Raw genomic sequence first — 267,200 nt, forward strand, 5'->3', positions numbered from 1 at the left:
ATATGAAATAAATTATTTTTATAATATTTACATTCTTTTATTTAATAAAAATAAATTTAAAAATGCAACTCCATCAAATAATTTAATTATTTTGTATATTTTTAATTTAATTATTAATGTTTTGAAAATATTAAAATACTCTCCTTTAAATCAATCAACTTTTAAAATATTTTAATATATTTTTCTAAAATAAAAAAGTGTTGGAACCGAAAAAATTTATAAATGAAATAATAATTTATTTTAATTAGCAAAATTTGTTGAAACATAACTAAAAAAATATATATAATAATTTATTAAAGCATTTTGATTAAACTAAAATCCTAAAATATTTTTTAAAAAATAAATGAAATAAAATCGTAGTAATAATAACTAATAAAATATAAAAAGTAAAAAGTAAGTTGCACAAAAATATATTATTTTTTTTATTAAGTTTCCAACTCTCATGCGTATATGTATATAGTTTTAATTTAATATAATTTTGGTTTTGAATAGTAGTAGTCAAAATAATGAAATTAATTAATTAATTAATTAATTGATTAAAGAAAGTAGTAATTAATTAAGAATCTAATCTTGACGCGGTTATAATGGGAAGCAAAGAAGAGAAATTGATGTGAGTTGAAATTGTGGCGCAGTGTATGGGATTTGCACAGCCTGTTCCCTTTGAATTTGTTGTTGCCATCATTACCCTTTCCCCATCAAATATTGAATTCAATTGGGAGAGAGCATGAAGGATTCTTATGGCTGGCCCAATGCCTTCTCAATTTGTGCTTAAAGTCTTCCAATATGTAAATGTTTCTTTCTCAATTCAGATGCTTGCGGATAATTAGGTTATTCTCCAAACTATTGACTTCAAAATTAGAATAATCATCATTAGGAACTATTCACTTCATCTATTCCATTTTTATAGATTGGATAATTAGTCCAATTGAATTGAATTGCGGTTTGGGGCAGCTTAGCTCAAGCCATCTCTTTTCTCTGGGCTTATGGATTTGATCCAACTGAGACTTGTAGATCAGCCTTGCTTGGGCTTGTAGGCCCAGGATCCAAAGCCACTCGTCGGCTAAAAGCCTAAAACTAACTCTTCACCTTCGGAGATATTAGCCCATTGGAGCCATCGCCACTGGTGTTTTCCTCGGTCTAGACCCGGTCAAGGGCCGCTTTCGGTTCGAAAACAGCCGTTCAATTCAATTTATAAGTCGAACCAAAAATCAGTTTGATTTATGGCTGTTTGAGGAAAGTTTTGATATTTTGAGGTTTCAGTCCGATTTTACAGTGCTTATTATTTCGATTTCAATTAAATTAAATTATAAATAATTAATTTGATATTGATTTAAAAAAAATTAAAAGTAAAAAAAAATAAAAAAATAAAAAAAAAATAAAAATCTTAAATATTATTGAATATATATTTTATTAAATAAATAAATTTATAAAATATAAAAATAAAATAATATTACATATAATAATATAAAAAAATTAAATAGTAAATTTTATAAAATGATTTATTTTATAAATTAAAAATTGAATTGAAATCCAACTGAATTGACAGTCCACAGGAGGGGACCATAACTGACCCCATAATCTAAGGTTCCGGTTGACCGGACCGTGGCCAGGTCTACCTCGGTCCCATCTCAAGTGCAACGGTTTTTTGATATTTTTCAGGTTATATCAGTTCATCCCATTAGATCATTCACCATTTTTTTCTCTATTCAATCCTCATCCCCAGTTTTCACAGATCACAGTCTTTGATTTTTTTTTTTCTTTGTTTAATTTTTCACTTTGATTCAGATATGGCGTCTTCAATGCTTTCTTTAGCTCCTGCTTCGTTTTCTATGCATGAGATTCTCAATGTACTGCTAGTTTCCTTTTGTTTCAGTATTTTTTTGTTTTTCCTTCGAAGGTTCGTGTCTTGATTTTCTCGCATTAGATTATGATGGTGTCGTGTTGAGAATTGGAGTTAGTATTATAATCGCAAATTTTCCTTTTTTTGGCAATCAAATGGGTGTTTGCGGTGTTGATCATGGCTACTTATTCTACTTTCTGGACAGGGAAAGGTGAGGCTTGGAAATGGCAGTGTTACTGCATGGTCTCACAAGGAGAAATCCAAACTCTTTTTGAACACTAAGGTATTTATAATCTTAGGGATCTTATAGTTATTGGCTTTTTAATTTGAATTATGATCTATGTAGTTAGTCTTGTACATTATGTAAACTCAGTTATAAATGTATGTTATGGATGATTGAATTCTGATGACACATTAGCTACAATCTTTATTTATTTTTGTTCTTTTCATAGTATCCAGTGTCATGAGTCCCAAGTGAACTATTGTTGTTGCCTTTTATTGAAAAGGCTATAGCTATGTGGTAAGCGGTTGTCGAAGCCGTAAAAAATAAACCTATTAAACAATCAACAATAAACTTGCAAATAGTGGCAATAGGGTCGAATCCACAGGGAATTGATACTTATTTATTTTCCTTGTCAAGACCAAGTAAAGAAACAAACAATAAAAGTAAAATGGGGTTTTGAGGTTTGATAAACTAAACTAATATTGAAAGCAATCGAGAAAAACAAATAATTAAAGTAGAGAAATTCAATAATGAGTAAGGTCTAGTTGAAGAGTTAGATCCACTTTAGTTGTTGGGATTGATCATTGAAACTTATATTCTCTTATTTAACTCAATAAATTAGTTATGGAGGTGGAAGACGCTTCTCACCAACTATATCCCTCCTTAAGCATAGATTAATTAGGGAACGTCCTCTAATTAATCACTAATCAACAAGTTGCCAAGGAATGTCCTTGGGCCTTTGGCATCTAACAATTATTAATTGCATTAAGAAATAGAGAGACCTAATTCTAGCTACCCAAACGTATGGTGATATTGCTAGATTATGCAATTTCCTAGGTTTTTACACCAAGAATTACTTGTGTTTGAATAATTCCAGCAATTACGGACTAAAAATTATCCAAACTAACAAAGAATTACTTTGCAATCAAGAATCAAGTGGCCAATTTGATCAAAACAACAAAGCAACAATGAATTAAGCACAAAATTGCATAAATACTGATTAATAAAAGAATTACATAAAGGTTCAGATCTCCCAATCCATAAACAACCTAAGTTTCACCTTATTCTTCAACTAGAAAAAGGGTTTCAGCCACTCATGGCTGAAACTAACACAAAAATAAAAGAAAGAAAACAAGAAAAAGGAAGAAGAAGGGTTAGCATAAGGGCGCAGCTGCTGTGGTGCTTCTGTCGCAGGTATTCTTGATCCCAGGATGATCCAAAGATACCTGATCTGCTGGTTTGCATGCCCTTTTATAGCTGAAGAGGCTGCCCTAGGTTTCCTTGTTGAGATGGGACTCCTTTTCCCAATTGGAGTTGAATTCTTGGAAGGTAATTGTATTTTGATGAGATTTGTCTTCCTAAATATGTGGGATTGAGTGCTGAGCTGTCTTTAGGGTTTGCTGAGCTGTCCACACGTGTTTGGGAGGGAAAACACTTCTTGAGCATTTGAATTTTGATTTTCCCGCAATTTACTGTCTGCTGGTTGCTGGTGCTGTTTGCCCGGGTTGTTTGGGCAAACAGCTCAGGCAAACAGTCTGGTTTTCCAGTTGTTTGTGCTCTGCTTCTGCCCTGCTGGTCTGTTTGCCCAGTCTGTTTGGGTAAACAGTCTGGTCAAACAGCAGATTGTTCCTCTTCCATTTCAGCTTCAACTTTGGTTTGGGCAAACAATTTGGGCAAACCATGCTTGTGCAATTTTGCTCTCTTTTGGGCAGATTTAAGGCCATTTTTGCCAAATTACCATTTTACTCCATTTTCTGCAAAATAAGGTTAAAACCACAAAATTAGGTAGAAAATGTGTAAATTAACATAAATATTAATATGAAAAATGGGTCTAAATTTGGCTCTATCAAATACACCCACACCTAACCCTTTACTTGTCCTCAAGCAAATAGACCTAGTGAAACAAGCTTTCTTTACTACTTGATCCTTATTTCCACTTAAGCTCATACCCTAGACTCCTACTTTGAAGTATTGTAGTGAAGTGTGTATGCACCAAGGTTACTTTCCTCTTTTCCTTGTCTCCCTTTACCTACCATGGTTAGTATTTATTTTCCTCAAGAGATATATCATGCACATATTTGTTTATTTTTAGACTCTTTCTAGCTTTCAGAGTGATTTGCCCTTTTCTTGAAGCACTTTACTCTTTTATTCAGCTTTTGCACTTTTATTCTTGCTTGAAAAAGTCACCAACCTTTTGACGTGAAAGTACATATTTGTGATACCCACCCCCAGTTACTCAGTTGGTCACTTGTCCAAGTGGCTACTAGCTCTGTTCATAGTCTTTGACCATTGGAACAGTTTTTACTTTGTGCTTTTGAGGTCTTTGCCTTTGCTGAATTTTCTTTTTCTTTTTCTCAATGATTGGGGCAAATCAGCACCAATTGCCAAAATAAGTCATATTTAGTTCATTCACACAACTTTCGATTTATTCTCTCTAATGAGGGTCATCAATATATTTTTCACCATGGCAAGCTCAAAGATTCAATTCAAAAGGAAATTTCCAAAAATGAATACAACTCACTACAATTGATTCAACTTAGGTTTAAAGGGTCATCACATCAATGGGGTCATGAGAAGAAAACTCATTCACCATAGCCTATGTATTTGAGTAAAGCATATCAAAACAGAAAAACTGTGACTATGTGAATGTGTGTGAGTTGAAGGAAAAATAACTAAAAATGAAAAAAAAATTTAACCTAATGTGTGCTAATTGAAAATTAAAGCTTAAAAGAAATTAAGAGGAATCAAAAAGTATGCATGAAGCATCAAAATTCAGAGATATGCACCCCCACACCTAGCTCATGCATTGTTAGGGGTGTAATCGAGCCGAGCCGAGCCGAGCTTTGTAAAGTTCAAGCTCGTTTATTAAAATAGTTTGAAAGCTCGAGCTCGAGCTCGAGCTCGACTCGAGCTCTAATATTTGATTCGAGCTCGGCTCGAGAATTAAATATTATAATCGAGCTCGATTCGAGCTCGACTCGTGAAAGGCTCGTTTGATTTAATAACGAGCCTAATTCGAGCTCGAGCTCGAAAAGCTCGATTAAGAAGCTCGTTAATAAAACTCGAGCTCGAACTCGGAAAGCTCGATTAAGAAACTCGTTAAAAAAGCTCGAGACCGAGCTCAAAATTAAAAAGTTTGGTTTGAGCTCAAGTTCAGACTCGAGCTCGAATTAATAATTACACTTTAATCAGTTTTTAATCATCATTAATTTAAATAATATAAAAAAAAGAGAGTGTACATAAAAAAAATTATGTAACACAATTTATAATTAAAATAACACAAATAAATATAAATTCAATGACATAATAAAATTAGATTACACACAAAGTTTAATATCAAACGAATAAAGTTGATTCCAACTTCCAACAGTTGAAACAAGCTAATATAATTTAATTATCTTCATAATCATCTTCATGCTTGTTCAATTAGTTAACTTGAATTTCAACTTCAATATCCATATAACCTTAATTAATTATTATTATTATATTTTGATAATTATTATCATCTTTTATACTGTATGCTTAATTATATACAAAAAATTTTTTATAATTATATTTTAATTTTAAAATGTATATAATTTTTACAACTCAATTTATCATGTAGTACTATAATTTTAAAGAATACTTATTATAATAATTAATATTGATTATTTGTGATTATACATTAATTTTATGGAATCTTATTATAATAATTATATACAAAAGATTTTTATAATTTAATTTTAAAAAATATTAATTATAATAATTAATCTTAATTATTTGTAATTTTCAATACTATAATTTTCAAGTATTTATAATAGTTTAAATTTTATAACTTTATAGTTATTTTTATTTTTTTAATAATATATGAACTTGTTCATAAATTTATTTAACGAATTGGTTCACCAATTTATTTAAACAATATTACTCACGAGCCTATTTAACGAGCCTGCTCGTGAGCCTTCTCAACGAGCTTGCTCGCGAGCCTTCTCAACGAGCTTGCTCGCGAGCCTTCTCAACGAGCCAGCTCGCGAGCCTAAAAACGAGCCAGCTCGCGAACCTTAACGAGCCGAATACTATGGAGCTCAAGCTCAGCTCGTTTAAGTGACGAACCTCAAAATTGAGCTCGAGCTTGGCTCGTTTAAAAAACGAGCCGAACTCGGTCGAGCTTTTATCGAGCCGAGTCTCGAGTAGCTCACGAATAGCTTGGCTCACTATGCATTGTCCTCAATGTATGGAAAAATTAAAGTTCAAGTGAAAAACTGATACTTCCCTGGTATGGTTGTTTGCCTAGTTTTGTTTGGGCAAACAGCTGGCTTTAGGTGCGTCTGTGTGCAGATGTGTGCTGGTGCTGGTACTGGTTGTTGCACTGGTGGTTGGCCTGCTGGCTGGTAGGCCTGCTGGTCTTATCTGCTGGTAGGCTTGCTGATATAGGCTGCCCGCTGATCTGCTGCAGTTGTTTGCCCAGCTTGCGTGGGCAAACAACTTAGTATGCTGCTGATTGGCCTGCTGGTGCTGTTTATGTGATGCCCAAACATGCTGTCATGCAGTGGGACAGCAGAAAAATGCAAAAGGTGCTGCCCATTTTGTGCAGCAGCAAGAAGTTTTGAGAAGAAGAAGATTTGTCATTGAAAGGGCATAATAGAATATTGAATATAGAGGAAGAAGGTACTGCCCTGTTTAAGTTTTCTTCTTTGTCGCTTCTGCTGCCTTGGTTGTTTGCCCAGTCTGTTTGGGCAAACAGCTTGGTCGAACAGTGATTTTGTGGTGCTGTCTGGAAGTCTTCTCTTGTACTGGCCTGTTGTTTGCCCAGTTGCGCGGGCAAACAAGCTGGTCGAACAGTGATCTGGGGTGTGGTCTGCTGATGTGGTGGACTGCTGTGGTTGTTTGCCCAGCTTGCATGGGCAAACAGTGTGCCCTGGTAGTCTTCTCTGCTGTTTGCCCAGTGTGTTTGGGCAAACAATTTGGTCATCCAGCCTTTACCTACAAAACAGCTAAAATCTGGAAGTGGGTTAACTCCTCTGGTTCCTGCATCTCTAGTTGTTTGCCCATGCTGTTTGGGCAAACAGTCACATATCTCTGTTTTTTTTTTTTTTTTTTTTCGGCTGGAAAATCTTCCTTGATTGGGCATGTCTCCGCTGGGTTGCCTCCCAGTAGCGCCTTAGTTTAAAGTCGCGGGCTAGACTTTCTTGACTTGATCAAGGCTCAAGTAATTGGAGGAGGGAAAATGGTTCCAACTGCATTAAGTAAAAAGTGTAGCGTGCCTTTTGATTTGGTCACAACCCATCCTATTTCTTTCATGTACTCATAAAGTAACATGATTAGCTTCTCCTCTTTCAGATGAGGTGTGCCTCTAGTCCTTATGTGTGCATATTTGAGATGATTGGGCAGCACTTTGAACTCCAATTCATATTTCTCCATAGGTGGCTGCAATTTGATATTGAATTCGGGCAAAACAAATTCTACCTTACCTTGCTGTTTGGTCAAACAGCAATCTTCTTGTACAATATGCATAGCTTGTTTGGGCAAACAAGTTTCTGCCTTGGCTTGCTGTTTGGAAAAGCTGGATTCTCCTTCTCCCTGCTGTTTGGGCAAACAGCAACTTTCCTCATGCTCCTTTGCTGGCTGCTGTTCGGACAAACAAGATTCTACCTTCTTTTCCTCTGCTGGTTTTTCAGGTGAACAGTGTTCTGCTGGAGCTGTTTGCCCAACTGGTTTGGGCAAACAGAGTTCTTCTTGCTGGATTGACTTGGCCAGTCTACATTCTGTCTTAGTTGGCTGCTGAACCTGTTTGGGCAAACAGAGGCTTGCCTGTTCTGCCTTTGCTGGCTGTTTGGGCAAACAGTAATCTGCCTGTTCTGCCTCCTGTCTGCTTGTTTGCCCAGGCTGTTTGGGCAAACAACAATTTGTCCTTTGCATACAGCAGTTCATTGCTGTCCATTTCAGCTCTACTTGGCTTCTTTCATCTTCTTGGCTGTCCTCCCTACAAAAATCATTGGTTAGTACACCATTTTGATCCACATCAGCAGGTGTTTGGGCAGACACAGCAGTGGGCTGTGCTGTTTGGGCAAACACAGCAGTGGGTTGTGCTGTTTGGGCAAACACAGCAGTTGCTGGTTTTTGGACAGCAGCTGGGGTTGCAAACTGTGCTTTGGCAGATGCTGGTACTGTGATGTATGTTGCTGGTTCAGCAAGTGCAGTAACTTCAGGTTCAGTTGGGGCAATTTCTGCAATTGTTGATTTATGGACAGCAGCAGGTTCAGCAATTTCTGGTGTAATTGTGGAAGTTTCAGCAGGTTCAGGCTCGGTTGGGGCAATTTCAGTAGCTGCTGATTTTTGGACAGCAGCAGAGTCTGAATTTTTTACAGCAGGTGCTGCAATATTTTCAGCATCAGCAGTATGTATTGCTGTCTCTTTGATGGCAGGAGCTTCAACAAGTGTTGTTTGGACAGCGGCTGATTCAACAATTTTGCAGCTAGATTCAGCAGCTCGGTCTGTTTCTTGGGAACCTTCATCATCGTCCCATACATCTTGAAGATCTTCCTCTCTTCTTAATATGTGCGCGTTCATTGAGTTGACCGCTTGATCCACTTGCTGTTGGAGAATTTGCCCAGAAATTTTCAATTTCCTCACCATCTCTTCAAGTTCCATATTGGAGCTTTGAGGTGTTGCTTGGGCTTGATAGTTTTGGTAGTAGTCAGCCCTTGCATAGCCATAATTCAGATGGTCCCATGGATTGTAGGTATCAAGGTAGGGATCATGTCTTGGCTGGCTATTGAATCCTCCAAAGGCATATACTTGCTGGTAATCCTCATAAAGTGTAGGACATTGATCAGTTGGGTGTCCTACGTATGCGCAAATCCCACATGGCCGAGACTGCTGAAGTTGTTGAGCATAACTTCTCACAACAGAGGTTAGTTCAGAAAGTCGAGCAGTGAGAATAGATGTACTTACCTCATCCATGAATCAGTTTCTTGAGTCCAGATCTGGTAATGAAAGAAAAACAAATAAGTTAAATCAATTCCCCGGCAACGGCGCCAATTTTTGATAAGAGGTTGTCGAAGCCGTCAAAAATAAACCTATTAAACAATCAACAATAAACTTGCAGATAGTGACAATAGGGTCGAATCCACAGGGAATTGATACTTACTTATTTTCCTTGTCAAGACCAAGTAAAGAAACAAACAATAAAAGTAAAATGGGGGTTTTGAGGTTTGATAAACTAAACTAATATTGAAAGCAATCGAGAAAAGCAAATAATTAAAGTAGAGAAATTCAATAATGAGCAAGGTCTAGTTGAAGAGTTAGATCCACTTTAGTTGTTGGGATTGATCATTGAAACTTATATTCTCTTATTTAACTCAATAAATTAGTTATGGAGGTGGAAGACGCTTCTCACCAACCATATCCCTCCTTAAGCATAGATTAATTAGGGAACGTCCTCTAATTAATCACTAATCAACAAGTTGCCAAGGAACGTCCTTGGGCCTTTGGCATCTAACAACTGTTAATTGCATTAAGAAATAGAGAGACTTAATTCTAGCTACCCAAACGTATGGTGATATTGCTAGATTATGCAATTTCCTAGGTTTTTACACCAAGGGTTACTTGTGTTTGAATAATTCCAGCAATTACGGACTAAAAATTATCCAAACTAACAAAGAATTACTTTGCAATCAAGAATTAAGTGGCCAATTTGATCAAAACAACAAAGCAACAATGAATTAAGCACAAAATTGCATAAATACTGATTAATAAAAGAATAACATAAAGGTTCAGATCTCTCAATCCATAAACAACTTAAGTTTGACCTTATTCTTCAACTAGAAAAAGGGTTTCAGCCACTCATGGCTGAAACTAACACAAAAATAAAAGAAAGAAAACAAGAAAAAGGAAGAAGAAGGGTTAGCACAAGGGCGCAGCTGCTGTGGTGCTTCTGTCGCAGGTATTCTTGATCCCAGGATGATCCAAAGATACCTGATCTGCTGGTTTGCATGCCCTTTTATAGCTGAAGAGGCTGCCCTAGGTTTCCTTGTTGAGATGGGACTCATTTTCCCAATTGGAGTTGAATTCTTGGAAGGTAATTGTATTTTGATGAGATTTGCCTTCCTAAATATGTGGGATTGAGTGCTGAGGTGTCTTTAGGGTTTGTTGAGCTGTCCACACGTGTTTGGGAGGGAAAACACTTCTTGAGCATTTGAATTTTGATTTTCCCGCAATTTACTGTCTGCTGGTTGCTGGTGCTGTTTGGCCGGGTTGTTTGGGCAAACAGCTCGGGCAAACAGTCTGATTTTCCAGTTGTCTGTGCTCTGCTTCTGCCCTGCTGGTCTGTTTGCCCAGTCTGTTTGGGTAAACAGTCTGGTCAAACAGCAGATTGTTCCTCTTCCATTTCAGCTTCAACTTTGGTTTGGGCAAACAATTTGGGCAAACCTGCTTGTGCAATTTTGCTCTCTTTTGGACAGATTCCATTTTTGCCAAATTACCATTTTACTCCATTTTCTACAAAATAAGGTTAAAACCACAAAATTAGGTAGAAAATGTGTAAATTAACATAAATATTAATATGAAAAATGGGTCTAAATTTGGCTCTATCACTATGGCTTGTCATTCATGCTTGGCTCTGGTCTAATAGGGGATGCATATGCAGATGGATGGGTAGGATTTGAACTTGACGTGTTTTACTTTTGGGATCTGAATTGTTATTTTGTATTTGCAGTCTTCAGGAAGGATATCTATGGCTGTTGCAGTCAATGCGTCTCGTTTTGAGGGTATAACGATGGCTCCCCCTGATCCAATTCTTGGAGTTTCTGAAGCTTTTAAAGCAGACACAATTGAAAAGAAACTCAATCTTGGAGTTGGGGCCTACAGGACTGAGGAGCTGGAGCCTTATGTTCTTAATGTTGTTAAAAAGGTTGGATACAGGACTTGGGGTTTGTAATAGTATTTACTTGTATCTATACTGTTTTCCTCATGGATACCAACTTTCATCGCCAAGACAATTGTTTTGGGAGGTAATCACAAGAATATTTTCAATGATGCTGGAGTTCCATGGTCTGAGTACAGATACTATGATCCTAAAACTGTTGGGTTGGATTTTGAGGGAATGATTGCAGAAATAAAGGTTAGATCTTGACCGCTAATGTCAAATATGAATACTTCTGATTGTTTTGTTTAGTGTTTATTCTTATATTCATTACTTGAAGAAATATTTTACTGTCCTCCTCACATTGAGCGATGTAAAGAATACTCCAAAGTGCTTAGTATTTTTTCTTAGTTGTTCATTGATAATCTTAGTTTGAGAGTAATAATGTCTCCACTCTTTAATTCATGCATTAACTTTTCATTGCAGGCAGCCCCTAAAGGATCATTTATTTTGCTTCATGGCTGCGCTCACAACCTAACTGATATAGATCCGACCCCTGATCAGTGGAAAAGAATTGCTGATATCATTCAAGGGAAGAACCACGTTCCATTTTTTGATATTGCATACCAGGTATAAATTATTAACTTCAGCTACAGCATTGGTTTTGTCGCGATGGACCAGAAACATATGATTGCATGTGTACGTGGGGATTTGAATTTTTAACATTGTGTAGAACTTTATGCAAACTATATGGAATTGATATTTATGCCAACCACTTTAATTTTCTTCAGGGATTTGCTAGTGGAAGCCTTGACGAAGATGCAGAATCAGTGAGGTTGTTCACTGCATGTGGAATGGAGCTTCTGGTAGCTCAGTCATACAGTAAAAATTTGGGTCTATATGCAGAAAGAATTGGGGCAATCAACATCATCTGCTCATCAGAAGATGCCGCAACAAGGTCCATAGGCCAATTTGATTTGTTATGCTTTTTAAGCTATAGTTTAAGTTTCAGATAGCATTCTCTTCCATCAAAGCAACTGCTTAAATTCTTCTCTTTTTTTCCTTTGAAACTTTCAGGGTTAAGAGCCAACTGAAAAGGCTTGCACGACCAATGTACTCAAATCCTCCTGTACACGGGGCTAGGTTGTTGCAGATATTGTTGGAGATAAAACTCTCTTCGATGAATGGAAAGCAGAGATGGAGATGATGGCTGGAAGGATAAAGGGTGTTAGACAGAAATTATTTGATAGTCTTTCTGCAAAAGATGAGAGTGGGAAGAATCGGTCTTTTATACTGAAGCAGATCGGCGTGTTCTCCTTCACAGGCTTGAACAAAGCTCAGGTAAGTTTATAAGAAATTTCGCACTATGTGCTTTACATGAGTTCATTGTTTTGCTGAGCTAATTTGATTCTTAATTTGTAAATTCCATATAATGGGAGATTTTTATCTGAGATAAATAGTCATATTCCTTTCCCTTTTACTATTGTTATCGAACGATGGTATGGTACATTTGGTAGGCTGTAATAATGCAATCAAATCTTCTATTGAATCTTAATTAAGAATTTTATTGCCCAAGTGTTATATGGTTGAGCTATGCTTAGAATGTGTCTTGTGTATCTGTTTAAAACTTTATTTGGAAAGAAAATTACCAAGTTGCCCCTTACTGTACGACCACCAGGAGGAAAGGAAGAATCATTACTATGAATAAAGAGTGGAAGTTTCAATTTACAAATGTGGAAAAAGAATCCCAATACTCAGTAGTCCATCTAGACGACCCATCTCCATCCAAATTGCTCGAGGTATAAATTTATAGGCAATAACATCAATATGCACAAAGAAAGTCCAAAGGTATTGATCTATTGATTTATCTAATAAAAAACTGAAAAAAATAAAACGGGGCATCAACATCAGAAAAGTTCTCTTCTTTAGCCACTTCCGGGTAGTTCAGCCTGTGTTGCAACTCTTAAGCGTTCCTCCAAGCTCCACAGGAATGAGTGGAACCAAAGAGTGCACGACATCTGTTATGAGTGGACGATACGTGGGCTCTGGTTGCACACACAGCACTGCCACTGCAGCAACCTGCACACATATATCGAAGACCCTTGAGCAAAACCCATTTTCCACATCAATTCTTTATCAACCAAGCAAGGTCTAACCAACAAGAGTTTAATTATAACCGTTATTCCAAACCTCAACAACCACATGCCAAAAAGAGTTTCATTTTATTGTTAAGAAAGAATAAATTTAAGTTTATTTATTAATAAAAAAAAATTACTATATAATTCATTTGATATAAAAAAATTCACTAATTAGTCTTTTAGTTTTGAAAAATATATTAAAATATTTTTTTTAAAATTTTACTAATTAGTATATCTATTAATTTTAGTCCGAAAAAAGTCTAAAATTAAGAGACTAATTAGTTTATATTTTTATAAAATTGAGAGACCAATTAAAATTTTTTTCATAAAATAGGAACTAAATAATAGAAGTCTTAATGTCTAAAATTAATGAAAGATTGATTAGTAAATTTTTTAATATCTCAAATATGTTATAATATATTTTTTAAAACTAATGAATAACAGTTAGTTTTCTGTACTATAGACTCTAATAGTAAATTACCCACTAATTATGACTTGTACAGACCTGGAATAAGTACTTCTCATCCACAGTATCTTTTATTACAGGATCCACGATGTTTGGAAGTGAAGCTCTGTTAGTGAGCTGAGGCATCGCCTGCATTTAAAATAAACTGAAGCATTAAATATTTGATCCACCCAATCTCAAAGTGAAGGGTCATATTAGACGAGAAGACATACCCATGTTACAATAGATTGGCAATGAGCTGGTGCCAGTTTTTCCACAGGCCTTCTTCCCAGTAGAAGCTCCAAAAGCACAATTCCAAAAGCATATACATCACTCTTCTCTGTTAGCTCACCTAAAATATTTGAAAAAAGAATGATTTTTTTCACCCCCAAACAAAAATATCGATTTTCATATCCCGAAATTTTTAGATATGAACTTTAGTTTAGAAATAATAAAGCTAGAGTTGTTTCTAGAGTTGTTTCTAAAATTGTAAAATCTCGATTTCGTATCCTAATCGAAGCTAAATCAACCGAAGGGAAGAGGGGACAGCTATGGGCATGTACAAGGTAGTTAGGATTAAAGAAAGGAAAATAATTAATGCAGATGCTAGGCAATGGCAGTACATGTGGAAGGAAGACAGCTTGGTCTGGGAGAATATTATTTATATAATTATCAATGTCATCACATTCTAATAAAATATTGCAAGTCATCAAACTATGTTACATCTAGTTCGGTAAGATAAATATTTTCTATTTGATAGTTAAGTACTAACATATTAATACTACTGTCTTAACCAAATGAGAATGATCAATGAAAAGTTTCTTCCCCTTAAGTTAGAATTAAGAATACAAGAAAGCTTAGTTAGCTTACCATCCAACATGTACTCTGGGGCTACATAACCCACAGTGCCTGAAAGTTTGAGCTTGTTCCTGTTCTGGGAACTATCAGCTACGGCAAGACCAAAATCCGATAGCTGAAACCAGACAACAGAGAGGGGAGGAGGAGGAGGGCAGTGAAGTTGATGAACAAGAATAATAAATAGTGGCAATAATTGAATGAGAAGTGTTTTTTTTTTACCTTGGCATTGAAGTTGGAATCCAGAAGTATATTAGATGATTTCAGATCTCTATGGATGACTACTGGCTTGCAGAACTCGTGTAGATATTCTAATCCTCTGACCAACAATTGTACATAAAGAAATACTATAAGAAGAAAAAAAAAACGAAGAAGAAAGCAATCCTGAAGGTGTTAATTATATTGGTAAAACAAGCTCACCTTGCTATATCAAGAGCAATTTTCAACCGCATATGCCAACTTAGTGAAGCTCCACGAGAAGGTCCTGAATCAAAATTATAAGTGAAAATTCTTTTTTGAATAATCATCCATGGCACAACTTCCAATCAAAAAAAGAAAAAAAATACCATGTAATAGATCTTCAAGGGACCCATTTTGCATCAGTTCGTAAACAATAAATCCCATGTCTTCATGAACACTATAACCCAGAAGAGAAATGATATGTGGGTGATGAATTTTGCTTAACAAATCCACCTCATTCTGCAATTTCAAGCAATAAGTCGACCAAAAACAATAAAAGAGAGAGGTAATCTAATAACTCCAATAAATAGGGTACCTCAAATTCTCTCCGGGCATCTTCACCTGCACAGTCTAGTTTCTTGACTGCAACATGCTTGTCATCTTCCAGCAATGCTTTATAAACTCGTCCAAATCCACCCTTGCCCAATAAATTTTCATCTCCAAAATTTTGTGTGCTCTTCTCTAGTAGCTCATAGTCAATCAATGAAACAGATCCCCTGTTACTAACCATTCTCAGTGAATTAATTTTACCCAAGAATGTTGTTGCTGATACCCCTTTCTCAACTTCTTCATATTTAGAAACCACAGAACAGAAAGAAACAAAACAAAGAAATATTAGGCAATATCCTATAACCGACCACAAATTTGAAGTAAAAGTAGAAATGGGTGTAAAATGCAAAAGGAAAGGTACCTGAAAACTGGGAATTTTTCTTTCTTTGATACAACTTCCAATAATAAATGCAACAACCAAATAAAGAGAGAATGACGATTATGGCAAGAACGCCACAAGTAACAATAAGAAATATGACTATTTTCTTGTCTAACTTCATCTTGTGGTGGTCCTCCTCCTCTGTTCCCATTTGGGATTGAATCCCTGGTAATGAGGTACATATAAAAAATAAGCTTAAGCTTAATCTTCAGGGAAATGGAAAGAATCACAAAATTAAAAATCTCGAGATTTTGCCAAAACCAAAGGGATGAGAAAGACATCATTTTTACAAGATACAGAGAGAATTATCAATCATATCAACCAATAATTTGAATGCATTAACTACTAAATTTTCTGTGCATGTAGTGTTAATTGCCACGGATTTTTGTTGGGTATTTTTGAAATTTGAATTTCAAACGACTCCTAACCAGCATAATAAAAATAAAAATAAAAATAAAATAAAAATAAAAACACATATTCAAGTTAGGGAAAAAGGTAGATATTGTTAAGCAAACTGAAATGAGTAATAAATGGAGTACCTGGAGAGAAGGCAGCCATGGAAGCAGAAAGAGTAGAAGGAGGAGAGGAAGCTGGAGAGGAAACAGAAGAGTCATGCACAGGTAAAGCATGTACAAGAGAGAAGTGAAAAATCCAAGAGGGCATATAGAGAAGAAGGATAAGAAGAAGAAGCAGCAGCACAAGCTTCATAATTTGTTTGTTTCGGAGTTCAAACAACACATGAAAGAAAGAGATATCAGATATCTTAGGCCCCTTGGTTGCTGCCCTGCCCTGTGGCGCTTGTGGGTTCAAAAAGGACAGAAACAGAGATCACAAACTTGAAAATCAACAACAACACATGAATGGCAAGGATTGCGGAGAGGATCCTTAAACAAGTATTTGGATCTTCTTGATCTTGGACTCCTTTTAGGCCTTTTTTCAAATGGTTTGTGATCAAAAAAATGAAAGATTTTTTTAGCGCTTTTAATTTTTTAACTGTCTTTCTCGTCCTGCAAAAGAAAAAGAAATAACACAAAAGGGAGACAGAAAGAAGCAGAGGAAAAAAAGCTTACTTACGTTAGAGTGGAGGTGGGCCCTACTGCACACCAATCATGTGACCTTGTTTTTGAATTTACTTATAGAAATTGCTTCTCTTGTCTCTCCATATGGCCTGATTCTACTATGATCCAAACATATTTTTTAAGAAAAAATAAATAAATATATATATATATTAAATATATTAGTTCAGAAAATAAATTACACTAACATGTTTTAATTAATTTCAAATAATTTTTAATTATTTCTTTTAATAGTATTTAAATATTTTTAATAAGTTTAAATTGGGAGAACAATTACTAAAATATTTAAAAAATCATAAAATTATTTTTTCCCAATTATTATATTAATAAATTTATTTTTTAAAAAAAATTATTAATTTATCAATAAATTTTTATTTTATTGAATTTTTTTTAAATAAAAATTAAAGATTGAATAAAACATTCTGAGAGACTTACCATCATACTAAATTTATGAATACATTAAACCTTTTTTTTAACCATCATCATTCACATTATTCTTTCCATCTTTTTCAAGTATATTTTCTCATAATATTCAATCAGTCAAATATTAAATAAATGATTATTAATGATGAATTTTTTATCTATTTATTTTTTAAAATTGATTAAAATATTAATCTTTTACCATATTATTTTGATATTTTCTTTTAAATACATAAATAAATTAAAAGTACTTAATATAATTAAAATAATAGATATTTTAATGAGCTGCTAAAAATATAAGTATTAAGATATTGATAATTACACTGCTCTATATTTTTAAAATTTTGTTAAAAATTAAATATTTAATTTTTTTTATAAAATAAAATTCTTTAAACATTTTATTATATTTATATAAAATAAAACGATAATTAACTCATTTAACTTTAATTAAATTGATTAAATCATATAAAATTATTTAAAATTGCAATGATCGAATAGTGTTAAATTTATATCAATTATAATTTATTTCAAAGCACTCCGAACCTTAACCTGGTGGAAAGTGCATCCTTGTAGTCTTGAGAGATCTAAGGTTCGACTTCTCCAACTCCTATTTTTTAAAAAAAAAAATTCATTTCAAAAGCTAATTTAAGGATAGGAGTGAACACTATTTCGTTCAAACTAAAAAAATCAACCGAACTGAATTAATTTAATATTTTAGTTTAACTTTTTATTCCTTTCAATTCAGTTTAATTTTTAATTTTAAAATATTATTTCGATTTGATTTTAATAAAAAAACGAACTGAAATGATTGGGGATAATATTATATTATTTTCAATAATATATAGAAATTAAATCCGTTAAAATATTTTAATTAAATTTTAAAATATTATAAATAAAATATAAAAAATAAAAATTTATTAAAAATTCAAACCGATTAAACCGAACTGTATCAAACTGGTTTATTTTCATTCGATTTCTGATCAAAATCGTTCGATTTAATTTTTATAAATACTAAAATTTAAATTTTCAGTTTATTCGGTTCGATTTAATTTTAAATCAAACTGTCCGATTGTCCACCTCTACTCAAGGGAGTGGAGTATCCATTGACACATCACCTCTCGCCACAACCGATATGAAATTTAACACACTTTCTTTAGGCTCAAAATTTTACTGACATATTTATAAGAAATTCAATATCGAATATGAAGACTTTAATATCATATTAAATTTAGGTCGGATCTAACTCACCAATTGCTTTTTAAATATTTTTTTTTAATATATAAAATTAAACCACATGTCAAAATACTGTTTTAAGTATTAATATAAAAAGTACCATAAAGATGTGTTATTACTTTTTAAAATGTCATTTGCATTGCAAATAAAATTATTTATGAAATTTGACTCACACTCTCAAACTGATTAAAGAAAGACTAACCAAAAGACTCACATGTAATAATCGAGATTCTCTTTGTGACGTTTTTAATTTTAGCCCTGGTATGGTATCACAATTACTCTAAAATCTGATAACTTGTCATTTCACAATTATCGTACAATATTATCTTATCATTTCAATAATTACAATATGAAAAGTTAAATAATTCCAAATTAATAAAAATTAAAACTTCCTCACGTGTTAGGTAAATAGTGTGTGCGAAACTTTGAAACTAATCAATCAATACAAAACAGGTCACGGCCACTGGATCAGAGTTCTCCTGTGGTCCCATTCCTATATTTATTTTGTAAATCATGCATACAGCATTTAAGATTTTGTTCGGAGCAAATTACAGAAGGTGAGAGATCGAATTCAAAATATTAATATATTTCTGTTCATTTTATTTTTTTATATATATATTAAAAAATATATTTTTTTATTATATTGTATTAAAAACATTAAATTTTTATGAAATATTTAAATATATTTTATTTTTTTTAAAATAATATAACATTAAATAGCGATAATAATTTTAAAATGAAGAAAATATTTTTTATCATTAAAATTAATTTTATATTTTTTATTATTTTAAATTATATCTCACTTTTTTTAATAATTTATTAATTAATTTTAAGTATATTTTTATATAATATTTTATTTATTTCATAATTTTTATATATTTTTTTTTTATTTTCATAAAATTAATATTTATTTTTTTTCAGTATTATTGTTAACATATAAATTTAATTTGATTTACTGTCAAAATAAATAATAAATTTAATTAGGTTTACTTTCAAAATAAACAAACTGGAGATTAGGTGGGACCGCCTTTTTTATTTTTTATTTTCTCGGAAAGTTGGGACCGTTCAAGCAGTCAGTATACGGTAAAAGATGGAAAGGCCAGTTCAGAGTCAAGAACAAAAACAGTAGCTGAAGCTGAGGGTTTTTTTTTTTTAAAAAAAAAAGCTAAGGGTTTTTATCACACAGCAAGTGACAATTTACAAGAATACAAAATAATAATAGCAATAATTAATTTAAAAAAAAAAAATCAATGGCTGCCGCGTATTTCTTTTCTGCTGAATTATCTCTACCTTCTATTTATATTTTATCTGAAATTATTATTTAAAAAAAACTTAAATAAATTCTTATAAAATTATAAATGATTTAAATTTAATTTAAAATATTTTTTACAGTAAAAATAATTAAAATTTTTATTTTAAATGATAAAAAAATTATTGAAATTAAAATTTTACAAAATTTTTTATTACAAATGACAATTTAAGTTCTCTTACAAGTTGAGCTTTATTAAAATTTGAGAATATTAAGTTTAACTTTTTAAAATTTAATTATACTTTTCTATTTTATTATAAATTTATAAAAAATAGTGATTTTTTTTTTAAAAAAAAAGTAATTCTAATGTTGTTCATTGACATTACCATTAAAAAAAAAGCGAAATTGACATAAATTAATAATTGAATACATGATTGGCGTTACTAATCTTTTCTGAAAAAAGAAAATATTAATGTAAGCTCTTTGGTCCAAAGCCAATACATAGAATCATTTTAATATGGTGATTAAGACTTGGGCAATCACAATCCACAATACTGAAATTGATAATATAAACTCAATTAAAGATATTTAGTTTAACTTATAAAATGGCTAAATTAATTTATAAGATATAAAAATATGTTAATTTTTGTGTTATAACAATTTACGAGCTTTTAAATTCAATTTATAAATTAAAAAAAATGGACGTAATCAATTTTTTATTTTAATACTTATAAAAAGATTTGGCTGAAAAACCTATTATATTATTATTGTTATTTAATTTTTAAAATTTATCACTATTTTATGTTATATTTTTTAATAATTTTAATAATGTATTAACCGTAACGGTTAAGAATCACTTAATATTTTTTGAGTATAAAAATCTTAATTAGTTAAGATTATATAAGTGAATAATGAAATTAACGGCCAGAATTCATGGTTAAAATTAAATTTGATTCATTTATAAAATAAATCGAGTTAAACTTACATTTTATTAAATTAATTTTCAAATAATTTACTGATAAGTTGGTTCATTTATAACTATATAAAGCTCTTCCCGAAGATCCATTCTATTTGTGAACGGGCCAGATTCCAGATCCTGGACCTATTCGGGATTGTCCAGTAAAAGAAAGGCCATGTTTGTTTGAACTAAAACTAAGCTGCTGGCCCAACATTAATTTTAGACCGTGGGTTGTATCTCCATATTGCCCAACTCGAACAAAGTGCACTTTTTTAAGGTAATAGTCTAAAAATAGTCGATCGCTAAAAAAATTTATTTTTAATAGTCTAAAAATAGTCGATCGCTAAAAAATTAAATTTTTTAAATTTTTTTTATAATAAATTAATTTAAATTAAAGATTTATCTATTTATTTTTATTATTAAAAGTTAATAAAAAATATTTTTATTATCTTTTTAAATAAATAAATTACACTTAAATTTTTTAATTTTTATATAATTAATAGATTAATTTTTATATTTTTAAAATTATTTATTTAAATTTCTTTATAATCCGCACATCCTTTTTTATAATAATTTAAATATTTTAATTTTTCATGTTTTTATTTAAAAGAACATTTAAATACCATTAACTTTTATCTATAATAACTTATTTAACTAATTTTTAATAATTTCTGTTATTTAATTTCTATTTATTAAAATATTTTAATAATTATAATTTTAAAATTTTTAAAAAATATTCACAATTTGAAAAATAGTATTAATTAACTTTTAAAAGTATAAACTTTTATAAATAATATTTTAATAAAAAATTATGTTTTTATAAGTTTGATTGCCCATTCATTTTAAGCTAATAATAAATGAAAAAATTATAATTTTAGCTGAATTAGAAAAATTTAAGAATTTAATTTAAAAAATATAAAAATTTATCCATTAATTATATTAAAATTTAAAAATTAAAATATAATTTATATAGGATAAAATTTTTGCAATACTATCGTTTATATAAAATTTATTATCAATTAAATTTTGATTGAAAGTGAAGTTTTGCATTAAGATCATTACCTTAAAATTTACTTCTCTCGTAATTCCTTCACAACATTATGCAACTTTTTTAGAGATAAAAAAAAAAATAGTGAATATTGACATTGCTCTTCATCGACAGTTTATTCTGTCAATTTCAATTTTCTTTTTTTTTTAATTTTTCTAAATCTTCAATTATGATAGTCTATGATATTTTTTTTATTTCTCTTTCTCAATTTTTTTTTTTATAAATTTCAATGCAATTTACTATAGCTGTAAATGTATTCTCGTTATGTCGAAGAAAATATGAGAATAAAGCATAACCATTGCTGTGATGGTGACTGACTACTCATTTTAGTAAAAAAAAAATTATTATTTTTTTCATATAATTTATATTTTCAAATTATATTTTTAAAAAATTTATTGACTTTCTTTTAGCATATTTTTTTAAAATTATTTTTAATTTATGTTTTGAATCATTTTGGAGTTTCAATTATGTTAGTGACTGTTATTTTTGCCCTGGCCTTTTTTGACGTCTACATCATGCCGCTCGATGGAAGACACCTGTCTTTCCTATTGTCGCCTACACCTGTCACTAGGAAATTACATCCTTCCGGTTGTTTTTTTATAAATATATTAAAATACTTCCACTCTCCTATAAATTTTACATACTATAAATATATTAAATTTTATTAAATAATAAAAAATATTTTAAAAAATTTATTAAAAATAAGATAATTAAATAAAAATACAATAATTAATTTATATATTATTATATTTAAAAAAATAAATAATAATTTTGGGACATCTATAAAAAAATGACAAAAATTATAGAATAATTTTCTAAAAAAAGAAATTTATTGACTTTTAATAAAATATGCAAGTCAAAGAAAAAAATAGAGTTCCTAAAAAAATAGAGAACTGAAATGGTTTTGTTCAAAAATTATTTAATTTTTTATTATTTATTTATTAAATATTTTATTTTAAATATCAATAAATTATATTTTTTTATCTTGATAAAACATTTGAATTATTTTTTTAATAATGACGCTTATAATAATGTGTAATCAAATACAATTAAAATTAATGTTAATATTAATGATATTTATAAAGAAATAAATTATTACGATTTAATTAATATTGAGTATTTATTTATGTAATATCTAATTTCATAAAAATATGTATAAATAAAAAATATTCTAATTCTATTTAAAAGAATAAAAATTTTATATTTAATAATTAAAAATAATAAAAATGAATTTTCTAAATGACGTGGTTAACAAAATATTTAAAATTTATTAAATTTTAATTAAAAAATAAAGGTATTTAAAATGAAAAAGAGAGGAATAATATTTTAATTGAATAAATTGGAACTTCAGCTTCCCCTGCCCTATAAAATTCCCTGATCGTAACTTCGTTCACTTCGCCACCCATCTCAATTTGGTGAATTCTTATTTTCCCTCTCATTTTGTACTCTCTCCTCAAAATTCTCCCTTTTTTGTGCCATTTAACCAAACATCGTCCTAAATCAAGCAGAGTGTAGATTTTCCTTCTCTCAAACAAATGGGCGTTGTTGTTCTTAACCCTAAGGATTCCCACCGGAATCTTTTATTTTCCTGGCAAGATTTGACATCGCCGCCTCCTCGCATGAGACTTCCCAGAAACCCAAATGGTTCAAAATCAATGCAGCCGAATCGGCCTCGAAATAATCGCAGGAAAAGGAGCCCCAACACCTCACATTCCCCACGCGCCGCCGTTGATGCTCCGCAGTTCCCAGACAAAAACCTGGTCATGGGCCATGTCAAAATTCTCAAGCCCGGCGAGCAATTTGCTAAAACGGTGCCGGATGAGGTGTCCGTGTCTGCTGAAGTTGAGAAAACTGAAGATCTTTTATTGGGTTCGACTCATTGTCTTGGCCTCGATCCTGAACTGCTGCCAACTCACATCGAACTCGCTGATTCTAAAGTTAATGGCTTTTATGCTGGATCAGCCCTTATTGCTCCACCGTCGCCCACTTCTCTTCCTTTGCCGGCTTCTTTAATGAAAAAATGTGATGTGGGTGTGAAGAACAACGATGCTACTAGTTATTTACGACAGATTTTAGGCCTCACCTTATTCTGATAGGCCATGAAAGATAGGGATTTGATGCGAATGCTTTTCTTTTTGTGTTTGCAACTGATCTTCTCTTATTTTTTCAAGGGGAAGATCGAGTTGGCTTACTAAGCTGTGTGATTAGGATTACGGTTAGCTAAATTAATCAGCATAAGATATACAAGGTATGTACATTGGGATTTCAGTTGTGGATTTAGATTTCAGGGATTGGATATGCAGATGCTCTAATTGTACCTGGAAATTAGATTTTTTTTTTTTGGTCTTATCTTGTATGCATCTATTGGCTGTCTCAATAATATTTTTGTTTTTAATGTTAATTCTTAGTGCTTGTTATCTTTCCATTCTTTTTCTGAAGACTAATGCTTATATTTGTTTGAAGTATATAATAGTAAATGAAAATTAGAACGCTGAATTGTGTTGAATGATCTGTTTTCTGCAACAACCCATGTGGGGTGGCTCGAATTTCCAATCTGAAAGGCTCTTGCTTGATGGGGATTTTCTCTGTGGATTGGCACAGGTATTTGGTAAATACTTTTGCTTCTTATTCTTTATGTATTTTGTTTAGTAAGCAATTCTAGTAATTGTAGTTAAGGAGTAGCAGTGGTATGGTTCAATTGTTATTATTTCAAGCACTTATAAGAAGTATGTGTTATCATGTTTCATAAATTAATGCTCGAGATGAGGAAGTTTCATAGATTTGCCTGGTTATTTTCTTTTGCTATTATGATGTCTTTGCAGTTCATGTTGGCAGCAGAATTTTCAACATTGAGTGAAAAAAAAAAATGGAAGAGTAACTCTTTATTTTCAGCTCTTGGAGGTTGGATTAACACTACTTTGGGTGTTCTAAATTCTGGTTTAATAGGGAGAGTCCCTTGTGCAGTTGCCTTTGCTGCTGTACACACAGAGAAACACCCTTCAAATTCTACACACTGTTTGCTGTGTCATTTTCAACCCTTCAGTTCTACAATCTGCTCTATGGCTGTTGATTCTTTATGTTGATTTGAAGGGAACGTATTAGACAATGCAGTTTGTGTTCGTTAGACGAGTGTTCTTCTTGCAATTTTATCATATACTATCACTATAATGGATTAGAAGCTGTTACAATCTCAGATGAGCTATACTTTGTGTTAAAAGATTCGGTGATATTTTTTGCTGATGTGCATTTCATTGGAATTTCAGATGCTTTTGGTCATACTCAGCAATCATGTGTTTGCCTTGCTTTGCTTTGCAGCTGCATGCAAGTTTCTGTTTGAATATTTAGTGTCGGCTGAATAAATAGATGCAATGGCTTGGTATTCTGCCAGAAGCAAAATGGTTTGGTTTGTTGATGAATTCACTGGAATTGTGGATTGCTGGTGGGGAAATTCAACTTCAGTGAATTCGCTTAGATGTTTCAAAGATTGCTCATGCTGTGATAAAATAAAAAGAAGTTAAAGATATAAATGATTTTTTGTCTCTCTCCTGTAGGCCAATATTCAGCTGCAAGTGAAGCAGATATGTAATTTTAGCTATACTCTGTTAAAGCAGGACTTCTCTACTATACAAGGAATGTGAAAGAATATAATACTTGCCCTTGCTTAGCATGTTGCAATTAGGTATACGCTGATGCTTTTCTGGCCCACATTTCATTGTTTAGAGGAAAAGTTTTAAAAGGAGGATAAAAAACCATTTAGATTTCTGTCAATGTTGTCAAAGTCTTTGCCAGCTTGCAAGTTTCTGGATATAAAATTATCTGTTTTTAAAGTTGCCCTTTTTGACAGAAATTCAGATGAAGTAATCCCATTAGTGAGAAAAAGTAAAAGACTTTTTGCTCTCTCAGATGATGGATTTTGATTGTTGTAATCTAGGAGGAGGTGTATGCAAACCCATGAACCTAAACAAGCCCAAGACTATAGAGTTTTATCATTAAAATATATTAAATTTAAATCTAAACATTTTTAAATAAGAAGAGAAAGCAGACTAGATCTTGTTTCTCTTTGGGCCTTGAACTCATCAACATTGCAAGAATCACTCTCGCCCAGCTTAAATGGTTTGATTTAAATATTTTGATTTTTTTTTTTTAAAGTAACGGAATAGAGGAAAAGAAATTGAAAACTCATTTTAACCTTTCAATTGTATGGTCATCTATTTATCCTGTGAACTTACAAATTATGAATAAGATTATTAGAGTTAAATTGAAAGAACATGTCGGAAACATGTATTGATGGGCTTGAATGTCTCTTTTTATAGTAAAAAATAGACAGATTGAAATTTAGGAATTTGGCAGTAAGCAGAGGCTTGCAGGGAAAGTGAAAGCGATTTTATTCATTAAAAAGAAGCAGCCGCTCTGAAACTTTCAATCGCCGAAAGACAGCATTTGCACGCACGCCGAGTTGCTTCTAGTGCCTTGTTTCATATCCTAAATCATTTATTTCGTCTATAGCGATTCAAAGTCTCTAGAGTCTATTTTGTATTATTAAATTGTTAATAAATAATAATAATAATTTTTAGATATTATAAAAGATATTAATGTAAAAATTATATGATAATAATATTTTAACATAAATTGATTCATAAAATTTAAAATAAAAATTAAAAAAAATCATAATAATTATATAAGTATTTTTCTAAAAATTATCTTTATTTATTAATGATTATATAAATTAAATTATAAATTTTAAACTAAAAATTAGTAAATTATTTTTGTCTTTTACTTTTTCCTAAAATATATATAGAATAATATGTTATTTTGAAATCTATTATCCTCCCGTTTGCTTCAATAGGGCTTTAAATGTTAATTAACATGATAAAAAATATTTAGTTTAGTTTTTAAATTTATCAAATTTAAAATTCAATTTAATTTAAAATCAAGTTCGAGATAGTAATTTTAATGTTTAAATTAATAAATTTATTATAAAAAATAAATGTAATTGAATAAAAAAATAGAACTAAACCTTATTAAAGTATAATTAAATAATTAATTTAAATGTCTTCATCACATTTAAATATTATAAAAAAAAGTGAATTAGATCTTTTACTATTCAAAACTTACTTTATTTTATTTTTTTGTTATCTAAACAAATAAAGAAAAATAATTTCTTCATTAATTGTATTTTTCTTCTTTATGTTCCTATCTCTCTTTTTTTTCCTTCCTAATTATCCACGCAAAGGCTAAAAGAATAAGATATCAACATGGTCCGATAAAATAAAAGTAATAATATTATTTAATTCTTTAATTTAAAATTATTTTATAAAAAAAAGTAATTGTCATAATGACTTTTTCATAATTAACATTCAATACTCCACTATTTTTTTATTAATAGTTGTTTTAGTAGTTTTTTTATTTTTAAATATGTTTTATTTTATAATTTTAATATTTTATTAAATATTTTTTCCTCATCTACCCTTTAATAAATATAATATTAATTAAATTCAAACTATTTATATATATATAATAAGTGATGGATAATATAGATTTATTTATCTATTTATATTTTTATTAAAATTTTAATATATTTATTGCATATTTTAATCCGTCTATAAAAATATTAAGCGATAAGTAATAGAGAAAATAACTATTAAAGTTTGAATTTTATAAATTTACAATGAGAAAAAGTGAAATCAGTCATGATATGTATTAACTTTGAGTCTGGTAAAATTAAATGGTTATATTTTTTAAAAATTTAAATGTTAAATATAAATTATAAAAATATTAAATATATGAAAAATATATTTAGTAAATACTAAAAGAAATGGAAATTGATTTCTTAATGAAGAACAGTTGTGAAATCTAATGACAAAGCGTTATGGAAGTTCTGTTGTGTTGTGGTAATGTCCATATGATTAGATAACCACTCTCTCGTATCTATTATTATTAGAAACTCAACTATTGTATAAGTACAAAGACTGTATCTTATTTTTTGAATTATACTTCAAATAAAAATTAAATTTCACTAAATAAAATACTAAATGCTTCTAAAAAGGAAGGTTATATAACAAAGAAAAGAAAAGGAAGAGGAGGTTACTGACTATGAAGCATGATTAAACTGAAACGAATAAATTATAAAAAAACCCAAGATTATCAATATTTCACTTAAAATTTCTAAATTATTTATATAATTATAATTATAAAAGAATTTATATAGTGCAATAATTACATCACATAAAATATAACAAATTTCATAAATATGAAATAATTTCATTCAAAATAATTTTTTATTTATTTTTTATTTAGTCTAAAATAATTAATTTAAATTATTTAATAGTATTAAGTTAAAATTAAATATTAAATTTAATTGATAATTTATTGATATGAAACTCTTTTTCTCGAGAGCTGAATTGTAGGTTCGACGTCGCAATTGAACACTAAATCAAATACAATTGTTAAATCTGAATCGAATCCTCAAATATTATAATTTGCTCACTAGTATTTTGAGGGACTCATCTCGTCTCACATGAATAGTCATTTTTCTTACAATTTACTAGCATATCGAATGGCTCATCACGTCTCATACGGATAACTCTTTTTCTCGCGGTCTTACTACCTCTATATAATTTTTATAGTTTAGGGTGGTTCGGATAACTTTTTACTCGCAATCTCACTAATTCTGTATAATTTTTCTAATTTAAAATAATTTTAATATAAATTAAAATAGTTTGATTCATTAATCCAAAATATTAATTCAAATTATTTACTAGTATTAATCTAAATTATTTAAAATATTAAATTAAAATTTATATATTATCAATTTAATTAATAATTTACGGTGAATTCTTTCGTTACGAAATATATCTTAAAAATAAAAATTTATAAGTCAACTTAAAAAATTAATAACAGTTATATATATATATATAAATATTTTATCACAAATAATTTTATTATATTTTATATGATATAACTATGGTACTTTATAATTTTTTTATGAGGTTGAGAGATTGCTCTCTTGTATTTACTGCGACGCCAGTCTGTGTGCGGATTAGTTGGCAAATAAAACTTCTTCTTCATTCTCAAATGGACCCTATTGCCTGCCCATTTCCCTTCTAATTTAAGGGTTTTGGTCATTTCCTGATATCCATATTTTGTATGTGCTATTCTCTTTCAAAGAGTCAAGACTCCAAATGAAAAACATGACTAAAAAAATATTTAGATAATATGTTTAAATTATATGAACTTTAAAAATATAAATAATTTTTTAGATTATTATTTATAATTAGAGTTTCCAAAATAAAAACAAATTCAATTAAATTTTTAAGTATAATTAATAGTGGACTTAAAATTTAAGTAAACTGAGAGCTTAATTCCGCATTTTTAAGTTTTTAAATTTTTATTTTATTAATAAAATATTTATTTATTAAATTAATTGTCAATAACTAGCAAAATTATATAATTTAATTTAAATTAAAAAATTAAATTATTATAAAATATAATAAATAGAATAAATTATACAAAATAAAATTTTAATAATTAAATAATTATTTTATAGTAAAATAAATTTTAAGGATCATTTTTCATAAAAATGAATATTAAATTATGAATTGTATGAAGTATTAAATAGAATTATATTAAAAATGATGTATTTTTATAAATGACGCATGTCAGTAGGGCCCATGTAAAGATGAAAAGAGAGAAAATGGTCAGAAAAACCACTCACATCACATCCAACGCCCAACCCTAACAGCGAAACTTCAGTTTCCATATTTATATTGAAAATTTTTATATGTAAAAGAAAATTAAAACCTGAATAACTGGAATCTACTCCACCACTACCTTCCATTCCCCCATATATATACTCTCATTCCCCACCCTTCTTTAACCTCTCTCTCTCTCTCTCTCTCTCTCTCCTTCTCTCTTTCTCTCTCTTGGGTATTCTTGCTCGGTGGCCACTGTGACGATGGTGAAGGACGACTGGATAAGGGCTGCGATGACAGATGATGGAGTGGTTGTGGAGCTTCTGGTGAGGCTCAAGCAAGCGCAAGCAGCGGCACCGGCGAAACCTCAGGCGGTTATTCCACTCAGGTGGGGTTTACGACTTCCGAGGTCTAAGGCAGCCACAGCGGTATCATCTGGGAGATGTGACGTCGTTTGTAGGAGGAAAGATGGAGATTCTTCTGCTAGATGTAGTCCTACCACGCCGCTTTCCTGGAGCGGTGGTGGCGGCGCTGCTTCTCCCTCAGCCACCGCTGACGGCTTTGAAGATACCAGCCCTCATGTCAGCCGTTCTCTTACTAGCGCCAGATCCAAGGTTTCTTTTTTTTCTTCCGTCTCTGTTTTCTTTTTTTTTTGGTGGTGGCAGGCATGTCGGGGGTTGATCTATACGGCGTCGTTAAAGACTGTAATTGCCTTGGATGAGTGCTGGAGTTGGAAGGATGAGCTTTTGCGCCTATTTACGAGACATTATTGTCTAGTTCCGGATTTTTTTTGCTTCGTGACCAATTTACCCTTTATTTGCAAACGTATTTACTTTCGCCACTTGTGGCTTTTCTTCAACTGATTTTTCCCTTTCTCGATTGCCTATGTCGATTAAAAACGCTGTATCGTCAGCTTGGCGAGCACAAATCCGTCATTTTTAACGTCTTTTGGGTCTCATTTCAGGGTCAATCTCGCCGATCAACGGTGAATAACCGTCGGCATGCAGTGCCCTATCCATAGTATTTTCTTAAAATGTTTAAGGACGAAACTACCCCCTTGAACTTCAAGATTTTACATTCATATGAGGTCAGCAGCTTGAAAGCGGCTCACGTTTTCTTCTCGCCTCTTTTCCGGTCACCTGTCATTCATTTTTGTCTTTTCACTTGTAATTAGACCAAATCGCCCTTCAAAACCTAAATGAGATTCTAAAGACAGTACGAATCCCAGGGAGGACAGTTTTGTCAGATGAGAGATATCCATTGGCCATTCATCACGAGAACCCACGAAGCTTCCGACGCAGGAAAATAGGATCTTTATTTATTTTTTTGTTTTTGGTTTCTCCTTGTGACCCTAAAACCCATAGCTAAGAGTCAAACCTTGCGACGCACTCTGCTTCCGAAGTGAGAGCAATTTGGTCATATAGATAAAAGTACGGTGGTTCGGTGGACCCAGTGACCAATGGGATTTGGCCGCGTAACGAGGCAGAGAGAGAGGCAGGAGATGGGTCTTTGCGTTTGGTGCATGGTTGTTGTGAGTGGGGGGAATGGCTTTTGATTGTGTCGTTGTCTTCTCTTCATTCTCCCTGATAGGCCTTAGCTTTTAGGAGCTGGAAAATTTTGAGTGTGGGTGCTTCTACCAAATCGCTTTTGGGTCCATTAACATGGACCGTGAGATTATGAGATTCTATATGTTTTTTTTATGGAGAAAAAGGCGAAGAAATTGAAGAGTAGAAGCTGGGTATTTGAAGGTGCGTGAAACTTGGGCAAGGCATGTCAGGGAAGTCACGTGAGCAATAAGAAAATGAAAACAAATAAAAAAAAGGATTGTCACGTGCTATGACGCGGCTCTTGGTGATGTGCCCACCGATCACTGGTTTGATGAGGATACAGCCCACAGGGCGGCTTTCTTTAGTGGATGAAATGGAAGGAAAACGGGTTTGGGCCTGGTGGTTAGAATTAGCTGATCTTGTGCGCACCCTTGGAGGAGTTTTTTTTTTTTTTTTTTTTTTTTTTTAATTGTTTAGATATTTTTTACAATGGAAAAGAAAATTTCTCTCAGATTTTGTTTTTATGTAATATTTGTTAAAGATATGCAAGTAATTTTAATATAAATAATATGTAAATGCCTCAATTTTTCTCTATTTTAGAGATAACATATTTTGGTTAATGAAGTGAATGTGGAAAATCAAATGTCTCCTCCTTCTCTCCCTCCTTTCTCTTCTTTTCTCATGAAAAGTTAGAAATTTCTTTTCTTTTATTTTTCTCCTTTTCATTTCCCTCGTCCAAACCCAGCGTTAAAGTATTTCTGCTATCTTATGCATGAGTTTGCCTTTGGTTTAACGGTATTTGATTGTTTGCTGTGCAGGGCGCTGCTACTACTGCTGAAACCACTAGCACCACCAAGAGATCAAGAAGGAAGAAGGTATATATATAATTTTTAACTTCTGTTTAAAAGCTCATGATCTGCCCTGGCTAATTCAAACACCTCGCCCCTCCTCCTCCTCACCCCCTTTTGTTAAGTGGGTGCTGCTTCTATGCTTTCACGTTAAATAAAAAAGTAGAATATCTCCACTGGGGTGACTCTGAGTCTTGGGTCATATCTTCCTTTTGGTGCAAATACTGAGTTTTTCTTGCTTCATAGGGCTTCGTGATACGTGGTTGATACGAGTTCCCTTGATTGTATTTTGATGACTTTTACATGTTTTAATCTTATTCAATTGACATCATCCAGACCTTTGCTGAACTTAAAGAAGAGGAAAGTTTTCTGTTGAAAGAAAGGATGCATCTGAAGAAGGTAGGACCATTCAACGTAAAAGCCAAAGTTGTGTTTTCCACATTTTTCTTCAGCTTATTTTACGTTATTGATTGCACTTTTGATCACTGAACAGGAATTATCAACGTTAAATGCCACACTCAAGGAACAGATAGCAAGGAATGAGAATTTGAAGAGAATAAAGGTATCGAGTGTTGCTTTTCACTGTATTCTTTTTTTGTTTCCCCAGCAAAAATATTTATCTAGCTCTGTAAAACTGAAAATTTATTCTATTTTACAGCATGATCTGAATTTGCAACATACAAAGAATTCAAGTTTAATGCCGGGTTTGCTAGAGAAAGCAATTTGCAGCAAGCCCCAGCAGAGAGAATCTTCTCCCAACAACATTAGTTCAATGTTGCATACGCATGTTCAAGGTGATGATAATACTATGTCGGATTCTTGTGAAACACAAGATGCAATTTCAAACCATGATAGATCCTTCCTGCTCCCTGATTTAAACATGATGCCATCTGAGGATACTCTCTCCGAAACTCCACCTGGAATGAGATGACAGAGATCATGTTAAAAAAATGTTAGCTGTGCGCCTACCAAGGATGTGGATATCAGATCATTGAACAACATTTACTGTTATGGTAGAATGACGGGAGATTGTAACCATGTGTTTTGCCAAGGAGCTGCTTGCTTTATGCACATTCAAGGTTGCATCCCGAAACTGCAGATTTTGGCTAAAGCCTCAGAAGTTATAGCATGGAAGTGGTCTATGGTTAATTTGCCCAAGGCAAAAGAAACCAAAGGGACACGAAGAAGGTTTTTCAATACTGTAAAAGAGACGATGGTTAGTAGATTGTAGAGATTTCTTGATTTGTTGGAGGTTTCTATATACCTCTGAAATTCTGTGGGGTACAGCTTCATTACTTCTTATTTGTTGGCTGCTGAACTCTTATGTTAAAAAGATTCTTTCAACTAATTTTACAATATATACTCTTTAGTAGTGTGTTTTCCTTTGAGAGTTTCATCTCACAAACAAAACTTGGAGCTGTGCTTGGTGAATTGCCCATTGGATAGCCATTGCCAGTGCCAGTTTAAAAACGAAACAGAAGACAGCACTATTAAACCTTTGCTCTTCTCTGATCTGAATTTCTGGTTACTCAATATAAGCATTGATGGCAAAATTTGTCGACTCTTTGTAGATAAGGGTTCAATTTTCATGATTCCATCAAACATAGAGACAAAAAGGTAGTCGCATATACATACAGCAATGAAATTTTGGTATATATATGATAATTGCCAAAACCATGGATGTGAACTGATACAAAACACTCCATAATTTTCCAATTCCGACAATGATAATGCAAATATATTGAAAAAGGATAATGTCATTACACTACATGAATTCAGAAGGCGAATTGGTATCAGGCTTCACATTATCGCCCAAGCCTCCAGGGTGCTGCAAATTCTGCAGAACTTGAGGGGGAAGGCCCCCTAACCCACCACCCAATCCATCATTTGCCCCAAAAAACTGGCACATTAGCCTCGCCATAAGTCCAAGAATCTGCATTTGGTTCTGGAATGCATCTGCATGTATTTGCATCATTGCTTTCTCATGCTCAATCTGCATTGCCACCATCCTCTCCCTCCATTCCATCTCTTCCTCCTCCCTTTTTTCCTCCATTATCCGCCTCTTTTTCCTTTCCTCCTCCAATTCCCTCTCTACCCTTGCCTGTCTCTCCAATCCGCGTCGAGCCCACATCAGTTCCCTCTCTTCGAACTCCATTTCCCAATTTTCTATCCTCTCTTCCCTCTCATTCCTTCGTGTTTCTCTCCTAAGCTCTAATTCTCTCCTCTTTTCTTCAGTCTCTAGCATACACTTCTCTTTATTAAACTCCCTCTCTCTTCTTTTGCTTTCCCTCCTCATCATTACATCCCTCAGATCCACCACCTGGGCTCCAAGCAACCCCAATCTCCTGTTTCCTCCAAGACCCTTCTTCACTTTACCCTTTCGAGGGATGCCCATCTCTTCATTTCCTTTGTCTCCCCCAAATTCACCCTCTTCTTCACCAGGGCCATTAACATTATCATCATCCTCATTATCTCCTTCTTCTTCTCCATCTTCTTCCCCCTCCTCTTCCTCTAAATCCTCGCTATCAATTCCAAAACCCAAATCCCCACAATCCTTAAACAAATCATTACTACAACTATCATTTGACTTCTTGCTCTTTACTTCAAGCTCTACGTCCCCAAATACCTCCTTGTACTTCAAGAAATTCTCCCAGTGGTTTTCCCCATCTTTCCAGTTGAACTCATCTTTAGAGATTCTAATCTTCTGCTTCACACCCAGATACTGGTGCCTCATGTTCTGCACTTTAATCGACACATCACGCCATGACCACTTGAAGGGGAAGCTGACGGGGTCTTGCAGATGGTGCACCGAGTTAACGTGGTCCGCAATAGGCCGGAACTTCTTCTCTCGGGTTTTGAGCTTAGATAGAGTGCCCGAAGTTAGGAGATCGGAGTATTTGGTTAAAAGGGTTTGCTCTTCATGTTCAGACCATTTCTTTCTCTTCATTTTGGTGGTTTTCAGTTTGTGGGTTTCTCTAGGTGAATTTTTGGAGGGATTCTCTTCAAATGAAACCAATCCACTAAAACTCAGCTCTTAGTTTCGCTATTTCCTCCGTTTTCTCAAGAACCAAACACAATCAAGTCAACAATACATCCAACTGAATCAACATCATAGCTGAAAACAGTCCTTTCAAAGTCAAAATCTAAAAGTAACCATGCAGAAAAAATGACCCAAATCAGGATCCAAAATCTGGAACCCTTGCAACTTTCATTTACTCAAATTGGAACATAAAACTAAGATATATCGAAGAAGGAATCTATTTCCAATTTTAAATCCTTTAACCTTCGGAGGTTTAACACAATGGGTATGCAGAAATTATCAAGAAAAAAAGCTTATCGATGCTTTGTTCTATTTTTTTTTTCATGGGGATTCGAGCTTTGAGGGAACGAGGACTTACAGAATAGGACCGAAAAGCAGAGGAATCTGAGAGCAAGAGAGAGAGAGAGAGAGAGAGAGAGAGAGAGAGACAAGGCGACATAATTTGTAAAAAGATTAATGTAATAACGCCCCTCAGCCGCTAAATAGATAAATTGAAGAGGACCACATCATGGGCTTCGATGTTGAGCTACGTCTTACCGAGCCCAACCCTTATTGCATCAAACGATGCAGAACAGATCGACTAGATTTTATCCATTTTCTTTTAATTTTAAAAACTAATTAGAATTAATTAGATAATTTTTTATTATTTAAATCTATTAAAATTTAATTTTATATCAATATTTTAAAATTATACAAATTTTCTGCATGTCATTTAGATCTCCAATTTCCTTTATTTTTTCCCACTTATTCTGTAATTAACTCACCACATTTCCATAAATCATTCAACATTCCACATTGGATTTAATCAAACCATTTTAATCAATTATCTTATTTTACATGCTATATCTACTTTCCCACAGATATTAACTCATCGTGTCTTCATACCGGATTATTCAATTTATATTCGATGTTATAAATTAGATATAATTAAACCATTTTAATTGATTATGTTATGTTGTTCATGTTGTCATTTTATCCCAATGTATGCTACTGCACGCTCCATCATTTATAATTTTCCCATAGTCATTTTGACATCCATTGATTCCCTTGTTATAATTTGCCCTTCATCATCCTACTGTCTCAGCTGCAATCCTACTAGTCTCCATTGCCCTTTCATCTGCTACTCTTATTTTGCTTGCCGCTTCATCCATTCTCCTCGATGCGTCTACCCATATCCTTACTTTAAAACTCGCAGTATCTCTTTTACCTGCCATGTTTCTTCTTTGTCCCTGCTTTGTTCCCTTGCCTTGTTTTTTCATCCACTGCTTTATATAATATGTTTTAAATGCCGAATATTCACTTTTATATAATTGGTTCAACCACACTTCTATAAACTTTACATTTCCACTTTTTTGGGATATATACGCATATATATAAACTAGATTTTGCCCACTTAGGATTAGGTATGTTCCTTCAAAATTCTTAATAATGGAGAAAATGGCGTCTCCTACCCATGCTCCTAATTTGTTACGCATCCTTATAATAACAGGTGAGAGTTACCTATGGATTCAACATTGTACCTCTCCTAATACTTTAGTTATTTTCATATTGATTTCATGATCATGAAGTAATAACTAGCCATGCCAACTCCTGAACATGTGATAAAGTCTATACAACACCTTTTCCAGTTTATATAATAGCTGGGTTTAACCTTGCATTATGCCATTGCCAATAAATTGAGCCAGGGAAAACAAATTGGTAGTCAAGTTTCCTCCAAATGCATGTCAAAGGTGGTGACCATCCATGGTTAAGTAATTGTAGACGGAAATCTTAAGGTCAATATCAAACACAATTTTATTTGAGTTTATCTGAAAGATGCAATAATATGGAAAACCATTGGGTGGGTCAGCTCTGCTGAAGATATAGTTCTCACATCAAATAAATGTTTAGCAAACCACAAGATTAAATTCACGTAAAAGTAAAACAAAAAATTAAACCTACTTGCAAAATGTTCTCAGCACCTGTTTGAATTGTAGAAAAACAAATGAAAACAAAAAAATAAATAAATTGGCAAGTATTTATTTAACCATCATTCTACAATCCGATTGGCAATTATACCCCTAAGTTAAGCATATGAGATATATCAGAAGTAAAGGTCACAATTTATGAAGAATGTTTAAGCTTTTCTTCAACAAGCTCAATGCAGCGATATAGTACTAATTCTACTGGGTTAAGAGCACATACTGTGTCAATAGCAAGTTGGTCATAATCATTCTTGTTCTCTGTCATAATTCCAGTCACCACGGTTCGAAGGGGCAGAAGCCACTCATTGTATGCCTTCTGTAAATTTTTCTTTGACAGAACTTCAGTAAAATTGGTTTTTCCTGTTTCATTTTGACAAATATAATTAAACATAAAGGTGGAACTCATATACTCTATGTTAAACTATGTAAAGTAAAATCTTCAGATGTTAAGGCCAGTTGAGTTCATTATGGCAACTATCCAAAATTAAGTATTAACTTCACTAATCATATGTGTTCAGGGGTTCATCTACCAACCATAATGTTAAAAAAGAAAAATCTGGAACTCTAATGTCCAAACAAGATTCTTTTCTCCTCTCCATTTTCCTCAAAGGATAAGTGAATTAAGTGAACAAAGTATTGGTAAAACTCTTCATATTTCTCTAGCTAAAAGGACCTTATTCATAACCAAAAATATGTTTTATTCAAACCAAGAAAATCCAAATGAAACAATCATTACCTGCTGATTCTGTTATCAATATAAATCTATACAGGTTGAGTGCGGCTAGAACCTGTGGGACATCATTTCAGTATATATCAGAAAAATTATGATCACAAAAGACATTTGAATTCATTAAAACAAAGGAAATGGAAAACGAAAAGGAAAAACATAGAGAAGAGACTATAATAATAAGAATTACCGCATCTCCATGCTCAGGAAAAGATGGAGGTCCTCCCTCTGGAGGCCTCAAAACTATGTCCACCAATTTGAGCACCTCAGTAGTCCATATTGATGTCATTGAACTCCCTTGGTTTTTGGTTTGCTGGGCTTCATCTTTCTTTATGGACACTCTCTGCAAACTTTCCATGTGCAGCTCACCTCTAACAAGATCTAAAAGAATTGCAATCTATATAAAGTTTTAAAAAATATCTCAAATAAAAATCTTGCTTCCAGTCTGAACAAATGTTAAGCTTATAAATCATACAACCAGCTTGTAAGGACTCACCATAGAGGAAGAATCACTAGTTGTAAGCAAAGCTGTCAAAATATCAAACCTCTCGGAAGTTGGCGTATCAGCAAGTACCTGGTTAATTTTATAACCTGATCAATTAATTTGACACAAGTCAAACAATATGAAAGAGTCACAAAGGACAGAGGGCCAAGGACCAATATGTAATTCACTTTTATTGAATGGTGCTAGTAATCTCATATTGATAGCCAAGGGATTTCCAGGCTCTTATATGCACGAACTTAAGGGGGTCTGTGAAACACCAGTTCGTAGGCTCACTCGCCCCTTCCAGTATCTCAATTACAGCCCAAAACCTTACCCTCTTCAATGCCTCATAGGCATTCTTCCTTAACTCAGTATTTGGTGCATAAATGATGACCTTTGTAATGGCCTGAAACATATACGTGATGTTAGAAAACAGATAGCAGAAATTTATGAGCCAACTCAAATATTTAGAGAGCACCTGTGAAGCAGCACAGAGGCTAGGCAAAAAAATAGAGCAGTCAGTGAGCCCATCATTCCTAGTTCCATTTCCATTTGTAATGCAAAGCAGGAAGTTAATGGCATGTTTCTTCAGTTCCCATAGCACATCAGTGGAGGCAAGTATATGCTTTAACATGCCTACTGCTTGCCACCTGTTAGTTTGGTTACTTTGAAGTTCACCCCTGACAAAAGACATATCCCCTCCAGCAGCTTGAGCAACATCATCATATATATAACCCCAGATCACTATGAAAAAAAGAGGAAAAACTAGAGCAGTTTAGAAGAGGGCAAGAACAAAGATAATCAATCATAAAAGAGTGAAAATTAAAAACCAGGACAAGGAAACCTTGAACTTTACACAGATACAAACCTGAAAGAGATGCACCGTGTTTGACGTAGGATAAACAACTCATAAAATCATCTTCCACCTCTATGCAATTTTTAATCATACAACAATGGAGAGGAAAAAATGTCACAATTTGCTTTGAATTGACAAATTTAAAGACATCAATAATAAAAGCAGTAGCTTATTCTAGATTACCTTCAATAATAATATTAGTCGCTGCATCAACATCAGATCCAGTTATTAAGCCAAGATATGATAGATCACAGTATGGGAGAAAGTTGGAAAGCTGTGAAACCAGGGGAAGACAGTTTGAAACCTTATGTCCTGCACTGAATGAAACAAGAGCCTGCACATGAAGCGTGTTATCTTAAGACATGTACACAACCATAAGAAGACAACAAGAAAAGCAGAAAAGGACCTAGCAAGCAAATCAAATAGTAACCACATTAACTTGTTGCACTCAATTTAGAATTTAGTTAGAGCAGAAGAATAAAAGAGTGCTAACCATGACTTGTAAAACATATAAACCAAGCAGAGCGTGGAACTTTTCATTTATTCTGCCTTCCTGTCACCATCAAAAGGGCAGATTAAAAATATTTCCAAGGAAAGTAAAATAGAACGGTAAAATATAGCACTGAAGTGGCATACAAATTTTGCACAAACTGCCCGTATGGAATCAGCAATGCCTATAGCTCTGTGAAACAAATTCAGGTCTTCTGTGTCTTCATCACCCAGCTCTGAACATGCAGCCTTTAATACATTTAGGATAATGGGTATTGCTACTTTCATTTGCTCAAAGTGACGCCTTTGTAGGGAAATGAATACTGGAAAGCAAAATAATAAGTTGAAATTCAACCAGATTAAAAACATTGTTTGGTGGAACAATCCAACAAATCAAGGGCTCAAGCTTTTTGCAATTGAAAAAAGAGATCAGATAATGGTAAGAAGAATTAAACTAAGTACAAAGTTTGTTCATTAATACATGTGATATTAGCTGTTAAACCATATTATGTGAAATTTCTTCCCTAAAATTTAGCACTCATATTTCACTAATATTGTTACTAAAACAACATATTCTATGAATTTAGATATAAAATAAAATATGACAGAAGATAAATGTGTATAAAGGTGTCTGAACTGATAATGTAAGAAAAAGACTTGATTGAAATAAGTATATAAAAAATGACATGCATATTTAAGGGACATTAACACATTAGGAATGCTATTTTGTTTATACATTCAACAAGAAAACTATAACCTTTTGAGAGTCCTCTTAGAATAGAAGCAACATAGCCAGATGAATAAATCGGCCTATCTGTGGCACTCAAAGCCTGATTCAATAAAAGCTATTAATTAGGAGAGAAATAGAACCATAAAGGACAAAAGCTTAATAGAAAAGTGCAATTTACAATGCATGGTCATACAGATCCTTCAACAATGATGAGAAAAAATGCAAGGAATTCGGAATGCATCATATATCAACTTTCATAAGCTCAGAAATAGATATATCATGCATGATATCTATAACCAAAAGTAGAATCACAAAATGGTTGCCTCCAAAATCTAATCCTTATCCTTCTTCACTATGAAAAGCAGGAGGCACCTTGATTTGTAGGGGATAAGCAAACCTGAGATGGTTCAGAATCAAAGTTCACCTGAAGGACTCTCTTAAGAAGTTTATATGTTGCTAGATTATGATATCCTAGAAATTTAAATGACTGGAAAAGAGATTTTACATCTCATTTTCTAGGAATTCAAGACGAGCAAACGCTCATTATGTGAAAGGTACCCTTGTACCAGAGCCTAGGATCTCTTCTCACACTTTCACCATAATTACCACCAGTGCCACTCAATTCAAGGTATGCACCTTCCAACAATTTTATTAAGGAATCATTAAGATTTTTCCCTAGAAGGAAGGGGAGGAACACTTGACAGAGTACAAAGTAGTATTAATTCCCATCAGATGAAGTAAACAAGCCAAAAGTATAGTTGATTAACTCCAGCTTCCTTTTTTTTTTTTCTTATAAAGCAATCACAGCTTCAGAAAAAAGATTCAAGCAGTAACCGAGCCAATTAGAGACAGAATTAAAGTTGGAACTAACATATACAAGTTTACCAACATAAACCAGTAGGATGAACATTAAATTGAGCAAATAAGTTTGAATATAGTACCCCGCAAAGAATTGAAAGCATATCTCGCGGACTACATTTCGCTATAAAATGATCAATAATTCCATCAGCAATCTCCAAGCATCTACTTGACAAGCCTGCAAACTTTGAAGCCACCTTCGGCAACTCGAAGGAAAGTGCATCAATAACCTCCTGAAAATCCATATACGCTGGTAAATTCATGAGCAAATTTAACTATTTTGTTAAACAGAAAGAAAGATAAAAAAAACCTGGTCTAAAGTAGCAGAAAGCAAAAATGTTTGGATCTCGGAGAGGATTTCTAACGCATTGTTTTGTGCAACTTCGTCTTCAGGGTTTTCTAAAGCAGAACCGGAGACTGTTTCGAGGAAGTCGACCAACTCCGACACTGAGCTTCCATCTCCACCTTCAATTGACTACAAAAAGAAAAAAATTGCTTAAGAGATTTTCGATGACAGTTTGAATCTATTTCTTGGAAAACAAACAGAAAACGGATTGAAATTGAGAGAGGAAGTGAGATTCTTACTTTGGAACAAGAGCATAGGATTTCTTGAAGACGAAGCACGAGACGATGAATGGAAGGAGATTCTCGAAGCTGTGTGGTTTCGGCAGACATGGTTATTGACTAGAATCTACACTTCGCTGTAATATGAGAGAACGAGAAGGTGGTAAATCAACAACGGCAGACTGGAAGATCCATATAGCAAATCACTTCAATCAGCACTCGGATTAAGCGACTCGGGGAACTCGGACTCGACCCAGTCATATTAATCATCTTTTTAGATTTTTTTTGCAACTTGAAAATTTCTATATAGTATTAATGGTTATTTTTTATTTAAATTATTTAATAATAATATGTGAAAAAATATGATTATTTAAAAAATATTATAAATTATTATAAATTTTTCTGAAATTAAAACTTCGTTTGAATGAATAAATTTTAAACTATATATATTATAAGACAATAATAAATTAAATAGGAAAATTTCTAGAAATTAATAGTTTAAGATCTAAATTTTAAAAATTATAATATTTATTTTCTAAATTTTAATTTTATGTCGAAGTACTCGAAAAGAAATAATATGCATTGGTTCGTATTGGCATATTTTGCTCTGACAGGTATCATTAAAAAATTTTATTTAAATTTTTATCATTTTTTATTTATATTATTTAATATTAAAATTAATAAAATTTACTTTCGATATGTATTGAATATAAAAATATAAGTAAACTAAATATTAACAAATAAAAATATTAGTTATTTTCATAAAAACAAATAAAAATACTAGTTTAAAAAGTAAAAGTAAACTATATTTTGAGAATATTGAAAAGGGAAATTAAGTATTTTGTGTCATGCAAACTAAATTGCATTAAAAGTTCAAACTACTAGAAGCTCACGGAATGTCAAGAGCAACCCATAAAATAAGCCCCATTAAACTCAAAGTCTGAAGCCCATAACACTCAATGCATCCGAAGGTATTAAGATTCACCGTCCGTCATCGCATTAAAATATAAGCTTCTTTTTCTTTTAAGAATGTATTTTTTTTAAAAACTCATACATACATATTTATTAATATATATTAAAATAATTTAATAATATTAAAATATTTAATTTTAATAAAATAATAAGAGTGAAAAGTAGTAAGACATTCAAATAACTTTTTTATATCAGTATTAACTATATTTTAAATTATACAATTTCAATTGTGGGATGGTAGATTATCATTTTATTAATTTTCATAAAAATTTGTGAAGTTAATAAGCAAACATTCTCCGGTGAACCAAACAACGGCTTAAACGACCTCGTTTTTTTACCGTCTCTTTCACTTCTACCAACCTGCTTCTCTTCTCCACTTCATTTCCATTGTTAAATCTGGAAAGCTCCTCTCGTTTCGCAATCAGATCCCAAAATGGAGCCAGATGTAAGCATCGAGACATCCTGCATGATCCGCATCGCCGTCCTCCCAATCGGTCCGGTGCCGCCCAACGTCATGCGCGACTATTACTCCATGTTCCTGCGTCACCACACGATCCCTCTCTCCGCCATCAGTTCCTTCTACACAGAGCACCAGAAATCTCCCTTTGCTAATCAGCCATGGGACAACGGCTCCCTTCGATTCAAATTCGTACTTGGTGGGTCCCCTCCCAGCCCCTGGGAGGATTTTCAGTCCAATCGCAAGATCCTCGCTGTCATCGGCTTTTGCCACTGTCCATCGTCGCCGGATCTCGATTCCGTCGTCGACCAATTCAGTCTTGCATGTAGAAGTTATGCCTCTGCTCTTGTGAGGCTTTGTTTCGCTTTCAGCCCCTGTGATTCTCAGGTCTGGCATTTCGATGTTTCTAATCGTTTAAATTACAAGCTATATGTAAAGGCATTGAGTGTTTGATTTCTGTTTTATATCGTTTCCGATTTTTGTTTCTGTTATAGCTGGAGGATGGAAGTAAGAAGGGTGAGAATCTGAGATTTTTTCCCCGGGCGGATCGCCAAACGGTGGAGATCCATTTGCAGACGATGATGCAAGATATTGCCGCGTCATTGCTGATGGAATTCGAGAAGTGGGTTCTACAGGCGGAATCTGCTGGAACTATTCTCAAGACGCCTTTGGATTCTCAAGCCAGTCTAGGCTCAGAGGAGGTTTATGTCTAGGTGTCCTAAGGATTTCAATCTGCACATCGTTATGGGATGTCATGCATTGCTTGTTGCAGCTTTACTAAATTTTGTTTTGGTAAAACTGCAGGTGATCAAGGCCAAAAAGAGAAGACTCGCTCGTGCACAGAAGACAATTGGGGATTACTGTTTGTTGGCGGGGTCACCTGTTGATGCCAATGCTCACTATTCCACTGCCTTAGAATTAGCTAGATTGACTGCGGATTTCTTTTGGTATGCTGGGGCTTTGGAGGGTAGCGTTTGTGCCTTACTGGTATGTGCACGTTTGGAGCTAAAATATCATGTATTATACGTCAAATCTCGTACCTTTATTTTTTTGGAGTTTATTTATGAGGTTAAAAAATTTGTTTTATGAACCAATGATTTCATTTCATATAGAATGGTGTCTTGACATGTGGAGGGTAATGAAAACATTTATCTTAGTTGTAAAATGTGATGTGTGTGAACCCTGTTTCAGTATGATGTAAAGTATGCTTCCTATGCATAGGTGTCAAATCGAGAATCAACATCTTCATTGAATTGAGAATCAAAAATCAAATAGAATAGTAAGATTTGATAAAAATTTTAAAAATTAATTAAAAATAATATATGTTCTGAAAAGAAGTAAAAAATATATCACAATGACAATTTGATGAATATAGAATTATCATTCATGTAATTAGAAATATTCTTTGTATTAGAATAATATGTATTTATTATGTTATATAGTTTTATATTATAAATTATGAACTCTAGAATTCTTAGGCTATAGTTATCACTAGACATATATTGCAACTCTCATTTAAATTTGATCAAATAATTAAATAGTTAAAAAAAAAAAAAAAGATAGCAGGTTAGAATATTATTAATGTAATTTGTCAACTTGACAACTATAATTAGTTAAGTTAACTAAAAGAAAAAAAGAAAAAGAAAGAAGAGAGAGGGGGAAAAGAATGGGTGATGGAAGAAAGATAGCTAAAGAAAGGTTTTATGTACAAAAGTGAATGAGACCTTAAATTTTGAAAATATAAGGCCTGACAGACTTCTTATAAATAATTGATTGAATCAGTTGAAGACTTGGTTAATTCATATTGATTCACATGATTCACTATTTATTCTTTCGATTTAATCACATTTCAGGTACATTTGCAATTTACTCTATAGATTTGAATTGTTAGGATGTGTAATCAAATCGAGAATCATAAGATTCGGATCAAGAATCGTAAGATTCAAGTAGATTTGTGATTCATCCCATACATTCAAATTGATTTGTTGGGAACTTGATTTGAATCATAAGATTCTACCCTGTCGCTAACACCGCTACTGTATTTCATTGCATCCTTTGTTGATTATGCATTTCTGATAACTGTATGAATTGCTGAAATTGAATATGATTGTATACCACGGGCTCATGCACTTGCCTACCTATTCCTTTTGCCTGCTATCAGATAGACCAATTGGGCCAAAAGGATTCGGTTTTTGAGGATGAGGTCAAGTATCGGTATACTAGTGTGATATCACATTACAAAAAGTCATTCATACCAGACAATGCTCAAAGGTGGTTATTGTTCTTTCATTTTAGTTAAGCTCTTGTACTTATTTTTTGGGTGGTGCCAGTTCTACTTAAATGATGTTGGTGAACATGTTAAAATTTCTTCAGCTGATACCATGTTTTCAACTTTGATTTGTTAATTTTGTTAAAATCCATTGTCCCATTCCATTTAAGTGTGTAAATTGGCCAAGTGACTTGGCTTTATTAGATTTTCATTGACCTTGAGCTTGATGCTGGTCCAGATTTGAAGCTTGAGTTTGGTTGGCTTGTGCTTGGTTCAAGCTCACTTAACATTTAGCTCATTTATCAAGCTTGTGAACTCATCTTTAGTTCTTTTATCAAGCTCTTGATCTTGATCTCGAGCTCGAGCTTTAACGATAAGGCCATTAAATCATGATAATAATTAGATTAATAATTAAAATGACACCAGTAATTAAATTATATTGACCATAAGTTATATATTTAAATTCTTTTCATTTTGTAATTATATTATTTACAACTTAGTTATCTGATTAACTCATCAGCTTATAAATCTACTTTAGGAAGCTAAATGAGGTGAGTAGTAAACTCAAACTTTACTCATTTGTTAAACGAGTCTAAAATCAAATTCGAGTTGATCTCATTTAGACTCATGTCCATCTACATGATCAAAATGAAATGGACTCCATGTATGATCATAATGACTGAGCAAATCACTATAAAGATGCTATGTTCTGATAAACGCGAAGTCAGCCTTTTATTTTCTGTCCATGGTTGAAAAATCTTAAAACATGACATTGATAATACAACCAGAAATAAGCAAGCAAGCTAGTTTCAGAAAGAAATTCACGTTGGGGATTAGGAAAAAAATTGTGCAGCATTCGGTGCTTGTTTGGCATCTTAGCCTTGCTTGTAATGTTAGTTGGCTGCAGAACTAGAACCTCTGTTTCTTGACTTAATGTGAAGTGGATCTTCAAAATAGTTGCTTATTTGTTTATACTTCATGCGAAAAGTGCAAGATCGATACCATTATGTTTCCTGTATTCTAATATTAATGGAAAATAAGAGTTTTTGATGCATTCTTCTGCTCATATACCTGAATTTAAACCTGCTGATCAATTTTATTTACCTTAAATAATTCCAGCAGGATGTCAGGTTATATATCCTTTTTTTATAATTGATTATGTTAACTGAATTTTTTCTGATATTTTGTATGCAGAGTTTCACCTTTGAGCTTTGAACTTGAAGCTACTCTGAAATTGGCAAGATTTCTTTGTAGGTAAATATGTCTTTGTACGTATGTGAGGATTTGGTTATTTCTGCAAATGAGTCGTTGCATAGTGGGATGAGATTATGTCTTCCTTTGTTATCTCTGCCTATTGTCCTGATCATGTTCTTATTTCACTTGCTGTACTTTGATCCTTTTACATTCATTAACTTTTTTGTTGGATTTTTCTCCTGTTTTGAGATTAAAGGTTCCACTTTTTCTCCTGTTGGATTTTCTTTTTGTTATATTTAATTTACAAGATTTTCTAGGACGTTGTATAATTCCAGAACTGTATGCTTACATAGGAGCTGAAATATCTAAACTTGCTTAGGTTCAAGGCTTCTCCCTTTTATTTCTTTGGTAGCTTAGACTAAAAAAGGTACCTTTCAATCATGTCACAGGATTTTGAGATCAACTGATCAGGCTATTGTTCCTCTATGCCTTCTAAATTTTCAGATGATATATGGATGTTCCCAATGCCTGTTGTTTGAGAAGTCCAAAATTCGCTATGCTACCCAAGATTTCTTGTAGAACCATTTGTTGGAAACTGTATCTCATTGTGCTTGGTAATTTTTCTTTTTCCAGAAGAGGAATCACTAAGGATGTGGTAGAGTTGCTAACCAGTGCTGCAGATGGTGCAAAATCCTTGATTGATGCCAGTGATAGACTCGTATTATATGTTGAAATAGCTCGCTTATTCGGGTCTCTTGGTTATCAGAGGAAAGCTGCCTTTTTCTCAAGACAGGTGGCTCAGTTGTATATGCAACAAGATAGTAGATTGACAGCTATCAGTGCTATGCAAGTTTTGGCAATGACCACTAAAGCATATCGTGTTCAGAGTAGAGCATCCTTCTCCAATCATCCTCATTCCAGTGTAAGTGCACTTGTGTTGGAAAGAATGCTGATGAGATAAAATAAAAATATAAAGAAATATTGTCAGCTTTATATCAGGCTAACTGAGAACCAGAATTGAGGAAAATAAAATTGGATTCAACTGATTATTTTTCTTACTGTCACTTTCTAGAATTGTAATTGTTTCTATTGCTCCTGAGATGATTTCCTGAATAACATTTTCTTTCCAGACTTTTTGTTGTACTTATATTCATTGTTCCATATTTTTCTGTTAACTTTTTTTCCTTTGCAGAATGAGATTGGATCAAGTCATGTTGATGGTGGGAAAATGCATCACCAATCAGTAGTTTCTCTATTCGAATCTCAATGGAGCACACTGCAAATGGTTGTATTGAGGGAGATACTGCTCTCTGCTGTTCGTGCAGGAGATCCTCTCGCTGCATGGAGTGCTGCTGCAAGGTTACTAAGATCATATTATCCTCTAATCACGCCTGCTGGACAGAATGGCCTTGCTAGTGCACTTACTAATTCAGCTGAGAGGTTGCCTTCAGGAACTCGCTGTGCTGATCCTGCCTTACCTTTTGTAAGGTATTTACTTCTATGCATGGTATTGTCTAACTACATTAATGTCTTGTTAAATATGATTAGCTCCTTCTAGTAACATTTGGGGGGTTCAGGACAGTAAATAGTTTGTGGAAGAGGCTTGTGCATTTGCATGATTTGTCAGCATTGAGCAGAGTTTCAGAATCATTCTGCTTTAACTTTCATTCTCCAAGTTGGTAATCTATTTTTCATTATCTTTCTGATTCTTTCAGGTTGTATTCCTTTCCTCCCTATCCCTGTCAAATGGACATTATAAAACGCAATCCAGCAAGAGAAGACTGGTGGGCTGGATCTGCTCCATCAGGGCCTTTTATCTATACACCATTCAGCAAAGGGGAGCCCAATGACAGTAGCAAGCAAGAGCTGATATGGATTGTTGGAGAACCAGTCCAGGTCTTGGTGGAGTTGGCAAACCCTTGTGGCTTTAATTTAAGGGTTGATAGCATATACCTATCTGTTCGTTCAGGAAATTTTGATGCTTTTCCTGTTAGTGTAGATCTTCCACCTAATTCATCAAAGTTGATCACTTTATCTGGAATCCCGACTTCTGTGGGGTCAGTGACAATTCCAGGGTGTACTGTTCACTGTTTTGGCGTTGTTACTGAACATCTATTCAAAGATGTCGATAATCTGCTTCTCGGTGCAGCACAAGGGCTTGTGCTTTCTGACCCTTTCAGATGTTGTGGGTCTCCAAAGCTGAGAAATGTGTCAGTTCCAAATATTTCTGTTGTACCATCACTTCCATTATTAGTTTCTCATGTTGTAGGTGGTGATGGAACAATAGTATTATATGAAGGTGAAATACGTGATATCTGGATTAGTCTGGCTAATGCAGGCACAGTTCCAGTCGAACAAGCACATATCTCACTCTCTGGTAAAAACCAAGATTCTGTAGTCTCAATACCATATGAAATCTTAAAATCTGCACTTCCGTTGAAGCCTGGCGCAGAAATTGTCCTACCTGTGACATTGAAGGCCTGGCAACATGGACCAGTGGATCCTGATATTACCAGTAGTAAGCTTGCATCTGGAAGGCAGTTAAAGGATGGTAGCAGTCCCACTTTGTTGATTCATTATGCTGGTATTTTCTTTAATCTTAAATTACAATAAAGCGCTCTTTTATTTTTTTTTTTATATCTTCAATGACCAAAAAAGAGCCTAGTGGCGTCTATTTAATTCTTTTTCCTTCAACATTTCTGGACCATTAGCTATATTGTCTTCTTGTATTATGTTATACCCAGTTTACTTATGCTTTGAGTAGGTATACTATAAACTAGATATTAGTTGCTTTCTGAAGTCAGGAGGCTAGCCCTTGCCTCCTATTTGCAACATACTAAGTGCATAAAATAATTAAAACTCCAATTGAGTGTTGGTTATCTGGCCTTGGCGAATTGGATTGGTGATCAGGTTGGATTTTGTAGCATTCAATCATCTCTATTCTACATATTCCTTTTTAGCATCAGGAAACTGCACCTAAAATAAGTTTCTTATATCTGAATGTATTCAATGCCAGTACAGCAATAAGCTTATACATTTGTTTTATGTGTGTGCCTTTGGTTGGAAGGAAGAAAAATAAGAGGGTTACATTTCTCTTCCTCCCATCCTCCCATCCATGAATATACTTAGTTTAGATCTCTGTATCATCCTGTTCGTAGGAGGATTATGTTATACCAGTTAATTGTTAAATGATGGTAACTCTTATCTTTTTTTTTTTTTTTTTTTTTTTTTTCTCTCAGGGCCATTGACAGATTCTGGAGATCCTCCAACAAAAGGATCTTCTGTTCCTCCTGGTAGACGCCTGGTGGTTCCCTTGCACATTTGTGTTTTGCAAGGTTTATCATTTGTGAAAGCTCGTTTGCTTTCCATGGAAATTCCTGCACATGTTGGCCTGAATCTACCAGAAACCGTTCGACTTGAGGCTAATGCTAGTAAAGAAGCAATTGATTCAAAAAGCAAGATAGATGGATTCGTAAAAATTGATCCTTTTAGAGGAAGTTGGGGGCTACGTTTTCTTGAATTAGAATTGTCTAATCCAACTGATGTTGTGTTTGAAATTAGTGTTTCCGTCCAGCTTGACAACCGTGAGGATAAGTTGGATAACCTTTCTGCTGATCAAGATGTTACTGAATATAGTTGTCCTAAAACAAGAATTGATAGGGATTACTCTGCCAGGGTATTAGTACCCCTAGAGCATTTTAAACTACCTATTCTTGACAGTTCCTTTTTCATGAAGGATTTTCAGCCTGATAGTGTTGGCAGAAATTCAAGCTTCTCTGAAAAGAATGCCAGGGCAGAATTAAACGCTTCCATTAAAAGCCTCATTTCCAGAATAAAGGTAAGGTGGCAATCAGGACGAAATAGCTCCGGAGAACTGAATATGAAGGATGCCATACAGGCAGCACTTCAGACATCTGTTATGGATGTATTATTACCTGATCCTTTGACATTTGGGTTCAGGCTTGTTAGAAATAATCTCCCGCAAGAATCTGATATGCCTTTCGGCTCTTCTGGGCAAGGTTCTGTAATGGCTCATGACAGGACTCCAATGGAAGTCCTAGTCCGCAACAACACCAAAGAAATCATTAGGATGAGTCTTAGCATTACATGCAGGGATGTGGCCGGTGAGAATTGCATCGACGGTACCAAGGCCACTGTCCTATGGGCTGGTAATTTTTTGTTTTCATGCTTTTATGAGCAAGGCTATAAAACAATTCGCTTTTGCATGTTTATACAATTGAAATTGTTAACACGCGCCTAATTTATTATAGGCGTTTTGGATGCAATTACTATGGAGGTTCCCCCACTTGAAGAATCAAAGCATTCTTTTGCATTGCATTTTCTTGTCCCTGGTGAGTACACTTTAGTAGCAGCTGCTGTAATTGAAGATACTAATGATATTCTCAGAACCCGTGCGAAAACTGATTCGGCTGATGAGCCAATATTCTGTCGAGGTCCCCCATTTCATATTCGTGTCATTGGAACTGCTTGACTATTCTAATTCAGAATGATAAAATCATCTTTACATTAGATTCAACAGCTCAGATGTTTTTGGTGGCTTTAGTATTGATCTCATTGTGTTCCCTGGTCCTGCCAGCCATTCCCCCTCTTACTGTACTATTGAAGCTGATGTCTTGATGAATTCTGTTGAATTATATTTAGGACTTTGGTGCACTTTGTAAATCTATGTTTTCATCATGTGCTCTTTTCCGGCTTTTTCCTGTGGGGAATCATGTAGACCCCAAAGCCAAAGGAGTAATAAAAACAAGAGGGGGATTTATTGTCGATATTTTTGTAAATTCTACGTTGTGATCATCGACGTGTGGATATATATGGATTTGGAATTTGCCAAGTTGCCTGAGACAGCCAGATATGACAGTGACTTGGGATCTTAAATTTAAAAAAAAAAAAAAACAAAACAAAACAAAAATTAATCTCGCTAATTTTAGTCATCAAAGTGTTTTGTTATTTGTTAGTAATATGAAAAAATTTGGTAAGTGATGTTTCAATTTTGTAAAAATATTTATTAATTATTAATTAATTTTTATATGAGAACAGAAATTAATTAGTATAAAGTTTAGAGATATTTTAATATATTTTTTAAAATTAATTAATGAGTGATCAGAATTAAATTTGCTAGTAACTTTTTTTTTTAAAAAAAAGGCAATGGTTGCAGTTTGGCCAGTTTTTGCTTTAAATCAACGTGTTTTTGGTGAGTTAGTTGGTGACTTGTATAGATAGTTGGGGCATTGTAATTTTTATTTTTATTTTTTATTTTTGGTTCTTTGGACTAGTGTTGTGGATGATAATCACCCCATGGTTTGTGTTCATTATTGAACCATGCATTAGTGGATTATTTGTCTTGAAAGAAACTTAATACGACGTGCATTACTACGGATTTTTAAGTCAAAAAACATAATTAATTTAGGATGACATGGACCTACCATGGATTATGTAATCAATACACACACACGATTTGTAATTTGTGATTTGTAATTTGAAGTGCTTTTAGTAGCTAATTTTTTTATGGGTTCAACCTTAGATGATGATGATGATGATGTTTTTTATCAATATTATGAATACTATTTTTTCGTTAGGATGCAACTGCGTGAAAAATAGCAATTTTGTTATAAAATTTTTTATCTTTTTTATTAAAATAAATAATTTATGGATGCTTAATTAATATTAAAAGAGTATATCATAAAAGTGATATGATTGGGTGGATGAATGGTACTTTCTTAATCTTAAATTTCTATGTACATATAAAAATTATTGATAAGTAATGCTTGGTAAAAATGACAATTTTCCAATTAGGAGAAAAAGTCGGGGGAGAAAAGTGTAAAATCTCAAAGTCCTCTTGAACTTGTTTCTTTTACCAAATGTTCCCTATAGGTCTCTTTTCTAATCTCTAAATATTATTTAAGTTATAATAACATTCAATGAAATTTGACATTCATTAACTAATTTAATGTAAATCTTTTCTAACTCTATATCTTTATAAAGAAAACTTTCCTAACTTTATGCTACTATTATACCTTGAAAAAAATTCTTTAGACCTTAAATTATATTCTAATTCACCATGATTAATATCATAGATTTGAATAGGTCTGAAACTTTTTGAAATGATGTACATAAGAATATGACATATAGATCAAATTAAAATAAATTATTAAAAATTTGAAATTGAAATAGTGTCTAACTAAAATTTGAACTGTTATTTAATTGACAGAACACTACTCTTAATCATCTTGATAGATCACTATTTCCAACTAACACCAACCCCGTATTTACTTACATTCACATTATCCTTCCATTATCTCATCTCCAGCCAAGCAATAAAAAAACCATATTTTCGGTTCGAAACTAGAGATTTAATCATATTTATAAATTAAATTGAAATTTGTTCAATTTTTTTATAAAACTTTAATTTAATTTTAAAGCAGTTGTAATTTTATTAAAAAATTATTAAAATTAAAGGAGATTTATAATTTAGTCATTGAATATTGTCATTATTAACAAGTCAGTCCCTATATTTTTCAAAACCTATTAAAATGTTTTTATCATTTCTCTCCGTCAATAAAATAGTCATTCCATCTATTTCTGCTGTTAAAAATATAGCTAAAGACCAAATTACTCCCTTTTTTTCTTGCTCCTCCTTTTTCTTCTTTAGTTCTTATTTTTCTTCTTCTTTGATTCTTCTTCGATTTTCTTCTCATTCTTATTTTTTAAGGAAATTTTTCTTCTTTTTCTTCTTTTTCTTCTTCTTCTCCTTCATCATCATTTTATTCTTCTTTTTTTCTTCTTTTATGAGGAGGAGAAAGAGTGACTATTTTGTTGACAGAAAAAAATGATAAGGACGTTTTAATATATATGAGAAAATATAAGAATGTTTTAATAGATTTTTAAAAATATAGGGACTGACTTATTAATAATGATAATATTCGGGACTAAATTATAAATTTTCCTAAAATTAATCTCAAAATTATTTTGTTAGTTTGGAGTTAATCATCTTAGATCCCACTCACCCACAATATTAATTTGAAACTAGTTGATTTTTTATTTTAAGGATGATTAGTCCATTCATTTGTTTTTCTCCCAATGTTTCCTCAATCAAGCAATCAATCATAAATTCAATCCTGTGATATGTAGGTCCCAATTAAAACATGTGTTTCTCTGTCCCATCAGCTTTTGGTAGTCAACATTTTTGTTAAAAATTTCCCAACAAAATAATTATCTTCAATATGTTCATGTATACTACTACTTTGGATGCCTTCATGCATAAAAATTTTCTTTCTTAAATATATTAATTAAAAAAATATTATAAATTAATTTAAATTTATATTTAATATAATTTAATTATGACAACAGTAAAATAATAAAACAATTTCCCCCTAACTGCTTTTCAACAAATCTAAAATTATACTTTTTAAAAAATACTTATCATACATTTTAGAAAAATTTATATTTTAATTTCTAGGTATTGTTATTATTAATAAATTAGTCTTTATATTTTTAAAAACCTATTAAAACGTCTTAAACTTTTTTCTCCGTCAATGAAATAATTTTTATATCATCTTTTTCGTTAAAAATAGATAACAATGGGAGAGAAAATTTTTAAAATTTAATTTTATCTTCAAATAAATTGGATATTACTATTATTAACAAATTAGTCCATATATCTTCAAAAATTTATTAAAACGTCATTATATTTTCTTATATCTATTAAAATATACTTATCGTTTCTTTCCGTCAATGAAATAGTTCCTCTTTTTCCTCCTCCTCCAAAAAGAAGAAAAAAAAGAAAAAGAAGACGATGATGGTAAAGAGAAGAAGAAGAAAAAGAAGAAAAAGAAAAAGAAGAAGAAAGAGAAAAAGAAGATGACAATGATGAAGAAAAAGAAGAAGAAGGAAAAAAAATCTCCTCCTCCTCTTAATGAAGAAAAATAAAAAGAAAAATCGAAGAAAAATAAAAAAATGAAGAAAAAAAATTGAAAAAAAATAAAAAATAGAAGAAGAGGATGAAGAATTAATGAAGGAGGAAGAAGATGAAAAGAATGTGGATAATTTGGTATTTTACTATATTTTTAACGGTAGAAATAGATTAAAGAACTATTTTATTAACGAAGAAAAAAAATAAAAACGTTTTAATAAATTTATGAAAATATAAATATTAATTTGTTAATAATAGTAGTATTTAAAAATTAAATTGTAAATATTCCTATTTTTTAAAAAGAAACAGTGAGCTCCATCAATCCCCAAAAGTTAAACGGTGACTTAGCATACTATCTCCTACCCTATTAAGCAAATGACAAGCCATTGATGAGTAGAGTTAAAACTCCACTACTCTCTTCTGTAGCAGACAAATTTGTCCAAAAATTTCTAACTCTTTCAACCTTTGATACCAAAATGCAAGTGTCTCTGTTGTAAAGTTGTGTCCAAAAAACAACTACTGAAGGAGCTTTCAGCATCCATCATCCTAAAAAGTAAACACCTTATCTCTTTTCTTAGAATTGGTGTGTAATGTGAATCCCATCAATCAAGTAAACAGGAAATGTGCTCTCTCTTATCCACAGGTTGTGTCTGTGGAAGTTTTCAGTTTCTTCAAGCAACCAAAACGGTGTCACATCACTTGACGTGAGAGACTTGAAAAGAAAATGAAAATGCAAAGCACATCATTACATCCATGCTCAAATTTTGTTGACTTTTTCCTCTTCTATCATATCACCTGCATTTTGAAAAAAATTAGGAATTCAGTAATTAGTTTTTTAATATTGAAAAATATATTAAATTATTTTAAAATTTAAAAATAATTTATTAATTAATATTTTTATTAATTTTAATTATTAAATATTAAAAAAAAAATTAAATGTTATAAATATAGAAAAATTAATTAGTATATATTTTTATAAAATTGATAACTAAATAAATTTTTAAGAGATTTATAATTTAGTTTTTGAGTATTACTATTATTAATAAGTCATTATTTATATTTTTAAAAATTTATTAAAATGTTTTTATTTTTTCTTTTCATCAATAAAATAACATAGTTATTTCATTTATTTTTACAGTTAAAAATATAACAAAAAACTAAATTACTCTTCTTCTTCTTATCGATTCTTCCTCCTCTTTTTATTCTTCGTTGCTTCTATTTTTTCTTCTTTTCTTTTTATTTTTCTTCAATTTTTCTTTTTATTTTTTTTCTTTTTATTTTTTTTCTATATGGAGGAGAAGGAGGAGGCGATTCTTTTTCTTCGATTTTTCTTTTTATTCTTTTTCTTTAAGGAGGAGGATGCGATTCTTATTTTTTTTCATTCATTTTCATCATCATCATCTTCTTCTTCTTCTTTCTTGAGAAAGATGATGAACTATTTCGTTGATGAAAAGAAACGATAATGACGTTTTAATATATATGAAAAAAATAATGACCTTTTAATAAATTTTTGAAAATGTAGAGACTGACTTGTTAATAATAGTAATATTCAAGAACAGAAACTTTATTTGAGAGTAAAATTAGATTTTAAAAATTTTATCTATCATCATTTATCTATGTTTAAGAATGAAATGGCTATTTTATTGACGGAGAGAGAATATAAGAATATTTTAATAGATTTTTAAAAATATAGGGACTGATTTGTTAATAATGATAATATTCAGAGAGTAAATAATAAATTTTTCTAAAATTTTTAATATTATAATAATTAAATAGTAAAATTTTTAATAATTAAAATTTATCGAATAATTAATTAGTATATTTTTTATAATATTAAAGATATTTTTAATATATTTTTAAAATTAAGAGGTTATCCATTTCAAAAAAAAAATTAAGAGATTAACTCGTATTTTTTTTCTTTTTTGCTTCCTTCTAATACTACCGGTACTTATACTGTTATTCTTTCTATATGGGGTCAATGAAAAAGACATGGTAACTATTTCAGCCAAACCCTATAGTTTCAAAAACTTATATGACTTTGTTTTCATGCCATTTTGTTCCATGATTGAAAACAACAAGACATTGGATGTGTTTTTTTTTTAATTAATGTATAGTTTGAGGATGAATTGCTCGAATTTAAATCTATCAACTATTTTGATTATTAAATTATTTCAAACTTAAATAATTTGAATATGTTTAATTGTTGAAATAGTGATAGAACCATATTTATTCTTTTTCTAAATGGGAATTGGGGAAATAAAATCTGAGACCTCTTATATTTACTCAAATGTACTTACCATCATACTAAATCTGTGAATGTTGAGACAACCATATTTTTAAAATCAATTATTGAAAGTATAGGCATTCAAAATTTATATATAGTTAGAAATTCTTTATTTTGTGCTTGTGATTATAATAATAATTTATTTTCTTTTCAATATATTATCTAAATTATTCCAGAAATTTCAGTCAATTTAATCTGAAACTTAAGAACATTAAGAAATTGAGCTTTTGGATTTTTGCAATAAATTAATATATTAATTATTAAGAAATTTAACTCAAAAATCATAAAATTGTGCTTCGTAGTTTTTATCTAAATCAATAAATCAAGAAATTTTTTATTTTTAAAAATCTTTTTAACAACTCTATACATAAATTTATTAAAATATTTTATTTTTTAAAATAAAATTAAATAATGAAGAATGAATTTTTTTATAAGTATTTTCCATAAAAAATATCTTTCAAATATAATTTATTTTTCATAAATAAATTTAGATTAAATAAATTTGTTTTTTCAAATTCAACATTTAATCAAGAATAATTCAGCAAGCTCCACAGTAGTAGGGCCATGTGAGATTATTCATCAAAGGACTTAAACAGAAGAATTAATGAAGAGTGTTAACTATTGGAGGTGTTGAAGAAAATCTTAAGATTGTCACTCACACAGAGATAAGAGGGGGAGGGGGGGGCCATGGAGGGCAGGTGGGTAGGTGGTCCAATTTTCTTAAGTGGTTTTGTGGTCCATGGAGAAAGCAAAGCCTAATTTGAAGTGAGAAAAATTCCAAGGATGTGGGCTACCCCTTGGGATAACACTCATCCAGAATTCTTAGCACGTTCTCATCCTTCCAAATATCTTAAAGGTATCAAACTCCTCTAAAGTTGAGCATATCATCAATCCATATGACATGATCCATATATTTCTCTCCTTTGCTTTTGTTCTTGTCTTCTCATACTAGGACTTCAAAAGCTTTTTTTTTTTCTTTCGTTCAATTATTCGATATTTAAAATTATTGGCTTTACTATTTTAAAATCGCATCAAACAAATTTATTAGAGATAATAAAGTACTCCATTCTAAATTTTAAAAATATTTCTTATTCAGGATTGAATTTAAAACTATTGATAAGAGATAAGAAAATCTAATCATTTTATCTCTATTTTGAAGGGTACGACTCGTTAATTGAAAAATAAAATAATCAATACCTAATATTAAATTTGAATCAAACTTAACTCACTCCAAAAACTAATTTAAAGAGGAGGAGTGCTTATGATTGAGAATGACTATAACTCATATAAGGGGCACATTACCCCTTTCTATATCCGATGTAGAATTCAACACACTCCCTCACATCCAGAATTTTATTCAACACACCATTCACATCCAGAATTTTACTGGTGCGTGATACCATGTTAAATGACATATTTATAAGAGATCCAACATCGGATGGGAGGCTCTGATACATGTTAAATTTGGATCAGTCCTAACTCATCCCAAAAACTAGCTCAAGGGGAAGGGAGGAGTGCCTATGACCCGGGCATATTACTCCTTTCCACAATCGATATAAAATTCAATACACCTAACATATATAAATTAATTATTCTTTTTTTAAAAAAAAGCATCTTTAAATTCTCAGTCGTGTTCAATTAAAACAAATCAATGTTTACAAATACATTATGAGAATTTTTCTTTCTTTTTTCTCCTTTAAGAGTCGCTTTTAGCAAAATTCCCTTCTCTAATTGATACCATTTTCCTTTTTATTTTTTCAAAATTCATTTCCTCTGACAAACACACTTTTGAAAAAGTAGAAATCAAAATGAGAACAAAATAGAAGTCTTGTAAAAGCAACATAAATGTGTTTCACTGGTATATGGATAAGAAAATTACATCAATGTGGGTCTTATTCAATTAATGTCATGAATTTATACCATTTTGGAGATTTTGATCTTTGATCTTTTGAAAATTCAAATCATCTTAGGTAACTTGCCCCAATAAAACTTGTGATCACTACTATGATTGACTATTCTTTACACTATCTCTAAAGATGTGACATTGGATATTTAGAGTAAAGTAGAGGAAATCAAATTCTGATAACTAAGAGATTTTCAAATATATCTTACGACCCCATTTAATATGTGATAAATAGAGAGAATTAAATCCTGATAAATTATTACTAAATATATCTTGCCAATTTATCTAGTGAGTCGTAAATTGATAGAATCAAACCTTAATGATCGTGAAATTTTCAAACATATCTTATCGATTCATCCAGTAGTAATAGGCGACTATTACCCAATTTGATAGGTTATGCAAGAAATTAAATGGTTTCAAGGTATCTAATTTGCACTCAACATGTCAATTCAGTTGGTCTAGCTACCACTTAAAATCAAATAAGATGCCTTATCTCATACATGCATTTATTGATTTAATGAGGTGTTTCTGTTTCTGAGAATTTGGGACCACTTTTTGCTACCCTATATCTTCATAATCATTTCTATTGTAATAGTAATGTACATTCATAGATATAGGGTTCATTCATGAATGGTTGTTTTTTTTTTTAAACTTGCAATCATAACTTTCTTTTTGGGTTTCAACTATATTGATACTTTCACTTTTGCACATAGTAGTCAAAATCTCTAATAATGTATCATGCAACATCAAATTAGAATCCCACAAATGTTTCCTCATCTTCATTGGATAACTCTTTTCTAACTCATTGAAATGAATTGATTAGACTATTTCCTTTGCACTCTTTCAAAAATAACTCTACCCCACGAGTGATCTTTAAGTATTCTTAATTTATATTTAAATTTGCTAACAATTTTGTAAATGACTATACAATATTCTCATAGTACATTTGTAATACCCAATTAAATTCAAGTGTCGAAATTTTAATTTTTTAACGAAATTTCTGTTGGAATTCAGAATTTTGAAATCGAAATCGAAATCTATAGAAGAGTAAAATAGAAATTTTATAAAATGAATTTAAAATTTTTAATAATGTGTTAAAAAAAGTTTTAAAAATCTTTTAAAGTTCGGACGTCGAATGTGGCTTCTTGCCACCTATAAAAGGAGCTCTGCCCGAAATGTAAAAAATTTTTTCTCCATTTCGAGTAGAGATAAGTTTCCTATCCTTTTTCTTCCCAAATTTTTTCTTTTCACAGTTTTTTCATGAGTTTTTACTTTGATTTTGAAGATTTGAGTTTGAATTTCAAGTTTTAGCCATGGAATCTTCGAAACTCATCCCTTCTTCTCCTAAATCTCTCCTTTGTTGCTGTGATTTTGTGTTTTTTAAGAGTTAAGCCTGTTTTCTAAAAAAACTCATTACTTTTGGGCTCTTTATAGTTGTGTACAGCTTGAATTCTGGTATTAGAATGCATGCAAAGGATATATCTATTCTTCTTTTATGTTTGAACCTAGAATGTCTATGTGATGAGCGGTTTTATTGGATGTATGCAAAATCCAAGTCGAGGCCCATTTTATAATCTTGACACTATGGATATGTTATTTTATGTTTAAGAGGAAATAGAGAGAAGCACCCATTATGAGCTGGACACTATTGAAATTTGTAAAAAATTATTGGTAATAAGTTCATTTTGATGTGAATTGTTTGGTGTTGTGACACATTCATACAATTATATGTTTTATTAACCTCATTTTGTTTATGTTTCTACTCACTAAACTCTTGTAACTTATTTCTTTTCCCTAACTCCAGGTTTACAGGATCAGAGTTAGCTCGAGAGAACAGTAGAGTTGTGTGGTATAGTCCTAATATAATAGTTTAGTTGTGGACATGTAATTCTTATTGTGGATTAGAATTATGTTTTATCCGAATTTTCTTTTATAATCTCTTATTTATGATCTTTTATGTAAAAATTTTAAAATTTAAATTATGTTGAACCAAATGTGAGGCATGTAATGCTGACCATATTAGAATATTTTATGAGAGTTCTAATATAAATTTTATGATTTTTATTCATAGTACATGTGTATTTCATAGTACATGTGTATGTTGAGTTTCGGTGTTTAAAATGGAAATATTTTTATATGTTTTATATACTCGTGTGATTATGTATAAGATTTATCAGGTGTAACAAGATATAATAGGCTTGTTACGGACTCCGACGATTTTAAATCGATCTAAACTCTAATACCGGTGACGGTTCAGTTTTCATATCGTTACAATATTTTCACTTAGTGTAAATACATCATTCACGCTATCTATTTCACACTATCTATATATATATATATATAAACATGTTTTCTTATTTTTAATCACATGTATTTACAGCTCATAAAACTAAAATAAAATCTTAGAATATTTACTAATATTTAATAAATTTATATACTCATATAAATACTTATGGGTCTTGTTATAAAATATGATGAGTTCTAATACAAACTATAATTTTTTTAATTCCTAATTAAATGGGTATAAATAATTTTATATACTTTATTGCAATTAAATTGTTCCAAAGAATTTTTTATTTTTTTTAGGTAGCACTAGAATATAATTGAAAAATATTTAAACTCAAAGCTAAAGTACTTTTCTACTTGATTTAACAGTTCATCTCTATATATGTAAACAAGAGGAAATGGAAAAACTTTTAAATATTAAATATTAAATATTAAATTAGAATGTGTACATGTATATTCCTTGATTATACATTTATTTGAAAGGGGTTTAAGGTTTTTTTTAAAATAAAAAATAAAAAACAAAAAGTTTTTGAAAGTGACAAAGTTAATTAACAAGCATAATTAGAAAGAGTCGTTGTGGGGAAATATAACTAATACTCAACATAGAATTCACTCTCAACTACCATTCTTATCCATAACTCAAGCAGATAATTGTTTTTTATTCAATTTTTAAAATAGGATATTTCATTTCGAATTTTTATTTATTTATTTAAAATAATATATATATATATTCTTAATAAAAAAATAAAAAATAATTAATTTATTAAAAAAAAAGTTGATGGATAGTTGGAGTATTCAATGAACTAATCAGAACCATTAAAAATAATAATAAAGAAATAAACAATTAATAGATATCAACATCAATGCAACTACAAAGGAAAACAACTTTCACACCTTTATTATTTTAAGTAAAATGTTTGTTTAATATTATTATTTATGCTTTAGTAAGATACTTTTTTTCAAATTACTTTTTAATAATACCTAAAATATTTTTTTTTTTTTTTAAATTGAAACTATATATCCTCAAACATTGAAATTATGAAACATAAAATTTTTTGTTTGAATAAAATCTTCTTTCTTCTCCTGCAGAGCCCTGAAAAAGTTACCGGTAGCAGGTTAATACAATTCTTCTGCTACTGATTTGGCCTTCCACTTATTTAGGAGCTTCTTCTTTAGTTTAGGATTCTAAATAATAAAAAAAAATTCTTAATGGCTCCTTTAATATCTCATCCTCTTACTAGTCAGGATATCATACACTTGCCCTTGGCGCATGCTTCTAGCTTGGACCACTTGTGGTCCAAGTGCCCAACAATTGATGCATGTTAGGGAGCCGTTTTCCATCGCTGGCGGAAAGAGAAGCTACGTAATTCATGGTCTCTCTCCTTTCTCCGTCGCTACATTTCTCCATCCACTCTCTTCTCTCTATTTTTATTTTTTTTTAGTGAAGCTAAAGGAAATAGTACTGGATTATTTTCTAAGGGAGTTAATTCCCTTATATCTTCAACTCATTGCTATAAGCCAAGACCTCTTAGATGAGTCTTCTTTACAGTCCATACTTAATAATTCTCACCTTTAAACAATGAAAGTGGTGCTAAATTAATGGCCGTCACCTTTAAACCATGTTGAGAATTTGAGTCAGAAAAGAAAAAGAAAAAGAAGGAAAGAAGTAGAGAACAAAATATTTCACTTTGTTATTATAAATGAAATTAAGATGTTTTTATAAAGGTTACAATCAAAATTCAAAACTTAAAAAAAAACTCAAAATATTTTATAAATCATATAATTTATTTGAATAATAAAAAATTTAGAATAATAAAAATAATAACTAAATATCAAAATAAATATTTAAAATTTTAAATTAAAATCCCAACAGTTAATGACCTTATTATGATACCTTTTACTTTTTAATTTAATAAAATTATAATTTTAATAACACTTTTTATTCGTTATAAATAATAAATAAATTATTATCTTACAAGTAACAGTGAAATAGTAATTTTTAAATTGCTGTAATTGGCTTAGAATTATAATTAAAATATAAAAAGTAATAATTTATAATTACTGTTTTAAACATATTTTTATACCACTTTTATTTTTGTTCCTTTAAAAAAAAAAAGAAAAAAGAAAAAAAAAGATGGGAGATAGAGTACTAGCAATAATATTCTTTTTTATTCCGTTATGTGGGAATGATTAAATCCAATTTGGGAATGCTCCGATCCATATGCAAGAAAGCAAATGATGCCAATTTGTAATTTAATATATCATAATTACATTATTAATTTGTTTACTAATCAAGCCACGTAATCTTGTAAGCTTTAGCTAATCATCTCATTGTTTGACAAATGGAGCACTTTCAATAATTAATAATTGTTCATTAATTTATTAGAATAAGGTCATACTCACTATTACTTTGTACGTATATGCATAATCAACCGAAATATTCTTACTATATACTAATAAAAGTTTACAAAAAATAATTTAATTATTATTTTTCAAAAAAAAGTTATATGATATATTTTTATTTACATGGATTAATTTAATTAAGAGAATTTATTTATGTAGTTTATGATTTAAATATTGGATTACTATGAGAATAGATAGATGGTGGTGGGTTAGGTTAAATATTGAGAGCTCAACGTCTCATATAGAAATCCATCATTTTCATAACAAGCTGTTTTCTTTGCCTGAAAACCACTCTTCCAAAACCATTCTCGATCTCTCTCTCTCTCTCTCTCTCTCTCTCTCTCTAAGCACCCTTCTTCTTCCTGATACGTTCATCTCAAACCCCACAAATATATATATATATATATCGTCATCATCATCGACAGACACAGAGACAGTAGACGATATCTGTGTTAAAAAGAACCATGATCTCTCCATTTCTTTGACTCTCTCTATAGTCTATGCTTCCACTGTTTGCTTCTGTTTCTACTTCATCTCTCTCTCTCTCTCTATATATATATGTATATGTATATATCTCCCCCATGTCTCTTTCTCTTTCTCTAAATAGCCAGCAACTGTAAAAAACCAATCTTTATCTCTTTCTCTCTCCCTCTCTCCATCATTTTCTTCCTTTCTGGGCAGTACACAACTCGCTTTTCCACTCCCTTACATATTTCTTTCTCTTTCTATCTATAGCTTCTTTTTTTTTTTTTTTTATACTCAGCTTTTTCTTCTTTCTTTATTTGATAGAAATACTATAAGAGAATTTTTTAACAAACATGGCGTTTCATCATAACCTTTCTCAAGACCTTCCTCTTCACCATTTCTCTTCAGAGCAAACTCAACCACCTCGACAGCAAAATATGCCCGAAACTACCGCCGCACCAAATTGGCTTAACAATGCTCTCCTCCGTGCCCAACACCCACAACCACCACCGCACTCCCACTTCACTGGTGATACTAATTTTTTAAATCTTCATACCGCTTCTACCACCAACTCTGATTCTACTGCTTCCCAGAATCATACTCAATGGCTTTCTCGCTCCTCCTCCTTCCTCAACCGCAACCACAGCGATGTTATCGATGATGTCACCGTTGCAACCGCTGGCGACTCCATCATCGCGGGTACTATTTCCCATGAATCAGCCGATTTGAAAACTAACATCAATAACAACGGTGAGACCATGAATAATAAGAGTGAAGGAGGGGTGTTTGAGAGTGGTGGAGGCGGCGGCGGAGGTGGGGACGGAGTGGTTAACTGGCAGAATGCAAGATACAAAGCGGAGATACTGTCTCACCCGTTGTATGATCAATTATTGTCGGCACATGTGGCGTGTTTGCGGATCGCTACTCCGGTGGATCAGTTGCCGAGAATTGACGCTCAGCTCGCTCAGTCACAGCATGTAGTGGCTAAATACTCCGCCCTCGGCGGCGGGACTCAGGGCTTGGTCGTTGATGATAAAGAACTTGATCAGTTCATGGTATGTTCTTTTACCTGTTTTCTTTCTCTTTATTTATATTTTGTCCAGGCCTTTTCTTCCAAATTCTGAGGTAAAAACTAATTTCTATTTCATAATATATTGCTTTTTCTTCCCAAAGCTTGTGAATTTACTGTCTGGTTCAGATTCATGAAATGGTAATCAATTAAATTGGATTGGAGCTTAATTGGTATATGAATTTGGGATTTGTTTGGTTACTTGAAATGGAATTTAGCAGTTGAAAAACTTTGTGTTGCTGTTGGAAGACTAAGTGGAGGTGAATGCACCGACACAGATTTTTTTGTTTTTTGTGGAGAACTTAAGAGGGAAAGCTTTGATGATGGCTGCTTTTGGCTGGTTGTTATGTCAGTACTTTTGAGGTTGGTGACACTTGAAAAGGTTGCAGCTTTGGTCTCAACTTTCGGTTTCAGGCATAACTGGTTCTGGTTCTGGTTCATGCGTGGAATTTGTGATATTGGAAGCTAAGAATGGAGAGGGTTTCTTTAATTAAATTGCAAAGTCAATGTTCATCTTCAAGTTTGTTCTTCTTCCCACCAATGGGAATTTCTAAAATACGATCATATGAGAGAATCTGAAACTATCTGGCAACAGCAGAGTTCAGAATTGCTAAGCCAACAAATGATCAAGTTATTGATTTAATATTTTGCCAATCCTGCCTCTTTGGATCTTATTATTGAATAAACTAAGGAGGCATTTCCAGCAGAGGGACCAGATACTTAGGTTAATGATTTCCCAAATCATTGGAACTAAAAATTATGTCCCAACACCATATATTTTCCAGTACGTTCTCTGTTTCCAGCATTGAGTGAAATCGTTTGGCATGAAATAAAGATTATTCTAAAGGGTCATTAATTAAAGAGTATCTAGGTCTACTAGAAAAAGGAAAGAGCTCATTTTCTATCTTCCAGATTTTTTTATTCATTTGATTTTGATTGAGATTCGAACTTTATTGTTTGGCTCCCAACTTAAACTTGATTTTCCTTCTGCTATTAAGACAACCTTCATTCATTTACGACCAATACATTTATTAATGTCAAAATCACCAACTCTTTTTTGGAGATACTTTATATTGTTGCAATAAAATGACTCTGTTACTTTCCTTTGAGGTTACTTCACAAACCAAACAATATTGACAAAGTTTCAATCTTTCCATTTCTTGCTGTTTCAGACACATTATTTTCTGTTGCTTTGTTCCTTTAAAGAACAATTACAACAACATGTTCGAGTCCATGCAATGGAAGCAGTAATGGCTTGCTGGGAGATAGAGCAATCCCTGCAAAGCTTAACAGGTAATGGTCCAGTACTTTTATCTACATAAATTTAGTTGTTGAGCACCAGGGCTTTAGCTCATTGGTATTGGCGTCGTCGCCTCCAAAGCTGAGAGGTCTCGTATTCGACAGCTATAACAGTTGAAGCAACTATATTTCGTTAGGATTTTCTAGCCATCCCCTGATAAGGGTTAATGTTGTTTTCATACTTTGCATGAAACAGGAGTTTCTCCAGGTGAAGGCACAGGTGCAACAATGTCTGATGATGATGAAGACCAAGTAGACAGTGATGCCAATTTGTTTGATCCAAGTTTTGATGGTTCAGACACCATGGGATTTGGTCCCCTTATCCCAACTGAAAGTGAGAGGTCTTTAATGGAAAGAGTGAGGCATGAACTGAAGCATGAATTAAAGCATGTAAGTGATGTAATTGTTTAGCGATGAGAATTAACTTAGTGGTTCTGGAGTCGTCTAGATAATAAATTCTCTGAGTTTGAGATCTCAATCAGAAAATTGCCTAACATTTTTCTCTGTTTTGTAGGGTTACAAAGAGAAAATTGCTGATATCAGAGAGGAAATTTTGCGCAAGAGAAGAGCAGGAAAGCTACCTGGGGACACAACCTCTGTCTTGAAAGCTTGGTGGCAATCACATGCAAAGTGGCCATATCCAACTGTAAGTATTCCTGCTTGTATTAGCCTTGTTGTTTGAGTTAGTATTAGAATTTGGTTATTTTGATTTGCAGAGATTCGAACAGCTCTTTATTAAGTGAATAGCCATCTCACTGACTCTACATAATTTTTTTAATTTAAATTCTCATATTAATTTTAATTATATGATTAAAATTAATTAAAATAATTTTTAAATTTATTTTTTATTCTGCTTAAAATAGTTAATTTAAATTATTTATTAATTTTTAAGCTAATTATTATATAATTTTTCTAATTTTAATATTATCGGTATCATTGTGTGTTTCACTTTTGAATTAATTATTTTAAATTATATAAAAAATAAAATTTAAAAATGATTTAAATTAATTTTAACTGAAATATTGGATAATTGCGTGGGAGCTACTCATTATCCAACAGTTAGGCATCAGCTGGAGTGATTGGAACCCACCATGGCTGTGGTGTGTCAGGACTCGGGAGACAAGTGAATAAGAATCCATGAGCTTAAGAGTTTCATAAGACCAATTCCCAATCCTAGCACACAAAATGCCATGAAATTTCTTTCATTAAAGTATCAGAAACAAACACAGAATTTGTTAACATGTTAAGGATTTGGTGTTGAATATGTGCACCATACATATGCACGAGTTAACAACCGTCCAAACAAGTGTATTTGCTTGATCGGACGATTGTCAATTCTTGCACGCAGTGAACATGCACAAGTTCCCCTGATCCTGACAAGACATTAGTGGGTAAGCTGGTGAGAGGGTAGTTAGCCAAAGTCCTTGTCTGTCTGTAATCCTGACAAGACTTAATGGGATGTTTAATTTCCTATAATAATGTCTTTCCAGGAAGAAGATAAGGCAAGACTGGTACAGGAAACAGGATTGCAATTAAAGCAGATAAATAATTGGTTCATCAACCAAAGGAAGAGGAACTGGCACAGTAACCCTTCAACTTCAACAGTCTTGAAAAGCAAACGCAAGAGGTCTTGAAAAGCTAGCTTTGTGAGTGATTTTTTAAGAAGTCTATAGTACCAACCTTAATTTGAAAAGAAGTAATGCAGGTGACAACAATGGCAATCGTTTCATGTAAATCCAAGAACCAAATCCCTTCTGCTCAATCAGCCCATCTTTGTTCATTGTTCTGCTGAATTTTAACGTATGAACCATGCAATCCACTGCTGGAGCTAAGGCTAACACAGAGACAGGATGATCGAGGAAGGCTCAAACACATGCAGATGGACGTGGCCATGCAAAAATATTATTAAGATTTTTGGAAAAATTTAAGAGATATAATACTGAAATGGAGTTAGATATAGCATCATGAGGATCATGATGTTGCAGGGTTTTAATGATTTTTGTTTATATCTGTGAATAATTAATAGATGAGAATAGAGAGAGGAACTATGGAGTAGAATCTTTGCAATGCTTGTTTTCTTATGTTCATTATATGTAAGATGATAGCTCGCAGAAATTATACTATAACATCGTGATTATGTGTGTACTTGTCTATGTGGAATGAAGAACATATGATTGGGTGACAAAAAATGTAATAATTGATAACGTAAAATTCAGTTATATAAGGATGAATGGAAATCATACAGTAATTAATAAATTCCATTTGGATAACTTAGTCGAAAACACATAAAATAGTAGGGTGAGTGGTATTTAATTCAAATAAAAAAAACCGATCGAATTGAATTAATTTAAAAGTTCTGTTCTATTTTTTATTCATTTCGATTTAATTCGATTTTTAATTTTAAAAGTTTTTATTATTTCAGTTCGGTTTTGATTAAAAAAAAAATCAAAAAAATAGAATTGAACTAATTAATAATAATAGTATATTATTTTTAATAATATAAAGAGATTAAATCATATTAATATTAAAATATTTTAAATAATTTTAAAATATTAAAAATAAAGTATAAAAAATAAAAAATTATTAAAAATTTAATTCGATCAAACCGAATTGAATTGAATTAGATAAATTTGATTTAATTTAATTTTTATTCAAAATTAATTTAATTCAATTTTTATAGATATTAAAATTTTAATTTTTGATTTATTTTATTCGGTTCGATTTTGAACCGAACTGAACGATTGTTCAACTCTAAATATATGGTATAGATCATCATGAAATACTTGTCAAAATTCGGTTCACTGTGAATCAAATTAATTATAAGATGCAAATAAATGAATTTCTATGGAAAAAAAAAATCACACATTTATATTTTAAAATCTAATAATATCCCTTAGTCAAAGGCCTAATTTTGAAGGTTGAATCAATAGATTTCTATCTTAATAACGTGGGCCTTCTTTTGACCATTCAATCCAGAATTGGAGATTATCCTTAAAACAAACTCCTTGCTTATACAATATATAAATTGTGGGATCCGGTCTGACATGGGAAAATTAAGTGATTTTTGATAATATATAATAGTTAGCTTAAAATTATTAAATAATTTAATTTAATTATTTTAAATTAAATGAAAAATAGATTAAAAATTATTTAAATTAATTTACACTGAATTATTATAAAACTAAATTGTTATCACGCTCTGCTTTTTAAATCTCTCTTGGTCAACTGGTTGAAAAGTACGACCCGCGACATTAATATAGAAATGTGTAAATACATATACATGCTTCAAGTAATGAGATGATTAGGAATAATTTTTCATTAGTATACTTAATCTGAATTTATTTTATAATTATATGTCTCAAGAGCTTTGATATTACGAAAATTATATTAATGACGTGACCGTACACTCTAATTTATTAAAATTTATAAAAAAAAAAAACGTGAGATAACAGTACACTCAAATCATTAAATTGAAAAATAGAGAAAATACAATTATTTGAAATTTTAATTTGAGTAATATTAAAAAATAGTATACTTTTATATATTTAATTTTTTTTATACTATAAAAAGATATAAATAAATATAATATATTTTTATTATTTAGCGGTGATGTGGCCTGTTGTTGATATCGTCAACTAATAAATTGGCAATTGTGCGATTATAAATATAATAGGATACGCTGTTTTGTGTAGAAACTCATCCTACCAAAAAAATAATGAATCTTGATAATATACCGAATATTATGGTGTTCAGACTTTTTTCTTTTAAATTTGACTGCATTTCCACTCGTTAATTTATAACGACTTACTTTAAATAATTGTTATGTAACATCATTATTATAAGTGTATTTTAATTACAAACAATAAGAATGAATCATGCTCCAGTTCAGCCACCCAAAACTGGAGTAGCAAATCTAGCTGAAAAATCAGGATATGCAACATCTGTTTCTTTATCAAACCCATCATCAAAATTAAGTGCATAACTTTGGGGATCATATTGATATTGCATTCTCTTTCTTTTCTTGTTGAATCCAGGCACACTAAACCTCCTAATAAAATTCTTCCACCTTGGCCCTGCCAAAACCTCTGAAATTTCCTTTATTTTCCTTGCTTTTTCCACTAACCAAACATCTTTTATCTCTTCTTGTCTGGACAACAGATATCTTTGTGATCCTTTTTTGTTTCTTTTCCAGCAAAAACAGCAACAACCAGAGGATGTGAATTCCTCTTCATTATCTTCATTGTAATGGGTTTCTGCTGTTGGTGAGCTTTCGTTGATGGGTGCTGCTGGTTTTTCTTGTGGATTGGCCATGGATGGTAGAGAAATTACTGAGTCAGAAAGGAAGCTAGATATGGAAGTCTAGTTCATGCCAAAGAGAAGCACCGAAGAGAAAGCTGCTGTGATCGAATATATATATAAATATACACACGCACATGCGTAGGAGTGGCCAACTGGCTCAACAGAGTTGGTAATTTTGATTTGAGGATTAGGAAATTTTAAGGAATTTAGTTTTTTATTTGTTTTAATTTTATTAAACCTATGAGTTTATCCATTTGTATTCATTAATTTTAGGGTTTGTTTTGTGTTACAGTTGAAATTTATCGTTGAAAATAATACTTTGTTAAATATATTAGTTAAAAAATATTAAAAATTAATTTTTAAAATTTTATTTGGTATAATTTAATTGTAAAAACAATAAAAGACAGCTTGTTTCAAATTGGTTTTTTCAATCGTTTCTAACATGATACTTATACTCAAAAATGCTTTTTTAACACCTCAACAACCACAAACAAACTCTTAATTAAATAATTTTTTTCAACGGGTACCAATGCTCATAAGATGGGTATTCTCTCCAATTAATTAATTAGACGTTTAACTTAACGTTTTTTTTTTTTTATGATGTTTTAAGATTTAGAGAGAATAAAATTTATATTAGGGTGTGTAAACCCGGGAGATTACGTATTTTTATTTATTCCTTTATTCTATAGTGACACATAACTGTTATTCTGCTAATCTTGCTACATTGCTGTCTGTTTTTGTCAAACGGATTTGTACCTATCTCCATCAGACGACCATTTAATTTTCTTTCGGCATACATGCTAATAAGACTGTGAGGTAACTAGGGGTGAGCATTCGGTCGGTTCGGTTCAAAACCGAACCGAACCGAATAAACCGAAAACCGAAATTTTAGTTTTTATGAAAACTGAACCGAACCGATTTTGGTCAGAAACCGAATCGAACCGAACCGGTCTGGGTCGGTTCGGTTCGGTTCGGTTTGATCGGTTTCGATTTTTAATATTTTTTTTAATTTTTTACTCTTTATTTTTAGTATTTTAAAATTTAATTAAAATATTTTAATTTTAATATAATTTAATTTCTCTATATTATTGAAAAAATATATTATTATCCCTAATCGGTTCGGTTCGGTTTTTTCGGTTTTTTTCTGATCAAAACCGAACCGAACCGAAATAACCGGAATTTCTGAAATTTAAAACCGAACCGAACCGAACCGAAATGTATAAAAAAACCGAACCAAATTTTCAAATCGGTTCGGTCAATTTTTTCGGTTTGAACCGGATTCTGCTCAGCCCTAGAGGTAACTAGATTTACTCTCTTATCTCTTATCACGTTACCGAACTAAACTCTTTTTCGATGGATTCAAGTTTATGATCAATTGATTCAAGTTTATGATCAGTTCAATCTATTTTAATTTTGAATTGAATAATTCGTTGATGAGTTAGATTGAGTATGAGAAATTCCATCATGAATAATGATTGAAAATTTTCAATTATGTTTTGTCAATCTTCCTAATAATGAGTAGTGAACAGCTTAACATTATTAAAAAAATATTAAATTCAAATTCAAATTATTAATTAAGAAATCACTGCATTTTTAAGTCAATAATACTATTTTTTAGTAATTCAAAATATATTATAAAATTCCACCTGTGGTTGACAGCTAAGATAGTTGACGATGAGTAGTTAGTTGGATGGTAGTTAGGTATTTTGATTAGGGTGTGTGTGTGTGCCGGCCAATAACAAGTGCAGCTGTAGCATATTCATTCACAGTTGAAAAACCAAACACCTATTTTGTCTCTTAGCTCATCATTTGTAATGTGATTTCATTATGATTAATATTGTCGCAATTGTGTTCATGCAACACCAATAACCATTAACTACACTAAAGGCAAAAAGCTAAGCAAAGTTTTTGCACCAGCACCTCTCCAATTATGTTATGTTTATTACCAGCTGCCTCATCATTTTTTCCAATTCAAATCTTTAATATAGAAAATAAAAAATAATAATAATTTGGCATTAATACTAAAATATTCTTGAATAAGGACAAATTATATTTCCTTCATTTTTTTTTTCGATTTCATAGCTAAATTGAAGGAATCCAATAATTCACTTCTTATATTTATCTATGTTTCCATGTAGTCCTATCTATAATTTAATTTTGAATCTATTTAAAATTTATAACAAATCACTAATAAATTTTAACAAATTGATATTGAAGTAGATTTACAGAACTGAAAGTTTTCAAATTTGAACTTATTATAGAAAATGATAATTTTATGTTGAAATTGAATAAAGTCCGAATCTCATTGTTTGGTTTTGATTCTCAACTGATCAAGAGCCTAAAATTTTCAAGTTCAAAGAATCCAAGGAAATGAGATATATATATTTCTTTATTATTTATAAGTAATTTTGAATTTAAAAAGAAAAAATTCATAATTATAATGTCATGTGGCTTCTTCAAAGAAATTTTGAACTTTTTAGATCTCAGGTTGCATGTGCTTCAATGGCGATCTCTGTCTTTCGATGACTTGTTAGCCCCTCTCTGGCGATCTCTTGTCCTGGCTGCCGCAAATTCTAAAAAGGTTCTCCATTTGCCTACAAGCTAGGCTTTTCGTTTGAGCTGCGGCTTTATTCTCTGTAAGCTGTAGGCAGCCGGTCTGGGCCTTATTTTAGGCTTGAGTGTTGTAATAGGCCATGGGGCTTTTCCACTACACAATTGGTCCTACTCTCCAACTTAATGGACCCCTCTCAGAAAAAGACCTTGCCCATGGCCCACTGCTTCTTCCGTACCCACTTCCTATCCTCGGTACCTAGAAAATTCAGTATTTTTACAAGCACAAAGAATTAGGGTGTTTTTTTTTTTTTTTTTTTTTTTTTTTTTTTTTTTTTTTTTTTTTTTTTTTTTCTCTCAATTCATTGATTAAAATCTGTACAAAGGAACACATAAGACGTCAAGATTGAGAAATTATATATATATATATATTTATATATATTAGATATCGTTCTCGATCATGTCCATGCAACGAGCTCACACCTAGTCGTTGATACCGCCGGCAACCTATCTGGAGTGACCGGAAGCCTCGCCATAAAATTATTGAGCGGCAATTCAACTTTGCGTTTATTATCATCATCGAAATTGAGAGAATAACTCGTAGAATCGTACTTAAAGTCGGCAGAATGATAACGTCTCCGATTCTTACCTCTTCTTCCAATCAAACGCCAACATTTGTCTCTGATCTCAAGATCCTGATTCCTGGATTTCAACCAAGCATATGAAGATCTCGGCATCTGTGGCCTCCTGTTGCCGTCGTCGACGGAATCAAGGCTCTCATGGAGGTCATCAGGAGCAGCGAAGCAACAAATGGAGGACTTGAGCCTGTCCTTGAGGGAGGGAGAGTGGCATTCGTCAACCATAGACATAGCCATCGCCATTGCTAATTTCTGGTTTTCTGGATTTGGAAATTAAGAGAAAAGAAGAGATGAGTTAGGGAATTGAGAAGGAATCTGTGTATATAAATTGGGTGCTCAGAGAGAGAGAGAAAGAGGTGGATAAGGACGATGGGTTTCAGTGTACAAGCTGGAAAAGGAGTGTGAAGAAACCGTGGGGCGAGCGTGGGAGCTGTTTATCTGCGGTTCGTACAAGTGTGATTTTTTTTTTTACTGGCTTTAATTAACCAAAGATAGAATTACTATTTTTTATATTTATTTTGTCATAATTTATATAAATAAAAAATTTATATTTTATAAATAAATTAAACCAATTACTAATTATATTTTTTTTATACTTTTATTCATTTATTGAATTGTTAATTTTAAAAATAAATTATTATTTTGTATTTAAACTTTACCATATAAAATAATTTTATTTATTTATTATTTATTTTTTAATAAAAGAAATAGTTATTTACTTTATCTATTATGGCTCAATGAATGCTTAATTTGTATTACTTCTGAAGGAGTCAAGGTCTAAGTGTATGATTGAATATATGTATTAACCTTTTCGATTAAGTTTTTCTTTTTTCTTATGGAATAATTGATTCTTCCATTAACCTAACATATTCACTTATCAACTTTTATTCGTCTCTTATAGAAATTATTGTATTCAAAATTATTTATTGTTTTAATAAGATTGAGTATTATTAATTATTTTTTTTATCAATTATACTGTTATGTGTCTAAATATCTTTACAATTTCGTAAAATCTATTTTATTATTAATCTTATTTTTTTATCAATTTTAGTGTTAAATTAGTGGAGAGATGAAAATTGGTCTTGCAGTAGTTATGTGATATAAATAATAATTTAGCCACATTAAAATTATTTTATTATGATTTAAGTTATTTAATTACTTTATTATTTATTGTCTAGGTACTTTAAACCACATGTAAAAGTACATATAAGTTCACACGTAGAATTATTATGATGTATGATGGTGACTATACTAGAATAGAGGTATATTTGTAAATAGATTAATGAAATTGGATATTCTTTTTTTTTTTTTACTAATTCCTTCGAATTGCTATTCCAATTAAAAAATGTTTTTAGCTGAGATACTTCCAGTTTCCACTCAATGCCAAGTCGAGATTAATAATTTTAAATCATAACTCTTTACATTTTGACTAGATTCTATGAGATTAACTCAAAGTGATTTTGAATTTTAGAAAAAAAAAATAAAGTGATTTTAATTATAGTATTTTAATTTTAATTTTGATTTAATGATAATTAATTTTAAAATAATTCAAATTAAAATAATTAAGCGGTTGACATTCAAATTAAAATAACTCAAAAGGCTAAAGGTGCCATATGCGCTCTTTTCTTCGATTCTACCTTAAAACTCGTAGATGGGTTTATTTTTGGCTCTCTTGCTACTATGTTTTTTTTTTCGAATGCTGGACGGGGAAGATGGTGGTTTGTTCCTGCTCTGCAAGTGGTGAGTTGTGGCGGCTTCTATTGTTGTTGGCTAGGGGAGATTATGGTCCGCACGGTGGTTGCTGCTCTCCTGCGTTGCTGCCTATTGCTCTCCTGTGTTGCTGCCCATTGCTATGGTTAGAGGTTGATGGGCTTGGTAAATTTATTTCCTTGTGTACTTGGGCATAGTTTAGACTGTAACTTTGATTGCAACTCTTAGGTCTGTTTAGCCAATTTAATGGATATTTACAGTTGACAAAAAAAAGGCCAACACCAAAACGGTCCAAAAAAAATTTAAGCCCAACATCAAACTGGTCCATTGCCTAGAATTGTCTCGACTCTCGAGTAAAGTCTTGCTTCCTCGCCGCCCAGCTCCTCCTCGGTGACGCCGCCCATTCTCAGTCACGCCGCCACTGCTTCTCGCCGCTCATTCTCAGTCCTTGCTGCAACAGCTCCTTTCGCTGCTGACCCGCTGCTCGACCTCCATCGCAGGCTTCGAGCTGCTGTTCTATCGACAGAACTGCTGCTATTTGGTGTTCCGTACTCTCTCACTGACAAACTAAGTCCTCTTGAGGTATTTTCTTTCTAATGCTCTTGATTTTTATTTTTCTTCGGAAGGCTTTGAAGGAACACTATATAGCCTTGAAATGCTGGAGGAAGAAGATTATATCCTTGAGCTCCTTCTTCTTGTTATTTGTGGTAGCATTTTGAATGATTTTCTTTCTTCATGTATTTGCGTGGAAGGTTGAAAGGATTCTCTCTCTGGAAGCCTCCAAAACCATCATTTGAAAATCTCATCGCTGCACAAGCACAGCTCGGCTCTCATGGTTTATTGTTACTCTTCTCTGTCTCTCTTCTGTTCTTCTTCGTTTTAGTTTCCTCAAATCTTATTTTATCCCTGTCTCCTTGCAGGATTCACAACAGGAACACGCGCAGTCGCCGTCACTTGACGATTGCTTGAAGCTATTGAAAGGCGAGAGAGACGAGCAACGCCTTGCTGGCCTGCTTCTTGTCACCAAATTTTGCAAAGGAGACGATGTTGCTTCTCTCCGTAAAGTTTATGAGGCAGTTGGAATTCAGTTTCTGGATAGGCTCTTGAGGACTGGTACTCTCTCTCTTCTGTATTTGTTTGTTTGCCGTGAAAGTCAAGGAAAAAGGAACCAGTTAGAAAATACAATATCTGTGAATACGGTGTTTATCTAGAAGGTTATGTAGGCATTTTAATTCGTTTATTATCATTATTATTATTTGAAAAGTTTGATTACTCTCACATTCTGACTCGTTTATGTATGTGTTTTTCTGGGTGGCTAGGAATGGGTAAAGGAACCATAAGTGGCAATGGAGCCAATAACCGTGATGCATATTTGCAGCTATCCGTTACTGTTCTTGCTGCATTTTGTCGAGTTCCTGAAATTGCCTCATCAGAAGATATGGTTTTGAAGATTCCAGTCATACTGGAAATAATGTCAAAGTAAGGTTCTTGTACTACATGTATGAAACGCTCAGAACAAAATGAGTGATAAATATATGTATATGTTGTGTCCTTAATTTTACCTCATTTGTTGTTCTTGAAGTTTATAATTGAGGAACTTGAAGGGAGAGTATCATTTGTATTGTTATTTGAATCTTATATTCTCCTTCGTTGATATTGACATGTGCCTGATTCTGCACTTTCGCATCCTTGTATAAAAAAAGCAACACATCAAACTGTAGCTTGTTTGGGATTTGGGACTGGCAACCACTGCTGTGAAGTATATAAGCATAGTGTTGACTGGTCAGCACTTCAGATATCCAGTTTTCAGGCTCTTTTTCTTCTTTTTTTAGTTAATGATTTGGATTTTCTACTGCATGTGGAACCTCTTGGAGGCAAGACAAGTGATATTCCATAGAGATGGTTTGAATTTCAAACTTTGCGATGAATAAACTCAAAACAATTGTTGAGAATGGGCTGAAGAGAGAATTATGCTCCATTCAATGTTGAGAATGGACTTGCACGTTCAATGTATTAGAAAGTGAATTAGTGTTCTTTGGCTTGGAGATAGTATCAGGCTCCATGTCCATGATCTTCAATGGAAGCTCTAGGCACATTGGATGAGGATTAGTTAAGGCGTGATGACTTGTGAATATGCTATTTGGGGGATTGGTACTCGTTTTGTGATCAATTGCTCCGTATGATCTAGGAGTAGTTACGATCTTACAATTCTCTCTCTTACTCTCACAATACTTGTTTCTATTTCCTTTTGATGGCCTGATTAATCACCTTTTGATTTTCAATCTTGATTAACTAACCATGTTTTCTCTCTCAAAATGGCAGATCAAGTTCACCTGTGCTGGAAGAATGCTATGAATTTTTATATCTGGTAACATTGTCTTCTGAAGATGGAGCAATAATGTTGTATGAATACGGAGGCATGAAATTGTTAGCTTCTCAAATGTGTGCTTTGCCAGATGGTAAAGTAATCTGTTGTTTACTGGTTTTTGAGAACAAGCTAAGCATCATTATCATGTACTGAAATACATATCCTTATGCTGCATTCTAATAATTTTGATAGCGGTAACCATTTTTCCTGTTAAAAACATGATTATAGTGTCATTTGCTTTTGCTAATTTAGTTCTTTAGCATCTTCACATCTACTGTTTTGAAAAGGATGTTTGTTCATGCGGATTGAGGATTTGTGGACCACATTTTATGTCTGAATTATGAATACGCTGTAGGTTCTCATATGATGGAGCTTGCTATGAAAATGGTACAATCTATGCTAAGTAAGTTGTCTCAAGGTTCCATTACTGATGACGGCCTATCTGACCTGCCAATGGTGGTAAGTTTTACAGTTTGTCTCATGTGAATATGTTCCTGAATTTCTGCCCCTGGTTTGTTCCCTTCCAGCATACTGAGTCGGGGTTTGGGAAGGCTGGATCTTCATTAACTTCAACTTGTGATTTTTGTTCTAAAAACTCGCTAAATTTTCTTTTCCTGTAGGTGGGGCCAATAGCAAGGCAATTTGCTGTGCTGCACAATGAATTGAAATTCGAGGCACTTCACTTGCTCTCATATATCTTCTCATCAAAGTACTCGGTATGCTATTATTTCTTTGATGCTGGATTAGAAAGCCCGAGATAATAACACTGTAAAATTGATGTATGACAGGTTAGGGTTGACCTGCTTTTGGTATATGCTTATTGATATTAACTGATTCTGAGGCTGGGTTTGATATTTTCTTGCTGTTTTCAGCAACTGCTTCCCGATGCACTGCGTGTCATGGCAGGGAACAATTGGCCAGATTATATGCGTGTTGGCATTGTTGCTATTTTACAGAATCGAGTGGGTAATTTTCTTGAGTGACATTATTCTTTTACCTAATTTATGCTTGAATGTGGTTGGGATGGCAAAGACATTGAGTGTGCCTGCTGTATTTCATGTTTGATGGTCAAGAATGTCATGAAGTTCAGGTGACTTTTGTGTTAATGAAGGTGGACTTAATAGCTAGGATTGTGGGAAGGTTGGATGTGTGTAATAAGTTATATGCTTATCCTTTTGTATGATTTCCTTGGGTTGTCTGCATGTGGTCCTTTTGACATATGGATTACATATATTAGTGGATATGGATGTACCTCCTCTCATTTGGTTTTACAACATTGGGTGCATACATAAGGCATCAACAGCTAAATGATTTAACATTCTCTGTATGAATTATATAACATTCTTTCCCATGTTGTTCTCTTCTGCGGAGAACATGACCTATAATTTGGATGAAACTCATCAATGTTAATTTTTCCCACTCATTACAGCCCCTGCTGAGAAGCTTCATGCCCTTATTTTGGCTGAATCTATGGTGTCCATAGTCGGGGAAAGTTGGCTGATTGGTCAATCAAACGTACCTGATTTACAAGATCCCATGCCAGCTGACAGGTAAGTTATACATGCAAATTATGCTATCTTTTTTTAAGGTTCTTATATTGGTGAACTTTGTTACTATTTTATAACCTTCTATTTTCAGGTGTCTATTACTTGTCTTGGAGTCATCAAGGGTTGAAGTTGATGTTATGCTTAATGAACTGGCCTATTTGAAATATGAAGCTTCCAAGAATTCCTCAACAACTACTGAAGCTATTCTCGTAAAGCAACAAAACGTGGCTGTTGCCTTTTCCTTGATAGAGAGGATAATCAAACTAATATCAGCTATGGCTGGAGAAGGAGGTACATAAATAACTTATAAATAAGGACATGAATCCTAGCTTCCTAGCTTCACTAATTGGCAAGAAAAATTATATCCTTTTGTTGTTAAAACATGTGTTTATACAGCGCATATCAACAATCAAAATATATGTTAAAAGAAAATTCAAAATACACACTTGAATCTTACCAATCTCAACATGCAATGAATATGTGTTCACTGTCTTTAAAGAAATTGGTGGAGCAGGTGACATTTATCTGTATTTTACAATTCTCTTTTCACTTTGGACATGCAACTTAGGACTGGTCCTAACTCTGATGCCATCTGAAGAGGAATGTAAGCTCATGCTTCATAGATGTTCTAGCATTCTTTCGCTTCCTTTTCCCCCCTTATTTAGATTTTTCTATTGAAAAGTCTCATTTCTCTATATTCCTTTTTCTTTTTCTATATAGTCTTCATTTCTTCACCTTAAGAGGTTCTGTTTTTGATCCATCCAACACAATTGAAATAGATTGCACAGCTTTTTCAAGCAAGAGAAGTGAATGGCTAAACAATTATTATACATTCCCTCCCATTGCCCTTGCCACTCATCACTCTTTTGGTGCCTCACAAGGATACAAGTAACTAATTTCGCAATTATAGCTTTTCTATTCATAGAGAAAAATGGCAAACATAAGTGAAAAAGTAAAAAATTGGAAGTGATATCTGTATTTTTGCCTTTAATAATTTGTTCAACCAAGTATCTATTGGTTACAAAATTAAAATTGTAAGGGTTAAATGGGTCACTATAATACTTGAAGGTTTCACTAAGTAAAGTTCAGTGATGAATTTATCCCACATTGACATATAATGTGCAATATCCTCGACCATTTGTGGTTCATTGAATGGACTACCTTTTGGGGATTTGTTTGACCAGAAGGGTAGTCATCTTTTAGAAAAAATGAAGTGCAGTTGTGATTGTGCTGGCTTAAGGTTGAGATCTTTAGAGATATATTCCCCTAAAGTGTCATAAAAGCACTTGTTGAATAAAACCCTCATTTGTGGTTGGCCAGTTCGTCCCCTTGTATCTTACTTGTGATTAATTCCAGTTGAGACCCATATTTTTCACCATTTGCTTCTAATCTTTCAGTTTTTCTTGCGTCTTTTTTGGAAGTTTTATTTCTTGGTTAAATATCTTGCAGGAGAACTGATTGGTGAAAGCACTTTCATGAAGGTGCTCAATGGGCTTAATGAAACGATTAATGTAGTGTTAGAGTATCTAAAAGATGCAAAGGTAATTATTTCTATACCACTAACAATTATTTGCTTCAGTTATACTTACTTCTGCGACGTACAGGAACATGGTCAAAATAAAGGAAATGATCTCCTTGCTTCAGTGCGGGTTGTTGGCAGGTATGCTTTATGCATTCTTTCCCACCCATGCTTGTATAGAGCTCAATCAAGATTATGCCAATTGACAAATTTTTTTTAAAAAAAAAAAAAGTTGTAAGAAAAGAAGATCAAGTACTCTTCATCATTGATCCTCTGAGTAGCAATGCATGCTTCTGCATGTGGATTGCAGTCTTGATAATAAAATTGATGTCTATCGTTATAATCTTTTTGGTAATGTGCACTGTTAGTATTCCGCCTTTTAATTGGATATAGACTTTCATGATAGAAATGTCAGATGCTAAAGTAATCAAGGATTTTTCTACATATCTGTTTTACACTCCTATTTCCAAGGATATATCTTTGCCTTTACACTTAATGAGCATTCCAATCTTTCTTTTCTTTTGAATTTTGATATGGTAGGTTGATAATTATTTTTGTTATAGTTATCTTGCAGAAACACCCGATGCTTGCAAAGATAAAGTCAGAGAACTTTTGGGGTATATGTTATCAATTGAAGCAAATGATGAATCAAGGTTTGGTAATTGCAACTTATTTTTTGTTACATGTACATGCACATACACATGGACACATATATGTTCCACTTGAGAATGACTTGAACTATTTTTTGACTTGCAGCCCTTTTTACTCTATATGCTTTCTACTTCCAATGCTTTGTCAAATTACAATGAAGATTGAAGGATGTAAAGCTTTAATTTCTTCTGGGGGTTATAAGGCTGTAAGTTGGTATAATTTTCTGCTTATATTTCTCCTTAGTTGATTCTTGCTTATATTTCTCCTTAGTTGATTCTCAATGTAAACCTAGGTTGAAGATTTTGGTGGTTGTTCCTCTCTGTCCTTTTAGCTTTTTATGTAATACCTAAGTTGACCTGAGTGCACTAATTGGGGGACATTTGCATAACACAGTGATATTACCCCCCACCATGAAAAAGCATTTTATTGATTTTTTAAAAAATTTCTGTTCTGTTTACAGGTTGCTGAATGCCTGATAAAATTGATTGGGCCTAGTTGCTATACAGTTGAAGATGATAGTTGCATCTTCTTGGCATGCGATACAATGATGAATTTGCTTTTGAAGGTAGTGTTATTTTTCTGGTTTATGGCAATCTGATATTTTATGTCAAACTAGATATTGATATCTTTTCCAATTTTCTTCCGTCAATAAAGAAAGGGGAGGTGCAATTTTCAATGGATGAATCAACTGTTGTTGATCTTCTGATGACCTTGGGATATTGGACAGGTACTTGAGTCACAGCCTCGATAATTCCTGCTTTGAATAATTTAATAATTGGAAATTTCATGCTTTGTTTCATGTGATTGTCACTTTGTCCCTCTTGTGGGTGGGTATCGATCCTTGTATAGTCCTGTTCATGATCTTTTTGTGCTAGCAATGTTTGTGAAAAATTGTGTTTTCTGATTAAACTGCCATTTTTTATTTCATCACTTTAGTGCATGGACTATGGAGTGGGCCCCCTCCATCCGTTTTGTTATTGTGATGTATCTTGTTATTTAATACTGTATACGAGCTATTTCTTATGAAAAAAAAGGTTGAGGTTCAGTGGAAGAGCTTTGCTAAAATTACAAAGTCGTTGCAATAGGTTATTGTTAAAGAAATATGACAAAGGTCTACCAGGATTGCAAGGGAAATTGTCAATTTGTTGGTGGGAGAAATAAAGAAGGTCGCAAGATAATTTATGTAAATGCTTTTATTTTGAAACGAGATCATTTTAAACGCGTGTTCTGTACTCGGTAAGTCTCGTGTTAACCCTTCTTTTAGCTTTTATTCCTCATTCTCATAGCTGCGCTGGCTAAAGAGATATCCAAACTTCAACCCTCACTTAAAAATAGGAATGTACCGTGTTACCTGCCTTCATGGCACAACCTGAAAAAATGTAGCTTATTGGAAGTGAAACGCAAGGCATGATTTTGGCAACATATCTTGATTCCCGATTTTGTCGGTCGTAGGTGTTGAGAAGAAGAGTATTCCTGTTATTTTTTTTTTCTTTTTGTTAGATTAATACTGTAGATAATATAATTAGCCTGTTTTGGGGGCCCAATTCAGCTTCCCTAGATGAAAAGGTCTATATGAATCCTCAGCTGATCTTCAGATTTATCATCTCTTTCCAGCGATTAGAGTTTCCTTACTCAGGACTCTTATTGATAATTTGATAATATTCTGTTGTTATTACCTTGACAAGCATGTATTGCAATTTTTGTAAAACCTGGTTTTCTCTGCAGAGGATGCTAATGACCCATCAATTCTGACGATGGCTTCAAGCATTTGTGCACTACTATTAGATTACACTTCAGAGGAGGCTCTTCTTAATCATCCTAACTTTGGTAGCAGCTCCCTTGATCATCTTGCTCGGCTCATCGCAAGAAGTTTGACCTTCTCTGAACAGGTAAAATTGATGTTATTTTTGCTGCATGCATAGCCTATCTGTTGGCTAAAATATGGTTTGTGAACGTGAAATTGTCAAGGAGAGGACTCTTTCCATTGAAAATTCATGGATAAGTGCACTCTTTTATTACATTTCATTTTCAGAAAGATCATATATGTTCTTGGTAGGTAGAGTGTACCTGTTTGGTGGGGCCTCTTTCTAACATAGCTATGGTTGATGAGATCAAATTACGAGTTTCTCAATTGATTTCATCACAGGGTATGTCTGATGCTGTCAGAGGAGAATCGGGTCTTCTTGAGATTGTTAGTTCAGGTGTGTCCTAAAAATTTTATTATATGGTTTGTTTAGTAATGAGGGTGAAACCTGGTTTAGACTTTTTATGATTAAAATATATATAATATAATATAAATTTTTTTTTAATAAATCCAGTTCCTGATGACAGTTTAAATAACAAGATAATAAAAGTGCAGTCTGGTTATTTATTTTCGTTTATTTACTTTTATATGCAGGATTTTCACGGTGGGCTCATCGGTTTCCACGTATAAGTGAGGCAGTCAAGAGAATTTCATAGCCGATGTTGCACATATTTTTCAAGCCCTTGTATTGTAAGATTGTATCGTGTTAAATTTATACACTATTTGTAAATTTATAAATTTTAATATAAAACTGCCTTCTCCAAGTGTAAATTTGAGCACCCTCTCTCTATATAAGCCAAAAATTCTGCAATTTATATATGAATTAATTTTTTGTTGGGCCAGAGGCAAAGAGTAGCTTCATTGAATAAACAAATTCATTATAGTGAATCACGGGCCCTAATAAAACCTAAACAATATGAGGATTGAGGCCCTTACGTTATCCATACAAGTAAAACAAAGCCTCGGGCTCAACTCGTATCAATCCTAGCTGTCGACAAAAGAAACTAATTTTAAAACTGAAATTGGTAATTTTGATTAATAGGTTCAGTTTGAGCTTAAATTATAAGAGTATATTTTTTAAAAAAAAGTTGAGTATTTTGATTGTCACATTCTTAATTTTAGTTAGATAATTTTATCTTGAAAATTTTTTTTTATAAAATCCTTTAATTAAATTAAGTTGAATTAATTTACCATTAAACTAAATTTGTGAATGCAATCTGATTAATTTATATATAATTAAATATGAAATACATAGAAGATGAATTCAGTAATTCACTAATTTATTTATTATTCACTTACAAATTTAATTTATTGAAAAAAATAGTTTTATATTAAAAAAACATTGTAAAATTACTATTGTCTATAGGAAATAGTAGTTTTTTATTTTTATTTTTTTTAAAAAATATAACATCTACTGATTTATAACATAATTTTTTTATTAGTCACCAACAAATAAATCTTTTTTTTTTTGAAATGGGGGATGGGGGATTCGAACCAGAGATCTATCAGGTTTAACCGGATGCACTTACCATCAGGCTAAGCCTGGGAGTGCAAATAAATCTTATAATCTGTTTAATCACCAAAGACCGACGAATTTTAAAAAGACATCACAAATTTTTGTAAAAAAAAAAAAATCTAATGAAACAAAAATAAAAATGTTAAATTTCTATCTAGCTGAAAATTCCAATTAATAAAATTCTCAAAAAACCTAATAATCAGTTTCTAAAACAATTCAACACCTTAGTCACCACTTAATATTTTTTATAGATACAAAAACATTAAAGCCAAATTAATAATTTACTTATTTTTCAGTGAAAATAGAACGTAAAAGTAATTTTAAAGTTGGGGCAGAAAAGGGTATTTTAGTAATTGAAGTGCTTAGGGCAACTAGAAATTCTAGTATATATGTGATTGCGGTCTCTCCCGCTGGCTTTGGCTGGGACTAGGGTTTGGTCTGCTTAGTTAGCTTTCTTTGCGACTTCAACATCCACGAATCTCCTCTATCGCTAGCCATGGCCGAGCAGGTGCAGATCCTTTTTTTTTTCTCTCTCTGTTCATACTATTTCTTTTCATGTCTATGCCTAAAAAGATCACATTCCGTTGCGGTTTTGGAATTTATGCTCGTTTGGATTTGTATATTGACAATGACGACTTTTTTTAATCTAATTGCAGACCGAGAAGGCATTTCTGAAGCAGCCCAAGGTATTCCTGAGGTGAGATTTCGTCGCTGTTTTTTATTTTTAAATTGATCTAGATTGGTTTGTGATATTCTGAGATGTGGGAATTTGCAATTTCTTATTCGTTTTGCAGCTCGAAGAAGTCAGGAAAAGGAAAGAGACCTGGAAAGGGAGGTAATCGATTTTGGAAGAGCATTGGATTGGGCTTTAAGACACCCAGAGAGGCAATTGAAGGTATGATGATTTCTGTACAGTTAGTCAATGTACTGGATTTGGAGTGCTTTGGTTAATATTTCACATTATGTAATTAGTTTGGTTTGTTATTTGAAATATTTTGCACAGTGCCAAAATGTAGTTTTTCATGTGTTTTTAGTATTTTATTTTGTTGCAATTGAGGGAATTTTTTTTATGTGTATTTTACTTGAACTAGATTTTGTTTAGTTGAATTGAAGTTGTGAACTTTGATCTTGGTCCTATCTTTAGCCTGCAGATTTACATTTCGCCCAATTCATTTCTATTAGCTTACACTTTGAAAATTTTGCTCTCCTTATGCAAGTCTCAGAATTTAGATTAAATACACTTGTTGGTTGGTTCTGACTTATTTTGAAGCTATTTTATCATCCTCTTATAATTTGTTGGTGGTGTTTAGGAATTCACAACATGAGCATTGTGTATTATTGTGTACTCTTTTATGAGAAATGGATCTTACCTGGCAAAAATGTATGAACGTAGAAATTTAATACAATTGTGTTTTTTCTTTAAAAATTTGATAAGCACATTGAAGTTATTATTTGGCATGCATGTCAATTGTATGCCACTGTGTCCAATCTTACTCCGTAGAACTAAATTGGATCTGAAATTTTGAAGTTAAAATATCATAGGATGCTTGATTTAAATTTATAGCTGGATGAGACTTCTTGACAAATAACACTTTTGTGTCGCACTTACAGGGACTTACATTGATAAGAAATGCCCATTCACTGGTACTGTTTCTATCAGAGGCCGCATACTTGCTGGTACTTGCCACAGTGCAAAGATGATGAGGACCATCATTGTTAGACGGAATTACCTTCATTTCATTAAAAAATACCAGAGGCAAGATATCAATTTGATCAATCAAGATTTCTGTCCATTTTTTATGCATGATAATTCTAACTTGTTTGAGTAACCTTTAGATATGAGAAGCGTCACTCCAATATTCCAGCACACATTTCCCCATGCTTCCGTGTGAAAGAGGGTGATCATGTTAGCATTGGCCAATGCAGGTTAAAGTTATACTTGGTGTAATTTAGTTGGTAATGTTTGTTTAATGGTGATGTAACTTTACTTTGTACTTACTGCATTTGTTTCTTCCATTATCAGGCCTTTATCTAAGACAGTGAGGTTCAATGTTTTAAAAGTAATCCCAGCTGGTTCTTCTGGTGGTGGGAAGAAAGCATTCACAGCCATCTGAGTTTCCCAAGTTTTAGAGATGTTTCAATTAGTTCCTGTGAGGGAAGATTAGTTGAGATTTGAGTTAAGACGTTAGACAGTCTTGTTTCAATTTTGTACTTGGGTTTTAAATTTTTGAATGACAATATAAGTTTTCTGGGAATGATGTTAATTGGTGTATTATTCATGCATTATTGTTATTGTTTTTTCGAATTGCGCTGCAAATACCAATCTGTTGATTTTAATTCTGAGTGATATGCTAGCAGTTCATTCATTGCATGATGACACTAAAGCTCTGGTTAGTGATAAATAATGATATGTTTGGAGTACCGTGATTTGATTAGGGTTGATGATGGCAAACTGGCCACCTATTTAAAGGAAATTACAATAATAATTGAGCAACATTTGTCTTATGTAAATGATGATGGTCGTTCAATTTCAAGTTAAATCCAACTTGCAAAGAATTATGACGCAAAAAAGTGTATCGAGGCTCAGCAAACTTGCCCACGAGACAAAGCAATAATGTCCAATGCTTTTTATTTTATTAATGAAATAAATATCGGGCATTCTTTTGCCGGATTGCAGTGACGGTCAGAGAAGGCGCATTCAAGCTTCAAACACTTGCAAGCAAAATAAAAAATAGTCATCTTTTCACTTAAAGAGTCGGCTATCAATCCCAAAATTACCCAACACCTCCAAAGCCGAAGGGTATATTCTCTGCTTCCATGCTTGTTTGAATGGCATAAGCCTACCAAGCCCATCAGACAAGTTTCAGGGGATCATCTGTTTTTCAAATCTAAAACTCCCAAAGCAACCAGAAGCCGATGCGGAATTGGCCCATAAGCGGGAGGTGTAGATAGTAAAAGTGGAAGCAATAAAAACAGTTTTACATTGGATTAAGGGAATATAGAGAGGATGAAATAAAAGGAAATATGATTACTCTCCAATTGCCTCGTTTGAGTATTAACCTATGTTTGCAGAAAAAATTTAGTAAGGCAAATGAATGAGAAATTAAATAAAATTTCAGCTCTGTTTGTTTCGCGAAATGGTTTTTTTTTTTTTTTTGAGATACTGTAAAGAGTCTACAAGACTATGCATTATTAGCTTCCTTCATTTTAGTTTCAGTAATAGCTTAAAATTAGAATAGAAGGCAAGAAATTACTGCTTGCGTTCTAGCAATTGAAACATCCTTAAACATTCATCATGTATATGAATGTAAAAAGGAAGTCCCATTCTATAGTAAAATTTTAAGATATTTTTACTAATAAAATTATAAAATATAGATATATCATATTTTAAAGAATCAAATTTAATAATTTAATAATATATTCTATCAATTACTGTAAATCATCATGTCATTGAGTAAAATAAAAAATATTCACAGTTGAAATAACATATTTAAATATTTTTTCCATCAACAGTTAAAATAATACTAAGTATTGTTATATGTTTTTATTTCAATAATATTAAAATTATTTAAAAATAAATAAATATTCTTTTTACCAACAAAATACATTGTATTAATGCCTAAGAGGGGCAAGAGTTGCAAAAGTTATAAAAGTACAATATTTTAGACTCAAACAACAAAATCAATATTTTTTCCACCCAAAATCTATCAATTTCAAGATTAATTTAAATTAGCTTTTGTTGTTACTAAACTTATGAGCCATAGAAATGAAATTGATTTGTCTAATTGACTTGTTTAGTTGACCATGGAATTAAGTAAACAATTATATGTTCGACGCAATAAAAAAAAATCACCACTATCAATTGTCTAGCACATTAAAAAATCTAACATTAGACATTTGAGTAGCATTGCTATAATATTTAATAACACATGTCTGAATAGATCTAGAAAAAACTTTATTAATAGAGAAGTCTAAACATTTTATACAACCGCAACAAATCTCAATCCGCTAAAACAACTTAAATGGCTGGATACTCATTTATCACTAGCATTAGGAGAAAGAAAAGGACTACAACAATCTCTATCTTCTATAGCCATAGAGAAGTCACTTTGAAATCATCTAATTTCAATGCATTTAGTTTTGCTTTTCATAATTTTTAATAGTCAAAACATGAAAAGATAAACGATAAACACCAATATTCTTAAATTTCAAAATTTAATATTCACGAGAATATCAAATACAAGTAAAATAAATCATAAAAAAAAATTATACACATATTTTGTGATGAAAAGTGGCAGCATAACATAATAGAAAGCAAAATATAATAATTTTATATTCAAAAATTTAAAGAAATAATTCGACTCTATTACAAAGAGATTGAGATTATAAATATTTAAAAGGAAACTATCTCTATAACCTCTCCAAAAAAGTTTAGAGAGAAAATTTTATAAAATTTTAATTCAAGATAGGATGAAATGAATAGAGAAAAAAGCCACAGGTATTCTAAAGATGACGACTGGTGATTAAAATAAAAAGTTACTAATCACTCATCAGTAATCAACATCCCGAACAAGGATCTCCTCCTCAAAGGTTGGGATAAAAGTTACTGTACTTGGCATAGGATTATGCTACCCATTATCCAAACACATCCTTTTGGTGGAACCCACCATTTTCCCACCAACTGCCCCTCTCCTGTCCCCACTTATTACTTCATTACACGTGTTCAATTCTTATTCGTTAAGTTGACCCCGCATCAATTTTTTCGCGCGTGACCTAACCATATGAAGTTTTGAGGCTACAGTTACTTAATTACACTCCTTTTCTTTGTCAGAGAAAGAAAACCAGCTGTATTCACAATCAACGGTCCACATTTCCATTCATCTTTGAACCTTTAGATCAAACGAACCGTATATATCCAATCCACTACACGCGTCAATACGCTAGTGGCTGCTCATCCCTGCCTCGAAATAATACCGTTTCAGATGCTTTCAGCTCTTGCTCTTCTCTTTTTCCATTTCCTTTTTCTTTTCTCCCTGCAACTGCAAATCTCAGTCTCTTTCTTCAGTTCCTTTTTCTCACTCTCTCGAGGGTATTTTGGTCATTCTATAACTGCTGAGAGTAGACCTGTGCGCTGTGCTCTATTATTATAGGCGGTTTCCGGTGGTCTGTAGCGGTTTCTGATGATGGGAGGCTAGGGTTTAGAGAGGTTTTTAGAGATGGATAGCTCGTGGCAGGTCAAATGTGGCTCCACAGTTCCATCGTCTGTGCCCCCCATGGCTTCATCCACCTCGCAAGAAGCTCGAGATAAGGTAAGTTCATAGTAATGCGGGTGTTATTACTGTTTTTTCGATGTTTCTCTTTGAGCTTCCGGTGCTTTCATTGCCTTACTCTTTTAGCTCCTGCTGATAGGAGGTATTATCTGAAATCATACTGTAGAATGGCTGAGTCGCTGTAATCTAACTTTTATCGTAGTTGATATTCTAATAGTTGTTTAGTTCTTGCGATTTTGGTGTGCATGAGAAGTTGAAGTGGTTATAAAGTAAAATGGAATATTGCTGTTTGCTGCATTTATGTAATGGGCAGAAATAGCATTACATTTTGGTGATTACCAGCCATTGATAGTCCTGGAATACGGAATACATGCCTGTTGCATGGAAAGCCTAATGAATGTTAGTAAGGAGATTAAACTAGCATAGTGAAGGATAGTTATGGCAGTGTTTTAAAGTTTTTGTGTTAATGATGTCGCAGACTCGCAGTATGGTTGGGGATTTTTTATGATGAGAAGGAGAATCTTTGGCAGGGCGTTGTAGCAAATTAGCAGAGGGAACAGGGGGTTGGACGGACGGAGGTGTGATCTGGGTGGGGGAGGGGGGGGGGTTGTATTTTGGTGGCTGAGTCGGTGATTCCTAGTGCCAGGGTGTGCATATGTGGAAAGCTACTGGCTATGGCTAAGTTCATAGAATTTAGCTTTCAGGTGCTTTAGTCTCTTATTTATATGTATTGTGGTTCCTCACCACTGCGGTTATGAGGAATGATTGCACTACCGCAATCATCCCCTGAGATAAAATGTGTTTGATTGTTTTATCAATTTCTTAAACTGGAAAGGCATCATTGTTGTCGAGATAAAAAGAGAGAAAAAGGAAAACAATTGTAATGGTGAAAACTGCAGTTATTTTTTTAATTTTTTAATCCCATTTATTGGCTTATGATTTCTTTCTTCTCCCCAAAAATTTTTAAGTTCATTATGCTATTTCTGTTTTTACTGATTGATTCAAGTTGCAGTTCAAGAGTGGTGGTTTTGATTTCCCTCTCCTTTTTTTTCCTTTGGCTAAATATAGATGGAGATTAATTCAGGCCACAATGTTTACTCACACGTTCGTCAAGAATTGAGATCACAAATTCATGGAAGGATGCTAGATCCCTCATTTTCAAACATTTCTAATTTAAGTTCCTGCAGCTCAAGTCATGCTGCCCTGGGCAATTCATTCCTTGCACTCCTATCTGGGCCTGCATCTCTCTTGCAGTTTGATATTCAGGAACCATTAAATTCCTCTAGTAAACTGCCTATTGAATTTGGTAGTGTAATCATCAGTCCTTCTGGAAGTAAGGCTCCACAAGCATCTAGTGCACTACTATCAGAAAATGGAAGCTATCAAAACATGCCAAGTGGAGCTGATCTTTATTCAATTGTTTCATCAAGGGCAGTGGCCAATTCCATTTGTGGTAGCAATTTTGTATTTCAAAACGGTCTTCCAGCTCCAGCTGAAAAGATTAGATCTCAGGGCTCGGACCTGCCCAAACCAGTCGTTCACCACATAGGTCTTGGTAATGAGCAAGTAAAAGATTTTTCTTCTCTGAGAGGGGAATGGGGTAGCATGCCTGTTGCAAATGCTTTAAAACTCCCTACTGCAAACAATCAAATACCACAAAAAGTGCCAGTAGAAGCAGAGTCCTCTTCTTATCAGAAGTCATCTACTTCTGCAAAGGGGTGCCCGCATGTCTTTTGCTTGGATAGAAGTAATTGCTGAGCACATGTTCATCTTTTTATTAGTTGACTGATATCAAGTATACTTGCAATTTCCTGATCTTTGTGTTTGATTAACCTGAAAGGTGGAGATCTACTACTCAGCAATACAGGACTCCTAGGCATTCTTTGTTCGTGCCATTGCTTCCACATGTCTGTCTCTAAATTCTGTGAGGTAACTTCTACCAATAGCTTTTGGTGCTTATATGTTCTGTATTCTTTTCTTATGATGTACACATTGACATTGGGCATATTTCATCTTCTTCTAATAACTGCTTATCTCTTTTCAGCATTCAGGATTATGGAATGTTAACCCTGGTGATGCTGTTCGAATGGACAGTGGAGAGACAATTGCTCAGTGGCGTAGAATCTACTTCCAGAAATTTGGGGTAAGATAACCACATTGCACTTGCTTCTGGTCTCTTGAGTAGAATTCAGTTTTTGCTATCTTGATAAGTACATGCATGTGCATCTGAATACACATGTACGTGTTCATCTAATTGAGATGCTTGTAAATGCTGAAAATTTATATATATGTGTTCATGTGGAGAAGTTGTTACACGTAATTTTATTTTTTTTATTCTTGTAGCCGTGTATTTGCATTGGAGTTTTATCTTGAAATACAGTGGTCAATCAAACTGATGTATCCATTCCAACAAATTCAACATATGATAATCTTCTATGATCAAAGCTAGTTATTGTCGTAAATATGATGCTTTCTAATATTTTTTGGTGCTTGAGTGCCAAAACCTTGAGCACGACCCAGAAGCCTGGGTGCATCTTTATAACGGTTTGATACTTTAGAAGATAAAATAGCATTTATAAACTACTGACAATTATATGATTTTGCAAAGGAAGGAAACTGTGTTACCACTATATGTTGATATCCTAAGAGTTTGAGGGACTTGTTTGTCACTCAAGGCAGATTGACCGCACAAGGATTGTTTGGCTATTGCATGACCTACTCATGCTGCAGTTTGGCATAATTAATTGTGTAATCTATCCATGTTCAACTTCCTTGCTTAATATTCCTTTCAATCTTTAATTCATGCATCCATGTATTGACTATTTACGTGGGCATGCAAATAGCTTTACTTCTGATTATATTGATGCCATCAAACCATAATTTTTACTCTAAGAAGTAGCTTGTCATAGATTGGATGATGATTTTTCTTATTGGCATGTGCTTGAAGCAACGAGAACACTGGATGGTGATGTTTTTATGATGCTTTAGATTAGGGTTCCAGAAGATGAGAGTGGGTGGGACTGGCCTGAAGGATTATCATTGACTGCTAGTTTAGTGAAATCTGGTGTGTCGAAGACCAACATGCTCAAGAATTCTGCCTCTAATAATCTGTGGTCTGGGCAGCCTTTAGGCGATGTATTTCCGAAGAACTTTCTTGCAGGCCAGAATTTAGTTATTGATTCCTTGTGTGACAAACAGCAGAGAAATAGTCAGGATGGTAACAAATTTTATCTCAGAGGTTTAGTTGCCAATTTGCAGAACAGTACTTGTGGAGTGGGAGATAACCATGTCAATGATTACTCTATCTCTAGGTGCTCAACAGCGCCAAAGTTTGCTGGTGGCGAACCAGAAAATATGTGCCAGTCCATGTATATTGATTCAATTGTGAAGACTGGAAGTTTGGCAACTACCCACCCTTCCCTGCAAAATTGTAGAAACCTTGTTAAAGACTCTGATGTTAGCTGTAGTAAAGATGCACGAGTTGGTGCTATCACGGAAAAAGATGCTTCTTCAAGCGTAGAGTTGAAGCTTGGACAACCATATCAGCAGAATCAATCTCCAGGAAATTCAGTTCTACCAGTAATAGGACAATCGTTCTACAACGCACTTGTCAATTCACAGAAGCCATTTCCTCAAGAGCAGATGAGTCATAATGGTGTGTTCTAAACGTACAAATGTGTATTAGTCTATTATTACCTCATGCATATTTTCATTTTTTGGGCTGAACTATAATAAACTATTATTCCTTGAATGATACAGTAACCAGTTTCAGGGGAGAGAAGGAATCCAGAATATTTCTTAACCGTTCTGCTGGCTTGTCTAATTCTACCACAAGGGAACAAGATCACTTGAATTATGGGAACTGTGCAATCAATAATGCCATGGATGGTGCTAAACTTGAAACACTTAAGGCCACCATGGCCAAGACTTCTGTAGTTTCACTGTTTAAAAACTATACTATGCCTGAGGGGAGCTCAAACCCTAATGCTACGAATAATTTATTCAATATGAGTGAGCATGTCATACCTGAGAAACAACATTGTGAAACTCGTACTTTCAAGAGTGACCCTGTCAACGTTACCTGGAAAAGTGACAATGGTCTAGATAAGCAATGTATGCTCCCTGATTTGGGTTTTCTCAAACCTGAAGACAAGGGTAAAGGGGTGGGATGTCTTGCTGGTAACTCTTACATAGAAACAGCTCCAGGGTCTAAAATGCATAAGTGGATGGCATATCCAAGCTCCTTTACTGGAGCTGTGAGTGGAAATGGGTTCTCTACAGTTATGCATGACAAAAACCGTTACTCACATCACTTGTCTAATGTTCCAACAGATGTATCTGCTGGAAAATTTTCCAACTGTCTAGAGAAGGTTCCTTGTTTTGGAAGCAGTCATATAGATCAATTGTTCCATAAATCCAGGAGGTTATCCACAGGTTCTGGCCAAATTTTGTCATCACAGGCTGTTCCTGTAGGCTCTCACTCTTCTCTTCCAACCTCCATTCCTGGGCTAACTCCAGCCACATTTAACCAACAAAGCATTGGTGTAAGCCCTCATTTGCTTGATGATAATCTAAGATTGCTTGCAGTGGGGCAGATATTGGAGTTATCCAAACAACAACTTGCATTGTCTTCCCTTGGAAAGAATCTAGAGCAAGGGAAATGTAATAATTCTTCCATCAATTCTTTTGTTAAACCATCAACATCTGAAGAACAAAGGCTTGTGCCTAAGCTTAATGGGAAACAGGACGTTTCTAAAGTTGCCATGAAATTAGACCAACCTGGGCCCACTACTACAATGACAAATGAAGTTGATAAATTTGCATCTGTGACAGGCAAGTTCACTGGACTATGTAACCCTTCAATAAGATGTCTGTTATCACCTGCTTATAATTCAATCCTGATTCAATTGAAATTTTCTTTGATGTCAATGGTGGACTATTAATTATAATTTTGTCTTATTCCAGGTTGGAATAGGTGGGGCAATTTCTCAATGTTGACACAAGGAATGCCATTACAGTGTAAAGAAATTGGCATGCAGTGTCAGCTTTCTTGCAGTCCTCTTCAAAATGAACATCCCTCATTGAGGTTAGTTTAGAGAAGAGAATGGCACATGGACTCCTGTAATTTTGTTTTTTAATATTGTAACTTCATTTTTTTCTATCTTTATAATCTTCAACTTACTCAACAATATGGTTTGCCAAAAAACCTCGATTCTAACATCTCTAAAACCTCAATTCCATTGATTTAGCCAGAAATTGTTAAGATATTGTTTTGAATAAAAGCTACATTGCAAAGGAGTGATTTGAATAAGAGCTACATTTCCACAACTCTTATTGGCTTTGATATTGGAAAATAACTAGTCTGTTTTTTTCTCTTTTTTTCAATGTTGGGGTTCCTAATACATTTTGTTTGCTCCAATGTTACAGGGGCAATAGAAATCAAAACGACATTACTCTTTCAAATGAGCATGATAACTGCTGTCAGAGAACACATCATTTTCATTATAACTGCAGCTGTGCAGCCCATACTTGTCCAGGAGGAAAATGCAATTTCAGTGGGAATCCTTCTAATTCATTGGGAGGACAAACAGGAAGCTTCAGTGGCAAAACTCCTATCTTAATTGCTTCACAGTTTGCCAAAGATCACATCATTCCAAAAGAAAATTCAATTTCCATTGGCCAATGTGGGACATTAAAGGGACAGTTGTCTAAGAACATTAGTTATAATGCATCTCAGTGGAAAGATGTGCCAAGCAAGGTGAGGGTTTGTGAAGTGGCGTCTATAAAAGGACCAGCTGACGCATTGGATAGAAGAGGACTTGAAGATAGTGCTGCAAAATTTTCTAATGAAGCCATTAACAGAGCAGAATGTTTTAATGATCGAGATATGTCTAATATATCTTCTGGTTGCTCTACCCCTGCTGTTACTCAGGCATCGGTTGGGGTTACCAATGTCGATTCTTCAACTGTTGTTGGAAATACTGGATATGTAGACAATCTTGTAGTTGATGAAGGATCAGGCATTGATAAATGCGGGTCGTCTGATGATGCCTTTGAAAGTGAAAGAAGTGCTTACTATGGTTATACTTGCAAGTCAACCATGAAAAAAAAGGAATCTTGTAAGGTTTCTGGCAATAAATCCTCCCGCACTCTTCTTGATGAGGTTAAGCTCATGGATTCCCTGACATGGAGGAGAAGCCGAAATAAAAAGCACAGTTGCTTTACTGTTTGTGGGAAAACCGATCAGTCACAGGAGTCTGAGAGGGGCTTGAAAACTGGAAAGAGAAAGAGAGAAATGAAATTGAAGATGCTGGATGTATCATTACGCACTTCACCTCCTGTAGTGCATGATAACTATCCCGAGTGTGATGCTGATTGGCCTTGTTCATCCAATAATGTGCTGATGGTTTCATCTGGGCCAGAATCATCTCAGACTTCTGGTGCTCACTATGGTAAAATTAATGCCAAACATGGGAACTCTGCATTATCTATCACCAAATCATTGTCTCATAAAAGAAATCTTCAGGAAATTTATAATTCAAGAGATGGGGAAAATAATCACGATAGGGAAATGAATCGTAGTGACAACTCTTGTAAAATCCCTGAGATCTCAGACAGAAAAAAGTTGAGAAGCACACAGACTGCTGACATATGCATGGAACTTAAGATGCAAGAATTAACTCCTGCTGTAGGTGAAAAAATATTGATGTATGATTCAGTGAATTATCTGAAGGCATCTTCAAGTCGACAGGTGAAGAGTTGTTATAGGAAGGCTAAGCCTGTTGTATGTGGGAACTATGGTGAAATAACCAACTGTAACATGTCTGGGGATGTGACGAGATCATTTAAAATTGTTTCTCTTGATAGGATTCTAAAAACTGCTAGAAGATGTTCACTCAAAGATTCTAAACCTGGACTAACTTCCTCAAGGGAATGGAAGAGAGAAGATGTTAGTTGGGGCAATGCAGGCTTTGATAGATGCTCCTACTTGAAGGAAGGGAAAGAAAATGGGAGCAATGTTAATTTGGAATCTCAGGATATGAATACTAACACTTCTTTGGAAGAAAGGGATGTTGCTTTTTCCAGTGAGGATGAGCAATCTGCTGATGAGTTTTCAGTGCTGGAGAAGAGAGAAGAAACAAGTGGAAAAGTTCAGATTATGCTGGGCACTAATGCTTATTGTCAGTCTAAAACAAAGTATAAGGAAACTCGCAAGCGCAGCATTTATGAGTTGACATTAAAAGGTAATGGATGACTATTTGTCTTTCTCTATCTTTTAAAATTTCTTTCAAGCAATCCATATTTCTTCTAAATCAATTGAAGGAATATCATAAGCAGCTGAGTTGTAGGCTTGTAGCTTAAGTGATTGATGGGGCTCTTTGGCCTTAATGCCAATAATATTGGTTAATGCCAATTGAAGATAAAATGATATGGTAATGGACTCATACAGATATGGAGTATAGCTAAACAATCTCTTGGAATTAGAACATTGCTGAGAGGCCTGATGCACACTTGTTTTGACACTTGCAAGTAACAATTTCAAGTGTGCATGAAGCTATGAATAATCAACTGCTTGTTTTCCCTGCATGTCGTGTAATACTAATGCAAAGAACAAGTTGGTGAGATAATCTATGTGCATTGTGTGAGTTGGGAGGGGTGTTTGCCTGAGCATATTTCAACTTATTTTTTGTTTGACCTGCTAATAATATTGTATTCTACTGAGGCTGCAAATGGAATTGTTTTGAAATTAGCAATTTTATAATAGCCATGTTATAGAAGGTGGCACTGGTACAATTGTGAAGAATGGTATCAATTATTAATAAATATTAGAAGGTTTGGAAACCACGGGACTAAAACATGAACCAAACTTGCAGTATTCCATTCTTTCCTTCTGTTTTGCAAGTGGACTAAATCTGAATAAGCGAGAGCTGAAGTATCTATTGAAATTGCATTTGATTATCTCCTCATTTTAGTTGTCATGCAGTAATTTTTAATTGGTATGAAAATTTATTTTATTTACTTTTTGTTCTATCTTTATTTAAAAAATTCCACAACTTCTCATTGGCTTTGTCTTGAATGTGATATGTTCTTTTTTATTCCTTTTCAGGAAAGAATCCCAGTCCTAAAATGGTGTCCCAAAGGCAGGTTTTCAAATGTAAGCCAAACCCAAAAATCAAATTGCAACAAACTGGAAAGGATACTAGTAAAAATCACATTGGTAGATCACGGAAAGTTGCTGCCAAAAGGTAAGCAAGGAAATTGATAATGATATATTGGTTTCTCCATTATTTCTTTTATGCTTTTCAGCATCATAATTTGTTAAATTTATAGCTTTCTTCTCTTATGAAATTGACTCTTTAATTGTGAATCTTTGATGTTGATTGGTTATCAGATATGTTAGAGAGCAGAAGCACCTGTCTATTACAGATGTAGATTCTTTCTGCTGTGTTTGTGGAAGCTCGAAAATAGATGATGTTAATTGCTTATTGGAGTGTGGCCGATGTTATATAAGAGTATGTAGCTGTTATATATTTTTCAATTCCAGTTTTTTCCTTATGGTTTCTGTTAATGATTCTTTGCACTTATAAGTGTCATGATAAGCAGGTGCATCAGGCTTGCTATGGTGTTTCCAGAGTGCCTAAAGGCCACTGGTATTGCAGACCTTGTAGGACAAGTTCCGAAAATATTGTAAGAATGTTAAATTTATGATAATTGTTTTTCCAGCTCCCAATGAACTTGATCATTTTTCTTTCATGTGCTCTCTTTTATGTATAAAATTTGCTAGATATTAGGACCATGTTAAAACTCACTACGAAGTAGACTTCGATGGCCCAAACAACTGGCTGCTCTATTCCAGCAAAATTTTGGAATTGTTTAAGTGCCCCTGATTAAAGAAAATATGAGTTACTTTGCTATGAACAATAACCTCAAAACTTACTCATCTAGTTCCAATTTGGAGTTCCCTTCATTTTTTACATCATAAATGTTTAATGGCTTTCTTATTGCATGTTATCTTGTGAATTGTGATTCTTATGCCTTTGTTGGTCTAACTCATCCAGGTTTGTGTTCTTTGTGGTTATGGTGGCGGGGCTATGACTCGAGCGCTCCGGAGCTGTACAATTGTGAAAAGCCTTTTAAAAATTTGGAATCTTGACACAGGATGCAGGCACAAAAATGCCATTTCTTCTGCTGAAACTATGCAGGATAAATCAAATTTGTTTTATTCCTCAGAATATGCAACTGAAAATAGTTCATATCCTGTTTTAAGACCTTTGAAAATTGAGCCATCAACTTCAACCATATGCAATATGGATGTGCACAAACAATTGGATATTTTGCAAAATTCCTTGTGCTGTATTAGCCATCTAAAAGTGCACAACAGTATTACAGCTGGAGTACTTAATTCTACTGTTAAGCAGTGGGTTCACGTTGTTTGTGGCCTCTGGACTCCTGGGACACGATGCCCAAATGTGGATACCATGAGTGCTTTTGATGTGTCTGGTGCTTCATGTCCTAGAGCAAATGTGGTGAGCGTTGAAATAAATAATAGTTGAACTAATGAAATTTAATTTCGGCTGAATATGTATAGCCTGGACTCATGGCATTATGAACTCATGATTACTTGAATTGGTTACGCAAATGATTAGTGCACTTCTTTTTGTTTCACCACTGAATTATCATTTAAATGAATTGTAATGGAACTTGTTGAAAAAAAAATGGTAGTTATTGCTCTTTGACCGAGCCAAAGGCCAATGCGTAGCATGATTAGTTTCTTATGAATGAATGGTGAATTGTGCCTTTTTGCATTGTCTGAACCTTACTGCATATTGTAAAATATTTATCACTAATGTTGATTATTCACTGCATCCAGTTGTTAAGATGTCTTATATGACTGATCTTTGTGTGTCCTATCTGAAGTGTGAATTTCAGTATAAATTGAGGAATGAGCATGCTACAATAGCTTATCATGCAAAAGATGCATCCATGTTCCCTGGTATTATAGGCCATTTTGCAGTTCCTATGCCTTCTTTTTTATCATGATTGAAAAAATCAAATTGATTATAGGCATTTTACTGTATTAGGTATTGAATATGAAAATTATGCTCCCATATAGTTTGCTTCTTCTTTCCCAAAATTTCTCACATTTTTTAATTTAATTACCATGAATTTCAAGTTAACAATTTGATATTATCTTTCCTAGGCTTGCTCTATGTGCAATCGACCGGGAGGCTCATGTATACAGTGCAGGGATATGAATTGCTCTGTTCAGTTTCATCCTTGGTGTGCTCACCAGAAGGTCGATTTTCTTTTGAATATTAGCGTCCCTATATGATTTTGTATTCTGCCTTGATTTGTTCAAACTTGAACGCCTAGGAAGATTTTGCATTTTTTATTGTTTATAATTTTGTTTATTTGTACTAGGAACTGGATAGAGATGGGAAAATGTTTTTCAATGACTCGGCTCGCTTTATATTTTTGATAAAAAAAACTGTTGATCTCTTGTATATTTTGAGTCTGTCAGGGACAAGTTTTCTGTATGCATTTATAAATTGGCATCCATATATGATTTTAAAACATTGTCCCATTTCTAGTCGCTGTGATTTGTGTTTCATATTTCAATAGTTAAAAACCTAAAAATTGCAACGGCATGACAGTTGATGGCATGGCAGCTTTTTAGAATGATCATTGAATTTCAGTTTTTCCATGTCCAATTTACATTATGGGATTTCTTTTCGCTTGTGATTTATTCCTCTATACTCTTGTCATGGTCACAATGTAGTATTAATCAATGACTTTTAACCTACCGATTTTCCTGAATAGTTTGCAATTAATTGGAATTTAAAATTCATAGAAGTTAAAAAGGCTTTTCATATTTGAGGCAATCATGTATCCTTTTCTTGCCAACGAACTGATTCTCTTTCGCAATCTGAAATCAGCAGTCAAAAGTTGTTACGAAATAGTTAAATTCTATTCTCCATTGTCCATGGTACGCATATACTTGACTTGACTTTCTTTAGCATATTGGTTGCAGGGTCTGCTCCAAAGTGAGGCTGAAGGTATTGATAATGAAAATGTTGGTTTCTATGGAACGTGTGTGCTTCACGCAACAGGCCCAGCAAATGATGATGCTGCCAACATTGAAGCAGGTTATACTGGAGAGAAGGAAGGAAGCTGTGCCCGGACTGAGGTAATCCTTTCATTGAGTATTGGCAGTGGATGTTGAGCTGGAAGATCTGATTGTTTTTTTTTCTTTTCTTAAATTTTGTTTTAGGGCTATATGGGTCGTAAACGGGATGGCTTCTGGCATAGTGTTAATAATCAATCAAATAGAAGGGGTGGATGCCTTGTTCCTCAGGAGCAGTTAAATGCTTGGGTTTATATTAATGGACAGAAATCTTGTGCACAGGGACTTTTAAAGCTGCCAATATCAGAAAAGGAGTATGACTGTCGAGTATGTTCACTCTGCTCATGTGAATTGTGTTATCTGGCTTCAGTAAATTTGCCAAAAGATTGAGTTTGCATTCATTTGGAAATTGAATCTCATTCTGTTGATAGAGATTGCGCTTCTTTCAAAGAAAGTAGCAAAAACAGAAATAGAAAGTAGAAAATTCACTGGAGCAGTTGCTTTATATACTGAAGGTGGTCAATGTTTGTGTACTTGTGCATCTGGCATCCGATTTAGGGACTGCCAAAGGGACTATGAAGTACAGCATAACCTCCCTTGGTTTCTTCCATTTTCTGTTTTTCATAAAGCCTAAACATATTGTGCTCTTGCATACTTTGTTTATCTAGCATCAGATTTAAGGGATTGCCATTTGCCAAAGGGAACTATGAAGTACTGCATAAGCTCTCTTGTTTTCTTTAATTTCTTTTTTCCAAAAAGTCTAAATGTATCATCCTATTGGATGCAAACTTTGATAAATGCATTCTATTTCTTGTTAATATGTTTTGTCGCCTCAGTTTTCTGTTCTTGGTTTACCCAGTTAATTGCTTCAGACAAATAATCTTTTTTATATATTCCATTTCTTTTTCTTAGCTACTTATTGAAAATGGCATCATTTTGATTTGTCCAACAAAATCACGTTATTGCAGAATGACATGTGTGGCTTAAAATTTTCTTGTTTCATCTTTCTTGCAGAAAGAATATGCCCGCTACAAACAAGCAAAGGGTTGGAAACATTTGGTTGTTTACAAATCTGGCATACATGCCCTTGGTCTTTACACATCTCGGTTCATTTCACGTGGTGAAATGGTTTGACCTTTGCCACTCAAGTCTTGGGAGCAGACTGTCTTTGATTTGATAAAGTAATGTACTCTTGTGCTTTTCAGGTGGTTGAGTATGTTGGTGAGATTGTTGGGCTACGACTGGCTGATAAAAGGGAGAATGAGTACCAGTCTGGAAAAAGGCTCCAGTATAAGAGTGCCTGTTATTTCTTCAGGATAGACAAAGAACATATTATTGACGCAACAAGGAAAGGAGGAATTGCTCGTTTTGTCAATCACTCATGCCTGGTAATTATTCGAGTGATCATGAGTGTTTTTTGTACTATTGTGCAGTACAAGTTAATTATCTTACCTTGTCTATTTGCTTGACCAGCCAAACTGCGTTGCCAAAATTATTTCTGTGCAGAGTGAAAAGAAGGTAACTTCAAAGTTCTGTCTTGATACATATGCATAAGTTCCCTGTGTTGGATGCCACAGTTGAAGTGATTTCTTTAGTACAGAATGAGCTTTACTGCTTGCATTTGATCGAGCCTCTGTGTTTTATTATGTTTTGTTTTGCTTCTGGGATATTATTAGAGATTGAGAAACTTGGCATTTACAGGTTGTTTTTTTCGCTGAGAGGGACATATATCCTGGGGAAGAAATAACATATGACTATCATTTTAACCATGAAGATGAAGGTAAGAAGATCCCTTGTTTTTGCAATTCAAAGAATTGCAGGCGATATTTGAATTGATAATCATTTCCACTTATTGTACATATATCATTTTTGTAGCGTCAACAATCCATCCGTTAATATTTGACCTCTGTGAATATTAAGTATGATCAGGACCTTGCTTTGAATTTTTTCTTGTGTACATACAAGCTAAGCAAACTACGACATCTGAGTCAACCAATGTACAATTGTCCCACCCAGACTCTTCTTTTGGATGTTAGGTCGCTTGTGTGCAGTCATAACTTATAAGAATGCTTAATCACTTAATTTCCTGCTCTTCTAGTTTTCAATGTTCATATTGAAAATCTCTGCATACATAAAATTAGAATGACAGCCATAGAATTCAGTGTTTTGAACAAGGGGATATAAAGCTGCAGATTTGGGGTGAGGGATATGAACAAGAGTACATTGGGAAAGTCTGAAAATGAGTGAATGAAAGAGGAATTAATAGTACTGTCAACATTTGCCTCAAAGGAATCCTATCATTATCTCAATGGTGTGAGATTGGAATTCCAACTCCAGAAAGCAAATACAAGGCCATGACTTCCAAATTGTGAGTTGATTTTTTTTTTTTCTTTCCTACCCTTCACATGCACTTCTTCTCAAGTCCAAAATACGTGGAGTTTGAGTGGCGGAGGGGAGTGACCACCAATCCATTGTCGGGGCCAGATCGTGATACGATTGAAGTGGCTTGTGTTCTCTCTTCCTTATGCCGTATAGAGTTATTTCTTTTTGCCATATTGCACTATTCCATGAATTGCTCATTCCCGACTTAACATATAGGTCTTCGTAATCGTCACTCTGTAACTATTACATGGGTGTGACTGGGCTTTGTATACACAGCAAATCTGGAAAATTATTTGACATAATTGCTCACTTGAGAACGCTGGTGTAGAATAGGAAGGCTTTAATCACTTGTCCAAAATCACTAAAATAGCTAAAACGTACAAACCATTGCTTGAAAAATAAATCTTGTGTGATGTATGTGCTACAGACTATTTCCTATAGAAAAGTCTATTTATACGATTAGAAGGTACATTATTCTTGTATTATTCTTTTATCCAGGATGGCCTACCTAGTGGATGGCATATTTGTCATTAAATGGGTCTTGTGTAATCCAAACTGATAATTCACACATGCAGATTGTAAAAATGTGATTTCTTCATTTCTACCGCACTAATTTTTTTCTATGATCCCCAATAGGAATATTGGCTTCATTCACCATTTTCATCAATGAAGACATCACAGTTTTTACAATGTGAATGTTAATGGATTCGACATTCCGTTTTCATTTGTCTCTTAAACTTGAAAAGTCACACCAAATGAAATCATTAACAAATCCGTGCGGTTATACTGTTATATAGGGAAGCATCTTACTTTTAACAAGCTAAATGTGCAATGGATGAAAAATGTCAGGCACGCCTATGGAGGGAGGCGCCGACCCTCTGAGAAATCTGGGGGCAGGAAGGATCATGCCTAAACCATGGGCAGGCAAGGCTCTCCTCTTATCCTAAGGCGAAAAAATAAACTCTACACTTACAAGTTCTATTACATTGTGATTGTTCTTTTCCACCATTAAAATGAAATTTAACTATCGTAGTAGAACTGAGAGTGCTACAAGGAATGTCATGGCAATGGTATTAGGGGATGGAACTCAAATTTGTCAGAACTCCAGTCTCCAATTTTCTCAATGCTTAGTTTACCCGGAAAGTGGAACAGGAAAAGCCCAAATTATCACTCCACCTGGAAAATGGCATATAAATCCAAGGTCAGAAGCAATTTGTTTCTCTTTTCCTCGGAAATTTGACTGTTACAGCAGTATCTCTGTGCTACAAATACTTTCACGAGTCACATCCAAAAGAGTGTTAAATTTTGAACTTCTCGCCGACATCTGTATCCAAGGGGGCTGATGAACAAAAAAATCATGGCAAACTACTGAGGAAGATGGTATTAAAAATTTGAAAAAATTACTTTAAGGTTCTTGGATTTTAAAAAAATTGACTGAATAGTCTTTATAATTTTTAAAAATAATTAAAATATTTCTCGATACTTAAAGAATATATCGATTTAGTCTTTTGTTAAAAAAACTAACAGATTCTGTTTGTTCACATAGAGAAAAAAAATTTTTTAACCTTATTTAAAATTAAAGTAAGACTTATGTAAAATCCCCTAATAAGGAAACCTTCTCCATCTTGAAAATATTTAGAATTATAATAAACTCTCACCTTACAGTGACGAAAATCTTAACAGAATGATTAAATAATTATATTTTTAAGTAATAAAAAATATTTTAATTATTTTTAAAAATTATAAGAATCATTTAATAAATTTTCATACAACACAGAGACTTAAAGTAATTTTCTCTGAAAATTTTGAATTCAGCGAAAGCATGGCATTGTAAAGTGAAAAATAAATTCACTTGTTAATTTATCATATTTTTAATATTGAATTTTTTTTTTAAAGCACTTTCTTTTCAGACCATAGAGTTATTTTGCAATGAAAAGGATAATATAAATTATTGAAATATTCCATTATGTGACAAGACAAGACATTATTTTATATTAGAATCTCCTATTTAATGAAGTTGTCACTTTACCCTTGTCAATATGTAATTGAAAGCTTTAGAAAAAGCCCCAATTATGATGTGAATAGAAAAGAACTTCACAATTGAAGCGTATTGGAAGAGTAGAGAAGCATAAATATAATAGAGGAAAAGGTAATATTAGATTGCACTTTTCCACTTTACCTTAATTTGGTGGCCAAAACGGTGGCCCCCTAATTAGGTTGGAGTTGCAATCCAACAATTAACCCTTCTCCCACCACACTTTTATCGCGCAAATAAATCTATATATTTAAATTATAAATTTATATAAAATTTTTTTTACTTTATATATAAATATTCATAGTACATAAAAACTTATTAATTAATATAATAATAATCAAGTTTTTTTCCCACATAAAACTAATAATACATTTTGCTGAAATGCTCAAGGGATTTGGTAGGGCTCGATTCTTATCCTTCAATCCTCAAACCCTCCACAAGTTGCTTAGAATAAAATAAAGGTCAATGATCAATCATTTTCAATTATTATCTACCTTAACGTACTAAAAAATATATATATACCTGCTATATACATACGTGACATTAAAGAAATAAACTCAAATATTTTTATGCTTAATTTGCATTAGTTTTGGACAACTTATAATATAATCATATATTCTAATTATTATATACCTTATCTCTAAATTGATATTATAGGCTCTGAATTTTTCTATCCATAAATTATTTAATTTAAGTAATCGATTGATTCTCCTATTTTTTTAATTCTTCAGTTTGATATATCCATACTGAATATGGAGCTTACGTGCTACTTTTTCGATCCACTATGCTCAAGTTGAATAAGGTGCGTGCTATTTTTTCGGTCCACTATGCTCAAGTTGAATAAGGTGCGTGTTTATCATTCGCTTGAAAGTTTTTTATTTCTCCCTTATGTTTGGTTCAACTAAACTTTGATACAATTAAAAAAAACTCTAATCCAAATAACTCAGACATCATCGTATTCTAATTGAATTTTATTTTTTTTATTTAGAAAAAGAATTATTACTAATAAGTGTTAGAGTAACGGTGAATAAACATCTAATTCTCTTTTTTATATTGTTATATAGTAAACAATCTAATATAATCATATATTTTAATTATGATAAAGCTTTAATTAATTAAAAAGATTATTGTTATTATTATTACACATGACCCTTCTTTGATATGCTATTTAATGGCCATATCATTTGATAGAGACAAGCTAGGCATTAGTTGGCAATTAAGCTATGAGTTTCCTTGTTATTATTAGAGCTAAAACATTTTTAAAGAGTAAAACTGTCGCTATTGATTTCCTTGTAATAAATAATGTTGTAAGAAAATGTCAATAGTTGATATGTTTGATGTATTCCAAGTATTTAAATTTTTATGTCAACTTTTAAAGTAGATCATAGTTTTGAATCTGTGTGCATTTAATTTACCTGCTCTGAAAAATCACACATCTCTAGAGATACGCAATTTCTAAAAATTCAAGTTACTTTTCATTCAAATATGCATATTTCCATCAAAAGTTTGCAGAATCTCTTGTTTCATGTGTTATTTGAGTTCATCATTTTAAAGTACTGAGCACTAACCTCTGTATACCACTCTATTAAAAAAATTGACCTGAGTTTTTATACACTCAGCCAATCAATCAATTTATTAATTTTAATTCATGATAAAATCTTTCTAATTTATATAAAATAATTAAAGACTAAATTTAATTGATCATTCAAGATATTATATCATTTATGAAAATTTAATTTGGTGTTTGCGAGAGTGACATCATATCTTTAATACTATCTGTTTCTAACTTTAAATGATTCACCTTTTCCCTACCATCTCCTCAAGATTAGGTCGATTCACACAATACAAACTTGTATTTACTTTTTTCTATTTAAAATTAGTTGGAAGAATTCCTATTTTGTGTCGCCAGATAAATATTTATTTAATGATAAAAAAATTGTATCATTATTTCCAATACTATATTGAAAATTAAGAGAAAAAAAATTATTATTTTTCATTTTTCGTGTCTGGTTAAGAAGAAATTTTAACTAATTACCACTAAACCAAAATCTCATTCGCAATTTTTTTCTCCATTAGGTACCCTTAAAATTGGAATTTGAATTTTTTTTATTAATTTCATATTATTTTAATTAAAAATAGAATTTCCTTTATAATATTGTCAATAAAGAAGAATAAATAGTTAATTTTTATAGTATAAAAAAATTTTAATTTTGAAAAATATATTAAAATATTATTGAATTTAAAACTTTATTTTTTAAAATTGACATAGTTTTCCATATAAAGATTCTATTTATTTTTGAAAAATAATTTAATTTAAAAAATATTTTCTATAAAATAAAAATATTTTTCAATAAAATAATTTATTTTTTATTTTTTAATTTTAATTTTAAAATAAAATATATTAATATTTTTATGTTTAGAGGTATTCAAAATATGGAAAATAATTTTATCAGGAATTTATTTTTTTACTTATTTTTTCTAAGCGAGTAAAACACCAAAAATTATAAAAATTATATATTCGTGAAATAAATAGAGGTTTAATAGTAAATTTACTATTCATAGAAGGGTATTCATGGCATTTAAAACTAAGTGACATCATAAGATGAAGAGGCATATAGGTGATAATTTAGAAGGTGCAGGGACAGTTTAGTCAACAGAATAGCAGAAGCGAGTGGAGTTTGTGGTTGCTTACAAACAAATGGTACATTTTGGTAATCTCCACGGCCACCGTTCCGAAGAAACTTTAAACTTTTACACTTCGTAGCTATTCTATCTGCCCCACAACAGCTGTTAGACAAACGATCCCTTCTTTTGTCGTTTATGCAGTCCCGCATCACATCACTCTAGCCGTTGGATCATAATCCCAATCCCAATCCCAATGCAATCCCAATACTTTAGTCAAACCGACACTACACTAACCATGGTTAACTTAACCAACAACACAATACTAAATAGATAACCCCTACAACATCATTTTATTTACCATCCTACCCTTATATCCGATCTATAAATCCAGCCCTTGAGAATCGCTAGGTTTGCCAAACCAGCTAGCCTACGAAGCCTTTAGGATGTGAATTCCTCAAAAAGCCCCTCTTCTTCTGCGTTTTCTCTCCTGTCTTCGTCTTCCTCCTCTTTCTCTTCACCTGGAAGATGCCTACGGGCTCGCGATCAAGAAGATCTAGCGGACAAGTTCAACATTCCCATTCAACTCGTGGAAGATTTCAAAACCCTCATACATCGTCTTCATCGTCCTCTGCATTTGCTTCTTCAACTAGCTCCAGTTTCTGTTCCCCACCTACTGCTTTTTTTCATGATACCCACCATAGATCAAGCTCCCCTACTCGCGTTAATCTTTATACGACTTCGTATTCTAATTCTAATTCTAATTCCTTTCGCTTTTCTATAGGTAGATCTAGTTCTCCTAGCCGTTCGATACCCAAGCAGAATCACCCGATCTCTCTCCCTAAGAAGACTTGTATGTGTTCTCCAACTACGCATCCAGGGTCATTTCGGTGTAGTCTACACAAAAATACTCGTACTCGCAATCACGGAAGTGGTTCAGCACCGTATACGCCTAACCGTCTGAACATGATGCGATCAGCGATGAAGAATTCACTCGTTAGAATTGGTGGCGTTGAGGGTGAATGGGTGAAGAGAGCGTTGACGGCGTTGATTCGGCCGTCTTCACATCAGCAAAGACGTAGAGCTGATTTCAAGCCAAAGCCAAGCCGGCTTTCGGTTATGTCGAAAGCCGAAAGCCTGTGATATCTGATTCTGCTTTGAGCTACGGTTGGTTATTGTTTTATCGTTTTGTCATCAGATTCCGGCAACATATGCTAAGATTCCGGCGACGGTGTGCGTAGCTGAGTCAGAAACAGAATCGAATCGGACCGGACGTGTTTCGGTTGATCTGCTAAGGTACCGTCTCGAATCGGAGACGAATGGAGTTTGATGTTTGAATTTAGCGTCGACGGGTTTTGTAACCAGGGACTCGGGAGGGTAGAGTTTTTTGTGGGACACAGATTTGCAAATCCTTTGTAAATAAATCTAAAATTAAAAGTAAAATTCAACCGTCTGGTTTGAAATCCGATGCTTCTGTTGCGTTTGCAACACAATGGTACGATTAACATCGCCGTTAAGTTAGGCCGATGCCGAGGAACCTTTCACCGTTACCGTTATCCTTGCTCGCGCCGGTGAAATAAGGCAGTCGTGTTGGAATCGCGTACGAGGTATATTCTTAGTATCGCTCTTCTATTTTCAATCACTATTGACTTGTTTTGTGTTGGTTGTTTGTTTCAGGTCTGGAGCCTTGGCCTTCACGGCGGTCGTCAAAAGTTCATGTGGAATGGAAATTTATATATGTACATATATTATAACTTTGAAGTTGAAAGATAAGAAACTTTAATTGATAAAATAAAAGGTCAGCTTTGACAAATAAAAAATAAAAATAAAAGGTCAGCGATTATTTTAAATAAAGGCTATTGGCTCTAAACATGGAACTTGATCACTCAGCATTTGCAATAATGGAACGTAGCCTACCTTTTACTTTGTTTACTGGTGTGGACTAATTTTATGGCAAATTGGCGGGTATCTCAGACTTTTCTACAACGGAGAGGTCAATTAATAGAAACTTCCTTTTAGAATTGTACTGCTATGACAACACCTGAATGTTAGTTCATGGTAGTTGAATTGAATGGGTGGTGAGTTGGAGCATTATTGCCCAGTGGCCTGAAAGAATAGCTTTTGTATGAAGCAGGACATGAGGCTATAAAAAAAGGGTTGTTCTAGGAGGGATGCAGGGGAGGATCTTGTTGCCAGAAAATGTCCCTTTAGCGAAGGTACTGAAAATAGAATTTTATTCTTGAGTATCGGGTATTAAAACCTGGAATTTGGAAGTAAGCCAGATTAAGACTATGTTTGGTTGGATTAATTTAGTAAGATAAGTTCAATTTTCCGAAAAATATGAAATATTAACTTATTTAGTTGGCGTAATTTTATAACATTCCGAAAATTGAGTTGCGTTACTTGAAAATAATTTTTTCTTTCTAATCTAAATTACTTCAAGTTGTTTTATTTATTTTATAATTAAGTATTTAGATGAAAATTAATAAAAAAAATTAAAGATTATGTTTATTAATAGATAATGATGTGTGTAAAATTTTATAATATAATTTTATTTAAGTTATATATTCATTTAAATAAAAAAAGAAATTAATTAAATTAAATATAAATATTTTTTTATATTTTATGATCATTTTTATTATTATCACAAAAAAAATTATATATTGATATTATGTGAATAGAGTATTTACTTTTTAAAATTTAAGTATTCCATCAATATATAATTTTCTCTATTAAATTAAAAATTATATTTTAAATATTATACATATATTTAGAGTGAAAATATTTATATTATTTTTATAGTTACATTCTATTTATTTTTGAGATTTTAAAGTATTTAAATTATACTTTTTAAAAAATAATTTCACTGAAAATAGGCCATTCTGAACCAAACTTCTATTGTTCAAATAAAGCCCAAGTGTAGTGGGGAGGTTGAAGGTTGATGCAATAAACTTGTGATCTTATGATCATAGTGCTTTGACTTGCCGTTCTTTCTCGACAACTTAGTCGTGGCTATATCCCGGAAAATAGAACCGACTCTAGTCTGAAAAAGCTGCATCATGCCCTTCAAAAGTAATACATTTTGACACCAGTAATCATACTGTTAGAGTTCGACAAAGAAAGTACCATTATTTATTGAAACAAAAAAAAATTACTACCGTAATTTAAATTAAGTTGCTATCCACCTAACCCTAGAATAAGAGATATAGCCTAATGTCCTACTATACAAAAGACATTGAAGGATCAGCACAAAAACAAGGAAGCTCTTATGCTGTAGATCCTAAATGAAAGCCTCAAGTCTTCAAATCCTTGCTTGATCTCTTGCTTCTACTTTGGAGGCTTAGGGTTCTTGTCTCAAGAATGAGATGAATCCCTAATTTTGGTGAAAAGATCACCTGTTTTGCTCTTGGGAAAGTTCTAATTGGCCAAGGAAAGCGAGTCTTCAAAAATCCATCCACTTCAACATTCAACTTCCTGTCTTTGACCCGCCCTATGCGTGTTGTGCCGCTTTCACATGCCCAAGGCATGTACCACACTGCCACACTTTTTTGTTGTCCAGCTTTCCTCGATAAACAATGCGCCACACACCCCAAGGCATGTTGTTACCCCACCAATTGTGAGCTCCCGCAAGTCCAAGGCAACCAGCGTCGAAGTTAGGTTTGGCGGAAGGCTGACTTCGTCTTGAGAAGGCTAAGTGCCGCATGTTGCCTTTGTAGTTGGGCCAATTTCACTAGCTTACTCGCAAGGGATGTGACGATGTACTTTGCTACTTCCACACTCCCAAGGTGCGTTGTGTACCGCCTAAATTTTGGTTGAACTTCTTTAAATATCCAAAAATCACATGCCCTAGACGTGTCTCGGTTATTTGACACGCCTAAGACATGTTATGTTCTATACCAGATGTAACTCGAGTGCTGTAGTTTTCCTTCACTACTAATTAAGCTCCTTAAGCACCAAATCGACCGACCATATAGTCCCAAGGACTTCCAACCAATTCCTTCAGCTGTTTACAGTAAAATAGAATCAAATCAAGAACACTTACAATGGTAAAAAATTAAATAAAAGCATATTGAAACTAAGAAAACCTTGCACACCATCAATGGAGTACATGCAGACTGACCCTGAATAAGATGTAAATTATGGCCATATCAAATACCCCCAAACTTAAAACTTTTTTTGATCCTCAAACAAAGAAAAGTTAAAAGAACAAGTAGGAAGATCTCTTTGAACAATTGCTAATAAGAAATTTCAAAATCATCTCCAAAAAAGTCATTATATCAATTACTTTTTAAGATATAAAGAAATTGACACCTAGTTATGTGTTATTTAACAAAGATCAACCCACAAAGCGAAGCATGAATTTATTGACCAACCACACAAATGAGGTTAAAAAGTATGATTAAAGTTCAAAGGAAGGATAACTAGTGCCCCTAATTGATGGATGAATAAATCCATGCATGAATAGCAATACCTAATGCTATTAATTGATGGATGAATAAATCCATGCATGAATAGCAATACCTAATGCCACTAATTGACAGAAAGAGCTGTGACCATATTGATCTTCCCCAATCCCATGGACAAAACTTCTATCCTTTATCTCCACTAGTGTAGCAGCAATCAAGAGATCTTTGTCTTCTATACAAGGTTGTAATGAGGTTAAAGTGTATGATTAAAATTCAAAGGAAGGATAACAAGATAAAATGAAAAGAAAAAGTGATATAGAATATTAGAATTACACTAGTATACTTCCTCTTTTGAGCTTTAATAACCCAGGACTTTGATTTTGAATCGTGGATTTGAAACACTTTGTTGTTTTTAGTCTTTTTACCTTCACTCACAAACTTAATTATGTGTGTACTTTAGGTGGCTAATTTTGTTAGCACTACATTTTGATCTGCTCTCTGGTTCTCTTTTCTTTTGCACCCCCAATGTATTTATCACTTCCTCATACTACTCCTCTCATATAGGGTAAAGAATATATTTTTAGGCTAACAGACAGGGTATAATATGGGTTTGACTCAAAAACAAGCTATATGTAAGACTTCAAAGGGAAACAAGAGACACTTATGTCCTTAGGGTGGACCAAGTCCATGACAGGCTAAAACAATGGATACGTTAATTATTTCTCAATTATGCGCATACTAGGATTTTGCCTCAGATACATGTAGACGACCTGTTCTAGGATTGTTAAAGGCATGCATCTAGGCATTACTTCCATCCACATAAATCTTCTTCAAGCACTCATGAATATATGTGATCAACCAATAAACACACACTCATTCAAGCAAAAAAGTCCAGATTTATCAGGCTTCAAAGTGGAAATAGGGATAATTATGTAAAAAGGGCCACTAAGTGTATCGTGCTTTTTGCTTTTTCAGGTTTAAAAAAAAAAATATTTCTCAATCCTTGATTCAAAAAAAATATTTTCCGAAATCAGGGTGAAAAGGACCTTTACCGCACTTTACAAGTGTGGTAGAGCTTACCGCGCTTTAAAAGCGCGGTAGGAAAGAATAAATTTAAAAAAAAAAAATTAAATACATTACCTCACCTTAAAGGTGCGGTAATGCATGATTGCGGCAACAGCCGCACACAATTAGTTTTAATTATAAATTTAATTTTTATTTAATTAATTATTATATTTTATTAATTTAATTTATATAATTATATATTAAATTTATAAAATATAATTATAAAAACTATATTAATATTAATATTAATATTAATATTAATTAATTTAAGTTATTTATAATATAATATAATATTTATTAATTTATTTTATTAATTTATATAATTTAATTATTTATATATTAAATTTATATAAATATAATTATAAAAATTATATTAATATTATTATAAATATTAATCATTTTAATTTATTTACAATAAAATATTATATTTTTCATATTTATCATTCTACTTTTATTATTTTTATTACAATTAATTTATAAATATTTAATATAAATATTTGTAAATTATAAAAATTATAAAAAAATAAAATTTATTTTATTTCATATTTTTTCTCATAATTTTTCTTTATTCTCTTATATTCCCCTCAAAATACTCAATAAATATTGATTTTTAATATTTTTATAACTCTACAAATATTAATATTGAAGAGTGACCATATAAATAATAAACGCGGGTCATATAGAACTCAATGTTTAAAAAAAAAAAACGTCTATATAGAACAGAAAGAGATTTGATCATCCTTAATATTACTTTTTGATAAAAGTTTTTATTTTATCATTTATATATATATATTGAGTTATTTTTATTATATCCCACTGCTTTTAAATATTTAAATGTATTTTTTTATTTAATTTTTTATAATTTCTGCATTGATAAATATAATTAATAAAATAAATTGTATATATCCTTAACATTAATTAATATATTTGTAAAATAAATTATATTAATACATTTATATATATCTTTAGCATTAGTTAAATTATATAAATTAATAAAATAAAGTGGTAAATATGATAAATATAATATTATATTATAAATAATTTAAATTAATTAATATTAATGTAATTTTTATAATTATATTTATATAAATTTAATATATAATTAATTAAATTATATAAATTAATAAAATAAATTAATAAATATAATATTATATTACAAATAATTAAAATTAATTAATATTAATATAGTTTTTATAATTATATTTTATAAATTTAATATATAATTATATAAATTAAATTAATAAAATATAATAATTAATTAAATAAAAATTAAATTTATAATTAAACCTAATTGAGTGCGGCTATCGCCGCAGTCATGCATTAAGTTAAGGTGCGGTAATGTATTTAATTTTTTTTTTTTAAATTTGAAGCGCGATACGCTCTACCGCTTAAAAATGCGGTAGAGGTCCTTTTCACCCTAATTTCGGAAAATATATTTTTTGAACCAGAGATTGAGAAATATTTTTTTTTTAAACCTGAAAAAGCAAAAAGCCCAAGTGTATCATAGGCTAAAATAATGAATGCCTTTATTATTTCTCAATCATTTGCACACTAGAATTTCACTTTGATAATTGGTGAGACGTCTACGAATTACTTTCATGCACGTAAATCTTCCTCAAACACTCATGAATCTACTGCAGCTGACAAATAAACACACTCAAGCAATCAAAACAACATGGTTTAAGTAGCAATAATAATTTTTAAAAAAAAACATAGTCTAAATAGCAACAATAATTAATACATTCATCCTCCTGTACCTTCCCAAGTTATCAATAAAACAATTCTCAAAAATAATCTCAAGTATCCATCAAACAATGCTTATTCATTCAAAGAGGGGTCAAAATTTTTTAAAAAATAAACAAAAGAAATGAAAACTTAATGATGGTAAGTACAGCTAAAGAAGCTAGATTAATAAAAGTATAACTATCAAAATTATGAAAGGAAAAAGAAAATATGCAATGAAAATGATGCATTTAATGAAAGCAAATAAAAATGCATCCCTAAAATTAGGCTTGACATTATTACAAAATCACCCTAGTCCCACAATAGGAAATCAAATCCACATCCACTTTGGGGGAAAAAAAAGGGACAAATTACTACCATATCCTTGAGGTTTAACCTAACTAATTAAAATGCCCCTGTAGTTTTAAAAATACATTAAAATGTCCTTATATTTTTATTTCGTTAACTAAAAAGGACATCTGTCCAATTTAAGGCTTTTTTAGCCGTTAGTTTAGGAGAAAAAATTTCTAATTCCATAATTACCCTTAAAGCCTCCTCTCCCTCTTCTACCGCCATTACCAAGCCTGTTTCTCTCTCTCGGTCCCTCGTCCTGGTTCCACTGGTTTCTTATTTGACACTGATTTTTGTCCATCTCTGGCATCTTTGGCTGGATCAATGCAAAAAATTCATCTTCTTTCTTCACGGACTTTTTAGATCCCACTATAGTCGCTGCCAGCTTCGGAGCTTGAATCTTGGATGTAGTTTTGCGTGATCTTGGACTTAAGCTCTTTCCTCTTTCTTTGGTCGCTTTTAACTCATCAATTTCTTCAAGATTCCAGAAACAAGATTTTCTGCGACTCTGTGTAGAAACAGGGGTAATTTCTTGCTTACTCAATAATCAAGGCTTAGCTCCAGATTTAATCTTTGTTTTAGAACTAGAAAGCAATGACTCTTCAATTCTGACAGTCTGTTTCAGCTCCATGAAGTTTGCTGCACAATTCTTCCTCTCTTTTCTAAGGGTAATTATGGTGGTAGAAGAGGGAGAAAAGGGAGAGGAGGCTCGGTAATGGCAGTAGAAGAGGGAGAGGAGGCTTTAAGGGTAATTATGGAATTAGAATTTTATTCTCCTAAACTAACAGTTAAAAAGCCTTAAATTGGACGGATGTCCTTTTTAGTTAACGGAATAAAAATACAAGGACATTTTAATTTATTTTTAAAACTATAGAGGCATTTTAATTAGTTAGATTAAAACTCAGGGACATGGTAATAATTTGCCCAAAAAAAAATCCACATCCAAAAGGTAACTCTAATGATGAAGAGGAGTGGTTGTACATTAATATAATAAGAAGTGAACATGGATATAAATCACAAGAGATAGCAAGAATACAGTCCAAAAGCAAAAATAATAGTCATGATAGTTAAAATAACAAGATGAGGCAACTAAACATAATACAGAGCATAGTATAAAAGGAAATATGAAATCACCTTCGTAAATGAAGCTCATCTAGCTTGGTCTCAATTGTTGCTAGTCTCTCATCTACATCATCCTCGAGCCGTCCCAATCTGGCATTCAGCTGATCATATGTAGACTGCATTGAACCAAAACTGTGTTGGAGCCGGTCCTCTATCTGGTCAAGCCGGGCCATGATCATCTCCAATGTAACTGTGCCCGAAGCTGGTGGTGGAACAGGAAGATTAGTGGCAGGTGAAAGAGCCTCTACCTTTTGTACAGGTTCAGCCCCTTCATCCATTTGATCTCTTGCTGGATCTCGTCTTTCTTCCTCGTTGCCCCTAACCCCTCTCCTCTTAGGTATACTGTTCCCATTCTCATCCCTGAGGTAGTACTTTCCTGCTTCTTTATTACACATCCCTATTAGCACCATTGTTTCTGCATCTATTCTTTCATTTCCACCAACATGAGGAAACCTTCTAGAGTTAGGAACAAATCCAAAATGATCTGCTATGACAGAAATTAACCCTCCTACACAAATCTTACCACTTGTGCTCCTAGCTACATGACTAAAATGAGTACAAATCCAAAAACCTGTATTAACTGCAGTCTTAGTCATCATGGCCCACATCATGAATAGTTCATTCCTATTCACAACTCCTGTACTATCCCCTCTTCCAAATATGGAATGGGCCATAAATCTATGTAAATATCGAAGGGCAGGGTTGCGAAGGTGTGTGGATTTCGAGCAGCTCGGTTTATACAATGGTGTATGCGTTAGTTCCCTCCAAACATCATCCAAATTAAAGTTCTTAGGGATCATCCGATGACCCTCATTAGGTAATCCAAATATGCCATTAAATGTGGCCATGTTCAGTTCATAATCTACACCCATTAATCTAAATCTAATTTTCCCTTGATCATCAGGAATACAAGGGTGCAATTCACAAGAGAAACTACTGAGAAATTCTAGGGTAATCTCGGGGTACGTATGGAATTTAAAGCTAGCAAGTTTAGTCCAACCAATATTGGCTAGATACCTAGTCACCTCCTCATCTAACTCAATATCTACCAGAGCATCCTCATCAATATATCTAGTACATGCCACAGGTCTAGCACCCAGAGCATTGTACTTTTCTCGTTGCTCTTCATTTTTGAACTCCCATGGAAGTTGAGGTGGTTGAGGAGGAGGGTTTGAGGGCCGATGAGGAGGCTCAGTTTGCCGTTGAAAATTTGTTGCCCTCGAGGCTGCGCCGGTCAATGCAAGCCTCCTTTGTTGCGAGGAGGAAGCTTCGTGCTCATAAGAGCGGCGTTTAGGCGGCATAATTATCCACAGTTGCTATATCCCAAACACAAAGCACCTAATTCACCAAAATACAAATACACTAAATATCACATTTACATACGCAATAACACAATCTCTAACTCCAAATATTGGGATTAGGATATTATATTGTGTTGAAATTGTGTTTTGATACCCAATATCAATTCAAGCAAACAATAAAATTCTTTGGGTTTAATCAATTAGTACTCAACTAAACTAGCTAATTGATGAAGAACAGAGGTAAAGGTGGTGAATGTGTTGCTACGCAAAATTATGCAAATAAAGGAGAAATTGAACAAAGGAGGTTTTGTGTCTTTACCAGTTAACAAAAATGAGACCCGAAAGCAAGTGATGGGATGCGGTGGAAGAGGAGAGAGTGACCGGCGTTGATTTGGATGAATAAGGGAAAATTTCGATCTGGAGCCCAGGAGGTTTGTGAGACGAAAAGAAAGAGACTTCCGGCGGGTGCGAAGAGATTATGGCCGGTGGTAAAGCGAAATGATGAAGATGCCGGCGGCGGGGGGTGTTGGGGTTTGTCTATTTCTGGAAGCGGGAGACTAAAAGAGCGCTGCGCTTCATCGAGGAAGCACACCCCATAACAAAACGCTGCGTTCTGAAGAGGAATAGCGCAGGATGCATGCCCCCACACACGTGCTCTTGGCTCGTTTAAATGCTTGAAACACGTCTTGGACGTTCTTTTGCTGCGTAGCTACAATTTACTATAGTTTTTAAGATTTTTTTTTTCTGCAGATTTGGTTTTAATTGTGATTTGAATTCGAAATTTTGTAATTTAAAAAATAATTTTAATATTAATAAATTAAATTGTATTTATTAGTTTTAAAATTTTAAATATTAATAATTTAATTTTATATTTTTAAAATTAAATAAATTAATTCCTTACCTTTTATTCTATTGATCTCTCTGCAGCTATGTGCATTACCGCAATATAAATCTTTCACCTTTTAAATATTTTTTTAAATATTTTAATAATACAATAATATTTATTTTTTTACAAATTACTTCAAATCATAAATGTATTTAATAAAAATTAATTTTTTATTAATTAATTTCTCAATTTTACTACTAAATCTAATATAATTGTAATTTATATATTATGAATTAAATTGAAAAATTAAAATTATTTGGATGTCATTTAAATGTAAAAAATTTGAATAAAAAATAATTATTCAAAATTAAGTATAATTTAGTCTAATTATTACTTATCACAAAATCTAAAATCAAATTTTCTTTCACCGTTACAGTATATTTATGAAAACAAGCTGTTTAGTTGTGAAATTTTCGACTAGAATAAATTAAAATTGTATATAATAATTAGTATAAAATTATTAAATAATTTAAATTAATTATTTTGAACCAAACAAAAAGTAAATTAAAAATTATTTGAATTAATTTATATTGATCTGTTTCAATATTTACTTTATTACTTCTTAAATTATTACTATTTTTAATTTATTCTATAATTTATATGGTGAAGTTGTATAATTATCAGAATTATAGTTTTATAATATTTACATTTATTATAGAGATAATGAAATAATTTATTTAAATAGATAAAAATTTATAGTTTGATATTCTATATTATTTTTATTTACTATATATTTTACGTATGTGAATGTGGGTAATTGAATATTTTTATTCATGTATCATGATTGACCTTAAAGAAAATTTATTAACTTTGTCAATGCTACTAATTTCTATCTCATTTGCCATTAACTATAATAAACTTAATTAAATGTTTTTTAACTATATTTTTAATAAGAAATGTTGTGGGATTTTTCTTTTGGTTTACTATTAATAATATCTTTAAAAAACGTTTAACAAAACTAATATGAATTTTTAAATTTTTAACTATTACGTTGCTTTTAGTGATAAGTCCTGTACTTTTCCTCGTAAAGTTATAAGATGTGATATGTCCAAGAACGTATTGCAGTGAGTCCAGTGCTAGGTCACAAAAGGTGCGGCCCTATCGATGCCAGATGTTCTTGAGAGATTGGTCTATATGAACGTCTAGTGTGGACATTTATCTAAGTACGGAGGAAGTTTGTTGGGAAAATTGCACAGAATTACCGATCGTCTCATAATTTTTATTATTTTTTTATTTAAAAATTATCATTTACTTTTTTTACATTATATCATATTAATATATAATTTAACTATCATAATTTTATTTTATTTTATTTTCAAAAATTTTCATTAAATGTTATTTTTTTAAATAAATATTTAAAATATCTATTAATATTTAATAAAAATTATTATCTTTTAAATAAATTTAATTAAATAGTTAATAAAAAAATTAATTATGCCGTTAAAAATAAAATAATAAAATAATAAATAAAATAATAATTATTTTGTTTTTTAAAGAGAAATAAAGTTTATGCTCGTATAATTACTAATGTTTTACTAATTTTTATTATTATATTCATTTTATACATAATCCGTAGTTGAAAAGTTAAATATCATGTGAGCACGTGATTTTTTTAATTTCATCTATTTTTTAAAATTATAAAATATTTAAAATTTATTAATTAGACTAACTCATAATAATAAATTGCAAAATATTTTTAAAATTTTAAAATTGTAGATAAAAATCAAACTTAATAATATTAATTAAAGAAATCTATGTATGGAATATTTTCTATTTTAGTATTATCATTCGATGTACATGTTTATATTAAATTAATAAAATTAATAATATTTTTTGATGTATTATCATAATATTTATTAAATTATTCTTAACAGTATTATGTTATGTATGGAGATATTAAAATTGAATAAATAATTGTCCTCTCACAAAAATATTTAAAATTTAAGATGAATATAAATGAAGGTTAATTTAACAAAAATAAAAAATGAAAAACATATAAATACATAATATATATTACTTAGTTTAATTAATTATTAATTTAACAATAATAAAAAATTAAACTAATATTTTCTTATTATCAATACATTGCTTTTTTCAATCTTGAAAATAAATATTCAAATTATCACATTGGCCTTTTAATTTTTCTGACCTTTTTTAGAATTTTATCCCAAAATTTCATAATTTTAACATTATTAAGTATCTATAAACTAAACGCATTTTATATAGCATTTAAAATTATTTATTTATTCATTCATTTATTTATTATTAATTAAAATTAAAGTTAAAATTTAAAAAAAAAATTAAAAAGACTTCAATATTTAGTATTTTCAATTTTTAAAAATACTAATATTAGCACATGAATTTTAATTTGTTATAAATCATTAGTATTTATAAAAAAATATTAAAACAGCCTTATAAAGCTATGTTAATAAAATATATAAGTAAAATAAAAAAATTATATTTATTTTCTACATAAATTTTTTCTAATAATTTTTTTTAGTACATTTTTTCTTTCACCTCAAATTTTCTTTATTTCAAACATAATAAAAGAGGAAAATTTTATTTAATGAAACGGCGAGTGTCTCACAGTTGCTTAAGAAGAGCGTGACTACTCTACTGTCACTTTCATCTTCTACCAAACTAAAGCACCAGTACTGCTAAAAAAAAATAAAAATAAAAAAACTAAAGGACCTGTATCTGTATCTGAACACGCTCTATTTATCGTCCTTAATTTTGAACGACTTATATGATAAGCACGTGTGCTTATACCTAGAGACCACCGCTTCTTATAAGTTTCCCGTAGCTCAAGGTTCAAGAGCCTTCAAAACTCCAAACAGAAACATTTTCAGGGGAAAGAGTGGAGAGTTTCAGGCAGATTAGTAGAGAGAGAGAGTGTGTGAAGATTGAAGAATTGCTCTGTTCCTTTATCCTCTGTTTTCAGAGGTAACCTCTGTTTGAAGTCTTGCCAAAAGTCTTACTTTTCTTTCATTCCTTTCGTCAATCAACTTGAGAGCACCTTCAATTTTAATGGGTTTAAAGGATCAATAAACCGGTGTTTTCGTTGTGCGATTGGCAAATTCATTTTTCTTAATCTTGATTTTCACTTAATGCAGATTTCTTTCATTTTTTTTTTCATGGAAAGCATAATGTTGTTGGTTTATGAAGTCTTTGATTTTTGTTTCTTCTCTTGGGCGAATTATATTCGTTTCAATTGTTGGCTAGGCTTGAGCAAGAAACGGGGTTGTTTTTTAACGTCAACTACTTAGAGGAGCTTGTCACTAATGGCCACTGGGATGAGATTGAGAAGTATCTCTCTGGGTTTCCCAAATTGCAAGATAACAGCCACTCCATGAAGATTTTTTTGGAAATCCGCAAGCAAAAGTATCTTGGGGCATTGTTAAGTAAGGTCATTAATTTATTATTATTATTTTTGGTTCAGATTTGATGTTACGCTTGCTTAAGATCCCATAATTAACCAGGCTTGATCGGGTCAAGGCTTTAGATATTCTAGCGAAAGAGTTGAAGGTGTTTTCCTCTTCCGATGGAGAATTGTGCGAAGAACTTACTCAGCTCCTCATATTTGAAAATTTCCGGTACGAATATTTTCTGGACTACGTGCAAGATTTTTCTTTTCCGCTTTAAGTTGGTGATTTTTAGGTGCTTAGATCACACTGCACGGAAGATGATAAACTCTCCTATTATTGAGACATAACGACAATAAGAACACTAGTATTGACGAAGTTAAAGAAGCTCATCGAGGATAATCCCCCTTTCTGCAATAAATTGCAATTTCCCACCATAAAATGCTCAAGGTTGCAGGAGCTTGTGAACCAAAGGCAAGTAAGCTTTCAGAAGAATTAAGAAAGCAAATTTCTTTTATTTTCAAATGGATGGTGCAGCCTTTGCTTCTGTTCAGTTGTATGTGGGGCTTTTGCAAAGTAGCTTTGGAGTTGTTTGGTTTTTATTTTAAATTTTTTCTTATTCCAGTAATAAGTTCTGAAGCTTGATTTCTTGTAGTAGGAATTCTCATTAGCCATAAAGAATTTACTATCTTGGTATGCAATATGACAGCTTAAATTGGCAGCATCCTTTTTGTGGAAAGTCAAGGCAAAATCCTGAAATAATAACTCTCTTTGTGGACTACATTTGTCCAAATCCCAGTGATCGACATTTCCAGCTTGCTGCAATCAATCAGCTCATAGGTTCTCCTCCAAAAACTGAAGGTTCCTTTCTGATGGTGGTACATGGGGTACAAACCCGGATTCGCCTCATTGTCAATTATAGTTTCTCTGCGAACAAATTTTCTTCGGCTCTTTAACTTTTATGATTTTTGTCCAGCATCAGACATTCCAACCCACATCGGCACCATTGCAAGCTCCTTCTCCTACATGGATGTCTAATCCCGCAAGTGCAACTCATCCAATAGTTTCGGGAGGTGGATACAAGTTTAGCAGCTTAAATCCAGATGCAATTTTTCCTTAGATACACTCAGATATATACATCAAATATTTAATGAAATTTCATAGTTTAATATTTAACATCATTAATTGTCAGGTATAGCTTCCATGCCAAAAGGTCTTGGAGATTCTGATGCTTCCGGAACAAGGATATCTGAAGTCCCAGAAAGGGTTAGTTTAACTGTTAACTAAGTAAGAACATGATTCATTACATGGGTTTGCTATCTACTCTACACCTCTTCTATTCTACTCTATTCTTCTTCCTTTTCAAGAGAATACCTGTTCTATTTCAGCTAATACCCTAATTTTATGGCTTCTGCTGACATCCTCCAATCTTAATTCTTGCTATTCATCAGAATAACGGAATGGCCCTTGGAGGTTCATGGATAGAAATGAAATCCCCTCTTATTACTCAAATATCTTTTTCTTCCTCGCATAAGAACCTTGGCTTGTTAGGTTCTTCCTGTGAAGTTTAGAAATAATATCGTTTCTGCACATGCTAGAATGGTGATACTATGATGTGGGATGGTGTAAAATCATGACTGCCTGAAGAACCGAAACCAGCAAAGATGTGGAAGCCCATTGAGATCCACGGCTTCAGTTTTTGAGGTTCTCAGCTCATGTTGAAGCAGCTAAGGTATGACTAGAGTAAAACTCTACGTGTGTAGCAGCATATTTTAGTTGATGCTTAGCTTTTATGCACTGATATTAAAGAGAAATAAATTTCTGGTGATTTTCTTAATAGTTGCCAATTGCAAGGTTGATGTGCACAAATTTAGGCTCTGCCATGGCACTAGCATTGAATGGCATTCATCTAGTTTGGAGGTGGTCAAAGACAGACCTAATTCAACTGGGAAGCTATAAACTTTCCTTCTTTACTCTTTGATGAAGATACAAATGTATGATGAAAGTGATTCTATTTAGTATTATCAAGTTCCTTTCTTGGGAAATTATATTCACGACTTCTGTAACTAAATATTAATGGTCTAGGTGACAGCCAAGGTGACCCCTCAATTTGTGCAGCCGGCTTCTGGCTTATTAATGACCAATGATCTAACAGATGCTAAACCTGAAGAGGCTGTGCCCTGCTTTGTTTTTTTGTAAGGATGATGCCTACATTATGTCAGCGTCTGGAGGGAAAATTTCCTTGTTCAACATAATGAAATTTAAGGTGATCCAGGAATTTCGAAAGCCAAAAAGGGTTTATAAAAATTATTAGTGACAAATTTGAGAAAGGAAAAAAGGGTCTTATTTTCTCTGACCATTTTCTGATTCCTCTGGGCAATTGTAGACATTGTTCACATTCATGTCTCAGCCTGCAGCAACATACCTTGCTTTTCACCCTCAAGATTGTTATATACTAGCAGTAGGCATGGATGATTCCACAATACACATATGTAATATTCACGTGGATAAGGTTAAGGTATGAAGAATATTGGAGGATGATCATTGCAAGTTTAGATAAATGAAAAATCCAGGAATTTGATCATTTTTCTTTCTTAATGTAGGTCAAGAGAAAGCTTATGGAGATCTGACACATGGGAATGTCATTTTCCCCCCTCAGATCATTGTATGGAGATCTGACACATGGGAAAGACAAAAGAAAACTGTGGTGCAAATGCCAGCTTGGAAGACAACTACATCAATGTCATACACACAAGTTCAATTTCACCAGGATCAGATCCATTTCCTTGTTGTACATGAGACTCAGCTTGCCATATATGAAACAACAAAGCTTGAATGTATAAAGCAGGTATCCTGACTTGAGTATGTGTTTTGTTCAAGTACTCCAATTATGCATTTGAATGAATCTACCATTTTATTTTTTTTAAAAAAAATTTGTATTGGCTAGAATAGCTAAATATCAGTAATCAGTAAACTAAATATTTAACCTCGTTGTGTTATTTATTTCCAGCGGACTGTTGGAGAATTTTCAGCACCAATCTCTCATGCAACATTCTCATGTGATAGCCAGCTAGTGTATTGTAGCTTCTTGGATGGATATCTGCAAATATTTAGTGCATCAAATCTTGAAATACAATGTCTAATTAATCCATGCTCTTATGTTCAACCAGATGTCAGGTGCATGATTATTTTCAATCTAGATCTTCTCTCATGAATTCAATGCGATGTTTTAAAAAATTCCCATCACGTTGATCATTCTATGTTGATTTGTTGCAGTCCTAGAGTATACCCAGTTGTGATAGCTGCACATCGCAAACAACCTAACCAGTTTGCTATAGGGCTAACATGTAATACCCGGCTAGAGTTCGGTATCGGAATTCCTACCGTCCGGTGGAATCTCGGATGTCGGAAGTCTCTAGTAGGGTAAAACCATGTTTTTATGAAATGTTTTAATGTGTTTTATATTTTAAGCATGAAAGAAAATGAGTTTTTGCATGAAAATAGCATTGGAGGAAAACTTAGGTTCGGCCGCCGAACCTCAAGTTCGGCCGCCGAACATGCATGCGTTGCGGGTGTGCTTTAGGCCCCCGAAAGCATAAGTGAGGGAAGTCCAGGTTCGGCCGCCGAACCTCAAGTTCGGCCGCCGAACATGGCATGCATGCGGAGGCACATTCGACCCCCGAACGTGGTCTGGCCAGCCACTATAAAAGGGTCCCTTAGCCGAAAACGGGCGAGCTTTTCCCCATTTTCGGCCAAGGTGAGCTCTCTGCCGTCCCTCACCCATTTTTTATGTTCTTCCTCTAAATCTTTCAAGATTTTCACTTGTTTCAACTTGGTTTTGAAGATTTAAGCTTTTGAGCAAAGTTTTGGAGCTTGGAGGTTCAAGAACCAAATCTCTCCCAACTCCGAGTTTTTGGGTCATCTCTCTCGATCTTCAAGAGGTAAGAGCCGATCTTAAGCTCGTTTTATGTTTTGAATAAGTTTTATGCAAGATCTATGGGTTAGAATACATGTTTAGGTTATGGTTGTGTTTATGGGTATTATGGGTGTTCTTGAACAATGTGGATGCTTGATGTGTTGTAGATGGGGTTTATGATGGTTTGAGACCCCTAGGAACATGTATGCTTGCGTTTGTGTGTTGTAGAATAGGTTTGATGCATGTTTGATAAGTTTGGAGGCGAAATGTGCATTGGGAGCCAAGTTTCTGCCCTTTGGCAGAAACCAGGTTCGGCAGCCGAAGGAACTTTCGGCCGCCGAACATGGCTGGGGAGGCAGCCTTTCGGCTGCCGAAGCTTGCCCCCGAAAGGAGACTTTCGTCTCTGTCTGGCAGTTTCGGCCGCCGAAGGTGCCGCCGAACATGCATGAGTTTCGTCTCTGTCTGGGAGTTTCGGCCGCCGAAGGTGCCGCCGAACCTGCCTGACTTTCGGCTCTGGAGGGACTTTCGGCCGCCGAACCTGCCGCCGAAAGTGCCCTGTCCAGGCCTTCTTTGCATGTTTTTGTATGGTTGTTTCATGTTGCTTTAGGGGGTTTTTAGGGAGTAGTTTATAGTTATGTTCAGGTATGTTTGGTCCCTCATTTGAGTCCACCTGTGTAGGTTCGGACCCGAGGAACCGAGGACCCCAGCAGTGAGTTCAGCTGCTTCGGTGTAGTCAGAGTCAGCCAGAGGTGAGTGGAACTAAACTTAATCTTTTAAATTAAATGTTTTATCATGTTTCATGCATCATGATTATGCAATAGGATGATTGCATTAGTTTCACGAATATGCCGCATTGCATCGATTGTTGTTGATGTGGGTGAATGTTGGATGACCCAATTAGTCCATGACAGGAAGACCAGGACCCCATTCTACGGCCTGGCACTATGTAAGGAAAGACCAGGACCCCATTCTACGGCCTGACACGGTTATGGGACTCGAAGACCAGGAGCCCAGAGGAGGCCCTGGGGCAAATGGTAAGTAATGTATGTTATGACAGGAAGACCAGGACCCCATGCTACGGCCTGGCACGATGTTAGCTTGGACTAATTGGTGACAGGTTCACCCAACCCTTATGTGAATTGTCTGTGTTATGATGCATTTCATTGGAGCATAGTGTTAATATGTTTTATAGTTCTGCTCACTGGGCTTTTAGCTCACCCCTCTCCCTTTACCCCCAGGCTTGCAGGTACAGGATAGAGCAGGAGTCCGGTTAGAGTAAAGAATTCATGTTTATGTAATAGCTAGTAATGGACATGATCATATTGTAATGTAAAGTCTTAATCAGTATAGTTATGTAATGAGATGATGTATATGGATGTTAGTGGTGTGCTTGACCATAGATTGTTGTATCCCTTTTAATACATGATTTTAGAGATTTTTATGATGTTTATGTAATCAACTCAACATATGTTATGTCACCCATTGGGGACACTGATGAGCTCCCACAGAGGGATCAATGTTATGTTAATGTTTATGCACAGGTTGAGTTTGGTTGGTGTTCATGGAAAGAAAAGTTTTAATTTTTATGTATGTTGTTGATCATATATGGGATTAAGCAGGTTTTCAGGATGCATGTCAGGCTTGCTACGGGTCCCGGCGGCCTTAAGTCGACCCGGATCCTAGCGCCGGTAGCGGTCCGATTTTCGGGTCGTTACATAACAGATGGAGGTGCTATAGTGTTTGAGCCTCTTGAATCTGAGGGTAGATGGGGTATGTCTCCAGTAGGGTTGTAAATAAACTAAATTGTTCGTGAGCTACTCGAGGTTCGGTTCGATAAAAACTCGACTGAGTTCGACTCGATTTTTAAATGAGTCAAACTCGAACTTAATTTTTAGGCTCGTTTGGTAAATGAGCCAATCTTGAACTCTATAGTATTCAGCTCGTTAAAACTCGTGAGTTTGCCTCGTTTGAGTTCAAGAGCAGGCTCGCGAATAGCTCATGAACGGTCTCCTTAAGTAAGCTGACATTATTATCATAAGAGAAATAAACTCAAACTCTACATATATTTTAATGAAACAAACCTAAATTTTTTAAAATTCAGTTTTATATAGTTTAGTTACACTCTTAAACTTGCATATATTTAGATAATTAAGATTTAAAAACTCATTTTTACGAGCTAATTTATAAATATACTTATTTAACTAAAATTATTTTAATTTTAAATTTATTAGTTTTAAATTAAAACTCATTATACATGCAAATAAATTGAACTATTCGTTTCATGAACTATTCGAGATTAAACTCGTTTAAACTCGTTTGCTAAACGAGTCAAGCTTGAGCTTCTTAATACTCAGCTCGAGTTCGAAATCAGTAAATTTCGAATTCAGCTCAAACTCGAAAAAGTTTTAACGAACCAAGATTGAACTCTTCAAAGTTCGGTCCAGCTCGGTTCGGCCAAGCTCGGTTCGTTTACACCCAATTTTTTCGAACCAAGATTGAACTCTTCAAAGTTCGGTCCAGCTCGGTTCGGCCAAGCTCGGTTCTTTTACACCCCTAGTCTCCAGTTGTTGAGAATGATCAACTTCAGAGGCCGGATTTAAATTCAGCTTTAATCCAAAGTTGGTTTCATGATTGAGTTCCTTTTCTGCATTTTATAAGCGGAAGGGAAGAGTATGGAAGGTTTTAAAAGTTTTTGTTAAGTCTCCTGCTTACAATAGTGACTTGTTACACAATTTCCTTTTTTTTTTTTTTTTTTTTGAAATTTTAATAGACGATTCAATACAGAGATTTTTGAGTTTAGATTTTGATCAAACAAATATATATAACCTCCTCTATGTATGCTCTTCCCCACTTGTTCCCTAGTTACCCTTTTGACTTTTGAAACCTAATCTGGCTTGATCTTTATAAGATTTTGATCTGTATAAATAAGTAAATAAATAGGGAAATTGTATAATAAATAAGTAAATAATACTATTTTGATCTTTATAAGAAGTTTACTCAAATAATAGCGACAAAAAGAAAAACCTAAAACTTTGTATGCTTTTCAATTTTAAATAAAATGTTTAATTTTCTAATTTAATATTTTAATTAAAATTATAAATAACTAGTCAAAATTGAAATAATTTTAATATTGGCAGTTAGTCATCAACTTGTACACCGAGCCCACCGGGAAGAGATAGGGGAAGGCGGTTTCTGTATTTATGTGTTAGGAATGGTAAGGACTCTGTTTAAATTATTCCAAGCCACAAACAAGTCGTCTTCGACCTTTAGCATCTAACATTATTATTAGACTTTTAGAGTCCCATTTGATTAAGTCAGCTTTCTGGAATATTCTTATTTATATATCCGTCCAATAAAAAATCACTAATATTAACTAAATAAATTAAAATTAAAATTTTAATACTTGAACTAAATTAAATTTAAACAGAAATAAATTTAAATTAAGTCAGTTTGATTACATTTAATTGAATTCAGTGGATTGAACTTTTTAATAAATTTTTTATTTTTTATATTTTATTTTTAATATTTTAAAATTTAATAAGAATATTTCAAGGTTACTTATGAAATGATCTCTAGTATATAAAAAAATAATATATATTATTTTCTAATCGATTCGATTTAATTTTATTAATTTTTTATCAAATAAAATTAAAATAATTTATTTTAAAAAATTAAAATTAAATTAAATTAAAATTTAAAATTTAAAATTTAAATTTATTCGGTTTGAATTGCCTACACTACATCTATTATGATTTTAACACGTATAATATTTTAAAATTAACTGATTGTGTACATCTGGTACATGAAAGACTTATTGCTTCGGTCCTATCCACAAATTTAGATACCAGACTTCAGCGTCAATGGGTTTAATTAAGCAGTTTCTCATGGCAGCCCAAATGGGGCAGAAATAGAGAGGAAAAAATTTAAAGATTAAGTGCAACTGGATTCAAAATTAAGCAATTGTTTAGGTAAGCATAACATATTTCTTTCTATAATGAATGGGTTTGGTGGAGCATAAATCAGAATTTGCAATCTCATCTGTTGACTAATACTTCTAATAAAGAAATAAGCTTTATCCTTCCCCGAAAAAATACTAATCGTTCTGCCACTACTATGTGCATATAAACAACCAGTTTAATCAGTTTAATAAAGAAATAACTATGTGCCGAAAAAAATAACTAGTTTAATAAAGAAATAAACTAGTTAGCAGCATTTCCTCTCTCAGTGACCAACTATTTAATATTCAGCATTTTCTATTGTTTAATCAGAAAAAAAAAAAAAAAAAAAAACAAATATCACCAAAAGAGACTTTCTTTATATCACTTTCTTTATGTGCATATAAACAATGATTAAATTTCAACTTCCCATTTCTAACACACCCAAATTTCTCTCTGCAGCCAATGAAAGTCTTCTTATTTAACTTCTTCAGACTTGCATGGCACCCTCTCAAACTGACATTAAGACAAGCACAAAGCAGACAACACTTTTTTATCTAATGGGTTGTTCTTTCTTCAGTGTCTTGTTTTTGTTTTTCTGTGTTGGGATTTACTTGGTGAGTAAAAGCTCAGTATTCGTGGCTTCACAGAGCACAGAAGGGACAGTTTTCATCAATGGAACAGCTTCAATTGGATCAACTGATCATGATTTTATATGTGCTACTTTAGATTGGTGGCCTCCTGATAAATGTGACTATGGAACTTGTAGTTGGGGCAGAGCTTCCTTTCTTAATCTGGTAAGTTTTCTGTGAATTTTGAGTTCTCACCTGGTATAAGTGTAGACTAAAGCTTTTATCTTGAGTTTTCATTGCCAGTTCTGGTAAAAATATTTTCTTGTTCAGACAGTTCCATGTCTAGTTCTCTGCTTTCCTGAGCTTGACAAACTACAGATCATTCATATTGACCAGAGCAAATTCACAAGAATATGCACAGATATCAATCACCCATATGTTTTTTTACTTTTCTTTTTTTGGTATTTTATCTGATATTTGATAAATGTTCACATGTTCTCATAAAATTGAGCTAACATAAGTTATCTGAGTTCCAAGTTCAAAGCTATAAGCATACCTGAGAAGGGTCAATATTGAAAAATAACATGCATCTTATAGTATGTTGTATTTTTTTTTTTATGCATCTAATCCCTTTCTTTTCAATATTTTTAAAAATTGTTTTGCAGGATCTTACAAACCCAATACTGCTAAATGCCATTAAAGGTAATAATAATTTCAACATTAAATTTCGCATACTTGAGAGGAAAGTTGTAACATAGTCTTGGAAGCTGCAGCTTTTTCTCCTCTGAAAATTAGAATGGGAGGCACCTTACAAGATAAAGTCATATATGAGAGACAAGGTGAACCATGCACTACATTTGTCAAGAACAGCTCAGAGATATTTAGTTTCTCCCAAGGTTGCTTATCTATGTCTCGATGGGATGAATTAAACAATTTTTTCAGACAAGCCGTGTAACTATCATCCTACTTCTCAGAAAAATCTCCTATAATGTTCTTTTTTTTTTCCCTGGTTTTGGGTTAATGCGTTAAAATAGTATCTGAAAAATTTGTTTCAATTTGTTAATACAGTGCTACTGTTATTTTCGGGTTAAATGCACTAAAGGGGAGGACTATAGCTCCTGATGGTTCTGCTGTTGGAGCTTGGGATACAAGTGATGCTGAATCTCTTATCCGATACACTGTGAACAGGGGCTACAGAATTCATGGCTGGGAGCTAGGTAAACATTGTTGTTTTGGTGTCTATGATAGATTCACAGTTTAGATTTGTTATGAGTGTTTTTCTGGTTATCAGGAAATGAACTGAGTGGGAATGGAGTTGGAGCTAGAGTTTCAGCAGATCAATATGCATCTGATGTAAACATTCTGCAGAACCTAGTGGACAATATTCATACAGGCTTTAAAGATAAGCCACTTGTCCTAGCACCTGGAGGGTTCTTCGATGCAAATTGGTTTAAAGAATTCATAGACAAAACACCTAAATCTCTTCAAGTAGTCACCCAACACATCTACAACCTCGGTCCAGGTACCTAAGTTGTAATAGCAACTGTATCTAACACTAACTTGTCAAGTTCTGTGGCAATCTAATCCTAATGTCTTTCCAATGTTATTTGCTTAAAATCATTAGAAATTACCCAGTAGAGAAGCATTTGTGTTTCTTATGTATAGGTGTTGATGATCATCTCATGGACAAGATATTAGATCCAGCTTATCTAGATCATGTCTCCCAGACATTTAGCAGCCTTCGAGAAATTTTGAAAAGTTCAGGAACACAGGCGGTTGCTTGGGTTGGAGAGGCAGGAGGTGCTTACAACAGCGGACATAATCAAGTCACAAATGCATTTGTTTCCAGTTTCTGGTAATGGGTCCTGAAAGTTGCAGCCTTATCTTTTGTTTACTTGTTTAAAAGCTGGACATTGACTGATCTTGTTTAAAAACTGATCAAATAGGTACCTGGACCAACTAGGATTGTCATCATCTTATGATACAAAAACACATTGTAGACAGACATTGATCGGTGGAAACTATGGACTCCTCAACACCACCACATTTGTCCCAAATCCTGATTACTACAGGTAATGCTTTTAAATAAGAGAATTAAACAATTTTTTACTTGAACATAATCAAAGAGTAAAAAGAAAAGAAAAGAAAGCTTCATCAAACTAGTCTGAAAGAACATTTCGTTTTTCAAGTGGATTTATGTCAAGCATAAAAAGGGCATTTGCTACAAGAAAAAAATCCTTGATTACCCAAATCCACAGAAAATACGCTTACAAATCTCCACACAAGAAAACCTATGATGAATCCAAGGATTTTTGCATGTGAGGTGTTAGGGTCGCAGCCTTGTAGACCTCAATGGCTAAGGTTGATCAATACATTACTATATGTACATTGTTAACGTTATATTATTTGTTCACATTTTCAGTGCTCTTCTGTGGCACCGTTTGATGGGACGAAATGCCCTGTCAACAAGTTTCTCAGGGACAAAGAAACTGCGTGCTTATGCTCACTGCTCAAAAGCAACTGTGAGTGAACTCTCAAACTTAAATTGGCAAACAAATTTATACATATTTGCTCAGCTAATACACCTGGATTTTCATTACTACAGCAAGGAATCACATTGCTCTTGATCAATCTAGATGGTAATACTACAGTTCAAGTTAGCATTTCAACAGAAAATGTTGCCAGAAATGGCACTTGGACACTGCAAGAATACCAAAATCAAAGAGAAAACTTCGCTAGAATAACTAGAGGTTCTAAAGTTGATGAAAATATAAGGGAAGAATATCATTTAACGGCTAAGGATGGTGACTTACACAGCCAGATAGTTCTTTTAAATGGGAAAATACTTGCTGTAAATTCATCTGGAGCTATTCCTCCTTTGGATCCGATAAGAGTTGGCCTCTCCAATCCAATAACTATTGCTCCTTTCTCTATTGTATTTGCTCAGATTTCTAATATAACAGTTCCTGCTTGTATATAGGTGAGTAAAAAATGATGAATTATGCTGCTTCATGTATACCAATGAGATTCAACACAATTGTGCAAAATTTTTCCTAATTTTAGCTAGTTGTCATAATTCATAACTTGACAGGTTAATACATCTGAAATATACTTGCAAATGATGTTTATGCAAAAATGCTGCCACAACAGTAATCATCTACGTCTTAAGCCATGACACAATTGGTCACTGGGCTGTTTGAGAGTTGAGAAACCAGATTCATATAAAGATATAATATTATAATGCACCATTTCATTTATATATAAAAAAAAATTGTGTATAAAAATTGATGTCAGGATTCCAAATTAAAGTATACAAAACCAGAATTTATAATTCAGCAAGGTTTCTCCTACCATCTACTGTATTTCAGAATATCAGTGACAAGAAAAACAGCTAGAAAAGGAAAATAAAAGCATCTGGAGTCTGGACTAAAAGAATCATTGACAAATTATGATGTTCATTGGAAAATAAATTTTGCCAGTCAACTTCAAATGCTTAGCATTATATGGAACATTTAAAGTGTGTATAATTACATTATTGTCAAAGAATCTACCCATGGTAAATGAAATTTTCGGTTTATCTTATCACCATCTCAGTATAATCCTGTTTGTAGGCATTATCCCTAATTCCAAAATTCCAAAAATATAATTTCCTAAGTTAAATACAAAGGCAAAAGATCAATACAAAGAAAAATACACTCTCATCACAACCATAAAGTAATAACTGTGAGGCCCAGCAAACCATTCAAGATGCAGCAACTTGCTGCTGTTGCAGTGCAAGAGGAACAGCTGGTCTCCAACTTGTGCCATCTGGACTATCCATAAGTGCAATTCCCAAAGTCGCTAAATCCTTCCTAATGGCATCTGATTTTTCATAGTCTCTATTCTTCCTCGCTACAGCCCTTCCTTCAATTTTTTGCAATACTTGGTCTTCTGTTAACTTTGCACGCTTCAGTGCCTTTTCCCTTAATTGCTGCAGAACCTGCAGCAAGAAATGGTTTATAGCACAGTAACACAGACAAAGATTACAATACATGGTAACAAGATTCACCAACAGTAACAAGAACATTGATAAAGCTGAAGCATGTTGGGAAATTGAGTGGGAAAGGTGGAAAAAGGAAGAAAACAAATACACCGGGTGGAAAGATAGTATCATCACAACAACATACTTTTAGGCATGATTTGAACCTTAGCTGTTATACCACAAGGGGAAGGTGCCAAGTAGATTTCATCCAAAATTATTAAATGGCAACAATTTCATGTGCAAAGATTTTTCCAGTGTAGCAGGAATAGTAAACAGTAAATTTACCTCTGAGTATCTTGTGGGCATCAACCCCAAGACAGACAAAGCATTCTTCACTATCTTTTCTAAAGCAACAAGTGATTCTATTCTCTTTGCCTGTTTCTTCCCCTGCACGAATGACCATTCAATAATAAGTAACATAAAGAGCAACAAAGAAGGAAGCAGACAGTGAGGGCGAATGAGGATCAGAGAAATTGAATAAGAAAGGAAGTAGTTTGACAGAATTTACTTCGGATTCCAGATTAACAAGATTAGGTTGTTTGCTTAAGCTATCTCAACATTTTAAGAATCTAGTAGAGCTGCCTCCAGAGTGTAATCCCAAAATCTCCAAGTAATAATACTTAACAAAAACAATAGAAAATTTATCTAAGCCTTGTTACCTTTCTGGTATGTATCATATCATTGATGATTTTTAATGGATCAGAAAATGCAGCCAACAAAACAGGGGTGTGAAGATCATCTGACATTGAGGTAACGAACACATTATGGAACCTATTAATGCCATCCAAAATATCAGGGGGGATAGAATCCTTCTCAAAAGCCATGTCATGCTGGCTGATTACAGTTTCACAATCATGTAATGTCTGCAACCAAATGAATCATGTGAATCAAAGAACAGGAAATTTAATAACATAACAGACGCTTTGAGACAAAATTTTCTAAGTTTTGCTTGACTAGAAGAAGAAAGCTGGCAGAGAAAATTTAAAGAAGCACATAAAAAACTAGTTGTCAAAATAATTTTGAAATGCTTCCCAGAGCCAGAAACAAGTGTAACTCGCAAAATCTGGCTTATTAAGGGAGAGGTGGAATAAAAGGTGTGCATACTACAGTACCTGATATATGTAGAAAATGCGTTCTGAAGCACTCTCAAGCTGTATATCAGAGTAGTTGATTGGAGATCGATAGTGGGTTCCCAACAAGAAAAGTCTCAAAGCCAGTGGATGATAAAGATCTATAACCTAGCAAAAGATTAAAAAATATTCATAAGAATCATGTTTACATAAATTACCAGGCCAAAAATCTAAGCCTGTAGGGTAGAATCATAGGAACCATGAACTAGAGGAGTATAAAATATCAAATAAGATATGGAATCCTTTACCTGCCTAATTGTAAAAAAGTTTCCGAGTGATTTGGACATTTTCTCAGAGTCAACAGTGACAAAGCCATTATGCACCCAGTAGCTTATACTACTATCTCTGCATGCAGCACAACTCTGAGCAATCTCATTTTCATGGTGGGGAAACACAAGGTCCATTCCCCCACCATGGATGTCAAAAGAGTGGCCAAGATAAGCAGCACTCATGGCACTGCACTCAATATGCCATCCAGGTCTTCCAGGCCCCCATGGACTCTCCCAAAACGGCTCACCTTCCTTTGCAGACTGTAAAATATAAGAAGCTAAATTTAGAAAAAAAAAAAAGAAAGAAAAAGAAAAAAAGAAAGGGACATGATAAAAGTAATGCAAACTACAGAGTATTTCCCCTCACCCGCTTCTTTATTTATAGGTATATCAATAAATTTTGGAGGCAAAAGTAATGTGTTGCCTCATGCATAGTGATTTTTTTTTTTTGTGCAGAAAATATAGAAGATATTCAAAGAAAAAAGTTCTGCATGGATATTTGATATGATAAGCATAGTAACTGAATTCTCATATTTAATCTAAATACAATTACCAAACCTTTTAGCAGTAAAGATTTGAAAACTCAAGTCCTATCCACCTAAGGCCCAAAAGGCAGAACTTAGTACATATGAAACTATCCACTCTGTGATGTTATCCAACAATTAACACAAAGCTAGAAACTAGACAACATTACCAAAGAAAGTCTTCACATGCTAAGAATTACACAGGTTTCATGTGACATAAGCAGCAACAACTCTGATCATTTTGAATAATTTGAATGATGTTATGCACAGATTACAAATGTGCAATACTGTTATGCTTAAAGAACTTGCCTTCCACAATGCAAAATCAGCAGGATTTTTCTTCCTCGCATCAACAGCCACTCTCTCACCTGCTCTATTATCTTCTAATTTTCGCCCAGATAATTGTCCATAATCGGGAAATTTTTCTACTGAGAAGTAAACATCCCCATCCATTCTGTAGGCACACCCACTATCAAGAATCTGGAAAGATGTGAGAGAGAGAGGCATAATATTGTAGCACTCCAACTGAGAACTCAAAAAGATCATTCACATTGCAAACTTATACTATTCATATTCTAGTAGGGAAAATAAAAGTACCTGCTTGATCATGTCAATTATTTGGGGCATGTGATCTGACACGCGTGGCTCAACAGAAGGGGGCAGGCAGTGAAGATACACCATATCATGGTGGAATTCTTCACAGTAACGCCTGCTCAAACTGATTGGATCCTCTCCCAATTCATTGGCTCGGGCAATTATCTACAGAATTTGAAAAGTGCAACTCAGCTATCCTGTCATACCAATATGAAAAAGCAGTTGGCAGCCAACTCCTGAAGCACAACATTGATTACTATTCATGTAGACACACTCACAAACACACGTATTTACATTATAAATGAACCAAAAATTGCAGGAAAAGAAAGCTCAAATCTTTAATCTTCAAACATTCAGAAACTGAAAAGATAGATGCAGTTGCCTTGTCATTCATAATTCCACCCCAGTAAATCCTAATGCTATAGACCACAATTCAGCGTGATCCACGACTTAGCTTTACATAATTGTCACAGAACAGAAGAATTCAGGTCCTGTGAAGCATAAACACACTTACAGTTACTAAAATGAGAACCTTGAAAGTATTGATTCAAACACAGAAGCTCGAGTTTTACAAAATGTTGCCGTTTTCAACAATTCTTTGCTTGTAGTTCTCTTACAAAGTTACACACATGTTAGGAATTATAATAGCCAGTGAAAATTGAAAATTCAAGTAAACCCAACTGACCTTATCATCAACATCAGTGAAATTTCGAACATAGCACACTTCAAATCCCAAATGCCTGAGATATCTGCCTAATTCCCAATCACAAAAATCTTAAAATCCAACCATAGATTAACAACATATAAATTCCTCAGCAAATTGTGAAGGAAGAAGCTGGGGACCTGTAGAGAACATCAAAAGTGACGTAGACGCGAGCGTGGCCAATATGGCTAAGATCGTAAGCAGTAACACCACAAACGTACATTCCGACTTTTCCCTCCACTTTGGGCTTAAAAAGCTCCTTCTTTCTGCTCATTGTATTGTAAAGCCACAGCTCCGCCGATGATAGTGATGAGGTGATTGCTCCATCACCAGCATTAACTTTGTCGTTGATTAAGGGCCAAGATGAGCTTAGAGAGCTGAAAAGACAACATAAGGTTCTCTTCCTGGAGAAGGAGAAGGAGAAGGTGCGAGAAGAGTGAGTTCGAAATTGAATTGAACGTAGCAGAGAGTGCGGTGGCGGAGAGAAGCGGAAAGAGGTGAGGGGCTTGTAGCACTTGATGAGACTTCCCATCTGCTCTCGCGGGCCGCCGGCGGTTCGCAGTCGTGGCCTCGGTGATGGTTAATAAACTCTATCTTTCCTTGCACCTTGTTTGGAAAACTTGAAAAAAGGAAAGAAAAATAAAAACATAGGAAAATAATTTTCCTCCTTTTATTTCTTTTTGCTTTTGTTTGAATGGAGGAAAATAAAGTTAGTTTCTCTTATTTAGAAAGATTGAGAATAAAAGGGCAAGAAAAATTATGATAAATTTTATAATTTTATTTTATATATTAAAAGAACTTAAAAGAAAATGGTAATTTTATAATTTTCGAAGGAAAAGTATAATTATTTTTTTATTTTTTTTAATTTCTTTTTAAATTGGGAGAAAATAATAACAAATATTTATTATTTCTCTTCTTTCTAAATTAAAAAAAATGTAATCCTCTCTTATTTTCATCTAGTTATTTTTCCTTTTCACATTTTCTATTTTTGAAAGGACATTCTGGAAAATAAAACTTAAATCTCTATTAACGCTAGTGAAAACCTTTTTATCTTGTGTATTTGGGCTAATAAGAGGTACTTTATAAAGTTAGTAAAATATTTTATTACATTAATTATATAAATTTCATGAAATGTTTATTTTTATTATAAATTTATATAAAGTGGTATTATATTTCAAGGTAATCGGTTTATAAAAAATATTTATTATTTTTATATTAGTAATTTTAAAGTGATTATGTTAAACAGTGTGAATACCAAAATTACTTTCATTCTTCAATTAGGTATATCTACTCTCTTATTTCACTTTCATTTTAATTTTACATTTTATTAATAGTGTGAATACTAAAATAATAAGATTGATCAGGTTTCCTATATTAATATCCAAATTGACGTGACTGAGGCTGCCGATAACCATCAAAGTAAAGAATGCATCAAAAACTTGGGCTCAACCGCAATAATGTTTACCACCACTACACTTAATTCGTCGCCAAAACTGTGAGTTCTCAAAATTTAAGTTTGTTAAACACTAAATGAAAAAAGAAAAATATTCAATCTTGAAGATAATTTGGTAATGCTGTTCCAGATGGCAACAACTAGTGTTCATGCAGGCAAAATCAAAAGCTCAAACTCTAATTATCATTACAAACAACTAATATACAGGAAAACATCATAACATGTAAGCAAAAACAAGATGCCCTGTTGATTACATAACATGTAAGCATCTCAACAAAATATATAAAGGGAAGTTGTAAGCCAAAAGTTGGCGCAATTGGAGTTCATTAGCCTATGCTCATCTTAAAAGAATTGGCATCTAAAAAGAATCATCTAGTCAGTGCACGAGGATCCTGACTAGAAGGGGATCCAACAAAGAGATGCATACCATCATCCATTGTGAACCCTATATATATATATCAACTGCATCTCTATGAATGTCTAGTATGCTTCCCATGCAAAATGGTATGATGATAGGATGTGAATCCTGATAAAAGATAAGCCATCTCCTATCTTCTGATCATGCTGCAGAACAAACTTTGTCTGCAAGTGAAAAGTTGTCCTTTAAGTAAGAAGAAAATGCTCAACTAAAAAAGGCACGATTCATCAAAATAACAGCAGCAAGTTCACCTTGTTTGATGCTACCACAACAAAAACGATTATCATCTATATAGGTTGCTTGAACGCCCATCATCCAAGAACCGATGGATACATCATCATGAGCATAAGTCTTTAGAGATGCGCTGCATAAACAATGTATTGAAAAAACAAAAAAAGGTTCAATGTCATATGCATGGGGTGATGAAAGTGTATGATGGTGTTGCAGCTCAAATTTTTTCAGGCAAACAAACATTAGTGTGAAATTGCTGAACCTCAGGACTTGAAAAAGATCTAAGCAGAGGATTTATGGATTTCAACTGTTTATTCTAAGATCTGCAAATATATTAACTGCAGTGTAGCTCTAGAACATTAATGATAGTTGTAGTGGTTCTCATTATCACCCAAGTTGCAACAAAGCCGCTAGTCTGATCATTACACTAAGTTTATCCTCACTTTCACAATTTAAGGCCTGGTGCTAAACACAAAATTTGTCCAGTGGCAGCATCCATAACTAACCTGTTTATGTTAATATACTGAGCCAAATTTTTGGAAAGTATTAAAAGTGCCCCAGCTGCATGTCGGAAGTACCTGAAAAAAGGAAGGAGAAACAAAAAAGAATATATCAATATGGTCAAATATTCTGCCATTGCAGCAGATTCAGAATTATAAAATTAAAGCACTTACGTTTTCTCATCCCCAAATTTCCACCATTCAGGTTCATACCATTGCTTTCCCCTGAAAAACCAATAGAAATTCAGATACTCCAAACCAAAGCATAATGACCAGAAATCCATTAATGAGAACAAATATTTTAGACAAATTAGAGTTTGCAAATAAGAATTCTTTAACTAAACTCATGGGAAGCCCAAAAGTTTAGGAAATAACTGTAAATATGATGCATAGTTATCTGAAAAGTGCTTATCAACGCACAGGTATGGAGATATAGTACACAACTTAGCTAGATATAGAGCATATAGGAGTAAGCTAATTGGTACAAATCTACATCTCAAGTCTTTTTATCTCATAAATTTTGTATTGGCATAAAAGTAACATATATCAAATGGATTTTTTTAAATATTAATATCAAATTACTTTTCAAGCTTATTTTGTTAATTTTCTTAGAATTGCTAAAGCTTTTTCATTATCTAGTCAAATTTTTAGAAAGCGGCATTTTTATTTAGGACAACGAAGAACAAAGAAAGAAGAAGAAGACGGTGACGAATTTTCACTACCTAGTTGAATTTTAATAAGTAATATTTTTAAATAGGAGAAGAACAAACTGGATAGTATAATTCAAGTACCGAAAAGTGTAGTTCACATCCGAAACTTTAATTCAAGTACTAAGCCTAAAGTGTAGTTCACATCCAAAATTTAAACTCAAGTACTAATCCTACCCACTACATACCCTATATCTACCCAAGTGCCATAACCACATCCCTGAACCTAAAACACATACCAAGGGGTACCCATTTCAAGTAACTATCAGCTGAATTAATATTATTATAGAGCACGTACACTTCAGATATCACATCCCCTGACTTCATGCACCCAATATAAGAGCTATTTTGACCACGACGGCGTTCAAGGATTCCAATTAACCCCTCTGTCTCAGAAAAAAAAAATTGTTTAAATGACATTGAAAGGCATCCTGAGGAATAATTAGAAGTATGAAGTTGTGATGCTTTATGAATGGATAAGAAATTGAAGCCATACCAAGATCAAGATTTATGTTGTCATCAACTTTCACATAGAATTCTGCATCCCAACTTTGTGCTGCTGTGCTAAAGAAGAATTTTGCTTTCTTTGGCAATTCTTCTTGTGCCTCCTCATGACCCTCCTGATAAATGATATGAAGTGCACTCAGATTCACTGCTTTAGAAGTTCATACAGTTCACATAATCAGTAACAAGAGTTCAATGAAGGCCAAATAATTTACAGAGTTTCGTTTTTTTTTCATTCAACTTTTTGCATATCAGATATTGTTTGTTTTCCTTTAATAGTAGAATGAAGGTCAAATAATTAAATTTTATTTTCCTCTATGATATCTTACTGGGAACTAAAAAGGATAAAAACTTCAAAATGTTTATGCAGAAATTCATAACTAGTAAAAGTTATCACCCATGATATAAATTTGACAACTTAAAAAGTGACCAACAAAGTTCTGACACCTACAAGAATCAAGAAATCCTTTGTTGAGCTATTTTCATCATCAATAATACGATCTAAGCTATCACCTCGATTAGCACTGCCAGCCAAAAATAAATAAGTCAATAGAAGCATAAAGCCCATTGCATAAGTACAGCAATCTTAACACTCATGACAAAGCATAATCAGACCAAGCAATTTGCTGAGTAAGAAAAGCAAAGAACATGCTGAAATAAGGTTTAAATTTTGAGGGAAAACCTTCGACCAATCACAAAACGTATTATTACTCCCCTTTCCTCAAGTTTTTTCAAGGCTTCACCTACAAAAGCAAGAGACAGCTTGGGATAGATTCTCAACAACTAATGAAATATAATTCAAATCAAGACAACTCACAATATGAAACCAATAAAGACTGAGATGAAAACAGTATGCGATGTGACAAAGTGATAAAAGATGAGAAACCGATCACTAAAAGGTGATGTGAATTTCAAAATGACCAATTATAATCAAGATCTATAATAATAACATGTGCATGATAAAGGAACAATCAAACAGAAGGCAATAAGCATTGCAAATTGACAGAAGTGTTCCTTAGCAGATAGCATCAGCTCTCAGACTAAAGAATTTTATGATATCAAATTGCAAGCAGTCAACTAAGAGACTTCACATGGTATGAAATCAATCAAAATTTGTAAATTAATATTAATCGAAAGTTGGGTTTTACTTTTGAAAAAAAAATGAGGATGTCTTGTGATCGTAAGACAATAGACTAGAATGCCAACATACTATACAATGAATTAAGAAATCCAGCTGACCTCTAGGCATCCATGACCCTCTAAACATATTTCGATTTAAGCGACTGCCAAATCCAGTATATACTCCAATTACTGCAAGAAGCTTTCGATCTGAAGAAGACCCACTTTGCGGCAACTGGTTCTTGAGGTATCCTTGACTCTTTGCCAAGGTCAATTCCATCTCTGCCTCCACAATCCTCCTCTCCAGATCTCTATAAACCATTATCAATGCAACAATATTAAAATACACGATCATCTTTGCTTGATGAAAATTTAATTTTGACAACAAATAACGAGGAAGCGTACTTGCATCCTAGGACAACTAGCTTATCTTCAACAGTGAGAACTTTTGGTCTCTGTATGAACAATAAATAACAGATCATATGTAATTGCACTTATAGAGGGGAAACAAAAGGCATTTGCGCATTATAATGTTCCTCAATTGCTTCAGTGGAACCATGAACCGAAACTTAAAACCCACGATCACCCCCCAAAAAAGGGCTGTTTCAGATGCCTTAATGAAAAAAAGCGAGGACGAATCAAACCTTGGCTGAATTCCTCTTGAGAAGACTAGTAAGCAATGTTCTATTCTCCGCATCTTGCCACAATCTGGAGATTTCCAAAGGAAAAAAAAAGGAGTGAATTGTTAGTTACAACTTATCAGTCCTCTTGCATCCCATAAAACAAACAGCACAATCTATTAGCTGGCTTAGCCAAGGAGATATAGCGTAGTGTGTGCATCAGATTAAAATATTTTTGTTCAAGCCATATAGGGTTGCAGAAATTTGAGACTATCAAATCGTCATTCATAGGATCAACATGAATTGGGTCCAAATTCCGTTTACCTCACGTCGATAGAAATCAACGAGGCCAAGTCAATCATTTCTAATTGCAAAAGTTTCAAAATTATACCAGTTATGAAATTAATCAACTCTTTTTTGGCCAAACACATCCTACTACAGCAATTATATCGTCAATCCCGATACAACATTTTCCGGGGAAAAAAAACCGAGAATAGAAGGAAAGTGGGAAATGATCAAGACAACAACAAAGAGAAAACCGAACCGTCCAGCAACATAGAGCCAAGCAAGGCAAGAGAAGAAAGCCATGACTAGAGATGGTTTCGAGCTCTGCAGAGGCTTCGATCTCCATCGCCTCTCTGATTTTGTCGTTGTTGGTAAGCTCTCCATCGCAGCCCACTGCAGTAGGCGTACAAGAAGCGTATATATACGAATCCTAGGTATATGAATTTGGATCTGACGGAGAAATCTGATATGGTAGGAGGCTGAAGTTGGGATTTAAAACTCAGCAAGCGACAAGACAAAAATCAGCAACAGAGATTGATTTGAATGAATTTCCATATAAACGGAAAAGCTTTTGGAAAGGAAAGAGCTCATCGGTTACGCCAAGGACCTGATTATGGGCCTGGGTACCGGCTCATAAGTTCAGCCTACGACTATAATTAATAACCCTTTAAACAGTTAAAAGAAGGTATTTAGTAAATATTTAAAAAATAATTTATAGCTACTTTAATAAAAAGATGTTTATTAAATTATTCTTAAAAAATGTTTATTAAATGCATTCATTATTCGCTTTACAATTAAACTTGTCTAGCTTTTTTTTTTTTTTTAATTTAGCCTGTACTATTCTTCTAAGATTTATTAATTATGATTTTTTCATAAAATTATTTATTCAACAAACAAATTATTTGAAATCATCAAACATAATAGATAAGTATGAATAAATATCATAACTAATAAGTAAAATAGTTATGATATTTACTTGTATATGATAAAAAATAAAAATGTATAAAAATAATTATATTTTTTACATTTTTTAATTTTATATGTATATTATATGATAATGAATGTTTTTGTCTGTTTTAGTAATATATGTATTTTTTAGTGGATGGGGTAGGAGTCAAACCCGAATAGCCGGATTACTTCTATGTCTTTGCTAACCCATCTCCTGATATATATTGTTAGTTATTTTGCGTAGCTTTTATTATATACTTAAAATAAATTAACTGTAATAATCTATGGTTATTCTCAACTGATTATTACTACTCATTAAAATTGAACTAGATCAAAAACTAAATTTAGAAGTTATGCCGGACAATATGATCTATTTCAATGTAAATAGTTCATTTTCAACCACGAGGGTTTCTCACAAATTTCAGCATTATTTCTCAACTGGATTCCCAGAAAGAAGTCACCCAAACGTCTATGCAAGGACCAATTTTAGCGTTCAATAGTTCACCACACTTCGCATCATTCATTTCCAGGCATGCAAACTGGGAATAAGCTCCTTCCAAGGCCCATAGGCACAGGCATTAACCATTTCTTGGTTCAATTAGAGTAACTTTGAGCTCTACTATAAGCCTGGAACTCGGGAATTGAACTAGTGTGTATGTGTGCAAGCAAACAAAGAGAAAGGGGGGAGGGGGGAGGAGAGAGCAAACAAAATAATGATACTAAGAATATAAAATTTGGGACACAATCTTAAAATCAAGAATCAAAATAACGGGTAATATCTCCGCTAAGCTAATCAGGAACATTGTTAATAACACAGCCTTCGAGAGTATAATAAACAAATTGTTGAAAGTATGATAAGCAAGAGTCGATAATTGTGCATGAATGTTCTGCTGAATACCAATAACGCCTCTCTATCACAATGCTGCTTTTCAGCTCCTGACATCGTGTGGATGAGCCTGATTTGATCAATTTATCTCTGTGCTCCTGGTATTAAGTTTGCTAGGGAGGGAACCCCTTGTTGCCTCATTTCTTCTTGTGCTCGCCTAATTTCCTCAGGATCTATTGCAGTACACAATGGAGTAATATGAAAAATAATTGCAACAGCAAGTCATCAACTAAAAACTAATTCATCACAGAACTTAAAAATCAATGAAGCTAAACTAAAAAATAAAATAAATGGATGGCAATGCATGTGAAAAGGGATAGCAAATAATGTTTTAGTCAAAACCTTGAATTATGACAAACTACAAGACTTTTCACGGCGTTATAGGAATAATTGTGCCAAACTTGTGATTACTGAATGCATGTCAACAAAAATCATGTTGATATGCTGGTCCAAGTAATGCATTATTAAAGCATGATTTAATCTCTGAAATGCTCATTAGGACAAATTTATTTCTAAAAGCCAAATCAGAAACTCAAGCCATGTAAATCTCCGGCAATTCCTCAAAGCCATGTCTGAAACATATTAATTATGAATCAAGTATGGTACTTTACCCATGTTCTCCACTAATTTGGGCATTACGAACATAACCACCAGCATAAATCCCATCATAAGACCCATTGGACTTTTGACAACCGACATTATGGAGAAGGGTTCCCTAATCTGTAACAACACAATGAGAAAATAGATAAATATTGAAAACTAGTCAACCAGTAAGATAGAAATGAGATATAGAAGATCAACCTCATAATACTGTTCATCTCTCAGCGGCTCTAATACCAACTCACTTAGACCTCTCCTGTTCTCTGTCAATGCTGCCTGAATCTTGCCTTGGAATCTGGCACTAACGTCAACTCGGACCTAAGCATTTAAAGAAAATTCAATAAAGGGAAATTTCACATGATTGTTCAATGTTACCATCATTTTAAAGATTGAAATCTTACTGGAGAAAAGAAATAGCCTACTGCAGCCACTTCAATCAAATGAGTCCCTGCTGGCACATTATTGCTTTTAGCATATGCGTCAAGGAATCAAGACATCTCCCAGAAAAGTTTACTTGTATTCCCTTAATAACATAATATTGAAGTCTATATTTAAATCTAGTTACAAGTGAAAAAAACAGTTGGAAGAATTCCCAAAATGGCTGCAACAAGAATAATTGCAGATAATATGCACATAAGAAATTAGGATACAATGAAAAATATCCATCAGGCCTTAGAGAAGTGATGCCTTGGCCACCGTTAAGTATAACTTTGACATTGGATAGTTTTCCAGGAAGACCAAAACCTTTTGCATCCATGCCTGCCCAATAAATTCATCAATAATCTAACTGAAGCAGAAAGGAAGCAAATCAGAAAGATAAACAGCAAGCAAGATGAAGGGTAACCATAATTGTAGGCAAAGTAAACCTCGAATCAAGATTTTGAATTTGAAATAATTGCCTAATCACTGTATCTCTATCAAGATTTCAAAATCTGTGGTGGAAGCAGTGTGAAAATACTGCACCAGACACCATTGAGCTGGTATTGATTGCTCAAACCATGAGTCAAATTCGTAGCCATTGGTTATAAAAGCTAACTTGACAACTAACACTGTGTTATATATTATTTTAATATATACACTTAGCAGGGACTAGGCTTAGTTGTTATTGCTGTATACACTCAGCAGGGCAGACTAGACTTCCCTTTGTCAAGATTTCAAAATCTGTGGTGGAAGCAGTGTGAAAAACTGCACCAGACCCCATTGAGCTGGTATTGATTGCTCAAACCATGAGTCAAATTCGTAGCCATTGGTTATAAAAGCTAACTTGACAACTAACACTGTGCTATAGATTATTTTAATATATACACTTAGCAGGGACTAGGCTTAGTTGTTATTGCTGTATACACTCAGCAGGGCAGACTAGGCTTCCCTTTGTCAAGGATCTAAGGACTTCCGCTCCAAACACTTTCTCGTTAGGTAAGATGCTCCCTTCATCAAATTCTTCATTAAGATTGAATTGACATGCAGCAGGAACAGACCATACAACTCTTGGAAATCACCTCATTTTTGCAAAATGAAAAGTTGAGATCCAGTAAGTCCAGCATCCTTGCTGAAATAGAATCCAGGTTTTATTTGACAAAACAGGTAATATTTTCTAGGTAACCATGTTTCATCTAGTTTGGCATTCACATTGAAAATCTGCAGTCAACTCTAGCCACTATAGAAGTGCCACAAGAACTGACGTTTGGTATTACAAAATGCAACTATGCCTAAATCCCAATCTAATACCAGCTATATGTCTCATTTTACTCCCTTCTACTGGATATAGAGCTTCATCTAGAAAGTCATAGAGAAAGAAAAAAGCATTAGTATCAGAGCCCCAATCCAGAAAATTAACCAATAAACTTGCTGAAATGTGGAACACTTCACTTAAAATAGAGGCCATTAAATTCCATTATATAATTAACTTAAGTTCTAGATGAACTTTAGAAATACGATCAATGCGAGCAGCACAAGCCATTTAAATCAGTTCCATCTTTAATTCAGCACTATTCAAGCTATAGCACCAGCAGGACTTAGAACTTGAATTCCACACCAGCATTAATCCTCGTTTGGGTAATAACATGTCAAATTTGAAAATGAGCATTCTAAATCCTTAAACACTAATAGAATGAATGAATCATCTCAAGCTCAACAAATACCTGACCAAAACTCAAAAACAAAACCCTATATTAACAGGTACCTGTAATCTTCACTCGACCATTAATGGTGTAACCATCGCCAGACCTAGACAAAAAGAACAATCAACTTAATTAGCAACAAACAAGTTGTGAAAGTCGAAACCCTAGAGCTCATTGTGAGCAAAGAACAAATAAACAGAGTTCCTGAAAAGACCTAACTTTAACTACTAGTAAAATCTTCATATTCAATATCAATCTCCTGCGGGTTAGCTTTCAGTATGCATTACAGATATAACCGTACCCGGACGAAATAGCGAGAGCCGGAGCGAGGAGAGAAAGGCAAAATTGAATGTAAAAAATGAGAAGAACCGATTGCGATCTGAAGATGGAAGCCATAACAGTTGAATCTAGCAGAGATTTAAGAGAGCTTCAACCCTTCAACGGGCGTTGATAACTAAATTTTTAGCGACCGTTACTGTTTATTTTTGACAAATTACACATACATATGAGGTCTGAGGACTGAACTATAGCTGATCATAGACTGCTCGTCACAGCCAGCTATGCTCGGATTTGAGATTAGAAAGAAATTAAAATTAATTTACTTTAATTTAATTTTAATTTATCAAAATCGATTTTAAACTAAAGAAAAAATAATTAATTAATTTTATTCATATTAGAACTGAGTTTAAATTATTCAATTATTCAAATTGTCAAGATTAAAATTGAATTGAAATAAAAATTAAATTATAATTGAGAAAACCTTACTATTTTTAATTTGAAATAACTAATTTCAACTCAAAGTAAATATTCATAACCATTTATTATAATTAAAATTAATCATATAAATTAAATTAAATTAAATTAATCTCATTTTCAAAATCTGAGAGAAAATAAAATTTTTCAAAGTGTGTAAACTTAATCTCTTTATCTTTTATTTTATTTATTTATTAATAATATATAACTGTTATTATATTATAATATATTATTACATATCCCTTTCATACAAACTTATATATACAAACATATTTGTTTATTCATTCTAATCAAACAGCCATTTAATTTTTTTTTTTACACGCATACGTATAGAACTGTGATATACCTCCTAATCCATCACACAAGCAAGAGTCTTTTGAACTTTGAATTTGTTTTTTTTCAAAAGTCCTGTCCGAGCGTCAGTTATCACCCATTATATCATATAAATTAAATCATTAAAATTAAAATTCTCTGGTTTTAGCTTTTAATGGAGATTTTTATAATTGCGAACTTTGAACATTATCTATTGTTATTTCCCTTGGAACAACTTAGAATACATTTAAAACCATTGATTTATAAAATTGATATTATATTTTGAATGAATAAATAAATAAAGTCTTGATTTTTTTGAATTATTTATTTATTTAAAATTTAAATAAAATTTTAAGAACATGTCAAGCATTAAAATTTTGTTTGTAGCATCACCTATTAAATGACCATCAATTAAAGAGTAATGTTGAATGGTTTATAGTCGAAAAATTTTAACTTATAATAATATAATTATTATTTTGAATTATTATTTTTAACAAAAAAAACTCTTTAAATCAACAATTAAAATCTGAAATTTGACTCTCAATCACTTACCTAAACATAATATTGATTAAAAATCATCATTCATTTTTGCTATTCCCATGGCCACAAACCTAGCAAAATCCACATCAAATCATCAATTTAAAAATATATTTACAAAGTCCAGAAATAAATTTTAAAAAAAAATAAGAAACTTTTTTTTTCTTTAACCAAGATCATTTATTACAACAAGGGCTCCACTCACAAACCTGACCCAACCAAACCAGAATACAGTCCTCTACCGTCTATTTGCACATTCTATTACAATTGCATCATCATTTCTCAGGAAATAACCATAACAGCCCCCCATATTCAGGAAGTAACTTCCAAGTCAAGATCTGTGGAAATAGGTCCCATAAAGAATTGAACTTACGCCAAGGAATTTGGCTAAATGCTATAATCCCAATTTTCTTGAGAACCAATCAGAAAGATTAGCTATTACAAATCCTGCAAAAACCTGCAAGCACCACCACCAAAGCCATCAGATTGGTAGGATTACTTGGATTTTAATATCAAGACAACACTAAAACGCTTTGTTTATTGGTAGAATGCAATGCAGTAACATGCTTGCTATATTTTAAAATAATTAGGGAGTGCATTTGATCAGTTTGTTTTTTCGATTTAAATCGCAAACTGCTTTGCCCTGATTTTGATGGGAATGGAAATTTGAGTATTGGAATTAAAACATTAACACTTTCTATTGTTCTCAACTTCTCATCAGAGAAGATCTTGGAGGAACAAAGTACAGTAATGCCTTTTCATAGTTATATTCATCACACAGGAAATTCAAAAGGGAAAAATATAAAAAAGTATCCCATAATTTCATCAGTTTTTCACTTCAGAGTTTTTCGCTTCAGAGTTTGTGATTCAATTTGTATCAAAATAATACTTTGTGATATGATTTCTATTCAGCATCTCCTGATGGCATCTGAAAATTATTGTTGTTTGCTAACTGTATTACTACGAGGTACTACTTTGAGACAAGTTGAACCAAAGCGAAAAACCGACGAAATCACATAATAGTTTTTCATACTTCCCTCAATTTATAAAACAAAATAGTGTTCCTCATGGAAATAAAACTTCAGTTGTTCCTTAAATTAAGGAGAATGGATCCCATGTGCCGTGAGAAAGAGCATGACCTCCAGGAGAAATAAAAGTTTATAATTTTTTCAAAATGTTAGCAGATTCTTCAATCAGATGCATTTTTAAAACAATACATTACCTGACCAGAGCCAAGAATGTAAATTGCTGAATAATGACGACCATGAATCACCATATCAGCCACCATAGCAAGAGGAATGGTGAGTGACATACCCAAGGTAGCCACCAATGGAGTTGTCCATACAACACATAATGCCCTGAAGAGAGTAGAGAAAAATTTTAAATCTGCCGAACGAGAAAATGCATGCGAATGAAGCAATAACAAGAAAAGGGAATGGTTAAACTTACCAAAAGTAATCAGACAGAACGCTTCCAATAAAGCTATTCGCAAGAACAACTTCATCCATTTTAGCAGAATGAGGAATTGAAAACTTCGGTTCTATTCCCAAAGCAGTCAATGGCCAAACTGAGAAAGAAATCAGAAAATGATGATTCAGTTCTCAGCCAAGACAGTCTCATATATAATTATCACCTTAACAACTTCTGAGTTTGGAAGACAAACGATTCCTGTCCCAGCCAAGATACGGCCAGGTAACTTAAAACTGAATTGGAAATTATCAGCAACTAACAGAATGAAATGGAAATGAATCAAAACCACACATTTCTCGGACAAAAGATCGCTTTAAAAACAATAATATCTAGGCTTTCATGGTCTAAATAACAAGTTTCCCACTAGTGGAACAATTTCTTGATAAAAGAATATCAAATTCCTAAAATTTCAACCTCACCACAGAGGATACAACCATGATTCCATCCATTGAGACTTTACCCAGTCAACAGAAAAATTGAACAATTAACATCTCTTACCAAGCCACCACAGAGCTACAAGCGTGAACAGTCCTATGTATCCAAACAACTTTTGCACATCAACCCTTTCTCCTTCTTCACCAGCAAACTTTTTAAGGAGCACTGCAGCAATAATTGTAAAATGAAATACAACACTCTGCAAGAATAATATTACAACAATGACTACATAAAAAAGCAAGTAATAACCATTGGACCAATAGCCAAAGAGAACTTGAAAGGGTTTACGGTGATCAACCTGTAAATAGTCCATATGACACAGCTGAAAGAAGGCCAAAAAGATCCCCCACAATTGAGCGTTTCCCATTGCTGAACACAAAGTACCAGCAGTCAATGCCCAAAAATGCATTACAGAGAGCAAACTGACCAAATAATAGCAGCTCAAATAATACATAGGTCAAAATTTGAAAGCTGTGTTCTGCACAACATGTAACTATATATACATGTTCATTAAACAGAATATTGACAGCTTTTTAGGTCAGAGACATAAACAATATTACGATGTAAGCAACAAGGATCGAGCAGACTTACATAGAAGCACTTAATTGAGACTCATCTGTAGCCCAAGTTTTTCCCAAAGTAGTCATGGCAACACCTGCCATGCTTACAAGGACAGCTACTACTTTAGCTGCATTTAAAGTATCTTGGCCCAGAAATACACCAATAAAAAGTGTAAAAAGTCCTGATGTTGATGACAAAACTGTTGTGCTTGCAACACTTGTTCGTGCAAGTGCAGCATTTGATAAATACTGCCCAACACAGAAAAGCATAGTCAAGACCACCTTCGTTTCCTTAATCCTGAAGGTATTAATTGAAAGACTAATGTAAAACAAGGAGATAGGATCCAAGAAACAATTTTCATCCTTTAAGCAAAAGTATGATAATGTAACAAATAAGTCATGTAACAGTACAATAATGGAGTGCACCATTATAAACATGTAAAAATTTATACCGTGTGAAGTCAATGACAAATTACAAGTGCACAATCAAGGAAAACATTCTTATGATTTTTTTCATATAATTCCATGAAGGGCTGATGTGTTCTCAATGACACTAAAAGTAGTAATGATGGCTACCTACTTCACAATTTCAAACCCCATGTCCCAATGTTCAAGTTATCTATCTCACAATGTACTAAATACCCACATTATTAACCTAGGGGACCTAGTTGATAGCCAACAATGCACTAAATCCCAACATGGTTCATGTGGGGATGGATATACAGAGACAGCTTATGTAATTCAAAAACTGACAAAATCCTCAGTCTGTTCAACCTGCAAACCTATTTGGAGCCAGACAATGCAAATTTATACACACAAGAGAAAAACTGCATCACTGATTACGAAACAATACCAAACCGTCTCATGAGAGTACTTCTGTTCATGCATAAGGTCTAGGAAACCACCCTGACAACTCATAAGCACATGCAAGGACATAGGTGCACGGATTGCTAGAGTAGCTTTATCAGCAACACAAACACAAACACAACAACGAATAAGACTCGATCCCAATTCCCAGACTAATTGGGGTCAGCTATATAGAGATTTAAGCTCTCTCTTATTAGATCTCCCTTCAACAAGTTCTTCAAATTATACACCATAGGCTCCTCACATGGCAGAAACCACAACAAAGGGAAAAGCTTTGGCCACTGGGTAAGATTTCCCTGTCAATCATCTTGAGACAGGATCCATAATTCATGAACTTAACATAGTCATATCTAGTTTTATCAATTATCACATTACTAGGCATTCTAACTTAATATCTGCATTTCTAACACAATGATCTTGTGGGTATATTGTACCAGAAATACCCAACTACTATCGTAGAACATAACTGGCTTGGCCATAGTTGTATAGAACTTATTTTTCACTTTCTCAAGAATCCTACAATGGCAATTCTATAGTATTTGTATTAACAAACCAGCAAAAAGTTACCTTTACATGTATATACCACATTTAGCAACATGTGAAGAGCATCCGATATGTGCAAAGGAATGATTGGTTGAAGGACATAAAAATTTCTAGTATCAACACTGTGATACAGATGCACATTGATTATGGAGGGGGAAAATTTTTTGAACATACATTCTGACAAAGAGGAATTTCCTTGACTAGTGAATGGAAGTAATTGATCTTAAAGAATCATAGATGGAAAAACTAGCACTGAATAAACAAACCTCAGTTATAAACCAGATCGGGGCAATATAAAAACCATAGATGGCAATTTCTCTAGGTGTAAGCTCTTTGTCATGTTTCAACACACTTAAGTCATCTTTGTGTCTAGTAATCAAAGGCTTTCCCTCTACTTGAGATGAAATTTCTGCTTCACTGTCTTTTCTGGTCAAACTTGCGGGAACTTCAATTTCAAAAATTTTCAGGCTTAAAGGAGAGTTTAACCCATCAGAAGACTCATTCATGCTTCCTGCACCTTTTCCACTTTTAGAAGAACGATGCTTTAGTATCTTACATATCCAGTCTTTAAGAAATGCTATTGGGAGGTAAACTACCATTAGAGAAGCTCCAAGATATGTCACTGCAAATGGCTGCTTGTAATCTGTAAAGATACCCTGTAAAGATTTGGCAGTCAGATTTAAGATGTAAAAATTCCCCATTACATAACTCATACGGCCATAATGCCCTTGAATTGTTAAGAATAAAACAATATATATTTCCTTAAGAATTCCAAGGCAGTATAAACTGCTTATATCTGCAACTGGGTACATACCAATTGCAGCAAATAGTAGTAACTAAAATCAATAATCCATCATCAGTTGAAAATTATCACATAAACACATGCATAAAAAATCTAATTCACCACAAATATGAGCAAATATGTAATTCAAATTAACAAAGTTCAAAAGAAAATCTTTTGAAACCTACCTGGGTAACTTCTGCAGAGGTTACCCATATAATAACAACAGCAGCTATCAAGAACAACCCAGCTTTATATCTCCAGCTCATAGCAAATTACAGGAAAAAACCCAAGTAGAAAATGGGCAGAAACTAAAGAGATCTACGAGTTTTTCCCAGATCTCTGAAACCCAGTTTATGATTTGTTAGCGGTCAGCGGCAGAAAGAAACTTGAGATCTCATAGCTGGAAGTGACGTATGCTTCAATGCGCCAACAAATAAATGAGATAATAAACGTACAAATGGTGTGAGCGACAAGAATCGAAAAGGAGGAATTCTTGCAAAAGAGAAAAACCAAGACGAAAATGGCAGAGGAAGAAAGAAAGAGGATTAATGGAATTATAGAAGGGAAGGTGGAACGGAGCTCTTAGTGTTAGTATTTAGTTTTGGTGGTTTATTAGTTAATTTAATTTAATTACACCCTTTTTCTCTGCTACGCATCTCCAATACTAAATCCCACGATTCAACCAAACATCAAGTATTTTCCCAAAAGAAAAGGAAAGAAAAGGAAAGGAAAAAAAAAAAAAAAAAAGCCTGACGTGAAGGGCATTTATTATTGTTTTATTAAAATAAAATTCATTTCTCATAATTTTTATCGTTTTACTTTCTCACAAAAATTAAGAAAAATAATTTTTTATTAATTTTTTAATTATATTTACTTTTAATGTGAAATAAAAATATTAAATTTCATTAAATAATAAAATTATTTTTAATATATATAATTTTAATTAAATATTAATAAATGATTTAAATTTTTATTTGACAAAAATAATTAATAATTAATTATATAGAAAAAATATAAATTAAATAAGTTATAATAGTGAATTTATATGTTAATTATAATATATATGGAGAAAATAGATAATATTTTAAAATAAATAAAAATGTGGATACAAATTATAAAATGGAATGAATATATTTTATCATGTAATTATTTTTTAATTTATTAAATTTTACTAAATTAGAAATAAAATAATAAAAATAATTATCACAAATTTAATAACTAATTATATATTTATTATTTATCAAAAAAAATTCAACATTTAAGAATTTTTATATTTATATGCTATTACTTAAAATTTTAGATAACAAAAGATTTTTTTACATTTACTTCACTTTTAATTATTAGTTTCGATCCAAGCAATATTGACTATTATTTTTAAATTTATTAAATAAAAACATTTAAATATTTATGATAATTTATATTTATATTCAAAATTTTAAATTTTAAATAATAAAATGAAATTTTTTAATTTATTATGATTATGAAGAAAATTAAATTGAATATAGAAAGTTAACAATGAATTACAATATAGTCCCTGAAGTCTTACATTAATAAAATATAAAATCCTTTAGCTTAAACTTTATATTAAACGTAAATTTATTTTTTTAGTATTAAATATATTATATTAAATAAATATTTATTTTATAATTAAAGGTTTATACTAACATTATAAATTATGTTCTTATTTTTAATATATAAAAAATTATAATTCATATCAATAATATTAAATAAAATATATCAATGATATATAATAAAATGAAATATTATTTATTTTAGTCTATAATTTTTTATATATTTTAATTTTTTATTAATTTACATGTATATCAAATTGAAAATATAAGTAAATAAGGAATTAAAAAAAAGTGATTGTTGAAATAAAAAATATATAATTAAGAATTATTTTATTAGTTAAATAAAACTTTAAAATTATATTATAATTTCCCGTTTATATTTAATTTAATCATTTTGATTATAATATTGATACATTAAAAATATTTTATTTTATTATATAAAATTAAAAATTTAGATATAAATATAAATTAATATTTAAATTTTTTATCTAATATATTTTAAAATAATAATTCACATGATGTGATAGATTAATTAAGACTAAGGATGTAATAGTTTTTTAGAATTTGTACCGTCCATTAAAATTTTCCTTTTCATGTGTAAAGTTGCTTGGTTTTATTTAAATAAAATCAAATTATAATTTAATAATAATGATATTAAATTAAGAGTTAATGGTAAAAAAAATTTGTATTTTTTATTTTATTACAATTATTTTCAATATTTTTTTTAATTAAAATTTGATATTTTAAAGTTGTTTTAATTATATTTTATACAGTTAAAAAATTAATCAAATTATCAAACGTCATATAATCGTGAGCAAAATTTAGAATTAATTATAAAAATTATATATTTTATTTTTATTGTACTTTTAAATTATATTTTTATTTTTTAATTAAATTTTATTTTTTAATGTATAACTAAATGCACTTTACTGTTTTTTTATAATTAAAATTTTATAAAATTATTGAATTATTTTACTATTATTATTAGTATTCAAATTTCCTTTTAAATTTTATTAATAATTTTATAAAATAATAATTTATTTTGATTTTATTTTAACTAAAATTATTATCAACTAATTTTTATTAAATATGTTTAATGTACTTACTATTTAGTATTACTTTTAATATTATCTTTAAAAAAATAATTTAGTACATAAATATAACTGACATATAGTCTAAATTATCACAGTATAGTATTTGCAGTAATAAATTTTATATTTTTTAATTCACATTTAATCATTATTAAATTATCATTAAAATTAATTTTTTAATATAGATTAAATAAAAATATATTATAAATAAATTACTATATTGAAAAAGTAATAAATAAATTGTAATGTATAAAAAAAGTTTATTTTTATAAAGTAGAGGAAATATCACGTATGAAACTTGTGTCTGGAGGAACCTCTAAATTCTTTAGCTTATAAGGGTAAATTATTATAAATTCTTTGAGTTTTTATAAAATTAGTTAATTTATCTTTAGAATATTTTGTAAAATTTAATTTTTTAATCATTTTATTAAAAAAATCATTAATTACCTTAAATTATTTATATTATTTAATTTATAAAAACTTAATTATATGTATATTTAATCATTATAATTTTAAATATTAATATTATTTAGTCCTAATCAATATTAAAATAAATTAACTAATAATTTTTTTTAACAAAAATTAAACGATTTAATTTTATAAAATAAATAAATACTTTAATTGAATAATTTTGAAATATGAATAAATTTCATAAAAACTCATAAATATATTTTTAATTTTAGGGTTTAATACGTAGTTTATATTTTTTTTTAAATGAAAATTAGAAATTGAGTCAGTAAAATTTGAAATCTCTTATACGTATTTAGATGTATTTATCATCAGATTAAATTTATACGTACGAGTTAATTTATATTTAATTTGTTAATTTTTTTATTTTAATAATAATATTTTATTTATAAAAAAAAGCACAAACCTCACTCAATTTATATAAGGAAACTTGAGATTATGACAGAAAATGGGAGCTGGATTTAGAAAATGGACTGCTCTAAGCTGGAATAAAATTTTATAAGGAACTAAAATGATATAAAATTAGTATTATTTTCCTTTACTTGCCAATTCATTGTCAATTGCAGCATTGACAACTTGCAGAATACTGTTGCTCTAATTAAACAATAAGCCAACCATGTGGGAAGATGAAAGGATAAATTACCAAATCTGGAAAACTAAAAAATAAAAAAGAAGAAGTTAAACTTCCACAAAATTGAAGAAGTTGGCATTTATTTAAGTATTTTTATTCTAGCTTTTCATTGGTTTAAAGGGAATGTTGACCAATAAAATATAGGAATGAATTAATTAATTAATACTAGAATATTCTTCCTTCCCAAATAATAAAGAGACAAAAGAATCAATTTCAACACGTGTTTTATAAATTAAATTTTTTATTTTATAAATTTGAATTGTTTCAGTTTGATTTTATTTCTATTAAAAAAAATTAAAAAAATCAAATCGAATCGATTAATAATAATAATATTTTTTTAATAGAGAAATTAAATTATAAAAATAAAATATTTATTAAAAATCAAAATCAATCAAACTGAATCGAATCGAATTGAATTAGATCGGTTCAATTCGATTTAATTTTTGACTAAAATCAATTCGATTCGATTTTCATAAATACTAAAATTTTAATTTTTAGTTTATTCAGTTTTGTTCGATTTTGAATCGAACCGATAAATATTCACCCCTATCTATATTCGATAAAATTTACTTTTAATCGAGATTCATGGAAGATGATTTATTTTTAAAAATTATATTAATATTTTAAAAATATATTAACTAAATCTATTTAGAGTTAAGAATTTCATAAAATTAAAATTTAATTAATTTAATTAATTTAATTTATAAAATTTTTAGGATTTTATAAAAATTTGTTTGAATTTTTTTTAAATAAATCAACAAACTAAGTATTTAGTGCAAATTATGAAGAAACTTATAATATTTGCTTTCAGTTGATTAGTTCTATTGCTTGTTTATGCAAGAAGAAGCGGAAAAGAAAAATAAAGGAAAGATCTTTAATATACAACAAGATGAAGGTCTTTTTCACATACTTTTTATTGACATTCATTCACTCACACGTGAGTATGTAAAAAATCGGACGGAGACATTTATAAATTCAAAATTGCAACATATTAATACTTAATTCTTCTAATGAAATAGCTTTTTTTTTTTTGTAAAAATAAAATAATTTTAATTTTGAAGAAGAAGGAAAATGAATGAGATTATTGAGGGTAAAATTAAAATTTAAAAATTATCACTCATATTTTATTTATTTTTAATAAAAAAAATGAAAGAACTTAGTTATTAATGTTTTGATTATATAAAAATATTTTAGTATATTGTTTAGTTTGTTAATAATGGTAATAAAATTAAATAGTAAATATTTTTTAAAAAATATATTTTTAATTTATGGATTTATTTAATATGACGTGCGATTAGGAGCCGGCTAAATTTCGCTTGAAGTCCTAGGCGAAACGTCCATGTTCTAACATGGTTGTTGTGGTCAATACGCCGTCGGTTTCGCGCAATAAACTCACAAGTTTTCCAAAATCGAACAGCTTTACCACGCGGCAAAAATTATTTGGATTATAAGAAACGGCGCCGTTAACAATTAGGGCGTTATTTGAGAAATGAAACATCCGGCTCCGTTAACGTTACCGTTTCCGTTCCGTTTCCGCGGGCTAGTTAGTAGTTACCGAAAGGAACTACTCAACTAACCATTCGCTGCAATCTCACTCGTTACGAAAAGTCGCAGTCTTTAACGGTCAAGGATCCGCACAGTGTCATTTCAAGCCTTGCCCTCCTCTCTCCAGACTCGAAATTTGATTCAGGTAAACTTTCTCTCCGTAGATTGCTTTGATTCTACCTCAAATTGAAAGTTGATTATGAAATGCCCAAGTAAAATTTTAAAGATTTGTACAAATTAGTGTTTGTTTTCAGCGATAAAATCAATCCTTGTATCCTTTGAAGAGCAATGCCATTGTTTCAATTCCTACTTGTAGTAGTTTTGGTATTGAATTCCCTGGAAAATGGGAGTGCGGGAATCACCAGTACTTATATCCGTACCGAATGGCCATCTACTGATATTCCTCTTGACAATCAAGTATTTGAAATTCCCAAAGGCCATAATGCCCCTCAGCAGGTTTTCTTTTTCCCCCTTTTGATAGTTAACTATTTTGGCTTGGAAATCTCTGCTTTTGCTTTTTATCTAATTTGTTTTGTTGGTGATTTAGGTGCATATCACTCAAGGGGACTATGATGGTAAGGCTGTGATTATCTCTTGGGTTACAGCTGATGAACCGTGTTGTAGTAATGTGAAATATGGTTTACTGGACAACAAATATGAGTTCAGTGCTCAGGGCATTGTAACCAACTACACCTTTTCCGGCTATAAGTCTGGCTATATTCATCACTGTCTTGTTGATGGCCTTGAGGTAGATGTTAATTGTTATTATTTTTTTGCTTTTAATTGTCATAGTATTGGAATCTTAAACTGTTAAATCCTTGTCTTTTAGTATGACACAAAGTATTATTACAAGATTGGAGAGGGTGATTCTTCTCGTGAATTTTGGTTTCAAACACCTCCGAAGATAGATCCGGATGCTCCCTACACTTTTGGTATTATTGGTGAGATATTTTTTTTCTTTTATTTTTCCTTAATATCATCTTTTGAAGAGTGTCATTTAAATCTGTTTTTCGCTTAATATGAGTTGTCCTTCTTCTTTGAGGGATGATGTTCCTTCAGATCTTTTCTTGAAACTGAATAATGTGTTGAAAGAGCCTGTTTTGTTAGTTGAAAACCATGGTTATCTTCATAATGTTCTTATTCTCAGTTGGTTTCTGAATATTTTAGGTGATTTGGGTCAAACATATAATTCTCTTTCCACTCTGGAGCATTACATGCAGAGTGGAGGACAGACTGTCTTATTTGTTGGGGATCTCTCATATGCTGATAGATATCAACATAATGATGTTGGTATTAGGTGGGATTCATGGGGCCGATTTGTTGAGCCTAGTGCTGCATATCAACCATGGATTTGGTCTGCTGGGAATCATGAGATAGAGTACATGCCAGAGATGGTACTTCAGATTTCTTTTCTGTTATCCTCTGCTCTTCCAGTTGATCTATACTTTTTTCCTCTTATAGTTCAATCAAATATTTTATGTAATGCAAATCATTGTGTGTCATCATCTGTTACCTCATGCACTTGTCCTTTTTCCAGGGGGAGGTCCTTCCATTTAAATCATATCTTCATAGATTTCCTACTCCTCATACTGCCTCAAGAAGCACCAATCCTCTTTGGTATGCTGTACGGCGAGCATCTGCTCACATCATTGTCCTCTCCAGCTATTCTTCTTATGGTAATTGAAATCCTGTTTTGGTTGCAAGTATCTTCTCTGCTACTGGATATTAATGATATTTATCTGCACAAAATTTGCAGAATTCTTAGTTTGGTTCACCTTTTGATTATTTGTTATTATAAATCATCTTTCTTTGTGGATTTCAAAAATTTGCTAAAAATTTTTAAACCAGCAAAATATACTCCCCAGTGGAGATGGCTTAGAGAAGAGTTGACAAGGGTAGACAGGGACAAGACACCTTGGCTTATTGTTCTCATGCACGCACCAATCTACAATAGTAATTTAGCCCACTACATGGAAGGTGAAAGTATGCGTACTGTGTTTGAGAGCTGGTTTGTCCGCTTCAAAGTTGACCTCATTTTTGCTGGCCATGTCCATGCCTATGAAAGATCAGTATGTATATCTCAAAATCCCACGTCGTCTGTTTCATCAATGGAGCACTTTCATTGATGATAACATTTCATTACATGTTATAGGACGAGACCATTCTTTAAGCACATATCTGGAGATTGCAAAACATTGCTTAGTTTCTTGCATTTCTTTCTGTCTCTCTCTTGATTTGACTTATGAGTTAAAGAAAGCCTTATTCTCATCCTGCTGTTCTGAAATTTATTGGCAAGCCTTTGCTTTATCTCATAAAAGAGTGATGCTAATTTGCAGTATCGCATCTCAAACATATACTATAATGTGTCAAGCGGTGACCAATATCCTGTACCTGACAAATCAGCACCAGTGTATATAACTGTTGGAGATGGTGGAAATCAGGAAGGTCTTGCTGGAAGGTCAGACAAATCCTTAATATTCAAAATTTTAATATTCATTTACCTTCTTCTGTGAAATGGGATCCCAGTACTCTATGTGATGTTTGCTAAAGCACTTTATCTGCCATGTTTACCTTTGGTTATTAGGTTTTGGGATCCACAACCAGAGTATTCTGCCTTCCGTGAGGCCAGTTATGGTCATTCTACCTTGGAGATCAAGAATAGAACGCATGCATTCTACCACTGGAACCGAAATGATGATGGCAAAAATGTACCAACTGATTCAGTAATATTCAACAACCAATACTGGTAAGTATGATCTTTTTGCCCCACTCCTTCATATTCTCAGTGCTCATCTCCTTAGCAATTGATTGTGCCTGTCAGTAGGGTATCAGGATCTTTAAATGTTCTGTTAAGAAATGCTACAGAACTGCTAGACAAGGATTGTCTTTGTATAAATTGACTACATTAACAAAATATCAGCGGAAAATTCTGCATGTTGTTTACAAGCGATTATTCACTGCTCCTGGAGCACATGCTCCTTCTCTCAGAGTATGTGGGAACTACTTTCCTTAATCTACCACTTGGAGTTGTGAAAGCATAAGAATTTAACCTTGCACCTCTCACCTGTACCTCATTTTCTTGGATTTTCCTAGATTTTTGGCTTTGGTTTTTCTGTTTCCCTTCCTTGCATAATTCAATTATCAGTTCATTAACCCTCCATTTGGCGTGATTCATTTTTCAGAAAAAAATTCAAATGAATTCTTGTAAAATCATACATGATTTCTTTTCCTTTGGAAATGAAAATTTGTAAGTTAAAAAGAAATGAATTTAATTCCAAACAAAAAAAATTGATTCCAAGCAAAGGTATATGATTCTCAGAACTAAAGTGGATTGTCATGTAGGGGAAGCAATCCGCACAGAAGGAGACATCTTAAGGCTGGTGGACATGCTGGTTCCTGAAAATAATTGAACCGAAAGCTGATTGATGCTTTGCACATACTGGGAATACTGAATATTTTGCAATCTTGATATTCACCAATTCATTTAAGAGAGATTGGAAGGTGCAGCCGACTTGTACAGTTCATTTGCAGAAAACATTTTAGCTATCTGCGAGCTGCAGGAAACACCTATCATGGTTTTCCAATCTACAGCCTCTTCGCATAGCATAGAAAAGAACGTTGAAACCTTGCATAACTTGTCAGTATTATATTGTTGGTTTTATAATTTGCACGCTATTGTACTTGATAGTAATAATACATCATATTTCTATTTTAAGCAATGCCTTCTTAATAATAATAACGATAATTATTATTATATACCTTAAAAAAATTTATTATAATCACTAATTAATCTGTTTCTTTAAACTTTCTAGGGAGCTTTCATGTTGCTGATAATAAGATACAATTCATTGCTGTCATATTCTTTCACTTTTTCAGTTTCTGCAGCCACTTTTCTAACACCTGAACCACTTCATATTCCAAATTCCTAATGAAGAGAAAAAAAAAATATTAGAAAGCATGTCACTGTACAAAGGCATCTCAAGAGACTGCTGTCAAGATGGTATTCAAGATTCGACATGCACTTCAAAAACTTGTTTTCTATGCTGCTCTCTTTTTAATACTTTCACTTATAAAGTAAAACTATGATTTTATACAGAAGATAAGGATCACTTGAGATTCTTTTTTCTTATTTCTTCAAATTTTACAGCTACACAAACATCGAAATCTCATTGTTTGGCCTTCTTGTGTGCAGAGAGAAGAACAATGTTTCCTTTATCTAATTATATCTGTGGTTTCCACTTGAGATGCAAAACTAGCTTTCCTGATTTAGCACCATCTAGTGGAAAACTCTCTTGAACTTGGCCTTCTGACACAACTCTGGTGAGTGTCATGAGGCAACTTCCAATTTTTTCCTGAAACATTTGCAAACGCCATTGATATCAATACAACTGAAGTTTCCTAAAGCAATTTGAAGTATTAAGGGCAATAATCTTTTGAAAATCACCTTTCCAAAAGTGTCATGGTCCCAGACTTCCGCAATTAGCATGTCATGCAATGCATCCTCTATTAAAAAGTCAAATGTTTGATTCCAAACAGGATTGAGGTTCTCATATATAACCTGATAAAACAGAATGCTACCATTGAAGGTTTGGTCACTAATATAAAATGATATCATTTAAATCTTACCTTAGTCTTGACTTTCTTATCAGATTTTTTCATCTTAAGGACAACAAAAGGATCAGCCTTTCCCATCAAGTCCACTACCGGCAAGTTTTCTGCAGCTACCACGATAACTGTTAGCACTCCTCGTGTGCTAACAGCTTTCTGAGAAGTTGATATTGTAGGAGCATTATCATTTGCTTCATTAGTTCCAGCCTTAATACCCTTGTCTAACTCAATATCAGGACTAAAAGCACTTTTAGATCTGCTCTTGGTGCCGTATGGACAGTACAGGAGCTCCAAGTGCACCTAAAGCCAAGAAGAAAGAAAAAACTTGATTTGCAATTTCATGATGATAAGGCTTTTGAACTTGATAAATGCTAAAACGCAATGAAGAAGATCAAATTTAACTTCTCACCCGTCCCCTATTTTTAGTGTCTCTCTGAATCTCCAAATCCTTGACTAGTTTCAACCACACATCCTTCACTTTTCCAGGTTCAAGTTGCCTTAGTGCCACTTGAGCACAACCAATGAGCTCAGCAGCCTGAACTCCTTCATCGTCAAAAATCCTTATTGTCAAGTGTTGAGTTAAGGGATCTTCAACTGGGAACTCAAAGTGTTCATTCCAGACGGGATTCAGTTGGTTATCCTGAAGAGTTTAGTTATAAAAATAATCGGTGCAGTATCTCACTACAATGTATATAGCCGTAGCTATTATGGAAAGTATGGAAAGTGATTATGCATAATGAAAAAGCAAGTCATTACAGTACTATGGCTATAGAGAGTCACTATACCCAGCAAAACTTTCAATTGGTTATTACTGATCCAACAGAAGAAGGCAAAACCATGCACAGCATAAGAGTAAGTTGTCTTACAATTGTTTTGCTGGTTTTCATTCTATCACGTAGTGGACGTACAAACAAGACAGCAAAAGGATCGGATTTCCCAATAACATCTTTATTGGTTAACTCCTTGGCTTGAACTAGCTTCACCTCTAATGTTCCAACAGGCTTCACCTCCAGATCACTAGTGATGATTTATAATCCCAGATAGCATCAGAAAAATATAAAACTTTTGCTTCTCAGTACAAATCACCAAGTAATGTTGGGAAATGAATTTAGGCTATACAATAAATACCTGTAATCCCCAGGTACTATTGCTACAATTTTCCGGACTGGCCACATTATAGAATCTTCAATGGCATCCCGTATTGTTTCCTGGACAAAATAACAAGAGAGTATCATTAGACCTAGAAATCGTTGGTGCTTGTTGTGTTCTTATTAGGGAAAGAAATATAAACTTGAAATTTATGTTTTTTGCTCCGATTTCATAGCCCTTTAGACTATTCCAGTGCCACTGAAATCGGTGAAAACGAGATTTTAGTAAAGTATCTTGACAATAACTTATGCAGAAATACGCTTTGATTATCTGTTGATCTGAAATGGAGAAAAGTGAATTTTCATAAGAGATGCATATAGGCACAGTAAAGAGAAAAACCAGGAAACAAAGGTTTGTTCTCGCACCTCAATTGCATCAGAAATCCCAGGGATTGCCGATAACTCACCCCCAATAACTTTAAGAGTAAAATCCAGCTTTTTCTGTTGGAAGAAGCAGAATAAAATACATAACATCTGAATTTAGTAGATTTCAGTGTGTATGCAAATGAAAAGAGAGCCCATGTATATAACTGATGTTACCTTCACAAGATTTAGGAAAGGTAAGAACAAGAAGATAACAACTCACCTTTTGTCTCAAGGAATAAGAAATAGCTCCAAAACCAGGAAATTCTTCAACCAACGGTTTGAAGATTAACCTAAAAACCCCAGTGAATGCAATATTTTTTACCTAGATGAAGATAAAACAGGGGAGAAAATGATAAGGAAGATCTTATACATCTGGAATTACATGGAAAGCTTTTGTCATTGCCATGAGAGTAGATAGAACAAGTAATCAAAACTGGGAAATTTTATTTTTCACAAAAATGAAAAAAAGAAAAGAGGAATAAAGGTTCAACCGAATTACCCACTTAAAGATAATATTTGAAGATAGTCTAGGCTAAGTGGTATTCAAAGATAATAATTTTACCTGTATGGGAAGTGCCACACCAACTCTAGTATTGATATCAAGTACAATATTTGGATTGCCATCCCACTGCATCTCCATTTCCATGGTGACACTCCCAGGTTCTCCACCTTCCTCAAGAATGGAAATTCCTAGAGAACATTAACAACTTGTTTCTGTCATTAATCAAGTACAATATTTGATGCTCTCTTTCTCACACAGACAACAATATTAAATTTCATGCTTTCTGTGAATCACAAAGTTAATTAAGTGATTAAATTATGTATTTGTCAGCAAAATTTGCAGTCCTTAATCAAAGACTAACCTGTAAATTGTGGAGCCACAGTGCCAAGGGTCAATTTGGAAAACTTGAGAGATGATAATATAGCAGGTCTATATTGTTCAAGAATTGGCTCAACACTACTTCTTATCACCTCTGATGCTGCCTATCTCATTTCATAAAACCCAAGAATTATTGCATCATCATGGAAAAGGAGAAGAAAAGGAAAGAAGCAAAATAAAATATACCTCGTCAACATATGGCCAAATCTTTTCAAGTTGGAGATTAAGCCAAGTTACCTGCAAAATGTTCGACAAAATGTTAGATCCTGAACTTGGTTCTTGGATGAAGAGAGAAGCATTAATTTTAACTCAACTTTTGGCTCTGTGAAAAAACGACCCATGAAGGATAGAACTCTGCAGGCAGAAGTTTCCTTGAATCTTCCACTGTCATCCTCGCAAATGCAGCCACTGTATAGGCCTAATATAATCCAAAATCCTAAAATAAGAAGATGAATCTTGAAAATGAACAAACCCAATACAGAAACAGAGCATCTGAACAAATCCAAAGTGTTACCAATTTAGAGCGACGCGAGGAACGGAGATTCTGATAACGAGCGTATGCTACGATCATCCCAATTCCGATTGACATTCCAATGATCATCCCACTAAAGAAAGACATTTTCTGATACTATGAAGAAAAAAATAATCATAAAAAAAAAAAATCTACGTCTTTGTCTTTCTTCCTGTACTTCCTTCCCTCTGCTGCTCTTCTCTGCAACAGGAAATTCAAGTTTCCATTGGAATATGGCTTAACAATGTGAGAACGTTTCAGAGAGATAAGAGGGATGAATTGGATCAGGATTTTTTTTTTTTTTTTTGAAATAATTGGATCAGGAAGTTAGTTAAGAAGGGTGAGCATTTACGTGTGAGTATAAAGGGATTATGAAGTTTGTGGGTGTGATTAGCAAAAGTTTTCAAATCTGAAAAAAATTAATTTTTCTCATGTTTATCTCTCTTGATTTTGTAAAATATATCTCATATATTTTACTAATAAATTAAATTCCATTAATTTATTTAAGTAATTTTATATTGTCAAATTTAGAAGTTTTGAGCGTAACTCTTTCTTTTTTTATTCTTAAAATAAAAATTTAACTTATATACTGATAATTACTGATAAAATGAAATTTACTTTGCAAAAAAAAAAAAAAAGTATTTAAGAAACTCTCCTAATTATAACTAGAAATGACCTAGATTAAGAGAAACCAGAATATGTGGGTTTTAAATGGGAATTTTGAAACAATAGGGGTAAGAATGTGAGGTGGGGATTGTAAATAAGCATTTTTAGCCAACTGTAATACCTGTCATCATGTCCCGTATAGGTACCGTTGGTTAGTCGGTGACAGACTTGGCGGCGTTTGAACGTTAATTGTTATGCCTCTTACGTGGCCGTATAAAATCTAGCCTTGTTCAGAGGAGGTACACGTGGAGTGGTTTAATTACGTTGACCCCACAAAACATTAAATTTGGAATTTTCCATAGAATAATACGAAATATTAAATAAATTATCGAGGGCTTTAAAGTAATTTATATTTACTTAATTAAACTATATAATATGTAAGTTTATAAAGAAAATGTCGTTCATGATTCTCTCCAATGTGACGGTTGGATAAACGATGCTCTGTTTTGAAGTATACCTTTTCAAATTATAGTTGTAATTTTAAAATAATTTTTGTTGAATAAATATTTTTCTATATATTTATCGTATATTAACTATATAATTAAAAATAAATATTTTTAATGATTTAAATCAAATCAATCCCTTGAAAAATTATTTTAAATCTAACTGTTAAAAATTATTTTAAAAGTATTTTAATGGAATAAAGTTTGATATTTTTTTATTTTGATATAGAATTCAAAATAGACGGCTTATAGAAGATGTCTACAAGAGAGATAAATACAAATTCAGGTTGAATCATGAGCTAGGAGTCAAGTAGTTGGTGGTTTACAGGCCTAGACATAGAGAAACATCGCGAGATTGGAGGAGAGACAGAGCTCCAAGCAGTCTCTTTCTCTTGTAGTCTTTAAGAGACTAGAGCCAAACTAATAGTACCATTGACATCCTTGAAATACTATCTCCTAGCTAAACCTCAAACCTTTCTTGCAAACAATGATATCTTCTCTATTGATTCTTCTTCCATTTTTCTTCTTTCCATTCTTCTTCTTATTATCATCTTCTTTCCTTCCTTGTTTTTTCCATTATTGAAAGAGCATATATCACTATGAAAGGCTATCACCATTGAAGGAACGATCACCATGAAAGATTTTATGATTGTTGATGGTGACCAAAAACAAATTCGTCCAAAAGTACAGTGCTGCATGAGTGTAAATATTCATTTTTTAGATGTCAAAATAGTTGCATCATTGGTTCAAAAACCTTTTTGAATTTTGTAGCTCTTTAGGCACTTGCTATTAAGAGTCTAAACTACAAGCATTCTATTACATGATAAATAAAAATATTTACTCTAGAATAATTGAGAAGGTTGGATGACCATTCCAGAAATCAAACTACCATTTAGATGACCAGTCCAGAAGATCAAGTCAGACAATCATTCCAAATATTGCAAGTTGACTTAGTTTTGTTCCTTTTCACTCACAATCTAGTGTTCTTTATCCCCTTTCATAAGTTCTCACATATGATCATATCTCTTCCTCCCATAAGCACTCCATCATGTCTACTTCAATTGTAATCGAACTAAGAACATATACACAGGCAGTTAAACTTGATTGTTGAAGAGAATCTACTTCAAGGTGTGCTTCGCAAGCTTGTTGAATCTTGGCCTTCAATTCAGCAGAGTCTTTGTACTCCTGGAGGTGCTCCTCACAAGCCAGCTGGACCCTATCTTCCGCAGATCTGGCATCCTTCAGCAGGGTGGAACACCTTTCCTCCAAAGCACTGACCTCTTAGTGGAGTTGTTGTTGTTGAAGGTGAGACTCCTCCGCTGCCAAGGCCATGCCTTTTAGAATCTCGGCATGCTTATTGAGCTCCTGCTGAAGGACAATGACACGGGCCAAAGCCTCGTGGCGCTGAGCTCTTGCCTCGTCGTATTGAGCCCGAGCCTCATCACGTTGAGCCCGGGCCTCATCAAGCTAAGCCCGGGCCTCATCACGCTAAGCTCGGGCCTCATCCCGCTGACGACAGGACTCCTCTAAAGAAGACAATTGCGCCAAAGCCTCGTCTCGTCGAGACTCTGCCATAGAGGCCCGCTTGGAAGCCCTGCCGACCTCCTCCCGCATCTCCCCTAGGCGCTTGGTGAGGTCCTCAATTTGATTTTTGAGGTCAATTATATGTCCACGAGCCTCACCAGTGGTCACGATGTTCTCCTTACGGCGGACTTCATCAACAAGTTGGTCCATCGAGCTTTGGAGGGATTGATTCCGAGCATTGATCTCCATATATATGCCCAGCGCTTGACAGAAAAGAGGCACAAACAAAGAGTGAGAAGACAAGGAAAATAAAATATGCCTAAATAAGACAACTCACCATGAGGAGCATCTCTCTTAAACTGTCCCCCAGGTCCATCCGGGACCGCAAGCGGAAGGCTGCCTATTACTTGGTGGAGCAGGCCAGATGGCTGGCGAGAGCAAGGACACGAGTCAGAGACATCAGGGACCCCTCCAAACATCTTCTCGCACAGCATCTCGGCTACAGTGGCCGCCGCGAACCTAGGAGTCACCTTAGCAGCATTAAGGAGCTCGTTGTCGAGGGCTAAAGACAATTGCTCTATAGACTGCTTCCCCTTATCGACAGGAGGGGGAAGAACAGCTTCTGGAGGCCCTGCCACACATGCCCTCTTGACGGCCTAGCCTTCAGGGGGGACCTCGGAAGCTTGGGCCCGCTTGCCAATGGTACCACCGATTACAATGGCACTAGCAGCCTACTGAGATCGAGTTGCAGAAGGAGCAACCTCGACCCTCCCTTTGGAGCCATTCTCCGTGGACTCTTTAATGGTAATAGGCTTCCGAGAAGCCGGAGTGGAGGTCGACTTGAGCCTCGAAGCCACCGGAGATTTGGAAGAGCCCGAAGCTTTGCCTTGAGTGGAAGCCTTGGACTGGTCACGGGCACCAGCACCCGGGAGGAAGCAGGGGCAGCAGTCCGGCCTGCCACGGTTGGAGAAATGGCATGAAACACCTCCCGGGTCACGTCCGCCATCGATCGACTAGCTCTGAAGGCCTCCAGGGTGGCCTTCATGTTCTCCCTGGACATAGTGAAATTCCTGGGAGGCTTGATCTTTTCCATCGGCACAGAAGAAGCTAAAAAAATAAAAACAACTAAAGTTAAAAACAAATACAAGGAAAAGGCAAAAGACAAAAGAAAAAAGGCAAGGCATCAATAAACGAATACTAGCTTCCTGGCAGTTCCGAAGACTGGACACAAACATGCACTTCTCGACATCATACTTCCTCGAGACAGAGGTCAGTCGGAGAAGGCAGATTTGATCCACCAGAGGCAGCCGAGGAAGGTCATTACAACCCAGGGGAACTTCCCTCCAGAAGAAATCGACATCCCAAGTTATCCCAGAGCCTTTCTTCAGCTCTACCACTACGAAGGCTTTTCAACCCATCCTTTAATTAAATCTTTATACCCCGAGAAGATGACAACCCTCCTCGGGGAGTAAAGTAATAGAATCCTTGATTAGCCCGAACTAAATGGAAAAAGGTAGAAAATAAGGCAGTAGAAGGGGTAAAACCCCAGCACAAGCTAATCGATTCAAAGGAACAAATGAAAATGATGGAATTTGGTGAAAGCATACGAGGAGTAACTCCGAAGTGACGAAAAACCTCAATAAAGAAGAGAGAAAAAGGAGAGGTCAAACCGAAATCACGCTGCTTGACATAGAAGATCAAGCTGCAATCTCGCTGGAGGTCCATCAAACTCAATGGCGGATGAACGAGAAGAAAGATCCTCTCATTGCGATAGGGAGCTCTAATGCTGTAGATGGAGGTATTAAGGTAATTGGGGGAAAAGAAATTGGTGAGAGTAGCAGAGGTGACGGTAGACCTCAGATTCACGACATCGAAGATTCTAACGACAGCCATTAAGGGATAAGAGATGTACCTCAGAGAAATTTTGCAGAAGAGAGGAAAGGCGAAGTGGAGAAAGCAGAGCAAGAAGAAGAATCTGGAGAGAAATGGAAAGTTTAAATTTGAAAAGAGTAAAGGTAGAGAAGAGACGTATTTTATAGAAGCCTCCTTAGGGCCGTGCGGTCATAAATGAAGACCTAAGGATTTACCCCCTCACTAATCATGAAATAACTACTAAGGAAGTAAAGGGACACTTGATGACCGTCGGACCTCTAATACCAGGGCTGAGGCCGCATCCTAGAGGATGAAACAGACCCAAAGCCCAGTAGAACCCCCCAAGCAGGCTGATCCATCAGCGCGTCATCCAGCCTGTGACTAAGGTAGACCGGATTGACTCAAGGTTTGGACCTCTAGGAAGTGAGCTTAGCTCGTGTGATGTGACGAAAAGTAGGAGAGCAGGCTCGGCTATGCCACAATCCTATCAGCATGCGCGCAAGAGGGGAATTAAATAGCCACTTGACGAGAATGGGTAAGTAGGTACATCCGTACATACGGGTCTGCATGATATGGACAAGTGGCACTACAGGGTGGCAGTTATACGTAACTAGAGGATAAAATAAATAAGAAATAAAAAGGAGAGTACGTGACTCCAGACTAAGCTGACATACACTCTTGTAAACTCTATTTTTCTTTAGATCTCAGAACATCACTAGCCTTCTTTCTCGGAAGTGCTCATAGGGTTGTAAGAGATATACTATTCAAGCAGTGGAAAGACAAGGACAAAGAAGTTCAAGTTTACGAGGGTTTACGAAAAATCCTAAATTACAATGAGTTGATGAGCCAAAGCAAGTTTTGTTTATGCCCTAGTGGATGGGATCTAGCAAGTCCAAGAGTGGCAAAATCAATATATGTAGGATGTGTTCCAGTGATAATTTCAGATTCATATGTTCTACCATTTAGTGATGTTCTTGATTGGAGCAAATTTTCAATTCATATTCCAGTAGGAAAGATACCAGAGATTAAGAAGATTCTGCAGTGTTCCAGAGGATGTGTATCTGATATTTTGCATATAGTTTTGCATTCTATATGGCTTAGAAGACTTAATGTTAGGTTTCCATTATAGTTCCCCCTTGTGTACACAAATTTCTTCACTATGTTGATATTTTTTTATTAATTATTATGTAAACTATTTCAGGATTTTTTTTTACCGGGCTTTGTATACTTTTTTTATTAAAAGACGGTGATTTGAATTTTTTTTTAAAAAAAAATTGAAACTTACTTATACAATATAAAAAGTTTTTTAGTTTAATAATTGATAGGACATCGGATGAACTATTTTTTAGATTAAGTCTAAACTTAGAGTTATTTCTTATTTTGATTTGTATTTTTTTATTTAGATTATATAACTTTTTATTATTTATTAATTATAATTTTTACTAAAATGTGAGATTTGTAATATATTTTTTAATAAAAAGTGGTGATTTGAAGCTTATTTATAGGATATAAAAGTTATTTTGGTTTAAGATAAATTTTTAAAAAAGTAAAGTTAAAAAACCATTTTCTATTAATTGGTTGTTGTTTTGATTTTTAATTTTTTATTTAGACTATATTATTCTTTTATTATTCCTTAATTATAATTTTGAAAATTATATTTTTTATATCAATAAATTATTTAAAATTATAATACATAAATTTAAAATATTATAAATAAGAATTGAACTAGTTATAATATTTTATATTTATTTTATCAATATAATAAATTAATACATAATTTAATTAATTATATTAACAATTAGATATAATTTATTAAATACATCAATTAAATCAGCAACAACTGTATCAACAGTTATCTAAGCCTCCCTGAGATTCACCTCCACAGTGGAAACTTACCACCGCAACTCATCACCAGCCAGCAGCTTACGTCCTTACCTTGCCTTCCATGCCGGTGGGCTGCATGGCCTAATCCGTTCCCTCCTCCTAACCAGTTGAAAGGCTGCGACTCTCATCTTTGTCTTCGCGTAGCTTCCTAAACACTTGGATTATTAATCCTCCATGCTCTAAGTCCAAGGAGGCATGAAAGTAGCAAGCCCTAGAATCATTATGTGTGCCTGTGATTTTGTCGAAAGATTATCTCCTGCCATTTTAGCGATGTTCTAAGATGGGACTTATTTTGCAATGCAGGTGAAAGTATCAGAACTTCCAAGATTAAAAGAGGTGTTAAGATAAGTTTCTGAAGAAAAAAGACAAGGAGCTTAAAGAAGGTTTAAAAGGATGCAAGGAAAGTCTTTTCTTTTGAAATAAAAATTTTTACAAAAAATTAATCTAATAAATTTTTTTTAACAGAATGAATGAATTTATTATTTTAATTTAAAAAATCATTTTAAAAGTAAAAATTTTCATATCAAACAAATTGGTTCATATTGAACCACCCACCCTTCATATGATATGATAGAGCACATTCCACGTGGCTAAGGACAATAAATTTGAGTATCACTCGCATGGCATCATAGTTGAGAAGAAAAGTGCCATATATAATCAAATATAAATATGATATATAAACTTTTTGCGGCTCGCTGCACTTATAAGCAAGAAGTAAAACATGGGCAAAAACATTAGTTGTAATGCTAATCAAAAAATTGTAAAGCGTCCCAAAGGGAAGAAGAAAGGAGAAAAAAAAATCTGAAAAAAGGCAAGGTTAAATTTGATGAAAAAAAAATACTTCTTGATGATCTGAGATCCAATAGAATAGGGTTTTATAAGGGTTTGTGTATTGAAGAAAAACTTGGCCTATCTCTCTAGAGGGGTATCCCTTTTATCCTTTTCTTCCTGGTGGCTGGTGACGTATAACGGCTCTCCCATGATTGGACCACGCGTCTCTGCCATACAGATATGGGCGTACGAGGATATCAGGCGCCTGCTCCATGCGTAACGGCCTCTGATTCTCCCCCGTGCGTACACTTGAGCGGATCTGCCAGGCTGTACGACGAGTCTCGTTCTGAATTCTGGGCTGGGCCGAGAGCTGGGCTGGGCGCTGAACCCAGGAGGAGAAGGAGTTCGTGGGGAGGTTATACGGGCTGGGCCGATCTCGATGGGGAAGAATCTGGTGGAGTCCGGCCTCAGGGATCTAATGATCCGGGCCTGTTTTACTTGAGAGGGTGTGCGGGCCTTCCTTTCATGGGCCGTGGCCGTAATCTAGGCCCAGGATTGGGGGTAGGGAAATCCAGCGGTCATCAATTGCCCCTTCACCTTCTCGGCAGTTATTGCTCCGACTGCCGAGGGGGTGAATATTGAGAACCATTATGACCGCGCCTGTTCGCGTGTAGATGCCTTCATAACTCCCTTTCAACTTTTTGTCATTCCTCATTTCTTGAATCCTATCTGCCTTTTTCCCTTTCTGGCCTTTCCTTACCCCTCATATACTCTGCTCTTTTTACTTTCCTGTCATTATCGCCTGGACATGCCTCTTTTTTCCTTTTCCATGAATATCTTTTAAAGATCCTGACATCGTGGGCTTAGAGTCTAAAGTTACTTTACCTTGTGCTAAGACTTCAGATTTTGAGTATATATCAGCGTTAACTCCTCTTCACTCTTAGGCCCTTTGTCGGAGAAAGGGAGTCTTTCCTTCTAGCCCTCTGTCTATTTCCTTCTTCCAGCGAGATTCTCCTGTTTTTTCTGCAAAGGATCTATTTGACGCCTTCTTCAAACGGATTGAGGTGAGCCTGGGGCTTCATTGCTTTGTTGCCCCAGAAGTTTGCTTTAATCTTGCTTTCATTATCTTGACAAAAGATTATCCTGACTTATCTCTGTTTGGAACTTTTTGCAGTACCTGAGATAAAGATGGGTCAGTCCAAACCTCTTGAAAATCTGATATTACCTCGAGGGAGTCTGAAGGTTGCTTCAGAGGTCCTCCTAGTAGGGCGGTTGATGGGTGGGGCCATTTGGCAGGTCGTTGAAACTGTTTTATCCAGATCGTCTGGCTGGCCTCCTCCTCTGGTTGTTGTTCGAGCTCCAAAGAGGCTATGGGCTATTGAGGGGTCTGCTTTGACTTTACCTTCCTTCGGGAAAGAAATTTCCCCGATGCCCTTGTTGTCTGCTTTTGATATAAATGGAGGTGGGGAAAATGATCAATTTATTGTCCCCTTTGGTGTGGAATACCTGTATTATGAGAGGCTGAGATCTGCTGCACTCAGTCAAGCTTCCGTCGACGCCTTCGAATATATGCTCTGTGATCTTCTTGAAGCCGTAACTCGAAGACTTATGTTTTTCATGCGTGATATACGAACAGCATATAATATCTGAGCTTGTTCGTATGTACCGTGAATCACACTTGGGCAACAGAATGTTTGCCTATAGGGGAACAGTGAGAAATACTTATGGGAATCAACTTATTCAATTCCCCTATAATAATGAAGCAGAACTCGGCCGGCCTACAGGGCTCGTTTTCCGTATCCGAGAGTTCCTCTGTATCGAAAACTAGGATAGTGTGATAGGTGATAGTAATGTAAACGTAGATGATGTATCTGGTTATGTAAATCCTCTGAGGATAGCTTTTTATTCTGTAATGTGGGTATTCGTAACGTGCTGTAATGAAACTTTCGTTTTTTCGTTCATATCCGAACTGTTCCTTCTTTATTATGAATGAGGTGTTGAGACTGCTTTCTTCGTGGTTTTTTCTGAGAAATCTGCGATATTGTTTTTTCCGTCTTGCCTTTTAATTGATCAGACCCAGAATCCATTTAGCTAGTCTGAGTTTTCAATTTACTCTTTCCGAGCTGTACCAACCGACCTGCGAGCTCGCTTTCGGTTTACTTTATCCAAGCGAGACTAACCGGCCTGCGAGCTCTGTCTTTAATCAATGGGTCGAGCTCTGAGTTCCACTAGCCAACTGAGCTTTCGGTTTACTTTTTCCGAGCTGGGCTAACTGACTTGTGAGCCCTGCTTTTAATCAATGAGTTGAGCTTCTGACCCATAACTTTGTATGATTCCGCGGCGTCCTTATCGCTTCGTTTTGGGCTCGTAGCCTCTGCTTAATGATGATGAGTCAAATCCTGTACCTTTTTAAGTGATAAGCAAGTCTGACCTTTATCATGCTTCCCCCTGTTTGTCTCCTTGGATCTTTCTATGACTTGCTCTTTTTCCTTAGTTTTTGCTGCCTGAGTGGCGATGATGTGCATTTTGCATGTCAGGTCGTCCTGAGCGAGAGATTCAATTGGAGCTCGGTCTCAAGGTTTTGACAATTTGGGTTTGTTTTATGTAGATAGCGTGTGGGCCTTCGGCTGATGGGCTATTGCCGTGGGCCTGGCCCTTTGTAGGGGTGGAGAAGCCCAGCGGTCATCTCTTTGCCCCTTTACCTTCTCGCCGGTTATTATCTAACCGTTGAGAGGGTAAACTTCGAGAGTAATTAGTGATCGCGCCGCTCCAAGACAAAACTGCTCAGAACAACATTTCATCTCATTATTGCCTTTCACTTCGAATTCTCCCTGTCTTCTGAAGAAACTCGCTCTCTTCTGCTCTCTGTTTTCCTGCAACTTCTTCTGCTTTTTCCACCCTATTGCGTTTTCAGGTACGCTTCTTTGTTCTTCCATGGAGGTTCCAAAGCTCCCCGACGTTGCTAATCTTAGGTCGCATATTACTTCCTCTACCATAACTAAACACATTTCTCGGAGGTATTTAGATACTCCACTTTATCTTATTCGAGCTCCTTTTCAAAATGAAAGGATAGTTCTTCCGAACCCTCCCCCTCCTGGTTTGATGGATCCCCAAAGGGGGCGTTGTATAGTCTTTTTCCTTAAACAGAGAGATTTAGGTCTACCTTTCCCTTTTACCCCTTTCTTTATCGAGGTTTTCCGATACTTCGGAGTAACCCCCCGGATGTTATCTCCGAATTCCATTCTGTTCCTGTGTTGCTTTGAGTCCATCTGCCGAAGTTGGGGTTTTACGCCCACGGCATGTGATAGAGCATATTTTAGTCCATTTTATCATTATATTCTTGATGTTTATTTACATCTTTTCTACTTAATTTTGTGGTTTTAATTATGTTTTGCAGATATTAGGTGTAAAGAGACAATCTGGAGAAAATGCTCTTAAAACTGCCAAAAAGTGGCAAATATGGAAAGTGCCAAAAAAGGAAAGTTTCCAAATAAGGAAAGTTTCCAAATAAGGAAAGTTTTCAGAAAAGGAAAGTTTTCAAATGAGGAAAGTGCAGAAGCAAAAGCAAACATGGAAAGCTCAGTCAGAAGATTATTTGAAATTCAAATCGCAGATCTTTCTTTCCTTGTTCAAAGATGTGCACACACTGCAGCAGTCATATCTTCCTATTTAGGCAACAAGATCTCAAAGAGATGCTCTTCCTCTTCTGCATTCAATATTCAAATTTCAAAAGAGGCTCCACCTAAAAAGGAATGTATGGAAAAGCATATCTTCCCCTTTGAAGATCAAAATTCGTGCATCCTTCCTATTCAGAAATAATCTGCACGCTTTCCTCTTCTGAGAGCCATCTGCACGCCACCTTCCTTTTCTGCAACAACTTGGGCAGCAAGTTGCACATGGGCAGCATCTTGGGCAGCCTCTACACTAATTAGGAAGCAAGATCAACATCTAAACTTATTTAGGAAGCATAATCTGCGCCTCCTTCCCTTTATGAGATCAAACCGCGCGCACCAACTTCCTTCCGCAGTGCATTTTCGCGCAGCCTTCCTTCTGAAGCTGAAAAGCGCGATTCTTTCCTTTTCAGACACATCTTGGGCAGAAAATACCTCTTGGGCAGTAAGTATGACCTAGGGCAACACTTTTCAACTATAAAAAGCCACATAAGAAGCCTCTACATGGTCTTTAAGCTCCCCTTGGGAGACACCTACGAAATTCACATCTCTTCTTCTACCTTTCTTCTTTTCTTTTATTTTTGGTTTTGTTTCAGCCATGAGAGGCTGAAATCTTTTATTCTAGTTGAAGATTAGGTGATACTTTGGTTGTTTTATGGATTGGGAGACTTGATCAAATATTGTTTAACTTTTGGTTGTTCAATATTTATGCAATTTCATGCTTGATTTTAATATTGCTTTGTTGTTTAGATCTACGTTGATTCTTGATTGCAAAGTAATAATATGTTAGTTTGGATGATTTAAGTCCGTAATTGCTTAGATTATTCTTACATGAGAACACTTGGGATAAAACCTAAGGAAATTGTATGATCTAGCGTTATCTCCATACGTTTGGGTAGCTAGGATTGGATCTCTCTATTTCTTAATGCAATTGACAATTGTTTTGATGCCTAAGGCCCAAGGACGTTCCTTGGCAATTTGTTAATTAGTAATTAATTAGAGGACGTTCCCTAATTGGTTTAATCATAAGGAGAGATAATGGTGGTGAGAAGCGTCTTCCATCTCCATAACTAATCTATTGAATCAACCCAAAGGAAACTAAGTGTCAATGATCAATCCCAACAACTAAAGTGGATCCAACTCTTCAACTAGATCTTTCTCATTATTTATTTCTCTTTTATTTTGTTATTTGCTTATTTTAATTGCTTTCAGTAGTTTGTTAATCAAACCAATCTCAAACCCCCCATTTTACTTTTACTGCAATTTATTTTTATTCCGCTTTCAGTTTTATCTCGTTTTAGTTTATTTTGCTTTCCGTTTATTTCTCTTTCAGTTTTATCTCATTTCAGTTTTATCTCGTTTCAGTTTATCTCGTTTTCAGTTTTATCTCATTTCAGTTTTATCTTATTTCAGTTTTATCTCGTTTCAGTTTTATCTCGTTTCAGTTTATCTCGTTTTCAGTTTTCTTCTTTTGCAGTTTATTTTTGTTTCAGTTTATTTTATTGGTCTTGATAAGGAAAATAGGTAAGTCTTCAATTCCCTGTGGATTCGATCCTTTCACCACTATCTGCAGTTGTAAATTGTTGATAACCAGAAAGGTTATTTTTGACCGACTTCGACAACCGCGAGTCAGCATGTCTGTTTGTCACTTTCTTCCGTCTTGTCAAGGCGGTTCAGAATTTTTATTATTTCTCCCCTCGTAGTGGGTTATCTCTCTTCACGGGCTATAAGGATTCCATAAAGGGATGGGTAGAGAGTTTCCTTGTGGCGGAGCTGAAATTAGAATCCGCCTTATCGTGGGGAGTAGATCTAAGTTGGGAGGATGTTCCTCCGGGCTGCAATGACCTGCCCCGATTAAGCCTTATTGAGCAGGTGGGGTTGCTTCGATTGACTTCTGTTGAGAGGAAGTATGACGTCGAGAAGTGTATGTTCGTGTCTAATCTTAGGGATATCCGGGACACGGGTATAGTGCCTTGTCCAGCGATTCTGTTTCTTCTTTGTAAATGATATCATAAAATGCGTTAATTCTTTGTAGTTTTGTGTTTTTGCAGCTTCTGACGTTAAAATGGAAGAGATCAGGTATCCGAAGAACTTAGTCCTATCTCGGGATAATATGCATGCCATTTTTGATGCCCTTCAGGCTGGGCGTTCGGTGCCTGAGGTTGCTGCAAAGGTGGCTCAAGTTGCTTCTTCCAAGAAAGTTAGCCGACCTCCTGCCAAGGCTTCCTCTCGAGATCCTAAGCCGAGCTCTCACGGCACCAAATCATCTCGGCTATCCAGTCGTGGCAAGTCGGCCTTGACTATTAAGCCTATTGAAGAACCTAAGTCCGCTCAAGCTTCTTCAGAGGGTGTGAGGGAAATTTCTCTGGCCATCGTGGAGCAGACCGAGGTCGTTGAACAAGCGCAGTTGGGTCTTGTTCATTCTTCTGAAGAGGTATCAGAGGGAAAATTTAGGTCCCCCATTACTGAAGATAAGGAGACTTCTGGAAAGGGGAAAGAGATCATTCTTATAGAGGACAAAGTCCCAGAGGTCCCTATCACAGATGTCTCTGCCCCTGCGGAGACCGGGTCTGGGTCTGGAGGCATCATAAAGAAGACTGGGGACAAGCGTCCAGCCCCTCCTGAGATGTCTGCCCCGCCTCCTGCTCGGAAGAAATCCAGGGCTGCCAAAGGGTCTTCTCCAGCCCTTCCTTCTATTGGGAAAGAGAAGAATGTTCCTATTGTACCTCTGTTGTCTTCTCCTGACAACGACACTCTGAATGCGGCGAATATCACCTCTCAATCTCCGGCCAGTGCTGTCACCGAACTTCTTAGGAAACAAATGTTCGGTGGAACCACAGAGGCCTCGGATCCATGTCTACTTGCCCTTACTGGTCTTTTAGCCAGTTCGACCAAGGAACAAGCATCCTTCCGATCTCGATCTCGTGAAGAGCTTGGGAATACAATCAGGGAGATGCTTCTGATGGTAAGTTATTTTTCCATTTTTCTTTTGGTTTTCTTTATTTCTTTCTATTGACGGTTGTTCTTTTGTGTTAGGTGACGGGCCTCTTTATGGAGGTGGACGCTCGGGACCACTCTCTCCGGGAGTCTGTGGATCGCCGGATTGAAGAAGCGCGCTTGGAGGAGAATATATCTGCCACCAGCGATGCCAGAGGCAATCTCTTAGCTGCCCGAGAGCATACCCAATCCCTCCAGGCGGAGTTGCATTCTGCGTTGGAGGCCCTTAAAAGAGCTGAAGGAAGGGCAACTGAGACAGAGGAGCACACCAAGTCCCTGGAAGTAGAGTTATCTCGTACTCGCAGGGTTCTCAAGGAGTCTGATGAGAGGGTGGCTGCCGTGGAAGTTCGTTGTGAAGAAGTTTTAAAGCAGCTGTCCTCTATGACGGAGGCTCTTCGGGAAAGAGACGAGGCTATGAGTCAAAGAAATGAGGTCCAGCGCCAATATGAAGCCTTAAAGGCTGATTCTGAAGGACTTCAGGTTCACCTGAATGAGGTGAATGTTCAGAAAGAGAAAGCCCTAGCTCGGGTGGAAGTCCTTGAGCAGGAGCTGAGCACGAGTTCTGAACGTATCAGAGACCTGGCTTCATCGGCGGAGGAATTCCAACTTCGCCATCAACAGCTTAACCATGAAGTCAGGACTTTGGAACGTAAATGTTCAGCCCTGCTCGAGGTAGTGAAACACGCTGAAAGCAAAGTCCAGCTAGAACGCGAGAAATGTCTAGCGGAGTATCAGGAGTCGGAGGAGCTGAAAAGAAAGATTGAGCAGGCTTGTGAAGCTTACCTTCAAGACTACAAGGATTCCCCTGAGTTGAAGGCATTTATAGCTGAGGCCTGTGAATCACATCTTGATGAATATAAAGCCTCTGCAGACATGAAAGCTGCTGTTCTTCAGAAAGCCTTCCGCATGTACGTAACTGGCTACAATCGCGGCATAAGGGAAGCTAGACATGCTCCTGATACTCCTCTGGAAAAGCTTCATATGGCCGAAGTGGATTCTGATGGCGAGCCGGTGTTATATGGGGAAGATGATTTCCCTATGCCTAGAGGTGATTGTCGTGTTGTAGGCTCGTCAGTTGTGTCTTCTGAAGAAGAATCCGAGCCGAATGGGGAGGACATGGAAGTCCCTGAATCTGAAGAAGGCGACCCCGATTCTGAAGGGGAAGACCTTAACCCAGGGTTGGAGATTGCCCCGGTTGTTGATATTGAGAAATCTGACCCAAAGGATACCGGGCTTCCTTCAGATATGATTGTAAATAAAAATAGTGTAGGCGAGGATGTTCTTAAAAATGTAAGTCCCTTAAGGACTATTTTCCCTTCAACCTCGTCAGATAGATTGTAATAGCCATTTCTCTCAATGGAATTTTAATTTCTTTTTACTTGAATTACTTATTGTTTTTCATATATTTTGGAATTTATCTCTTCTTTTCGTAATTGTAATACTTACACTGTATAAAGCTTTTTCCGAACTAAACTAGCCTTTAGTTATGAGCTCGGTTCTCAGCTAATTGTCTGAGCTTATGAGAAGTCTGATCACATACCTTTTAATGGTACTTAGCTGGGCTTCCTTTTTAGTTCTGACTGGTCAGGAAATGAAGCTGAGGTCCTTTCTTCCCAAGTTGCCCCTTTGCCTCCTCAACCTTTCATTGCATGAGTGTTGAGGGGGTAAATCCTTAAACTCTGTATATGTTTGTGTGGGCTTATTTTAAATAATTTTTTCCTTTTTCCTTGGTTATGAGCTCGGATGTCTATTTATGGCGAACTGACTCGAGTTATGAGCACGGTCCTTCAGCTTTCCGAGCTGAGAGCTCGGCTCTTCATTCTTCACTTAGGCTTTTACACCTATGGCCTGTGATGCTTCTCATACCCCTGGGTGTCTTCCAGGCTATTTGCTGTCTAGACCTCTTTGTAAGCTGAGCCAGCTTAGCGTCAGCGATCACTTTTTAAGTTCAGTGCCTTTTGGCTATAGTGCTCCGAGCTCCTTCGGGAGATCGGAGTTTGGCCTTTCTTTGATGCCTTTGGACTCATCTTTTTGTGAGGTCGGAACTGTATTTTTATGAATTGTCCCTACATATGATATGGGGAATTTTTGCTTAAGGATGGCCTTAAGGCCTTCATCAGCTGTTTTTGCTTTGTTTTCCCGGGAGTTCTAGGGGATCCCGGTCTTCTTTGTTTTTCCGGGATGGCCTCGGGGCCTCGCCGGTTGTTTGTGCTCCAAGAGATCTTACGAGATCCTGGCTATTTTTGTTCCGGGGTGACCTCGGGGCCCCGCCGGCTATTTGTGCTCCAGGAGATCTCACGAGATCCTGGCTATTTTTGTTCCGGGGTGACCTCGGGGCCCCGCCGGCTATTTGTGCTCCAGGAGATCTCACGAGATCCTGGCTATTTTTGTTTCGGGGTGACCTCGGGGCCCCGCCGGCTGTTTGTGCTCCAGGAGATCTCACGAGATCCTGGTCGTTTTTGTTCCGGGGTGACCTCGGGGCCCACCGGCTTTTTTTTGTTATGTTTTCCCGGGAGTTCTAGGGGATCCCGGTCTTCTTTGTTTTTCCGGGATGGCCTCGGGGCCTCGCCGGTTGTTTGTCTTCTCAGTTTGGTTCATGGTGTCAGGAAATCTAAGGGATCCTGTACGCCAACCTCTAGGGGTGAGCAGTATTCGGTTCAAACCGAAAAAACCGATCGAACCGAACCGATTTAAAATTTTGGTTCGATTTTTTATATATTCCGGTTCGGTTCGGTTTTTAATTTCAAAAATTTCGGTGATTTCGGTTCGGTTCGGTTTTGATCAGAAAAAAACCAAAAAAACCGAACCGAATCGATTAGTAATAATAATATGTTTTTTCAATAATATAGAGAAATTAAATCATATTAAAATTAAAATATTTTAATTAAATTTTAAAATACTAAAAATAAAGTGTAAAAAATAAAAAAATTATTAAAATTCGAAACCGATCAAACCGAATCGAATCGAATTGAATCAGACCGGTTCGGTTCGATTCGGTTTCTGACCAAAATCGGTTCGGTTCGATTTTTATAAACACTAAAATTTTGATTTTCGGTTTATTCGGTTCGGTTCAGTTTTGAACCGAACCGACCGAATGCTCACCCCTACCTACCTCCCTGAGGTCCTGCGCAAGATTCGGGCTCTGTGGCCTTACTGTCGCTTCATCTTCTCAGTTTGGTTCATGGTGTCAGGAAATCTAGGGGATCCTATACACCTACCTCCCTGAGGTCTTGTTCCTCTAAGGGGTCTCTCCGAGCCCTGTTCTTTCTTTGTCATAGAGGAGTATTATTCATAAAGATAATCTTATTGTGTAAACAATTTGTTTCCTTCATATTTATCAGAATACAATGTTTTTCTTTACAACTATATCAGGGGAAATACCTCTTTAGGTGTTGAATATTCCAAGCGTGGGGCTCATGGTTCCCTTGCATATCTTCAATCCGGTATACTCCTGGTCGGACTACTTTTGTTACCTTGAACGGGCCCTCCCAGGTCGGTGCTAGCTTACCAGCTGCCGCCCTTTTTCCTGTGGCTTCCAGGTTTCTTAAGGCCAGGTCTCCCACTTTCAAGCTTCTTTCTCTGACCTTTTGGTTGTAGTATCGTGCTGCCCGTTGTTGATAGGCGGCAGTTCGGATTTGAGCTTCTTCCCTGATTTCCTCAAGGGCATCCAGGTTGCTTCTTAGCTTGTCATCGTTAGTGCTCTCACTAGCAAATTGGACTCGATGAGTAGGAATCTGCAACTCAACTGGGACTACGGCCTCTGTAACATAGGCAAGTGCAAATGGCGTTTCTTTAGTGGGTGCTCTAGGGGTGGTTCGGAGTGCCCACAGGATGCTGTTGAGCTCTTCTGCCCAATTTGCCTTTGCCCCATCTAGCCGCTTTTTTAATCCTTGTAGGATGGCTCTGTTGGTGACCTCTGTTTGGCCGTTAGTTTGAGGATGAGCCACATAGGAGAATTTATGCCAGATACCCATGTTCGTTGTGAAAGCTCTGAAGGTGCTGCAATCAAACTGTCTGCCATTATCTGAAATAAGCACTCTGGGTATACCAAATCTGCAGATGATATGTCCCCACACAAAATCTATCATCTTTCGAGCTGTAATTGTGGCTATTACTTCCGCCTCTGGCAATTTTGAGAAGTACTCTACAGCCACCACTACAAATTTCCTCTGCCCCGTAGTCTTGGGGAAAGGTCCCAGGATGTCAATTCCCCATTGCGAGAAAGGCCATGGACTGGATATGCTGGATTGAGGAGTGGCTGGAGTTTTGATGGCATTAGCAAATCTCTGGCATACGTCGCATCTTCGGACGAACTCTTCTGCTTCTTTTTTAACAGTGGGCCAATAATACCCTTGCCTGAATACTTTATTAGCTAATGTCCCTCCTCCCTCGTGGGCTCCACACATGCCTCTATGTATTTCTTCCATCACCTTCGTAGCCTCTTCCGGGCTCACGCATCGGAGCCACAGACTGGACTTTCCTTTTCTGTATAAGGTCCCCCTTATTGCTTGGTAGTTAGCGGCACGAGCTGCTATCTTTTTGGCTTCATCTTTATCCTCGGGAAGTTTACCTTTCTCCAGGTATTCTAAGTAAGGGGTCATCCAAGTCGGGTTCTGTTCTACCTGCAATATCATGTTAGTTTTATTAAAAGCACGTATATGGACATGTTGTATGTACACTTCATCGGGAAGCTGTTTCAATTCTTCTTTGGATAATCGGCTAAACAGATCTGCTTCCTCATTTTCCTCTCGGGGTATTCTTTGAAATCTGATGGTTACTCCTCGACTTGTGAGCTCGGCTTCTAAAGTTTTTACTTTAGCCAGGTAATTCTGCATAATGGGGTCTCTAGATTGATACATCCCTGTTACTTGGTTGATCACCAGCTGAGAGTCGCTGTTTATCTCGAGATCGGTTACTCCCACTTCCAGCGCCACCAACATCCCATTTATCAGGGCTTCATATTCTGCTACATTATTCGAGGCTTTGAACTCTAGACGTAAGGCGTAACATACCTTAAAATCCTTTGGCCCCTTAAGCATTATTCCAGCACCACTGCCCTCAGTGCCTGATGCTCCGTCTACATACAACTTCCAGTTAAATTCTGGATGAGGCTCCCCCTCACGTTCCTTTCCTGCTATCCCTGAGGATGATCCTCTCTGCTCCTCGTTGAATGTGCATTCTGCTATGAAGTCAGCCAAGGCTTGAGATTTTATAGCTGTCCTAGGTCGATACTCTAGACAGTAAGAGCTGATCTCTACGGACCAAGCCAACATCCGACCTGAAGTTTCCGGCCTGCGTAGAATCTTCTTTAAGGGTTGGTCTGTCATCACAACTCCTTGGTGGCCTTCCAAATAAACATTGAATTTCTGGACTGCTAGCAATAGGGCGTAAGCCATTTTTTCAATGTTCGAATATCTGACCTCAGTATCTCTGAGTACCTTGCTGACGTAAAAAATGGGTTTCTGCTCCCCTTCTTCCACCCTTACTAACACTGCGCTGACTGCTTGTTCTGAGGCTGCCAAGTATATCAGAAGTTCTTCTCCTTTCATAAGACTACTGAGCACGTGGGGCGAGCTGAGATATCCCTTAAGCTCTGCGAAGGCTTTTTGGCAGTCTTCTGTCCATTCAAAGTTTGGCACCTTCCTCAATTTTTTGAAAAATGGTAAGCATTTTTCTGCTGACCTTGACATGAATCGGTTGAGTGCTACTACTCTTCCGGTTAGTCTTTGGACGTCCCTTACACAGGTCGGCTCTGGCATTTTCAATATGGCTTCTACCTTCTCTGGGTTAGGCTCAATGCCTTTTCCGCTCACCATGAATCCCAAGAATTTTCCTCCTCTAATAAAGAAAGCACATTTTGCTGGGTTCAACTTCATTATGTACTGGTTTAATACCCTGAATACCTCCCTCAAGTTTGCCATGTGCTGCTGGAAATTTGGGCTTTTGACTTCCATATCATCTACATAAACTTCTACATTTCTGCCAATCTGGTTTTTGAAGATTTTATTCATCAATTTTGGTAAGTTGCCCCGGCATTCCTCAATCCGAATGGCATAGCTCTGTAGCAATAAGTTCCATCTTCAGTTATAAACGAGGTCTTTTCCTCATTCGACCTTTCCATTGGGATTTGATGATAACCAGACATAGCATCCAAAGAAGACATATAATCGAAACCGGCCGTAGAGTCGACCATTTTATTAATATCAGGAAGTGGATAACAATCTTTAGGGCAGGCCTTATTTAGGTCAGTAAAATCTATGCACATCCTATATTTGCCATTGGCTTTTTTGACTAATACAGGATTTGCTAGCCACTGCGGGTACATAACTTCCCTAATAAAGCCTGCCTCCTCGAGTTTCTGCACCTCCTCCCTGGTGGCCTGCTGCTTCTCTCTTCCTACTACTCTTTTCTTCTGCTTTACTGGCTTGGCTTCGGGGAGTACATTCAGTTTGTGTGTCATTACCTTAGGGTCAATTCCAGGCATGTCGGAGGGCTTCCAGGCGAAACTAGACGCATGACCTCGGATCAGGGCCATGACTTCAGCTTTTTGTTCTTCAGTGAGGCCGACGTTGAGACTGAAGACCTTTTCTGCCTCTACTTCTGATAAAGGGAAGATCTCCAGCTCCCCCACCGGTTCTGTCCTGGCCTCTGCTTTCTCATCCCGAACCTCTAGCACTTCCGAGTCAAGAGCTTTTCCAGTGGAGCTCAGTTCTGCTATTGTGGCTAAGTATACTGCTCTTGCCTCTTCTTGGCTGCCCCGGACTATTCCCACTCCTTCTTCTGTTGGAAATTTAAGCGCCAAATACCTGATACTGGTGATAGCTTCGAAGTTGAACAGCGCAGGCCTCCCCAGGATCACATTATAGCTCAACAGAAGTTTGACCACTAAAAATACCTCGTGGTGAGTGCGAGTCCTGGGTGCTTCACCTAAGGTGAGAGCCAGCTTCACCTTCCCTTCTACGAGCACCGGTACTCCTCCGATCCCCTTGATTGGTGCCTGGTCTTGGACCAACTGTTCTTCCGGAATTTCCATCTGCTGAAAGACCCGGTATGGTAGCAAGTTGACTTTACTCTCGTCATCCACTAAGACCTTCTTTACCCGATAATTATGAATGACGGCTTCAATGACGAGCGCGTCATCATGGGGCATATGAATACCCTGAGCATCTTCTGAAGAGAAGGTGATGGTCATGGGAGAGTGGTCAACGATTTGCATGACCTCAGTACTGCTGCTCTCTCCCTCCCGAGTTCTCTTCTTCCCTCGGCGGCCCATCCGACCTCCCGTTCCTCCAACAATCATGTTGATGGTCCCACTGGATCCATCGTTCACTGGTCCAGTTCCTGTTCTCCTCGGCATCTAAACCGCCGGACTGGATTGAGGCCTTTATCCCTCTGATTTCTTCACAAAGTTCTTGAGATGCCCCCTCTTTATCAACCTCTCGATCTCTGCTATCAACTGGAAGCAGTTGTTGGTATCGTGGCCATGTGTCCGATGATATTGACAATATTTTTCAGGATTCCGTTGGTCTGCTTCTGACTTCATAGGTTTGGGCCACTGGAGGAACTCCTTATCTTGGACAGCCATGAGCACCTCGGCTCTGGACGCATTTAGTGGAGTCGGCTTCTCAGGGACCCAAGGGGGAAGCAATCTTGGCTCATGGACCCGTGGAGGGGGAGGCCTTTGATCCCTTCGCTCTCAGGCCTGCTTGTACGGCTCGGGCCTCTTGCCGTGTTTCTTTTCATGTTTCTCCGGCCTCCTTTCTTCTGAGGCTTTTTCTTTTCCTGTCATCCCTTTGGCAAATCGGCTTGTTACTAAGGCGTCATCCTGCCTTATATACTTCTCCGCTCTCTTCATCAGCTCGGCCAGAGAGGTCGGAGGCTTCCTGCTTAAGGAACCGAAGAACTCGGCAGAGGTCGTTCCCTTTTGCATGGCCTCTACCGCCCTTCCTTCATCGAGTTCGGGAATCTGCAGGGCCTCCGTATTGAAACGAGCGACATACTCTCTGAGTGATTCGCCCCCTCTCTGTCTTACTGTCTCCAAGTAGCTCGTCTTCCTCTCTACTGGTACCCCGGCGATGAACCGGCTAATGAAACGAGTGGCTAAATCTCCAAAACTCCCAATGCTTCCAGTCTCTAGGCTGTTGAACCATGCTCGCGCTGTCGTTGGGAATACCTTGCACATCAAGGCATCCGATAAAGTTTGTAATTCCATGAAGGTCTTGTAATTCATGACATGCTCCCTTGGGTTACCAGCTCCGTCGTAGGCTGCCATGGACGGCATCATAAACTTCTTAGGGACAGTTTCCTGCTGCACCCATTTTCTATCATCTCCCTCGCCCTTCTTCCGTGGACTCGGGCCTCCGGCTCTTCCTCTTCTCCAGTTCTTCTCTCCCGTACCCCGGCGCCGCGGCTGTTGGTTTGAAGGCGATCAAGGGTAGGTTGGGGCTCATTGTTTGGGGTTCTTCTACCACTGGGAGTGCGTTCACTGGGGTGCCAAGGCCCCTTTGCTGCATTATCTGCCCCAACCAGTGGGTGGTGCTTTGTAGCTGGAATGCGATAGTTTGGAGGTCTTGGTTGGACAAGGCCACTGCGGGCGCGTTCCCTGTCAAGCTTGGCGAAGGATTGAGAGGAATGGGTGTTTGGTTGTTTAATGTTGTAGGGCTAGAAAAGGAGAACTGCTGCCCTTCTTGGGCAGAGCTTAGGTCGTTTGGGGTGTTAAGATTGTTTTCGTTGTGATTAGCCATCGTGGATCTCAGTGGGTTTTGTTAAGAGTGAAAACTCCGGTGATGAAAAGATCTTCGTCGTTTTCCCACAGACGGCGCCAATTGATGATCTGAGATCCAATAGAATAGGGTTTTACAAGGGTTTGTGTATTGAAGAAAAACTTGGCCTATCTCTCTAGAGGGGTATCCCTTTTATCCTTTTCTTCCTGCTGGCTGGTGACGTATAACGGCTCTCCCATGATTGGACCACGCGTCTCTGCCATACAGATATGGGCGTACGAGGATATCAGGCGCCTGCTCCATGCGTAACGGCCTCTGATTCTCCCCCGTGCGTACACTTGAGCGGATCTGCCAGGCTGTACGACGAGTCTCGTTCTGGATTCTGAGCTGGGCCGAGAGCTGGGCTGGGCACTGAACCCAGGAGGAGAAGGAGTTCGTGGGGAGGTTATACGGGCTAGGCCGATCTCGATGGGGAAGAATCTGGTGGAGTCCGGCCTCAGGGGTCTAATGATCCGGGCCTGTTTTACTTGAGAGGGTGTGCGGGCCTTCCTTTCATGGGCCGTGGCCGTAATCTAGGCCCAGGATTGGGGATAGGGAAATCCAGCGGTCATCACTTCTATTTATTAAAATTGATTTAGAAATATATTATTAATCATTTAAAAATTTTAATATAATTGATTAAATTCAAATTCGTACTAAGAAATAACGAAATGTTAGCATTAAGCAATGAAGCGTACTTTTATGCAATATGAAAAAATATTGGAACCGATTGAGTTGTTATATACCCATTTAATCTATAAATAATATATATATATATATATATATATATATATATATATATATATATATATATATATATATATATTTTATATAGTATATAAAAAAGTTGGAAGGGTGAAAAAGTAATGAAATTTAAATATATAAATCTGGTTAAATTTAATAATAATAGATTATATCCACTAAAAAATCATATGGGAATCTGTTATTGCTTGAAAATTTTTAATTTAATTCGTTAGCTTGTATTTTTATTTGTAATCAAAATTTTATATTATTAAGAAACAGTTTTATTAATATTTTTAATAGTAATAAACATTTAATTAGTTCTCTTCTTTATGTAAATACATATGTAAGAGTAACTCATTTTTATTGGTTCGAGATAAAATTATGTTTATATTCTCTATATTAAAATAATTACTATTAAGAAAATTAAGCATGTGTACTCATTGTAAATTAAACTAGATATCCCGATGTAGGTAAAAGAATTCTTGGTGCAACTGAAGTGCGCAGCTAGATTGGTTGATGTTCAAGGCGAGAGATTGACCACTCGTCACTGTAAGGTGATCCAGGCCAGCACATTTTAGAGCCCAGAAGAAGACACATTACAAAATATACAACTGGGTCTGGGTCATGGTCACGTAGTAGCATACTTCTAAAGTAGTTGGTCCCATTTATTGATCCAGACTAACCTCGCAACTCATATTTATAGCTAGAACCTTCGAACCCAATTACGGTCTAGTTCAATGGGCCTCTATTTCACTAAACTTCACACTTACACGAACCCGTAATTTGAACTTAAAAGGTTCCCGCCTAAGCCGCCGTACAGATAACAAGGGCTTCTCTTTTAACGGCTAACCTATCAGCACACTATCAACTACGGAAGGTGGAGGAGGATAAAGGAAGTTAAGGGTAAGGACCCACAAATTTAATATCACTGTACTATTGAAAACCCAAGACAAATGCTAAAATGACAGCACCACCAGACAAGAAATGGATGACAAAAGGGCTCAAAGTGACGGGAAATGAAACACAATGATCAACAAAACTTTTTCAGGAGGCCTATGATTATCTTTATGAAAAAGAAGCAATTGAATGACATTTTCCAACTGTTAGTTCTATTGGACTCGCTCGCTACTCGGCATTCATTTCCTAAGCCACTGCCCTTCACTAGAACTTTGTGTTATTATTATTTTTCGCCCTCACGTGTTTCACAAGTCCTACCAGTCAAACTCCATAGAGAACACCCCAATCACAGTGAGACATCCTCCCCCATCCCACAAAAAAAAAAAAAAAAAAAAGAAAAAAAAAAAGGAGAAAAACTGAATTAGGCAAACAAATGCCTAAATTGGCATTAAGCAACCTGCAACAATGAAATTTAAGTATGACTGAACCATGGTCCAACTGCACCATTCACATGTCCATTGCTGTGGATTCCAACACCATTTGCAATTAGTGATGGAGGTAATCCAACAGCCATAGGAGGTGGCGGAGCAGGGTACAAGCCATGATTATGTGTCATAGCGTGGGGGCTCACAAGAGGACTGGCAGACGGACTTCCCTTGCGTTGTTGGATGGAACGGATCTGCCTCAGCCCTTCCTCATGAATACGTGATATGGTCTCCAACTCCTTCATTGACAGAGCTTCCAACCCGGCACCATAAAGAGGAGCATGTCGTGACATTTCTTCTTGAAGTGAAGCCTCAAGCGTGTGAATGTATTGCTGAAAAAAAGAAAAGGATTAATATCAAACATCTCTGAATGTTCAAAAGCACAGGAAAACTAGGAATACAGCATAGTTACAGCTAATAAATTGCTTAAAAGAGAATACGAAAGAGAGAAACGGCAGTATAGATAATGAAAAACACTGCTTAAAATCCCTTTTATAATGACGCTATATAAACGCTAAACTACTATTCCCAACATTCTAGGGAAAAAGAAAACCTTCAATAATAAGATAATAATCTGGCCAATGACCATGATGTTCCACTGCACCTCATCATTTCTTCCTATTGTTGTTCTCATTTTAATTTTATTCGTCCAAAGGATGTTATGCCCAACATCAGCACCCTCCCCTTTCCCATAAAACTGCTCCTTCATCATTCTAATATTAGAAACTTTCTTCAAGTTCCCATGGCTCCACGCCATTATATTTTTATCAGTAAGTTTAAAAAAGATTCCACCCACATCTAAAGCAGCTTCCTGATTTGAAAAATAAGAGGAGAAAAAGAAGAAGATTGGAACTTTCAATCAGTTTTGGCAGCAGAGAAAAAAAACTATATTGAAGGAAAAACCTGGCAGGCCTGCAATTTTGATTCCATTCCATCAATATATGCTTCACACCGAGCAACTTGTTCTTCCTTTTCCCTCTTTTCTCCTTCTGTTTGTCCAACTGTTCGAGTCAATCTCCGAACTTCATCCTCCAACGACTGACGGATTTCCTCCCTTGTCATATTCTCTGCGGCATATCGCTTCAACTCTTCATCAAATCTTTTCCATGTAGCTTCAGCACTCTTTAACCGTTCGGCAAGAGAATTTTTCTCCTTTACCACTCTCTGTCATGTTCATAGATCATCGTCACACATGGAAGCAATACAGAAGTCAATACTAAAGGCAGAAGAACACAAGCAAACATCTAAACGATTTTCATTGCATGAACCCCAACCCTTCCCCCAGAAAAGGGATAACAAATATTTTCATTTGCCTACATCAAGTATAAAGAAGAAACAATTTACAAGGCTATACCATCCATATATGACCATAGCATAGTTGTCAAATCGAGAAGAAATCTTCCAATTTGTGAATCGAGAATAAAATTTAAATGTAAGATTTGATAAAAAATTATCATAATTAATTACAAATGATACATGTTCTAAAACAAGAAAAAAAAAATATTAAAATGCATATTCTAATAAATATAGCATTATCATTTAGCTAATTAGAAGCATGTTTCATACAGAACAATATATTCTTATCATGTTATACATTTTATCTTATAATTGTGAAGTCTTGAATAGTTAATAATGATTATCACTATGAATATGTTGAAACTCCCATTTAAATTTGATCAAATAATTAACAATAAATGCAGGTTAAATAAAAAAGTAAAAATATATTGGTATAAAGGAGAGATGGAAAATAACGGATGGTGGAAGAAAAATAGCTAAGGGAAGGTTTATGTGCAATTTTCATAGCAAAAAAATGAAGTCAAATCTTGCATTTTAAAATTATAAAATCCAACAACTCTCTAGAAAAAGAATCAAATCAGTCAATTCATATCGATTGACTCGATTTGCTATTACGAATCAATCACGATTGAGGTACATTTGTGATTCACCTTACAGGTTCAAATCAGAAGGACGAAGAATCAAATTGAATCAATAATCACACAAATCTATTAAAAAAATACAGGATTCTTCATTAAAAATGCAGAATCATATTAGAAGTGCAGAAGAACGAAGCAGAAGGAATGGTTGTCTGTATGAGTGTACGTGTGCATGGAAGAATATATCTATGCTTGTGCTACCTTCAATTCATCCCGTTTCCGGGATTTCAACTGAGAGAGCTGTGCTTCGGCCTCATGAAGACGATCCTGAAGAATTGTCTTCTCAGCTGTAAGCTTGGTGATTTCTTCATCCCTCTCGGAGCGTATCCACTCAAGCTGACTTTCTACTTCTTGCAGTTGTTCAGAAAGTTCCCTCTTTTCCCGAGCAAAGCGATCCATCTCAGCCCTCATTTCAGACTGCAATTATTAGAGTGTCAATACTAAAAAACACAAAGCTCATAAGATTTAATAGCATTTCTCAAGACCATATCATTGATTGCAATATATCAGGTACCTTGAGTCTATTGTTAGTAGCCTCTGATTCACTCAATTTTTGTGATAGAATAGTCTTTTCCCGAGCCAAATTAGAAGATTCCGTCTTCCTCTCTTCACGCATGTGAATGATTTCATCCTCACTGGCACATAACTGATGCCAAAGAGCTGCCCTATCAACATTTGCGAGTTCAGCAACCTCCCGCATCATGCTTAAAACAGGTTTAACAACTTCTTGCTCCTCACAAACTAAAAGAACCAAAATATCCAAGTCTAAATTGACATCACGACTATTATCTGTAGTACTGGTGGCACGATCGACAAGTCTCTTTAGCATCCTCCCTCTGTATGATTCATCAACATACCACTTAAACAATAATGTGTAAAGCATCTTTACAAACTCCCTCACACATGGGTCCCTTGAAAGGGCCAAGGTCTCAGCAAGGCCAAGAACAACATTAAAATCATCCCTTTGGATTCTCAGCTGTTCACTGGCTTCTCCCTCTAATACACCATCTGTATGCTGAAAATTTTCAGCAACAAGTCTGGCATTGTAACTCAGCCTCTGAGTGATGCATCTTTCCAAAACCATTGCTACAGATTGAGCCATAATTGCCCCTCGACCTACAGCTCTCTCAAATGTTTCAGAAGCTTCAACAGCAAGACAAGGTATAGATAACATCTCAATCAGGACATAAATGTCAGAAAAATGACAACTAGCATGGATAGCCTGCTCATCCGCGACATGCATCCTTTCAGGATTTGCTCCATTTTCACCAAACAGGCAAAGACCAGGCAATGCGCTGTCATCCCCAAAGTCATTATCACATTCAATATCTCTAAGTATGGTTTCAGCAACATCTCCCCAACTATTTACAATTTTACTCAAAAAATCCAGGACACAAGGAGCCACATCAGTTCCCAATTTTTTTAGCCTGACACGAACAGACCTAACCTGCAAAAGAAAACAAATAATATTACAAATGGATAAATGAAACTGTGTTGGAAAATATAATAACAAAATTGAGAAAGAAATAAATACTGCTTCAGGAAGATGTTGGCAGTGGGATGCAGCTTTAAATATAAAATCTATGGTTGCAGCAAGAGGCTCATCATTTGAGTTGGCTAAAAGCTCAAAAGACTGAAATAGAATACGTTCCCATACATCACTGCCACATTCCAGTTGACTAAGAGCACCAAAAACCTGTTGAAAAGGGAGAGAGAAAAAAAAAAACATAACATTGCAATAAAATGTGTTGTGGAAGACAACATGAGAAAATATGCATGTACTATCATCAAAATTGAAATGGTTTGGCAAAATGTTTGTGGTTCTTTTTTTTCATGTGGCCCCGACAAGTGACAACGCAATCTAGTGAAGCAAATTGATCAATAAAAAGCCAAAGCACTTCTCCAAAGAATATCTTACAGGTATCCGCAAAGCAGGTTCTGCATCAGGCTTTTGAAGTCTTTCAAGAAGTGCACAAGCTGCCATTGGATGCTCTGAATGCTCAACCAACTTGGGGACTAAAGCCACAAGGTCAGGCTGCAGATGTTTTGGAGCTTTATCCAGTACAAGAGCAATCTTTTGTGCAGATTGAGGCCTTCGTCTTGGCTCAGGACAGCCTTGTGGAACAGCGCCATCAAGTGCTCTCAGGGAGTTTACAATCAATCCTAAGAGCTCCTCAGATTGTTCTGGCCACTTGGTCTGAAAATTCAACTTTCAAACTAGTTAATATACATATATATTAAAAATTGATTGATTACCACTGCGGCAAAAAAATGAAACATGCCTTAGAGCAAAAGGAAGCATTTTCCAGAGAAGCTCCAGCTGTTGTTGCTGGTGCATAAGTAGGCTGTCCATGAAGAGATTTTCCAGGCATATCAATGCCATTTCCATCAGTGCTTTGTACAGCAGATGCACTGGTAGTATCATCTACACCAGAATCCAATCTCTCATATTCAGGACATTGAGCAGATTTTGTTCCTCCACTTTCCCTATCACATTCCAATGGAGTGGCAGCACCATTGCCATCAACAGAAGGCTTTGAATTCACATCAGATAAATCATCATTGGAACTTCCTTCTGAAGGTTGACAACATTCAACCATTATGTCCAAAAGTAAGTCTATAATTGCTTGCTGCAAAACTTTAACTCCCATCAACAGATTCATCAAGCTGGGGGAAGATTCATCAGCTTTTGCTGCCTTATTTCCGTCACTGTTACTAGAAAGCTTGGTTGGAAGAAGCAAACGCTTTACTTTACCAGGGTCATCTAGATACACCCGTAATCCAGTCAAAAAACCAGCAATTGCACCAGCATCCATTAGGAGCTTTTCCCTTAAGGTAACCTGTGGCTGTGAAGGATTATCTCCATAAGTCAGGTGAAATCCAGCTCTAGAAAGAAGGTTTCTGAAGATATCTTCTTCATCTCCGCTTGCTCCTTCACTGTCTTCAGAATCAACGAGTTCATCAGGATCAGTTGTTAATGCATCATGATCATCCTCAGAGGCCATAACCTAACATAGTAAAACAACAGTTAGCAGCCTAGCTCCTAACGAGAGGATTAATGTCATGAAGACCTTACAAGAATATAATCCCCTCTAGGACTACTAAGTGCTAACAGGCCTGGACTAAAAAGGACAGCGCGCAAGCGCAACTATTTAACGATGAAGAAGAGAACAAAATATCGGGGATATCATGACTTTATGTCATATTGGTACATTTAACAGTAGTGGTGTATAGTAGTGGTGTATGGTTGGTTCTGGTTCTAGTTCCGATTCTGGTTCAGGGTCTAACTAGGAACCAAAAAAAGCAAGAGTTTTAGCACGATTCCAGTCGGTTCTTGGGTTCAAGACCCACAAGAACCATGCACCCCTATTCATTAGATACACACTTGTAATGATATTGCTAGTCATCAGTCATCCATCATATATTCACAAAACACCAGAACTAATATATTTTGACCTGTCTGCAAAGTAAGTTCGATGATTAGTCCTATATCCGATCAGCATCTTCATTTGAATACTGAGTTTTTCAATATTGCCTAAACACGAATCAGAAGAAAACATAGATCACAAACTTGAGACTACAAACATGATGTGAAGGCAACCATTCAAGGATTAAGATATAAGAAATGGGCTCGCAATGCATGTTGAGACGCTGAACACATACAAATGCACACAAAACATCATCGAATTTGAATTTCCAAATACCATATCCAATGCAAATTAGGTATGCAGCAAAAATGTCGAAGTTACACAGAAGACATAAAATATAATGGTCATATCTCCAGAGTATTTTTTAGCCAGGTCCAGATTGTGTTGGCCCTCAACATCAAGTAATTTCACAATCATCAAAGCATCCTTTGAATAACAGATTTATGATATTATCATATCCTACAAGTAAAAAGCACTTGCATTAAAAAGCAGGCAAGCCATACATACTAACCTCTAGATCTGAAAACTCAAACCAAGGACAGCAATCCAATATTTCACAAACAAAAACAACAGTGTCACGCACAAGGAACCCTGCATCTGCTTCCAACATATCAGACACCTTCATAAATTGCAGAACAGAATTATTCCATGTCCTTGTACAAATAGAAGACTCCTTCCACACAGTCTTGGCTGGATTCTTTTGATTCACCACAGCCATCCTATATCTGACCCAAAAATTTTTATCCAGATCACTACCAACTGACTGGTCACTCTCTAGATATATGCATATGGTGTCGAAGGATTCATAGACACCTGCATCAGGGAAAAGATGGACCATCAGTTGCATCACAAAAGGAGACAAACACAACCAAAATGTTTGCAGGGAGAGGACCACATATTAGAACCCACCAATCCGAAGCTCACATCCACCAGCTTGAAAGAACTTGCTGAAGATTTTCCGGGTTTCCATTATTTCCTTGAAAGACAGGAAGTTTTCCACCTTCCATGTGAATGAACTTCTTTTCCCAACCCTATCAATCTGGGAACCAGTAACGATTGCCTCAATATCCTGATCAGTAAAATCCTGCATTATTGATGTCTCCTTCAAAATGAGAACCTCAGCAGAGAATACCACAGTATCCTGAACAAGGAACCCAGAATCTTGATCAAAAAGGCTAGTAAGTGTCACAAATTCACGCCAACCCCAATCTTTTGCAGCTTTGGAATAGCGATTCTGAGATTCTTTTGTTACAGATTTCTCCTCCATCCTCTGGTTCAGAACTGACAAACGATGGCTCACAAAACAACTCCAATCACTGGAAGTATTCCGTGAATCTGTAACCTCAAGAAACACTGAAAGATGACATGGTGGCTGAGACTGCCCTGGTACCATCAAACATGCAAATTCTTATTAGTTTACTCTGATACAACCAAATATACAGGATCTACCAATAAATTTACTCTCTTACACAATTTAAGCAACAGTCAGTCTAGCTTCAGATATTCCACCAGCTGAATATTGAACGCATGCAGGCAAAAACTGCCTTTCTTAGTGCAGCATGAGCAGCAAAATTTTAAGGAACTCCAATCACAAGGATTAATGAGCAGTAATAAGCCATGTCTATCCAAAGAAATAGAGTACTTACTACTGAAATTAAGTTCACGATAAAGGGTCAGCATTAATAAGCTACATCTATCCAAAGAACTTGAAAACTAATAGGCTAATAAGCTTCACTCATCCATAAAGGAATGACATCCTAAAATTATTCCAAAATTTATTAAACATTGCAAGAAATTACAAAAAAGTGAGGACATGTATTGATATGCATAATTGGAATCAACCATAGCCATCAAATATGTTGGATTACCTCGGGGATAAACAATGAGACGGCAATCTCGATTCCCAATCTGAAACCTCCTGCTCTTGATGCAAAGACCTGTAATCTTCCTCTTCTTCAATAGATCTTTTAACCTTGTAAAATTCTCAATCCTCCAAGTAAATTTTCCCATGTGCCCATCAGACTTCCTTGCACCACTTCCACTCCTCCCTCCAATTAACCCCCCAGTCTTCGAAAAGCTACTGAACTCCTTGATCACATGGAATGAAGTACTGAAAACTGCAGTATCATCCACCAAAAATCCCAAGTCTGGCCCAACAAAATCAGACATTTTCATATAATCATTCCAGCCCAGACTTGTATTATCCCCAGTCTTATTATCCGCAGCAAACCGCCCATATGAGTCTCTGTGCATATGATTGGACCCTGGCTTTTGGTTCAACACTGACATTCTAAACAAACACCAACAACTCCTATCAGATACAGCTGTCTTCTCCGTGTCCTTACTCTCCAAACACATGGAGAAATAATCTTGCCCATTAACTGAGCTCTGGTACACACTGATTCTCAGATTACAATCACCGGCTGGAAACACCGGGCTCATTATCTTCTGTGTCTTAATCATTTCCTTGAACAAACTAAAATTACGGACTTTCCAAGTAAATTTACCGCTTAATACATCAGATACTGGTCCGGCAACAACCGACGATGATATTATTGAGGAAGAAACTGATTGCAAGTCATTATTATCGCGCATAAAACTAACGGATTCATTAAGGATTAAAATGTCGGCGGTGATAAGAACAGAATCATTGTTAAACAAATAACCTAATTTGGAATCAAAGACAGTAGACGAAGGGGTGAAATCACACCAACCGTGAGATTTTTTCTTGCTAGAGAATCGATGCCACGAATCCCGATGAATAGTTTTGGAATCGTCGGTTTGATTGACGATAGCTAAACGGTAGCTAGCGAAGCAATCCCATTTGGAGGAAGAGGTGCCGCGAGGGTCCATGATTTGGAGATATACAGAGATATATCCTGGCAAAGCCTGGGAGTCTCCTTTAGGGTAAATTAAGAGGCGGCAATCGTAGCCACCAACCTCAAAGTACTTGCTCCAAAGTGCCCTAGCTTTAACACGAGGGAAGTTTTGGACCGTCCATCGGCAAATGGCGGAGTACTCTCCTCGACGATCGACGGTCACTGTTTCTTGCGCCCCGCCGCTCCCATCCCTCGTGGACCCCACGGCCAGGTCCTCCGCCGGAATTGACGACGAAGACAATAAAGTGGAGGGTGGCGTCTGGTCGGTAAGAGCGGACACAGTTGCCGCCGCGGCGGAGTAGGAGGATGAGGAAGCAGCAGCTTGTGGTGATGAGGATGGTACCGCCTCGGATGAAGTGTGCTTCATTGCTTCGTTCTTTGGAGGTTTCTTTCCCTCTGCTTCTGGTTCGATCAAAGAAGAATGAAGCCAGAGGATAACATGTGGTTAGAGGGAGCAGGGGAGTAGAGGAAGAGGCTTTGGACAACCAGCGCGCATTCTAGCTAACCTGCGCTTCTTTTTCTTTCTTTTGTTCTTATTTTGCAAATTTATTATTTAATCCTATACAGGAAAAAATTTATTAATTGATTATTTAATTTTAATTAAAAAATTTATTAATTAGTTTTATATTATTTTAATTATTAAATATTATTAAATTACAAATTAAAAAAATTAATTAACGAAAAAACTAACTAATTTTTAAAATTATACAAATTAAATAAAAAATATTTAATTATTAAAATTAATAAATAAATTAATTAGTTTAACTTTTAAACTGTTGGAACATTTTAATATTTTTTAAAATTAAAAAATTAATTAGTAAGTTTTACAATAATATACAATTTTTTTTTATTTTTACTCCTCTTCTCCGGTGCCGTATTAAGATGAATGTGGAGCGGGGTGTGTATAGGTTTGTTACGTGGGATGGTGCTTGTAAGCCGTTGGTTTGATGGACTGATAATCTTCTATTTTTCGAAGTGCACGTGCGATCGGGCCCACAGAAAGGATGGGACCAAGTCTCAAAAGGTAAGGAACATGTCAGCAAACAAATTAACTAATTTGTGACCCATTAGGCCATTACATATAAAAGGTTCCCTTGATTTTGTGAGAAGGCTGTTTGATGGGAGGATTCTAGCTTTTTCGTTGGCCTGCTCCTTCTCCGTACGTTTGAGTGATAATGATTCTGAGCGGTGGGGTACATTCATAGGTGATTAGACTCGTTATTAACGTACGTAACGCAACGCCAAAATTTGGAACGGAAATTAGTATTTAATCTTAAATTAATTAGAATCAATTTATATAAATTTATATATATAATTATTAATGAAGATTAATATTAAAATATATTTAAATTTTAATAATTCAAATATATTAATTATTTAAATATTATATAATTACTACAATAAAATTCTAATCACAATAAAAATTATCAATATTAAAATATTATTTTTATCCATTAAAATTACCTTTTTTATTTTATATAAAATTTATTATATTATCTTATTTAAATTTTTTTTTATTCTGTTTATAGAATTTTATATTCACTTTTAATAATATTCAAATTTTATTTAATGAATTCACAACTCCTATAATTATGAATATTATTTAATAATATCTAAATTTTTCTCTATCTAAATTCACAACTTCTATAATTAATCAACTTCTATAATTAATCAATATTATTATTTTAATGGTTAATTTTGATCATTTTATCAGTATCTATACTCATATACTCATTTAAATATTAGAGAATTTGTTAAAACAATACATTTGATATTCTCTTTTATTTTATAAATTTATACTTAAAAAAATATAATATAAACAATATCATTAGCGCCGTTGTTTGTGTGAATCGACACGAAAATTATGTATTTTTTTATATTTTTTTATTATTTAAAAAATATTATAACCAAACAAATAAATATGATTTTTACAATAAATAATTTTTGTTGTTAAAGAATTTTGTTTCTTTGTAAAAAAACTTTTGCAATAAATTTACAACGATTTTAATCCCATGTTTGATATCCTCATAAAATTTTATCGATTCAAATTTATATCGGTAAACTTTATTTTACTTATGTAAAAAAACTAGAAGAGCGAGAAAGGGAGAAAGTTAAAGAGAGAAAAAAAAAAATTTGATCGTGTTGAGTTTCCTTTATCTTTGAGTAGAGAAAACTCAACTCTAAATTAATGGTTTTTGTATTTTAGGATCTCAAATATTTTTATTTGTTTGCGAATTGATAATTTTGTATGTCTATTTTAAGAAAGAAGTTTTGATTTCAGTTGTATTTTCTCAATCGTGAATTCTTATCTGAAGTGCGAAGGGCCAGTGAAATCGGCATCGGAGCGACGGGTTTTGCTCCTTTCTGTGGCTCCATGACTATGAAAGACTGAAATCGTCATGGGCTCATTTTTTTTCGATGATAGTTCGAGCCGTGAATTTGGAGATCAGATGGATGCATGCGATGTTGGGTTGTCTTCTGATTTTGATTTATTTTTGTCTTCTGTTGGCTTTAGATGGTGGATTTGTTGATAGCAAGTCTTACTGCTTGTCATCCTTATTCTGTGCTGAAGTTGGCGGTGAGACATAGTGGTCGGTGTGGTGCGGTGCTCTTTGGTTGATGCTGACAGAAGCTGATAAGTCTCTTAGCTGGAATTTTTCTAGATTGTCTTTTTTGTTGGATTTGGACAATCAATCTGGATTGAGTTGGCAATAGCTATTGGATTTGATCTTCTTTTCAGGTTTGACTTAGGAATGGACTTATTTCTTTATTTTGTTGGGCCCTTTCTTGTACTAATTTGATGGCTTTCAAATACAATAATATTTGCATCGGCAAAAAAATATATATTACTAAATCATAGCGACACACTTGTCATAGTAAATATTTGTCATTGCTAAATCAGCAACAAAAATTCTTTATCGCTAATTTCTTGGTGGCTAAATAAAATGGCATATATATTTTAACACAATATTACTTTTAAAGCACTCATTAAGTATAAAAGTGTTTACCTATATTCTTTAATGAATATGACAATTTTTAATTTTATTTATTATCGTAATTATTAAATGTTTACCATAAATTTTTTTATTCAAATAAAGTGCAAAATTAACTAATAAATTTATACGGTTATATATTAATTAGTCAATATCAATTAAATCCATACCACTTGCTTATATTGAGTCTATTAAATTTTGCTACGACTAAGCAAAATTATAATGCACATAAATCCTTATATTTATCATTAGGGGTTGGCATTGGTCAGGTTTAATTGAAAACATAATACTGCACTTGATTGGTTTTTCAGCAGAATAATTTACTTGATTTTGTCCTTTATCAAACTTTGTTTTATCATAAAATATTTTGATTGAGTTGCTTCAACTAGAGTTCCGTGTCTTTCGGCTAAAGTGGAAAATTGATGTCTCGAACCAGGGCTGTGCAATCGGTCGGTTTGATTTCAAATCAAATCGAACCGAAAAAACCAAAAAATGAATTGTAAAAATATTAAAAATCGAAAAAATCGATTATAAAAATATAATCGAACCGAATCGAATCGATAAAAATCAGTTCAGTTCGGTTCAATTCGATTCAAACTAAAATTTATAATTTTTTTTGAATTTTCTGCTTTTAATTTCAGTAAAATAATTTAATAAATATTTCACATAAATTTACCAATAAATATTGTCCGAATACATAATGATAATATTTAAAAAGTTTATAAAAATTTATGTAAAATTTAAAAATACATATAAAATTAATAAAAGTATATATAAAATTAGTTTTTTGATTTTTCGATTATTTAACACGTTTAAATCGAATCAAACCGAAAACCGAATAAGTTGAAAAATACTAACCAAACCGAACTAAATATTTCAATTAACCGAACCATTAAACCGAAATTGATCGATTCGGTTTGGTTTTTCGATTCAAACCGATTTATGTTCTCCACTATCTCGAACCGATTTTCTCATATTTGATTTGATTTATTTAGCTAATAGCAGTTTGTAAATATTAACTTTTATATTTTTTTATTTTTTTAAATTTAATTTAATTTATCAACCAACCAATTACATAACTCGATTTAAAATTTCACTAACTATAACTTTGTAATTTTTAAATAGAATTTTGTCTCTTCTTTTAGTGAAAAAAAAAATATTTGGATATGCCTAAAGATAATTAATTGTGATTTTTTAATAAATGTTTATTAAAACTAAATAAAAAACCAAACTCTTCTCTGTTTCATTTCTGTCCCATATCCAAACCGTTCATCCAGTCGAGTTGGGGCAATGTGACATTAAACGAGGGAGATCGATGGAGGTGCTTGGTGGAATGGAATTTGCAAGAGGGAAGTGATGCAATGCTATATGACGTTAATTCACAAAATATAAAGTATAACAAAGAAATATGTCCCAAATGCATAAAAGAGAATAAATAGGTCACAAATTAAAGATTTTTCTTTTTTCAAAAAAAGTTAAATTTGCCTCAACCATATGAAGTTTTATCTTTTAATCTAAATTTACCTCCAAGCTAACAAATTCAAATAAAGCTATATAAATTGAGCAAAGTAGCTTATACTATGAAATTTTGATAAGTAATAACCTTATTTAATCTTTTAATAATAACTCAGAGATAAATTTGGACCAAAAGATAAAATTTAGCATTATTTCCAATGTATAATTCAGAATCAAGATTTAGCCTTTTAAAAGCTTTTGCTGATACAACTAAAGACTCAGCGAGATACAATTTCATTGAAGTGAAAAACAAATGACAAGGACCCTTAAAGATTTTACACCAAAAAATTAATTCACAATAACTCAAGCCAAGGCTTCAATAGACATTCAAGCTCAACCAATTTGTCTAAATGAAAGGCACTGTTACAGAAAATATAACTGTGCCCACAGACAATTTAGTACTTCATGCAGCAAAGAGGGGGGAAAATCTAATAGAACTTGCAGATGATGAAGTTTAAATAGAAATATCATTTACCAATTAATAAAAAAAAATGAAGCACACCGGATCTCACTCCATACTTGCTGTCACTTCAGGCAGGTAGGTAGTGTCAGTCCATGGCATACAAAAGCCAGCACGACATAGACAATCACTAGGAGGAGAAATATCAAAGCAACCCTGCAAGAAACAAACAATATGATCAATTAGCAACAGATTAATATATCTTAGCATCTCTTCTTTGGTTTAATGTAGTTACGGTGCCACGTATATGAGAAAACTGTTGCAGACAACATACATAAGCTTGACATTTCTCCACCATACTGTGTTTCTGAAACGACGAGCTTGTTTTCTGAATCGAAAGGTGTTCCCTTGCATATTAGCAGTTTTATCAACCAGCAATTCCAAACGATCACCCCTCTCTAAAACTTTGTCAATATTCTCAATCATAACATTTCGCACCTATAAAAAAAATTGCAAATTCGGCAATTATAATTCCACAAAAAAACAAAAATCTAGACAATATGCAACCAACTGTAAACTTATGAACATCACGTATGGAGGAAGGGAATAAATATGCACTCTAAAGGTGAAGTGGATATTAATAAATCAATATTATATCCTTCATATATCTTGTGCATAACCCAAGTATCATTCAGTTAATGAACCTTTAACTTGAACTGACAAAGCCATGAAAACCGAAAATAGACTGTTATCGCATGTCAATGTGCTTAATGCCACTCATGGATGGAAACATATGACATGCTGTCCTAGAATTCATTCCTGTTAACAGAATCCAAACTTACCTGACTCATTTCACCTTTTAGTCTATTTATCCTGTCAGCATTTGGATCATTCGAGTAATACTCCATTTGCTGGCTCAAAACCCTTGAAAATTCATCATTCATGGCATAAGCCTGGGCTGAATGAACAGCACGGCCATAAGTCCTCACAAATCTCTGATGAATGTCTTCAAGAAACGCAAAAGGAATTCTTCCTGCAAAAAGTATTAACTTGTAAAGCAAAAGCTTATGCAATATTTTCTCACACAAGGTTTTCATACACAATATTCATTTATTACCACTATTGCCAAGCATACTGAGAGTTTTGTAGACGAGTGTGAAACACTTTTCTTGATTGGCTATAAAATTATGTCAATGGCTTTAAATTACTCTAAATTTCTAATAGTTTCCTTTATATAGGCTTGACTTGAATTTTTGTGCATATAAAAGAAACAAACACACATGCAATCATGCATAGAAACTGAGGGACAGATTTTTCCCTTTTTATTCACAACACCCATCATTAATAACCATGCTAGGATGAAAACAACTAGTAGCGTTTTAGGGCAGGCGGAGACTGAATCAACTACACTTTATTCCCAAGCGAGAAGTGAACAAAATCAATTCCTTAAGCTCCCATTTTTCACGGCAAAAGATTCATCCAGATACTACATTCCCCTCCTGCAAACAACCTGAGTCCCCCACATGCAACTCCTACCCGACCCTCATCAGATATTTTTCAGATATGGAGTAACTCCTAATCTAAATTAAAGTAACATGACCTCTCCAATACATAGATGAACTGTGTACAGAGAATTAGAAATAGGACGAGTTGAGATCATATATGAGGTAATTTGGTGAATCTCACCCCCCAACCAAAAGTAAGTAAATAAATAAAGTGCATAACTTGCATTCATTCATTAATTCAAAATACAAAGTACTTAAAAGAAACAGTCCATGAAGACCTGGCACAATCAAATTCAGCCCGGGCTAGGTGAAATAAATAGCAAGTAACCTTTAAACAACCAAAGTAATCTACAATGCAACAAGCTCTTCTGCCAGCTACAAATCCATGAATCTCAAGCACACAACAGGCAACACGAAGAAAATCCAATACATTCGATCAATTTAGTAAAAGAGTGGAAAATTGAGTCTTGCTTCTAAGCAACTATTCTCGTTCTCAATCTCAAACAAAAAATTAGCATCAAACAAAGCAACGTAAAATCAGTAAGAAAATGAGAATCGGAGAACAAAAATCTTACTTCCAGCGGTATCATCAGCCATACAGAGAACAGTCAGACCATCGGTGCGCTTGACATGAAATATATAACGATCTTGAGAATAAGAGACGTGGCTGTCATTGTTGCCTGGAATCTTCTCCAGTATCTGTCTAGCTATGGCGCTAGCGTTGGTCGCCGTCGCAGTAAACTCCGCCAGCACAACCGATCCCCTAGCCACCAGCGCGTATAGGATCGCCATATTAGGGATCTATCAGTTCAATTGAAAGGTGTTTTGATCGATAAACTTCAATATCTAAACCTAATTGAAGATGCAAGAGCAACAAGGAGAAAATCCCTCCGTACAATTGGCGGAAAGCCGAATTAAATCGCGCAATTTGGCAACCTTTTAGCGATGAGACTGGCTGGCAACTGCTTCTCTTTTAAATATTCCGTTTGCTGTTAAAAAACAAACAGATATATCTGGATTTTTCTAAAAAACCTACAACTAATTTGTTTGTCCTTCATCTTCCATTTAAATTTTGTTGCTAAAATAACATGTATATATATTATTTTGTCGAAGGGTCAGATTACGTTAAGCGTCCTTTCATATTGAAATTTGGGGAATTTATTTTTATAAAAAGTTTAAAAGATAAAAATATAACAGATAAAAATATTATTTTACTATTTAATATATTTAAATTTAATTATAATTAATTTTATATTTTTAAATTAAAAATTATTATTTAAGCTTTGTAAAATATAAAAAAATTTATTGGTTGATATTTTAATTTTAAAAAATATTAAATATATATATATATATTTTTTTTTTTTTAAAAAAAAATTAATGACTAAATATATCGTTACACTCTTATACTATTTAATATTTAAGATTTAGCTAGTGCACATACTAATTTTGTGATTTATTAGATATCTATATTTTAAAAATCCATTACACTTAGATATAAATTTACTTATTCATCATAATATATAATTTTACGTAATAAAATTCTAGTGTAAAAATTTTTTTTTATCCACATGGCACATGCACTATTTAGAAAAAAAGATAAAATTTTATTTAAATTTCTCTTTTTCTCTTTATGAAAAAAGATTATATTTTCTTAATAACCAAACTGAAGAAATAACTGAAGCATAATCAAAATCCACAGGATGATAAATAAATAAATAAATTTTTAACCATGTGAAAAATAAATTCAGATAGCAAAAGTATAAAATATTAAGTATCAATATGCAAACTAAGAAAGGACCTGAAAAGTTTCTCTTATATTTATAAAAAGAAAAAAAAAAAGAAAAGAAAATTTTCAAGGGCTTGGATTAAGTTACACGGCAAAAAAATGAATTGCAATGGGTTTCTATATTTTCCTTCCTCACAAAAAAAAAACATATATAAGAAGAAAAACCCCATAAAACAAGAAAAACAAAGTACAAAAGTTTTGTTGTGTAGTATCCGGCTAAACTCCAACGTCAGAATTTCAACTTTTCGACAGAATCTCTATCGAAATTTAAAATTTTTAGAATTATGTTAAAAAAAAAAAAAAAAAGAAGTGAAGAGTTTTAGAGGAATCTTTAGGTTCGGCCATCGAATGTGATTTCTCTAATCACCTATAAAAGGTCTTCAGCTCGAAAATGTAAGAATTCTTTCTTCATTTTCTAGCAGAGGTGAGTCTATGCACCATCTTTAACATTTTTGCTGAAATTTCTTTAAAATTCCTCAAAGAATTCATGAATTTCTATTGTTATTTTGAAAATTGAGTTGTGTTTCGAAATCTTAGCTCTTGGGACCCTTGGAGCTAATCTCTCAATCTTTAAAAACCTTCTGTTTGCTTGCTGTCACCTTGGTGTTCTTCAAGAGATAAATTCGATCCTTGCTTTTCTTTTGCTTTCTGAAAGTTTCAGCAAGTTTTGTAGGTGTTTAAAGGGATTGTTGATGTATGCAAGTTAGTTATTTTTTTAAGTTGAAAGGTTTGAGTTTAGGGTTGAAAATGGATATTTTTCTTGGGTTATTAATGATGCATGATGAGGATTAGACTAGCTCTAAACGTCCCTTATGCGTGTTGAGTGTGTATGGTTGATTTTTAGGCTATTGCATGTGTGATTGGAAGTAATTAGTGGCTGCATGTTTAGAGCAGAATCGGGTTCTGCCTTGTTGGATAAGCAAGGTTCGGCCACCGAACCTGCCTGTGGAGGCAGCCATTTGGCCACCTAACCTGCCCCCGAAGGTTTTGACCTTTGGATTTGTGAGGGACTTTAGGCCGCCGAACCTGCTCCCGAAGGTTTTGACTTTTAGATCTGTAAGGAACCTTTGGCTGCCGAACCTACTGCCCAAAGTCCCCTGCTCAACCTTTTTCAGCTCGTTTCCTATGTGTGTTTTTGTATGTTTATAGGGTTTTTTGGAGAGTTATTTTGAGTATTGTAAAAGTTATATTTAGTCCCTCATTTAAGTCCATCTGTATAGAATCGGACTTGGAAAACCGTAGAGGCTTGCAGTGAGATAACTGCTCAGTACTAGGCATGCGTCAACTAGAGGTGAGTAGAACTGAACTGATCTATTATTTTAAAGAAATCAAACTTTTTAAGCATGCTTATGCATCACGAATACTATGTATATGTAATTAGGTTGTTTTGCATTAGAATTCATAAATATGATGCATTGCATAATTTATTGTTATTGTGGATGAATGTTGAATGATCCACTAGTCATCGAGTATTTTATGATATGTTATAATGGATACGGAAGTCCAGGTCGAGACCTATTCTATGCCCCTGGCAATATATAAGAGAAAGTCCAAGTCGAGACCCATTTTACGCCCCTAGCGATAGGTTATGTTATGTTATATTATGTTTAAGAGGAAGTCCTGAGGAGCATCCGTCATGGGTCGGACAGAATCCACAGAGAGTTACTGGTGACAAGTCCATCTTGATATGAATTGATTGTGTTGTGACGCATTCATACGATCATATATTTTATTGAACTATTTTTATGTTTTGCTTACTAGGCTCTTATAGCTTATCCCCTTTCCCCTAATCCCAAGTTTGCAGGATCAAAGTTAGCTCGGAAAGTCGGTTGAGTTGCTGGTATAGTCTATTGTAATAGTATAGCTATGGACATGTATTAATTTGTGAATTAGAATTGTATTTTGACCTAGTATTTCCCTATAATCCCTTCTTCATGATCCTTACATGTAAAAATTTTAAGTATAAGTTTATGTTTAAATCGAGCTTGATGCATGTTATATTGACCATATTGGAGCATTTGATGAGGGCTCTACTATGCGTTTTATGATTTCAATTATGATGCATGTGCAGATCGAGTTTGATTCATGTAATGATTATATTTTTGTTATTTCGTGTGATAATGTATGAGATTATATCAGGTGTAACAAGATGTATAGTAAGCTTGCTACGGGTTTCGGCGACCTTAAGTCGATCTGAACCCTAGTATCGGTAGCAGTCCGGTTCTCGGGTCGTTACATGTTACTTGCAAGGGACAACAAATAGAATAGAAAAAAAGAGAAAGAAAGGTGGAGAAATAGAATTAAAGCAAAAATGAAAATAGTGGTATAAAAAAGCAGAATATCTAAGCTTATAGCAATAAAGCATTCTTGTATTGGAGGGAGAACATTCTCTTTAATTGAGAAAATAACTATACTTAGAGATAAGAATAGCAGGGAAGACTATGAAGGATAAGTGCCAAGGAGTTCAAACTCTAACTTAGAGTTGGTAGTAATCAGAAACTTTCATCATCTCTCCATGTGTTAGTAGTTTGATGGCCACCTTCATTTTGGGCATTTGATAGCTCTGTTATGCCATATTTTATTGCCTCCTATTTTCTTTTTGTTGAACCTAAATTATTCCTTTTATTACTAATCTAACAACAATAGCTTCCAAACTCTCCTCCTCCTCCACTCCTTACTTTCAAGACATGGACAAGCTCTAGAAAATTTCAATTGGTTTGACTTCAACCGTGATGGCATGATTTCAATTTATGAGCTCGATAATATTCTTAAAGCCATGGCTCTACCTACACTATCATAGAGCTTAAATACGTCACGGACAAAGTCGACACTAATAATGATGGTTTCATTAATCTCCAATAGTTCGCTTAACTTTATCGCTTCTTCTCCAACGTGTGGCAAGCCCTAAGTTGAAGGAAGTTTTTGATATATATGACTAAAATAAGAATGACTGATATTGTCTACTGAGTTGCACCAAGTATTCAATCGATAGAATGCAATATCCTAAGGGTTATTTATAAAGGGAATTAGTAATTTTGTTATAAATGAGTCCATTTTTATATTTTTAAAATCTCATAAAAAGTGTTTATAAATTTTAAATTCGTTCAACATTAATGAAGGGAGATCTAATAAAATAAAATATTAAAAATTTTGATATGGAATAAAAATGTGAGGTTTCCTTTAAAAGAAATCTTTAAAAACTCTTAATTTATCTTCTAAATACTGATAGCGTTAGTCTCTTTTAATTAGTGATTAATAATTAAAAAATATTATTTTTTTGTGTAATATAAAATTGTAATATATATTTAAAATAAATAAATTAAATTATTAATAAATAAAATCCTAAATAAAATAAATCTTATTCGTGATTAGGAGATATAAATTTAAATTATTGGATTTAATGAGATTATAAAGGGATGACAAAAGATAAATTACATTTTAATTTATGGTATTTATTTATTTAAAATTCACAGTTGATTTTACTTTTTATTAAAAAGAAAATTTATAATTTAATATTTGGATATTATCATTATTAATAAATCAGTCTCTATATTTTTAGAAATTTATTAAAATGTCATTATCTTTTTTTTTCGTCAACAAAATAGTTACCCTATTTTATTGATGGAAAAAAAATGATAATAACATTTTAATAGATATAAGAAAAGATAAGGACATTTTAATAGATATGAGAAAAGATAAAAACGTTTTAATAAATTTATGAAAATATAAGAACTAACTTGTTAATAGTAGCAATATCCAAGAACTAAATAAATAATTTTATTTGAGGGAAAAAATTAGATTTTAAAAATTTTCTCAATCATCCTTTATCTACTTTTATTTATTTTTAGCGGAAAAACGGACGGAATTACTATTTTGTTGACAGAGAAAAAAAATAAAAACGTTTTAATAGATTTCTGAAAATATAAGAATTGATTTATTAATAATGGTAATACACGGAGATTAAATTATAAATTTTTTTATTAAAAATTATTATTTATCATTATTTATTGTATATTGAAAAATATATTACTTAATTATTAAGATTTAATTTTATTATTTAATTGAATATATTTTTTAACTAATTGCATTTAAATTGTTGTAATAATAAGATTTAATGTATAGATTTTAATTAGAAACAACTATCTCTCAAAGAGGATTTTAGTTTATTTGTTAATATAAATTAATAAATACTAGTTATTTTAGTTAAAAGATAATATTTTTTACTATTAAAATTTTAATTATATTAATTTTTAATATAAAATAAAAATATTAATTTTCTTAAAATAATAAAAGCATTGTTAATAATATGGTTTGATGTAAATAATAAGAGATGGTTTGATTCTCATTTTAAAAAATAAATAATTAATGATGAATTATATTAAAAATAATATAAAATTAAATAGTGTTATAATAACAAATTTATAGATTAAATATAATATAATATTTTAAAAAAATTAAAAGTGGAAAGATGAAATAAAATTATAAGATATATTACATAATTTCCCAATTAAAATAGAATTAATTATAGCAAAAGTTTTTTTTTCCATTGAAAATGTGTATAATGCGATTATTTTGACTTATTAATAACGTTGTTTTTTAATTTTTCTTATTGTTTTTTTGAAAATTAAATCTTTCAATTTTCATATTGTTAGAATTGCATTACAAAAACAAATCTATTTTTATGTTTTCCATTTTAATATATTAATAATATTTTTATTTTTAACACTATAAAAAAATTTAATATGCTAATATGATTATATAAAGGGTTATTAATTATATACTGTTTCAAAAATTACAAATTATATTATAAATAAACTTTAGACTTATCAATAGCATTCATAAACCGGGCCGAGTTTTAAAACCATGATTTTGATCCATGAATCGGCTTGTATATACATGGGCTGGGGCTTTTGACTAACAATAATCAAAGGCAAAGGGCCGAATTAGGCTTTTCATTGTCCTTGTCGTGAAGGTCGATGCAAAAAAGAAAAAAAGAAAAAGACGGTTTGGTAAAAGCCGATTTGAGATTTGATTTTGTGTGCTAACATCCACGCTTACGAGTTACGACCTTCAATCTCATTTCTCTCTCCAACCGGAGTAAGAAAACGCAGAATCCAAGCGGCAGGTGAGGTGACGCAATTAACTCTCTCTCGCTCTTTCTCTTTCTCCGGTGGTATTTGCTTCCTTACGAGTCACTTCTTTTCAATCAGATTCTTGAATTTAGTTTCTGACGCGAGAATTGGAGACGGTTTCGGAGAGATCATTGTTAATTCATAGATAGAGAGAGCTGAGAGTGATCGTATGATCGTATGATCACTCTCAATTTTTAGAGAGCGAGAACAATTGAGGGAGGATTAGAAGATGATGCAGAGACGGAGTCCACCCAAGCATAGACATGATGGGACTTCTCCGCTGCCTTTGGGGATGGATTGGAGTCCTCCACCTCGAAAATGGGTAAATTTCGATCTGATTCGTCCTCCTTGATTTTGAACTTAAATGGCCTCTCGTTTGATTTGTAATTTCATTTCTAATTCTTAGCTCACCCGGATTTTATCTTGCTTTCATTTGAATTCGGTTCTTTGTTTTAAAATATTAAGCTCTCTCTGGACTTCACAACTAACCAAATGCAGGCTAATTGCTTGATCGGTACCGTCAATGGTGAATTCATTGTATTTATAGGATCAGAGGTTTTGGGCTTTTCGAGAACTAGGATAAGTAACCAGAAATCATGTTTGAAGGCAGATGTAATTTCAATTATTGGCTATTTTTTTGCCCAATATTTTGCGGAAATTGCCATTCTCTCTTAACATCTTGAAAGGTTAATTTTCTTTGGATGAACTCGTTGTATATGCAACTCGCTGCATTGTGTATCAGATTGAGAGCATATTGTGCAATAGTATGTAACACAAGCTTCAACTCTAAGATGTTGCATTATATTTAGCAAAAGCTTATTTTAACAAGTCATGAAGTTCAGTTTTGTCTTTAGATTTCTTCCTGTTGTCTTAGATGCGAAAATCAGATATATTCTGCCATAACAGGTTAGTGATCCAAAAGAAATTTTTTATTTGTGATATTGGCCTCAACTTTGTGTGTGTAGATTATTTCAGTGCGAGATACTGCCAGATGTGAGGCAGAACTTGCATTGTAGTTTTCCGTCATATCTGTAGCATTGGTTCTGAAAGTTGTGATAATAGAAGGTCACTCTACTGGTTTAACTTCACTCTCAGATTTGACTCTTCTTTGTATCTCAGTGCTGTGTGCTGAGTCAAAACTCTCTGTAGCATTGGTTAGAAAGTCTTTATGCTATGTTTGGATGGGAGGAAAATAAGTGGGGAAGGAAAATTTGGAAGGAAAATAAAAATGTTTTCCCTCTTATTTTGTTTGGATTAAAGGAAAATAGGGGAGGAAGGAAAACAAAGATGGAAAATAATAAATTAAAATTACTATTCACTTTCTCTCCAATTTGAAGAGAAAGTGGGTGGAAAATGAATGTAATTACTTTTTTATCCCTTTAATGATTTATTTTTATCACAACTATAAAGGGTAAAATAGTTATTTTACTATTCAAAAGTTACTTTTCCCTCTAAATTTGCTCCCTAACATCCAGACAATGGGAGGAAAGTAACATTGTCACTACTACTATTTTACTTCCTTATTTTTCACACTTTATTTTCCTTCCTCCCTCAAAATTTATCCAAACAAAGGCTTAAGTGTGAATATATGGTGTAAAAGTTTGTATAGGTTAACAAAAACTTACATCTCATCTGCCGTCATTGATTTATCTTTTGCAACACAAGCTTCTCTCCAAGTTCTTTTTCCAAGGATTTCTGCATGTTTGTGCCATTGCTAATTTGTAATTGCAATTGCAATATTGACCTCATAGCATACGTAATTTTGTATCTCCTGTAAAAGAAAATTCCAAGATATAAAAGGATGGAGAAATTTTCTTGTGCAGAGTGGGCGGGATACCATTTGGCCACATGATCCTAGATCGGGATGGAGTTATTGTGTCACCATACCTTCTTGGGCTGTTCTGCCAAAATCAAGAGATTCAGATCCTGTAGTGGTACTCAAATTGCATGACTCTCCAGTGTTTATCTATGCCAAGGGTTAGATGTTGTTATCATACCATCTCTACAAATTTGACTTGACAAAATATTGGATTCATTTGCAAGATATAAATCACTGCATATAACCATTTATTGCTTTACAATGGTTTTTTTTCCTTGGTAAAAAGCACCTCTAAGTTTGCACAAATAGTCTTCATTCATTAACCACTAACTAACTTCCCTTTTATAGAACTTATTATATGATCTGAAATATGCAATTATGTGAAAGAGGCTTAGTACTTCTGGTTTCTGTATTTACAATTCTTTCCGGCAGAAAATAATAACTTGAAGAAAGTTTCTTTTTTTAACTTGGTTTAACAAATTCTTCTGGTTGGATTTGTGAATTCAACAGCAACTCATTAACTGTATAGCTATACAATTCTTAACTTTTTTTACTATATCTCTTTGTCCATTGGTTTGACTACACAATGGGGATATCTTTTCCCTTATAAATTTTGCACCCTTGTGGGTCTTTAACTTGGGATTTAAATTGGAATCTCAAGTTTTAACTGTTGGTGCATTAGAAGTTTACTGTCTTGTAGCTTTCTTTTGTTTTCAGTGTCATATAATCCTTTGTCCGGGAGGAGGCTTTTTAAGGCAATGGGAGCTTTTTAACCTTCAAGTTGTGTTTGGGAGAGCATGAGATTTTCTCTTAAAAACCTCTAAATGCCTTGAAAAAACTTACCATTAATCCTAAGCAAATACTAGTAATGATAATTAATTAATTAAATGAAGGTTTAAAAATCATGAAAAACCTTACTTTTTAAAAAATTTACCTTAAAAAACTTCATTTTACTCCATCTCCTGCCAAAGAGAGGGTAAATGTTGCTAGCTTTGCAATCCCATGTACTGACAAAACTAATCAAGATTCTTGTCATGTTGCAAGTCAGTTTTCCTATTCCATGTACATCCATGTCTGTTTGCGTGCATATGCGTCACCAGTGTTAAACATCTTCAATTTTAACATTCTTAAGGGACAGTTTTACAGGGTTCAGGTTGGTGTGCAATCACCAGAAGGGATTACAACAACACGCGGAGTGTTGAGAAGATTTAATGATTTTCTGAAGTTATTTGCTGATGTAAGTCCTATACTTTTCTGTTTGTTAGCAAGTTTACTCTATGGAATTCAGAGGCACACTTGAATTAGTTAATAATATCAATTGGTTTCTCTGCAGCTTAAAAAATCATTTCCTAAGAAAAATCTTCCACCAGCTCCACCCAAGGGACTACTACGAATGAAAAGCAGGGCTCTTTTGGAAGAGGTAGGAATGGACTTTGTACTTGCGTAGGGTTTAGGGTTTTAGGGTTCTGTCTGGTAGACTTGCAAGTGACTTCTGCATCACAGTATTTTTTTTTTTTTTAAAGAAAGAAATTGTTGGGACTTGCTATAGGTATTCTATTGGATTGTCACCTCTCTTTTATGTCATTTATAGTTTTAGGTAATAGCTCCTCATTTTCCATAGGCTAACTTCCACATTCAGCGCTTAGTTTAAAGTCGGTCCTTGCTGGACTTCTAATATGATAAGATGGAACATTTGGGAAATTAATGAGAATTATCTGCATATGTGTAAATTGATTTTATTTAATTAATTTGGAAATTGGCTAGAAATACATTTTATTTTCATTCTTATAGGAGTGACTAATATTCTTAAAAGTCATAGTTTTGTTGCAGAGAAGGTGCTCTTTGGAGGAGTGGATGACAAAGCTGCTATCTGACATTGATTTATCACGAAGCGTGGCAGTCGCATCTTTTCTTGAACTAGAAGCTGCTGCGAGGTCTTGTATGTGTTATTGAATTGGATCAAGTTCACCTTGAAACATCTTTGGCTCTTGTTTTACAATTAAGTGAAAATAGATGTCTGCTTGAATGTCCCTTTTTTTGAAGGAAAAAAGTGACTACATATTTGCCTCCTTTTGGATCTCTCAAATTAATTTTCTTTTCTAAAAATTTTCATCTTATATTTCCACATCTTCAGCATTCCAGGATCTAAATCAGCCTTCATCAGAGACAAGTCCTGCTGTTGATACCACACCTTCACTTCAGATACCTCCACCTTCATCTTCTTCTGTGGTTGTTGGTAGTTCTTCAGTTACATCAGATTATGGTAGTGATACTGCTTATGAGACATCAGAGCTTGGAACACCAAGGTTAGGAAGGGATGGACATTTTGAAATTGGAACCGAGGATCTAATATTGGATGAAGATTTGACAAATCCAATAGAAAAGCTTGTGAAGTATGGCGTGTCTAACATTGATGAGGGGCTTTTCATGGGACAGACTATTCTGGAGCAGCTTGAAGGTTATCCAAGGCACAAACCGCATGACAGACATGTGAATAGTATCATAGGGAAGGATAGATATAATGGAAATGCTTCTAAAGCCTCATTTCTTGCTGGCAATGGGATGGAAATTTTCTCTGAGCCAGAGCCTGGCAAGGGTTTTGATCATATTCGGAGGTTATCTAGTGAGAGTGTTGGAAGTGATGGAAGTTCTCTTAGAGCCAGTGAAATATCGAACTCTGGCATACTAAATTCACCTGGTGACGGATCGTTTGACCTTCCTGGGGGTGCTGAGGTTCTTAATGTGGCAGGAATTCTTGGCAGTGCAGAGTTGCAACTTACAGGTGATGCACAGATAGTCCTTCCGTTCGATCAGCGTCATAAAATGAACAGGGTTCTAACCGCCATGCAGCGGAGGTTAGCCACAGCAAAAACAGACATGGAGGACCTTGTAGCGAGATTAAATCAAGAAATAGCTGTAAAAGATTATCTTACAACAAAGGTATGTCAATTTAAAACTGACTATGCTTCCACATGGCAGTGTTCAGGTCACGTTTTAATATTGGGCCTTTTTTTTCCCTCCCTACTTCTTGCTTGCTTAAATGATGCTTAACAATTTTCGTGGTTTTGACATGTATGCAAGATCATATTGAACATTTTAATGTCCAAATTTGATCACATCCTTCTAATCTTTCAATACCCTGCAAAGGCTATTTACATAAATATTGACTTGTGGATATTGTTCAAAGGGCCTTACCAATTTTTTCTCTTCAGGTCAAGGATTTGGAGGCAGAACTTGAAACTACCAAACAAAAAAATAAAGAAAATCTGCAGCAGGCTATTTTAATTGAGAGAGAAAGGCTTACACAAATGCAGTGGGATATGGAGGAAATGAAGAGGAAATCATTAGAAATGGAACTGAAATTGAAGTCTAAAAAGGTTGTGTCAGCATTATTTTCACTTTAAGTTTTTTCCTTTTTTAAATCTTTTTATTTCAGTAGTTTTCTTTTCAACATTCTACAAGTGATATCCATTTGTTGGGAAATTGGTTCTTTCAATTGCAAATTATTGAATTGTGACCTGTAATTATTACAGGATGAAAATTCAAGTGCAGAATTAAAAGTGGGATCCCCTTATCAGGAGAAAGACGCAGTGTTGCAGGAGTTAGATGCAACTAGAAAGGAGCTTGAGAATTTATCAAAACAGTACGAGGAGCTAGAAGCAAAATCAAAAGCAGATATTAAATTTTTGGCTAAAGAGTTCAAATGCCTAAAACGTTCTCAGGCAGAACTGAAGGAGAAATTCGGTCAATCACTGAAGGAGAAATCTGAAGTCGAGGTAGCTTATGGCATTTTTAATCATGTAGTGTATTTTAGGTTCATTTATTATGTAGCTCTTTTTGCATAAAGTTTATCCCCTAATTTAGAGGAATTATATATACTGTCAGTATAGTAACATAGTGTTTACTGCTATCAGTTACAGCTCTATATTTTTTTTTCTCTTTATTCAAATCATTTTACAAAATTTTTTTGATCTTTAAACTTCCTACATCATTGAGTGGGTTACAATTAAGGGAAGTATTGATCTTCTGATAGATTCTATGATATGGTCTATTTTTCAGAAACTTCTTCAAGTGGAAAGAGAGATGAGTATGCATGAGAAAAACGCTCAAAACATGCTGCTACGTTATTGCTGGACTCTTTGCAACAAGATTAAAGAGTGCAACCTTTATTTGCCTAGTGAGGAGGATGATAATTTTTTTATGGAATCCTCAGTTGCAGATGCTTTAGATTTGTTATCTACATCTGATGACCAAATTGGCCTTCTACTTGCAGAGGTACTTTTTGTTTTTCCACTTTGCTTGTCATCTGTTAAAGTTTGAAGAATAAAAGATAAAGAAAATAACATGAAAAGGTTTATGTGATTTGGCTACCAGAGCTTAGATCGACGACATAAAACCTCAAAGAGCTTATTTTATTTAATTGTATTTTAAATCCCATATAATAGAGGACTCAAGTCATATATGGCATGATAACATAAATTAAGAGATATTCTAACTTTAGATATATAAAATATATATTGACTTTCCATTACCTTCTCATTTAAATTGGAGCGCAGAATGTCACAAATTCCAACTCTCCCCTTGATGAGATTCTTATTTAAACTAATTGCTCCCTTGCAACCGCTCACGAATAGCACAAGAAAACACAAGCAGCAATTCTCAAAGTAAATTCCAAAAAACCTATACAAAAGCACGCATGCGAAGCAACATAAAGCAAAAAAAACCCTGTAGGATTACACTTTCCCCTCCAAAGGCACCACCGATGAGGAAATATCAACACAAAGTAACCTACAGGATTGCGCTTTTCTTTCCAAAGGCAATTTTGATGAGTGAACACTAGCACAGAGCAACTCACCATACGCCTATCAAACATAGAAATTTAGGCCGTAAATAATATATGTGCACAGTAATGTGGAACAATATTCTTAAATAGTAAAAATGAATGGTACTAAAGCCTTAATAGACTGAAAACTCTGGTGTCATTGTAAAGTTAGAATAACAGAAGATAAAGAAAATAACATGAAAAGATTTATATGGTTTGGCTACGAGAGCCTAGTTAGAATAACAGAAGATAAAGAAAATAACATGAAAAGATTTACATGGTTTGCCTACGAGAGCCTACGTTCTCAAACACAAAACCTTAAAGGGCTAAATCTTTATTTAATAGTATTTTATACTATGAAATTTTATACTTCATAATACATAAGCTTATGTGTTTATGATGGAAAACTCGTATATAGAATGATACTATAAATTAAATGATTATCCAATTAAATGAGAATATATAAAATCTCCCTAAATGGGAATGTATGCAGATTGACTTTCCATTACACTCTCGCTAAGTTGGTGCAATTAGAATCTTATAAATTCCAATACCATCATTAAACATTATCGTCTGGTGTGAAGGTTTTTATATATACATGTATATTTATAAATATTTTGCCTCTTGCCTGATTGATGAAGGGAGCATGGATGTTTTGCCCTTGTTCGTCAGCAAAAAGTTTTTGCTCATTGTCGCATCATGCAACAATTCATATGATATCTTTCATCAGGAAATATTGATGTTATATTTTTCTTGTTTGGGGAATGCCCTTTAAATAAGAACATGTAAACTTAAGTTTGTTTCCTTTCCTCTCCTTTCCTTGCCTAAACCATTGCTTGATCCTCATAATCATGAGTCGTATATGTTATTAGGCACAAGCTTTATTTGAAGATGGTAAAATCGCTGCCTCTGCGGATGATGATGTGGGGGCGACAGATCCAGAGTTGAGAAAGATGCTGGCAAATATATTTACTGATAATGCTAATCTAAGGAAACAGGTGAATTCTGTCATCCGTAATGTACTTCATACATCCAGGAATAGTGATGAGCCTCCAACAAAAATCGATCATGTAGAAAGGTGAGTGACATCTAAATATTGTAACTTTTCCCTTTTTTTATTAAAAAGAAAATGTTACATTTTTACAGTAAGATCATCACCTGCTTTGAATGGTTGATCTCACCTAACCAGGTGTAAACTCGTGTAATTTTGTGGTTCCACATACACAGTCGTGACCAAGAAAATGTCTTTTCTTTTTCACCCTTTTCGTGTTGTATTCTCATGGTTGATGAAAATAGAGAACAAATTCCAAGAGGCATATGAATAATGAGCATTTTATACTAGGTTATGCCAAGTTTTGGGGTTACCCATGGGATTATTGGATGACTTGTGTGTTTATATAAGATACAGGCCCACATGATTATCGTTCCAGAGTTGAGAAGTACATAGAAATTGGAAGCATAGTTTAGAGCCTGGGTTATTCACCATTTGAAGAGTAAAATGTCCTAATACGTTGGGTGGCAAACTTGGACATGAAGATGGAAGATTTCCGAGATATTAATCCCCTTGAATACGAGAGATTTTACAGTATAATATTAATTACACGTTCATATTGAATAGCAATACAATAAATTTTGGACATGTAAATCAAATGTAACGTAAAAATAAAAAAGTGAACCCTAAAGAAAAATGATTACCAAACCCTTTTTTTTAAAAAAAAATTCATTAACTATAATATGCATAAATGATAGTGCAATACTATATAATTTTTTCTAAAATACAAGGAATAGCAAACTATTTGGTCCCAAACAATAAAAAGGCCCTTTTGGATCTAGATTCTGCCTGTATGGCAACTTAAACTGATATAATTGGAAAATTCAGGAATTCGATCTTCAGCTCTATTCAGGAACCTTAGTTGTTTTAATAGTTAGCTGTTTTAATAGTGATTAATAAGCTCTATTTACGAATATCAGTTGTTTTAATAGGTAACTGTTTTGATAGTGGTTACTGGTTAGTCAACTCTATTCAGGAATATTTGTTGTTTCAATAGTTAGCTGTTTTGATAGTGATTAGTTATATCTTATAAAGATAACTTCTTATAATTTCAATCACTAATACTCGTGATTGGGCCAAAATATTAAATACTATTTTTACAATAAATGCAGAACAGACCTTTTGTATAGTAAATGCTTCCAAGATTATTGGTTAATGTTGAAGACAATTTAGAAGTTGCATGAGATTTTTTTTTTTTTTTAAAAGAAAAACAAAACTTAAGAAATGAAATATTTAGGTTGTTCTACATAGCATAATGAGCACAAACGCCCAATTCCTGAGAAATTTCATATTGGAAAGATAGGACAACACATCATAGATGGCATATTAACATTATCATTTGACCCTATTGCTCGAGCATCATCTCTTTCTGCAAATCAGCACAAGCATATTCATTCTCACATTTCTGCAACCAAATGAAATTAGATTGTTAAAATCATGCTTCAAGAGGCAAATACTTTTTTGATTCATTGTACTTTGACTATAACCCGAACCTTTAAATTAAGATAGAGATATACTAGATAGCCTAAAAATTATTTTAGTATTAATTCAGAGCCTAAAAAGATTCGTTGAGGCCTCGTGTACATGTCATAATAAATCGGCCACATTGATTTGAAAATAAAAGAAGATCCGCTTCTATGCATGTACTCTAACTTCAAGCCATATTTATCATGAAACAAAAGCATGGGAGAAGCCATTATACCTTGATATCCATCTATATCTCGTGGCTCCACAAGGATATAAAGTGGCTTTCCATTGAGCCTGCGCTGCCCCTGATATCATCAGTAAGGTCAAACATTAAGTTTACAGAGGAAATAAACAAGATTTATCATCATCATATTACCAGCCTACGTAGAAAAATATATCTTTTTATCTTTTACAAATAACTACAGCAGAAATTTGAATTCGAAATTTCAAAATCTTGAAAAATGATTCTAATACCAATGAATTAAAATCCATCTGTCAATATGTCTTTTTAATAATGACTTCATTTGGTTCAGGGGACTCAAATGAAGGAATGAAGCATCAGGTCAAGTCTCCCATCACCCACCTGAGTTAAAAAGAAAAGTACAAGGAGATAATAAAACAGGCATGATAATGGTACTACAAATGTCATTACCTTGACCTCTGGCAAGCCAATAACACATGCACATTCGACAACTTCAGCCCCCATACGTTCTAAGAAGACATCATTATGACACATAATATGTGAGAATAAGCCAAATAGTCTTTAGACAGTGAATAAAGGTGAGATGGTCAAGGCCAAGTTTACCCAGAAGTCTTATTGCAGCTGAAAGGGTCCCTCCTGTAGCTATCAAATCATCAATTACCAATGCACGTTCCTCAGGCTGAACAGCATCAACATGCATTTCTAGACAGTCAGTTCCATATTCCAGCACGTACCCTTCTGATATTACTGAACCTGGCTCCCAAACACTTTGCAAACTCAGGTATAAGAGATTCTAAAGCCAAAACTAAAATAATTATGAGCTTATGAGGATAAATGATGAAAGAGTATAGAGAATTTTGCCAACCAATGCTAATTAAAGAATCTTGGTTCCCATTAGCACTCCAATTTCAAAACCAAGTCACCAAAAATCCGTATAGTTTATTACCCCGTTAGTGCCTGTTTGACATCGAGTTTTGATAGCCAAAACTGCTCTTAAAGAAAATAGTATCTTAGTTGCTATCAAAAAATGCAGTTTGGAATAAACTGTTTCATTATTTTAGTGTTTTCATGACAAAATTTAATTTTAAATTATTCAAGTTTTTTTTTCTTGACAGCAGTTTCAGTAGTAATATCAACCATATCCTTAATCAGTAGAAATGTGGATCACAGCTCTAAATTCAACATCAAAGTACCTGGCAGCTTTCCGGGTTTTCTTAGAGGAACAAACTTTGCACCAATGGCTAAGGCAATTGATGGACCAAACATGAACCCTCTAGCTTCAATTCCTACATATTGAACAAGAAGAGGAAAGAAACACTTGCCAGAATAAGGAAGCAATAAAAAAAAGCTGAAAGAATACAACAGTAAGAAATTTAAAATGACAGTTCATTGTCACACCCATTTTCTTATGCACAAATATTGAGATTTAGTTAACAATGAAATCCTGGCAATGCCATTAGAATCCTTGCATGGCAATTGTTAAGAAACCTCCAAAACCCCCTGTGAAACTGGCATAGCATTCATATGCCAGCTGATCAGTTTTGGTCACAATTGCTATACAAAAAGAATGTTAAAGCTACAGAATGTAAAGAGTAGGAAAAGATTCAATACATAAAATGAACCAAACATATAAAATCTAGAATTTAGTCAAAATGAACCCATCATTGAGAAGTATACAGATTTAATGCAAAGAACTAATCAGCCTAGCTACTCTTAGCTTACAAGAAAAGAAACAGAGTAGATGAGACACAAAAAGGCCAAAAGAAATACTAGCGCAGGTTAAATATTTCCAAAACAATAAGCCCTGTGTTAATAAAAACACTTAAAAATTGAAGGGGAGAGAATGATGAAAGAGAATAAGGGGAATAAACTATAGAGAGATGGGGAAGGGAGAGAGTAAGATTATTTTGGTTATTTTATTGACAGAATATGCAAGAACAGACGAGTAACTTTTCAGCAAATCTGAGGAGCAGGTTGTAATTTGTCCATCCAAGACCATAAAAAGAATAGAATTAATAAAATAATAATAATTTTACTTAATTTACCAGCAAATGTAAATAAGACAGAATCATACCAGCAACAACAGAAATGCCCATGTCTCTGTAGCGATCAACAAATATATCCACTGTGTCTTTAAACACCTTGTGATCCAGAAACAAAGTTGTTATATCTTGAAACATTATCCCTGTCAAGGAACAACAACACTCAGATATATTCGACGAAATTCCGCAAAGAAGAATAGACAACTGACCACTAACAAAAAGGATTCAACAAAACAAAACCTGGCTTGGGAAAGTCAGGCACCACCCGAATAGCTTCGGATATGCCTTGTAGCCTGGGGTCTCCTTTGAGTCCGTTTTCTGCAGCAAACATTCCTCTTCTCTCCTCTGCCTGAAATGGGGCTTTAAGCTTCTGAGAATAAAAGCAAAGAAACAAGATTTCTTGCGTCTTTGCTAGCTTTCGCTCTGTCTTGGGCTTGGGTAGCTTCTGTTCTGCAATGGGATTTGGATTTTTTTTATATATATTTTTTGGGGGAGAGAGTGTTTGATTTTTCACTCCTAAGCACACTGATAAAAGAAGAAGAAATCTCTCTGTTTTCTATGTAATCTAATGAGACGATAAGCTCATTAAATAACACTATTTTGTCTATTTATGTTTGGCCAATCCAATGCACTGTTCCTTTTGAATCCCTCGTTCCCCACCACGCGCCACTCGCCTCTTCTTTCTCCACACCACTTTTCCTTCTCAAAACTAAATTAAATTTAAATTCAAAATTTACTTATTTATTTTTAAAATAAATTTCCTTATAATTTTAAAATATAAAAAAACTAAAATGAGAAATTAATGATTCAAAAAATCATCATCTCATGTCATGAGATTTTAATGATAACGATTCATAATTATAATTACAACACAATGATTGGTAGAAATCATTAAAAACGCAATAAATAAGCAAACTAACAAATTGATTTGAAAAGAAATACGAGAGAAAATTATTTATATAATTTTATTAAAAAAATTAAACAAAATAGTCAACGAGAAAATGTCAACGAGGGAAAACCACGCGGAAAATGCGGCGAGTGGAGAAGGGACAGCGAGATCTGGATTGCCTATACGGACACTGTTGGGTGTATCTTTAGCTTCTACAACCTACGATTTCCCCATCAAAGGGGCAGTTTTTCCTCTACTTTGTTTATGTAAAAAATAAAAATAATTGTTAAACTAAATATTTATATTTAAATAATATAAAAAATTATAACGTGAATAGAGAAAGATTAATTAATAAATTTTTAAAAAATTTAAAAGATTAATTAATAAATTTTTTAAAATTATAAAAATTAAATAATAAAATATTTAATTATAAGAACATTTTAATTATTTTTAAAAAGTTAAAAATTAATTAATAAATTTGCTCTATAGTGAATAATTTTTTCTAAAAAAAAATACGTATACATGGAAAGTAACTCGGGGGAAGTACGAGGCGAGGCCATTTTGGTAATTTTGAAAGAAATTGACGGCTATTGATTAGTAGAAAATTCTGTAGCAGGAGATTTTATTAGATTTGGTGGCGGTCCCAACGTGGCAGTGCTCTGTTCTCTTTTCCCTCTTCTTTTTTTAACACCTTATGACGTGGCATTTCATAAAACGCTTCTGTTTGAAATTGGCCCACACCTTTCATCATCTCATGGCCCTCGATTTTAATTTCATCCATCCTACGGTTCATAATGTGCCACACTTTCAGTGGAGGACATCGTTATTGGCTAGAAATTATATTATTTTATTACTGTAGACCCGATTAAATAGAAATGCATGCTGTCATCTTACATAAGCAGACAAAGCTTATTTCACTTTCAACAGTGAGCGTAAGAACCACATGCGCCTTTTTTAATATAAAATATTTTAAATTTATTTATTTAAATTCTATTTATTTGAAAAAATATTATTTAATTTTAAATATTTTTTTGAAAGAAAATATTTTTTTATTAAAAATAAATAATAAAAATAAATTTATATATATTAGAGTTGTAAAATTCACAAAATTTGTTTGCCACCTCCGAGATGAGTTTGTAAAATATGTTCTGGAATATCTTGCCACGAGATTTCGGTTCTCTTTCTCTCTCTTCGTGTATATACTCATAAGAAAAATAAAATTCAGAATTTTTTTTTTCTAAAAAAATAATTTCTTTAAAAAATTGAATATTTTTATTTTTATTATAAAAGGTTTCTATAAGAAAAATGGATGTGTAATATAATTTTTTTATAAAATTTTATTTTGAAAAAATTACTTCTTAGTCCCTGAGATTTAACGTAATTAACATTTATGTCTCTCTATTTTGGCGACCCAACACTTAAGTCTCTCACTTTCTTTTCCGTCCAAATTCGTAGTCATTCCGTCCATTTAAACCGTTTGGTCAAAGAGTCAAAAGTGAGAGGTGATAATTTTTTTCAAAAATACTATTCTTTCAATGTGAAATTTCTTTTTTTTTTCTCTTTCATGTTTTCTCTAGTTGCAGAAGAAGAAGAAGAAGTTGCATAAAGGGTAGGAAAAAGAAGAAGAAGAAGAAGAAGTTGCAAAAAGGGTAGGAAGAATAAGAAGAAGTTGCAAAAAGGGTAGGAAGAATAAGAAGAAGTTGCAAAAAGGGTAGGAAGAAGAAGAAGTTGCAAAAAGGGTAGGAAGAAGAAGAAGTTGCAAAAAGGGTAGGAAGAAGAAGAAAAATGGTAGGAAGAAGAAGAAGTTGCAAAAAGGGTAGGAAGAAGAAGAAAAATAGTAGGAAGAAGAAGAAAAATAGTAGGAAGAAGAAGAAGTTGCAAAAAGGGTAGGAAAAAGAAGAAAAATGGTAGGAAGAAGAAGAAGTTGCAAAAAGGGTAGGAAAAAGAATAAAAATGGTAGGAAGAAGAAGAAGTTGCAGAAAGGGTAGGAAGAAGAAGAGGCATTTGGGTTTGGGTTTAGTGAGTGTTAATTTTGTCAATTCATGTGTCCCAAACGGCTATTTTGGATGGAAGGACTACGAATTTGGACAGAAAATAAAGTGAGGGACTTAAGTGTTGGGTCACCAAAATAGATGGATAGAAGTGTTAATTACGTTAAATCTCATATACTAAAAAGTAATTTTTCCTTCTATTTTTATTGTTAAAATAATGCTAATTTTAGGTATGTATTCTTTATAGTATTATTTTAATCAATTAAACTTGCATTTGATTTAAAAAAAAAAAACCATCGAAATGCTCTAACATCAAATTTAAAAAAAAATTATTATTTAATTTATATAATATAGAAATTTTTATTAGTTAACACTTTAATTTTAAAAAATATATTAAATATTCATAAAATATTAGAAAATTTACTCATTAATTACCCCATTAATTTTAATCATTAGATACCAAATTTAAAATATTATCAATTTGAGAGATTAATTAATTTAATTTTTATAAAATTAATAAACTAATTAATAAATTTTATCTATATTATAAAAAATAAATAATAGAATACTTCATACCTAAAATTAACAAATAGCAAGTTTTTTAATATTTTATATACGTTTTAATAAATTTTTTAAATTAATAGATTAACTAATAAAGTTTTAAAAAATTGAGAGATTAAATAGTTATTTTTTATTTTTTTAATATCTCAATTAAATTAGTATTGAAATGTAAGAGTGTATAATATTATTCATTTTAATATTACAAAGTTAAAATTTGCTAATAAACGGAGAGTATTAAATAAATAAGATAGATTGAAATTAGATAACCAATTGTTTAAAATTTTTATATGACATAATATTATTTTAATACATCAATTTTCAATAATTAAATTGAAAATTAATCGTAATCTGTATGAACAATGAAATCGAATGGAATAAAATTCCTTTAATATAACTCCAACTTTTATTTAGGGTAAATAAATTAAATATATAAAATTAAAAAATAAGCAAAAGTTATATATATATATATATATATATATATATATATATATATATATGCTAAATAGGAAACATTATTAAAATATGTTACTCATATCCTATAATAGGATAGCATAATAAAATAAAATTTCCTTTTAATGGCAAATATATATAATAGTCTTATTGAATTTTAATATTTAAATTGCTATAAATTATAAATATAAATAAATATATAAATTATAATATCATATATTATAAATTAACTAAGCAAATAGTGCATTAATAGATTAGATTATAGGTTTTATAGATAATTTATTGGATGATAAATAATAGATAGAATTATACATTATTTTTTATTGATTATAATATTTGATGCGATTAAAATTGAAGTGTGTTGCAATTCGTTAACTTTTTAAAAAAAGAAATATGAAATGGTTGATACTTATAACAGCTATTTCGATACTCAAATTGGTAAATTGAAGAGAATAGTGTGCATAATGTAATATTTTGAACTTAACAGTAGTTATATAAGAATTGTGTATCTTAATTTCTGTAATCATATGCTTTTATACTGTCAGAAAATGCTGTTGGTTATCATATCTCTTGCAAATCCAACTAACAACGGTTAGTGGATATGGGAAATCTGCGATTATAAGTATAATAAGGATATATTGGATTGCGTTATCTAACGGTAACTTTCCGTGAAATCTCACCCTATAGCTGAGAGGGCGAGTTTTGACGAAAAGCTTAGACCTAAAGCATTCCGGCCTCCTTTTCTCTCGGTGGGACCAAGTATCATCTGCTCAGACCCATGTCACATAGTCCGATCTTCAAGTGCCAGCACATAACCTGCATTAGGCGATTATTATGCTATATCAAAAGGCCCCGCTGGTTTTCAATTATTTAGATTTGAAGATAACAATTATCTTTACGATTTTGGGACACATGACTTATTTAGATTGACCTCACATCGTTTTGACTATTCCTGCCCATAAAATAACTTCAGTTTTTTAATGGGACTTAATACCCGTCTTGTGACTCGTTTGGCGGATACCCGCCTCGTGGATATGGAACAAATAACTTGAAAATAATATACTGGACTTATTACCTAGTCACCATAACGGTTTAAGGATTTTATTAATCGGGACCGACCCGAATTATGGCTTGGCGAATGTCCGTCTTGGGCCTAAGCATGAAATGCTTTTGCAATCTTTATTAATCAAGACTGACACTCGGATATGTACCTGGCAGTTACCTATCTAGTTGTGTTTCTTGGCAAAAAAACTTGCCTTTGAGACTAACACCCGAAGACTCGCCTAGAGGGCACCCGCTTTGTGGCTTTGGCATAGAATGCCTCAATTAGCGGGATTAACACCTAGACCTTGGACTGGCAGATACCCGTCTTGTGGCCTGACATTGAACGCCTTGGTTAACAGAATTAACACCCGGATTGTGGCCTAGTGGAACCTGCCTTGTGGCCTTGGCATCAAATACCTTATTTAGCGGGACTAACACCCGGATTATGGTCTGGCGGAACTCGCCTTGTGGCCTTGGCATAGAATGCCTTGTTTAGCGGGATTAACACCCGGACCTTAGCCTAGCGGAACCTGCCTTGTGGCCTTAGCATAGAATGCCTCAATTAGCGGGATTAACACTTGGACGTTGGCCTAGCGGATACCCACCTTATAGCCTGGCATAGAATGAATTGGTTGGTGGAATTAACACCCGGATTATGGCCTGGCGAAACTCGCCTTGTAGTCTTAGCACAAAATGTCTTGTTTAGCGGGACTAACATTCGAATTATGATCTAGCGAAACCTGTCTTATGGTCTTGGCATAAAATGCCTTATTTAGCGGAATTAACATCCGGATCTTGGCCTGGTGAAACTCTCCTTGTGGCTTTCAATGAATACTCTTTAATCTTTTTGAAGAAGGTAACTCTATTATTCCTTGTCACTGAATAATACTACATATAAAAAAAATACATTGTTAATTGTTAATGATAAAATTTTCTCATATTACAAATATTCCAAGAGTGGGGAATGACTCAACCATTTAATTTGGTCATCTTATAAGACCCTAGACGAATAACCTTCGAGACTCTAAATGGTCCCTTTCAGTTTTTGCCCAACTTACTAGACCTGACATTACCGCATGTTACATCTGTTATTTTAAGGACTAATTCTCCTACATTAAAGACACGACCTGACTCTACTGTTTGAACATTCTAGATATCTTATTTCTGTAAACCACCATTCTAATTATAGCCTGATCATGCAAAAACTCGGTTGATCCAGTTTGAATTGCATTTCTTTAGGGTTTCTTGAGATTTCGGAGTGTTGGTTCTGATTTTACGTGATAATCAAGTTTTTCCAGCAAGTCGATGGGTATCATCGCTTTTTCGAGACTTTTTGTGAAGTGTCTATAGCATTCTTGGGTTGACCTCTGGTTACCTCAAACGATCGTCAATCCTCCTGGAGCTAGTAGCTTAAGACACATAGCACCCATGTTAATAACTATACCGTGGAAGTTTAGGACTAGGCGACCTATTATCGCATTATATGTGAGCGGGATATCTACCACCACGAACTTTGCATATAGCTCCCGCTTGTGCTTTTCATCACCCAGCATAAGAGGGAGGTTGATGGTGCTTAGTATTGCCACGGTCTTGTCTCCTAATCTCACTAACGGATAGGAGATCTTGACAATATTATTTTTATCTAAGCCTATATTATTAAAAAATCTAACGTGAGGAGATTAACAGAACTACTTGTATCCACCAAGACTCGTCTCACCACATACCCGTTCAAACGGATGCTGATAACCATCGGGTCATTTTCAAAGAAGTCTATTGCTTTGACCGTAGCTCCAAACTTTACTTCCTGATTTGCCCATGGTTTCTGCTTTACTGACAGGACATCTTTTGTAGTGCGCTTATTTTTTTTGCCATTACTAAGTCCTCCTACAATTACATGAATAACTCCTACAGGTTTACTGTCAGGGGTGGTTTTAGGAGTTGTTACCTTGCATTTAGGCCTCCTCTCTTCTCTATTATTTCTAGTGAATTTTTAAAGTGTGTCGTCCTTTGTTAATCTCTCGATCTTATATTTTAGCTACTGGCACTCCTCCGTTGTATGTCTATAGTCTTCGTGAAAGCGGCAATACTTGATCATGTTTCGGCTTTTTCAAGGTTGAGCTTGGTAGGCCACCTGACCTCCTTGTCATTTTTTTCTGATCCATATTAGGATACGCATTTGTAAGTCATTCAATAGAGTATAATTCTTATACTTACTTTGGACATTCCTTTTTCAATAGACTGGATAACTTATGCGATCTCCTTCATATCCTCGCGTCTCTGGCTTTTAGTTTTGCTTTTGACTCGTCCTTTTGTCCTCTCTTAACACTTGGACTTCACCATCCAGCCTGATGTACTTATGGGCTTTGTACATTAGCTATTGGTATGTAGCGGCCGGGTTCTTGATTAGGGAATCCATGAACTCGTTGTTATGTGTTCCTATTTTCAATGCTTCGCATAAAACCATGGGATAAAGCTCTTTAAAGACTCGCTCTCTCCTCAGCGGATCTTTTGCAAGTCAGAGAAGAGATTTTTAGGAAGCATATAAGTAATAAATATGGATTTGAATAACATAGAGACTTGGATAAAGTTCTAAATTGAACTTGGATTCAAATAGTGGTACCATTTCTAAGCAAAACTTGTGAGTGTTAATAGAAACACTTGGCACAACATGAAATCATTAACATCTTAAAGCTGCATTATCGTTATAAAGATCGCTAGGTGACTTCTGAGATCTGTTATTCTGTTATATTTGTCTAAGCCTGGCAGTTTGAACTTTAGTGGGGAATGTCTCTATCAATAACTCTTTTGATGGGGGCGAGGCATCGTCCAGCCCATAATTCTCCTCTTGCTCCTTGTGGTACCTTTGCACGGCTCGAATTAGCTTTTAGTTGACATCTTTTGGAGCCTCGTCTGACGACTCCTCATCTTTCAACTTTGCCTTCCCCTTGGACTACGTTTGAATTGCTTGTGTCTGAGTCATTGGGGTATCGATTGAAACTTCCTCCCTTATCCTAGGAGCTATGAAGGAGACTTCCTCCCAAGCTTTATACTGCTTTAAAGTGGTCTATAGTCTTTTTATGTATTGAAGTATCTACTCATTATTTAGATTGCTTAAATCAGCTTCATTGACCATCGATGGGGTATTTTGTCCACTACCAGGAGTGGAGAAAATGATAGCGCTCTTGTTGGCAGCAGCTCATGAATTGTCAGCCATTTCAAGAAAGAAAGAAAGCTAAGATTTCTTTTTAAGAGAAAGAGAATAAGATATCGATTTTAATCTAAATAAACAGAGAAAATTCAATGGATTTTTTGGCAATGGAACCAAATGATGTGTCTGAAGTAGAGTTGTGCCACGATTGATCAATCTGCAAGAAAAAAATGTGAGGTGGTTGGTGCATATGACAGCCACTCAGACACTCAAGTCAGTAAATTGAAAAGAAGGGCATGTGTAATATAATACTTTGAATTTAACAGTAGTTGTGTAAAAATTGTGTACTTTGATTTCTATATTCGTCTATTTTTATACTGTCAGAAGATGAAGTTAGTTATCACATCTCCTGAAAATTCAATTAGTACCGACTGGTAGATATGAGATCTCACGATTATAGGTATAATAAGAATCTATTGGATTGTGTTATCTAATGGTAACTTCCCGTGAAGTCTTGTCCTGTAGTTGAGAGGGCAAGTTTGACGAAAAACTGAGACCTGAAGCGTCCAGGCCTTGTTTTCTCTTAACGAGATCAAGTATAATATGATCAGACTCTTATCACGTGTTCATATTTTCGAATATTAACACATGACCTGCATTAGGCGATCCTATATCAATACTGAAACAAATACCATAATTTTTTTCATGCAATGAATTTTTATATTAATAAAAATTAATGTAAGGCTAATGAAAATAAGCACAGAATTGTCAAGCAACTCATTACCATGCATGCATTTATCTTATTAAATACGTATAATTTACTCATATGAGCAAAAAATATTTATTTAGGTTCGATTTATTATAAAAAAATTGACTTTCATATTTTTAAATTATAGTAGACGAAATCTATATAAAAATTTCTCTACATCATCGATGTTTTTAGTAATATAATTGTAATACCCGGCTAGAGTCCGGCATCGGCATGCTGCTTTCCGGTGGAATTCGGGATGTCGGAAGTCTCTAGACGGGTTAGATTTATGTTTTTCTATAATGTTTTACTATGTTCATCAAGTTTATTGCATAAGGAATTGAGTTTTTGAGTGAAATGAACCAAGGCAGAAAAGCCAGGTTCGGCCGCCGAAGTTGAGGTTCGGCCGCCGAACATGCATGGCTTTCGGTTTTACGTGTGGCCGCCGAAGGTGGTCTGGCCAGCCACCTATAAATGGCTCTCAGTCGGTTGAAGCGGTGAGAACACCGTTTCTTTTGTCTTCTGAGGTGAGACCCTGTCCTTTGTGAGTATTTCTTCATGTTTTCATTAACTCATGCAAAGATTTGATTAGTTTTTATGATATTTGAAGGTTTTAAGCTTAAAAACTCAAAGTTATGAAGTTTGGAGAGTTTGAAGGCAAGTTGCTCCAAAACTCCACGTTAGGATCGTTCATCTACTTGTTTTCCCAAGGTAAGTGAAGATCCTGAGCTTGTTTGTATGTTTGCTGAAGGTTTTATGGGGTTTATGGAGAGAGTTGCATAACTAGGGTTATTTGTGAGGTTTTGATGATTTTGTGCATAGAGCTTGTTTCTGTGTTGTTTGTGTTGTGTGTTTGGGGTTTTTAGGTAGTTTTTGACCCCTTTGAGCATATATATGAGTGTATGCAAGTGGAGGAAGTGTGGTGTGCAATTGGAGAGGAGTTTGGTGCATTTGGCGAGAGGCAGGACACGTTTCTGCCTTGCTGATGAACTCAGGTTCGGCCGCCGAAGGTACATTCGGCCGCCGAACCCCTGAAGAGGTGTGAGGAGGTGGCTTCGGCTGCCCAAGCTTGCCCCCGAGCTTTTGGACTTTCGGCTCTGGAGGGAAGTTCGGCCGCCGAAGGTGCCGCCGAAGGTTAGAGACTTTCGTCTCTGGAGTGCCTTTTGGCCTCCGAAACTTGCCCCCGAAAGGGTTCGGCAGCCGAAAGTAGAGATTCGGCCGCCGAAGGTGCTTGAGTTTCGTCTCTGGAGAGGACTTTCGGCCGCCGAACCTGCAGCCGAAAGTGTTCTGTCCAGTCTTCTTTTGCATGCTTTGCATGGATAGTTGAGTGATGTTAAGGGGATTCTTGGGGAGTTTAATAGAGTGATTTATAAGCTCGTTTCATAAGCTAGTTTGGTCCCTCATTTGAGTTTATCTGTACCTATACAGACCAGAGGAACCAGAGAGAGCAGCAGTGCATTCTGCTCCAGAGTTTTACAGAGCCTGCAGAGTCAGTCAGTCCAGATAGCCAGAGGTGAGTGGAACTAAACTTACTTCTTTTCTTGAACTTGCACAATGGAATGTTTTAGCATATCTCATGCATCATGATTATGCACTAGATTGATTGCATTAGTATCCACGAATATGTTGCATTGCATAGTTATTTGTTGATGTGGGTGAATGCTGAATGATCCAATAGTCTCAGACAGGAAGACCAGGAGCTTTTGACTACGCCCTGGCAGGTATAGTAAAGACCAGGAGCCTTTGACTACGCCCTGGCAGGTATATAGTAAAGTCCAGGAGCCTTTGACTACGCCCTGGCAATGGTAAGTACAGAGGTGTTATATACACATATACATATATGACAGGAAGACCAGGTGCTCGATTCTACGCCCTGGCACAGAGTTACTGGGACTATATGGTGACAGGTTTACTCTTGATGTGGTTTATCTGTGTTATGATGCATTCTATGAGATCATGTTTTACTGAGATATTTTACTGTTCTACTCACTGGGCTATAGAGCTCATCCCACTCCCTTAACCTCAGTTTTGCAGGTTCAGTGTACAGTGTACAGGGACAGTCCAGCAGAGTACGGAAAGAGTAAAGAGATTTGTAATAGCCTAGAGTGGACATGTAATATTAAAGAGATGTAATAATTGTGTGTCTAAAATTAGACATGTGCTTGACTTAGTGATGTCTGTTGTGTACATGATCTGGATATGTATATATGTGTTTCTGTATGTGAAAAACCAGGCTTAACAGGTATGAGTTAACCCATCTAGAGCAAGCTCTAATCAGGGGTACAGAGTACAGAGTACAGAGTACAGAGATAGTGCATGCACAGGTTAAGCCTTGGTTCAGCAAAGAGTTTTTATTTTCACAAAAAATGTATGATCATGTATGAGTTTTACAGGTACACAGAGAGTATAGCAGGCTTGCTACGGGTTCTGGCGGCCTTAAGCCGACCTGAATCCTAGCGCCGGTGACGGTCCATTTTGGGGTCGTTACAGATTGGTATCAGAGCCCTAGGTTCACATGATCGGAGCTATAGAGACAGTGTCGGGCTCATAGAGGGTAGAAGTGGTCAAGCACAATAGGAAATCATGTCCACTAGGATAGGGTGTTGCGTCCTATCTGTGATATGCCATGAGTTATGCATGTGCCTTATTGTTATATGTTGTTTATGTGCTAAAGTGCTATGTTATGTGTTATTTTCCAGAGAGTAAAGATGCGAGGAACTCGTCGATCAGCTCGATTGACTGGAGTCCCACCAGAGAGTGAGAGAACAACTGCTCGTCCTCCTGCATTGCCGAGGGCAAGGTCTCAGAGATCTAGCAGGGAAGGTACGTCTATAGACCCGAGAAGGTCTGTAGACGAGAGCAGAAGAGGTACAGCTAGGGGAGGAAGATCAGAGGAAAGAAGGGATGCAATGGAGATTGACCAGTCTAGAGATGACAGTATGGGTTTAGGCAGATTTGAGGAAGGTATGGGAGAGTCGCAGGGAGGTGCTCAGGCCTCAAGTTATGGATATCCAGCCTTTCCGCAGGACTCAGAGTATCCGATGGGAGGTATGTCGGAGTACTCTAGTTTTGTGCCATATCCTACATCTATGCCATATATGCCATATCCTTACTATTACCCATCATCATATCCACCATATCCTATGTATCCACCCTCCCCTATCCATCCAAGTGCAGCACACCCAGAAATAAATGAAGCAGTACCTCCACCATCACCAGAACCAGTAGCCCCTGGTGTTGATAGACATCAACCTAGCTCCTCTGGAGGGAAGGTACAAATGACGGAGTACTTGAAATTGGATGCTCCTAAATACAACACGGGAGATGATCCATTTGATTACCTCAGAGCAGTTAGGATGATAACCAGTGAATTGGGAGCAGACGATAGGAGAGCCATTGAAATGGCAGGTTTCACATTAAAATGCAAGAAAGCCAGAGAATGGTTTAAGAACTATGTGGAACCCAGAATGGACAGCATGTCATGGGGAGAGTTCGCCAATGCGTTTGCAGGGTGGGCTTTTCCTGACAGTTCTCGGGAGATGAAAGTGATAGAGTTCGAACAGTTGCGACAGACAGATGAGATGAGTGTTGATGAATTTACAGATAAGTTCCTGAATTTGCTTCAGTATGTAGGTCAAGCCTATGATACGGATCAGAAGAAGGCAAGGAGATATACTATGAGATTGCATCCCAGGTATTCTTCCTTGATTCTTCCAGCAGAAAAGGAGAGTTTCCACACTATAGTAGACGCAGCCAGGAAAATGGAAGCTAGTGTCAATATTCAGAAACAGTCAAAGGCACAGGCTTCGGGTTCTAAGGCCCCCAGTGCAGGCACGTCAGGCAGCAAGAGATGGGATAGAGCAAAAGGAACAAAGAGTAAGTTCTGGACTAAAGTCAAGTCAGGTCTGGGAATAGGTAGTGGCTCAAGCTCTGGCACAGCTCCAGTCTGCAGAAGATGCGGAAAACCACATGGCGGAGTTTGTCGGTTGGGATCTACAGCTTGTTTTAGATGTGGACAGGAAGGGCATATTGCTCGGGATTGTCCTCAGGTGACTTTTGCACCATCCCAGCAGATGAGTTCAAGCAGTGTGGTACAGCCAGTTGTACGGCCAGCAGCTCCAGTCATGCCTCAGAGTAGTGGCAGAGGTAGAGGGAGAGGGGCAGCCTCTACTTCAGCAGCAGGTTCCCGAGGTGGAAATCCGGTAGCCCCAGCACGGATTTTCACTGTGACACAGGAGGAGGCAAACACGTCGAACACAGTGGTGTCAAGTAATCTCATCATTGGGTGTTCAGATGTGTATGCTTTGATGGACCCCAGTGCTTGTCATTCCTTTATTGCTTCGAGAGCCATAGAGAGATTGGGTTTGATCAGTTCTGAGTTAGAGTATCCTCTCTGGGTCAGTGGACCTAAATGTGACCCATCAGTGGCAGTGTCAGTCTGTCGTTTCAGTCCAGTGTTTATAGAGGGTAGATACCTTCCAGCTGACCTTGTGGTTCTAGATTTGACGGATTTTGATGTCATTCTAGGGATGGATTGGTTATCTACATATAGTGCTACTTTGGACTGTAGAGAGAAGGTAGTGAGTCTCAGAGACCAGGATGGGTCAGAGTGTGTCTTCAGAGGAGACAGGAGAGGTACACCCAGAGGTATGATTTCAGCCCTTCAGGCTCGTCGTTTGCTTAGGAGGGGTTGTCAGGGGTTTCTAGCTCATGTGAGAGAGCTAGACAGTCAGGTGAGGGAACCAGCCGCAGTACCAGTCGTCCGAGAGTTTCTCGATGTGTTCCTAGACGATTTACCAGGACTCCCACCTGATAGGGAGATAGGGTTTGAAATTGAATTGCTGCCAGGTACCAGACCTATCTCTATTCCTCCCTACAGGATGGCACCAGCAGAGTTAAACGAGTTAAAAGAGCAGTTGTAGGACTTGGTAGATAAGGGTTTCATCCGCCCTAGTACCTCACCTTGGGGTGCTCCAGTGCTCTTTGTCAGAAAGAAGGATGGATCCCTCAGACTTTGTATCGACTACAGACAGTTGAACAAAGTCACTATCAAGAATAGGTATCTGCTACCTAGGATTGATGATCTATTTGACCAGCTAGCTGGAGCAGGTTGTTTCTCGAAAATAGATCTGAGATCCGGGTATCATCAGTTGAGAGTCAGAGAGGCAGATGTGCCTACGACAGCTTTCAGGACCAGATATGGGCATTATGAGTTCTTAGTGATGCCGTTCGGGTTGACTAACGCCCCTGCAGCATTCATGGATCTCATGAACAGAGTTTTCAGTGAGTTTCTGGATCACTTTGTCATTATTTTCATCGATGATATTTTAGTGTATTCCAGAGATGCAGAGGAGCATGCCCAGCATCTGAGGAGAGTTTTGCAGACACTGAGAGAGCATGGTTTATATGCCAAGTTCTCAAAGTGTGAGTTTTGGTTGAGGAGCATTGCCTTTTTGGGACATGTAGTATCAGCAGAGGGTATTGAGGTAGACCCCAAGAAGATAGAGGCTGTAGCTAACTGGCCCAGACCCACGACAGTGACTGAGATTAAAAGCTTTCTGGGACTGGCAGGTTACTACAGGAGGTTCGTTCAGAACTTCTCAAAGATAGCAGCTCCGATGACCAAATTGACTCAGAAGAACCAGAAGTTTGTCTGGTCAGACCAATGCGAAGAGAGCTTTGAGGAGCTCAAGCGGAGATTGACCACGGCACCAGTGTTAGCTCTGCCTGTGAGTAATGAGGATTTCACAGTGTTCTGTGATGCATCTCGAGTGGGCTTGGGTTGTGTTTTGATGCAAAGTGATAGGGTGATAGCTTATGCTTCTAGACAGTTGAAGAAGCACGAGTTGAATTACCCTACCCATGACGTTGAGATGGCAGCAGTTATCTTTGCACTTAAGATGTGGCGGCATTACCTCTACGGGGTTACATGCGAGATCTTCACTGATCATAAGAGTTTACAGTACATCTTGAGTCAAAGAGAGCTGAACTTGCGGCAGAGAAGATGGGTAGAATTGCTCAGTGATTATGATTGTAAGATCCAGTATTATCCGGGTAAGGCGAATGTTGTGGCAGACGCCCTAAGCCGGAAGTCACTAGGCAGTTTATCCCATATAGCAGCAGAGCGGAGACCAGTTGTGATGGAGCTGTACAAGCTCTTAGAAGAGGGGTTACAGTTAGAGTTGTCTAGTACAGGTGCGTTGATAGCACAGATGAGAGTGACACCTGTGTTTCTAGAGCAGATAGCTCAGAGACAGCATGAGGACCCTGAGTTGATGAAAATTGCCAGGACTGTTCAGTCAGGCAACAGTGTAGAGTTTCGTTTTGACAGCAAAGGGATCCTCCGTTATGGGAGTCGCCTTTGTGTACCAGATAAGAGCAATGTGAAGGAAGACATTATGAGGGAAGCTCATAATGCGCGGTATAGTGTTCACCCAGGAGCCACCAAGATGTATCAGGATCTGAAAAGGGTCTATTGGTGGCCAGCCATGAAGAAAGAAGTGGCGCAGTTTGTGACAGCTTGTGAAGTTTGCCAGAGGGTGAAACTAGAGCATCAGAAACCAGCTGGAATGCTTAACCCATTGCCGATTCCAGAGTGGAAATGGGAGAACATAGCCATGGATTTTGTAGTGGGTTTACCAGCAGCGTCCAACAGGATAGACGCTATATGGGTGATTGTGGACAGACTCACGAAATCTGCTCATTTTCTTCCAGTTCGGAGTAACTATTCTGTGGATAAGTTGGCACAGGTCTATCTGGATGAAATAGTAAGATTACATGGTGTTCCAGTGTCGATAGTCTCAGATAGAGGACCTCAGTTTACCTCCCGCTTTTGGCGAAGTTTGCAGAGTGCATTGGGCACGAGATTAGAGTTTAGCACTGCTTTCCACCCACAGACTGATGGACAGTCAGAGAGGACCATCCAGACCATAGAGGATATGCTTCGACTGTGTGTGTTAGACTTTGGCGGTTCTTGGAGGCAGCATCTACCTTTGGTGGAGTTTGCCTACAATAACAGCCATCATGCTAGCATATGGATGGCTCCTTATGAAGCTTTGTATGGGAGGAAGTACAGATCCCCTGTTTGCTGGGAAGAGATAGGAGAGAAGGCTCTTGCAGGACCAGAGTTAGTAGAGATTACCAATAGAGTAGTGCCCATGATCAGAGAGAGAATCAGAACAGCGCAGAGCAGACAGAAAAGTTATGCAGACGTTCGCAGAAAGCAGTTAGAGTTTCAGGAGGGTAATATGGTATTGCTGAAAGTGTCTCCAATGAAAGGAGTGGTTCGGTTTGGAAAGAAGGGTAAGTTAGCTCCACGGTACATTGGACCCTTTGAGATCTTGCAGAGGATCGGGAATGTGTTGTATAAGCTGGCTTTACCTGCTTCTATGGAGAGAATTCACCCGGTATTTCATGTTTCTATGCTACGGCAGTTTGTGTCAGATCCGAATCAGGTTCTGAGTGAGCCTGAGGTGGAGATTCTTACAGATCTCACCTATATAGAGCAGCCAGTGCGGATTCTGGACACACAGATCAGACAGCTAAGGAACAAGGAGATTCCGATGGTGAAGGTTCTGTGGAACCACCATAATCTAGAAGAATGCACTTGGGAGACGCGGGAATCTATGCTTCAGCAGTATCCATATTTGTTTTGAGGTTAGTTTCCTCCTTTTTATCTGTTCGTTATTTGTTTTTGGAACATTCGAGGACGAATGTTCTTAAGGAGGGGAGAATGTAATACCCGGCTAGAGTCCGGCATCGGCATGCTGCTTTCCGGTGGAATCCGGGATGTCGGAAGTCTCTAGACGGGTTAGATTTATGTTTTTCTATAATGTTTTACTATGTTCATCAAGTTTCTTGCATAAGGAATTGAGTTTTTGAGTGAAATGAACCAAGGCAGAAAAGCCAGGTTTGGCCGCCGAAGTTGAGGTTCGGCCGCCGAACATGCATGGCTTTCGGTTTCACGTGTGGCCGCCGAAGGTGGTCTGGCCAGCCACCTATAAATGGCCCTCAGTCGGTTGAAGCGGTGAGAACACCGTTTCTTTTGTCTTCTGAGGTGAGACCCTGTCCTTTGTGAGTATTTCTTCATGTTTTCATTAACTCATGCAAAGATTTGATTAGTTTTTATGATATTTGAAGGTTTTAAGCTTAAAAACTCAAAGTTATGAAGTTTGGAGAGTTTGAAGGCAAGTTGCTCCAAAACTCCACGTTAGGATCGTTCATCTACTTGTTTTCCCAAGGTAAGTGAAGATCCTGAGCTTGTTTGTATGTTTGCTGAAGGTTTTATGGGGTTTATGGAGAGAGTTGCATGACTAGGGTTATTTGTGAGGTTTTGATGATTTTGTGCATAGAGCTTGTTTCTGTGTTGTTTGTGTTGTGTGTTTGGGGTTTTTAGGTAGTTTTTGACCCCTTTGAGCATATACATGAGTGTATGCAAGTGGAGGAAGTGTGGTGTGCAATTGGAGAGGAGTTTGGTGCATTTGGCGAGAGGCAGGGCACGTTTCTGCCCTGCTGATGAACTCAGGTTCGGCCGCCGAAGGTACATTCGGCCGCCGAACCCCTGAAGAGGTGTGAGGAGGTGGCTTCGGCTGCCCAAGCTTGCCCTCGAGCTTTTGGACTTTCGGCTCTGGAGGGAAGTTCGGCCGCCGAAGGTTAGAGACTTTCGTCTCTGGAGTGCCTTTTGGCCTCCGAAACTTGCCCCCGAAAGGGTTCGGCAGCCGAAAGTAGAGATTCGGCCGCCGAAGGTGCTTGAGTTTCATCTCTGGAGAGGACTTTCGGCCGCCGAACCTGCCGCCGAAAGTGTTCTGTCCAGTCTTCTTTTGCATGCTTTGCATGGATAGTTGAGTGAGGTTAAGGGGATTCTTGGGGAGTTTAATAGAGTGATTTATAAGCTCGTTTCATAAGCTAGTTTGGTCCCTCATTTGAGTTTATCTGTACCTATACAGACCAGAGAAACCAGAGAGAGCAGCAGTGCGTTCTGCTCCAGAGTTTTACAGAGCCTGCAGAGTCAGTCAGTCCAGATAGCCAGAGGTGAGTGGAACTAAACTTACTTCTTTTCTTGAACTTGCACAATGGAATGTTTTAGCATATCTCATGCATCATGATTATGCACTAGATTGATTGCATTAGTATCCACGAATATGTTGCATTGCATAGTTATTTGTTGATGTGGGTGAATGCTGAATGATCCAATAGTCTCAGACAGGAAGACCAGGAGCCTTTGACTACGCCCTGGCAGGTATAGTAAAGACCAGGAGCCTTTGACTACGCCCTGGCAGGTATATAGTAAAGTCCAGGAGCCTTTGACTACGCCCTGGCAATGGTAAGTATAGAGGTGTTATATACACATATACATATATGACAGGAAGACCAGGTGCTCGATTCTACGCCCTGGCACAGAGTTACTGGGACTATATGGTGACAGGTTTACTCTTGATGTGGTTTATCTGTGTTATGACGCATTCTATGAGATCATGTTTTACTGAGATATTTTACTGTTCTACTCACTGGGCTATAGAGCTCATCCCACTCCCTTAACCCCAGTTTTGCAGGTTCAGTGTACAGTGGTGTACAGGGACAGTCCAGCAGAGTACGGAAAGAGTAAAGAGATTTGTAATAGCCTAGAGTGGACATGTAATATTAAAGAGATGTAATAATTGTGTGTCTAAAGTTAGACATGTGCTTGACTTAGTGATGTCTGTTGTGTACATGATATGGATATGTATATATGTGTTTCTGTATGTGAAAAACCAGGCTTAACAGGTATGAGTTAACCCATTTAGAGCAAGCTCTAGTCAGGGGTACAGAGTACAGAGTACAGAGATAGTGCATGCACAGGTTAAGCCTTGGTTCAGCAAAGAGTTTTTATTTTCACAGAAAATGTATGATCATGTATGAGTTTTACAGGTACACAGAGAGTATAGCAGGCTTGCTACGGGTTCTGGCGGCTTTAAGCCGATCTGAATCCTAGCGCCGGTGACGGTCCATTTTGGGGTCGTTACAATAATCTATAATTATGAAAATTAAGGGAAAAATATAAAAATGTATATTGTGATTTAATTAGTTTTTCATTTTAGGATCCACAGTTTAATTCAAAATATGCAGTTTAATTTTATATTTAACTAATATCTTATGTTATTGTACCATTTACAAATAAGACCATTTTTAAATTTCATTTTAATGTGTAGTAATATAAAATTAAATTATCAATTTTGAAATAAATTATATATCTCAAAATAAAAAATTTATGAAATTATAAAATATTTTTTATACTTTTTTATAATTAATAATCTAATGCTTTAACTCTTAACTTTTTATTTTTATTTGAAAAAAAATATATAAATAAAATTTCAGCCTCGTTTAAGAGAGAAGGGTGATAAAGTTTAACCAAATGCATTTTTTTTTTCTAAAAAAAAAAAGGAAATGTGTTATTTTTGAATCGCGCTTCTTCAGGAGAGGGAGCCGCACTTTTGAATTGCGGTCCCACAAAATAAAATCTATGAACAGGATTACTATTCACGCGCACGCGAACGTACCGCATAGAAACATAATAACATGATCATTAACGCTTTAGACTACGGGTGAGCAGTATTCGGTTCAAACCGAAAAAATCGATCGAACCGAATCAATTTGAAAATTTAGTTCGATTTTTTATATATTTTGATTCGGTTTAATTTTTATTTTTAAAAATTTTGGTTATTTCGATTCGGTTCGGTTTTGATCAGAAAAAAACCAAAAAAACCGAACCGAACCGATTAGTAATAATAATATATTTTTTCAATAATATATGGAAATTAAATCATATTAAAATTAAAATATTTTAATTAAAATTTAAAATATTAAAAATAAAGTGTAAAAAATAAAAAAATTATTAAAAATCGAAACCGATCAAACCGAACCGAATCGAACCGAATCAGACCGGTTCGGTTTGATTCGGTTTCTGACCAAAATCGGTTCGGTTCGGTTTTCATAAACACTCAAATTTTGATTTTCGGTTTATTCGGTTCGGTTCGGTTTTGAACCGAACCGACCGAATGCTCACCCCTACTTTAAACTACATTCGGGCAAACTTTTAGATTAAAAAAATAAAAGGGTAATTTATGATTTAGTCCCTAGGTATTGCCATTATTAACAAGTCAGTCCCTGTATTTTCAGAAACCTATTAAAACGTCCTTATGTTTTCTCTCCGTCAACGAAATAGTCCTTCTGTCTATTTTTGCTGTTAAAAATATAGTAAAAGACTAAATTACCCCCAATTATTTTTCTCCTTCATTAATTCTTCTTCCTTTTGCTTCTTCTTCTTCTTCTGCTTCTTCTTCTTCAGCTTCTGTTTTTTCTCCTTTTTCTTCTGCTTCTTCTCCTTTTTCTTCTTTTGCTTTTTTTATTCTTTTTCTTCTTTATCTTCTTCTTCTTCTTCTCATTCTTCTCCTTCTCCTTCTTCTTTTTCTTCTTTTTCTTCTTTCTCTCCTTCTTCTTCTTCTTCTTCTTCTTCTCCTTCTTCTTCTTCTTCTCCTTCTTCTTCTTTTTCTTCTTTCTCTTCTTCTTCTTCTTCTTCTTCCTCTTCTTCTTCTTTTTCGGAGGAGGAGGAGGAGGAGGAGGAGGAGGAGGAGGAGGAGGAGGAGGAGGAGGAAAAGGAAAGAAAAGATAGGGACTATTTTGTTGATGAAAAGAAACAATAAGGATGTTTTAATAGATCTGAGAAAAGATAGGGACTATTTCGTTGACAAAAAGAAACAATAAGGACGTTTTAATATATTTCTAAAAATATAGGGAGAGACGATTTCGTTGACAGAAAGAAACGATGAGGAGGGACTATTTCGTTGACTTAAATAAACGATAAGGATGTTTTAATAGATGTGAGAAAAGATAGGGACTATTTCATTGATGGAAAAAAATAATAAGGACGTTTTAATAGATATGAAAAAAGATAAAAATATTTTAATAGATTTTTGAAAATATAAGGACTAACTTGTTAATAATTACAATATACAAGGACTAAATAAATGGTTTTATTTGAGGGTAAAATTGGATTTTAAAAATTTTCTCTCTCCTCCTTTATCTAATTTTAACGGAAAATAGGATGGAAGGACTATTTCGTTGACGGAAATAAAACATAAGGACGTTTTAATAGGTTTCTGAAAATACAGGGACTGACTTATTAATAATGGCAATATCCAATGACTAAATCGTAAATTACCCAAAATAAAAATAAAATAAAATTTTAAAGTATAAGTGAACGTTTGCATTTTCAAATATTTGAACTTTATTCTTTTTTCTTAAAATGAAATAAAAAATTCCTTTAACGAGATACTATAAACAACATTCCTTTAAGCATAATTTACTATCACATCAACAAAAAAAATCAATAGACACTCAGAATAAGAGTTAATTATTTTGATAGTTGCTATTATTGCTCTAATATTCACAAACAATAAATACTTAAAATTTTTAAATACTTGATAAAAAATAAATATAATTCACCTCTAGATAAATTAAAACCAACCTCAATTGCTAAAATGACTCTTATCAATAAAGCACATGTCTCACTTAAAATATAAGATGAAAATCAAAACATCACCTGAACAAGAAAATGATCTTAATTATTTATCACTTTTGGTTTATTATAGTATTTCATTGCATAAAGAAAGTGGAATCTTAGCTTCACAACAACAACAAAATACTTTTGCTATTGCCGCACAACTCCAGTAAATTGTATGGAACAAAAACAGAGCCTTTAAAATTCACTTAGGCCATAATTTAAAAAAATAAGAAAACAAATAATGCCTAGTGATAATATGAAATCTAGAAAAATAGGGTTTTACAGGGGTTTTGTGAACTTTAGAAAAACTTAGCCTTAGAGGAGGGTGTTTCCTCCCTTTTATCCTCTTTCTTCCCCCTCACGCGAGATGACCTTTCCGCTATAGGACCACCTATCTCTTGGTGCAGGTCCGTACGTACGGATAACTCCAGGACCTTCCCTGTGTCAGACAAGCATTTAATTCCCTTCGGCGTGCGAGTGGACAGGGCTGCGAAATGATTGGACCCGTAGTCTTTTTTTCTTGTGACCGGGTTAGAGGGAAAAGGACCGAAACCTAAGAAAGGCCTGACTTTAAGGCTGAAATGGATTGGGCCGGTCTGATTGAGTGATTTAAATAGGAGTCTGATCGGGAGGATGAACGGGTTGGGCTTGGCTTATTCGGAGGCCTAGGAGCCTTCTGATTGTGGGCTGCTACTATCGGCCCAATCTCATAATGGGATAGAGAAATCCAGCGGTCATCACCTGGCGCTGTTTAGAGTGGCGCCAGATTTTGACGCCAGTTAAACAGGCACCAAGCAATCTTTTTGGGTACCATCTGGCATCCTAAAATCCTAAATTCACAAATATTTTTTATTTAACTCTAAATTTATAAATTAAAAATCTCCCACTCTTAAATTGACAAAAAGCCCTGAGATAAGAAACTCATGATATATCATTTGAATGATAGTTTTTTCCTATTTCTTAAGAGATTGGCAAAAAAAAAAAAAGAGATCAAAATGCTTGAAGGAAACAAACAAAAATAAAAATTTTCTCTCATATAATCTCTAGGAAGACTTCAGCCACCTACCTTGTATGGTTTTGACAAGTTCCTTTGGGTGTTATTTTCACTTTGTTTTTTAGCTTTATCCATTTTAGCATATTTAGAATGATGATGATAACGATGATTACACAAGTGATTATTATTAGTTTTAGGCCTCAATCTTGATTTTGAATATACGATCGTTTATTATTGATTTTTAACATAAAATTATTTTTTTAAAGGTTTTTTATAGTATTATAAAAAAATACCTCCAAAGAAAATATCATTAATAAGGAGATGAAGTTTATAATTCAGGCCAAAAGCTTAAGAGAAATTATATTTATTTTTGAACAATATAAGCCTGTATAAAATCATCATAGAGATCCAATCAACATGTTCTCTAGCACCACTTTCTTTGTCTTACATGATTTTACAAATATACATTTGATTTTTTTTCTTATAAATGTCAGATAAAAGAATGAAGAAGTGTGCCTCTATAAGAATTGAGCCAGAAAAAACTTAAATTCTAAAAACTCAGGGGGAAAATGAAAGTTAGCTCTATAAATTATCAATTTTATACTTATTTTTTAAAAATAAAAAAATAGAGACTGGAAAACCTCTCAAATTTACTTAGATACATTTACCACCAGTTAAATTATGAGTGCATACTTAAAAATATTATTTTATTAATTTATAGTTAAAATATATTAATTTTAATTCTTAACTAATTTTAATATTTTATGGTTAATATGTTAGAAAACAATTAATGTAATATTTTGAATTTGATCCTTGCATATAAGGAATAAAATTTTTAATTATAAATTCAGTTTTTATTTATTTAATAATGCATTAAAAATTAAAAACTATATATTAAATTGATACAAAGAGCATTCTACTAAAGTTATCTAAAAAAATTAGTATGAATCTCATATCTCCTCGTTGCAATTAAGAAATTCACATTATCTTATTTGAAATAATTTTTTTTAACATAAATTTTTTTCATTTTACAATAACTTATTTAATCCATGTCCTAATCTTGTAGTCTTAATAATGATTGAGTTATACCTTGGAATTAGGTCAAATCAAACTAATTAACTTGAATTATTAACTTGGCATGTATCGATTATGAATTGGACAGCTTATCCACTTTAGGTCAAATCCACATAAAAAAAATAGAAAGATAATAATTGAATTTCATTAAATAAAAAATAACTAAAATAAGAACCTAATCAAAATAAAAATAATTTTCAATCTTGAATTTAATATTTGCCATTATTTCATTCAAAATACTCAATTTTTCAAAATACTCAATTTTTAAAAAGTATATCTCCTTTCATTTGCAGTAAAATGTAACTGATTATCTGAAATCCATCAAATAGGATTTTACAAGAGTTTTCACTAACTTATAAAAAGTTTAATTTGAAAGGAGAGCGACCTTCCCTTTTATTCTTTTCCTTCATCTGTCAATGATATATATTGGCCTTATTTTTATTGGACCACCTGTCTCTGACATACTGATACGGTCGTATGAGAATATCAGATATTTGTTGCATGTGTAACGATCATTTAATTTTTCCCGGACACGCATGCGGATGGACCCACCCGAGAGACGGGCTGGACACCTTCCTTCCTCCGGGCTGGGCAGGAAGAGGAGTTGAAGACTGAGGCCAGAGAAAACCTGATCGTTTGGCTGAGAAGGTTAGGCCGATTTATCTGAGAAATCGGGGTGGAACCTGGTCTTAAGACTGAGCGGGCCAGACCTGATTCAGGTAGGTGGCTTGAGGGCCTTCAGATAATGGGCTGTCGCCATGGACCCGGCCCCAAACCGGAGTGGAGGAATCCAGTGGTTATCAGTAACATAAACGTGTTTATATATAAATCAATTTTATGTAAAATAAAATTATTTTTAAATTTAAAAAATAATAATATTTACATTCATAAATTTAGACTAATGGTAAGTAGATTGAGTAAATAGAGAAGTTTTAAGTTTTGTTTTTTTAAAGTAAATTACAGATTTCATTTAAAAATATGTCATCAGTAATATTTATTTTATAATTTTAAGGATAATAAATTAAATAAAAAAATTTAAATTCCATTGAAAATTACAGTTTAGCAAGTTTGACTAAGTAAATTCTCAGCTTTTTAATATTTAGGTTCCGTCTGTGATCGTTTTATATTTTCTGATATTTGAAATTTCATGTTTTAATATTTTTATTAATACTTTTATATATAAATTTATTAATAAATTTATTTTTTAAATTAAAATTAAATAATAAAAGAGACCCTAGTTAGATTTACTAGTGGTATATGGGTAGGACCTAGAGTAAATTACTCTACGGTTAAAAAAGAAATTTTGTCAATTGTTTTATGTGTTCAAAAGTTTGAATCTGATTTATTGAATCAGAAATTCCTAATACGGATTGACTGTAAAAGTGCAAAGGAAATACTCCTTAAAGATGTTAAAAACATTGCATCCAAACAGATATTTGCTAGATGGCAGGCTATTTTATCTGTTTTTGATTTTGAAATTGAGTTTCATACTACTTGTTGAACACCAAAAGTTTGCGGTTTGCGCTTGCTTCCCCTATTGGTATCAGAGCCTAGTTGAACCCCATCCTGCTTAAGCCTTAGTGAAACCGAAGTCGCGTTTCCTGTTGCCAGAAAACCACAGTTGTTAGGCGTGTTGGAATAAATCGTTGACAGTGATCTAAGGGTAAAATGGAAAGGTTACTCAACTCTATCTCTGGTAGATCTAGGAGAACTAGTTCATCGACTCCTAAAAAAGGAAAAAATAAAGAAATATTACTAGCAGCAGACTTAGATACTAGTTTAAGTAACTGGAAAATGCCTCCCGTATCTTCTAATGCTATATATAGTAATCCTTTTGCATTAAGGTCTGATTATGTAGTAAAGACTGTAGAACAGGCTACTCCAGTTCATGGAGAACTACAATCGATGAGTTTATTATCTGAGGAACTCATTCGAAGGCATCAAGAGAAATACCTATTCCTACACATAGGAATGATTCAAGTCGCGGTAAAACCAGCAACCAGGTTAGGGCTTAATACAGCCGCCATGCTTTGTGTCAGAGATAAGCGACATAATAAATTCAATGACTCCTTATTAGGAGTGGTGGAATCCTCTCTATGTGACGGGCCAATCTTTTTCCAATGTTTTCCTAATCTCACCTTGTCCCTCACAGATCCACATATCATGAGAACTCTGGTTCTTGATATAAAAACAATGGGATATGACATGGCTCCAGGATCAGAAAATCTAATTTTGATCTACAGAATTCATTACAAAGCAATGAACACAGTAGTCCCTAATTTGAGGGACAGTGCAACAAAGTTGATCTCTCCAAAAGGAACGACTACTTTGTTTGTGACTAATATGTCAAAGGGAAACTTGATAGTTCCAAAACCAATCCAATGGGATCAGGTTAATTTGCCTGATAATTGGATCCTTGAAGAAGCTGTCCCGCAGAAAAAGGAAGAATCAACTACTGTTCAATCAATTGTCCAGACAAACGAAGGATCAGTAGCCATTTCTTTCGGAAGAAGCAGAAGTGTTGCTGAAAGGAGATCTTATTCAGGAGTTTCTTTATTCTCAGAACCTTTACCTCCGAGGTCTTCTATATCAACTCCTATCCAGCGGAGTAATTCTGTTATTGGAGTACAGCGATCTGAAGAGCAAATTGTAAATCCAGTATATGCAGGATCTCAAAGTCCAGCTCCAAGACCCCAAAGCCCAACTCCGTCAGACATGGGCTATGATGCATAAAGCATACTCTCCAAATCATTTAAAATTATGATGCTCGAAGTTGAGGACACCCCGTTTGACAAATGGTTCAGCCTAGAGGTTCCCAGCAAAGAACAAAGAATGTGGCACAGGAAGTATGAGCTATATAAAGTGCAGAAAAAGGGAAGTAAAGACTTTCCTGCCTTTATTCAACATTGCTTCTCTATACTCAAAAAACCATACCCTAACTTCGACGACCCTTTCTTTCTAGCCACCCTTGAAACTCATTATAAGACCTTCATAACTCCCCAAAAGAAAATTCTCAAAGAAATGCATCCACCTTTGACCGATGTGACATATCAACCAACTGAAAATACAAAAGTTGAATGCATTCCCTTTTCTCATGATCAAACTAGCAACCCAGCAGCTAGACAGCAAAATTATACAAACCTGAGCCTTCACACAATCGGACAGCAATTAAACAGAGTAGAAAATCAAGTCTCAAAAATCAAGCCTCTTCTGGGTCCTCGGGATTCTGACTATCTTGGAAAAGAGAGTCTGACAGCATGTCTTCATCTGATGAGTCACTGCTTTTAGCACGCTTGAATTTTGATCTAGAACACTCTCCCTTTTCTTTCGGCTCTCCACTAGAAGCTTCATTGTCACTTAGTTCCTCTAGTGCTGATGAAAGTCGTCTCTTTAGTTCTTCTTTTGGCAGGGAGTGAAATAACTCCTTTAGTAAGTGAGTCAATTTAGACTTGTCAGAAGATTTTTCAGGTTGTTTAACCAGTTGAATGAGTCCTTGATAATAGTGTACAGATGAAGTTCCAAAGAAGTCAAACTTGTCCCACCATTTAGTCATTACTCTCCTAGTTAACCACTTTACATTATTAATGGCAAATTCTTCGAATTTTTTGGATCGTTTGGTGGTCAGGATATAATCCCATTTAGCTATCCATGGAACCTTATATTGAATCGTAAAGTCCAATCTAGGATTTTCAAGAGATTTATTAACCTCTGTAAACTGCTTATAAACAGTTCGTACCTTATCAGGTAACATTATCGGGAAAATTCCCCAGTTAAAAAACCATTCATGAAACCAGGGAGGAAATTCTTTAACTTCCTTTTCAAGTTGAAATTGGATGAACCAGCTAAACTTCTTTTGCCTGTTCTCATATAAGAGAGCTCCTGTCCAAGCCTGGATATAGTCAAAGTAACTATACCATTTTGGTCTTCCATATTGCAATTCTTTATGTCGTAACAGAGAGTCACCCCATTGCTCACTTGTGATAATATTTTTTATAAGGAATTTACTATAGGCCCACTGATGGCCAGTCCTTTCTGTGGGGATGATTTCTACTGACCTGGTTTCTGATAGTATAGCCTGATAGTACTCAAAAGTTTTTGGGAGGAATGGTGCTCCCGAATGATGTTCTGTATAATACTCAGCTATTTCCCAGGGATTCAAACTTTCATACCTTTTTTCAATGGGATTCATATTGTAGTAGCTGATAGGAATGTATGGGTAATTTACCTCTTTTTCATTAACTGGTTTGATGCTTATTTTGTAGGCATCATCTCTGACCCGATCCGATTCTTTAATCGGTGTGGGTATCATGTCATCAAACGCTCTTTTTGCTGGAATGTTTGAACTCATTTCCTATAAGAAATTCTCTTGTTAGAAAATCAGGTAATGTATTAAATTCTCCTTTGATAAACTCAATTTCAAAATCAAAAACAGATAAAATAGCCTGCCATCTAGCAAATATCTGTTTGGATGCAATGTTTTTAACATCTTTAAGGAGTATTTCCTTTGCACTTTTACAGTCAATCCGTATTAGGAATTTCTGATTCAATAAATCAGATTCAAACTTTTGAACACATAAAACAATTGACAAAATTTCTTTTTTAACCGTAGAGTAATTTACTCTAGGTCCTACCCATATACCACTAGTAAATCTAACTAGGGTCTCTTTATCATTAAGTCTTTGTTTAAGTATTCCTCTGTATCCCTTATCTGAAGCATCAGTTTCCACTATTTTAAATGACTCAGGGTGTGGAATTGCTAAACATGGAAGGGTCTTTACCCTTTCCTTGATTCTTTTTACTGCTAAGGTACATTCAGTTGACCATTCAGAAGGATTCTTTTTTAGATGCTGGAACAGAGGCTTAGCATCTTGGGCAAGGTTTTGATAGAAATCGGCGACATAGTTTAAGCTTCCTAAAAATCTTTGTAATTGAGTTTTTTCTTTTATTTCATCAGGAAACTTACTAGCAAATTCTATGGCTCGGTTTATTGGAATGACGGTTCCTTTGGAGATATTATGACCTAGAAATCTAACTTCAGTTTGGAAGATCTTTATCTTCTTTGCAGAAACAACTAGACCGTTTATTTTAACGATCTTCTCAAACATTTTTAAATGCTTGAAGTGCTGATCTATTGTCCTGGAGAAGATTAGGACATCATCAATATAAACAATAGAAAACGTTGAATAAACGTTAAAAATTTCATTCATAATCTTCTGGAATTCAGAAGGAGCATTCTTTAATCCAAATGGCATGACATTCCACTCATAATGCCCAAAGGGCACAGTGAACGCCGTTTTATATTTATCTTCTTCAGCTATCTGGATTTGCCAGTATCCAGACTTCATATCAAATTTTGAGAAAATAGTGGCTTCATAAAGCCTATTCAAGAGATCTCTTTTATTGGGCAGTGGATATCTTATCCATCTTAGCGCCTTATTTAAGGGCTTATAATTGATAACCAGTCTTGGGACACCTCTTTCAAGTTCAGCAGCATTTTCTACATAGAATGCTGGACAACTCCATGGGCTACTACTTTTTCTAATTAACCCTTTAGCTTCTAGCTCAGCTATTTCTTTCTTACAAAGTTCTAGGTGTCTTGGCCCCATGGCTATGGGCCTGGCCTTCGTGGGAATATCCTTTTCTGAGAATTCCGGCTCATATGGCAAGTTTACCACATGCCTTTTCCTAGTCCAGAATGCATCTGGGCTTTCAGCACAAATGCTGCTTATCAATTCTTCTTGGATTACTTTAATCCTCTGTTGAATTTTAGGTTCTTTTAACCTATCATCTATACATTTATAGATTACTTCCTGTTTTAAGGAATTTATAAATTTTGTCTTATTTTCTACTGTGTTTTTTAACACATCTATCTCTTTCAGTTTAGGCTGAGAGCTAAAGTAAAAGGTAATAACCTTACCATTTATCTCGGTACTAATTCCTTCTTTGGTTATTTGGATGGGGTATAGCATATGCAAAAAAGGATTTCCTAAGATAACAGGATGGGATAATCCTTTTACCATAAGAAAAGGGATTTCGAAACAGGTACCTTGATTGCAGATTACGGTATTGTTTAGTTTGTATTTTACCGACATTTTGCTCCCATCTGTTGTATGCAGCTCTTCAAGCGTTTTTGAGAAGTATTTTGAAGGCACTAGTCCTTCATTGATGCAGTTGAGATCAGCTCCCGAGTCGATTAATGCATTTGTCTCGAATACATAGTTCTTATGCACTACTATGGTAACCTTTGTATGCCATTTATGGGTAATTACCCTATCAGCCATGTTGATGTAATGGAGGTTGTTGAGGTCTTTACCTCCTTGATCTTCTTCTGGTTCTTCCATAGCTAATTGCTGTTGTTCATTTAACAGCTCTAGGATGTTTATCCTTCCTTTCATTTCCTTAATCTCAGTTTTTACTGAGTTAAGTTCTGAGCGTAACTCTACCACTGTTGGCTCCTTTTGCTTCTTCGAGTTTTTAACTCTTTCTAATACTTCTTTGAGGTCGTACATAGGTTGTCTGCTTTCTATCTTCTTGTCTATCAAGCCTTGTGCTGTAGGGTTCGTTTCTTTGTCTTTGTAGAGACCAATATAAGTTTCTAACTTCTCTCTTTTCTTTTCTGGATCTTCAATGTTGTCTATCAGGTCAAGGATAAGATTATCCTCTTTGGTCAGTACCAGAAGGCCATTCATTGCACATAGCGATTTATAATAATCGCAATTTCCTTAGGGGAAGCTGAGCGCAAACCGCAAACTTTTGGTGTTCAACAAGTAGTATGAAACTTAAAAATTATTATTTCTAAGTAATTGATTTAAGTAATTTAATAAAACATTAAACAAAGCTAAAGTCCGTTGATATTCTCGGCAGTCACAGTGTTCATTATGATTCACAGTATGATAGGTGAACAACTCGCTACCTTCAGCTATAATAGCATTTTTAAATTGTAAAACTTCATTTCGATTTGTTAAGTCTAGGAAAAGCAAGTGTTCTATAGCTTTGGCAATATGATAAGACATAAGATACTTACTTGATCGTCGGTGTCTGAGAATTCTTTTCCCCAACCAGTAGGTTTGATAGCGGAGAAAGGTGTTTCGGCCGATTCTTGTTTAGTGTACCAGACTAAGTAGTTGAATTTACTAGTAGGTTCTCCGAGAGTATCTTGCACACCTACTAGATCGTTGACAGGAAGATTGCGTTTTCTGCAAATTTTTGCAGTTTCAAATTTTAAAGATAACTGAGACAACTTCTTTCCGATAGATCGAGATTCAAATTTAGAGAAACTGGATTTCATTCAAGTAAGAAGCTTTACATTCAAGAAGACTCACAAAGGCTTTTCAAAATTAAAACTTGCACACTTACTCCTACTTCTCTTATGCTTTTATACTAAAACTGAGATGTTCAACCTTATCTTCAGTAATCTAGCTAGGCCACCCGTAGCAAGGCACGTGGCGTTTACAGATAAGTATGAAAGATTCCTTTAGGATAAGATGTAGTGCGGGTGCGCTGTGGGCCCCATCGTCCACTACCTTCTTTTCCTTTACAGCTGGAATAGTACAATAATTACAAACAATAATTACATATAACAAAATAGTTTTACGTCATTGCGGACGTAAGACACTGCTTTTAGCACGCTTGAATTTTGATCTAGAACACTCTCCCTTTTCTTCGGCTTTCCACTAGAAGCTTCATTGTCACTTAGTTCCTCTAGTGCTGATGACAGTCGTCTCTTCAGTTCTTCTTTTGGCAGGGAGTGAAATAACTCCTTTAGTAAGTGAGTCAATTTAGACTTGTCAGAAGATTTTTCAGGTTGTTTAACCAGTTGAATGAGTCCTTGATAATAGTGTACAGATGAAGTTCCAAAGAAGTCAAACTTGTCCCACCATTTAGTCATTACTCTCCTAGTTAACCACTTTACATTATAAATGGCAAATTCTTCGAATTTTTTGGATCGTTTGGTGGTCAGGATATAATCCCATTTAGCTATCCATGGAACCTTATATTGAATCGTAAAGTCCAATCTAGGATTTTCAAGAGATTTATTAACCTCTGTAAACTGCTTATAAATAGTTCATACCTTATCAGGTAATATTATCGGGAAAATTCCCCAGTTAAAAAACCATTCATGAAACCAGGGAGGAAATTCTTTAACTTCCTTTTCAAGTTGAAATTGGATGAACCAGCTAAACTTCTTTTGCCTGTTCTCATATAAGAGAGCTCCTGTCCAAGCCTGGATATAGTCAAAGTAACTATACCATTTTGGTCTTCCATATTGCAATTCTTTCTGTCGTAACAGAGAGTCACCCCATTGCTCACTTGTAATAATATTTTTTATAAGGAATTTACTATAGGCCCACTGATGGCCAGTCCTTTCTGTGGGGATGATTTCTACTGACCTGGTTTCTGATAGTATAGCCTGATAGTACTCAAAAGTTTTTGGGAGGAATGGTGCTCCCGAATGATGTTCTGTATAATACTCAGCTATTTCCCAGGGATTCAAACTTTCATACCTTTTTTCAATGGGATTCATATTGTAGTAGCTGATAGGAATGTATGGGTAATTTACCTCTTTTTCATTAACTGGTTTGATGCTTATTTTGTAGGCATCATCTCTGACCCGATCCGATTCTTTAATCGGTGTGGGTATCATGTCATCAAACGCTCTTTTTGCTGGAATGTTTAAACTCATTTCCTGTAAGAAATTCTCTTGTTAGAAAATCAGGTAATAAATTAAATTCTCCTTTGATAAACTCAATTTCAAAATCAAAAACAGATAAAATAGCCTGCCATCTAGCAAATATCTGTTTGGATGCAATGTTTTTAACATCTTTAAGGAGTATTTCCTTTGCACTTTTACAGTCAATCCGTATTAGGAATTTCTGATTCAATAAATCAGATTCAAACTTTTGAACACATAAAACAATTGACAAAATTTCTTTTTTAACCGTAGAGTAATTTACTCTAGGTCCTACCCATATACCACTAGTAAATCTAACTAGGGTCTCTTTATCATTAAGTCTTTGTTTGAGTATTCCTCCATATCCCTTATCTGAAGCATCAGTTTTCACTATTTTAAATGACTCAGGGTGTGGAATTGCTAAACATGGAAGGGTCTTTACCCTTTCCTTGATTCTTTTTACTGCTAAGGTACATTCAGTTGACCATTCAGAAGGATTCTTTTTTAGACGCTGGAACAGAGGCTTAGCATCTTGGGCAAGGTTCTGATAGAAATCGGCGACATAGTTTAAGCTTCCTAAAAATCTTTGTAATTGAGTTTTTTCTTTTATTTCATCAGGAAACTTACTAGCAAATTCTATGGCTCGGTTTATTGGAATGACGGTTCCTTTGGAGATATTATGACCTAGAAATCTAACTTCAGTTTGGAAGATCTTTATCTTCTTTGCAGAAACAACTAGACCGTTTATTTTAACGATCTTCTCAAACATTTTTAAATGCTTGAAGTGCTGATCTATTGTCCTGGAGAAGATTAGGACATCATCAATATAAACAATAGAAAACGCTGAATAAACGTTAAAAATTTCATTCATAATCTTCTGGAATTCAGAAGGAGCATTCTTTAATCCAAATGGCATGACATTCCACTCATAATGCCCAAAGGGCACAGTGAACGTCGTTTTATATTTATCTTCTTCAGCTATCTGGATTTGCCAGTATCCAGACTTCATATCAAATTTTGAGAAAATAGTGGCTTCATAAAGCCTATTCAAGAGATCTCTTTTATTGGGCAGTGGATATCTTATCCATCTTAGCGCCTTATTTAAGGGCTTATAATTGATAACCAGTCTTGGGACACCTCTTTCAAGTTCAGCAGCATTTTCTACATAGAATGCTGGACAACTCCATGGGCTACTACTTTTTCTAATTAACCCTTTAGCTTCTAGCTCAGCTATTTCTTTCTTACAAAGTTCTAGGTGTCTTGGCCCCATGGCTATGGGCCTGGCCTTCGTGGGAATATCCTTTTCTGAGAATTCCGGCTCATATGGCAAGTTTACCACATGCCTTTTCCTAGTCCAGAATGCATCTGGGCTTTCAGCACAAATGCTGCTTATCACTTCTTCTTGGATTACTTTAATCCTATGTTGAATTTTAGGTTCTTTTAACCTATCATCTATACATTTATAGATTACTTCCTGTTTTAAGGAATTTATAAATTTCGTCTTATTTTCTACTGTGTTTTTTAACACATCTATCTCTTTCAGTTTAGGCTGAGAGCTAAAGTAAAAGGTAATAACCTTACCATTTATCTCGGTACTAATTCCTTCTTTGGTTATTTGGATGGGGTATAGCATATGCAAAAAAGGATTTCCTAAGATAACAGGATGGGATAATCCTTTTACCATAAGAAAAGGGATTTCGAAACAGGTACCTTGATTGCAGATTACGGTATTGTTTAGTTTGTATTTTACCGACATTTTGCTCCCATCTGCTGTATGCAGCTCTTCAAGCATTTTTGAGAAGTATTTTGAAAGCACTAGTCCTTCATTGATGCAGTTGAGATCAGCTCTCGAGTCGATTAATGCATTTGTCTCGAATACATAGTTCTTATGCACTACTATGGTAACCTTTGTATGCCATTTATGGGTAATTACCCTATCAGCCATGTTGATGTAATGGAGGTTGTTGAGGTCTTTACCTCCTTGATCTTCTTCTGGTTCTTCCATAGCTAATTGCTGCTGTTCATTTAACAGCTCTAGGATGTTTATCCTTTCTTTCATTTCCTTAATCTCAGTTTTTACTGAGTTAAGTTCTGAGCGTAACTCTGCCACTGTTGGCTCCTTTTGCTTCTTCGAGTTTTTAACTCTTTCTAATACTTCTTTGAGGTCGTACATAGGTTGTCTGCTTTCTATCTTCTTGTCTATCAAGCCTTGTGCTGTGGGGTTCGTTTCTTTGTCTTTGTAGAGACCAATATAAGTTTCTAACTTCTCTCTTTTCTTTTCTGGATCTTCAATGTTGTCTATCAGGTCAAGGATAAGATTATCCTCTTTGGTCAGTACCAGAAGGCCATTCATTGCACATAGCGATTTATAATAATCGCAATTTCCTTCGCAGTCTTCTTTCTGTATTTCTTCTTCTTCAGTGCTACTTTCTTCTTCTGTGGTGTAGTCTACTGCATTTATCTCCATTTGTTCTTGCTCTGAATCTGTCTCATTTAGCAAAATTTTTGCTAATGCTTCTTTCAAATCTTCCTCTATTGTCAATGCTTGTATCTGCTGTTTAACTCGACACTTATTGGCGTAATGTCCCACTTTTCCACATCTATAGCAGACTATAGTTTTCTCTGCTTTGCCTTGACTGGGCTTCTTTCTTTCCTTTGGCTTTCGACTGCTTTCAGGTTGTGAAAACCTTCTGTGCTTCTCCTTGTATGGACGTTTGTTTGTGAAGAAACGCTTGCGTCGATGAGGCTTGTTGTCGTTGTCCTCTCTCCTACCCCCCTTAAATTTCGTGGACGGAAATTTAATAGGTGGTAATCCATACTGTTCACAGAAGTTGCCTAGGATTTGTTTGCCATAGAACCTTTCCTTCTGCATTTGCTTATGAATTTTTAATTCATTGCAAAGATGAATTCCTGTAGTAACTACTTCAGAGGCGAGTTCTCCATACGTGTAGTCATGATATGGTATATTACCGTTATGCTTACTTCGTATTTGATCTCGTACTCGTTCAGCAAACAGTGCGGGGAGTCCTGCCAAGAACTTTTCTTTCCAGACATGATTCTGGCTGTCTTCTCTAGTAAAAACTAGAGAGAAGAAGGTATCTTTATACCATTTGAAATGAGAAAGGTCTGGGCAGCGCAGATTTATTAACTGCTCTTGTGCTCTGTCAGTAAACATACTGACTGATCCGATGAAGTGCAACCCTATAGTATATAATAGGGTGTTAACCACATCTGGGACTTGTTGAGCTCCTTCTTGTTTAACCATGTTGAATATTTGAGCTTTTCCTTCATTTGATACTGAAAAATCCCACCAACCTTTTAGTTGGCCACTGAACCCTGCTATTAGGGCTCTTGCAGTGTGAGGGTCATCATTACCCTTTGCTCTACTAGCCGTAGCGTACATAGTCATGTATTGGAGGACATTCTTGATCTGATAATCAGATAGTCCATCAATAGTCCATTCTACTATCGAGGATCCATCATACTGCATATAGTTATAACTGGCATCTTCAAATTGGAGATTAATTGGTGACGGTCTTGGATAGTATGGCTTTACATCCATAGTTGCCCGTGTTTTAGGATACTTTATCCTATTGACTTCTGCCGGTTCAGATTCCTTCAACATGTTTTCGAGTTGAATTAACTCTTGATCAGTACTCAATTTTTCTTCTTCTGACTCCATTGTTAATGGAGCAATGGCTTTCATTTTGGGGTCCTCTTTTATTCCCAGTTTGGCTAGCCTCTTAGTTAATTCTTCTAACATTTCTTCATTCTTGCTTAGTTTGAGGCCAAGGTTCTTGCTATCCATAGGCTTGAATAGCACCTTCTCTTCTACTTTGGTGCCTGAGGTTTCTGCAACTTCTTTTCGTGGAAGAATGTCCATTGCTTTTGGTTGGGCAGCTATTTTCGAGACTTGATTTTCTACTCTGTTTAATTGCTGTCCGATTGTGTGAAGGCTCAGGTTTGTATAATTTTGCTGTCTAGCTGCTGGGTTGCTAGTTTGATCATGAGAAAAGGGAATGCATTCAACTTTTGTATTTTCAGTTGGTTGATATGTCACATCGGTCAAAGGTGGATGCATTTCTTTGAGAATTTTCTTTTGGGGAGTTATGAAGGTCTTATAATGAGTTTCAAGGGTGGCTAGAAAGAAAGGGTCGTCGAAGTTAGGGTATGGTTTTTTGAGTATAGAGAAGCAATGTTGAATAAAGGCAGGAAAGTCTTTACTTCCCTTTTTCTGCACTTTATATAGCTCATACTTCCTGTGCCACATTCTTTGTTCTTTGCTGGGAACCTCTAGGCTGAACCATTTGTCAAACGGGGTGTCCTCAACTTCGAGCATCATAATTTTAAATGATTTGGAGAGTATGCTTTCTGCATCATAGCCCATGTCTGACGGAGTTGGGCTTTGGGGTCTTGGAGCTGGACTTTGAGATCCTGCATATACTGGATTTACAATTTGCTCTTCAGATCGCTGTACTCCAATAACAGAATTACTCCACTGGATAGGAGTTGATATAGAAGACCTCGGAGGTAAAGGTTCTGAGAATAAAGAAACTCCTGAATAAGATCTCCTTTCAGCAACACTTCTGCTTCTTCCGAAAGAAATGGCTACTGATCCTTCGTTTGTCTGGACAATTGATTGAACAGTAGTTGATTCTTCCTTTTTCTGCGGGACAGCTTCTTCAAGGATCCAATTATCAGGCAAATTAACCTGATCCCATTGGATTGGTTTTGGAACTATCAAGTTTCCCTTTGACATATTAGTCACAAACAAAGTAGTCGTTCCTTTTGGAGAGATCAACTTTGTTGCACTGTCCCTCAAATTAGGGACTACTGTGTTCATTGCTTTGTAATGAATTCTGTAGATCAAAATTAGATTTTCTGATCCTGGAGCCATGTCATATCCCATTGTTTTTATATCAAGAACCAGAGTTCTCATGATATGTGGATCTGTGAGGGACAAGGTGAGATTAGGAAAACATTGGAAAAAGATTGGCCCGTCACATAGAGAGGATTCCACCACTCCTAATAAGGAGTCATTGAATTTATTATGTCGCTTATCTCTGACACAAAGCATGGCGGCTGTATTAAGCCATAACCTGGTTGCTGGTTTTACCGCGACTTGAATCATTCCTATGTGTAGGAATAGGTATTTCTCTTGATGCCTTCGAATGAGTTCCTCAGATAATAAACTCATCGATTGTAGTTCTCCATGAACTGGAGTAGCCTGTTCTACAGTCTTTACTACATAATCAGACCTTAATGCAAAAGGATTACTATATATAGCATTAGAAGATACGGGAGGCATTTTCCAGTTACTTAAACTAGTATCTAAGTCTGCTGCTAGTAATATTTCTTTATTTTTTCCTTTTTTAGGAGTCGATGAACTAGTTCTCCTAGATCTACCAGAGATAGAGTTGAGTAACCTTTCCATTTTACCCTTAGATCACTGTCAACGATTTATTCCAACACGCCTAACAACTGTGGTTTTCTGGCAACAGGAAACGCGACTTCGGTTTCACTAAGGCTTAAGCAGGATGGGGTTCAACTAGGCTCTGATACCAATAGGGGAAGCAAGCGCAAACCGCAAACTTTTGGTGTTCAACAAGTAGTATGAAACTCAATTTCAAAATCAAAAACAGATAAAATAGCCTGCCATCTAGCAAATATCTGTTTGGATGCAATGTTTTTAACATCTTTAAGGAGTATTTCCTTTGCACTTTTACAGTCAATCCGTATTAGGAATTTCTGATTCAATAAATCAGATTCAAACTTTTGAACACATAAAACAATTGACAAAATTTCTTTTTTAACCGTAGAGTAATTTACTCTAGGTCCTACCCATATACCACTAGTAAATCTAACTAGGGTCTCTTTATCATTAAGTATTTGTTTGAGTATTCCTCCGTATCCCTTATCTGAAGCATCAGTTTCCACTATTTTAAATGACTCAGGGTGTGGAATTGCTAAACATGGAAGGGTCTTTACCCTTTCCTTGAGTCTTTTTACTGCTAAGGTACATTCAGTTGACCATTCAGAAGGATTCTTTTTTAGACGCTGGAACAAAGGCTTAGCATCTTGGGCAAGGTTCTGATAGAAATCGGCGACATAGTTTAAGCTTCCTAAAAATCTTTGTAATTGAGTTTTTTCTTTTATTTCATCAGGAAACTTACTAGCAAATTCTATGGCTCGGTTTATTGGAATGACGGTTCCTTTGGAGATATTATGACCTAGAAATCTAACTTCAGTTTGGAAGATCTTTATCTTCTTTGCAGAAACAACTAGACCGTTTATTTTAACGATCTTCTCAAACATTTTTAAATGCTTGAAGTGCTGATCTATTGTCCTGGAGAAGATTAGGACATCATCAATATAAACAATAGAAAACGCTGAATAAACGTTAAAAATTTCATTCATAATCTTCTGGAATTCAGAAGGAGCATTCTTTAATCCAAATGGCATGACATTCCACTCATAATGCCCAAAGGGCACAGTGAACGCCGTTTTATATTTATCTTCTTCAGCTATCTGGATTTGCCAGTATCCAGACTTCATATCAAATTTTGAGAAAATAGTGGCTTCATAAAGCCTATTCAAGAGATCTCTTTTATTGGGCAGTGGATATCTTATCCATCTTAGCGCCTTATTTAAGGGCTTATAATTGATAACCAGTCTTGGGACACCTCTTTCAAGTTCAGCAGCATTTTCTACATAGAATGCTGGACAACTCCATGGGCTACTACTTTTTCTAATTAACCCTTTAGCTTCTAGCTCAGCTATTTCTTTCTTACAAAGTTCTAGGTGTCTTGGCCCCATGGCTATGGGCCTGGCCTTCGTGGGAATATCCTTTTCTGAGAATTCCGGCTCATATGGCAAGTTTACCACATGCCTTTTCCTAGTCCAGAATGCATCTGGGCTTTCAGCACAAATGCTGCTTATCACTTCTTCTTGGATTACTTTAATCCTATGTTGAATTTTAGGTTCTTTTAACCTATCATCTATACATTTATAGATTACTTCCTGTTTTAAGGAATTTATAAATTTCGTCTTATTTTCTACTGTGTTTTTTAACACATCTATCTCTTTCAGTTTAGGCTGAGAGCTAAAGTAAAAGGTAATAACCTTACCATTTATCTCGGTACTAATTCCTTCTTTGGTTATTTGGATGGGGTATAGCATATGCAAAAAAGGATTTCCTAAGATAACAGGATGGGATAATCCTTTTACCATAAGAAAAGGGATTTCGAAACAGGTACCTTGATTGCAGATTACGGTATTGTTTAGTTTGTATTTTACCGACATTTTGCTCCCATCTGCTGTATGCAGCTCTTCAAGCGTTTTTGAGAAGTATTTTGAAAGCACTAGTCCTTCATTGATGCAGTTGAGATCAGCTCCCGAGTCGATTAATGCATTTGTCTCGAATACATAGTTCTTATGCACTACTATGGTAACCTTTGTATGCCATTTATGGGTAATTACCCTATCAGCCATGTTGATGTAATGGAGGTTGTTGAGGTCTTTACCTCCTTGATCTTCTTCTGGTTCTTCCATAGCTAATTGCTGCTGTTCATTTAACAGCTCTAGGATGTTTATCCTTTCTTTCATTTCCTTAATCTCAGTTTTTACTGAGTTAAGTTCTGAGCGTAACTCTGCCACTGTTGGCTCCTTTTGCTTCTTCGAGTTTTTAACTCTTTCTAATACTTCTTTGAGGTCGTACATAGGTTGTCTGCTTTCTATCTTCTTGTCTATCAAGCCTTGTGTTGTGGGGTTCGTTTCTTTGTCTTTGTAGAGACCAATATAAGTTTCTAACTTCTCTCTTTTCTTTTCTGGATCTTCAATGTTGTCTATCAGGTCAAGGATAAGATTATCCTCTTTGGTCAGTACCAGAAGGCCATTCATTGCACATAGCGATTTATAATAATCGCAATTTCCTTCGCAGTCTTCTTTCTGTATTTCTTCTTCTTCAGTGCTACTTTCTTCTTCTGTGGTGTAGTCTACTGCATTTATCTCCATTTGTTCTTGCTCTGAATCTGTCTCATTTAGCAAAATTTTTGCTAATGCTTCTTTCAAATCTTCCTCTATTGTCAATACTTGTATCTGCTGTTTAACTCGACACTTATTGGCGTAATGTCCCACTTTTCCACATCTATAGCATACTATAGTTTTCTCTGCTTTGCCTTGACTGGTCTTCTTTCTTTCCTTTGGCTTTCGACTGCTTTTCAGGTTGTGAAAACCTTCTGTGCTTCTCCTTGTATGAACGGTTGTTTGTGAAGAAACGCTTGCGTCGATGAGGCTTGAAGAAACGCTTGCGTCGATGAGGCTTGTTGTCGTTGTCCTCTAAAAATATGTCGTCAGTAATATTTATTTTATAATTTTAAGGATAATAAATTAAATAAAAAAATTTAAATTCCATTGAAAATTACAGTTTAGCAAGTTTGACTAAGTAAATTCTCAGCTTTTTAATATTTAGGTTCCGTCTGTGATCGTTTTATATTTTCTGATATTTGAAATTTCATGTTTTAATATTTTTATTAATACTTTTATATATAAATTTATTAATAAATTTATTTTTTAAATTAAAATTAAATAATAAAAATAAATTATCTTTATTAGAAAATTTATTTCATATTTAACTTTTTATAAAAATATACTAAAAAATCAGAGCAATTGTAACTCAAATTTATATTATTTTATAGATGTTAATTAATTATATTTTTATAAAAATTAGATAATAAATATTACTCGTGAAAAAATCAAAATGCTGACCAACTTTTTCAGCTTAATTCATGGACCCATGTGAAAACTAGAGGAGCTAGGATCTTACTAGCCCATGGTCCCAAAATTAGAAATTTTGTTTTTTTTTTTTTTTTAAATAATTTATTTAGTATATGAAATATTCATAATATATACTGTTAATAAATATAAATCTAAGTAGTAATTACAAATCGCAATTAAATAATTTATTTCATTAACTTAAATAATGATAATTTATTCTCAATTTAAAATAAATTTATCTTCTTGTTTAGAAATCACCAAAATAATACAGTTAATTAATAATTTAGTAATTATATATTATTTACAAATTCTAAAATTGAAAATAAATTACATTTTAAGCTCTATATATTTCCTAAAATATTTTTTTTATTTTTAATGTTTAGAATACTTACAAAAATTAAGGGACAATAAAGTCTAATAAAAAATAAAATTAATAGCAGAAAAAAATGCATTTTTTATTTTATTATAATTATATTTTATATATTTTTTATTAATTAAAATTTAACATTTTAAAATTATTCTAATTGTATCTGTAATTTTTTATATTATTAAAAAATTAATGATATTATTAGGTCACTTATTACATCAATATTATATCACGACACATTAATAAATTTTAAAATTAATTGTTAAAAAAATTTTATATTTTATTTTTATTAATAATTTTATAATAATAATTTATTTTAATATTATTTTGTATTTCCATAAATCACTTGAATGTAATATTATAATCCATAAAAAACTAAAATCACTGTCAATTGATTTTTTTAATTTATCTAATATACCTATTATTTAACATTGCTTTTAAAATTGTAGTTAAAAAAATAATTTTATCAGTTATAAAATATTAAAAATAATTTAAAATAATATTTAATATAATATAATTTAAAAATATTAAAAATAATAAAATATTTTTTTAAAATTATTTTTTTACCTCTAAAGTATAATACTAATCTATCATTTTTTTAAATTATACTAATATTTAGAGTGAATTTAAAAAAAAATATATAAATTAAATATTTAATTTTCTTTCTTTTATTTTCTAAAAAAATGAATACAATAAATAATTTTAAAAAAGTTTATACTTTTAATTTTATTGCAATTTTATCTTAAAATTTTAAATTATTATTAATTTTACCTTAAAATTTATTAACCAAATATAATATGATAATTTTATTAATTTTTACTTGTATAAATAAAGATAGAATACAATTAAATAATTTTACAAAATTAAATTTAATCCACATTTAAAAAATATATAATGTAATTGCAATAAAATAAAAAATAGCCTTTTTTTATTATTAACTCTAAAAAATAAATATTTTTAAAAATAATAATTTAATATTTAAAAAAATATCAATTTTTTAAATTTTAAAAATTTTATTACCATCATTAAATTTTTTAATATTTTATATT

The 267,200-nt window shown here is 34.2% G+C and overlaps 25 protein-coding genes and 2 pseudogenes across 42 annotated transcripts; 14 read left to right on the forward strand and 13 right to left on the reverse strand.

Annotated features, from left to right (window-relative positions):
* Window positions 1-1,787: 1,787 nt before the first annotated feature.
* Window positions 1,788-12,372, forward strand: LOC110610915 (annotated as a pseudogene).
* Window positions 12,373-12,586: 214 nt separating this feature from the next.
* On the reverse strand, window positions 12,587-16,546 carry LOC110610895 (probable receptor-like protein kinase At1g80640). Its single transcript, XM_021750967.2, has 10 exons — window positions 16,051-16,546; window positions 15,494-15,676; window positions 15,119-15,369; window positions 14,910-15,042; window positions 14,764-14,827; window positions 14,566-14,662; window positions 14,359-14,461; window positions 13,722-13,840; window positions 13,549-13,638; window positions 12,587-12,984 (listed from the first exon to the last, which is right to left on the reverse strand). Exons 1-10 carry the CDS (start codon window positions 16,217-16,219, stop codon window positions 12,850-12,852), a joined length of 1,344 nt encoding a protein of 447 aa, XP_021606659.1. The 5' UTR covers window positions 16,220-16,546; the 3' UTR covers window positions 12,587-12,849.
* Window positions 16,547-22,840: 6,294 nt separating this feature from the next.
* On the forward strand, window positions 22,841-23,896 carry LOC110610805. The gene has a single exon (XM_021750881.2). It carries the CDS (start codon window positions 23,031-23,033, stop codon window positions 23,586-23,588), a length of 558 nt encoding a protein of 185 aa, XP_021606573.1. The 5' UTR covers window positions 22,841-23,030; the 3' UTR covers window positions 23,589-23,896.
* Window positions 23,897-29,294: 5,398 nt separating this feature from the next.
* Window positions 29,295-32,950, forward strand: LOC110611068. The gene is made up of 5 exons (XM_021751182.2): window positions 29,295-29,800; window positions 31,552-31,608; window positions 31,918-31,980; window positions 32,075-32,143; window positions 32,240-32,950. Exons 1-5 carry the CDS (start codon window positions 29,450-29,452, stop codon window positions 32,510-32,512), a joined length of 813 nt encoding a protein of 270 aa, XP_021606874.1. The 5' UTR covers window positions 29,295-29,449; the 3' UTR covers window positions 32,513-32,950.
* Window positions 32,951-36,606: 3,656 nt separating this feature from the next.
* Window positions 36,607-41,539, reverse strand: LOC110612432 (aberrant root formation protein 4). Its single transcript, XM_021753217.2, has 14 exons — window positions 41,315-41,539; window positions 41,040-41,204; window positions 40,813-40,962; window positions 39,899-39,971; window positions 39,289-39,464; window positions 39,146-39,205; window positions 38,836-38,986; window positions 38,665-38,724; window positions 38,275-38,540; window positions 38,131-38,202; window positions 37,809-37,886; window positions 37,503-37,709; window positions 37,322-37,373; window positions 36,607-36,945 (listed from the first exon to the last, which is right to left on the reverse strand). Exons 1-14 carry the CDS (start codon window positions 41,402-41,404, stop codon window positions 36,725-36,727), a joined length of 1,821 nt encoding a protein of 606 aa, XP_021608909.1. The 5' UTR covers window positions 41,405-41,539; the 3' UTR covers window positions 36,607-36,724.
* Window positions 41,540-42,564: 1,025 nt separating this feature from the next.
* Window positions 42,565-51,037, forward strand: LOC110611302 (trafficking protein particle complex II-specific subunit 120 homolog). Its single transcript, XM_021751533.2, has 10 exons — window positions 42,565-43,109; window positions 43,217-43,423; window positions 43,527-43,709; window positions 44,884-44,993; window positions 46,186-46,245; window positions 46,819-47,107; window positions 47,378-47,673; window positions 47,901-48,769; window positions 49,425-50,354; window positions 50,457-51,037. The coding sequence occupies exons 1-10, from the start codon at window positions 42,699-42,701 to the stop codon at window positions 50,675-50,677; spliced, it is 3,576 nt and encodes a 1,191-aa protein (XP_021607225.1). The 5' UTR covers window positions 42,565-42,698; the 3' UTR covers window positions 50,678-51,037.
* A 12,229-nt stretch (window positions 51,038-63,266) lies between these two features.
* LOC110611750 (homeobox protein knotted-1-like 3) lies at window positions 63,267-67,969 on the forward strand. 2 transcript variants are annotated; one of them, XM_021752189.2, is made up of 6 exons: window positions 63,267-64,511; window positions 65,698-65,818; window positions 66,021-66,214; window positions 66,339-66,470; window positions 67,315-67,451; window positions 67,530-67,969. In XM_021752189.2, exons 1-6 carry the CDS (start codon window positions 63,810-63,812, stop codon window positions 67,531-67,533), a joined length of 1,290 nt encoding a protein of 429 aa, XP_021607881.1. In that variant the 5' UTR covers window positions 63,267-63,809; the 3' UTR covers window positions 67,534-67,969. The 2 variants fall into 2 exon arrangements, with proteins under 2 accessions (XP_021607881.1, XP_021607880.1); XM_021752188.2 differs by having other exon boundaries at window positions 63,268-64,511; window positions 67,315-67,969.
* Window positions 67,970-69,528: 1,559 nt separating this feature from the next.
* LOC110610321 lies at window positions 69,529-70,310 on the reverse strand. The gene has a single exon (XM_021750188.2). It carries the CDS (start codon window positions 70,133-70,135, stop codon window positions 69,710-69,712), a length of 426 nt encoding a protein of 141 aa, XP_021605880.1. The 5' UTR covers window positions 70,136-70,310; the 3' UTR covers window positions 69,529-69,709.
* Window positions 70,311-73,028: 2,718 nt separating this feature from the next.
* Window positions 73,029-73,709, reverse strand: LOC110612148. Its single transcript, XM_021752842.2, has one exon. It carries the CDS (start codon window positions 73,552-73,554, stop codon window positions 73,132-73,134), a length of 423 nt encoding a protein of 140 aa, XP_021608534.1. The 5' UTR covers window positions 73,555-73,709; the 3' UTR covers window positions 73,029-73,131.
* A 1,321-nt stretch (window positions 73,710-75,030) lies between these two features.
* LOC110612345 (neurochondrin) lies at window positions 75,031-83,674 on the forward strand. 2 transcript variants are annotated; one of them, XM_021753112.2, is made up of 19 exons: window positions 75,039-75,603; window positions 75,774-75,856; window positions 75,942-76,134; window positions 76,341-76,500; window positions 77,344-77,480; window positions 77,745-77,848; window positions 78,010-78,105; window positions 78,262-78,355; window positions 78,819-78,939; window positions 79,028-79,227; window positions 80,386-80,477; window positions 80,541-80,596; window positions 81,019-81,108; window positions 81,212-81,311; window positions 81,567-81,671; window positions 81,761-81,833; window positions 82,832-82,995; window positions 83,253-83,307; window positions 83,505-83,674. In XM_021753112.2, exons 2-19 carry the CDS (start codon window positions 75,854-75,856, stop codon window positions 83,564-83,566), a joined length of 1,905 nt encoding a protein of 634 aa, XP_021608804.1. In that variant the 5' UTR covers window positions 75,039-75,603; window positions 75,774-75,853; the 3' UTR covers window positions 83,567-83,674. The 2 variants fall into 2 exon arrangements, 1 of the variants encoding a protein (XP_021608804.1); XR_002487466.2 differs by lacking the exons at window positions 83,253-83,307; window positions 83,505-83,674 and adding an exon at window positions 82,192-82,342 and having other exon boundaries at window positions 75,031-75,603; window positions 82,832-82,965.
* Window positions 83,675-84,785: 1,111 nt separating this feature from the next.
* LOC110610645 (40S ribosomal protein S11) lies at window positions 84,786-86,728 on the forward strand. The gene is made up of 6 exons (XM_021750667.2): window positions 84,786-84,934; window positions 85,083-85,123; window positions 85,221-85,321; window positions 86,038-86,182; window positions 86,263-86,352; window positions 86,450-86,728. The coding sequence occupies exons 1-6, from the start codon at window positions 84,923-84,925 to the stop codon at window positions 86,538-86,540; spliced, it is 480 nt and encodes a 159-aa protein (XP_021606359.1). The 5' UTR covers window positions 84,786-84,922; the 3' UTR covers window positions 86,541-86,728.
* Window positions 86,729-89,408: 2,680 nt separating this feature from the next.
* On the forward strand, window positions 89,409-102,932 carry LOC110611196. Of its 2 annotated transcripts, XM_021751360.2 has the most exons (19): window positions 89,414-89,735; window positions 90,765-91,443; window positions 91,537-91,625; window positions 91,741-91,839; window positions 92,685-93,351; window positions 93,456-94,529; window positions 94,662-94,782; window positions 95,124-96,940; window positions 97,804-97,942; window positions 98,089-98,209; window positions 98,301-98,384; window positions 98,756-99,223; window positions 99,898-99,993; window positions 100,729-100,884; window positions 100,969-101,148; window positions 101,836-101,949; window positions 102,027-102,209; window positions 102,295-102,339; window positions 102,523-102,932. In XM_021751360.2, the coding sequence occupies exons 1-19, from the start codon at window positions 89,643-89,645 to the stop codon at window positions 102,655-102,657; spliced, it is 6,360 nt and encodes a 2,119-aa protein (XP_021607052.1). In that variant the 5' UTR covers window positions 89,414-89,642; the 3' UTR covers window positions 102,658-102,932. The 2 variants fall into 2 exon arrangements, with proteins under 2 accessions (XP_043810553.1, XP_021607052.1); XM_043954618.1 differs by lacking the exons at window positions 102,295-102,339; window positions 102,523-102,932 and having other exon boundaries at window positions 89,409-89,735; window positions 101,836-101,941; window positions 102,027-102,170.
* A 5,257-nt stretch (window positions 102,933-108,189) lies between these two features.
* On the forward strand, window positions 108,190-109,323 carry LOC110612296 (putative protein TPRXL). The gene has a single exon (XM_021753043.2). It carries the CDS (start codon window positions 108,389-108,391, stop codon window positions 109,001-109,003), a length of 615 nt encoding a protein of 204 aa, XP_021608735.1. The 5' UTR covers window positions 108,190-108,388; the 3' UTR covers window positions 109,004-109,323.
* A 1,576-nt stretch (window positions 109,324-110,899) lies between these two features.
* Window positions 110,900-118,478, reverse strand: LOC110612026. Its single transcript, XM_021752661.2, has 3 exons — window positions 118,147-118,478; window positions 116,539-117,864; window positions 110,900-111,863 (listed from the first exon to the last, which is right to left on the reverse strand). Exons 2-3 carry the CDS (start codon window positions 117,825-117,827, stop codon window positions 111,860-111,862), a joined length of 1,293 nt encoding a protein of 430 aa, XP_021608353.1. The 5' UTR covers window positions 117,828-117,864; window positions 118,147-118,478; the 3' UTR covers window positions 110,900-111,859.
* A 5,335-nt stretch (window positions 118,479-123,813) lies between these two features.
* LOC110610924 lies at window positions 123,814-125,438 on the forward strand (annotated as a pseudogene).
* Window positions 125,439-130,349: 4,911 nt separating this feature from the next.
* LOC110610876 (heparanase-like protein 3) lies at window positions 130,350-133,533 on the forward strand. The gene is made up of 9 exons (XM_021750949.2): window positions 130,350-130,723; window positions 131,164-131,200; window positions 131,272-131,449; window positions 131,567-131,715; window positions 131,790-132,020; window positions 132,164-132,353; window positions 132,445-132,570; window positions 132,921-133,020; window positions 133,104-133,533. Exons 1-9 carry the CDS (start codon window positions 130,427-130,429, stop codon window positions 133,476-133,478), a joined length of 1,683 nt encoding a protein of 560 aa, XP_021606641.1. The 5' UTR covers window positions 130,350-130,426; the 3' UTR covers window positions 133,479-133,533.
* Window positions 133,534-133,968: 435 nt separating this feature from the next.
* On the reverse strand, window positions 133,969-138,409 carry LOC110612446 (cysteine--tRNA ligase, chloroplastic/mitochondrial). 4 transcript variants are annotated; one of them, XM_043955386.1, is made up of 9 exons: window positions 137,880-138,409; window positions 137,722-137,785; window positions 137,040-137,201; window positions 136,752-136,967; window positions 135,898-136,179; window positions 135,632-135,757; window positions 135,179-135,382; window positions 134,805-134,906; window positions 133,969-134,477 (listed from the first exon to the last, which is right to left on the reverse strand). In XM_043955386.1, exons 1-9 carry the CDS (start codon window positions 138,269-138,271, stop codon window positions 134,241-134,243), a joined length of 1,785 nt encoding a protein of 594 aa, XP_043811321.1. In that variant the 5' UTR covers window positions 138,272-138,409; the 3' UTR covers window positions 133,969-134,240. The 4 variants fall into 4 exon arrangements, with proteins under 4 accessions (XP_043811321.1, XP_021608929.1, XP_043811322.1 ...); XM_021753237.2 differs by having other exon boundaries at window positions 136,752-136,922; window positions 137,880-138,408; XM_043955387.1 differs by having other exon boundaries at window positions 137,722-137,789; window positions 137,880-138,037.
* A 933-nt stretch (window positions 138,410-139,342) lies between these two features.
* On the reverse strand, window positions 139,343-144,181 carry LOC110612283 (hydroxyproline O-galactosyltransferase HPGT3). The gene is made up of 12 exons (XM_021753025.2): window positions 143,836-144,181; window positions 143,316-143,379; window positions 143,077-143,126; window positions 142,792-142,982; window positions 142,235-142,295; window positions 142,004-142,076; window positions 141,545-141,668; window positions 141,347-141,434; window positions 140,516-140,566; window positions 140,348-140,419; window positions 139,862-139,974; window positions 139,343-139,774 (listed from the first exon to the last, which is right to left on the reverse strand). The coding sequence occupies exons 1-12, from the start codon at window positions 143,958-143,960 to the stop codon at window positions 139,752-139,754; spliced, it is 1,035 nt and encodes a 344-aa protein (XP_021608717.1). The 5' UTR covers window positions 143,961-144,181; the 3' UTR covers window positions 139,343-139,751.
* Window positions 144,182-145,220: 1,039 nt separating this feature from the next.
* LOC110610528 (ER membrane protein complex subunit 7 homolog) lies at window positions 145,221-148,664 on the reverse strand. The gene is made up of 7 exons (XM_021750487.2): window positions 148,432-148,664; window positions 148,193-148,236; window positions 146,661-146,769; window positions 146,412-146,475; window positions 146,212-146,328; window positions 146,022-146,130; window positions 145,221-145,583 (listed from the first exon to the last, which is right to left on the reverse strand). Exons 1-7 carry the CDS (start codon window positions 148,524-148,526, stop codon window positions 145,495-145,497), a joined length of 627 nt encoding a protein of 208 aa, XP_021606179.1. The 5' UTR covers window positions 148,527-148,664; the 3' UTR covers window positions 145,221-145,494.
* Window positions 148,665-149,877: 1,213 nt separating this feature from the next.
* On the reverse strand, window positions 149,878-155,058 carry LOC110610372 (uncharacterized vacuolar membrane protein YML018C). 2 transcript variants are annotated; one of them, XM_043955502.1, is made up of 9 exons: window positions 154,577-154,635; window positions 154,204-154,263; window positions 153,874-154,132; window positions 152,229-152,446; window positions 151,936-152,006; window positions 151,701-151,802; window positions 151,182-151,299; window positions 150,955-151,090; window positions 149,878-150,189 (listed from the first exon to the last, which is right to left on the reverse strand). In XM_043955502.1, exons 3-9 carry the CDS (start codon window positions 154,111-154,113, stop codon window positions 150,127-150,129), a joined length of 948 nt encoding a protein of 315 aa, XP_043811437.1. In that variant the 5' UTR covers window positions 154,114-154,132; window positions 154,204-154,263; window positions 154,577-154,635; the 3' UTR covers window positions 149,878-150,126. The 2 variants fall into 2 exon arrangements, with proteins under 2 accessions (XP_043811437.1, XP_021605963.1); XM_021750271.2 differs by having other exon boundaries at window positions 153,874-154,263; window positions 154,577-155,058.
* A 4,631-nt stretch (window positions 155,059-159,689) lies between these two features.
* On the forward strand, window positions 159,690-163,416 carry LOC110610294 (bifunctional purple acid phosphatase 26). 3 transcript variants are annotated; one of them, XM_021750155.2, is made up of 10 exons: window positions 159,690-159,842; window positions 159,952-160,153; window positions 160,245-160,445; window positions 160,527-160,638; window positions 160,865-161,091; window positions 161,235-161,373; window positions 161,546-161,766; window positions 162,034-162,155; window positions 162,282-162,443; window positions 163,040-163,416. In XM_021750155.2, the coding sequence occupies exons 2-10, from the start codon at window positions 159,986-159,988 to the stop codon at window positions 163,095-163,097; spliced, it is 1,410 nt and encodes a 469-aa protein (XP_021605847.1). In that variant the 5' UTR covers window positions 159,690-159,842; window positions 159,952-159,985; the 3' UTR covers window positions 163,098-163,416. The 3 variants fall into 3 exon arrangements, 2 of the variants coding, with proteins under 2 accessions (XP_021605847.1, XP_021605846.1); XM_021750154.2 differs by having other exon boundaries at window positions 159,697-159,842; window positions 159,939-160,153; XR_006350308.1 differs by lacking the exon at window positions 161,546-161,766 and having other exon boundaries at window positions 159,697-159,842; window positions 159,939-160,153.
* Window positions 163,417-163,692: 276 nt separating this feature from the next.
* LOC110610296 (synaptotagmin-4) lies at window positions 163,693-167,603 on the reverse strand. Of its 2 annotated transcripts, XM_043955512.1 has the most exons (13): window positions 167,214-167,603; window positions 167,013-167,117; window positions 166,886-166,936; window positions 166,683-166,803; window positions 166,382-166,509; window positions 166,040-166,141; window positions 165,820-165,894; window positions 165,434-165,513; window positions 165,172-165,322; window positions 164,715-164,945; window positions 164,324-164,605; window positions 164,142-164,255; window positions 163,693-164,049 (listed from the first exon to the last, which is right to left on the reverse strand). In XM_043955512.1, exons 1-13 carry the CDS (start codon window positions 167,316-167,318, stop codon window positions 163,918-163,920), a joined length of 1,677 nt encoding a protein of 558 aa, XP_043811447.1. In that variant the 5' UTR covers window positions 167,319-167,603; the 3' UTR covers window positions 163,693-163,917. The 2 variants fall into 2 exon arrangements, with proteins under 2 accessions (XP_043811447.1, XP_043811448.1); XM_043955513.1 differs by lacking the exon at window positions 166,040-166,141.
* A 4,643-nt stretch (window positions 167,604-172,246) lies between these two features.
* LOC110610928 (probable glycosyltransferase At5g11130) lies at window positions 172,247-172,844 on the forward strand. The gene is made up of 2 exons (XM_021751009.1): window positions 172,247-172,250; window positions 172,417-172,844. The coding sequence occupies exons 1-2, from the start codon at window positions 172,247-172,249 to the stop codon at window positions 172,842-172,844; spliced, it is 432 nt and encodes a 143-aa protein (XP_021606701.1).
* Window positions 172,845-191,853: 19,009 nt separating this feature from the next.
* On the reverse strand, window positions 191,854-200,681 carry LOC110610443. The gene is made up of 10 exons (XM_021750366.2): window positions 199,157-200,681; window positions 198,198-198,671; window positions 197,800-198,101; window positions 196,143-196,868; window positions 195,779-196,057; window positions 195,395-195,556; window positions 194,375-195,307; window positions 194,062-194,277; window positions 192,830-193,090; window positions 191,854-192,258 (listed from the first exon to the last, which is right to left on the reverse strand). The coding sequence occupies exons 1-10, from the start codon at window positions 200,532-200,534 to the stop codon at window positions 191,914-191,916; spliced, it is 5,076 nt and encodes a 1,691-aa protein (XP_021606058.1). The 5' UTR covers window positions 200,535-200,681; the 3' UTR covers window positions 191,854-191,913.
* Window positions 200,682-204,880: 4,199 nt separating this feature from the next.
* LOC110610685 (vesicle-associated membrane protein 711) lies at window positions 204,881-207,612 on the reverse strand. The gene is made up of 4 exons (XM_021750723.2): window positions 207,156-207,612; window positions 205,918-206,108; window positions 205,410-205,573; window positions 204,881-205,291 (listed from the first exon to the last, which is right to left on the reverse strand). The coding sequence occupies exons 1-4, from the start codon at window positions 207,370-207,372 to the stop codon at window positions 205,201-205,203; spliced, it is 663 nt and encodes a 220-aa protein (XP_021606415.1). The 5' UTR covers window positions 207,373-207,612; the 3' UTR covers window positions 204,881-205,200.
* A 5,727-nt stretch (window positions 207,613-213,339) lies between these two features.
* Window positions 213,340-223,463, forward strand: LOC110611217 (PX domain-containing protein EREL1). Of its 7 annotated transcripts, none has more exons than XM_021751395.2 (12): window positions 213,340-213,491; window positions 213,577-213,820; window positions 215,322-215,432; window positions 216,456-216,554; window positions 216,651-216,737; window positions 217,148-217,256; window positions 217,452-218,257; window positions 218,530-218,694; window positions 218,851-219,093; window positions 219,377-219,592; window positions 221,012-221,217; window positions 223,191-223,463. In XM_021751395.2, exons 2-12 carry the CDS (start codon window positions 213,728-213,730, stop codon window positions 223,201-223,203), a joined length of 2,148 nt encoding a protein of 715 aa, XP_021607087.2. In that variant the 5' UTR covers window positions 213,340-213,491; window positions 213,577-213,727; the 3' UTR covers window positions 223,204-223,463. The 7 variants fall into 7 exon arrangements, with proteins under 7 accessions (XP_021607087.2, XP_021607089.2, XP_021607090.2 ...); XM_021751397.2 differs by having other exon boundaries at window positions 213,349-213,496; XM_021751398.2 differs by having other exon boundaries at window positions 213,447-213,820.
* Window positions 222,349-225,470, reverse strand: LOC110611218 (adenine phosphoribosyltransferase 5). Of its 2 annotated transcripts, XM_021751405.2 has the most exons (7): window positions 225,142-225,470; window positions 224,934-225,044; window positions 224,053-224,145; window positions 223,463-223,612; window positions 223,310-223,368; window positions 222,893-222,962; window positions 222,349-222,595 (listed from the first exon to the last, which is right to left on the reverse strand). In XM_021751405.2, the coding sequence occupies exons 1-7, from the start codon at window positions 225,230-225,232 to the stop codon at window positions 222,588-222,590; spliced, it is 582 nt and encodes a 193-aa protein (XP_021607097.1). In that variant the 5' UTR covers window positions 225,233-225,470; the 3' UTR covers window positions 222,349-222,587. The 2 variants fall into 2 exon arrangements, with proteins under 2 accessions (XP_021607097.1, XP_043810661.1); XM_043954726.1 differs by lacking the exons at window positions 222,349-222,595; window positions 222,893-222,962; window positions 223,310-223,368 and having other exon boundaries at window positions 223,491-223,626.
* Window positions 225,471-267,200: the final 41,730 nt, after the last annotated feature.

This window comes from Manihot esculenta, chromosome 3, assembly GCF_001659605.2.
Source record: "Manihot esculenta cultivar AM560-2 chromosome 3, M.esculenta_v8, whole genome shotgun sequence".
Lineage (NCBI taxonomy): Eukaryota > Viridiplantae > Streptophyta > Magnoliopsida > Malpighiales > Euphorbiaceae > Manihot > Manihot esculenta.

Excerpts from the sequence above, each read along its gene's own strand:
- LOC110610895 (XM_021750967.2), bottom strand. The coding sequence starts at position 16,219 with ATGAAGCTTGTGCTGCTGCTTCTTCTTCTTATCCTTCTTCTCTATATG. Across the intron at positions 15,370-15,493 it reads GAAAAATTCCCAGTTTTCAG|AAGTTGAGAAAGGGGTATCA; the intron begins GTACCTTTCCTT and ends CTAAATATGAAG. Across the intron at positions 15,043-15,118 it reads ATGCCCGGAGAGAATTTGAG|AATGAGGTGGATTTGTTAAG; the intron begins GTACCCTATTTA and ends TTGAAATTGCAG.
- LOC110610805 (XM_021750881.2), top strand. The coding sequence starts at position 23,031 with ATGGGCGTTGTTGTTCTTAACCCTAAGGATTCCCACCGGAATCTTTTA.
- LOC110611068 (XM_021751182.2), top strand. The coding sequence starts at position 29,450 with ATGGTGAAGGACGACTGGATAAGGGCTGCGATGACAGATGATGGAGTG. Across the intron at positions 29,801-31,551 it reads TTACTAGCGCCAGATCCAAG|GGCGCTGCTACTACTGCTGA; the intron begins GTTTCTTTTTTT and ends TTTGCTGTGCAG. Across the intron at positions 31,609-31,917 it reads AGAGATCAAGAAGGAAGAAG|ACCTTTGCTGAACTTAAAGA; the intron begins GTATATATATAA and ends GACATCATCCAG.
- LOC110612432 (XM_021753217.2), bottom strand. The coding sequence starts at position 41,404 with ATGTCTGCCGAAACCACACAGCTTCGAGAATCTCCTTCCATTCATCGT. Across the intron at positions 41,205-41,314 it reads TCCTATGCTCTTGTTCCAAA|TCAATTGAAGGTGGAGATGG; the intron begins GTAAGAATCTCA and ends TTCTTTTTGTAG. Across the intron at positions 40,963-41,039 it reads TTTCTGCTACTTTAGACCAG|GAGGTTATTGATGCACTTTC; the intron begins GTTTTTTTTATC and ends ATGGATTTTCAG.
- LOC110611302 (XM_021751533.2), top strand. The coding sequence starts at position 42,699 with ATGGAGCCAGATGTAAGCATCGAGACATCCTGCATGATCCGCATCGCC. Across the intron at positions 43,710-44,883 it reads GTAGCGTTTGTGCCTTACTG|ATAGACCAATTGGGCCAAAA; the intron begins GTATGTGCACGT and ends GCCTGCTATCAG. Across the intron at positions 47,108-47,377 it reads CCAATCATCCTCATTCCAGT|AATGAGATTGGATCAAGTCA; the intron begins GTAAGTGCACTT and ends TTTCCTTTGCAG.
- LOC110611750 (XM_021752188.2), top strand. The coding sequence starts at position 63,810 with ATGGCGTTTCATCATAACCTTTCTCAAGACCTTCCTCTTCACCATTTC. Across the intron at positions 65,819-66,020 it reads ATCCCTGCAAAGCTTAACAG|GAGTTTCTCCAGGTGAAGGC; the intron begins GTAATGGTCCAG and ends TGCATGAAACAG. Across the intron at positions 66,215-66,338 it reads TGAAGCATGAATTAAAGCAT|GGTTACAAAGAGAAAATTGC; the intron begins GTAAGTGATGTA and ends TCTGTTTTGTAG.
- LOC110610321 (XM_021750188.2), bottom strand. The coding sequence starts at position 70,135 with ATGGCCAATCCACAAGAAAAACCAGCAGCACCCATCAACGAAAGCTCA.
- LOC110612148 (XM_021752842.2), bottom strand. The coding sequence starts at position 73,554 with ATGGCGATGGCTATGTCTATGGTTGACGAATGCCACTCTCCCTCCCTC.
- LOC110612345 (XM_021753112.2), top strand. Across the intron at positions 76,501-77,343 it reads ATACTGGAAATAATGTCAAA|ATCAAGTTCACCTGTGCTGG; the intron begins GTAAGGTTCTTG and ends TCAAAATGGCAG. Across the intron at positions 82,996-83,252 it reads GTTTGACCTTCTCTGAACAG|GGTATGTCTGATGCTGTCAG; the intron begins GTAAAATTGATG and ends ATTTCATCACAG.
- LOC110610645 (XM_021750667.2), top strand. Across the intron at positions 85,322-86,037 it reads ACCCAGAGAGGCAATTGAAG|GGACTTACATTGATAAGAAA; the intron begins GTATGATGATTT and ends TCGCACTTACAG. Across the intron at positions 86,183-86,262 it reads TTCATTAAAAAATACCAGAG|ATATGAGAAGCGTCACTCCA; the intron begins GCAAGATATCAA and ends AGTAACCTTTAG.
- LOC110611196 (XM_021751360.2), top strand. The coding sequence starts at position 89,643 with ATGGATAGCTCGTGGCAGGTCAAATGTGGCTCCACAGTTCCATCGTCT. Across the intron at positions 94,783-95,123 it reads AATGAACATCCCTCATTGAG|GGGCAATAGAAATCAAAACG; the intron begins GTTAGTTTAGAG and ends CCAATGTTACAG. Across the intron at positions 100,885-100,968 it reads GAAGCTGTGCCCGGACTGAG|GGCTATATGGGTCGTAAACG; the intron begins GTAATCCTTTCA and ends ATTTTGTTTTAG.
- LOC110612296 (XM_021753043.2), top strand. The coding sequence starts at position 108,389 with ATGCCTACGGGCTCGCGATCAAGAAGATCTAGCGGACAAGTTCAACAT.
- LOC110612026 (XM_021752661.2), bottom strand. The coding sequence starts at position 117,827 with ATGCCGCCTAAACGCCGCTCTTATGAGCACGAAGCTTCCTCCTCGCAA.
- LOC110610876 (XM_021750949.2), top strand. The coding sequence starts at position 130,427 with ATGGCACCCTCTCAAACTGACATTAAGACAAGCACAAAGCAGACAACA. Across the intron at positions 131,201-131,271 it reads ACTGCTAAATGCCATTAAAG|CTTTTTCTCCTCTGAAAATT; the intron begins GTAATAATAATT and ends TGGAAGCTGCAG. Across the intron at positions 132,571-132,920 it reads CCAAATCCTGATTACTACAG|TGCTCTTCTGTGGCACCGTT; the intron begins GTAATGCTTTTA and ends TCACATTTTCAG.
- LOC110612446 (XM_043955386.1), bottom strand. The coding sequence starts at position 138,271 with ATGGGAAGTCTCATCAAGTGCTACAAGCCCCTCACCTCTTTCCGCTTC. Across the intron at positions 135,383-135,631 it reads GCATTTTCTACATATATCAG|ACATTACATGATTGTGAAAC; the intron begins GTACTGTAGTAT and ends ATTTGGTTGCAG. Across the intron at positions 134,907-135,178 it reads ATATGATACATACCAGAAAG|GGGAAGAAACAGGCAAAGAG; the intron begins GTAACAAGGCTT and ends TCATTCGTGCAG.
- LOC110612283 (XM_021753025.2), bottom strand. The coding sequence starts at position 143,960 with ATGGAGAGCTTACCAACAACGACAAAATCAGAGAGGCGATGGAGATCG. Across the intron at positions 143,380-143,835 it reads TGGCTCTATGTTGCTGGACG|ATTGTGGCAAGATGCGGAGA; the intron begins GTTCGGTTTTCT and ends GGAAATCTCCAG. Across the intron at positions 141,435-141,544 it reads CAACATAAATCTTGATCTTG|AGGGGTTAATTGGAATCCTT; the intron begins GTATGGCTTCAA and ends TTTCTGAGACAG.
- LOC110610528 (XM_021750487.2), bottom strand. The coding sequence starts at position 148,526 with ATGGCTTCCATCTTCAGATCGCAATCGGTTCTTCTCATTTTTTACATT. Across the intron at positions 146,770-148,192 it reads TGGTCGAGTGAAGATTACAG|GCATGGATGCAAAAGGTTTT; the intron begins GTACCTGTTAAT and ends TTTATTGGGCAG. Across the intron at positions 146,329-146,411 it reads TAGGCTATTTCTTTTCTCCA|GTCCGAGTTGACGTTAGTGC; the intron begins GTAAGATTTCAA and ends TTAAATGCTTAG.
- LOC110610372 (XM_021750271.2), bottom strand. The coding sequence starts at position 154,657 with ATGAGCTGGAGATATAAAGCTGGGTTGTTCTTGATAGCTGCTGTTGTT. Across the intron at positions 151,300-151,700 it reads TGTAGCTCTGTGGTGGCTTG|TTTGGCCATTGACTGCTTTG; the intron begins GTAAGAGATGTT and ends TTTCTTTCTCAG. Across the intron at positions 151,091-151,181 it reads GTTCTGTCTGATTACTTTTG|GGCATTATGTGTTGTATGGA; the intron begins GTAAGTTTAACC and ends TACTCTCTTCAG.
- LOC110610294 (XM_021750155.2), top strand. The coding sequence starts at position 159,986 with ATGCCATTGTTTCAATTCCTACTTGTAGTAGTTTTGGTATTGAATTCC. Across the intron at positions 160,446-160,526 it reads GTCTTGTTGATGGCCTTGAG|TATGACACAAAGTATTATTA; the intron begins GTAGATGTTAAT and ends CTTGTCTTTTAG. Across the intron at positions 162,444-163,039 it reads ATATTCAACAACCAATACTG|GGGAAGCAATCCGCACAGAA; the intron begins GTAAGTATGATC and ends ATTGTCATGTAG.
- LOC110610296 (XM_043955512.1), bottom strand. The coding sequence starts at position 167,318 with ATGTCTTTCTTTAGTGGGATGATCATTGGAATGTCAATCGGAATTGGG. Across the intron at positions 166,804-166,885 it reads TTTGGCCATATGTTGACGAG|GCAGCATCAGAGGTGATAAG; the intron begins GTATATTTTATT and ends GAAATGAGATAG. Across the intron at positions 165,514-165,819 it reads GGATTTCTGATGCAATTGAG|GAAACAATACGGGATGCCAT; the intron begins GTGCGAGAACAA and ends TATTTTGTCCAG.
- LOC110610443 (XM_021750366.2), bottom strand. The coding sequence starts at position 200,534 with ATGAAGCACACTTCATCCGAGGCGGTACCATCCTCATCACCACAAGCT. Across the intron at positions 195,557-195,778 it reads AACCTGCTTTGCGGATACCT|GTTTTTGGTGCTCTTAGTCA; the intron begins GTAAGATATTCT and ends CCTTTTCAACAG. Across the intron at positions 195,308-195,394 it reads GCCAACATCTTCCTGAAGCA|GTTAGGTCTGTTCGTGTCAG; the intron begins GTATTTATTTCT and ends TTTCTTTTGCAG.
- LOC110610685 (XM_021750723.2), bottom strand. The coding sequence starts at position 207,372 with ATGGCGATCCTATACGCGCTGGTGGCTAGGGGATCGGTTGTGCTGGCG. Across the intron at positions 205,574-205,917 it reads TAAAAGGTGAAATGAGTCAG|GTGCGAAATGTTATGATTGA; the intron begins GTAAGTTTGGAT and ends TTTTTTTTATAG. Across the intron at positions 205,292-205,409 it reads TGGAGAAATGTCAAGCTTAT|GGTTGCTTTGATATTTCTCC; the intron begins GTATGTTGTCTG and ends TGTTTCTTGCAG.
- LOC110611217 (XM_021751395.2), top strand. The coding sequence starts at position 213,728 with ATGATGCAGAGACGGAGTCCACCCAAGCATAGACATGATGGGACTTCT. Across the intron at positions 216,555-216,650 it reads TTCTGAAGTTATTTGCTGAT|CTTAAAAAATCATTTCCTAA; the intron begins GTAAGTCCTATA and ends GTTTCTCTGCAG. Across the intron at positions 219,593-221,011 it reads TTGGCCTTCTACTTGCAGAG|GCACAAGCTTTATTTGAAGA; the intron begins GTACTTTTTGTT and ends ATATGTTATTAG.
- LOC110611218 (XM_021751405.2), bottom strand. The coding sequence starts at position 225,232 with ATGTTTGCTGCAGAAAACGGACTCAAAGGAGACCCCAGGCTACAAGGC. Across the intron at positions 225,045-225,141 it reads GCCTGACTTTCCCAAGCCAG|GGATAATGTTTCAAGATATA; the intron begins GTTTTGTTTTGT and ends GTTCCTTGACAG. Across the intron at positions 222,963-223,309 it reads TTGGCTTGCCAGAGGTCAAG|GGGCAGCGCAGGCTCAATGG; the intron begins GTAATGACATTT and ends TGATGATATCAG.